Source organism: Emys orbicularis, chromosome 8 (genome assembly GCF_028017835.1).
Source record: "Emys orbicularis isolate rEmyOrb1 chromosome 8, rEmyOrb1.hap1, whole genome shotgun sequence".
NCBI classification, from domain to species: Eukaryota; Metazoa; Chordata; order Testudines; family Emydidae; genus Emys; species Emys orbicularis.
The window spans coordinates 63758374-64046731 of NC_088690.1; the positions used below are offsets into that span (position 1 = coordinate 63758374).

A 288358-nucleotide genomic window follows, 5' to 3' on the forward strand; every position below is an offset into this window, starting at 1 on the left:
TTGCAAAGACCCCCTTGCACCTTTAAGGACTGGAGACTTCGGATGGAAGCAGGGCACAGCCCACCTCTGAACCCGGTGATTGACAGGAAGCTGGGGGGGTGGGGTGGGGATGTGAGTGTATGTGTCTGAGGAAGGGGTGGGAGGAGCTCGGGCCCTTCCCAGATGGCCAATCAAGGCAGAGGGGTGGGCAGCTTGGCTCTCTTCTCCTGTGGCTTTTTTCTGTGTCAGTTTCAGGAGTCCTGAGCCTGAGCTAAACAAAAGCAGGAGGCAGAGGGGGCTGCTGGAGTTTGCAGAGACAGAGAGAAAAGGGAGGGTATTTTGCTTGCTTTGCTGCTGCTGGGGTGGGGGCAGAGCTCTGGCTTTTGCAAGAAGAAGGGGAGAGGAAAGAAGAAAGAAAGCAAACCAGCCCACCCCCTTTGAGATCGCTCTGGCAGTGGCTGGAGGGGGGTGGGGGAAAGTTTGCCTTGCAACCCTCCTTCGCCCCTGCCTTCCCCAGATCAATGCCTATTTGCAAAAGGATTAAGAGGCAGATTTAAAGGCTGATAGCTCATTTCTGCGATTGCAAAAGGAGCCCGGGACTAAGAAAGCAGCCAGAATCCAGCTCTGATTTCCCCCCCCCCTCCACCAAGTGGCAAGGAGGTTTATTTTTCTTGCTTTTTGGAGTCATCCTCTTCCCTCTCCCCACCCCACCCCCCGAGTCCCCTTCCCCCCTCCCTTCAAGAAGCAACGGGATCCCCCTCCCCCCTTTCTCGTTTTGCCTTTTTTTTAAATTTCCTCCTCCCGAGAAGAAGGATTTGGAGCCAGCGTGAAGGATAAAAAGCCTGGTTTCTCCCTAGGAGGCGCGCCGAAGGAGCCGGAGGGAGAAGGAAGGAGAAAAGGGACTGCTGCTGCTGCTAGCTTGGGCGATGGACGATCAACCCAGGTTGATGCATTCCCATGCTGGGGTGGGGATGGCAGGACATCCCGGCCTGTCCCAACACATGCAGGATGGAGCAGGAGGGACAGAGGGCGAGGGAGGCAGGAAACAAGACATTGGAGACATTTTACAGCAGATCATGACCATCACAGATCAGAGTTTGGATGAGGCACAAGCCAGGTGAGATGGGGAAGGCGGGGGGAGGCGAAATCTTCTCTTCCTTCTTTCATAGTGCTGGGTTTCTTCATTGTGCTTTCTCTGCTTTGAATATTAGCTAGGTCGGGGAAGGGAAGGAACCAGAGCTACAGTAGAAATGTTGATCACAAGTATGTGTGTGTGTGTGTGTGTATATATATATATTTGGTGATATGATATAGTTACATTATATCTGTCTGCCTGTATCTATCTATTTGAAACTGCTCTCTGATCTCAAGCCGGCCTTCCTCACTTCCATGGCGCCTGGAGTCGAACAGGACAGGAGGGCTAAGTTTTGAACATCATCTTGCTGGGTGGTATCCCAGGAGGAGAAAGTCCCAAGCTAGACTTTATTGCAAAATTATTTGATTTTCATTCCTTTCATCCCGCCTTTCTTGCCCGTGTCTTGGGACGGTTAGGATTTCTACAAAAATTGATTCCTTGCTCTTTTGTGGTTTTGTGTGTGTGTAAAAACAAATCACTTTCTTTGTCGCCAGTTATCAGCCCTTTTAGAAAAGCTTTTCTGTGGGATTTTAAAAAGCAGGCCCTTTTCATGAAGGGTGGGGGTGGATATTTGCTTTTATTCATTGAAAAAGTCATACTCAAATTCTTGTTTGGGGTGTTGGGATTTAAAAAACAAAAACAAAAAAAAACGTGGGCCAGTTTCCTGTGGGTTTACTGTCTAATCCAGATATATGTACAAAAACTACACTCTTTCTCTTCCCCCCCCCCCTTCATCCCCTGCATTAAGCACCTATGACACTACTATGTGTTATTGGAACCATGTGTGGATTATGTACATTTTTGGAATAGGATTTGGGGATGGCAGCTGATTCTTCTTCAGCATTTGCGTTGTAGTATTTCATTTTATAGCAGACAATTTTAAAAACATAGTAGCCTGCTTTGAATTCCATAGAAAATGCACCAAGTGGTGTATCATCTTTGGACACATTTTAAAATAATGCGCTTTTTGCTAAGGCTACATTTTATGGTTGGGGCAGATGTGCACAGATTTTTTTATGATGGGATATTAAAAAGAAAAAAAGCAGTAAAAATCTGCTAACTGGAACGTATTCGACTTCACCGCATACAAGCTCAATAGACAGCTTTGAGAAGCTCCAGCCAAACTTAAAAAAAATGAAGGCACAGTTATTTTTTTAATATAAAGTTGCCAAAAATTGTCTGGTATAAATTAGAATTTTATTATCTGAAGAAAAGCTTTTAGGTGTGGTATAGTTCTCACTGGCACATATGTTCCACAATGGAACAGATTGCTAGAGAACATTGTTCATGGAAAAACTACATCCCAATAAACTAGCTTGGATCTACTTCCAAAGGGGTGAGGCTATGCTATTATATTTGGTCTCTCTGTCTTCTTAGCCTTAAAACCCCAATATCGTAGGCTACTTTGTTATTGGGCTGATTGTTATAGAAGCAGAGCTTGGTAGCTTTTAGGATGAAGAAATGTCCCACTTCATGCCCAGACAGAGCTGTGGGAGGGGGGGAAATCTTTATCCTGAAAGTTACAGGAATTGTGTTTGTGTGTGTGTGTGTGTGTGTGTGTGTATGTATGTATTTTCCTGCATGTGTAATTTACATTCAGTCAAATTAAAAACTTGCCTTGCTGGGCTACCCACAGCTACTTCCTTACAGGACTTTCTCTTCGGCTGTGAAACCGACTGTATTTTTCAGTGCTGCGTGGTTTTCAGTCCTGCGTATGCATCCCATATTAGTTTTTATGAAGTTCCTTTAAAAATGTAAATTGCTAATAGTGTCTGTGTGTGTGAAGCACATACGCGTTGTTTATATACAAATGGCTGTGATCATTTGAGTTCTCTGCTAAGGTGACAGTGTGGCTTTTCTGGGCTATGCCTTTGAGAGACTTCGTATACCAATCTTTTACCATAAGGCGGGGTGGTGGTGAGGAAAATAATAGTGAATGTTTGCCAGATATTCCCACCACCTTTATATATCATTTCAGTTAGTAAACAACATTCCCATAATTGATGCCTGATCAGAACAGCCCTTTATACAACCAAGCCCTTTGCAAAGTGATTAGATGGCTAAAAAAATTACATTTGTTTCTTTGCTTAAGTGGGAACCTGATGGGTTTTAAAGGCAACCAGCCAATTAAACAAGCAACTCTCCTGCCTCCCTCAAAAACAATAACCAATCCCTGCCGCCCTAAAAGAAAAGAAAATTTTAAAAAAATCCACCAAGCAGAAGGTTGTGTGTGTGTGTGTGCGTGTTTTTTTTTTTTTTTTTAAATGAGTGTAGTGTCCTAATTGTCAATAATTGAATCTTAACATCAGCAAGCAGGCAGTGTGTACACAAGAAGCATAATGTAAACATGAAAAAATGCATTTCTGTGCCCAGATGTGTGTGTTTGCCCCTGGCAGTGCATTTCCATTCTCTTTAACTTGGGTCCTGAAATGCTATAAATTGACAGTTCCAATCGGTGCAACTTTCAAATATTGAGGGGCATCTGCAGGATGAATTGGAACACATGGGTGTATTAAATAGAAAGGAGGGTAGTGTGAGGACGGGGTGAGAGGGAGGGAGACAGATCTCAGTGCTGTGTATTTCATGTCTTCCACATGTTCCTGGCTTTGGCTGTTAATTGCCTGGCTAGGGCTGCTAGATTGCGAATGCCACTTAGTAGCAAATGCCATTTTCAAGTAATTCCTAAATTGGCCTAATTTATGTTATCTGTGTTAGTGGGTAGCCCCTCAAGAATGAAAGATCATCAGTTAAAGTCCTAAAAGTTATTGCATGGTGGCTTCCTGTGCAGTTTTGGCCAAAATGTATATTGTATTTATAGGTATTTAATTGTATTTCCCCTCCTTTTGCACATACTAGCCAATTTCAATTTTGAAAGTTGTCTTGAGCTGCCATGGCACCCTAACCTTGCTTCTTTCTTGCAGAAAACATGCTTTAAACTGCCACAGAATGAAGCCGGCCCTTTTTAACGTCTTGTGTGAAATCAAAGAAAAAACAGGTAGGAATGGGGATTCTGATGATCTTATGGGTTTTGTGCCAATTTTGTTTTTCCACTTTAAGGGTATTCCCCTCTCCTCAAAAGTTCTTATTTTTTAATATTATTCCAAAGGGAAAAATGGAATATTTTACACTTCTGGCATTAACATTGCATAGTAGGGTATCTATTGAAGAGGAGAAAATATTAATTAATCTTCACCCATGCAACCTTTGCTGCTTTTAATATGTCGTCTCTCTTGTTACATCTTTAAAATATTGCATTGCTATGAAAACTGTTCGGAAAATAGATTTAAAACAAAAAACAACAACAACCCCCTAAGAAGGTGTTTTCACTTTCTCTTAAATAAGGATAAAAAGAATAAAAATACACTTCTAAAGTTTTTTTTATTTTATTTTAAATAAAGTTAAAATCCCTGTGTATCTACCAGTCACTGATACCAGATAACACACAGAGAAAGTTGTCAAATACCTTTAGTGGAAGCCTATCTATTAGATTGTTGATTACTTTAGGGTACTGTTGTTTTATGGCAGGGGGTGTTCTCCTGTAAGGGCGGTAATGACATCACAACACTCATTCTGCTGGTTCCCACTTTTCCAGACCTCCTACCATGCACTAACACACTTATAACACATCCCAGGGGGGCATTTAAATTTTAAAAGCAACAATTAAAAAATAGCAGTCATCAATCAAGGGTGATCTTAAACAACAGTTGCTCAAGGAAGGACATTTAGCAACATCCGCCGCCATGTATTTATTTTATTTTTTGCAATTTTTAATTTTATTTTTCCTCCCTCCGAATGGGTAAAATCCTTGCTTACGCCTCCCAGAAAAATGAACTGCATATAGGCAGCCTGATCCAACAGCTTCTTTTTTAGCACGCTGCGAGCTACTTGACTTTTCCCCCCCCCCTCCCCTTTTACCAGCAGGACTGTAACAGTCAATAATTCATATCTAAACTATATAAGCAAGGGCATGACATGAATGGAAGTGACAATAAATATGATTGCACGCCCAGTTGATATACATTGATAGTTACACATGGTGGGGGAGAGCAGCTTTCGGAAACCTGAATCTGTGTCTGTTTAAAATTTTTATATATATATATATATATGCCTCATTGTGTTAGCAGCTGATTGAAAATGTGGTTACTTGACTCTTGTAATATATATAATATGACTAAGGAGACCCTTTGTTAAATGTTGTTTGAGCAGCTTGTAACCTAGACAAAGCACCTAGCAGTGGCATTCAACTCTCTGAAGTCCTTAGGGCTGCATTGCCAGTGCCTGACCTTCTTGAGAAGCCGTTCATTATATATTTCCTATAATTTAATGGAGCCTGTATATGGTTCTTATAATGTAATGGACCCCGTGTATATATAAATATCAGAGATGCCTTGGAAATTCTGCAAGTGCCTTTTCTTCCTCTCCTTTTATTTTCTGTTAGCCAAGAAAACGACCGGTCTCTCTCTTCCTCTTATTTCTTTTGTTGACAATGTTGTCTATAAAATGTTGGTGGTTGGCCCAGTCTCTAATCAATATCTGCCCTGGTTTGTAATCAAAGCAGTTGTGAAGTTGTAGGGGATGATTCTTTCTTTTTGAATTAGAGCAACTGGAAATACAGCGGGGGGAAAACAACAACCCACACCCCCATCCGCTCTAATATTTGGAGAAGCTGTTGGGCTATACGGAATTGGAGCGAGGTGGGAACATTTGAGTGTCCATAATGAGTGGGTGTGTTAATTCCGATCCCCTAATTAAAATCTAGAGAGACATTAGGTCAAAGTGTGACAGTGCAAACAAAGAGCAGGTGTGGATTGGTACCGTCTCCCTTTAATCATTCTGGCTGGATTGCTAGACGGGAGGCTGCTGTGTTAAACAGAATAACCCCCCAAATAGGTAAATTAGGATGGCATTTGAAATGAATTTTTATCAAGTCAGCTATATGTGTATGGAGAATAATTTGCTTTATAAATGAGTGGGGGGGGGGGGAAGAAAAGAAAAATCCATCACACTTGAAACTAAGAAAGGTGCAGGTGGTATCTTTATTATTATTTTCTTGGACCAAATTCTATAGCTGAGTAGCCGTGGTCCTCCGAAGATGAGTCTCATCCAAAAGGAACACGCAGGCCTAGTGCAATCCAAGGGGCAGGTGTGCAAAGGTGAAAGTTGGGCTAAGTTAGATTTCCTCCCCACATCTGAATTTCTGATGTGGAGTCAATGGGGAGGAATCCATTGTCGGATAAAATCCTGGCTACTCAAGTGGCTTGTGGTTCTGGTGGGGCGAGTGTGCGAGCGTGTGTGTGTTCCACTCGTCCCATCTCAAGCGTTACAATGTGCAGAAACGGGGATTCGCTTTCAAACAGCTTGATTTAAGTGACTCCAGAGCCTGATGGAGACTTTACCACCAACTCCCGCAACATTCCGGCTAATATTTCATAGCGTTAACGTAGTCTGAGCGAACCCAAAGTGTCCATGAAGTTGTTAGAAAAAGAGGTCGTCTTTACTGGCTGGAGTCCCCTTTTGCAAGATGACTCTTCAATTATTTTAAAGGATTTATAGACATGCTTTATTTTTTTTAAAGCTTGTTTGCTGGAATCCGTTAGTTTCTTTTGTCTATTTCAGGGTGATGTCTTTTAAAAAGTAGTAAGTGGAGAGATTTGATTTGAGGTTAATGCAGGAAAAATTGTTGCTTAAATGTACACATGATTAGTCTCTGCTAATTTGCAGTGTTTTCCCTTCTTTTTTGGTTGCTTCGTTGGGGGCTAATTGGTAGGACTAGCTTCAAATGGCTAATTGGCTTTTTGGAATAAAATAATAATAAAAATAGAAGCCATCATTGTCTCAAATGCAATTGATTTCCCAGTCAATAGAAATTTAAATTAAAAAAATGGCACTGGCAATTATGAAAAGTTTGCAAGGGTTGGGGGTTCCTGTTTGTGTTTTTAGATGATTCTCTGCCTGAGCAGAATTGCTAAGTAGAGGAATCAGGCAAGGCAAACGCAGACGTGCGGTCCTTGGATAGCAAACTGGAAAATATCTGCTGTCAAAATGCAGCAGCGTCTATTTCAGCTGTGAGCCTTTTCCAACTCCCATCTCGTTTGATGGGGAATGGAGAAGAGAGAGAAGGTGAACGCAGGATCTATGATCATTTAATCCGATCGCTCCTCCTTAAACATTAGAAGGGATATTCACTTTTTTGCTTCTTCCGTGGATGTGGGAATGTGAAACACATTCTGTTTAAAAAGACCCTGACTTTTTTTATTTTTTTTAAATTTCTCAATTATTTTTTTCCCTTCTGTGTGTCAAAGTAATTCAGGTATAAAAGGAAAATTAATACACCCCCAACAGATGAAATTTATTAAGTGGAATATTTATAGACCGCAATGATTAGCTGTGCAATTGTTGTTGATAGTGGCTTTGGTTTGTTTGGTTGGGGTTTTTTTTGTTTTTGTTTTTAAATTTTGAACATAGTAGCTACATAAGGCACTTCTTAGCCACCCTTCCCCTATGTATTATCTTCATGAAAGTTAACTCAAATCAGCTCTTTGGAGGAGGTAGAATATTTTATTTATTTTTTTTCCTTAGCACCCCTTTGTTCTCTCTAGCTCTCTGCCTTTCTCTGTGTTCAATTAACACCCCCATCACAGAACTGTAGGCTTTTTTTAATGTCTGCTACTGTATTTCACTTCTGACACCTCCCTTATTATTCTTGCCTGCCATTTCTTTTTAATATAGCAATTACGTTATGGGGTTTCTTTTCTTTTCTCCCCCTCCCCCCCTTTCATTTCTTTCTTTGAAGCTGGAGGAAAAAAGGAGGGCCAAGCATGTGTTGTATGTAAGTGAATGTTTCCTGGGGTGCATCTTATCTGTGAGAGAAGGGCCAAACCAAGGCCCTGTCTGCCCTTTATAGGGTAGCATGGGGCAGCTTTTTTTCGGCTCTGCTTTTTGACCTTTATGCATCACTTTAAAACTCTGCCTTCGGTTTCCTGTTCTTCCCTCAAGCTGGGAGTCAGCAGAGGAGCCCAAGGAGCATTAAACACCCACATTAGAATTTCAGTGGCAGTTGTGTACTTAGGGCCTGATCCTGCTTCCACTCCTGTTGACTTCCCCGCAGCGGAATCAGGGTCCTAACTCGTTCTGGCTCCTCTGCAAATCGTTGGTTCCAGCGCTCCGCGGCTCCCCTCCAAAGCAAAGCAGGGTTTTGAATTGTGCTGCCTTTTTTTTTTTTTTTAAAGCGGCTGCTGTTCAAATGCCTTTAGCTGCCCTTTTGAGCTGTACACTGTTCACCTTGCGTTGGATCCACGGTTGGCATGTGCCTCGAGATTGGTTTAAGAATATACAACCGGTGGCAGGAGGGGGGGAAGGGAAGACTGGGGGAGCTTTAGACTTTTCTACCCCAACAAACGCAGCTTGGTGTAGGCCCCTGAAGGTTGCCAGATGCTGGCCGCGAAAGCCTTTGCAGGACTCTTGATTCAATTAGTTCCAGAAACCTAGCATCTTTAGAGGGAAAGGAAGAAAAATAGGAATGAAGGAAATAACAACTGCACAGAAGGAAAGGGGTATTCGGAGGGGTGGGGTGGAGGGAGTGTTGACTTAATTGGAGACCACGTTCACCTTTGGAAGGGAAAAGTTGGGGGCGTGACAAGGTGTGGGGTGTGAATGAGGATGGGGTATAAACCAGCAGCCCAGACTGGGACTGAAGACAGACGTATGGTATCTATTGATGGGACCTGCCTAGTGGGGATGACAAATGCAGCTCTCCACTCAGGTGCGGGTCCCTCTCGTGCTGCTGAAATGTCTGAAAGCTTTAGTTTTAATTGTACTTTCTCTACCACCGAGAGGAGAGGAGGGGACGGGAGGGGAGGGTGGGGGTCTGTACAAAGGTTTAGCGGGGCAGCTAAAGCGGTTAGAACAGAGCAGATGCAATTAGTGTAATCAGAATTGCCGTGGCAGTGTGAAAGGAGGTGGGAGCTGAACGCCTGCGATTGACTCCAGCCCGGCAATGAGGGGGACATTTGGGGCGCTATGGGGTGACAGAGATTTTTGTGTGGCCATGATGCCAAATAAACTTGCCAGTAGCTACGGGGATGGAGGTGCTCCCCCCCTGCGTTATCCAGAGGGAGCTGAATCGATGCAATCTGATGGCCTTGTTTAACTAGTGTTTTTAGCTCAGTGTGAGGGGGCCCGATGTGAGGCGAGTCCCCTGGCCGGCTCTCTCTCGCTCGGGGATAGACTTTGATCAGTCTTAAATCTCTCCCGTGCCTGTCAGGTGGCATCGGGGTGCTTCGGATTGGGCGGCTGGATCGGAAGATGCGTTGGGATGAGGTGGGATTCCTGCCGGATTAGTCCGGTGCAGCTTCCCAAACTTGTGGAGTTGCCTCGGCAGCATTCATTCCAGAGATGGCCTGCCATCACCCGTGGACTAGATGCCTTGGAGACTGAGTGGTTCATTCTTAGTTAATTTATTCAGGCAAAATATCTCCAGGAACCAGGGGTTTGTGTGTGTGTGTAAATAACATTTGATCAGAGATCCCTCTCACCTGGATATATTCTGTTCCCCCTCAGGTGTGAGGTATTTTGTCAACTCCTTCTCCTGCTCCCTGAGCCCTGTTCATCCAAACCTCTCTTGATGTTTCTGAAATATTTTGGTGAAGACTTTCGTTAGAGGAATAGTTTTTGCATCTTGTGATCTGAACAAGGACTTGGTAGCTGGAAACTCCCATGCTTTAATCCCAGCTCCTGCCACTGACTCCCTCTGGGGCCATGAGGAAAATCTTGTAGGCCCAAATTTTCTAAAGTGACTAGTGATTTTTTTGGGGGGGTGCCCCACTTGAGACACTGAAAGGGTTTTCAAAAAGTGCTGAGCATTTGCCCACTGCAAATTGAGCCCCTTCCAGGTATCTCAGGATGGGCATCTAGAATCGCTAGTCACTTTAGATAATGTAGGTTGTAACCGCTTTCTGCCTCAGTTTCCCCACCGGTAAATTCGAGCTAATATTTAGCTGCCTCGTGGGGCATGTTTCTGCCTCATGGGGAGAATGTTTCTAAAGCATGTTGGAGAAGCTATATAAGTATTAGGACTGTAAATGGGCTTGTAGTCTGCAGATACAATATCTGTTTTTTGAGGGGAATAGTAACAAAAATAGAGCAATAGAGAAAATGTAAGCTATAAATATAGAGAGTCCTTGAGAGGCACCATCAATGCTGCCTTCGTAAGATTCTGAAGATCCAATGGGAAGACAGGCGCACCAATATTAGTGTTCTGGAAGAGGCAAAGACCACCAGTATTGAGGCAGTGATCATCTGTCAGCAATTCCGCTGGACTGATCACGTTGTCCGGATGCCAGACCATCACCTCCCAAAACAGGTCCTGTTCTCTCAGCTGAAAGAAGGGTACCGTAATGTGGGTGGACAATGGAAGTGTTATAAGGACTTGCTGAAGGACAACCTAAAAAATGTAATATTGACATTCATACCTGGGAGACACTTGCCCAGGATTGCTTAAAATGGAGTGAAGTCCTACATGATGGTCCCTTGCATTTTGAACTTGCTCGCCAACAAGCCGAAGAGGACAAGAGGCGCAGGAGGAAGGAGAGACTGGTCTCCAATCATGGTCAACAGCCTCCTGCTGAGCCTGAAAACATCTGCCCTCATTGTAATAGAACTTGTGGTTCAAGGATTGGCCTTATTAGCCACTTGAGGACCCATAACTCCCATGGAAGATGATCATACTTGGTAACGAGTGATCGCCCATCACATCAAATATAGAGAAAACTACATTTCACAACTAGGTTGTCCCCCCCCCCCGAGGTCATTATTTTACACAGCAATTCGTAGGGAAAACCGTGTGGTATTCCTTTATACCTTTGTAATTTTGCAGGTTTGGTTACATTGAAATGATGAGGGATGAGAGGAAAGATCTACCAGATCATATCGTCTGCTTCTCCTACCCGCTGATTCAGGGACTAGTGGCTAGAGCTGGGAGTTTGGAAATCTGGGTTCTTTCTTTGCCTCTGCCATGGGCTTCCAGCATGACCTTGGTCATGTTGCTTAACCTCTCCTGATCTGTAAAGTGGGAATATCACCTCCCTGCCTCCCAGAGCTGCTGGGAAGCTGCAGTCGTGAATGTTGTTCAGGGATTTAGAGCTCCTCTGCTAAGACATGTTTCTGAAGTTCACATCATTATTTTTTCTTCCCTTGGCGTTGTAGTGGCTGGAGGTGTTTGAAAGCCTGGTGCCATCTGCAGCATAGTCTATGCGCTGGAGAGGGTGCACCATGTCCACTGCGGGCAAGATTTACATTTCTCGCCTGCCCGCCTTTGCAGAGGAAGGGTGGTCCTGTGGTCAAAGCACTGCAGTGGGTTGAGTGCCCCACTCTGCCCATTGTGACCTCTGGGCCTTCATCTGTAAAATATTTCCTTGTCTCTTTAGGTTGTAAGCTTCCCAGGGCAGGGCCTGACTTATCATGTATACGTACAGTGCTTAGCACAATGGAGCTTTTAGGAGCTACAATAATATAGCAGTCTGTTCAATAAGCTACAGTAAAATATAATAATGTTATTTACAGCACTCTAGATTATTCATTAGAGTAGTTCCTAAAAGCCCCAGCCAAGAGCCAAGTGTGTTGAAGCTGTTGAAAATGCCACGGCCACAGCGCTATGCCTTCGGTCACTTCCCCTCCGCAATCAATAGAAGGGCTACTCGGCAGATCACTGGGTTTCTGTGTAAATTCCTTACTTTTGGCTCTGAGCAGAGGCTTTCCTGCCTGAAAATGAAAATAACGATTGGAAAAGCAGCCCGATCAGGCTGTGTTCTGCACAGCCTCTCTCGCAGGCGTTCCGGCCCCAACTGCTTCGCAAAGTTAAATAACACAAGACAGCGGGCAGCATAGGTATAAATGACAGAAAGCATCCGAAGAAGTGGGCTGTAGCCCACGAAAGCTTATGCTCTAATAAATTTGTTAGTCTCTAAGGTGCCACAAGTACTCCTGTTCTTTTTGCAGAAAGCAGTAGTGTGAAGATGCTGAATGCTGAATAAATTAAAGCGTTCAGTTTTCTGGCCGATAACAGAGTGGGAAGCGTACAGGCACAGGGAGATTGGAGACGTTATCTCCTGAGACGGAGAGTTGATGAGAGACTTAAGCAGCTATTTATTGAATAATAACTTTTTGTAAACGAAACCCAAAGAATTAGTCACTTGCCCTTGTGCTAATAAACCGCTCCCTTCTCCCTCCTTTTTAGCCAGAACAGTATTCTTGTGACCAGTGCACTGGAAGTGGGAAGCTAGTCCTTCAGCAATGCATTATGGGATACAGTTGTTCGGAGGGGATGGGTGGCAGAGGGGAGAGAAACCCCAATCTCCATTTTATGAATGAACGACTCCTGTGGCATATGCTGCTCGGCAGTGACGGGCTGAGAAAGTTTATTTTCAATTAAAGGATTTCTCCATAAACTAAGGCCATGTCTATGCCTTGCCGCTGTAGGGTTTTTCCAGGGCGTTAGCTTTTCGCAGGAAGGTGGATTAACACCACCAATGGAAGAACTCCTCCTGTTGCTGTAGCGAGTGTCTACACTGAAGTGCAACAGAAGGGCAACTGCAATGGAGCCGCTGTAGGGTTTCAAGTGTAGACAAGTCAGCACCCTGAGCAAAGGTAGCTAGGGACTCGTCTACACTTGAAACCCTACGGCGGCTCCGCTGCACTGCTGTAGCGCTTGGGTGTAGACCCTCGCTACAGCAACGGGAGGGGTTAATCCACTTCCCCACAAGGCGGTAGCTAGGTTGAAGGAAGAATTCTTCCGCTAACCTAGCACTGTCTATACTGGGGGCTAGGTCAGCTTAACTACGTTGTGCAGGGGTGTGGAGTTTTCACACCCCTGAGCAACGTAGCCGGGTCAACTTAACTTTTGAGTGTTGACCTGTCTAAGGCTGATGGAAGCGTTCTTCCGTTGACCTAGCTGCATCTACACCAGGGGTTAGATTGGCAGAGCTCTGCCACTGGGGGATGTGGGTTTTTCATGCTCCTGAGCTCCAGAGCTATGTCATCCTAAATTTTAAGTGTTGACTAGGCCTAAATCAGAGTGCAGAAGGGGGGAAAAGCCCACTGCTGGCCTTCGTTACAGAACCCAGCAAATGGGCTCCTCTGCTCTGTTCTTTGGTCAGAGTTGTCTGTCACAGGGATCTCTCGCAGGCAACATCCCAGCTGCATGTGTAACTCTTCAGATGCGTTTGCCAGAGAGACTGGCCATGTGCTCTGAGGCAGGGACTAACAGATCCTGGAGTTTAGTCTCTTCAGTGGGAGGTTCCCATATTCCTCCCCCTCTTTAATTTGGGTCATTTCTTCCCATCTTTCCCCATATTCATCTTTTCCGTGCCCTCCCATCTTTCCCATCTGCAGTCACTAACCTGTCTTGCCACCCCTTAATAGCTTTCTTCTGGTCTGGTGAATAGAGCTGGGGGGACAGGGGAAAACCACCGACAGTAATTTAATTGTTTAAAAACCTGACACAGATTTTCTTTCTTTTTTTTTACATTTTGGTTTTCCTGACAGCAAACATTAGACTAGAAAAGGATCAGGCAGCTTTATGGGGGAGCTGCACAGAGATCTCTGTCGCTGGACACTACTTTACCGAGCTGTGTATATCCATGTCTCCATCAGATGAAACCATCTACCTGTGCCTGCAACGTAGAAGTGCAGTACATTGTGCATTGCTCTTGTATATTTTGGGAAATGCCAAAGCAGTGTAGCTGGATATAATAGGCTTCAATGTATATTTTGAGGGGGTATCTAAAACATGCATGCAACTTTAATGATCTTTTATTTGTAGAAAAGAGTTTACCTAAAACAACCTTTTGCTCACTCTAAACAAAAGGGGCAATTTTTCCCCATTGTTTTAAGGTGAAAAATCAGCTAGGGATTTTTTTTTATTTATTTTTTTTACTATCTGTGTTACTAATAACTATGATAATTAAAATAATTACATTCAGCATTTCATGTCAACTACATTGGAAAAATTATTAAAAATGTAATTTGCATTTCCTCACTGCCGAGGATGCCTTGATTTTTATTTCTTTTTTCCACTCACCATGGGCAGTGAAACTAAGCAGGTCAGTTTCAGGTTCTGTTTTTAGTCAGTTTCACATCTAGGTTCTTCTACCAAAATATTTGCCCTAAACTACCTGACTGCATACCTTAGACACTAGAAGAAGAAAATCTAGTTTCTCTCCTGTTAGATAACATTTCTTATTCTGCAGTGATGCTGATTAGTAAAACGATCAATGAAAGGTGACCTTCAAAACTATGGTACCTGGTTCCTAAATCTCTTCACTGTTCTTTGCTGCCTGATTCCCAGTAGCCAGGCTGAGTCCTAGATCCTGCAAAGACATAGGATATGGATCATAAGATATCAGGGTTGGAAGGGACCTCAGGAGGTCATCTAGTCCAAGCCCCTGCTCAAAGCAGGACCAATCCCCAACTAAATCCCCAAATGGCCCCCTCAAGGATTGAACTCACAACCCTGGGTTTAGCAGGCCAATGCTCAAACCACTGAGCTATCCCTCCCCCCATAGACATGTGCTTAATTATATTTGCTGTGAGTAGTCCCCTTCTCATCAAATGTTTTGCAAGGTTGGAGCCTAGAGGGAGACTGTCTGCCTATAATAATCTGAAACATTTATTTTTGTTCTTTCAGAATGAACTTTGAAAAATGCAAGCTCTTTGTGTGTATGTATGCGCATGCAGATACACTCACACTCAGTTTGTGGGCTCCTGGTCTGATTCTGCAGTGATTTGACAGTACAGTGGAGTGTTAAACGTGATATAATAGTTGGAGCATGCCAATCATGGCATGGATAGACATCTACCAGTTTCACTGCAGTCAAGAACTATACAAGGGGCAGAGTTAAGGTTATGCATTAAAGTGTGAAGTTCCTGACTTGTGAAAACACTAAAATGGCAGAATTATAGATCTTTTAATGTGGCCTTTTTGCATTAAGTTGTACTTTGGGATATCATGATATGAATGTCTCTGGACAAAATTAGATTTTTCAGCTCAGAAGGGGGGTCCATTTTGATCATTGAATCTGATCTCCAGTATAAAACAGGGCATAGAATTTCACCCAGTAATTATTGCATCAGGACATAACTTCTGGTTGGGCTAGAGCATCTCCATAAGAGACGCATCGAGTCCTGGTAAAGACTTCAAAAGATGGAGAATCTACCACCTCCCTTGGTAAGTTGTCATAAATGTTTAATTACCCCCATTTAGAAATCGGGCCGTTTTCTAGTCTGAATTTGTCTGGCGTCATCTTCCAACCATGATATCCGTGTAATGCTCTTGTCTGCTAAATTAAAGAGCCCTCTACAGTCGAAAATCTTTTAAAATTCTAATCTTTGGAGCTAGGGGCCAAATTCCTGCTCAGTTCAGAGGGAATGGGAGCTGCAGTATACAGGGAAGTGAGTTTGTGGCGAATGCATGGGCTATCCCTGGCTGTTGAACCCAGTCAGGAGAGGTTGCCAAAGTGCTGAAGCTGATTGGGGAAATTAAAAATCTGAGGAGCAGTGACTTGATTTACACACTTGTTAACTGAAGTAATGCAGTTTCTTAAGCTTTATGTATGGAGGGCACCTTGTGGAGTATTTATTCCTTTGGATATGAGTCAGCCTCTTACCTGCTTCAGCCTCAAATTGCTGGTGATTTTGGGTGTGTAAGTTGCTTGGATGCCTACCTTGAAACCTTTTGAAGGGGGCCTGACTTGCAGAGGCTAGGTGGCCAGCCCCTTCTGAAAACTGGGGTGTCAAACTGGGCACCCAAAGTTGTAGGCGCTCTTGGAACACTTGGGCCATTTTAACATATCCAGAGTAAAGATTCAAAAGAGGCATAAAGATAAGTGCATCTCCCTAAGCCAGGATGTCTTGTATGTACAGTGCCCTGTATGGTGGGGCAGATACGGGGGCTGCTGTCTATTGCATGTGATGCTGCTAAGGTGGTGGGGGAATTCTGCACCTGCGGTTGGCCTGAAAGGTCTCTGAGCTTGGTAGCAAATATTTCATTTCCTCACTCTGCGAATACCTGAGCAAACATCCTTCCACTGGTGCAAGGGGCGGGAGCTCCCCTCTGCAACCCACCGGGAGGGTGAACTATTGGAGTGTCTGACAGAGCAGGGCCTCTTCTCTCCCCCCCCGTCCCCCAAGGTCTCCTATTGCTATTTGCAGAACCTGTGGCCTGAGTCAGCTTGGCATTTCCCCAGCTGGCTGGAATTTACTTTCTGCCTGGCAGGACCATTCTATAACATTTGCGCACCTGGGCAGCTTAAGCTTCAAAGCGGGGTGGAGCAGCTAATCCTGCCTCTCTGTGACCCTGATTCCTCCTCATTGGTGGGTGGGAGCCAAGCAACCAAGCAATGGCTCTGCCTTTCCCTGGGAATTAATAATAGGGGGGCGCTTATCTGCTGTTACTGCTCATTGAGATAGCACCTGGGAAAGATCAGGACACCATTGGGTTAGACGCTGTACGGACAAGTAACAAGATGGTCCCTGAGAGCTCGCAGTCCAATCTGCTTCCCTTTGCTAAGACTGTCTGGCTGTCCATCCCAGGCAATGTGGTCTAACTCATGGATACTCAGGCCTCTGTGGTTCAGGAGCCAAATTAGCGATCAGCATTACCCAAATGAGCCACATCAGTGTGAATTTCATTGGTTCATTTACTATAGTACTGTACAATCCTATTTAAACAGTATGGCAGGAAATATTTAGTGTGTGTATTTTGCTGTGAGAGTATTTTTATTTATATATATATATATATATATATATATAATATTCTCACAGCAAAATGACTGTCCATGTATTATTATTATTGTATTAACTACAGTTGGTTCAGAACATAGTAAAAGCATCCTGATTGGTTAGTAATTCAATCACACTGGTTTAATATCACGTACGGCAAAGAGCCGCAGGAGACGCATTGAAGAGCCATTCGCAGCTCGCGAGCCTCAGTCTGAGCATCATGGGGCTAGATCAATGCGCATGGGAGTGGAACTCAAGAACTCCTGCCTCTGCAGCGACGGGCCACTGAATGCTTAGGCCCAGATCCACAAAGGTATTTCTTTGAGGAGCTGGGCCTTAAGCACTGTATCTGTTTCCCCATCTGTAAAACGGGGCTCATAGTTATATACCTGCCTCCCAGCGGAGAGGTGTGAAGGTTAATTGGTTAATGAATTTTACAGTACTGTGTGTGTGCAAGAAGGCCCTGTAGAAATGCCCTTCTGCTCTCACTCTCCTGCCTGTCCTACCCCTGGCTGGAAGAAGTTGGGCTGCTTTCTGAGCCCGTCATTAGACTGCCTGACTGTGAGGCTCTGGGCAATGGGTCTTTGGCTGTAGGGCACCAGGGATCAGGAGGAGGATTGCTGGTTTCTAACCCTCCCAGACACTAGCTGTTTGTTCTGTCTGTCACACAGGGTAGCCATTCTGGATATAGAGGATTATAATGCCCGGTCTGTGAGGCCTGGCTCTGCTTTCCCTGGCTGATGTTTCTCTGCTTGCGCCGCCTCCCTTCAACCAGAGCAGATGCAGGAGACGGAAGCTCCAGCTCACTGCGAGCCAGCCTATGCGCACTGACCGTGGCCCGCCGGCAGGACATGCGTTGTGTGCTCCTGTGCAGCAGAATGGCCGGACCAGTGGCTACCTTCAGATCTGCAAAGCCAGTGCTTGCTGGGGGTGAGGCACAAGGAGGGGCCTGCCCCGGGAAGGATCCATGCTATAGACGGGGTGGGAAAAGGATTGCAACAGGGCAGGTCCTGCACCTGGCGATCCTAGCTCTGTAAGGCCTATGCTGGCTTGCTGCTCCCTCCTCCCAGGGACCCCTTCTCGTTCTCTCCAAAGAAAAAGCTGGAGTGGGGCCCCATGCCCTCTGCCACCAGCCTCTTCTGCTGCTCTAGAGACTTGTTTGGGTTCCCAAGGAAGGGGAAGGAGACAGATTCAGAGCTGCAGCAAGGGGAGACCTTTTCTGTCCCTGGAAAGGAGGTAAAAGTTGGTGGCACTCTAAAGAGATGTCCATCAGGAGCTACGTCTTCCTATGGAGGATCCCAGAGCTCTAGTCTCGCTGACCCCCTCAGCCCCTTCTCTCATTCTCCTGACCTTCTGGGGCGTGTCTGGAGACCTTCAGCCTCAAGCTGTCCTCTCTGACAGGGCCCAACTTCCTGGAAGGGGACCCCACTGCCACCGATCGCAGCCTTAGTAGGTGGGGTGTCCGCTCCTCTTCCAGGTCAGTCCAGGGGGCTTGTTCTGCATACTAGAACCCAGGGTGGTTGGGCTTGCGCTGTGTCTGTGACGCTCCATCTGGTGGGATGACAGGGCAGTGATGGGTCACCATGGGGGAACTGGGCCGTCATCCTTTATCACCGGCCCAGAGAAATTGGTCCTGCTGAAGCCCTACATGTCTGTAGCCATGTGGACTGGCTCAGACATGTCCAGATCCACCCTGTCAAAGGGAAGCACCACAAGCAAGTTTTTCGGTGAATAGAGACAGGGATTTAGGTCCAGAGACACTGGCCATCCACCCTCTTGCTGCATCACACCCTGCATTTGGAAGCTCTGTCCCGGAAGCGTTTGCGAAAACCTTATGTCTGCCCTCCCTCTCACCTGGAAGGCACAGGAAGGTTGAGGCATAGGATTGCTGAGGACCCTGGAGTGGCTCAGGTGGGCCTGGTTCTGCTTTTCAGTCCTTCCAAACAGATGCAACCCCCTGAGCTACAGTCCATTGCAGCCCCCCACTCTCCCGTGCTCAAGCCACGGCTTCAGCAGACAGTTCTGGAACTGCCTGAGGGGTTTCAGTGATGAGAACTCTCCTGTGCTTCCGTAGAATATCAGGGTTGGAAGGGACCTCAGGAGGTCATCTAGTCCAACCCCCTGCTCAAAGCAGGACCAGTCCCCAACTTAATCAAACATCATCCATGTACTCCTGGATTTTTGGTCTGTCTTCTCCACCTCGTGTACACTGGGGAATTCCAGGCCAGGGAACCTTACATCTGTACCTGGTCATTTGATTGCAATGATGATTTAAAAATAAATAACTAAATCACCCTGCAGACCTTGATGGGGTCTCACCAACACAGTTTCTGCCTAGGGAAGTGGTGTCTTGCTAATCTATTAGAATTCTTTGTGTGTGTCAATGAAGTCGGGGATAACGTAGAACCAGCTGGTTTAATGTATTTAGACTTTGAAAGGGCCTTTGATGACAAAGTCCCTCTATTAAAGGCTACTGAAAAAACAAAGCGGTCATGGGGTGGGAGGCCAAGTATTGTCCTGGATCAAAAAACTGCGTAAGAGATAGGAAACTGAGTGGGAATAAGTGGCTGATTTTCATTGTGGCAGAAGGTTAACAGTGGGTGTCGTAAAGTCCCATGTGTAATAGATTAATGATTTGGAATGGGGACGATGAGCAGTGAGGAAGCAAAATTTTGCAGATAACACAAAGTTATTTAGCGTAGTCAAATCTAGAGAGGACTGTTATTTCCAATGGCAGGTGATGAGACAGTAGATGGGGAGGGCTCTGAGTGACTACAGAGAATTCTTTTCCAGGTGTCTGGCTGGGGGTTCTTGCCCACATGCGCAAGGTCTAACTGATCGCCATATTTGGGGTCAGGAAGAAATTTTCCTCTGGGTCAGACTGGCGGAGACCCTGGGGTTTTTTCGCCTGCCTCTGCAGCAAGGGGCACGAGTCACTTGCTGGTTTGAACTAGAGTATATGGTGGATTCTCTGTAACTTGAAGTCTGTAAACATGGTTTGAGGACTTCAGTAACTCAGCCAGAGGTTAGGGGTCTGTACAGGAATGGGTGGGTGAGGTTCTATGGCCTGCGACATGTAGGAGGCCAGACTAGATGATCATGATGTTCCCTTTTGACCTTAAAGTTTGAGTCTGTGTTAGGAGCTTCACAGGGGCTTAAGTTAAGTGAATGGGTAACATGATGGCAGATGAAGTTCACTGTTGATCACTACAATGTGATGTAGGTTGGAGGGCAAAATTTGAACTACTCTTACCTCTTACAAGCTTCTAAATAAACTGCATTAGCTGGGCGTCCTTGTGGCCAGGTCAATGAAGACTTCTGCTCAGTGTGCAGCTGCAGTCAAAAAAGCCAGCAGGATATTAGGAAGCATTAGGAAAACAATACATATGTCCTTATATAAATTGGTAGTATGCCCTTATCTAGAACATTGTGTGCAGTAGTGATCACCACCTCTCAAAAAGGATATTGCAGAATTAGAGGGAAGTTCAGAGAAGGGTGACAAAAATGAAGCCAGACTGGGATTTTTTACATTAGAAAGGAGACGAATAAATCTCTAAAATGAGGAGTATAAAAAAGGTACACTTGGGAGAACAGAAGCTCTTGATCTCCTAACACAAGCAGCAGGGGGTGTTCAGTGAAATTGGAAGGTGGCGAATTTAAAACTGATGATGATGAGAGTTTTTTTTTTTCCCCAGACAATGCATAAGACGGTGGAACTCACTGCCAAATGATGTCATTAACACCAAGAACTTAGCAAGCTTCAAAAAGGATTGGACATTTTGTATTGATAGCAAGAATAGCTGGAGTTAGTGATAAAAATGAGAATCAGAGGGAATACAAAACCTCATGCTTCACGTTTTACACCAATGTATGACTAGTAGGGATTAGGATGAGACATTAATGAGGGAGCAGTTCACCCCACATCTGCCTATTGGGACGTTTCTGCACCTTCCTCTGGAGCATCTGGTGCTGGCCACTGCCCCAAACAGGATGCTGGGCTAGAGGGACCTCAGGTCTGGTCCAATCTGCCAGATCCTCTTAACCTATTGCCTTCTTATAGATGGGGAAATGGGCTAAGTGACTTGCTAAAGGTCTTTCTGGAGGTCTGTGGCAACCTGCATCTAGAACTCACATCTCTTGATTCCTAATGTAAGACCTTAGCACAGGGGTGGGCAAACTTTTTGGTCCGAAGGCCACATCTGGGTATGGAAATTGTATGGCACGCCATGAACGCTCACAAAATTAGGGATGGGGGTGCGGGCTCTGGGGTAGGGCCAGAAATGAGGAGTTCAGGGTGCGGGAGGGTGCTCTGGGCTGGGACTAAGAGGTTTGGAGGGCGGGAGGGGGATCAGGGCTGGGGCTGGGGTGTGGGAGGGGGTCGGGGTGCAGACTCCGGGTGGCGTTTATCTCAAGCAGCTCCCAGAAGCAGAAGCATGTCCCCCTTCCGGTTCCTGCATGGCCAGGCGGCTCTGCGTGCTGCCCTGTCTGCAGGTGCCGCCCCGGCGGCTCCCATTGGTCGTGGTTCCCAGCCAATGAGAGCTGCGAGGGCAGCGTGTGGAGCCCCCTGGCTGCCCCTATGTGTAGGAGCTGGATTGGGGACATGCTGCTGCTTCCGGGAGCCGCCTGGAGTGGGGCAAGCTCCTGACCCCGTTCTCCGGCTGGAGCACCGGAGCGGGACAAGCCCTGGACCCCGCTCCCCAGCTTGAGGGCCGGATTAAAACGTCTGGAGGACCGGGTGCGGCCCCCAGGCTGTAGTTTGCCCACCTCTGCCTTAGCACATGACTCTCAGCTCTCCAGGGGCAGTATTACTTGGATCTGGGGTTTTCGTTTAGGCGCTTCTTTCTCTTCAGAGGTTCTGGGACTGATTCTCATTTTACAAGATCTTTAACACTTGACCTAAGGCCCTGCTATACTGGCTGGCAGCATAAAGGGGCTTTAGCATCAATGCACATTGGTTCCCCTGTTGCTAATACGTTTTGATCTGCGAGTCCCCAAGTTTTCCCTAGCTGAATAGGGAACTGTGTGTGCATTCAAAAGAATTCCTATTTCACCTTTAAGGCAAAGCCCCTTCTTGGAGGGAGGAGTGTCCTGTTGATTCTTGACCGCAGCTTAGCCCTGATTTTGGGGAAGAGGGAACTTGAAGCCCCATCGGAATGCTCTCCCTTCATCGGCTCCTTAAATAAGTGCTTTTTGCAGCTATCTTAGATTTTGTGGGGAGAGGGGAGGGGAGCTGAAGGAAGAACAAATGAGAACCATATAAAGACAAATGGGAATCAGATTTAGGAAGCAGACTAGACAACCCCTTTGAAAGGAGGGCGGAGGGGAGTTATCGCTTTAATTGGTCTCCTTCTCGGGTTCCAGGCAATAATAAAAGCTGATTTTTTTTTATTTTATTTTTTTCCTTTTTCTTCCAGAATTTGGCCTGCTCCCCTCCCTTCACCCTTTTCCCTCTCTTGTCCTTTTATTTACTGTTTTCAAAACATCGCTGGATCCAATAGCAACAGCGTCTCCTACCCCTCTGCGAATCGGGTTACCATCCAATCCCAGCTGACCTCTTGCCCGCTTCCCTTCTCCTGCTGTCTGCTTACCCGTCTGCTGTCCGTGCTCTCTGACCAAAGCTATTTCTAGCTGGACTGTGTTGGCAGGGAAGCTTTTTGAAGTCCCCCATCCCCCCCACCCCACAGTCTTTTTGAGCAGGCCTGGGAGCAAACTCCTGTAGGTTTTTGTTTCTGTGTTCTTTGGCGGCGGATGAGTCTTTAATTCTTCTCCTGAGATGGTTTTTAGTCTGATCCTTTAGGTAACTCCAAAATTTTTGCACTCCCCATGTGATTTACAGATGTCCCTAGGGACGGAAGGCAGTGTATATGGTAGATCATTGTTTCTGTGACTCTTAAGATGTGGGTTGTCCCTCAAGCCTGCTCCTCGAGGGTCTTGTTTGTGACTGGTGCCGGATCCTTGGCGGAGAGGGGCTGTTGTTGCAATAGCCAGCTGCTGGGTCAGTTCTGCGCTTACCTTTGAGAGATCTGCCCCCTGGGTTCTCGTGTGTGCACCACAGCCAAATTCCTGAGTCATTTGGAGCTGTGGGGAACCTGCCTTTGGGATGGATGATCCCGTAGGAGATAAGGGGTTTTCTGTCTTCGGTGAAGGCTGTTGTTCTGTTTGGTTTTTTTGAGGCGGACGGGAAAGTGAGGCCTTTTTTTAACATGTATCAAGGACTCCCAGAATCCTCTTCTCCACCCAAGTTTGGCTGGGAATGGAGAGCAGTTCCTTTGGGAACCCGTCCACCTCTGCAAGTCCCCTGTCTGTCATAAAGGCCACTGAAGTCACTGCCCTGGCTGTGGAATTCAGCCTGTCCCATGCTTGCTGTGATGCACTTGGGGCCGAACCCATCGCCAGCGAGATCAATGGTGGTCTCGCCAGTGGAGTGGCCTCTGCATCAGGCGTGTGGGGCAGTACTTAGGTGTCATGTCAGTACCTGGCTTGTTTGTTGTGTTGTGACTGGGGGAAGAAGGAAGGCCACCAGCCCTGCTTCCAGTATGGCAAGGTGATGAGAGCACACGGCTGGGAACTGGGGCTCTGGGGTACTGGGCCAGACTCTGTGACTGACTCACAATGTGACCTTGGCTAAGTCACTTAACCTCTCTGTGCCTAGGCTGGTCCCCTCACCTGTAAAACACTGAGATCCTCTGGGGAACGGGGCTTTTGAATGGCTGATTTACATCGGTTCTGATTTTCAAATGGGTGTGCCCAGAAATGTGTGGGGATTGCCGACATCCATGTGTGCGCTCATAAGGTTGACCTCTGCTTGAACAGGAGGTGTGCAAAGGTGTGCGTGCGCCATTATATTTGAAGAGGCCGGGCTTATTAAACAGGCTAGATTTATATCTGGCACCGTCCCCCTTCCCCACCCACGGTAGTTTCATAATTGCACCACTTACGAAGATGAGACACAAGAGCATCCCCCCCATGCTGTGGTCCATTCGCTGCAGATAGTCATGCAGGTGACGTGTGCCGTTCAGAAAGTCCTGCCTGAGGGCCTTCCCTCTACGGCCCCGGAAGGAGTCTGGAGTAGAGCCAGGATTCGAATACTGGCCTCCTTCGCTCTCAGGCCTGCTCAGCATTGACGTGGCTAGCCTGCCTCTGGCTATGAAGTGAAAAGAGACACCCCCTTTGTGGCTAGAGGCCACGTAAGCTGCTGAGCTGGGAGGAAATTTGTGGTAGCCCTATTGCTGTCGTTGGCAGCCCAAGAGGGAATGATTGATTAATACCTGTAAGGCAGAATATAACCGCAGCGCTCTCCAGCTGCAAATGGGTTTGCCTTTGCCCTTAAAAATTGAGGGGGGAACCTTGTTGCTGAGGGCTCGCCAGATCCCAAAGGACAGGCCTGGGCAGGTGGGACGGGGGCAAGCAGTGTCAATTACACCCTTGATTTCACCACTGGAGGTAAAACCTCTTGGGCATAAACTCTCAACCCCCTTCCCCCCCCCCCCCCCCCAGCGCTGGGCTTATATTTTTGCTCCTTAGGCAAGGCTTAGGGCGGAAGGTGGGGAATCAAAAGCTTGGATTAGCTTTGACGTTGCTGTGACCCCTAACTAGGGGCTGCAGGCTCCCTCCCCCACCCCCCCGAAGGCTGGCTCAACCCATGAGGCCCATTTGGTTGCTTTAAAAATGCAAGCCCTTGCAGCTGGCCCCTGGCCCGCTGCTAGCAGATTTGTTTGAGAAAAGGCTGCCTTGGCATCCCGCTGTATTGACCGGGCCTCCTGGGAAGGGTGTCTCCTCGGAGCAGGGAGCTGGAGGCCAGTTGCTGCGGCGGGGATGGGGGCTGTGCCTCTCTTCTCCTCTTTCCTCCCCCCCCCCCCCCCCCGCTTTTCGTTGTTCCAGGCTTTTTTTGGAGGAGTGTGGCATGAGCTATGCCTGGTGCTTTCCACTCCACGCTACTTTGCTCTCTCTCTCCCAGCGGAGTTCATCCAAAGTTCGTATCCAGCCCATGAACAAAGTGGCTCAGACCTTTTCCTGACTCCTCACCCTTTGTCCTCATCACTCAGTGACAGACAGGAATCAAACGCCCGGGACGGCACAGGGGTGTGTGTGAAAATATTCCTGTTAGCCGGGGGACGGGAGAGGGAGGCTGGGGGGGGGGGGACTCTTGTTTAAACAGCTCCCCGAACGCCCGCCTGAGCTGAAAGCCGAGTTTGTTTTCCTTGGAAGGGAAGAGGATGTTCAGCATTTTTAATGGCACATGGGAGGGTTTGAACGACAATAAAGGAGAGGTGGAGACGTGAGGGATGCGGGACCGAACAGGGCCCAAAGGGCAGGATCCTCATGGGCGCGTTGGTTACTGATCACAGTGGCTCATGCTGTGCCGAGCTTGGGAGGGGGAGAATGCAGTTTGGTTCACTTCCAGAGCTCCGCCCCTGCCCCCCATGGGAGAAACGTATCCCCTTTCACAGAACTGCCAGGCGGTGCTGGGCAAATCTCTTTCGAGACCATGCAGAGGGGGAGGTGTTTGGTGTGTAGCAAACCGCTGCACTTCTGTAGCTGGTTTAGCTCAGGACTGTGTTTGGCCAGTATGGCTTATTCCACAGCTACATTCTGAGGGTATCCACCGTGGCCGCATTAGGAGCGCTTTGCTGGTATAACTATCCCGGCAAAGCGTTCCTAGTGTAGATGTGGCCTCTGTGATAGGCCCTTTCACACGGCAGCTGCCCACTAGAGGGGTTTTGTGCTCTAAATTTGGCTTGCTGCAAACTCTCGCCTTATGCTGGCTGGATCAGCCCAAGGTCTGCAGGTAGGAAAGAGCGCATACAAAACAGAAGGCTGCTGGTGCTGGCAGCTCTATGTTTGTCTTGAGTAGGGTTTGGTCCTGTCTTAACTCGAGTGAGCGATCACACTTGAGTGTGGACTGTCACCAGACGTTTTGCTCCAGGACATGCGTGTTTGTGATTTATCATAGGCTGAACTCAAACCATACTCTACCCTCCCCTGTAAATGTCTCCGTCTCTGCCGTCCCCAGGACCTGTGTGCTCTCCTATGTAAGTGCCACGCCCCGGTGGCCAGTGTAGTGACCCCTGGGTACAGAGGTTAGGCGCAAGGCAGCCATATTGCAGTGATGAGTTGAGCGCACCTCAGAGACCTTGTTGAAGTGCTTGAGGATGTGAGGTGCTGTAGAAATGTAAGACAACACCTATTTCTAGCTGCAAATAGTGGCTTTGCCTAGGAAGTGCAGAACGCTCTGTGCAAGGCAGGGGAAATAGATGAGGGAGGGAAGAATGTTATTACCAGAGTTTTGGTCTGCCAGGAATCTCTGGGTTAACACCCCACCTTCTGAAAGAGGCCACATAAGTTTTACTGACCTCAAAGTTGGTTTTACTGTTCGACTAAACGATGGCAGCCCCCTGTTCCATACCGGCTTGGAGAAAATCCTGCTTAGTGAATCTCCAGCACTACTTCCGTGGCTTTCCATCCAGGTACTGAGCAGGCACAATCCCGCTTAGCTGCAGAGTCAGTGAAATTGCACCCCATGGCCGCGTAGCTGCAAGCTGCTGCTGCTTTTTTACACTGCGGCTTTTAACATAAAGGCGCCAATGAGATGGTTTGAGGCTGGCACTTGGTTGCATGTGTTAAATAAATTTAGTTGCGGGGGGGGAAATGAGAGTGAAACCATTTGAGCAAATCTGTCAGTTGTACAAGTGCAAGCGAAGAGATGGTTTGCCTGTCGGATGCTTTGTACGCACCTAGAATCCAAACCAGTGTTTATCCCTCTTCCCTTGCCTCCACCTTCAAATGATCAGGTGACTGGTGCAGGAATTGATTAATTCACCTTTTTTTTTTTTTTTTTTTTTTTAAATCACAACTTCCCATCACTCCCCTGTGCAAATACAGGATGAGAAAGGGGCTTCTGCACTGCTCGGCGAGATGCCCTGTTCATGGGCCGCGTTGCCGTGGGTGAAGGACATGTCCGCGGTGCTGAGCTGATGGGTCTCTTTGAGTGCCTGAGCCCTGGTACCTGCTGAAAGGCAGGAATGAGCTGCCGCCTTGTGTGTCGAATCAGAGATGTAGTCACAAAAAGCTGTTTTCAACTGCTTGCACAGCCCTAAAATAACTCGTAGCCACCCCCCCTCTAGGGGGTGCTACGTGAACGGTATTAAAACCGATGAACCATTAAGGTTAAAGTAGCTGTCTGTGGGCTAGGGAGGAGCTGAGAGAGAGGAATGGGCTCTAGGTCTATTCCCCCATCTGCCATAGATGGGCTGTGGAGCCTTAGTCGAGTGGCATGACCCATTCTCTCTGCATCTATAAGGTGTGACCCTGCTCCTGTAACTGGATCCGCAAAAGCGGAAGGATGCCCAGAGCCTCTGTTTAAGGTTCTGCACAAGCACAGGGGTCTGCCCGCAGAGATGCAAGTGCAGGATCGGGGCCTGAGTTTTTAAGCCTTCCAGCGCTTTCAGAGCTAGATCCCAGTTGTTTGGAAAGAGCAAAGCACTGACTCTGTTTCCACGTGAGGGGCAGTTTCTAAAGATACTCTCCCTCCTCTGTTGCTGACACCACGGGTGGCTTTTAGTGACATTAGAATCCCTAGTATAGACAAGGTTCCTCTGTCCATAGCTCTTTTAACAGACTGTCTATTAGACGGGCAGTCTTGGCTGAGGATGTTTGATGTGGAGTTATAGATGGCTGCAGGGGCTTTGTCTGCGTTAGGGCTCCCCCTGGTGTTTAGCCAGGGTGAGCAGTTTTTAGAAAATATCCCTAGTGTAGACAAGGCACCGTGACTGGCACCAGTATCAACGAGGATGGATGGAGAGAGATCATAAAGAGAAATAAAAAGAAGGATTTTCATGCTCTTCCCCCCCCCCCACCCCTTAGGAGATGGGAAACTGAGGCACATAGCAGTGAGTTGGCCAGGAACAGAGCCCAGATCTCTGCAGTGCCAGTGCAGTCGCTTAACCATGGGCCACTCTTCCTCTCCGTGCGGTGGAGTGAAGCACAGATCTGCTGGGCCTGGGCTGAGAGTGAGTTCCATGCCTCCGTATTGCACAGTTCTGTGCTTCGGAAGTGCTTTATTTAAAAAACAAAATTAAAATCCACCAGCAGGGACTGGGTGTAATTTCCCCTCCTTGCATGTAAAAATCAAGCAGGGCCTAATGGTGATGAAGAGATGGGATGTTCTGGAGTGACTGTATCTGGGCCCTGTGTATTCCCTGGCCCTTAACACAACTCTCATTTAAATGTGGATAAAATATGGTGGTAATGTGTCATTTTCCACCCATAAATCTACCTCTGTAATATTCTTCTCCTTTTTTTCCCTTCTCCCCTTTCAACTGTGAAGCATGCCTCCTGCCAATGTGCACCTCTTGTGAACGACTCAGTGACCAGAATACTGAGTGTCTCTGGGCTAAGTGCTCCGCAGCTCTCTGCCAGCAAGGAAGAGGGGTGTGGTGTGTGGGGCTGATCGCTGAGCTGGTCGGAGGGGGAGACACCTGCTGACAGGACCTGGATCTTTCAGATCTGATCTGAAGAGTTGCATCGTGCCTGAGCCGGCTTTCCTTCCTCCACTCAGTGGGTACTTGCTTCTGTGCCCCCCCCGCCTCCGTCACTGGGGTGTCTGAGCACCTCATGATCTTTAATGCATTTATTCTCCTACACCCCTCTGAGACAGGACAGTGCTGCTATCCTTATTGTAATGATGGGGAATTGAGGTGTAGAGAAAACTAAGTGACAAGGCCAAGGTCACACAGTAAATGGTAACTGAACCTAGGCTAGGTCCTTAAACCTTGAGCCAGTCTGCCTGGCCCATGCGATGGTGGCAGCTTACATAGAGGTTTGAGATCCAGCTTGCTCTGCTTCCAAGTCAATGCAAGGATTCCCTGGCTGCCGGCATCGTGGCAGCCTCTGCCTGAGGAACAGAATGTGCAGCTTTGTTTCCTGTCTGATCTGTGCATCGTCACCAGGAGCAGCGGTGTAGGAATTGCCCTTCAGCTGGCAGTGTGGCAGATGGGGAGGAACCAGTGTAAAATCCAGCTTGCCCTGCTATAGATCTGCTGCTTTAGATCTGCCTTGTTGGCAGGAATTATTTGCTTTGTATCCATAAACAAAGCAGGGTGGGATCTGGAAGGCGGATCTGGGCAGTACCATAAGCAGGAGCCCAGCTGTGAAAAGCTGCAGCGGCGACACAATTACAAGTGAGCTGACTTGTGTCTCTCGTCAAAGACTGAGCACAGATACTGGGAGGCCAGGTCAGTTTTCTCCAATGCCAAACTTGAATGGCGACCTCAGCAATGTTAAGGCAGAATTATTTCGGAGCGTGTGCCAGTCAGAGAAACTGATCTGTTGATCCAAGAGAGTTTGAGGTACCCTACAGATTTGTCTGGGTCCCAAATGCTGGTCCCGTGTAGCTGTAAGGAGACCAAGAGTAACCCATGATCGTTAGGAAAAGTCACTGACTAGCACCTAGGTCCCTGAAATAGGGTGGGGGCACAAGGGGAGGAAAATGCCATGGGATTTGCAGGAAGAGATAATTTTAATATTTACTCAGAGAATCTATTTTAGCTGTTGCCTCTGCTCCCCCTGGCTGGCCGGTTTTGGCAGTGTCGCCTGCTCCTATTGAAGTCACCGGCAAAATTTCCAGTCACTTCCATGGCAGTGGGATTGTGGCCCAAGTGGAATTGCTGAAATAATTCAAAGGCACCCCCTTTTGATTGTGTTTCTGACCCAGCCAGACACTGGAAGTGCGAGTGATCTTGCCAGGGAGCCTGTTCGCGTCCGTTTCCTAATGCTCAAGAGGTTTGGGGGAGAATCTGAGTGGAGGCGGTAAACCCTGGAGTGTCGTCTTCAAGCTCATGCATCCCCTCTGTAATGTGGTTGCGTTGCCCCCTTGTGCGTTGGAGTGGCCTGCGCCAGATTACTATGGAGGCTGTGGCTATCTCTTGCCTGCCGATGAGAGCAAGGGCGGTGGCATGGGAAGGGGGGTGGGGGGGTGAACGGACAGTCCCTTACCAAACAAAAAGATTAAATTGACTGAGGGGGAGGGATGTCGAGAGAACGATGCATGTGTAGCCTGAAACGCCTCGATCAGTATTAATTGTTGTCATGACTCTCGCCTGTCCACAGCGACCAAGATGTGAGACGCTCCAGGTGTGACATTGTATGCAAATTATTTAGTGAGCTTATTTGCAAGTAACTCGCATTGTGGAGGTTTGATGGCAGTGAAAGGTGTGGGGTTTGTCTGCTGTCTAGCGACACGGCAAGCGAACGCTGCCTTGCTGCCATGGCGTAACTCTGTTATGGGATGGGGTAAGGGGGGGCATACTACATAACACGTAGTTCCGCCTCCATTGTCCTTGCAGTTCTTGGCTCCTTCTACTGAACTGGGGTGATGAGTTTGTGACATGAGCTGGCCTTGAGGCCCATGAAACTCATCACATGGAAGGGGCCACGTAACATCCATTAATCCCTGCTGAGCTGGGAATCTGCAGCTCATTAGCAGTCCCCTGAAGCATCTTGTCCCCTGAAGTGCTAATGTTCCATCTTGGAGAATGAGACTTGCATCCTGAAAAGATCCCGGAGACCAGGTCTTGATTGAATTACTGGAGCTTACAACAGCAGGGTCGTTCCCTCTCAGCACACACTGTCCCTTCCGTCTTCCTCGCACTAACGCTACAATAGATGCCCCACCTGCTTCTCAAAAGGACAGTGCCATGAACCAAAATACAACAGTACGAACAAATATCAATGCCGCCTCCTCCAAATCTGCTTCTCACTACAGTGCATTGCAATTCAAGCATCCCCAGGTCCTCGCACTGTTAGTATTTATTATTTATATTGACCTACTGCCTGTGAGCCTGACCCATGGCTCTGCTGTGCTAGGTGCTGTCCAAAGACACAACAAAAAACTAATATATATTCCCCCATAAGGGTCATCTGCAGAGCTTGGACCCACAGCAGGTCTCTTCCCCTGCAATGATAGATGTTTCTCCTGGGGATAGCCTGCCGTGTAGACTCACCTAGAGAAGGGGATGTGATACACATTTTGACAGTGCGGCTATTCCCTGTTCGGGACGCAGCTGTGGAACGTTGGAGATCTAGGAGCAGCGGAGCATCTGCCGATTGGAGAGAGCCAGATCTTTTGATGCCCCTGTTTGGGTCTTTTGCAGGGAATGAACCCAGGAGCTTTTGATCTTAAAAGCACAAGACTCTCCCACTTGAACTAAGTACCCCACTCTGTTAACAGGGAGGCAGTAGCAGACATATAAACCTATCTGTGATCTAACCCGGTGATACTCAGACTGAGGCTTGTGAGCCGCAAGTGGCTCTTTAATGTGTCTCCTTTGAAGCATGTAATATTAAATCAGTGTGTGATTGAATTATTTACCAATCAGGATGCTTTTACTATGTTATTAACCAATTGTAGTTGATAAAATAATAATACTTGGTCAGTCATTTTGCTGTGAGAATAATATATAAAAACTTAATATTTCCCCTGTCATATGATTTACATATGAATATATATTACTGTAGTAAACGAACTAATGAATTCACACTACTGTGGCTTTTTTGGGTAATGTTGATCGCTAATTTGGCCGCTGAACCACTGGGTTCTCAGGATCACTGATCTAACCAGTAGAGGGAGACAAAGATCTTCACTGTAATCAGGTATGCTACCTAAGTACATAATTTGATGCATTCCTTCTGAAAGGCAAGGTGACTGAGACATGTTGGCTGTAATAGAGACTGGCGGTTCTGTTTCTGGTCCTGTATACAGTGATCTTCTGCAACCTCAATTATCTTGGCTAAAACTTTTAAAAGCACCTAAGTTCCATTGACTTCTGATGGAACTTAAAATCCTAAATCACTTAGGCACTTGAGCATTTCACCCCTTATCTGTAAAATGGGTGAGTGATAGTTGTGAAGCGCACAGAAATATTAACAGCCATCAGTGAAAGCTCCTGGCCTATAGTCAGTGTGCAATTGCCTAGGATACAGAGTATTTTTTGGGGTGGGGGTGGGGTGTTCTCAGAGTGTGACATGCAATGCGTGAGACTTGGTGGGGGGCTGCTTTTTCCCCAGGAGAAATTGCCATGTAAGCCCCCGAGTCAAGATCCTTTCTTTCTCTTCCCACAACTTCTCGCCTCCTCCTGCCTCTGGCTTTTCAATCCAACTGTGTGTCAGGGCCAGAAACCCTCCGAGCCTCAGCAAACTTATCTGAAGTGTCAGCATGCAGCGTTTCGCTTCCCCCACCCCCTGCCTCTGCCTCCACATTTATCAACCATTTCTATTGCCTCCAAGTCTCTGAATTCTTGCTTTGTGGCGTCATCCCCCGACAGAAGCTGATCCATCCCCATTCTCCCTTCCTTCAAACGAGCCCTGAAGTGCTGGGCAAACATCTAGCCTGTTGTTATTACAGTATTCCCATCTGCATACTTGGTCATAAACCCTTTTAATTCCAGCCCTTTCTGGGGTGAGGTTAAGAGTTCAAACCCATCATTTTTCTTTTGGGGGTCGAGGCATACAAAAGCTGCCTGCAGCGAGATTGTTCTGGCGTCCAGGGCCGAGAACGGGTTTGTGGGGGAGGAGAGGGGGGCGGGGGAGCGGGGCTAGGTGGAAATTGAGATAATCCACTCAGGGAACATTTTTGGAAGCAGTTGGTACAGAGTCAGGCAGCCGAAACTTTGAGCCAGACTCGGAGCCGAAGAGGGTGCAGCATTGGCCAACTCAGTGGCATTCTGCACGCTCGCACAGGCTCTGCACGGACCCCGTAGCGCTGCTGTCTCATGTCTTCTGTTGTGTCACTGAGATTTTGCAGAACACTTTAGGGGAACTGGGTCACGATCTCCTTGAAGAGGGGACACGGAGGGTTCCTAAGGCCAGAATCTTTTTCCCCCCTCTCCTTGCTTTGCAAGATCCTGTGAGATTCCAATAAACCCCAAACGAGGAAGGAACCCAACTAAAATGCTCCAGTATTGAATTTTAAACATGGATACCCCCAGCCCTCGTGCGAGACCCTATAATAACAAGCTGGTATCGTAGAAATTAATGCGCAAGATGGGAGGAGCGTGAACTAAGCTTGCTTCTAGGGCAAGTAAAGATTTTTTCCACTCCCCCCAGGCTCTGTTACCACCTATATAATCCTTTTCAATATGTAAAATACATTGATGTGTTTCTTAAACACAAACCAAACCCTATTACTTTTTATTCTGGTCCCTTTATTACTCTTGGCCCAAAACGAGGATGGCTGGAGGAGGTAGGCTGGAAGAGCATTACCCGACTTTAGCACCATCTTCTGTACTAGTCCTGAACTCACATCTGCCCATGCCCCTTTCTCTTGCATGTGGGGCTCGTTAACCCACCTGTATATCGGGGGTTAGCTATCCAGTTGGTAGTGCCACATAGTTTTTACTATCCAGTATCCTGTAGGTAACTGTGTTGTGGAAGTGGTGAGCTGGCACGATGGAGGATTTGGTTGGGACAACTGAAGCTTTTGGCACCCAGGCAGGGGTGGGAGGCAATTTGGGTCTTGGGTCTTGGGATAAGCACGCCAGCTAGCTATTTCAGCAGTGAAATGGGTAACAAGTCACCATTTAAGCCTTCATTGCTAGGCTTCAGAGTTATCACCCCTTCTGAGCTGAATGGGGCAGCAGACACCTCTCTGGGCTGACTACCGGCTCAGGCAGACAGCACTGTATCGGGTATACTCATAGGTGTTTGAGAGGGTTTCTCAAACCCACAAAGCTAGAAATGTATTCTCCCTGCCCATTAATTATTAGTGTCTGTGGCCGGAGTGATTCTGTAGCCGCATAGTCCAGGGTCCCTGAGAGCTGCACTGGGAGCACTTGGAACGCTGCATATACAGTGGCGTAGCCAGGTCCTAAGTGCAGGGGGAGCAAACATAAAAAAGGCGCCACGCCCCCCCCCCTTGCTGGCTCCTCCGGCCGCTCCACGCCCCCCCCTTGCTGGCTCCTCCAGCCGCGCTGCGCCCCCCCCCTTGGCTCCTCCAGCCACGCTGCGGCCATGCTGCGCCCCCCCCTCGGAGGGGCTCGGTCTGGGGGGAGGGGGCCGGGTGCGGCCCAGCCCTGCTGGTTCCCACTGAGTCCGGCGCGACCTAGGAGCCGGCTCCCCACGGGGAACGGAGTCTGTCCCCGTGGCTCGGGCGGGGAGCTTCCTTCCAGCTCGTCTCCTCCTGGGCTGGGAGCAAGTGCCGGGCTCGCCGTCCCTCCTCCCTAGCAGGGGCTCAGGCAGAGCGGGCTGGCGGCGAGGGCTAGCTGGGGCTGGCGGATCCCCCCGGCGGAGCAACAGGCACAGCCTTCAGGGAGGCCGGAGGGCTCCTCATGGCAGAGGTGTGGGGAGAGCCGCACGGCTCTGGCCCCGTTCTGGGAACCGGGGCCGCCGCCCTGGGGCCCGAGCCGGGCTGGGGCTGGGGATGCTCGGCTGGCGCCACTCGGCCGGGGCCGGGCCAGGCCGGCGCCACTCGGCCGGGGCCGCAGGGAGCCGCTTGGCCAGGGCCGGGACTGGGCCGCGCCGCGCCTCCCCGGAGCCCCCCTCCTCGCGTCGCCCCCCCCCCCCAACTTACCTGCTGCTGCCGGCCTGCCCCTGCTTGTTTTCAGACTTCCCGCGAACATCTGATTTGCGGGAAGCAGGGGAGGGGGAGGAGCAGGGGGGCGGAGCGTTCAGGAGAGGGGAGGGATGGACAGCTGCGGGGCCCTTTTAGGTGCGGCCAGCCCTGCTCAGGCACCGCTTTTGAAAAATGTGATGAGGGGAAGCGGCTGCTTCCCCTGCACCCCACTAGCTACGCTACTATGCATATACGAGAAAACAAATGTGGGTGAGGGCCTATTGGACAGCAGCTTAGGAGCACCGTGCTTGCACGGTCCTTTGCACTGGCGCCTACGGCCATGTGGACTCACTGTCACCAGATAAAATGCATGCTCAAAAACGTATGCAGCACAATTGAGGATGTCTTTATATGCTCCTCCCCCTTTCCAACACATGCTGCTTAGCCATTGGCTCTTTTGCAGCTGTCTTGCTATTTATAATGGGAAAGGCAGCAATTGCTATAGTTCAGGTCGCATAATGGTTTCCATTCTAACTCTGTGTTCACAGGGGCTCATGGGTCACCTGTAGGCTCAAATATTCCAGGTGTGACCTGTGATTGATGGTGGGGTAGTTTGTCTTTTGTGGGGGGGGGGCATGGAGTACAGGAGGGGGTGTGCGGGGTGGGAGATCCCTCCCCCCTTTATATTAAAGGAATAAAAATCTTCCAGTCTTTGCAAGCTGCTGGCCTAAACGGGTACTCATCGATGAGCCTTGGAGTCTTCTGCTATACTACAGCTTTCATCGGAAAGTCATGCCCCTTTGCAAACCTGGGGCCATGCACCACGCTGATGTTCTGCATGAGGTTTCGTGCCACGCTCCTGAAGTGCCTGGAATGCCTCGCTGCGCACACGTGGCTGCCTAACTACCTCTCTTCCAACATGTGGCTTAGAGCGCCCTTTGCTTCATGGCGGGGCGTTCCTGCAGGATGCATTGCCTTGTTGGCGTAAAGAGATTCTGACAGGCAGCTGTGCGGTTTGTAAAGCTTTATCCCGATGCATCTTAAAAACTCCACTGCTGAGATGGGTGCGGAGGCCCAGCTCCTCAAAGGTGATTGGACACCCAACTCCCATTGATTTCCTTCCCCACATGCTGGCGTACAGGAGACGGGAGCTCTGAAAGAGGAAGCCCAGGGGCTGCGAGGCCTGGTGCTCAGATTGTGTAGTTCAACTTTTTTCCAGAATCGGGAATCTACAGGCACTGTTGCAAATATTTTGCAGCAAACAGCGCTTCCAAGCCCAGAAAAGTGAAGTTGCTTTTTCACTTCCCCCTGCCCCTTTTTCTTAAAGCAGTTGTGGGGGTGGAAGGCTCTCTACAAAAAAACTGTTCAGGGTTAATGTTGCAAAGGGAAGCACTCATAGACAGGAAATGCTAAAGTGAAGGTTGCATCAACACCCTTAACTCTTCCTACTTGGGCATATCATACCATTTGGTCTTCAGTTACATGGTTACGTTGCATTACCCAAAGAATACAGTACAATATGATAGAAAGTACAACTTTTCTCCTACCTTCTTAGATGCATGAGTTACAGAATCTCAGTGCACCCCGTGTACATCAGTTTCATGAAGGTCATTTGTAGGAAAATAAATTGCACCGCATGCTACATCTTGTAAGGTTACAGCATAGAGTAGTAGTGAAAGTTTGTAGATCATATAAGGTCCAACCCTGCAACTGTATCCATGAGGCTGGAGCTCTGGGGTCAGCCTGCGCAGGTGCAGCTGTGGGATTGGTTTCGTGGTATCTGTCTGATCTGACATACACCGAAAGAAGGCTGTGCCACTAGATGGAAAGATTATGTACCGGTACTTTACCTGGGTGCAGTTAAAATTATTAAAATACCTTGGAGAGAAGAGAACATACAAAGAAGTCTGTCAATAAAGATGTACTGAGAGTGAAATTAGCCTAAGCTTTTAAAAGAATGGAAAAAGCTATTACAAGATGTCATCTGTGTTTCTCAGCGTTGTACAAGGAATTGTACAATAAAGCAAGGCACTGGTAACAACCTGCTAGCTATAGCTAAGTTTGCATAACTGGTTCCATTCTAACTGCCTGTTTTCAGTTGCTTGTAAAAATTGGAAACTTCTTTGCTTTGGGCTGAATTGTTTTTCTTTGATCTCTACCCACGGATGTATTTTAGTTTTAGAATGGTAAGTTGGGGTGAAATACTCCATTAGTATGTATCTGGGAGATTTGGTTGGTGGTTTTTTTTAAACAAAAATCACTTGAGAGCCTTTAAAGCTATTACAGCAGAAATGGTTGGGAGCAGAAGATTGAAAATATCCCTTGCTGAAGTGCCATTGAATGCCCTGTGGAAAATGCTTTGGGCGTGACAGCATTGGAGCCTTTGGACAAACAGTCAGTGTGTGTAAAGTATGTTTTTGCACGGAATTTCTCTCTGCACTTAAAACGTGTGCTAAGGCTGGCAGTAGTGTGTATACATAACAAAGACCTTGTCTGGGATGGAGCTGGTGGTTGCAAATACCTGGTGTAGCTGTCCTCCTGCAGACCCCAAGTGTTAACTGGCTTCAGACAGGGGAAACTCAAATGGTGCAGATTACAGATTTCCTTGGCTGCAGCTGTTGGAAGTGGGAGCTGCTGGGAATGTTTGAAAATCCAGCCATTGCATTGTAAATGGGGAGCTGAGCAATTTTGAAAGTTGGACCCCAAATACGGATCTTGATTTGCTGGGCCAGACCACGGTGCCGCTTGGCACGGAGTTTTTTGAAATAGTTGTTCTGTCCCTAGAACAGAGGTGACATGCGCTTACTTGCCCATCTTTGCTGGAGGCTGTGAGGCCGACAGATGGAAGAAGTGCAGTGCAAGGGCAGAGTATTTTTATTAGTCCCATTTCACAGGAAACGTGAGTCTTAAAGGGTGTGTGCCTCACCAGGGCGGTGGGTACCAGTTTAGGCCTTAGCATGTGAGCCCAAAGACCTAGGTTTGACTCCTGGGTAGGACAGTTAATTGCTGAGTGACCCTGGTTGAGTCCTGTCACTTCCCTGTTCTCCCATCTGTAAAATGGAGATGTTAATATGCATCTACATCCCTCGCAGCTCTTTGACAAAGACAAGGAACTTGGAAGAGCAGAGAGCACTAAATATCGTATCCGGTTATGCAAGTTGAGAAGCACTGGAAGGGGTTGGGTGGGTACTGCCACAAACAGCTCTGGGGGAGGAGAGAGAGAGGCCAGCTTAAAAAGAAATGGAGAGAAGACACCTGCTCTGTTAGTACAGCATTGAGCCTCATCTAGGGGCTATGGCTCAGAGGTCTGACCGCAAAATGTTTGGTCTCCCTGGGTTCAGACCGCCATCCCCCGGGGGACCTCTGAAAAGCCAGCCTCTAATTTCAGTACCTAAATATGGATGTATGTGCCCAACTTTAGCATTTGCAAGGGTAGGCCTCTGTGACTTCGCCAGGGTCATGTGCTAAGTTAGCATCAGAGCTGAGGATAGAACCTGTCTTTCCCGACCCCTGCTTGGAGCTCTGTCCGTAATAACAAAAACCACCAAAGAGCCACCCCGTTCATGTGACCTGGCGAGCTGGTTGGAAGGTTTCCCTTGCTTGCAGTTAGTTTTGGGGGGTACAAGTGGCGTTCCCCCTCAATTTTCAGGAGTCAGGTTTCTGATTTACTAGCCAAGGAAGCGATCTGCACAATGGATTCCTTTCCCCCTACCGTCTCCTTTTTAACCAGAGGACTTGGTCCATGCAAGCTCTCCTCGTGCCTACCTGCGCCTCTCACCATTCTGGTGGCTGATGCGTTAATTATGGCTTGAAAAATTGTTTGCCAGTAAATCTTCCAAGAGCATGACCCCCTTCACACACCCCTCTCAAAAGCTCCACGCATCACATTCCAGCACCAGGAATGTTGTCCGTGTCTGGGTGAGCAGTAGCCCCTGCAGTCCCTTGATTTCAGGGCGTGCTGTCACCCCGGCTCCTTTACCACCCCCCTCTTTATGTGTTGCCGGTGTAATTGTTGGCTGTTTGTCTGCTAATGATTATAAATTAGAGGCTGAGTGTATTCAAAGTTAATGAAGTTCGGTTAGTAGAACCATTACGAGTTCCCCGGCTGGCACGTACAGGTCGACTGAGGCGGTAAGAAAAGCCAGACACCGAATCCAGCCTTTCAGGAGATCAGGTTTCAGCTTGCTGGCTCTCTTTCCCATGCGCTCTTTCTTGCTGGATTGCTGGAAGGAGCCAGAGCCGAGCGCTGAAAATGCCAAAGGTGGCAGGTGATCTCAACTCTGTTACTGAGTGAGACGCACCACCTTGCTCCCCTTGTATTTGTTCCCCTTAACTTTTTGTCACCCTCTTCAATCTAGTTTAAGGGAGGTATGTGCTGTGCTAGCTTCCCCCCATACCCAGCTGTTTCAATGTCCCTAAATACTCTCCTGCAGAAACCTCTGCTATTTCAGTCCTGGGCTCCAGCATAGCTGTCCTCGTGCACTTCAGTTCTGGCCTGCAATCACTGCTGTTAGCCCAGTCCTGACTATCCAAAACCCTCCACTGCTGAGCTCCTTCTGCTTCCTCTTCTTAAAGGGACAGGGCCTTGCAATGCTGGACTGTATCACTTTCTCCTGTCGATTTGGCACTTACAAGCTCTGGATCTGAAGGGGTATGAAAGTGGTGGAAAAAAATTATAGTGGGTGCAGGCAGGTCTATAGTTAAAGTTGCCCATTATACGATCTTGGTCAAAGTTATGAGCAACTAAAAACAACTCTAACTCTTTGGGCTGAAATTTCCTAGGCTGGGCGTCTGCGTCAGGCTTTTTTTGTAAACTGTCAGCTTAAATGATGCAGCTGTTTCCAAGAATGAGATTAGGGAAAATACACTTAAATTTATTTATTTATTTATTTATTTATTTTAGCTTTAGCTCTTCTGTGCTTTAAAGCAGGGACTTCAGATTCACGTTTGGGCCAAGGAGGAGCCTTTTGCCATCCTCATGAAAATTTGTCCAGGTTTGGACATATTATGAGCCTCTGAAAAACCTCCATTTGCACATGCTCAGTAGAGACTTGTTAGAGGCAGGCAGCTAAATTTTCCAAAGATTCTGTCTGCATGGAGCAGACTCTGCTCCAGTCCATGGCTGATGGGGCTGAGCAGAATCTTCTCTAAAATTGCTCCTCACTTCACCCATTGGCTGCTATGGTGCCAAGCAAAGAAATTTAGAGCAGGAAGACTGTGTCTGTCTCTCTCTCTCTCTCTCTCTCTCTCCTGTGCTCTGAGTGCTCCTGCTGCTTGTCTCGGGAACCCTGGGTGCTTGCCTGTTTTGAATGTGTCCACCTCCACTCCTGGTTACAACCCCATTGCATTGCCATCTCGCCTCCCGGTCACAGCTTTGTTACTTCCCTGCTGCAGTTAGAGCAACCTTTTTATATGGGAAACGGAGGTCAGGGAAATACTTAATATAGGTAGCTACTAGGAGGAGGTCCCACGCTGTGTGCCTCTTTGTGGCCCACCAGTGAGTGCGCTGTGGGGGCAGAGTTTGGGGAGCTCTGCAGTAGACAGTGCTCTTCCCTCTAAGTTGGCACTGACCCAGTGTCAAGGCGTGTTGCATGGGGATGCGCTGCTGCTGGAGCTTCCCGCTGGGATGTAAAACTCAGGTCTTCACCACCTGTGGTCGTCAGTGGTCTTGTGGCACTTTTCTCGAGTGTGAGACGTTAACTCTGGAGTCCTGGCCAAATTCCAGCCTGAATCATCACTTTCTGCCTTCCTAAAGTCCCTCTTCTGTTTTCCATTGGATACAGTGTTCTTCTCTTGTTCTAGCTTCTGACTGGTGTTCCGATGGGCTGCTAAACAGCTGCTGTGTTCCATCCTGGAGATGGCTGCATTTCAGTGGTGGGATCGGTTCTTGGCCTTCTATTTAACATTTTTATGAATGACCTGGAAGAAAACATAAAATCATTCCTGATAAAGTTTGCAGGTGATGCAAAACTTGGGGGAGGGGTAAACAGTAAAGACCCGTAACAGATACAGAGCAATCTGAATCGCTTGGTAAGCTGGGCGCAAGCAAAACAAGATGTGTTTTAATATGGCTAAATGTAAATGTAAACTTCTAGGAGCAAAGAATGCAGGCCATATTTACAGGGTGGGGAACTCTATCCTGGGAAGGAATGACTCTGAAAACCATTTGGGGATCATGGTGGATAGTCAGCTGAACATGAACGCCCAGTGTCACACTGTGGCCGAAAGGGCTAATACAATCCTGAAATGCATAAAAAAGGGAATCTTGAGTAGGAGTTGAGGTTATTTTACCCCTGTATTGGGCACTGGCTGGAATACTGTGACCAGTTCTGGTGTCAAGCATGGTGATAAATTGGAAGGGGTTCAGGAAAAAGCCATGAGAATGATTAAAGAATTAGAAAACCTACCTTCTAGTGATAGACTCAAGAAGCTAAATGCATTTAGCTTAACAAAGAGAAGGTTAAGGGTGATTTGATCACAATCTATTAGTACCTACATGGGGAACAAATATTTAATAATGGGCTCTTCAATCTGGCAGAGAAAGGTCTAACACGATCCAATGGCTGGAAGCTGAAGCGAGACAAATTCAAAGTGCAAATAAGGCATAAATTACCCATTGGAACAACGTACCAAGGGTCACGGTGGCTTCTTCATCACTGACAATTTGTAAATCAATATTGGGTGTTTATGTAAAAGCTCTGCTCTAGGAATTGTTTTGGGGACGTTCTCTGGCCCGTGTGTTAAAGGAGGTCAGACTGGATGATCACAATGCCTTGGAATCACTTGGATCACTTCTGGCCTTGGAATCTAGGAGTTCATGCAGCAGAGGGCCCCATATACTGCATACTGCTGTTATGTAGCTTCACAGACAATTGCATAATCCCTTTGAGCTGGAGAAATCCACAAGATGCTGCCTGCTTCTGTTCTTGAGCTTCTCCATATGCTGGTTTGCCATCCAGCTGTGCCTGCTCCCCCTTTGCTCCCCTCAAAGGACGAAGGGGAAGGCAGTGTGAGGGGGCCTCTCCCAGACTGAGGACCGCACCAAATATTTACCACTGCCAGCTCGCCCCAGACCTTGTCTCGGCAGTGGAATTCGGTCACCTGCCAAGTTTTGCTTCCTGGGCAGAGGGAGATGGGGAAAAACGAAGGACCTGAATCCAAAGCCCATTGGAGTCAGTGGGAGTCTTTCTGTTGATTCAGTGGGCTTTGGATCAGGCCCTAACTGCTCAGGAGGATGAAGAGAGACTCACTTATGGGGGAGGGGGAGAAGCTGACCAGAAGCGGGGGTGTTGCCTATAAAGTTCTTCTCTCTTCCTCCCTCCTTAAGGTCAACTGGTGCTAGTGGGCACCCTCCAATCAGCCCCAACGGTAGTAGAGTGTAATGTTGTTTGTCTTGTAGTGTCTCTGGGCCCCACTGAGTTCAGGACTGTATTGTGCTAGCCAAATACAAACCCCTGTCAGGGATGGTCTAGATACACTTGGTCCTGCCTCAGGGATAGATTATGACCTTGAAGAGTCCCTTTTAGCCCTACCTTTCTGTTATTCTGTGACAGAAGGTCACTGTCTGAAGAGCTTACAATTGGAGCATGTTGGAAAATGGATTTTTCCATCCTGCAAAAAATTCGAGAGTCCAAACAAATTTTTTTTTTTTTGGTCTCTATTCTGGACAGAGAGGTAAAATTTGAAATCTTTTTTGCAAAACAAACTTCAGAAAAAATTGTTTTGGGTCAATCAAAACATTTTATTTTGATTTCAGTTTTTAATTAAAAATATATAAAGTACATTTAGAAGCAAAATGTCATTTTGAAATGAAAAATCCAAATGGTTTGTTTGGAAAATGTTGACATGGGACATTGGGTTGTTTTCAAACCATTTTTTCCAATTTCTTTTAAAATGGAATGTTATAAGTCGATACGATTTTGCAAAACATTTCAGTTTCATCAAAACGGCATTTTCCAACAGAAAACTTCTGACAAATTCTGTCAGTTCTGCTCTCAGTCTCACTAGACAAGACTTCCCACTGCAGTTGTTTAACCACGAGATCTTCCTTCCCCTCTCTGTTTTTGCTAGAATTAATTTCTTTCTCTCTCTTTCTGGCATATTCACCAATCCCTCCTGTGGAGGACCCAGTAAGTGGAGTTAACTTTTGAATCTCATGAGGCTCAAGAGCGTTCAGAAGGATTTTGTCCTTCTCCTGGTAAAGAAGTCTGTAGACACTGTGGAAATCTAAACTTCCTGTAAACCTTGGATATAGATTGTTTCTTCTTGTGTAAGTAAATTAATTAAAGGGAGCTATGGGTTGCTGATGACCAAGGGATGGGGGGAAGGTGAACCTAGATTCTGAGGAGAGACAAACTGATGAGTGAGGTTTGGGAGCTAGTTTCTACAGCACTAGTCTGCATGCCTGTGATCTGGTGGGTCCGCTGAAGCAACCTGGCTTCTCCCTGTCTCTTCTAAACCCTGTTTAGCTTGAGTCAAGGGGCAATTGGTTTCAAAGGTGGCTTTACCCACACCAAACTGAATAGCCCATCTTGGTGGAAGTGCGTGTGTTTGTGTGTTTGTGTGTGCGCGTGAGCGAGAGAGCAAGCTCTCGTGCAACACAACAGCTTCAATCTTCGGGAACTGAATGGTGTGAAGACAACTCCATCCGGCCTTCTTCCCCTCCCCAGGGACCCAGCCCAGTTCTGTGGGAGGTCTGTAGGCAGAAAAGAGAAGAGATCTTAGGCAATGGGGCGGGGTGGGGACGCTGGGATTGCAGTTTCACGCACAATTCATCCATTGCAGACTCATTACTCTTTCCCTGTGGCTAATTTTCTGTTAAGTGTAGGCATTCCAGGAATTTGTAAGGAATTGTGGGGTGGGGGGCAGAGAGGGGAGGAGGGGGAGCGGGAAGACTCCTGGAATATAAACCATCTGGTTATGGTCTCTCAGCGCTGCAGCGCCTGGGATAAAGGAACTGATCTAAAACAGACATTGTTTTAGACAATAAAACCGTATTACACATTAATGAGCAAATACATTTTAGAACCAAAGGCGTCATGCAAGCTGGGTGTTCTCTTTTTCCCTCCTGACCCAGGAGCGGCCCAGTTTGCTGGCCAAGGGTCTAATGCGGTCGGTGGCTACCTCTCTCCATTATAACCGTGGGCTCCAGTTGCTGGGGGACTCAACTGACGATGAGCGCTTTCTGGTCTGCGCTCAGGAGGAATCTGAACGTGCGCAAGAGGTTCTGGCTTTTGGCTCTATTACATTTAAAATAGACACGTGCCCGTTGGCTATAGCTCTCTGGGCAGTGAGCTGGCGCTATGGCTGTTCTTCTGTCCTTACGTCCGGGACTCTTAATGCCTGCACGCTGAGCATGGATCAAACTGGGCCAAATTCACTTATCGGTTGGAAATTGTCTTCCACGTAAGATTTTTATTAGCAACCGCAGGGCGTTTATTACAGGGCAGCTGCCCCCTCCCTGCTGATGTCCCCGCCATGCTGTGAAAAAAGCAGCTTCAGACCCTGGAGTCTCGGTCCCTGGGCCCCCCCGCCATCCCCACCCTTTATTGCTGGCAGGTAGTTGCTGAGCTGGGGTTACCCAGCCCTGGTGTGCGCTCATCCCCTAGCCTGCCCCCTGCTGATTTCCCGGTGGCCAGTGCACTGCATCAGAGGAGCCATCACACGTAATGCAGCACTGAGGGGAGGCTGTGGAGGGCTGAGTTTGCATGCTAAATGGAGCGGCTCGGGACCAGTGTAGCAGAAGGCCTGGCTTTGGGGGTTGGTCAGTACACCTAGGGAAACGAGGGAGCTGGAAGCCTTGACCCACACGCCATTCTGCTTGAAAGACAACGTGGGGACTCTTAATTGGGGCATATTCGTTTGAAATAAGTGTGCAACAGTGAACCCAGAAGGCAGCGCCTGGGAGATGCATCCTGCTAGTTCCAGGAGAAATGCATCAGCCCTCCCACCCCATCTTATCAACCCCACCCTGCTCTGCGTGGTGATTCCCAACGGGCCCAGGACATTTCAGCACTAGCTCCCCTGCAGAAAGGGAAATCCATCGGACATCGCTCTCTTTGGCCTCTGTGGGGCTCACAGCAGCTTTCCTGGCCTCTCTTGCTGCTTGCCTGTAGGCTGCATGGAAATAAAGGCACACGGGCTCCCGGTGTGTGTTGTTCTGGTGGTGGCTGCTTGGCATGCGTCCGACTTGTCCTAGTGCCAGTTCTTGTTTGACTTTCATGTTCCAGCAGCCCCTCCCTCTTCTAAAAGGAGCGGGGAAGAGGGGAGACACAAAGTTAGCTTGGCCGGGTTGCCGTTCACTTGCCCTTTATTTTCCTAACTTGCTTGAGCAATAAATCCCAGTTCCCTTCCTCCGTTCTTTTCATGGCCTGCCAGTGCTCTCCGTTTCCTTGCTGGTTGGATGTGTGTTTATTTCTGGAGTGCTGCCTTCAAAGTGCCTTCACCTCGCTCTCCCTGCGTCTCCGGCCTCCTCTCAAATATCATTTTCATCTTTCCTTTGCTGGTCCTTTCCCCCTCTGTTGTGCTGCTTTAACTTTCTGCCTTTGTTTTCTTGTCATTTGAGCCACTTCAGCTCTTGTCTCCGTCGTGCACAGGGTTGACGTTTGTGTTCTGGCTCTGCTCTGAGTAGGCACCATCCTCCCGGCAGTTCTTTCTCTCCAGGGAAGATCAGATCTGATTTAGAAAGGTAGGGCAGCCGCGGGATCCCCAGCGGGTGTGAACCAGCCATAGCTCCATTGGAGTCAATGGCGCCGGATCCCCCAACGGGTATGAATTGGCCATAGATCCATTGACTTGAATGGCCCTATGCTGACTTACGCCAGCTGAGGATGTGACTCCTTAGAGGTGTGCCCTGCACCCCAGCACCCAGAGCTCTAAGAGCTTGCTCTGGATTTCAGTCTTGCTGCTCCAGGGGCTGCCCGACTCCATGCTAGCAAAGACTTTAGCTGAGTGTAAATTCCATCTGTGCTCTTAGGAGAGGCCCCCCAGATGGAGCGAGTGTGTTTTTAAGAAAGGGAGAGGAGCCAGTTTCTACTCTGGGGGCAGCATGTCAAAAGGGGGGAGGCGGAGTGGGCCCTGTACCCTGTGCCTCCCAGTCGAACATTTTCAGAGCTCTTTCTTCACCTAGAGCTGACAGCCCACAACAATGGCCCCTTTTCTTCTCCCTGGCTGGCTGCTGGCATTGGGATAGTGTTGGGTTACAGCCCCTTCTCTTGGGTGGGGGAGGGAGGGCGTTTGTAAAATCCCGCACGGGCGACATGATGTCATGTTATTGCAGCACTGAAATGAGGCAACATTTCACCCAAAGTCAGCACAAATTTACGGCGAGCCCAGAGTCCCGGCTGAGTCGGGTCTCTCTGGCCAGTCCCCCAGCACCCTGGCCAATCCTTCGATAAGTCAAAATCTCCATGTGGCGGTGGCACCTGCGGGCATCTCTGTAACCTCCCCTCTGGCCCTGTTTTGCCACTCTCCTTGGCCTCAACCTATAGATTTAATTAAATGTATTTTATTTGTGGTGCGCAATTGGGGAAACCCATTTTATACCCTGTGTTCAGTTAATCAGCCATCAACATCTGTTTCCTATTGAAAGGCTATTTGGAGAGAGCGATCCTTTTTATAGCTTAATCATTTCAGAGGCAAGCATGCAGCTCTGACTGTCTTTCCAGCATTCTTCCCCCCCCCCCCCCCGCCTCCCCCTCCAATCCCCAGCTTGGCTGAGCTTTCATTTAAATAAGTAATAATAATAATAATAAAACCCCCCACCTTTCTGAACCCCACCATTAGCGTTCCACCAAAAGCTTGGATTGAGCAGCTCCTCCCCCCCATCTCCCTGAGTTGCACCATCGCCTAGCCTCCATTTCTCCTTTCTCCCGAAGCGTGCCCTGCATACTGACGGCATTCTGAACTGGGTGCACGGGCCAAGCTAGAAATGGGCATTGGGGAAAATAGAGACCCTCGGTTGAAATCCACACGATTCGGAGCTATTGTTTTGAAAGGATTGGAGTGGAAAGATAGTCAGTGTTACTAATAAAAACTTTGGCTTTGTGTTGTTATTTCCATTCCTGTAGCTCCTAGGAGCCTTGGTTCTGGGCCAGAATTCCATTGTGCTAGGCGCTGTAAGGTACAGGCGGGTTAGGAATGGATGGGCTCTTTCCACGCGCAGGAAAAGGCATGAAGGTCCTTTTGGGGAAGGTGTAACAAATGGGTGCCACACTGTGCTATGGGACATATGGTTAACTGCCAGTCCTCAATGCACTAGTATCCCACAACGGCCTTTCAAATGAATTTGACGCTCCTTGAGCTGTTTGGACTCTGCAGGACTGGGACTATCTCTTACTTGACTCTACATGGGGTCATTCTGGAATAGCTATTGTACTTTAAAGCCACAACCTCCCTTAATCTGAATTAACGTTCAGATGTAGACAAGCCTGTACGTATATGTGCACTGGGGCTCAGATTTCACTTGGACCTATAGGCTCTGCTGTAATACAAATACTGATGGAATGTCTGCATGCCTTTTATTGGAGAGGGGCTGGGTAGCAAAGGGCATCTTTGTTTATGAACGTATAGAAGGATTGGAACGGCCTGGGATATGGGCCTTTTGAGATCTGCTACAGCTGCCAAAGTTTAAAGATGGTCAAGTCCTATTGGGTCTCTTCTGGTTGTGTGTAATGCCCCCCACAGCTGAGCAGAGGAGGCGACAATGAAAAGGTTAATGGCCCAGTGAGTTCTCAGGCACTTCAACCTAGCTGCTTCTCCACCAGACCTTCAGTAGTTGGATACAGCTGAGCTCAGTGGGCCGGGGTGAGGAGAGTGGGGATGGGTACAGTATGACTTCAGCTCTCAACCTCGCACACACTCAGGCTAGGAATGGGTAAAAATTAGTCTAAAAATAAAAATTTGTCATAGAAGAGGATGATTTTGGGGGAACATAAAATAGAAAATTCCCCCTTCCTTCTTTTGTCTGATACTGAGAGATCTCTGGAGCGTGGCCTCCTCTGATGTGCACCTAATGTGTCTAGTGCACTTTTGTTTGTATCCTTTTACTAAACAGTTGCGAGTTATTTCAGCGTTACAAACTGCGGCTCCAGAGCCAGTTAACCCTCAGCAGCTGAGGGAAAGCTTTCGATTCTCTCTCCTCTTCCCCCTTCGCGTGACCACTGGGAGAGACAAATGCCACACAAGAGGTTTTCACTATGTTTTTTTCCCCTTGCTAAGTGTAATAAACGCAGGGTTTTTAGTTTGGAATAATAGTGCTGTGGATCAGAAGGACTTTCCCTGGAGTAGGCCGAGCCCCCAACCCCCACCAACCGCAACGTGTGCACAGCAAACTCTGTGAGCTTGGCAAATGCAGGAGAGTGTAAGTGAAGGCTAATTGGAAGCAGCCCCAACATGCTCTCTGCTGGAGTTATTTACAATATCTTTCATGCAATGACTTATTGGGTTATTCAGTAGAAGAGAAAAACCCGGCTTTATTTATAGCAACAGTGGTAACCCCTGATACGCGAGCGGCTTTGGACGTGGAGGCATGTGTCCCCGTCAAACCCATGGCTATTCGTATTCCCGCTGCTATGCATTGAAATATGCAGATGTCTGCTGAAAGTGTGGGGTTGTCGTTGGCAGAGGATTTACCAGGCTGGGCACCATGGTTGGCCGATAGGGATTCTGTCCAGCTGCATAGGTCAAAAGACCAATATTCTGATGAAGGTCAGGTAGCAGATATTTGATCTGGTAGGATCCAATGGGGCAGAAGTCTTGTCTGCAAACACCCTTCAGCTTACTCTGTGTCATGCAAGGTCGGTTTGTAACAAAGCTGATTTTGTCCATGAGTTAATTGCGGGTGAGTGGCTCAATTTCACATTGTTGAGGCTCAGCTGGGTGAATCCTGTGGCTGTGTCTTGGTAGATGAATCTTGGGACTTTGTATTGGTGAGGTTTTTGTCTGGGGGAAGAGTAATTTGTTCTGAGGCTGTGGGGATGCAGGGAGGAGGAAGGTCTGCATTTGTTGCATCTGACTTTGGGTTTAGGACGTGTACCTAGGACTGAAGTGCATCTGAGTCCTAGAGGTTAAGGCCACACAGGACCACCAGATCTCTCTTGCTCGCACGCACGTGTGTGTCCTGGGATTTATGTAGGGATCCTGGTTGTGTACAGACTTCCCTGCCTATGAATTTCTGACTGGGCAAACTCAGTTATCTGTCCTGGAAGTGGAGTCACCAGGGCTTATTGCTTTGAGCACGTTCCATCTCTGGGCAGACAATGCTGCTTTTCTTTGCACCTGGTGTATGGTGCTCTCCATGACGACCATCGGATTATCCCAGGTGCTTTCTTAGTGAGCTTCTGTGGGTGAGCACGCTCTGGTCTAATCTTTTAGTGTTTTGGATTGGATTTAAGAGGTTAAGGGATCATGCTTTTGCTATGGTCGGGTCTTCCTCTTCTCTGGGTCGAGGTGAGGATCTCACCAAGCTCTGGAGAGCTGGGTTGACTTGTTTGGTTTGATGGTCAGTTCTTGGAGTCGAATGGCCCCTGCTGGATTCCCAGACTCCTCTGCAGGTACATACTGTCCAACCTTTGAACCTGGTGGGATATTCTCACCATCTCTTGGCCAGAACCATCGATGCACTTGTCCAGCATCGTACACTTCGGCTATTATCACTAAATTTAGGAGGAGCGCCAGGAGGGATTGATCAGGCTGCCTCCTCCTGGGGCGAGCAGGCACTAAGATTGATCCTGAGTTGTGTTTCCTCCTGCGTTGCAGTGCCAGTGACATCAGACTGCTGGGCAGGCCCCTGCATTGCATGGTCAGCGCCCTACACCCATGCCAACATTAGCTGTGTGCCTTGAGGCGTGACCATAGCCCTCTTACTGCAGTGGCCTATGTTAAGTAATGTGACTGGGGCCCTTTCTGCACTGAAATGGGGGTTCTTGGGGCCAGCTTAGATTTCAAGGGGAATTTGCCCCTATGCCTTGTGCGGGGCTTTCTTAAATGTGCTTTAAACTGCTTCAACTAGGGCAAAAACATCTCCCACTTTGCCTATGCTGGGAGGCACGACCGCCTCCTGCATGATCATTGGTGGCTTCTAATAACTGAAGGAGAGGGGGTGGAAATCTGGCATCCCCTGCAGTTGGTGGGATTCAGAGCTTTGGGGGAACTCCTCATTCTATTTCTGACTTCCCCAGGGATTAGACCAGACTCCGTTTCATCCCAACACCTACCAGCAGTGGTTCTGGGTATGTGGCGGTGGTATTGGTGCATCGCCAGCCTGTAGCTTATGTAGAACACACAAGTTTTGTGTCATGGTACAGGACACATACATAGTTTTCTGTCAAGTGGAGAGCACCATGTTTCATGGGACCATGTATTCCACCCTCCCATTCTTCCAAAGCTGTTTGATTCTGACCCTGCCTCTCTGATTTTTTCCCCCCCCTACAGCTTAGCATCAGTGCTTTTGATGTTCCCATCCTCCTATCTCTGCACAGCTCCGGCAGCACCAGCCCTCTGCCTTTCATTAGTGCATTAACAAACTCGAGTCGTGCCTAACGAGGACGCCTCATACGTTATGCTAATGATCAAGAGACATGTTAATGATATTTTAGAAGCCTAATTAGTGGAATATATAACTATATGCAATTTGGTAATGGACTGTGACAACAAGTTGTTAAAAGGGGGCTTGACAAATCCCGTTGTATGTGGCCTCAGACAAACAGTGGCTGAGAATGGATGAGCAGCGACCGTGTGGAGGTAGTGAGGGGAGACGTGTGAGTTCCTGTGTATCTGCTTTTCGGTTGTATGTTTCCTATGCTGCCACGTGAACTGATGTGACCAAAGCTTCAATTTCTGTGCAAAGTAATTTTTTCTCTTCAGCTGTCAATACCTTCCCCCATACCCATAAAACATTGTCTGTTTGTCTGCAGCATTGGCTGCCCCAGATCAGCTCATTGATCCATTGGGTATCTGATCTGAGCTCCCTGCTCCATTGTGTTGGAGGCTGGAGGACACTCCCTGAAACTGCCCCGGCCTACTGTATAGCACTCCACGTTGGGTGGGGGGTGGGTAGCGAGCATACAGGAGATGCCTGCGAGTAGATTACCCTTGTGAGGGTTGGAGATGTGGAATTGTCAAGCCCTCTCCAGTAGGCTAAGACAGAGTCACGTGATATAAGCCACCACTGTATAGAGCTGGAACATGGTCTCCGAGGTAAAGACCAGGCCTGAGTGCTCTGAGATCTGGCTTTCAGTCTTGGCTCTGCTGCCAGTGACTTGGCCTGGGGGAGCCACCTGGATGTACACTCTCAGACGTGTCAGCTGGAGGCGAATGTGGGTACTCCGAACCTCGGACAATCACACCCCAGGTGTTTCAGGTCCAGCCTCCAAAACAGCTGCCCTCTGTTTCTCCCTGCCTCTGTCCCTGTCTCTCAGAAGCAGAGACTGCATACCCGCTGCACACTGGCATTGTCCTCTCCATTTCCAAATGTCCCAAGTTCAGGCATCTACTTCTTCCCTACGGAGACTGTTCTGCTTCTTAAGGGGGAGAACTCCTGGGCCAGTGTTTTGGTTGGCTGGGAGCCTGGATTTTCTTCCGATCTCTGCCACTGATCTGCTGTGTGACCTGGGGAAAGTCTCTTTACCTCTGCATGGTCCAATTGGGAATAATTACATTCCTTCCCCTTGTACAGCACTTTGAGATCTGCTGATAACTATTGTTGTATAAGAGCTAAGGATAAGTAATAACGAATGATTATTGTTAAATATTAGTTATAAGGTAGTAGTAATTTATTAAATCTTATTGTCAGGAAGCCTGTCCTGATATTGAGCCTAATTTTTTCTCTTCCTTAATTACTTCCCCACATTCCTAGTTGTACTGTACGCCTGGGACCATCCTCTACTCCTCCAGATATTTGTTGGCCACTGTGCCCACCACTGAAGTCATTGTGCATCCAAGCTATATACATTTAAACTTTTGCTATTGTCATGCATTCTCTCCAATTTATCAGTATCTGTCTGGTAACAAGATGCTGAACTGAAACCAGAATTCCAGCCCGGAGACCTAGAAAGGTGGGCTGTGATCTTGTTCCATAACCCAATGCCTCTGAATATGCACCTCAGAAATGATAAAACTGATTGCATTTTTGTCCTGCAAATTCCTAATTTTAGCAACCACCGGTCATCTGTCTTTTTAAATGATTTGCTTCCCATATTCCTCCTTCCTCCTGAATATCTGTGATTTGGGTTCATTGCCCAAAGATGTACCGAGCTCCCATTTTTACCAGCTAGGAGAGCAGTAATGAAGAGCTGTTTCATAGGCCACATGACCTTGTGGCAGGCATTTTGCCTCTGCCTGGCAGCCCATACTGCAAACACTAATAATCCAGAAGGCACCACGAAGTCTGTTGTTATGTAGTTAGCACCTTTCTGCGGAATTATTTTGAGGCTGTAATTCAGCATGCTTCACTGTGGCTTAAAGTAGACTTTGGGGGAAAGCGTGAAGCAAATACACTCTGATGCTTGTATTACCTAAATTGGGGGGAAAATATGTCTGAGTTTGTCGCTTAGCATGGTGGGGGCCTGGTCTGTGACTCATAAGTGCTATGGTAAAGCAAATATGTATCCCAGGCATGGTTTGTGATATCCTTTCCTATTCGGCCTTCTCTCTGTCTATTGCACTTATCTGGCCCCCATTGCTGGAGAATCTGAGTGTCTGACAATCTTTATTGGATTTATCTTCACAACACCCTTGTGAGGCAGGGCGGTGCCATGAACCCCATTGTACATATGGGAAACTGAGGCACAGAGCAGCGAAGTGATTTGCCCAGGGAGTCTGTAGCAGATAGGAACTTGAACGCAGGTATCCTAGGTTAGCACCCAGACCACTAGGCCATCTCTGCTTTCGCCAGCTACCTTGATAGGGTTATTGACACCTGTTGTGTAGTATAAGTAGGAGTTTGTTTCACTTGCAGGGGAGACGAACACGAGACCTTGGTCGAGGCCGGTGGGGCTCCCTGAACTGTTTGAAGCTGGGGAAATTAGCAGCCGCTTTGAAGCTCAAAGAACTTTTCATCGTCTGGTTGGGTTTTTTTTCTTCCTTTAAATATTTTTTTTTAAAAGTTGAAATTCTTTTTCTCTCACCACTTATTTGGTTTTTTCTGCTAATAACTAAATTATAATGAGACTCCCGATGGGATTTAAAAAAAATAACTTCACATAAATTATATTCCTTTTTTCCCCCTTTTTCTTCTTTTCAGTAAAATCCTTTCTGCATAATAGCTCTTTGTCTCGCTTATAGATAGAACGGGGGAGGCCAGGCATTGGAAATGAAGCAGCCGTGTTCTCAGGAAGAAATCTGAAGTTCTGCAGCATTAATAGGGGGCTGTGGGAGGGGGTGGGGAAATGGGGTTTTAAAGTTCTGTGCGCTGCTGGCGGTGTAGAAACACGTTCCGTTACCTTCCGAAGACTGAGCCCTACCCATGAGCCTTGAGGACGTGGTCGGTGTCTGATTTATGGGGATTTGGTCTGGGGTTTTTTGCACAGTGACAGGTGTGCGATGGTCTTGTGGTTTAAGGCATAGGAGCGGGAGGCTGACCTCGGTTCTATTCCTGCATTCTTGTTCATTGTATTGGTCATGGACCCATTGTGCTAGGTGCTGTACCTCCCCAGTCTTCCTTTATGAACCAAAGTAGTCACGTAACCTTTCTTTGCTTCAGTTGCACGTCTGTCAAATGAGGATAGTTCCTGTCCATCTCACAAGCATTTGTGAGGATAAATTCACTGACTTCTGGAGGTCCTTAGACAGAATGGGCTATCCAAGGATAAAGCATTATTATTTATTAAACCATTGTCTTTTTTTATATATTGTAATATTTTTACACAACAACCACGTTCTCCAGGGGTTAAGCCATCAAATCTTTACTGAAAACTGCTGTTATGCAAAATGGCTGTGTCCCGTTATGTGGTGTACAACCCGCATGTCTTGCACACGCAACGTGGCGAAGGCATTTTAAATGTCTCCATTGTGTCCAAATGCCTCCACCCAATTTTTAGCAGCGGGGCTGGGGAGAACTCTGACCACCTGAACCTTAGCTTCTCCCTTTCCCCCTCCCTCCTGTTAAACAGGTATAATGAATCAGGAGAATCTTTACACTTGGTGATTTTATTCCACGGAACAAAGATCAAAGCAGAGGAATACACAGCGCCCATAAAATTAACTGCTTTTTCAATTTTACAATGCTTTCAGTGATAAAAAATCATATAAATTTAATATTAATTAAACACTTAGCTTTTAACCTCCTCCTGCATCTACTTTTGGCTGCTTGTTGGGGAAAAATTAATTGGGCGTCTTAAATCTTGTGTTACTAAACGGCTTGACAGGGGGTTTCAAAGGCACTTATAACTTCAGCAAAATGCACTTGGAGCCTCCCTCCTTCCACTCACCTAATTGAAAAGTCTGGGGGAAGGGAGGGGGTGAAAGGAAAAATGTTTCATTTTATGGTTTTGTTTCTTAAAAAAAAAAAAAAAAAAATTACTTATAGCCCCAGTATTGTAGTCTGTGCTTTAATTCGATCCCTGTCACACTTAACACTTCACAAAATGGAAGCGATTGATCGTCTGTTATACATGACCTATTGCTCCTGAGCCACGTTGGTAGAAATGCATTACTGGTGACGTATACTTAGTGTTATAATAGCTGGTATTTCTCCAATACGTCTCATCACTACGTGGTGTACAAATGCGGTGAGTGTAATGCATCTCTCTGTATAAAAGATATAAATGCTTGTTTGTATATTTGTATATAAAATTAATTATTAGCTCAACAGCCATTGAATGCAGCTGTCTCTGGGGTAGAACACAGCACCTCTTTAACAGCCCACAGCTTCACTGACAGCTTAGGATGGAAAGCGAGGAATTGTAAAATAACACCATGCATGTGGGCAAAGTAATAATCTGAAACGGAGCAATTCAGTGGAAAGAAGGCCTTGGAAATCAGTATTGCTGAAAAAGACCTGAGGAGTAACATGGACAGTAAATTAGACTTGTATTTGAACTGTGGTGTGGCAATCAAAGAAGGCCAATATGATTTTGGGTTATGTATGCAGCAGTATGGAGCAGAGAGATCATAGTCCCTCTCTCTAACTAGAATATTATGGTCTTTTCTGGAAGTCTTACTAATGGAAACCTATTGATAAATGAAATTCAAAGAAGACCCCTCCGCCCCCCCCCCAAAAAGGGGGTTATAGGGTTGCGTGCTTTACTGAGAGAAATTAAAATGTTTTCTGTAGCACCTCATTAATTCCCACTGTCGACTGGGAACCCCATTGACCGTGCTCAGATACTCTATGGTGATAGAACTTGGTATGGAATATCTAGACTGAGAATAACAGAAGCTTGTGATCTAGCAAATAAATGATCAAGCAAAGAATAGGTGCTGCCTCACAGGATGTACTTTTTGCTCCTTTGCTGAATGCGGTATAATTTATTGCAATGCTTCCTAGAATACTATTCCGAGTTTTTTGTAGTGTCTTTTGTAAACATAAAGGCGTCTTAGTAAGGTGAGATCTCACTACAATGTTTTCTGCTATAGACCCTTTAAACTGGGGCGAGATAGTCTCTGTGTGTGTGCGCGCTATTGAGTGAAGTGCAAAGTGTGTACTGTACAGCTTGACTGAGAGGCCAACAAACTGGGGTGGGAGGAACGGACCTGAGCTGAAATTTTGGATCTGGATTTAAAGCAACCCAAAGTTCTTCGTTGGTTGATTCTCTGTTTTATTTTGTTTGTTTTTCCATTAAGGATTGACTGTGAAATCTGGATCTGAGTTGGAATTCAAATGTCCCTGTTTGGGGATGCTCAGACCAGGATATTTAATGTGAATGCCTCTCTACTCCTAATCTAATGCTGAAGGCTCTGGCCCTACAAGGCCCTTTCTTTAATAACAAACACTTGTGCATCCCTGAACCAGATCATGATGTCACCCATTGGCCGAGCAGAGGAGCAAAGAATGGAGAAGAATTATTTAGTGTGTTATCCAGGGCTAGGCTGCAACTAAAAATCATGGGCTGGAATTAAGAAAGGGAACATTTAGATTTTCCTGCTATTCAGCCTTTTTGACAGAGATCTGGGTGAGGCTACAGAGAAGTCTCCCAGGGAAAGGGATGGAAACTCCATTGCTTGAGATAAAATGTACAGTCTGGCTTAATCTTTGGCATTTCCAAAATCTCCCTTCCACTTCTAACTACTGATTCTTTGCAGCATCCAACTCAAACTGCTGGGGAAATTAGAGGCAAAATGTCATTGCTGAAGTTGTCCTGGCCGGATTCCATGATGCACAACCCTCCCTTCTGCGAGGTCTCCTGGTTTCATTCCTCACTGGATTGAGCCCTTCTCCTGTATTTTACGAGAAGTCCTTTATATGTTGCTTAAATCCTGGGACCTATATCCCATAAGGTACTGAGAACTCATTAGATAACCAGTATATTTCCAAGCAGTCATCACTGTAGAAAATTATTACTAGTATTAATATAGAGCCTAAAGTATGCTAGGCAGAGCCTAGAAAGAGACCCAACCCCCACCTTGAACAACTTCTAATATAACATTTAGGTACAACAGATACGCTGTAAGTATTATATGATGAATAAAACTTCGTGGGGCAGCGTCCCTTTAAGAAGAAGCCCTACCCCATTTGTTTCATGCTGTTGCCCTTTATACACGTGAAATGTAGGTAGTTCCCCGTTCCTGGCACTGACGTGGAGTCTGACACCTTGGGAAAGTTCGCTGTGTGTGTAATGGGGACAGTGTGGGGGGTGGGGCAGACTGTGTTTGGGTAAGCTGGAAAGTGCTATAGAAGAGCCAAATGTTGGTGCTTTTTTCATGACCCCATAAAGAAGGGTGTCTGTGGGCAGGTCTCCCAACAAGCTGTCGGTTTGAGGGACTGTCCCATTTTGACCTGCAAACCTCCCTGCCCTGGTTGAGGGGCAGTGTGTCTTGGGACCCCATTTGAGACGGCCCCCAAATCAAGTGGCTTTGGCACCTGGTGCACAGGGTCGCCGTGCCCCTCAGTTTTGGCCTGGCCACCCCTTCGCGTGCATCTCCAGAGGGGCAGCCGGGCCAAACCTGACTGGTGCTGCGCCCTGAGTCACTGGATGGGAGAGATACTTTGTATCTGTGCATCCTGAAGCGTGGGGCTGATCCCTGCCCTAGCTAGCCCATTTGCAGGAAAAGAAGTGGCTCTGGCTGGTGCCTCTTGGAATGTGGGCAGGATTCCATGGAAGCCGGGAAAGGTTATTGGGATATGTTTTTGCTGCTCCTCTTTGGAGAAATGATGAGTGTCCGTTCACACCTCTCTGCTAGAGTGTGCTCCACGCATCAGCAGAGATGCTACCTAGCAAAGGAGGAGTTAGCCACACTACCTTGCTAGAGGAGCATGCTCCTGTGGGGCCCTGGTAGAAGTTCTTTGCTCCTAACAATTAGATCAGGATCTTGACCTGTTGCTTGCAAGTTAGGGGGGAGAGAGAGAGTGGAAGCTCCTAATGTTCTCTTCGTTCCCCACCCTCCCTTTTATACCTGCCTGCCGCATGGTATAGTGTGTGCCAATGTAAGGATATTTAGTAAGTACATCCTCAGATGGCCATCAAAAGAAAGGGCCCTAGGCAGACTATGTACAAATCCCCATACGGATTTTGGATTTTTTTTGTCAATCAGGTGTTGAATATCCCAGATAAGTAGAGCCTGCCCATTTCCATCTTCAGTCTCCGATCTGGAGACTGTTAGCTGCTCATAGGAGTTAGGCAAGCCTGGTTTTTCTATATGCAATATGGTTAATGGCTCTATATTGGTGTTTACCAGACAGAGTGTATCAGACAAAGTTATAAAGAAACAATATGACATGGATGGAAGTTTTTAAAGCACTGTGGCCCCAATTAGGGAGTAAGAGAACATTAATGCAGAACACTTCACAATGTTGTACGCTGCTGAGAGCGAAAAAAGGCTTGTTTCTCCAAGGCTGTGATGTAGGGTTCAGTGGTGTGCGATGTTAGTAGAGTCCATCTCGGGATTTGGCACAGATCACGATCCGGCCACCCTCTCAGTGGGCTGTGCATTAGGGGACTGGGAAAAGATGGTGGAGAGGATGGGAAGAAGCCCCAATTAAAGTTACGGGGCCAGATCTTGAGCTCATGTAAACTGATGTTGCTCTCCTGACTTGAAAATTGATTTACAGCAGATGAGGCAGTGTGGTCTAGTAGACCATTGGATAACCACTTTCAAGGGAATTGACTGAGCCCACTCAGTAACTTTCAATTCTTACAAGTTTTATTAAAAATAATTTATCTAGCACAAATGTCCCGTACTACGTTACAATGGTCCTTTGCAGACATAGATAATGCCCAACAAACATAAAGTAAGGAATCATAGAAGCACAGAAGATTAGGGTTGGAAGAGACCTCAGGAGGTCATCTAGTCCAACCCCCTTCCCCAAGCAGGACCAACTAAATTATCCTAGCCAGGGCCTGGTTAAGCCAGGCCTTCAAAACCTCTAAGGATGAAGATTCCACACACCCCCTAGGTAACCCATTCCAGTGCTTCACCACCCTCCTAGTGAAATAATTTTTCCTAATATCCAATCTAGACCTCCCCCACTGCAACTTGAGACCATTGCTTCTTGTTCTGTCATGTGCCACCACTGAGAACAGCCTAGCTCCATCCTCTTGGAAACCCCCGTTCAGGTAGTTGAAGGCTGCTATCAAATCCCCCTCCATTCTTCTCTACACTAAATAAGCGCAGTTCCCTCAGCCTCTCCTCATAAGTCATGTGCCCCAGCCCCCTAATCATTTTCGTTGCCCTCTGCTGGACTCTCTCCAATTTGTCCACATCCTTTCTGTAGTGGGAGGCCCAAAACTGGACACAGTATTCTAGATGTGGCCTGACCAGTACCAAATAGAGGGGAATAATCACTCCCCTCGATCTGCTGTCAACGCTCCTACTAATGCAGCCCAATATGCAGTTAGTCTTCTTGGCAACAAGAGCACACTGCTGACTCATATCCAGCTTCTCGTCCACTGTAATCCCCAGGTCCTTTTCTGCAGAACTGTCGCTTAGCCAGTCGGTCCCCAGCCTGTAGCGGTGCATGGGATTCTTCCGTCCTAAGTGCAGGACTCTGCACTTGTCCTTGTTGAACCTCATTAGATTTCTTTTGGCCCAATCCTCCAATTTGTCTAGGTAACTCTGGACCCTATCACTATCCCTATCCTCCAGCGTATCTACCTCTCCCCCCAGCTTAGTGTCATCCGTGAACTTGCTGAGGGTGCAATCCATCCCTCATCCAGATGTTCACTGCTACAAAGAGCTCACAAACCAAGGGCCTGTGTTGAAGGTGCCTAACACTTCGCAAGATCAGGCCCTAAGACAGATACGGCCAAGAGACATAGGACAAGACACAGACCAACAGTTCAGGTAAAGGAGGGTATGGGGTGATCGTTGGTGAGAACAAGGTAGGAAGGACTGGATGTGAAGTAGGGGCAGAAGTGGCACATGAAGGAGCACTGTAGATCCTGGACTTTCTCCTAAGGTGCTAAGCAGAATGAGGACAGAGGCCTGGCCTGGGACTTAGGAGAGCTAGGTTCTAATCCCAGCTCTGCCACTGGCCTGCTGGGTGACCTTGGGCAAGTCACTTCACCATTCAGTGCCTCAGTTTCCCCATCTGTAAAATAGGTATAATGATACTGATCTCTCTTTGTAAAGCACGTTGAGTTCTACTGAAGAAAAGCCCTGAGAGTTAATTATCATTCATCTCATTCATTTACTGAATGCCTTAGACTGTTCAGTCTGTCTCATTCAGCCCTTAACTGTAATGGTAGGGAGTGCTGGTTTGTTTTTCTTTTTAAAAAACACCTTGGGTAAAAAAAAATCAGAATTGCCTAAGTCCCATTTTCAAAAGTGACTTTTTGAAAATGGGACTTAGAATCCTAAGCCACTCAGGTGCTTTTGAAAATTGAGGTGTGTGTGTAATGTCTGCTAAAGATGCTTCGGAACTTTCATGTAGTTGATTTAAAAACTGACTTTTCAGTGAAAACTTTTAAAGTTTTAAAACTTTCCTCTGCAGTGTTGCGCTCCTAAATCCATCCACCCCCCTGAGAAACAAACAGTGGAACTGACTACAGATGGACAGTGGGACCCAGCATTGTGGTGAAGGGCACAACGGAAGCAAACAGCATCAAGAAGTACATTGAGGCTTGGATTTTCAGAAGCACTTGGCTAACTCTGCTCCCATTGAAGCTGACCCTTGTTTACTGTTGAATTCAGTGGGAGGAGAATTTAGGTTGGGTGCTCAGCTGAAAGTACCACCCCAATGTATAAGTGTGATCAGTGTAAACGCTTTAAAGCACAGCTGGGAAGGAACACAAGGCTGTGGGGAGGGTTGGAATTCTCTCTTTGAAAGTGGCTTATTATGGCAGTACCACTTGGACTCATGTGAAGAGTCCAGTCAGCAATAGCCTTTACACACTAGTGTGGCTGAAAGATACCAAGCCACAAAATGCCTGCAAACAGCTGGCTCCAGCGCACTCTCTTGGATCTGCACAGAGTTGTTCTCTTTGGCCTCAGCACTTGTATTATTTCCCCTGCTCTCTCCCTGAGGCCCATGTTCCTATGACAGGATCCTGAGCTGCACACAAGGCCCAGTCTGAATAGCTACTGATGATGATGATTTCATTATTGAACTTCTCCCCTCTTCTTTCACATAACGGGGTGACTGGCACATAGGAGTAAGACATGGGCCTTCTGTGTTGTAGTAATGGCCACTTCACTGGTTCCAGGCAGGGAGAGATAAATCAGTGGAAAGGAAAGTGCTTGAAATGTGGGTCAGTCACTCACTAGCAGCTCCTCGGGGAGGATTGGATTTCATGTTCCTAGGCGCTCCAGAGGAAGTTGATTGCCCAGTTACTTTCAAAACGTCTCCCTGGCCTCACAGATCCTGCCGAGTTCTTGTTACCTGCACTGGAAATGGAAAATTAACTCCTTGTCTTTAGTAGTGCTTGTTTGCTAGGACTCTCTAATCTCTTGCCCTGAACTTTCAATATATTTTTCCTCTTGTTCCCACGATCACTTAGTGCCTTTTCCTAAAAAATTGTCCTGACCGAAACTGCAGCAGAGTGAAAACTGAAATCACAGCCCTGGTGATTTGTTGGTGGGGAGGAGAGATCCATCAATCTAGGGGATCAATCTCTATTCAGCGGAGGCCAGGTATTGAATACGACTGAGTGCTGCAGGAGAAGCTGGGCAGAGCAGTGTGGGAGACCTGTACACAGTTCGGCCCATTTATTCAAAGGCAGTTATATGCTTAAATACCTTTTGAGGATCCCACTTTTTCTACCTATCCTGTTACCCCAGTGCTGTTGCTGACATGAGCTCATGCAAATTCTGGCAGAAGAATCATGGCTGCACTTGGGGCCTCTCCATTTAAAAAGCCCAAAGAGCTAAGTTCTCCACTCTGTCGTGCTATAACATCTTGGGCTAAAATCCTTTGGTTTTAATTTTGAAGAGGCACAAAAGGAGAATTAAAATGGACTCATAGTTTTGTTGCATAGTGAATTGTCACCTGAAATAGAACACTTCTGCCTGAAATGATTTTTTTAAAACCGTCTTTACACATGTAATACCTTAGTGTAGTGAGAACCCTTCCCTTGAGTGGGGCAGGGTTATGTCTCTGTTTTTGGGTCAGCACTTGATCTTGTAGGCGATTCAAACCTCAGCACCATCAGGAGTGCCGCCCTGTGCCAGTTACCCATCTCCGTCAAGCTGCCCGTGGCATCTCCAGAGGCTCCAGTCACAGCCTGGCTAGTGAGAAGTGACCGGCCCCTGAAATCCGGCCTCAGCAGCTGGAGAGAGCAGAGAGAACACCAATGCGTGCCTTCACCTCGCTCCCCCTGCGCGCTTTCTCCTTCCTGCGATGGGAGGGAGGGAGGGAGAGAAAAGGAGGAAGAACTGTATAAAAAAATGTTAATTTATTAATCACTGAATATATAGCAGTTCATCTGAAATGCTGTTGCCATGCCAACACCCTGGGAGTTTATTTTCTTAATCCAAGTGAGGAGCGCTCGGCCCCCTGGTCCCCTGCTGTGTCATTTGAATATGTTGCCTCCGCTGCAGTATCTATTTAAAAGGGGGAAGGCAAAAAAAAAAAAAAAAAGTATGCTAAACCACCAAAGCAGTCAGATGCAAAGCAGTAAGAGGCCTTTCTCAGTGCGACTTAGTAAAAATGACACAAATTAATATACTCTACTTAAACCAGACCAAGATTAATGGTTCTCTTTCAGAGCAGCTTAGCCCAACTGTCACTCGACAGGCGTTCGTCGGACAAAATCAACACTAATCAACATTTATTCCTCTCTTGCCCTTGGGTCTGAGGAGCGTAGAGCAGGCTCCGCCATTCTTCGGCTCGTCTCGCCACGCTTTTCACCCTCTATCCAGCTTCGCCATATATCACCCTTCCTCGATATGCCTCTCCTTGTGCGGATCCACACGCTCAGCTATCAGGCTACATTAGAGGCATGATAGATTTTCTGTTTTAATTTACATCTATTATATTACAACATAACGGATCTTGATTCAGTGGAGACCAGTGTCTCCTATAGCCAGACTCTTTGGGAGGATTTCTGCATTAACTTATTAGGGCCGGTTAGCATGTGGCTTTGAATAGACTCTCGCGCGGGCGCTCCCTCCCTCCCCTGCAGGCTGAGCGAAGGAGAGCACGCGGCAGCCTTTGCTTCCTGTAGAGGAGGAGGGGGGGGGGGGGGGCTTGGTCTCCTGGGAGAAAGGGCTCTTGAGTTCTGTTCCCAGCCCTGTGATAGTCTTGTTATATGATGCCGCCCGCTGCTGATGTTATTACTACTGGTCGTTTTTATTGCGTTGTATTCTGGCAGGCCTAGATCCGAGAACGGCGCACCAGGTCCCCTTGTGCCGGGCTCCGTACAAACACATAGGTAGAGGCCTGTACTGAAGAGCTGGCAATCTCTATAGACAAGACCAAGGAAGAAAGAAAGGCAGTGCTGTTCTCCCCATTTTACAGATGAGGAATTGAGTGACTGGTTCAAGGCGTTTTGTGGCACAGCTGGGAATTGAACCTACTTGTCTCAAGTCCTGGACCCAGGCCTTACCTACAAGACTATCTTTCCAAAGCGCTGTATCTCGGAGACGGAGTTCCCTATCTGTTAAATGGAGGTAATACTGCACCCTGACCTCCCCCTGGTGTGGGGAGGCTAAATTCACCAGTATCTGTAAAGTGTTTTGAGATCTGTGCATGGAAGGTGCCAGGGAAAGACCCTATTGTTTTCTTTGGAATAAGAGCAAAAGTTCCTGCTACATGCATGCTTCAGATAAAGAACACAGCCTGGTAGGCACCAATACATTGTGTCAGGCTTCTGCTCTCATTTGGCACAGCCCTGCCCTTGCCTTCCACGTGCACTTTACCTTTTGGCTTCTAGCTCTATGCTGTTTGGTTGGTTGCACAGGAAACCAGAGGCGTCTGGGCAAGAAAGGAGACCGGGAAGAAAAAGCAGTGGGAGAAACTGCAGCTTTTGTGTTAGTTTCCTCTCCAGCTCTTGGAAATGGAGCGTAGGTCGGGGTTCTGTCAAGCGGAGCCTGGTGTCATTTGAAAACCCCTGCCTGATCTTAGAACCTTGGATTGTTGAAATGAGAGAGGATTTTAAAAAACAATTATTTCCCCCATAGTGTGTGTGTAAACCACTTTTTCGATCTCCTTCCCCTAGTCTCCCTGTGCCTCACCGTCACCTCTGTATGGGGGTGATGGCACAGGATGCGGTGAGGATAAAAGCAGTAAAGATTAGGAGGTGCTCAGATACTGTGGTGATGGGGTGGGGGGGGTCATGCCAGTACTTGAGAGAGATCGGAGAGATGAGCTGGTGGCATTGTCTGGTTCTCCGGCACTAGCACAATGCTGTTGTCTTTAGGTTTCCAGATAAGATTTTGCAGATAACATTTATGGCCTTGGCCTGCCAGGGCTTATGCTGATTTCATCTGTAGGTGACGCAGGTAAATCCCTGGTGTAGACAGGCAAGGTTGGTATTTGCATCTTGTTCCTGCTTGCCAATGGTTGTAATTGGGGTAAATCCCTAGTCGGGACAAGACCTCATTTGTGCCCCGTCCCCAGGATGATCTAATCCAAAGATGCAACTTCTCGATCCTGGCTGTGGTGTTGGGTTGCTGTGGTTTCTGCCGCCCAGAAGGCAGTGGGGATAAATGGCAGCAGAACAAGGCCCAGTACCAGGATTCTGTTGAGGGAGTCAAGATTGCTCTTGCTGATTGGCAAAGGTGCATTGCCTGGTGTTGCACAAAGAGGCCTGTACTCCCATTTACTTTGCATCTTGCCTTTCAATATTTGCTTTGCAACAAGCATTGCTGAGGCTGGAGGGAGGTGGAACAGGACAGGAGGCATATCGTGCTGCTCCTTCCTTCCCGGCCTGTGCCCTCTGCCCAGTGGTGACTTAAAGCCAGGATCTGCAAAGGCCCAGGAGTTTGGGGGTACCTTTCTCTGGTTGAACTGAGCTTTGATTAATCTGGGCACTCCAGCACAAGTGCCGTTTTCCAGGCAGTAGTTCTTGGCACGTGGAATTCCTGCCTGACCAGAGCGTAAATGAAACTGCAGACAGTGTTTGTGCCTGTGCAGTTTATGATGTGTTTGGAGGAGAGCTTGGTGCTTCCGTTTAAGTTTCTTATTGCTCAGCAGTAAAATAAATGATGCTTAGTATAACTTTGCACTTATAAGACTGTAGCTCAATTTAAAAAACAAAACGCCAGTAGCAGGAGGGGCTCTGTAGCATGCTCGTCTCTGGAAACTGACCTCGTTAATTTTAATGGTGGGAGAAATTCTCCAACTAGGGAAGAGAGAGAGAGAAAAAAAAATTGACGTTTCAACTCCACACCCTTCAGAGGTGGTGTTTAACCCCTACCCAGGCATTGTTGTGAAGACTCTTAGGCCTGATCTACGCTGGGGGGGGGGGGAATCGACCTAAGATACGCAACTTCAGCTACGAGAATAGCTGAAGTCGACATATCTTAGGTTGACTTACCTCGCATCCTCACGGCGTGGGGTCGACTGCCGCCGCTCCCCCATTGACTCCACTTCCGCCTCTCGCCGCGGTAGAGTCGACGGCAGAGCGATAGGGGATCGATTTATCGCGCCTATACTAGATGCGATAGATCGATCACTACCCGCCGTCCGGCGGATAGTGTAGACGTACCCTTAAACTGGACTTGGAAGGGTTGGAGATCCCCCTCCCCCAAAAGACACAACCAAATTTAAAACAATTATAGTGAGCAAGTCCACAACCAACGAATGGTTAACTAGGAGTGAGATGGCAGCCCCTGTATCAAGCAGACTAGAAGGTGGGCTGTCTCAATGTGAAGTTTTCAGGACTATGCCAGTGCTTGATGGAGCACTGTAGAAGGGAGAAAGTTAGTGCATAGCAGCTCATTATATTCATAAAGCACTTTGAAGATGTGGAAAAACTGCTATAGAAATGCTGTTGTCAAAAAGTCTGGCTCATTGAATTCTGTCTGAAAAACTTCTGTTCTCATAAATTCATCTGTAATAGCAACTGGTCGACTATTGGGAAAATTAATTTCCTTCAACCCATGCCAAGATTAAAAATAACAAGTGAATTTTTCTAATTGTCCCATAGAACTCAAGTCGAGATGTGAGCGAATCTCAAATGGTGCAGTCTGACAGGATCTGAGTGATTTGTGCTCTAGTGAAACGAAAGATATTTGTATGTGTCCATACATGTTCTTTCATCTTAACAGATCACGGATCGCCATTCCATTGAAATGCAGCCACTTCTGGGGTGGAGGACAGCAGCTGGTTCAACAACCTAGGGAAGGGGAGGTGAGAGAAATTTGGGACCAGAGCAAACCCTTACTCTTATGAGAAGTGCCAGGGTATCTTGAATGGCAGATTGGTTTTTAAGGCCGTCTCCAACACACTAATATACAGCATGGAATTCGTCGACCTGCTGAAGGAATCTGGTCTGACTTGTCCCTGACTGGGTTTGAACCTGCTAGCCCCAGAGAGTCTAGATATGCCAAACCCAAGGCTTGGCCCACTTATCCCTCAGATCTGATTTAAACAGGAGCCGTTTGTTTGGAACCGAACTAAACTGCAGTCCTTGGTGGAAGGAGGTGGGGGGGAGTCTCTACAAACGGAGTTGGCTGTTGGGGACAGTTAAACTAGCTGAAGAGGCTCTGAATGAAAGCTTGGGAAAGGGCCTGCCAGGCAGGCCCCCGTGGGTGCCCCCTGTGCTGAGCAAGATGGCTCTTCCTGTGTGGTGCATGGAGATAAAGGAGCAGCTCACCGAGGAGTCTCTGGAGAAAGGAGCAAAGCGTGACTGGCGATTGTTTGCTGGGGCCCAGGGAACAAAGCAGTCAGGAGAGAGAAATGCAGCCCAGCCAGGCTGGCCTGCCCTTTCTCAGAGCTTTGGCAAATGACCGGCTCCTCTATGAGGTCACCTGCTGGAGGACATGTCATTGGGAGGGTGCCTGGATCAGATCGGGGCCGGAGCTTTGTTAGGCTGTTGGGGAAACACAAGAGGAGATGGGCATGCTGGTAGGTGGGTGCACTTGGCCAGGTATCCCCTCCCACCCCCCTCTAGTGGCTGCTGGCTTTGGCTTTTGGGAAGGGAAGATGCCGCCCTTGCTTTCTCTAGGAAGAGCCGGTCAGCCCTCGCAGCTGGAGTTGGATAACACTGTGCAGGGCATCTTTCTATGTAACCCACCGCCCCTGGAGTGAGGGGTGGATAGCTGCCTACAAATTGGGTGCAACACAGGCAGCGTTGCTACAGCCAGCTCTACCAATGCACCAAAATTTGGATTTACCACACGCTCTCCTGTGCGACTCCCAGGCCTTTCTGGAGGGAAAGCTCTGGGGAGAGAAGTGAAGATGTGAACCCAGGTCTCTTTTGGTGCAAGGCTGGATCAAATGTTATACCTGTCTTTTTGAGGAGGCGCTAGGGGTGCTCCTGAGAATCACAGACCACTAAACCTTACTGCAGTACCAAGAGAATCTGTTGAAATGATAATGTAAAAATAGAAGTATAGACCCCTTAATTAGGACTCTGGGATAAACCAGTGCTGCTTCTGTAAAGGGAAACTGCTTCTCCACCAGGTTAGAATTCATGGAGAGCACAACAAAGCAGTGCATAACGGAGAAGCAGTGAGAGTCACTAATGTGGATTTTCACTAATGCTTTGACAAAGTTTCTCACAAGAGACTATTAAGGAAATAGGTCATGGGGTGAGGGAGTTAAGCACTGACACAGATCGGAAACTGGCTAAGGACAGAAACCCAAGAGTGGTCTGTTTTCAGAACGTCTGGAGGTTAACGGCGGAGTACCCTACGGTTTCCCAGTAGGAGCAGTGTTAAATATGTTAATGGATGATCTGGGAAAGGGGATGGACAGTGAGGTGGCCAAATTTGCACAACGCCAAATTCCTTTGGTTCCCTCTGTTGTCCCTCGTGGTCTGCTAGTCAGAATGAGCGGCTGGGCGGCACGTGATGTTCACTGGTGACCAATGCACGGTAATGCACATTGGAATGAAGAAGGTGACTAGGCCGTCGGGTTGTAAATTAATGGTAACCACTCGGGGGGGGGTGGGGGGAAGAACTGGGAGTCATTGTGAGCAGCTCACTGAAAACTCGTATTGTGCAAAATTGGTCCCCTCCCTCCCCCCCCTCCCCCAAAAGGGCAGATAAATCTATAGGGAATATAACTAGTGGGATGGTAAATAATAGTAATGAGATGATGCCGTGACATAAATCCAGTGGGATTCCTGTACCTGGAACGCTGCGTTCTGTTTTGGTGATCCTGCCTCAGACAGATGCAGCTGAATTGGAGGGGCTTCCATCTGAAGGGACGGAAAACACTGAAACCGTTCAGTTTAGGGAGAAGATGACCAAGAGGGGAGGGCTGTGAAATACTGTCTTTGGTAGGATGCTCCTCCTTACCCAGTCAAAATACAAGAATAAGGAAAGAGACACAATGAAATCCCAAGGCAATCAATTTCAAATTGAGATAAGGAAATAGTTACAAAAGCACATCCAATACCATGTGGAATTTGCATCATCAAAACTAAAACTTGGTAGGATTCAAAGGTGAGACATTTAATGTTTTCGAACCTGGATGGCTAAAGTTAGGTCAGGCGTACTCTTTAAACTTTTGCTGATGTAGTAATGGCAATCCAGAGTGTGACTTTTTTTTTTTTTTTTTTTTTTTATGACATTTTTATGCCAGCAGAAGCCCCAGTGTAGATGCAGCTTATTCCAGCAAAAAGTGCTTTTTGCCAGGAGAGTTTATAAACTGGTATAAACTGTATCTGCAAAATCTTTTCTAGTCTAAACTAGGCCTGGGACTCCTTAATCCAGAGATAGTCACCTCATAAAAACGGCGTGCTTTGTGAAGGTGCTGATCGCTTGCAATTCTCATTTGACTCCTTTGGGATTTCGGCCTGCTTGGTGCCTTTTGAAAAGCAGCACTCCTCATGATGCCTGCATATGGATCGGGAAGCTGAGCTTTGAGCACACCCAGGTTCGAAAGTGTTGGCCTTATAAGACCATCCAGCTGCTATATAAATATATTTTATAAGGGCTGTAAACCCGTGTGCTTCAGACAACCCTTAACTACCAGGCTGAGGAGGAAGCTTCCTCTGGAGCGACTTATTCCAAAATTGCCCACTGCAGGGTTTCTTGTGCTTTCCTCTGAAAGATCTGGTCAGAGACGGTCTACTGGTGTGACCTGGTAGGGCAGGCCCTGTGTTCCCATTGGAAATTCAACCCTGAAACCATTAAACAGCTCTAAAGAAACAAGAGTGTAAAACTAACATATCCCTTTATATCTGCCTGTACCAGGGTAGCTGGGCCTGGAAAAAGTACCTCCTCTCTCTCTCTCTTCCCCCTCCCTTCCCACTCCATTTCACTTGGCTCCCCTCCCAGCTGAGGCCTGAGTGACATCAGAGGTAGCAGATATCGCAGCAGGATTCAATAAGCGACCTTCTCCCTGGGTCACTGGTTGCCAGGGTCAGTTGGCTGCTAAGCTGCATATCAGAGATGTTTTTCCCAGCTGGTGAAAAAAGCAAAGGAGAAAGACCGCAGGTGGGGGAGGGACTGCTCCAGCAATGGCTCGTTGGTCCCACCTTTGTGTGGCCCCGTAGCACGTTGCAGCCTATCCATAGCGTTCCAGAACTCAGTGGAGATTTTGTTAAATGTTGCTATAAAAGAAATAGAGGCCATGTCGGTGAGGAGGGGAGAGATGGTTAAAGTGTAGACCTGGGAGGCAGGAGATCTCACTTCTGTTTCTGCTTCTGGGGTGACCCCAGGCAAGTGCCTCAGTTTCCCTATTCTAAAATGAGACTCAGGGACTCATTTATACTATTTTTGTAATAAACCAGCCCGGGTGGGGGGAACTACTGGGGCAAGAGAGCCTGGCCTAGAGTCCTTGGGTTACCAGAAGGGGCAAACTGTGGTGGGTGCACCAGTCATGCCAGGGCCTGCCACAAGAGGGTGCTCCCGTCAGGGTCACCCCCAAGCCAAGGGCCTAAGGCCAGTTTTTCTCCCAGGTATCTGGGTACCTATCTTCATCTTCACTTAAAAACCTTTAAAATCTGACCCTGCATTTTCAAAAGTCACTAGAGCTAAAATTTTCAGAAGTGCCCCAGTGACTTGAGGGTTACTGGCTCTTGCTGAGCCCTGGGCTCCTTAAATCACTTGGAAAATTGTTACCTGAGGTGATTCGGGGGGGGTCCAATTTTCAACACCATAAGAGGCCTGATTTTCAGAAAGTGCTGAGCACCCGCTCTCTGAAAATCAGGCTTTTAAAGTGTTTAAGTTGGTCCCCCGGAACCACTAGATATTTATCTCTGCCTTGTGCCTCTGTCTTTCCCTTCTGTAAAATAGGGACGGTGGTACTTGCCATCCTTTATAAAGCGGTGTTGAGATTACTGATGGGAAGCGCTTGGCGGCAGTGGGAGCAGCTGATTCATTCTGTACGTAATAAGGAAAGAGCCTGGACATGTTTCACTTTGAAGGGAATTGAGTTGTTGTAAGTGCTGGATTCGCAGCCTGGGAGTGTGACATCCTTGACCCACAGAATAGGTAAAGTCCTAACAACTGGAGCGCAAATATCTGTGTGTCAGGCCTGATCCAAAGGGCTGACTGCTCCACTCGCTCCTAGAGAAAGTCTTGCTGGGTGCATGGCTGCTTTTTCAAGCTTGCCCACTGGGGATAAGGGCCAGCTGGGGAGGTGGTTCTTGTGATGGGGATGGGTGCTTGCTAGGAACAGCACTGAGATCAGACAAGAAGTTACTGGACAGCTGTCAGATAACACCTTGCACTCTCCTTTGGCTTGGGCTGGATTTGAACCGATGACCTAGAGATGAAAGGCCCCATGTCCCTTTCTTTGAATCACCCAATATTTCGTACTTACATCTTCTGTAATGCTCTGGCTCCATGTGGGCCATTTATCACTGTGGTCTCCCAACAAGTCACTGTCTTCACTGAGTAGTCTAATGCAGAGGCTCCAGCCCTGTCATAGCTGAGCACCTCCTATGCATTTATCTTTGCAACACCCTTGGGAGGGAGTGAAGGGCTCTTATCCCCATTTTATAGACAGGGAAACTAAGGCACAGAGAAATTCTGTCCGTGTAGAGCCAGGAATTGAACCTAGAACTTCTGAGTCCCAGTCTAACACTATAACCACAAGACCATCCGTCATTCCTGTTCCCAGTATATCTCAACATCCTGGATCCGCCCCCCCAATGCTCGATGGGGAACGGGGCCTTGATCCTGGCTCCTATCCTAGTGGCACATGAAGTAAGCCGGTGGCTTCCTTCAGATAATCTGAGACTGTTGGGCCAGGTGGCGGGCAGGTGTGGCCCCATAAAAGCGGAGATTCGATATAGAACAAGGGGTAGAAAAGAAATGTTTGCAACTGTTAGTGAGTGTTACTGTTGATGTACAGCAGCCCCTACTGGTGGTAGCCTCGTCCTTTCCCTGGGACCCAGGGGGAGCTGAGATCCAGGGGGAGGAGCTAGCAGCATTATATGACCCTCCAAGGCCCATGGTTTGGGAAAGGATCATTTAAAGACGTCAACGGTCATTTTTATTCTAAACATCTTGGGGAGTGGTGTGTGTGTGTGTGTGTGTGTGTGTGTGTCTCCACACATTTGGCTGTGATAGTACAATGCATTTAGGAAAACTGTTTGCCTTGTTCTAATTCCTACTGGACTACAGAAGCCACCTCACAATTAGCTGTCTTGGTGCAGGAGAAGCCCAGGACTTGAATAGCAAGTGGGGATAGGGGTGGGGGGAGGGAATGTGAAGGAAATGATTGAGGTGCATTGGCAAAGCTGGGTAGGGGTAGCTTTGGAATAGCAGGAGGGGGGCAGATCAGGGTGGGTTGGGGGAAGTGGGTGGGGTAGCTTTGGAATAGCAGGAGTGGGGCAGATCAGGGTGGGTTGGGGGAAGTGGGTGGGGTAGCTTTGGAATAGCAGGAGCGCGGCAGATCAGGGTAGATGGGGGGAGGTGCATGGGGTAGCTTTAGAATAGCAGGAGGGGGTAAATGGGGGAGGTGAGTGGATAACTTTGGAACAGCAGGAGGGGGCAGATCAGGGTAGGTTGGGGGAAGTGGGTGGGTAGCTTTGGAACAACAGGAGCGGGGCAGGAGCAGGGTGTGTTGGCAGAACCGAGCTGGGGGAAAGGTTGCAGGAATCCTGTTTGTGGCCCCTTGGTATTGACGTCAATTTCCTGAAATTCACCTAGATCCTCCCTCCCGCCCCCCCCCCCCTCCGGCCCCCAAAGTCTTTCATTCTTTCTCTCCAAGCTAGCAACGACCAGCTGCAGGATAACAGCAGAGTGGAAGCCATTCTCTGCCCCCATCAGGGGGAAGGGATACTAACCACTGGGGCAAATGTCTGTTAATTTCACCCTTAATTTTGTGATTGGAAAGGAAACACAACAAAGGGAAGTGGCACAGCATGGGGATGGTTTAACCTTGATAAAACAGTGATTTCACCAAGGCTGATGTTCTCCCATCTATCTTCATCCATCACAGCGCAGCTGAAATATGCTAATGAAGCCCATGGATAGGAGTATAGTGCAGTTAAATGGGGCGTTGCAAACGCTCTCTATACCCCCATGACAGGGTGATGCTACTTACTGTCCAAATTTACAGGAAGTAGTACAATTGCTGCCTCTTGGTTTTGGGAGCCAGGGCAGAATATAGATGGGCTCTGAAGCCAGGGGTAAGGAACGGGGGCCGGGAGTGTCTGTTAACCCTTCGTTCAGGGTTATTGTAAGTCCCAAGATCCTTACTTGTCATAACCCCATTGACTTCAGCACCAGCTGATGATCTGCCCTGTGCTGCAGACTTCTGAATAAGCAAACAAGCCATGATCAGAGCAGCCACTTCTCTAAATGCACTTGGTCAGTTTATTTTGATAAATGCATTTCTCTTTTTATCTGGGATAAAACATTAATGGCATTCGTCAACATGCTGCAGTATATTTGGTAAAAGTAACCCAGTCTTATTAATGTGGGACAGCATGGAGTGGGCAAATCAGTTTGTGTGTGTGTGTGTGTGCGCGCGCACATACTTATAGATTAGCAATGTGGGGATGATTGCTACTGTATTTTGGCTACATATCTAAAAACAACCTTACTGGCTTCATGCATATATAGGAATAAAAATTTAGAAAGACCAGTGGTAAACTGACCCCTGTAATCTAATTTCCTATTCTACTATTCCTGTGAGCTCAGACAGAGGTTCATGCGGGAGCTCCACAATTCTCTAGAACTTCCAAACATCCATGTATGTCCCTGAGTTCTATATTTTAATCATGTGTATTGTTAAGTCTCACAATTCCCCTCTGCAGTAGGCAAAGGATATGCATAGTTTGCTTTGTCCACTTCTGGGGTGGAACACAGCAGCGCAGAGAAATACTTCACAACAGTGAAGAACCCTATTCCAATATAAAACAGCCGGTGAGGTCTTAGAGGAGGTAGAATATAATTATCCTGGTTGGAATTTGGCCGGGGCACCAGGGTTAATATTCTTTTATCAAAAGCGCCATGGATAGGCAAGGCCTAGTTTTGATCTTTACTCTGGAAGACTGCTTCTCGAGCAGCATAATGCCCCCAACACCATCCTGGGGCATTTGGGTTCAGGGGTGTATCAGAGAGAAGAGTGACACTTACGGACGACCAGACATCACTTCCTGCAGCACCGTAGTGCTTTCCCAGCCAAATGACGGACGAGGCGTGACCTTGATTACCTGTGATCTTAGGTGACTGCACCACGGCACGTCTGCTGCTGGAATATATCATGGAAGTCTTTGATCCTCATTGAGCTCCTCCTTTAATACCTAATGGCTCCTTCCCTCACTGGTCACTCGGTGCTCAATGCAGGAACACTGGATGGAGTTGTCTGGCCTGTGCTATACAGGAGGTCAGACTAGATGGTCACAATCTGGCTTTAAGGCCTAAGAAACTCCAAGTCCAGAAACAGTGCAGTCCAACCTCCACTTCTAGTCTTGCCTGTGAGGTTATCTGTCTGTTCGGGGAGGTGGTTTACTTATTGAGGGAAACTTTGCACCAGTATGGGGGTCTGTTTGGTCATTGGATCATGTCAATTTCAGTGATACTTTGGCCATGCTGCTCCTAGGCCTTGGGCTAATGTCCATGGCTGCTCTGTGAGCTCCAGTTTGGAAGGAGGACGCAGAAGGAGGGTTTGTGGTGTCTCTCTGTTAGGAAAAGTTCACGCAGGCATGTCTCCGTAGTGTATCTCCCAGCACGCACATAATATTTGAGTCACAGGTGCTTTCTTTCAGGGAGAGCATTATTTCAGTCCTGGGGACCCCTGTAAAGTTGGACCGTGTCACCTCTCCTAGGGTTGCTAGTTTTAGTTGGACGTATTCCTGGAGGTTTCATCATACGACATAATCTTTAATTAAAAGATTCATCTTTAATTGCAGGATAATCCTGGAGGGTTGGCCACCCTAACCTCCACCTAGACTTCCAACACCTCCAACTATTCCAGCCGTGAGTCCTCGTGCTGCTCTCCCAAAGTACCTCAATCCTAGGCCTGAGAACCCCTTGCTTTCCTGCTCCCGGCCAGCAACTGCCAACCTCTCCTGATCACGTGCTGATTTTTGCGCTGGGGCACAGTTACAGCGACTAGGAAGAAATCCTCAAAGTGGGATTGGGAAGCGGGTTTCCGGAAGCTCCGGCTCAGCGGGCCACCCCCCACTGCAGAGCCTTTGGTGAATGACTGCTCCTAGCGTCATTAAACCGTCTTCATTGAAAACCTAGGGCAGGACCATGTGAGCCAGAGACCAGCCTGGCAGAGGCTTTCAGGGCCCGTGCTAGCTACAGGAGCAGCGCACAGAGTGCCGTTTCCCCCCCACCCCCCCGCCCCACATCTCTTGTTCCCGTTCTCCCATTGCTGCCTCCATTCCTAATGCACTTGGGAGCATTAGGAAAAAGTTCACAAAAGAAATGAATTATGCATAAGGAATTAATTTCCTTGATGAATAGGGACTTGCAAACTCGATTGCCGTTTGCGTTCAAGGGGCGATTGGGGGAGGCGGAGGAACACCAGCAAAAGATAAAATGATGGGAGGTGGATTTGATCTGCAGAGGTCCCTGGACATCCATTGGCCCTTTGGAAGTGGCACCAGCCCATTTAAAATCACACAGTGACATTTTCCTATCCAGGGGCCCGGTTCACAGAGCACGACATGGTAGCTGTAGTGGCTCAAAATTGGGTGAAGGACGGTTTGTGTGTGGGGTGCAGAGTCGCAGCGAGATGCATGGGAATTTGGCGGTGAGCATCTTCCTCTGATGTGAACATGAGAAGCACGGGGTGAGAGCCAGGATTTTCCAATAAGTAGCATCATTCCCATTTTACAGGTGGGGAAACTGAGGCACACAGCAGGGAAGTGACTTGTTTAAAGCTACACCAGTGGTCTGTGACAGAGCCAGAGCTAGCACCCGGGTCTCCTGAGTCCTAGAAATGTGCCTATCACCCTTGGAAGCTATACAGTGTTAAATGCCGAGAGCACAGGCGTTATAGGGCCTAACACAGCAACTGGTTGATAGCTCATGCTCAGTCTCTCACTATGGTTGAGAAAAGGGCTGTACATAGTGTCCGTTTCAGTTCCCAGCTGGCTTTGGGCTGGTCCTTCTCTGACCACACTGGGAGGATTGGTGGGCTGATGCTGGGGTGGGCGGTGAGATCCAGCGCGGCTCACTAATGTCTTTTGTGTGGTAAAAAACCGGGAGCATTTAAAGCATCTGTGTCAAGATACTGAAAAGTAACCCTCTGGAAATGGATCCCAGCAAAAAAAACCTTCCCCAGATGCATGAGCGGCCCGTGAACTACCCAGTGGGGGAGTCTAGCCCCCAGCCCCTCCCCTTCTGCCCCCACTGGCGCCCAGAGCCCCCCTCTACAGCCACTGGCCCCTCACCCTGGATTGCCCCAGAGCACCAGGTGGGCGGACAGTGTGGCCCCCAACCCCACAGCACTGGGTGGGCGGGTGGCGCGGCCTCCTCCCCTCCCCCTCCGAGCCCAGGCCATGGCATGGGGAAGACTAAGCTTCAGAGCGGGAAGCAGGAAGAGGCCTGGGGATGGAGCGTGGGTGGGGCTACACCTGGCTGTTTGGGGAGGCTCAGCCTCCCCCAGCCTATGATACCTGCCGCCCATGCCCAGATGGGGGATTCCTGGAGGGAAATGGTTGCATTTGTCAGTGTTCTGCTGTGGTGCTTTTGCTTAGCATGGCCACTTGTGTTGAGGGATTTGAGGCAGTTTGGGGATAGAATGAAGCTTCAGACAGGCCCCACCCCCCCAAAAAAAAGTTCTCCTGTCCCATTCCTCCCCTTGTGGGGGGAAGGTTTCAACTTACAGAGCCCTGAAAGGGTTAAGAGAGCCCCTTTTGTTGCAGAGGCAAGGGATTTTCTGCTAGTGAATTTGAAAAATATTGGGCTGGTGTGGTGGTGGCAGTGCGGGTGGGGGGCTGGAACAGTATTTTTGTCTTTACAAAGAAACAGGCAGACCTAGCAGCGGGAGGCCCAGCATTCCAGTGACCTTGGCTTCTCCTGAGCTCTCTGTGCAAAATCCATGTAATTCTTCTTTGTCGTTTTCCCCGCCCAATACACTGTACATGGTATTTTCCAAAAAAACACTTGCATCAGTCTGGTGCTTTTGAGCAACCCTCCAATAACTAGCCAGTGTATACAGCCTGCCCCTCCAATCACAAACTAGCATGTGAGGGGCATTCAGAGACGGCCCAAAAGACAAATCCTGTGAAGAAAGACTGAAAAGATGGGGATTGTTTTACCTTTGACAAGAAAGAAAGAAGAGGGGACATGATAAAAGTATATAAAGTTGGGACCTTCTGTTGTCCCCATCTCGTAGCCTAAGAACAAGGGGACATTCAATGTGATGAAAAGGTGGCACATTCAAAACTGATAAAAGGAAAGGTTGCATGAAAAAGCATATCATTAGACTGTGGAACTCACTGCCACAGGAAGTTGCAGATAGGCCAAGAATTTAGGAAGATTCAAAAAGGAATTGGACGTTTCTAGGGACGACAAGAATATTGTGAGTTTATCATAATGATTTTAGGGTTATGCCAATCTGTAAGTCTCACCCTGATCTCAAATAGTTAATGTGGGGAGCAGATTGGCCTACATTTGCTTACTGAGTGGTATTTACCCCTCCCTCTGAAGGTACTGGCCACTGTCAGAGATGGGATGCTGAACTAGATGGACCTCGGATTTGATCGAGTCTGGCAATTCCTCTGTTCAGTGGAGGGTAAGAAATGTTGGTAGGGAAATATTCAGGTCAGCGCATCACAGGGAGGGGGGGAAGATTGTAAATAGGAGTGGGTAAGATGCTAAGTACGTTGACGCTGTCCCCTTCCCCTAGCTTGTGCACTGCCTGTGGCGATTCTTTTTTATACGGCTCACTTTTGACATACTAGATGGGCACATAACTTCAACACAGCTTGTCTTCAGACACTGCCTCCTAGGAACAGCAGACCTCCTTTGTTGTGTGTGGGCACGTCTTTGTTTTTAAAGGTGGAAAAGGTAAAACAAAGAGAGCAACCTGTGAGGGCTTGCAATTGCGGCTCTGTGAGGGCCATCTGGGCAGAGCTGGCTTTAGTGGCCACCGGGCCCAGGAACATTGCTGTGTAGAGTCCATGGGACAGGGACATGTGGATGACTTCATCGGCCGTTCTTCCCCTTTAGGTGAGCGGGAGCTGCAGCCCTCCCTGACTTGGAATTCTCAGCCTGTTTTAGCCTTTAGCATGAGTCTTACCCTCCCATGCTGTGAAAAGACCTTGTAGTGAGAGTTTCACCCGGGGGGAGTGAGAGGCAATTTTCTGTTGTGGGTAGGGGCCAGCGTTCTACCCCCAAACCCACATATGCTCCATAATATGCAAGTGCTTAAGGTCCTCCCTGCTGGCTCTGGGACCTTTGCCTCTGTCATTGCAGCTCTGGGGATGGCTTCATCCAGGAGCAACCTATTACGGAGCAGTTAATGTTGCCTCTGACTGCATTATGTATCTGCTGGGAAGGTGCATGACACTGCCCAAAGCTCCTGGGGGCATAACCCCCAGCCTGACCCCTCCTCAGCCATAGATCCTTGACCCTTTAAAAGGCTCTCTCCTAGGGCTGGGGTGGTGGTGTCGCAGAGGTGGTTTACCCCATCGTTTCCCTTAGGGCTGGCGAGGTAGATACATGGGGCTGCCCCATGCAGGAAACTGGGGGTGGGGAGGAGCTCAGGGCCCCATACAAGGGTTGCAAGAGCACTTAATGAAGACTTAAGTTTCCCCACAGGTTAGTGTTACGCCCCCTCCCAGGCAGAGACACCAACATGCCTAGAGAAGCAGTAACTCACCCCAGGATGCACAGCGAGTCTGCCCTGTGCCGTGTTACCCGAGTATCTGGGCACCAGGAGTCATATGCCCAGGACCGAGGGAGACGCCTGCCCTCTCCCATGTCAGGGTTTCGTAAGAGACCCAGGACCCGCTGACAACTGCACAGTTGCCAGGGACAATGTAGGGACAGCAGACACCCCAACAGCCACTGGTTAAGGGGTCTCCCGGGCAGCTTAGTTGGCTTGGTGGCCTAGAGACTAGTGAAAACATGATGATCACATGCACCAGCCCAGCCTTTCCCAACCCCCTCCATGTGGACGCCAACCTCGCCTTCCCAACCATGTCGGCAAGGGCTGGCAGCATGCCCCTGCCTCCTTGGAGAAATGAGGGAAGGGTGGAGGCGAGACCTTTTGTGCTGCTAAACAGTAGGTCCTCCTCATTGTAGCACGGTGGGCACTCACCGCAGTCTCCTGCTGGTCGGCTGGGAATTAACTCAGTTCCAGCCTCAGAGTGCCTACAGCTGGCCGGTGTCTTCCTACCGGTGCCTGCTTCCTCCTGATCTCCATCACTTATAGCACTTCAGGCTCCGTGTCCCTCCCAGACCCTGGTGCCCCTTGCCTTGGGGTGCTGCTCCACAGCAGTGCCCCCACACTCTGGGTCCCCCCTCCCCAGGGAACCCCAATTCCCTAAGCCCACCTCACCTCAGTGACCTACTGCCAGTCCTCACCTAGCCCCTTCCCTCAGGGGCAAACTGCAGTCTGAAGTGGCCACTCATCATTGGCAGGGGGGTTTGGACCTGCTGCCTTTCCAGTCCCAGTTGCCTCCCTGCAGCCCTAGTACCTCCCCTGGCCTTTAGCAAGGCCTCAGCCTAGGGACTCACCAGGCCAGAGCTCCTCCCCTCTGCCTCAGGTACCCTGCTTGCTCTCCCAGGTAGCCTGGTCCTCTCTGCTCCTCAGCTGGAGCAAGAGTCTCCTCTCCCTCCCTCAGCCTGCCCTTTTATCAGGGTCAGCTGGACCCTAATTGAGTGTGGCCACACCTGTGGCTGTTTACCCAACCAGCCTCCCCTGGCTGCTTTTAACCCCTTCCTAATCAGAGCGGGGTGACCGCCTCGCTACACTCATCATGTGTGTTTAAAAATGTCAGGATTTTTTGGGTTGTGGTTTTGAATGCTAAGCCCCGTTGCTGTGCCAAGCTCCTAGCCTAGGAGTCCTAGGCACGCAGGAGCAGGGTCTTTAGGCTGAGCTTACGCTGTGTAGTGACATAGCTGCAGGGTTGCTTTGGCCTGTCTGGTGGGGACCTTCTCTGCACCTGGACTGAAGCCCTCCATGTTCGCTTTTACCAACAGCAAAGGGGGGTGCTCGTCACATGAGAGCCGTGTTGGTGTCCCAACTGTCTGTTTGTGGGCAGCAGTTACTCCTGTAAGGTACCCTCAAGCTTTTAAAATAGATTGCTTGTGCCATCTCCCCTTCCCACTCCATTGCTGCCTCGCCTGCCTGTTCCACCCAGCCAAACAATGTGAGGCCTGTGGCAGGTGAGAACGTAACCCCCAAAGTTGTCTGGTGATCTCACAGGCCCAGATCCTGCAAGTGGATGCGTGTGGGCGATTCCCTGTGGCCCACCGGTGTCCACCAGCACCGATTTCATTGTGGGATTGAGGTCGCTGGGAGATACCAGGCAAAATTCCGCTAAAGACGTCTCGCTGCTAATTAACTGTGTGCTCCAATTCCCATGAGGAAGTAGTGTGTGCTTGGCACCTCGCAGGATCCATTGGGATGGCACAGGTTGAACAGGGAGGATTAAAACAGACGCTGGATAAGTTGCCTGATTCACTGCACACTGTCCAACCTGCAGAAAAAATAGAATGTGATTATGTAATTAAAGACTGTTGTAATGAATCCGAACAAGGGGGCAGAGTTAAGGTGACCTGGTCGGTCTCCATTTCTGACTTTTGAGTGCTTCATTTTGCAACCTTGGTGTTCCCTCTAATGTAGCTTTTTGTATGTGCTAAAATAACAGTGTAGTACATTAAGACATGTCCTCTGACAATTGTATTGTGTATAATTGCACAACACACAGTTGTTACACACAGAGTATATGTTAATTATGCATGTTATATACTCAGAGTATATACTAGCTGTGTTTAAAAAAAAAAAAAAATCCACCTACCTGGGGCAAGTAATTTTTTTTTAAATGAGCAAATTAAAGTGTCGTTAGCTTATTCATTAGCATCTGGGTAAGATCAGATAAGTAGTTTTTGTCTCTGGGCTGGTGAATTTTCACAGCAGTTTTGCAAGGCAGATGTACATACATGTGTACATTCACCACAGCCCAGGGTATGATATGTGCACATGCATGTGAACACACACACAGCATGGTGTGCATGCACACCCCAGAGTCATCTGACACCCCCGTCCGCCTCAGAACGTGGTACATACGTACACACAAATGCAACTGCCACGGTATAGATTCTGCGTGACACTCCTTTCTCACTGACACACTCCTGTCCCCCAGCAGTGTGATGATGCTGACAATCCAGACTGTAAAAGGGTGAGGAAATGGGGCAGTGGGTATCTTCAAACTACACCTGTTTCCACATTCTACCATTTGCCCCCCACACACAGTTTGCTGATGCTGACACATGGGGGAGGAAGGGATGTTTCTCATAAGATGCATTGACATCATAGCTTTCAATCCTCCTTTGAACCCAACCCAGGCGGGTGCATCGGTGGCATTAGCCAAGTACATCCTGCTTTTGCACGCAGTGCCTGGAGAGAGGCGGCGTGGCTTTGGTTCCCATCACCTCTTAAACTGATCAATGGAATTTGGATGTTAAAATGATAAATTAATTGTATTTCCCCTCCACTCCCCGGTCAGTGCCAAGCGCAGGGCACCAGCGGAAAAGGGCTTTGCGAGCTGTCGCTTTGCATTGTGCGGATGGGGAAAGGTCTCTACCTGACTTACTTTGTCCCCTTTGCTTAGGCTGTCACTGCTGACAGTCCTCATGTTTATTTCATCTAGCGTGGTAGCTGTCTCGTTTCCCTACCCTCCGATGTCATTAACGCACAGAGAGCGGGCCCTGCAGTGCTGAGCCTAATGAATTCCACTGTGGCTGCTCCGCTCCCCACCTTGTTACCAAAGCTCAAGGTGTCAAATTAAACCCAGCCTGGAAAAGGGGAGAGAAAACAAAACAAAACAAAAAACGAAAAAGGGGGGAGGTTGCCATCAAACCATCTGGGAGAGGGGTCCCCACAAATGAGGGGCTTATTTGCCCAAACTACCCCCTTTAACTGTTCTCTCACTAATCCCGTGAGCAGAGTGTCTAGATCTGGTTTGGTGGCTTTTCAGTTTCCCCCTTTTCATTTCTTTATTTTAGCCGGTCATTTCTTGTTGTAACCCTGCAGATCGCAGGATATGGTACAGAAAGTGCTGGAACTGGATGCCTTGTTAAAGAGCGGTGAGTTCCGCACGTCTTTACGAAGCTGCAGAAGCACTGGGGGTGATGGTGAACGAAGAACTTCCGTGGTTCTTAAAAACTGGATTGACATGGCTAATCAAGCACCTGGATTGGGATTCCTCTCCGCCGCTCCCACGCTGTTTCAGTATTGACAACCCTGTGTTCAGAAAACAGGAGTCGGGGCTCCCCAAAATTGTGAGATTGACTTAAAAATGAGGTTTTTTTTTAAAAAATAGCAACTTTGGGGTTCTTTTAGTTTGCCTTCTGAGTCGTTAGGTTACACTGGGGTATGTTTTCAAGGTTTTTTTTACACCACCGACAAAGGATAGAAATGCATATTGTTTTGAAATGGAAGCTGCAATTGCCCCATATCCCATGACTCCAAGAGCCAAATATCCTGTGATGAAGTGTGAGAGCTGGCAACACTGTGTGTGTCTCTGTTCCACCATTAGGGGTTGGGGGCTGCACTGCAGGCAGGTTTAGCTTTGGTATTTACCCTTCATTTAAAAAAAGGTCACTCTTTTTTGTTGTGTGTTTGCAGGGCTGTTCCTAGCCATTTTGGTGCCCTATGCAGCTCCCCCACGGTGTGTGTGTGTGTGTGTGTGTGTGTGTGTGTGTGTGGCCCCAGGCCTCCGCGGGGGGGCAGGAGCAGGCTTGGAGGGGCAGGGGGAAAACCTCCCCCCAGCATGAGCTGGCAGAGCAGAGCAGGTTGGAGCCGGGTCGCTCCACTTCCTGCCGCCTGGTGAGTGCAGGGCAGGCCTGACCCTGGACTCATAGGGTGGCAGGAAGTGGAGCGACCCAGCCCCAGCCTGCTCCGCTCTGCTCCCCTGGCTCCCGGGCTTAGGGGGCAAGGGGGAACCGCAGCTGGGGCCGGGTCGCCACTTACCGCCGCCCGGTGAGTGCAGGGTGCCCAACCCCTGCTGCAGTCCTCAGGGGAAGGGGTGGAGTGGGGGCGGGGCTGGGGCGGAGCAGGGGTGGGAAGAGGCGGGGGCCATGCGGAAGAGACGGAGCAGGGGCTGGAGCAGCACACAGCTGCGTAGGGCACCAGTATAGGTAGGGATGACCCTGTGTGTTTGTAGGAGGCCTGACGCAGTGGGTCCTGCTCCAGCACCAGGTCTCCTAGGTGCTACTGTAATACACCTCATACATAATGCACAGCGCCTGGCACTGTAGGGTCCTGTTCCAGGACTGGGGTACCTAGGTGCTACCATAATATACCTAATACAATGCCTGGCACAGTGGGTCCTGTCCAGGACTGGGGCTCCTAGGCCCTACTGTAATACACCTAATACATAATGTACAGCACTTGGCATGGTGGATCCTGCTCCAGTACTGGGGTTCCTAGGCACTGCTGCAATACAGATAGATAGCACATGTCCCAAACACAACAGCCTGCAGGAGCCCAGCACAGTGGCGTGGGCAGTTGCTGTGAAACTGAATGCATCATTGAAGGGGGTTTAGTGGCTCTGTGGGGGGGACAGATGGGTGGAGGGATCGACTTGGGTATTTTTTGTGCCAAGCTGAGGGGAAGAGACTGAGCCTCCGCAGAGCATGGGGAGGCGCCTCTGTGCGTGGCTGTGGTGATGGCAGCCCCCTCCCCCCCGCCCCACTCCTTGGCTTTCATTGATTTAAAAGAGTTTTGTAATGTAATTATCTCCTCCTGGCTAGTCTTTGTCATTACGTTGGCCGCCTCAACGGTGGTGAGCACATTAATGTGGAATTAGTATCAAGATGAAGTGTGGTGGGGGTGGGACCAGGGAGGGGGAGCAGCAACCCCTCGGAAAAGGAGAGTGGGAAGTGCCCAGCCGCGGATGTTGCCTCCATCCCTGAAGCCAGGCCTCTTGGCAAGTCAAAGCAGGTGACTGTAGGAAATGGGAGACCCCGGATTGCTGCTTTGCAGCTGAATGACTTGGGAGGGGGATCAGGGGCTCCGTCGTGTCTCCCAGACGTAGCGTCGCGTTGGGGGCAGTGCAGAGGGCCCTCGTCCCAGGAGGAGCTGTGGGAGGGATTGTGCCTTAGGGAGATGCCAGACTTCTTGGCACTGCCCGGCATGCTGGGTAGGGTGACCACCTTTTCAAAATGCAGAAGCGGGACACATGCAGGAGCCTTGCCCCCTCCATGACGAGGGGGGGCTAAGGCCCACCTACCTGGAAGAGGCTGGCACCACCCTTGAGCCTCGGGTTGGAATGGAGCGGCCAAACACTGTCCTGGAGTCATTCGTACCGGGACTTGAACTCTGCATTTCGGGACTGTCCTGCCCAATTAGGGATGGGTGGTCACCCAACTGCTGGGGAGGCACTGCTGCAGCCCCAGAGGGGATGTAGCAGTCAGGCCCTTCCTTGGTAGCTCAAGGACTGCAGGGCTGGCCTGCTGCTCCATGGGGAGGCTGCAGGAAAACAAATCAAACCAGAAATAGAGGCAAAGGTTTTCCAAAGTGACTTGTATTTTTGTTTTTTGTTTAGGGGCCCAACTTGCCTTGCCCTGAAAGGGCCTGATTTTCAGAGAGTGCTGAGCACCCACCCTCCAAAAACCAGGGCCATCCAAGATGTCTCGAACTGGGCTCCTAAGGTCACTAGTCACTTTTGAAAATCTTGCCCCAAATCACACTTCTAGCCGTGATTTATGGTCAGGGCGGTCATTTCATTTTTGCCAGGCAAGTGCTAACCACGGTGCTGCTTGCTGTGTTCACAGACGGGAGTGGCGATTCCTAATTGCACATGGTGCTATTTGGATTTAATAGTTCAAGTGCCAAAGTCGCAAGGTTTTGCTCAGCGAAGCCACAATCAGATCACTAGGTAGGAGACCCATTAATATTAACCTCCTGGAGAAATCCTCTGAGAATCTCTCTCTTAATAAGAGCAAGAACCCAGAGTCTCTTTGGCAGGTGTCTGCTTTCCCCCCTCCCCCCCCACATCTCTCTTTCCTCCTCTCTGTCATCCAAAATGAGGCCAAGTTCGCTGCCTCCCCCTGCCAACTTGTGCGCTATGTGGATGGTTCTGCATTCCTGGTCCAGAGTGGGAGTATTTGGTTTGAATATCACCCGACGCTGGCGGCTTGACTCCATGATATCCAGAACTCCCCCTCATTTCGGGTGGCTCTTTGAGAACTGACCATGGATTTAGCACCTGGTTCTTTAGTGCGGGCGTTTCCTGCATGGCAGCGGTTTGGTTTTCCTCTCGGGTCATTTCTCCTCACTGGGTGTTTGAGCAGAGTCCTACCGGGCAGCCTTCTACGGGCAACTCTCGCCTTGTGGGAACTCCTCAAGGTAATGTTGCTGGCCTCCTGCCTCTTATAAACCACTCTGCTTTAATTGTGGATTTTAGAGAGAAACACTTACTCAAGGCTTTTGCTGTCTTAGCTCCATGTATGCTGCTGGTTCTGCAATTTATTGTAGGAGAAAACGGCCTCCTCTTTATTTGACACAGGTCCTCTCAGTCTCTAATTTCTGTCGAGTCCATCCCTCCACTTGCAGTTTGATTAGGCTTATTCCCTGGGTCTATTCTTCAGTGCCTTGCCCTGCTTGTCGAAAATAACTCAAGCGCCATGGCTCCTCAGCTATTCTTGGGCATCTTTTGGGAGCCAACAGCCTTCCTTGAAAGGGGCAGAGGTCAGAACGGTAGCAAAGGCTTGTCTGTTGCTTTTTCTTTTCCTTTTCTTTGCCACTGAGGCTTTGTTGGATGAACCAGCTCCCTTCCGGGGGAGGAGGGAATGAGGCGATGGATGGATGGTCCCAAGGTTAGCCGACTCCTGGAGCACCTGCCATTCCGTGGCACTTCTGCCCCACGACATGTCAGTGAGGTTCCATTCAAGATGCTCCCCATCGTGCTGGCTGCAACACCTGCGTCTCGGCTGCCAGCGTGCGACCTGTCAAGTGCCCTCCACGAGCAGAGGGAACAGAACAGGGGGGCCTTGCGTTAAAGTCAAACATGGAGCGGTTTGCTCGGCCGCGCGCAGGGCTGAATGCTGAATTCTGAGGTAAATAAAATGGGGAGGGGACAAATAACACAGCCCTCTCCGCACCCCCTAAATCCTCTGCCTGTTATTTATCTTACTAGGAGAAGTGAAGGTGGGGCCTGATGCCACTGAAAATGGGCACGTTAATATTTAAAGACTTCCACGTGTGTCAATATGCAGGAGTCAGGAGCTGCTTTTCAATTAGTTGCCTCGCTGGACGTGGTAGCATTTTTTCTTACCCCCTCCATCTTGACAGGATGGAAAGTGCTCTAAATTCCCCCCACACACTCCTTATCTGAGGGGTCTCATCAGCACTGCTCCTTTCTTAAAACAATAATAATACGGAAATGTACATTTCGGTTTAGTGCATTTCCTCCCCACTGAACCCCCATCCTAGTCGTCTGTGTTGTGAGCGAGACATAGGGGTCACTTAGCCTCCCACCGAAATGCAACCAGTGCCAGGGCAAGGCACGGAAGCAGTTTCACACCTCACAGCAACCTGGCACAACTGGGTAGAACAGGGAGGGAAAATTCCATGGTCAATTGACAATGCAAGGGAAATGGAGAGAGGCAGAATTTAATGACCTAAATTGGAATTTGGCCAGGACACCAAGGTTAAAACACCTCTATATTACAAAAAATGTTGTGGGAGTATTAGCTGTCATCATTCGTCTGCCGCCTGGCACCTCTCGCAGCATAGTGCTCCCTAGCATTCTTCTGCTGGGCTTGGGATCAACCCCTCCTGCGGCATAGAGACTGGGATTAAAAACATCCCTGATGCTTTTTCTAGAAAGAGGATTACGCCGGAGGGAATATCCATGTGTGATATGTATTCCTGTTTCCATGCCCCGGAAAGCCACAGCCTCTGGAATGGAAAAGTGTGTCTGAAAATCTGACGCCTCTCTCTCAATACGTCTTGTTATCCTCCATTAGCTGGATCCCGGATCCTGCTGCCCCTGGGGTCTTCTACACATGCCGGATGAACTTAGGCCCACGCTCTTATGAAAAGTCTGATTGCTCTCCCTTTCTCACGCCCCGAGGCTGGAGCTGGGCTCTGGCTATACCTGGTTCACATGCATCCGACGAAGTGGGCATTCACCCACGAAAGCTTATGCTCCAATACATCTGTTAGTCTTAAAGGTGCCACAGGACTCTGTTGCTTTTTACAGATCCAAACTAACATGGCTACCCCTCTGATACTGGTTCCCCCAGCGTCTTTACAGAGGGGCTTGTTCCAGGAACCAGTAGTCAGCAGCTCCTTCTCCTCACTGGTGGGTTCGGGGCATGTCTCTACTGATTGCAAGGCTCCAGTGGTCCCTTCCCCTGGGGGTTATGTTTGTGTGGGATGAGGGGCTGAACTTGGTGCTTCCCCAGCAGTGGTTTAGGGAGTAACATAGTCCAGGTCAAGGCTACCGTACACTCAGGTGGAAGTAGCTGTGGTGGGGGAGTGGCACAGGCCCTGCAGGGTGAATGGGGTTTTCTGATCTGTCCTGACCCTGCTTCGCTTGGGATCATAGCCAGGGGTGGTAAGGCTGCAGGATCAACAGCTTCTGGTGTGGGATGGGAAATGGAGGCCAGCCAGTGGCATACCATTGTGGGTAGATGACTGCGGCATCTAAGAACTAGAGGGAAACCATGTGAAAGGGACAGATGGCAGCCAGCAAATAGCATTTTTTCCCCTCACCACACTGAAAAAGCAATCCCTTTTTGATAGGAATCTTTGATAAAAGACTAACCCTGTCGAAAGAATGAACAACTCCCAGAGCAGCAAAAAGGGGTAAATGCAACATAAAATGGACTCAGCGAGAGAATCGATCTGTGATTTGAAGATATTTTCTCTGCTACCAACATAGGTTTCGAAATGCAGCCAAGTTGCCTTGATTTAATGGGTTCATACTGGGCGCTCTTACTTTACTGTAGACAGAACGACTGTCTTAAAACCTGCCCTGTCCTCTTCTTGAAAAGGACTGTAAAAATCCAGGGTTTTTATTGTCTCAGGAGGAGCATTTATTAGGAAGACACGATGTCATATGCATTTAAAGCTATCTCCCGATTATGGGTGTGGTGTAGGGGACTTGGGTTTGAGACAGCTCTGGGGAGCACAGTCAGAGCAGTGGGACAGTGCTGTGATATATCAGGAATACATTAGAAAGTTCCTGGATTTGAGTTCTTTTTGTTTTTAAACAGTGTCAAGTCACAAGACTAGAGATCTTATTGGACACCTGCCAGTAAGTCATTTGCCGTCTCTGTTATTTCCATTAATACAGGAGGACTGTGGTGAAAGTTGGCTCATAAACGATGAATGCAGCTGTGCTGATCTTACGAATGCTCTGTCAGAACTGACTTGACATTAGGAAGGATAGTCTTGTAGCTAGCGCACGGGGCTGGGAGTCATGGAAGGTGGGTTCCATAACCATCCTGGGTGCAGACTTCTTGCATAACCTGGGGTAGGTCCCTGCATAGTTTTCCCCTCCGTTCAATGAAGATGATGATACTTCCCAAGGGTATTGTGAAGCGAAGTTCATTAATGTCTGAAAACTGCTTTGGGATTCTCAGCCAGAAAGTGCTGTAGAAGGGCAAAGTATTAATAACTGTTGTTGAGGTAAATATTGTCCCCATATCCAGGAAGTGGGCATATCTGCCGTATGCTTCTGTCTAATAGTAGTAATTGGATAACTGCAAGATTAAAATGAGAAAGGGGGGGGGAAAATAGTATTTCCCATGGAAATCAGTTGTGCCGGCTTTTCCTTCTCCCATATTTTTCTTTGTAAAAACTGTGGATTGAAGTTGTGATGAGCAGTGAAATCTTTGCCCGGCCTTTTGCATGAAGGCATGACCATGCTGTATTTTCAAATGCCACCATAGTCAGTGCATAGCATTATTGCACGATCCCCTGGCAGATCGGACACTGTCCTCTTTGACGTTGACAATTTTTACTTTTTTTTGGGGGGGGGGGGGGGGAGAGTTCTGTAATATCTCACTGGTCCCAATCTTCTCGTGCCTCAGAGGAAGCGAAGAAATCCTTGCTGGCCTGATTCTAGGAGTTGCTGAACACCTACAGCTCCCACTGAACCCAGGCCATGATTACCCCATTGCTGCCTGATGTATGACGGTTGGAGACTGCATATGACTGCTATATCTCTAGACTCTTTGGAATTGTGTCTATGCCTGAGTTGGTGCTTGAAGGGTTAATCTGCACCCAGACTCACCCATCCCCCTGTAAACAGACATTCAGATAGGCAGAGGAGGGTTCTCTCTGTGTCTGAAGTTAGCATGTATAGTTATAAGGCCTGCGCTCACTTAGCTTCATGTGCGGCAAGAATGAGACTGTGCTGCCTCTTCCTGCCACCATCTCCAGATTCCCCATGGGACTTTCTTCTCTATGGTGTCCAGGGAGTCATTCTAGGTCTCCCCTGCTCCAGAAACCACCAGCCTGGTCTATAGGCCCAGGTCTTTCCTGTCGCCCGTCTCAGGATGCTCTGCAGATGTGCTTAGTTGGCAGGTCCAGGTTCTCCTCCCATGACTGTTGATGGGTCCAGTTTATCCCCTGCTACAATGGTCCTGGGCTGAGATTCTCCACTCCAAGGTGGTGTCCAGTTCCCCTGTGTTCCTCTGATGGTCTGTCTTCTCCCCAGCCCAGATGGTTGCAGCCCAGATGGCTGCATCCCAGATTTCCTTGGCTGATCAGCTATTGAGAAATCCAGATAGTAGCTTCTTGTGCCCTACCATAATTCCATCTAGCCATGGAGATGCAGCGTCACAGGCGGCCCAGGCTCGTTTCTCCAAGACTTTGTCAAAACGCTCAAGGAGCCCTGTCGTCACCTCTATTTTTTTTTTAAACCCTCGTCCTGGGCGCTCTTTGCTTCGTCAAAACATCTTCGGAATCTGGGCTGCTGGCCCCTCCACAACGCAGCCCAACCTGAGAATCACACCATTCGATTTTGGCGATGGGAGGCAGGCTGACCTTGAACGCCAGGCCCCCTTCCTAAGGCCCAGCCTTACCTGTTGGTGACGGCTACAGTCCATTTTGCCCACTGTCACTGGCTCAAGGCCTGGAGGTAGGCCTGATTGGCAGAGCCTTCCTATGTAACCCACCCAGGATGGAGCTCCTGGCATGCACCCCTGTCTGCGTGTCCCCAGAGCGCCCGTGCTGGGAAATGCTTCAGGTTGCCAAGCAGGAGTCAGGTCACAAACATGTGACTACAATTGGCTCCATCCTGCACCTATACGGCTGTTGTTGCCTTTGGCATCCGGCCTCTCACTCTGGCAATAGCTTACTATATCTGACGTTGCAGAGCAAGTGGAGTCTCATCCCCCATAATGCACTTGGCTGTTTGTGCAGTGCTGCATAGGGGCCGGGGAGGAACTCCGATTCGCTACTGACCCCCCGGTCGATCATCTGCTGCCCTGAAGCACGAGATCTGGTTCCCTTCCATTCCTCCGGTCCCCTTCAAGTGTAACCCCTGCTATTACAGAGCCCTCACCATCCTGTTAATTAGACATACGCTGGAGTGGTGATTAACCTTCAGCCTCAAAGCTGTATCGTGCCCTTGGCTGGCTTGAACACAGTCAGTCGTTGCGTGTACGGCTCGCTTTCAGGAGCGGCTGGGGCTGGAAGAGCAGGGACCCCCATGTCCAGCTCAGTGACCGAGGGTACGTCTACACTGCCAAAAAAAAACCTCACGGCAGCGAGTCTCAGAGCCCCCAGGTCAACTGACTCGGGCTGTGCTACAGGGCTAAATATAGCAGCGTAGACGAGCCTGAGTGGCACCGTTTTGGGAATGTCTACACTGCTGTTTTTTGTGCCGTAGCATGAGCACTGCAAACCCCAGTCAGTTGAACCGGGCTCTGAGACTCACTGCCGTATTTTTCGCAGCATTGTCGTGCCCAGAGCCTGTTGGGTCCTGCTGCTGGGATGCCGGACAGCAAGGGGACCTTCGCTGAGTGTTGAGCATTTAGCTGCTGACCAGATAATCTTGAGGACCCAAGGCTGGAGAGCCAGACGTGCAGTACTGATGGGAAGGGGGAGTCGCTGAGCAACATCAGCCACTTGTAATCTTATAATCTAAACTTGCAGCTAGTCTTCCCCTCCCCGGGAGTGGGCCAAGGGATGAGAAGAGCCGCAATGAATTGTATGTTCGTTCCCACCCCTTTCCTGGGTGGTTTGCCCTGCTGCATGAAGGGCTCCAGAGGGAATAGTGATGCTGGAGAGTGGATTTCCTGGCTACACCTGTTCGCTCAAGCAAGGTGATTGCCACTCGATGTAGGTGTTTTTGAAGTCGGGCCTGAAAGAGATGCTGAGTAGAAACCCTCCCATGAGAGCGGCCCTCTGGCTGGGGTAATTGAATTTGGTGCCTATGAAGATGAAGGCCTAAGATAGCCAGCTAAGCGAGGCATAGTGCAGGCAAGTGTTCTGGGGACTGTTGGACCTAGCTCCTGACCAGCCATACCCCCTGCTGGCCCAGCCCTGGGTCCACGCACAGTGCTGCTAACACACCTCACTCCTGATGTGCAGCGAGATCCACTCCTGCATCTTGCCTGAGCAGAAGCTGCCAGCTGAGCCACGTTTACACACGAGCCTGCTTAAGGGGAGTGGGACAAGCAAACTCGCTCTATGCCTTGTGATCTAGGCCGGATTTGAGCCCAGGGCCCCAGAGGTGAAAGAGTCAGCACACTACCTCCACCAGCGCCCACCCTCCCTCGCTCACGCTTCCCCTGGTGTTATCTGAGGGACATGGCAGTGCCAAGCCAGGCTCCTGCGCCAGCGTGGCAGCAGCCACAGCCCTCAGCTTGTTAGACTGAAAGAATGTGCCGTTTTAATTAATGATATGTAAATATCCTTGAATGGGCCACATTTGCATATTAAGAGAGATTTGCGGAATCTGCGGAGTAATATATTTTAATTAAGGATTAATTAAAAATAATGGGAATTTCATTTCGCCTGGCAGAATCCGTTTAGATCTTAGCACACGTCTGCTCGGGAGTCTGGTCTGATCGCTTAGCATCCCGCATCTCGCAGCTGAGACCGCTGCGCCTGTGTTTATCCTCTTCTAGACGCATCTCCAATAACAACCGCAAGAGCAAGGGGGCAGGCGGCTAGTCCCTTCCCGGCGCCTCCTCTCTGCCATTTTTCGGGCTGGTTTTTGGTATTCTTTATGGCAAAGTAAGTAAATGGCTCTGAGACACGGAACACTAGTTGTGTTGGCAATTATGTTAATGGGATGCTATTAGGCTATGATTCTATATGAGCAATTGGGGAGAAGAAATGCCTTACTGAGAGAGAACGATACAACAGACGTCTGTCTTATTGATATAGCTCCAGTGGTGCTTTCCGCATAATTGTTCTCGGCCACTTTCCATAGGTGGGGGAGAGGCCGCTGCTGTGGGATGGAGAATGGGAACTTGGGCAGTGGTGAAGGGGGAAAAGCTGGCTGCGTTGTGGACTCCATGCACGTTCGCCCCCCACAATTGCACACCCCTGAATCTCACCAAAATACTCATGCGGCCTTCCAAAGCCACGCGTGTCTTCCCCTCTGGATGCAAAGCCATGCATGCAACCGTGACGCTTAGTACATGTTTATGTGCGACCCAATCTGTGCACATCTATCTACTGCCCGTCCATATTCATACGCACCCCTATACAATTACCCAGAAGCACACACCTGGCTTCACACACACTTTTTCAAAAGATATGCATCCCCACTCAGTCTTTCAGCATGCACATGTCTGGCCCCGTTTCCATGTGGCACACATGTACTTACCATGCTTAGCTGGACCCCAATGTTAGGCAAGTGTGAAAAATTGGGACAGAGGATGGGGGGGTAATAGGCACCTACATCAGACTAAGCCCAAATATCAGGACTCATCCTACCCGATGTAGCCATGCAAACCCTCTTCTCTCAAGCACTAATGCACCCCTGTCATTCTCAATAGGCTGATGCAAAGCAACCCCAAAGCTATGTGGTAATAGGCTAGTGTTTTTAAGAGACCCCCTCGGGCCATGTGATGGCTTATGGCTTAGAAATATCTTGTGCAGAATGCAAGTGGTCAGTAAATAACACTTAGGTAATAGAGTCCGGTGATAGCCAAGCCCTCCAGCAGGTGGTGACATGCCCCCCCCCCCAGTGTTAAGTTCCACCCTCCCGTTTTGGGGTGGGGTTTGTGCTCCCCATCTCTGATCTAGAGGGGTCTCTTGCATGCCACCTGACATGGCCGCTGTGACTTAGGCTCCGCCAAGCCTCTTCACAATGTCGGGAGCTTAATCTGTGCCAAGAAAGTGAGTGTGAGCGTTTTTTTGGGGTGGGGAGAGAGGCGGGTACAGTGAGTAAAGGGGAAAGTTGGCAAGGGAAGGGGATGGGGTGCTCCAAGCAAGGAAATGGAGCAGGGAGCACGGGTTCAGGGGTGGGTGAAGCGGGTCAGATAGGTGTTGGGTGGGATGCTGAGCAGAGGAGAAGAGGGATTGGGGTGGTGTGAAGAGGGAGGGGGCGGATGGGGGCTTTGACTGGAAAGATGGGTGGAGAGTGAGATGGAAGGTTGGTGAGGGGGAAGGGGCACTAGATAAAGGAGGAGGGGGTGGGTGAGGAAGGAGATATAGGGGGAGATATTACCGCATCCCTACCCTCTGCATTTCCCTTGCACTCAGCCAGCAGCAGTGTATCTAATGCAAATGGAGGAAAATGCAGTTTGTGGTAAGTGTCCCCTAATAAATAACCCCGGTGCCTTCTCCCCTATCAGCCAGTGACATCCTGCATTTCTCTTCCTCGCTGCACCAGCCCAAGACATTTAATGATGTGGTGCTCCTTATGGGATGTGATGTCCATGCTAAATATCTCCAGCCTCACAAAATGGTGGGAGCGGAGCCCCTCGCCCCCCCTTCTTTAAAAGATGTTGTGTTGAGTGTAGTCGCCCCCCCCCCCCAAAAAAAAAGCTTTACATCCAAATCCGTCCACCCGCTAGTTCTCGGTCGCTGGAGGATTTCATTAACTGAATGAAGTAAAAAAAAAATAATCAATTTCAGATGTTCCCAGTGTTTGTAGTAATGGTCTCTCTAACCATTCTGATTAGCCGAGTGAGATAGAATTTTTCTTTTAAATTACAGTGCGTTGACATTAAATATAGGCAAACTTTGTGTGGGGGGAAGGGGATCAGCTTTACATTCATCCTTGTCCTTCCCTTTACCGTTCATCACTTGCTTCATCTTTCCATCCGCCCCCCACTTCCCAATCGTGCTGAAATCTCCAGCGAATTCTTTCGGCTCCCCAGCTGATTCTTTTTCTTTTTTTTTTAGTATTCTTTTTAATGTTCCATTCCACGTTGCTAACCCATCCTTAGATTGGTGGTTTTATTTTAGGGCCAGTCTATTTCTGGGAGTGGTTCGGTATCTCTTTTTTTGAAATCTGCATTCAGATCAATAGCGAGAGACTGTGCATTTGGAAACAGGTTTGGTTTATTTCATTTCATTTTTGCCCTGCCCTCCTTCGATGGATCAGTATTTGCACAATTTGAATTCCCAGCTCAGTAGGGATCTCGTCAAAATGACTTGCTTGCCCATATGCCTTTACCTTTCCTTTCTTCCCCAGACCCTCTTGTACTTCCAAAGAATGAATAAATTAAGGCTCAGAGAAGCCCACAGTGGATTTTCCATTATTAATTTTTCTTTTTATTTATTTTTCATGCATTTCCCCCTCCCACATCTCTCTCTCCTTTTTTTCCTTTGCTCTCATTCTATATGTGAACATCTACGTGTAGGTATAGCTCTTTCTCTCTCGATATCTGCGTGTGTATACGCAGTATAGGAGCTGTTTGTACTTCTCCTTTTGATAAGCTGTCATCCCCCTGGCCCTGTGCAGGGATTTGATCAGTGTGATCTCTCGACCCCGTGGAAGACATTAAACACCCTCCCAGACCCTTTGCTCTGTCTCCATCTCTGAACCTTTCACTCTCCTTTAATGAGAATTTCTCCTAATTATTTCAGTGGCTGCAGCACAGGGACCGCAGTGTACTTAGATCTCGATACTGGGACGTGACTGTTATGCTGATAAAGGCAAGAGATCAATAATTTAGGCCCCAGCTTTAATGGCAGCACTGAACGCTTAAGTGTCTGCATTCAGGTTTCGTCCTGGAGGTTCCTGGAGTATTAATGATTTCCAGAGGAATTTTCTCCCCTTTTTTCTTGGGCTGCCATTGCTTTTGTCATATGCCCCGCATCTTTGAAAATCTCATTTTTTTTTGTATTTCCTCCACACTTCTTTTTCCATCCATGTAGCTTTCAAGTTGCCCCTGAATTGCCCTTATAAGATTCATCTGGTTATGTTCTCGCACGTCTAAACGGGGGGGGGGGAGGAAATCTCTCACTTTCTGTCTCGCTTTGTAGACCAGACAGATCTGCCCTGCTTAGAAGCTGAACAGCAAAGCTAGGTATGGATCATATGTACATAGCATAGATTTATAACAATCCACTGATAGGGTATATTACATATATGTCATATAAATATAGATTATATTCATATAATCAGCGTTGCAATGCCTAACTGATTTAGGAGCCTAAATCTTATCTTAAAAAGGGATTTAGGCACATAAGCCTAAATACCTTAAAAATCTGGGCCCAAATCCTTACAGATGAAACATACCCTAATGCAGACAGCTGGGCCAAGGGTGTACGGCCTGTAGAGCTTCCACATTCCTTGCACACAGTGGAGGCAGGAACTGGGGTCAGGCCAGGCAATCAACTGTTTGATGCATAGCTACACATCCTCAGTCTCCCCAGTCAGGGACAGTAGCTGTAATTGCAGCCTGTAGGCTGGGGCAGCAGTAGTGGAAGGAGGAGTTGCATGCATTTCTTGCCCAAGTGCTGAGGTGAGAGGGGTAAATTCCCTCCCTTATTCGTGCAAATCCCCGCTTAGTCACAGTTTGCATTTGCAACAGGCAGGAAGCACGGCTGGGTGCAGCTGGGTTGTCTTGCATCCCACAATGTCCTGTTAGCATGCAAACCCTTGCCAATTGCAAACAAAGGGACTGGAAACAAGCACAGCTCTTCGAAATCTCCTCCCCTCCCGTGTATACCTGCCAAGACCCGAGGTCAGGCTCCGCCTTGCCTCTGCTCCAAGCCAGAATGGTTTAGAAACCAACAGCAGGCTGGGTTACTGTTTGCTAAGGTGCCTAGCTCCTGCACCAGTAGGCTGAGGAATATGGGCCCTGGCAGGTAGATAAGACGCCAAATTATTTTCAGATATTGTGTTTGTAAATGTCACTGTTATTTTTAAGTGCAGGCTTTTCAGTCCTGGGCAGGTGTGGACAGCGGGCATTGGGCAGATGTGCGAGTTTGGGGGGGAATCCACTTCCCCATCACCAACCACTGACCCCTGGAGGCTCTGAAGTGGCCTGTGTGGGGGAGAAAGGGGAGGATTTATGCAGCACTCAATCCTCTGCTCTCAGTCCATCAGGCCTCTTATATCCTGCCACAGAGCTGAGCCTCACAACATGCCGTAAGGTAGACAGCCCTTCTGCTGCTTTAGGCTCCCCACACCCGGGCAGGGGCATGGAGCTGTCCCTTATTGAGCTGGGATCACTTGCCTGTTTAAAAAAAAATTACTAGATAGATGATTTTGCTATCTCTGTCAATCTCCCTGCGCTGTGGCCTCACTGCTGCAGGAGACATATGCTGCTTTATAAGCCACCTGCCTCAGTTTACCCATCTGTAAAATGATGTCACGGGGTGGTGTGTGGCTGAGTGAATGGTTGTAATGTGCTCTGAAGTCCATGAGGTTTGTGGAGGAGGGTGAAGTAGTATTTTGGGGTAGGGAAGTGGAAGAGAATGGGAAATATTAGCCAGCTGCTTTTCAATTCAATCTGAGCCTTTTCTGCTTATTTCCAAGCAGTCTGCACTTGGGGATCAGGAAATATTTGATTGATTTGAAAGATGACAATTGATAAAGGACATGGGGGGATGAAGGCTCTCTGACCTGAGGACTTGGGGCATTTAGCCACTAGGAACCTGTGCTAGGAAATGCAGCTTCATGCACTGTCTGGTTAGCGGAGATTTTGCCAGGTTTATCCCCACCTTGATCGCGGGGAATGTACCTAGATTACTCTTCTCTAAATAGCTCTTCAGTGTCTTCTGTAGGTTTGCTGCAGGGCATCTCTCCACTGCACAGTTCACTTGAGTTATAACTTGCGTGTTGCCCCTTTTTGAGTCCCGTCCACGCATGCGTACCCTTAACTCGAGGGTGGTGGTGCTTTTATCTCGAGTAGGCCAGCCCACCAGGGGTATAGGCCGTAGCCTCAAGTTAGCACAACTCTTCACCACCGCTTTGTAATGTGGTCACAGGCTTGCGCTACTTGAGTGTGGCTAGTCCTCCGGTGCCTTCCCACAATTCCCCCACCCCTTGTACCCAGAAAGGACAGACAAGTTCTCCCAGAGTTCACTGGGGGAAAATGCACAGAGCAGCTCAGCTTACTGTAGTGCAAAGAACCATGGGATATGCCCCTAAGAATCTTAGCATCATGCACGAGTGCATGTGTAGCACCAGTGTGGACGAAGCAGCTCGCGGTTATTTCGTAGTGTGGCTGCTCTCATTTGAGCTAGGCTGATTCGAAAGGAGTTGCTTGAGTGTAGATAACAGGAGTTAACTGCGGTGAAGTCAGACCCATTGGGGCTCTCCACTCCTTCTCCCATCCCTGGCCAGCCCCTCAGAGATCTAGCAAAGGCTGGTTGAGACCCCCTGTATACCTGCCCTTTATAACCAAACTTCCCTTCCTTTTTTTCTTTTAAGTCAGATTTTAATCAAGTTTGTTATGGTGTGAAAAATCATGTGTCTACCCCCATTTGCCCTTCCCTGAATCCACTGAAAATCCGTTGGTCTCTGTTCCGATCACGTCAAAGTGATACACATGGTGCAGGTTTCATTGGACCCTGATTAACTTTTTTTTTTTTTTTTAAAGGAACATTCTATCTATCAAAATAATACGTTTCAAAAGCCTCTTCTGGTGTGGCTGGTAACATCTGAGACTGAAATACCTTTGACAACCGGAGTTTGTTTCTCACCATTGATAGTCTATGTCCTTTTCTCAGGGCTTTCTGCTTGGACGCTGAGGCCATCCCGGTCGGTTTCACTTCCTGGTTCTCCTGCAGTAGCCCAAGGCTGCTGCAAACCCAAATTCAAAGCGCAGGGTCCATGTTTCCTGTGTCTCTGTGCATCCCAGGTTCACTGTGCCCTGTTGGTGAACATTATTGCCAGTCTGAAAGTTTCCGGAAGCATGAGCTAGCCCCCTGAAATCATTAAAATGAACAAATGTAGCTTCTTCTTGGTTTTGAGCCTTTTGGGTTCAAGTTCTTCTCCATAGCCATGAGGGATAGAAATATACTTTTTAAAATAATGGTAGCTGAGATTCTCACACGCTCCCAGGACTCCGGCAGCTGAGGTTTTAAGAAAAACCCCAAATATCACAAGGCTCACACTAACATTTAGAGAGCTGGTAACACTGCATAACATTTTCCCCAGCTACCAGCTCTGCACTCACCCCCTGAAATCTGAGAGTCAAGCTGGGTTCTTTCCTTTTCATCGTTGCTAATTAAAGGTTTTGTTTCTTCAGCCTCCGATCTGCCCTCACGTACACCTGTGCAAACTTACAGCCTGCAGTACATTTGCACAGGTGTGATCGATTGGAGCTTAGTAAAGAGACCTGGTCGATGCAGAATCCAGCTGGCTTTCTTCCTTCTGTTGGCTCTGCAGGGCTAACTATAAATTATCAACTTACTGTAGTTGTTGAAGTCAACAGATACAACTGAGTACATGCACAAAGAACATCTGCCCAGTTAGATGGTGTCATTTTTACATAGACACTCTTTGGAGTTGCGCTTTAAACAGACGTGTTTAAATGTCATACAACTATTTCCGTGTTAAAAAAGAAATAGACTCACCTGTGGTCCCGTAACTAGCTGTAGCATTCAGGAAGCTGCCAGTCTGGTGGGAGGGAATGGGAAACGAATTCTTGCATGGTGATGGAGCTCTGTCATCCTGGGGCGTTGCGGAGCTGGCATTGTCGAGGAATATCCAGGGGTAAAGGGTTAAAGGTGCTTTCCCCCTTTATTCTTTTTTCCTGCACCAAGGAGCCATGCCATAGGATTGGTGATAATGGAGAAAGAGGAAGGCAGCCTTTAGTACTGCATGGCCAAAGTATGAGCGATGGTGAGAATATGACCTGCAGCCTCCATCCTCTGAAGTGTGGAGTTGTGGCACCTGGAGATGACCGTTTCATTGTGGAATCTGAGCAGTATGGACACATTGCAAGCTGGGACCTGCCCTCTCCAGAAGCTACCCCTCTATGTTTAACATGAGTCAGCTCTATGTGGGGAGGCTGTGTGGCCTAGTGGGTAGCACACTCAGCTGTGATTTGAGAGGACCTGGGTTCTATTCCCAGCTCTGCCACTGCTCTCCTGGAACACCTTGAACAAGTCTCTTCTCCTGTCTGTGCCTCAGTTTCTGCAGGATGATGGTACTGACCTCCTTTGTAAAGCTCTGGGAGATCAACTCATGACAGATAAGAGCTAAGCAGGCATATTTTTTATTGAACAGTTAGTTAGAGGCCTGCTTCTGCTCCTGTTGAATCAGTTCCAAAAATCTTGTTGACTTGACTGAAAGCAGGATCTACCCGAACTGTGGCCTTCTCTGGCTCTGGGAAATTACTAGTATGGTTATTGGGTAGGCCAAGTTTGGGCACAACGGTGCTTTCAGGAAATCCAGAGCTTGTCTTGGAGAATGGAGGCCTGTTCTGGCCAAGGGACGGATGGGGGTAGCTGCAGCTGTTATTGGTCACCACAGCCTTGCTAGTGAAGCACAGAACAACTCCGCCAAGTGCCATGTGCTGTCGATATTTGTTGGGCAGCCCAGAGGAGCAGGTAGTTGCTACTGAAATGTTAATAGAGACTGAACTGACTCTTGTGTGCTGGCGGGGGAGCCATGAAGCCCTTTATGGAAGGAGGCCAGAGAAGATCACTAGACACCCCCCCTTCCTCCCCAAACCCTAAAAATCCCAAAGTGCCGCCTGTCTGGGGAAGGAGATTAATCCAGCCCGGGTTCAGTTTACCAGGATTACTAGGGAGCAGGGAGTATGGGAAAGGAATGCTCTAGGATTTGCCATAATGGAGCTGACCATGGATCCTTGTACTCTGCTAGCCTGGCTTCAGAAGAAAGGAAACTTCCTGTCGCTGCCACATGTCAGCCGTCAAAGGGTTAGTTCTGCTGGGACATTTGGCCTTTGCTGAAGGGGGGATGTAGGCATGTGCGTATGAATGTGTGGGTTCTATGTATAAAGCGTGTTGTGTGTGGGTATCTGTATGAATACAATACGCTCTGGAGATGTGCTCCAGTGGTGAGCGGTTCCTTTCGCAGGTCGTTTCTTTGGAGTCAATGGGAGAGTGCTCCAGGGGGTAGGGCACTAGGCTGGGAGTCTGGAGACCCAGCTTCTATTCCTTGATCTGTCATTAGCCTGGCTGAGTGACATCTGGCAAGTCCCTTTCCACCCTCTCTGTGCCTCTGTCTCTCCTCCTACCCTTTGTCTTGTCTGTGTAGACTGGAGGAGGGGAATGGGCATATAAGGATGCAGCCAGTAGCACTATAAGTGTAAAGACAGAACTCCTGATGCATCTGAGGAAGAAGATTGTAGACCTCCTTCATGTATATGAATCCAGCATAGTTGTTGCTGAACCTTTTACTTCTGAGAGAGGCAGCGCCATCTGAAACTGGTAGCAGGCAATACTTTTTTGACCCAACAAACAGTTAGCCTGTGGAACTCATTGCCACAAGGTATGATTGAGGCCAAAGGCTGGAGCAGATTTAAAAAAAAAAAAAAAAAAGGACTGGACATTTATATGGCTAGCAAGAATATCCAGAATTGTTATAGGAAAGATTAAAAAAGGAAACCTACGAGTTGAAGGGATATAAACCCTCATGCTTCAGGGGTCAATCAGCCTCTAAATAATAAGGGTCAGGAATAAACTTGCCCTGGGGTGGGCTTCTCCCATAACTGCCACTGTGGGCTTCCTTGTACCTTCCTCTGAAGCAGTTGGTGCTGGTTGTTGTCAGAGACAGGACACTGGATTAGATAAACCTGTGGTCTGAACCGGGTAAAGTAAAATGTATCGACTTAAAAATTCCAGTCTCACGCTTTTCACACTTGGGTTTAAAAATATTACTGGCTTGCGGGCTGGAAGAGAGAACAGTGGGTTATCAGGCCCAAAGTCAGTAACTTCGCTTATGCTGATAGTCACTCGCTTTCAACCTGTGAGGCTGAGTTCTTGCTTCGTTCTCCAAATGGTGTAAACTCTTACAATGAAATCCTTGGGGTCTGTTGGGCACCCCTAGATGTGTCCTATACCATTTGAGGGCTTGTGATTTGTGGCTCTCACAGGTAACCTTCTGTTTCCAAACTGGCCAACAGATGACCAACTAGCGTGACCTCCATGCTGTGCGGACTGCTGCCTGGGAGAGCAGTTTGTTGCACAGCTTGCCAGAGGAATAATTTCCTTAACAGGCCATAGATGGGGAGCAAGGGGGAGATTTCAGCGGGTACTCTTGTTCCGTGCTTTCTACTGGTGGTGAAAGGAGACACCGTTGGTTTGTCGTGTAGTGAATATGAGGTGGAAGAACCCAGTATGGAGACGGCTCAGAGGCAGTGGACCAGCAACAGCTAGGCAAACACCGATGAACTGTTTGCATGGTGTGAAATGTCGAAATACGATTTGACACATAAAATAATCACAACCATCATGTGGTTGCTGACTTTCCAGCATAGGACAGCTAGTGTGTGTGTGTGTGTGTGTGTGTGTGTGTGTGTGTGTTCTGCACCTGTGTATTTTGATACCACTGTCCAAGAGAAATGTGCTCTATCTGGGGTTAGTGTGGTACATACAGGGGGTCCAGTCAGTGATCATTGTGCTAGGCACTGGACCTGTGCATAACAAAAAGGACTGTCTTTGCCCTGAAGAGCTTACAAATCCCCTGTGTTCTGGAGTCTAGTCTCTGGCCGAGTTGTGCATAACTCTTCACTGCAGAGTTAGCCAGGTGTTATCCCCTACCCCCGCCCCTGTCCACACACACAACCCTCTCACCCGGGCTGGGTGGTGCGCTCAAGCCAGGCTAGCTGGCCAGGCCAGGATATGGGTTAGAGCTCACTTGGGCTGGTAACCCACCCACTTTGCAGTGAGGATGCAGTGCCCCTAGTCTGCCAATGGCTTCCCCCAGTCCCCCCTGTGTGGCCAGAAGGACAGACCAGTTCTCCCACAGTTCACTGGGAATTCACTAGAGCTTACTGCAGCACAAAAAATCATCGGATTACTCCCCCCCCCCTTCCCCCCCCGGAGACCTAGCGACATACTTGGGGAAGGCAGCACCAATGAGGACACTGTAAATCGAATGTATCTTTGCAATGTGACTGCTTACACCAGGGCTGGCTAGCTTGGGTGCTGATTGTGCGAGTCGTGAAGATGTACTTTTGATGAGGGATGCTTGTGTTTCAGAGTGAATGATTGAGAGAGGGACACAAATACACAGACTATGGTTCCTGCTTTTGTTTTCCCCCTCTGCGGGGAGAAACAGGTTCTGTTCTACCCCAAAAACCAAATAGAGATGGATGGAAGGGCATATGGTTGGAAGTGCCACATCTGGTTCTGCATCTTCAGCATCTGGAGGCATCTCCTATCCAGCTCCTTCCATCCTGGAAAGTGCACAGCCCTTAATGAGTCCGAGGGTAATGGAGACCTTTAAACTGGAAGAGAGAACCCGTGCATTCTGTCGGGGCTAAGCAGGTGTGTGGCATGTGGGAATGCCTGCTCTTCTCTGCAGGAGGTACGGTAGGGACACTAGCATGGCCTAGTGGAAAGCGACTTCTGCACCAGGGTTGGGAGAGTCTGGAGGTCTGTGATCATGCACTAGGAAGTGTGTGAGGGAGAGAGAGAGGGCAGGGCTGAGTTTCTAAAGGGTGTTACCCAGTGAGTTGCTATCATCTTAGTATGTTTTTTTTTTTTTCCTGGGTCGCCAGCCTTTTAGAACTATGTTCTGCAGCATGAACTCATGATGAAAAATATGTTGCTGTGTCCTGGCGTCGTCCTTCTCTGCTGTTGTACCCTCCGACCCCAAAACATGGCCACTGTGGGAATACCTTCTACCAGTCTTGAAAGATTTGGGGGGCCCTGTGGCTTGCAGGACCTGGGATTGCTACAAAATTGAATGCCTCCAGAACAATCAAGCAAGGCTGAAATCCTGGAGGGTGTTAGCCCCTGCTTCAGCAAACCACTTAACCACATGCATGACTTTAAGCACATGAATACCCCCGTAGAAGTCAGTGGGACTATTCATGTCCTTAAGTGCTTTGTTGATTTGTAGTCCTGAGCTGTAGCATAAGTTCTATTTTAAACCTTTTTCTAGGCATTGATTATTTTTAAAACATCCTTTTTATTCTAAAACAAGCAAGTATCGAGATGAGAGAGATGAGATAGTTCTGCTGTGTCTACAGCATTCCCACAAACCACATTGCGCAAAGCACTTTCATCATATTACCTGCCTTTATATTTAAAAAAACCCAAATGCAGGCAGTAGGCTGAGAACTATAGAAGAGGCCTTCAGATCTCTCATTTTTTATGTTCAACACTGTTCCCTGTGAGCAGGGTATCACGAGTGTTTTGTTAAGAGCAAAACAATTCTAATGATACAAGTAAAAACTTTAGGGATGCTGTCAAGAGAACAATCACATACCAGGATGGTCTGGGTGAAATTTCATTGAACTAGCAGTGGGCTGCACCCATTTATTCCAGCACTCTGTTCTGTTGTCCTTTTTAAGTAGCTTTGTAAGTAAACCCCAGCACTATAGGTTGTTAAAATTGGAAGAATTTAACACTACAATATTTTTTATTCACCATTTATGCAGTTTGTTTACTCTTTGCACTTCCCTCAGTTTGGACAATGAAATTAGAGTGGTTAGTTTTACTTTGGTTATAGTCAATTTCAATTTCCATTTCTCATGGATTAGCATTAGGTTGTTGCTTTTGGGTTCTCAGCGCTGCAGTTTAAATCTGCCTTCTAACCCTCCCAGAAAACCTGTTTTGAGTGTTGCTACTATAAAAACATTTATAGCAGGAACTCCTATCCCATTTAACACAAAAATATAGATTTGGAACTTAAGATACAAAATGTATATATGCCACAAATTCATCTTATACTATGCCAGCAGAAAGAAGTGTCCTGCTCAAAGATCTTATCTAGGCCCTGATTCAGCACGCCACTCAGCACATGCTTAACTTTAAGCACATGAGTGTCCCCATTGAGTCAAAAATTGTGAAACCTATATATGCTTGCAAACCCTCACTCTGTTTGCTCTGATTGTGTGTTATATCCCTTTCCCCCAACTTGTACCTGTCTTGTCTATTTAGCTCTTTGGGGAAGGGCCGGTTTGTTATTTTGTTTGTAAAGTGAGCAGCACAAATGGGCTCTGAGGTTGGATCTCTAGATGCTACTGTAATACAAATAAAAATTTGTGCTCTCTAGGAAATCCGTCTCTCTGAGCAAGGAGACCAAACAGCCCTCTTCTTTTACATGTGCATACAGCCCTCGTTACTGCGATATCTGAGAATTTCACGAGCTTTAATGTATTTATTCTCCCAACACCTTTACAAAGAGGGAAGTGCTATTATCTCAGCGACAAAGAGCGACAAGTGACTTGTACAAAGTCACATCGGGACTTGAACAAAGGTCTCAGGAGTCCCAGGCTGGCAACCTAGCCGCTGGACCCATATTTCCATCCCATAGCCCTTCAGCTGGGTCTCTGTAGGGCAGGATTAAGGCACAGTAGGGGGAAGCCTGGTGGAAGTTGGTATTCTTGCTTCGCTTCTCCATGGGCAGCCATTCCAGCACATTTCACCAGCAAAAAGCGTGTGTATGCGTGTTCCATACCTGATGGGGATCTAGTATGGTCTGCCCCAGATCTTGTCTGCACGTAATCAGCTGGAATTTAGAGGAATTCAGGAATAAACTATCTGGACACTGGTGCCTAATGGGATTGATGCTGTCTAGCATGCTGTGGTAACCGTGTCGCCTGCTGCCTGTCCTGCTGGGAAACCAGCACTGACATGCTGGGTGTGCAGCTCAGAGGTGGTGGGAGTGGAGATCCCTCAAGCAAGAAGAACGTTGGTCACTCCTCTTTCTACGATGGTAGCGCCCAAAGGACTCCAATCTGGATCCAAGGCCCATTTACAGGCACCTGCGGAAACGTGGCCCTGTCACAAAGAACACACAGTCTGAACAGGGAGGGCAGCACAGAAGTAGGATCTCCGAAACACACGTCGTCTTAGTAACATGGGGTTTTAAATGTTGGTTGCCCTCAAATCCTCCACCGCCCTGCCCTTGTGTCCTTCCACCCCATCTACCCTACCCATCCCTGTTTGAAACAGAGATTGCAGCGTTCTGTTTTGTGTCTCTCCCTGCGGCTCCTCCCATGGTCACTGTAACCCCAATCTATGCCCCATTGACTGAGCATCGCGACAGTGAGGTTAGTTAGGGGTTCTGCTAATGCCATGGGAGGGAGGGGTTCTAGATGCATCTGGAGTTCTCTCTGACCTCTGTGGATCGGGTCAGGGTGGGGTCGCTCTGGGCCAGATCCTCAGCTGGGGTAAATGGGCAGAGCTCGACTGAAGTCAATGCTGACAGTTTTAGCCTTCTGTCTGTAATGGTGCTGCTGGTGGGTTTTTTTTAAGCACATCTTAATCAGTAACTCACAGACTTGCCTGGGCATCAGGGTTAGCCATGCCCAATAGTGCCAACCCTAAACATTAAAAACAATCCTGAAATCATAAGACTCTGCAAAACCCATTCTTTTCTTTCTCCCTGGTCTCTCAGGCTTTTAGGGAGCATGTGAGTCCCGTTTTTTTTATTTTTCTCTGCAACCATAAGGCCGATCAACTTCCTTTTCTTTTTAAAGAAGCTGAGATTTCCCCCATATTCACAGGACTCCAGGAGCTGGGGCTTTAGGAAAAATACTAACTATCACAAGATTCACAGTAAAATTGCAGAGGTTGGCAACATTGCATACCAGTGAGCGTATCTACATTATAAATGGATGAGGGCAGTAATTCATCAAACTCAGCTGCTGCTAAGGGGGTCTGTGAAGGGGGTAGGAACAAAACAGTGCGTGTCTGGACTTGACTGAACCCCCTCCCTCCCTCCCTCATCTCTCCTATCCACATGTGTTTCCTTATCAAATTCACCCTTCTAGACACAGGAAATTAAAAACAAACATGCACCTTGTTCCTGGTTTTAATCAGGGAAGGCTGAACCAGTCTCCTTTACAGTATATTTCTGACGAGGCCAGAGGCAAGATATTGGCTGAGCTTTTTGAGGTTTGCCTGAGTCTGATTTATTTATAGAACACCATAGATGCATGTAGCGCTGAGCAGATGAAAAGGACAGGGCCGTGTTCTGAGGACCTTGCACTTTAAATGAGACAAAAACCAGCAAGAGACGGGTTAAGGCCCTGGACTGAGACTCACAAGATCTAGGTTTAATTCCTGATTCTGCCACAGACTCTCCGTGTGACCATGGTCAAGTCATTTTGACCCAGGGGTCTTAGGTACCTAAATACCTCTGAGGATCTGGGCCTTTATCCTTCTTTTCCCTATCTTTAACATGGTAATAATGATCCTTCCTCTTTGCCACCTTTTGTCTGTTACAGATTATAAAATCTTCAGGGCAGAGACCTTTTCTTACTTAGTGCAGCACCTAGCACATCAGGACCTTGACCTTGATTAGAGCCTCTATACCATAAAAAATAACAAGCGAGGAATGGCAATGAACAAAGTGCTGGGGAGAGGACACGGGATCCATGAGGGTGACCCCAGTGTAAGATTCAGGATATGTTTGTTCCATGCACTTCTTGTACTTCTACCTTGTTCTCATTGTTTAATTGGGGGCAGCGTCCGGAATGAGGGGTGGTGTGGGGCTGGGAGTGGAAGGCTCGCTGAGAGACGGGAGGAGAGGGAGATTGCATGGCCCATAGGGTCAGTGAGGTGGACACGTTGGACATACATCTTGGAGTGAGAAAAGTTGCTTCTGGGAGAAGGAGTCCAAGGGACCAGCTAGGCCAGGAGTATGAAACATGGCCCACGCGTTGGGTGTGGCCCGCTTGATGTATTTATTTGGCTGTTTGTTTAGCTGCTGTTCTGAAGCTTTCCTGAGTCTGCAGGCAGCCTGACACAGCCTTGCAATACCTACGCAGGTATTGTCCTCATGGAAGGAAAACTAATCACAAGGTCCTCAGACTCTCTGAACCATGGGTTCAAGTCTGGTCAGAGGCAGCAGTTTAATTTCAGATGAGTCTTTGAAAACAAAGGCCATGCCTGCCCTGTGTAGAGAGTGGTACCCTGGCTCGCTGTGGGTCATTGGCCAAAACTTCACCACCCTTCCTCAGACAACTGTTGGGCTGCCACTCTTCATGCCTTAGAGCTGGCTGCATGTCCATGAAGTCTTCTGGGATCTTTCAGGGTGTGTAGTTGTTGTTTGTTTGTGTTGTACGGTGCCTCCCAGAGGCCCGTGGCGCTTGGTGCTGTACGGACACACTGAGAGACGGTCACTTACAATTGAAACAGAGAAAGCAGACAAGGGAGAGAGGATGGATTACCCCATTTGTACACATGGGAAATCGAGGCACGGAAGGATGAAGTGACTTGTCCAGGGGTCACGGAGGGCATTAGTGGCAGAGCTGGGAGTTGACTGCAAAACTCTGGAGACCCAGGCCAGTGCTTCCCCTGTATCAATGTAGAAATGGAAAGGATCGTTACTGTGAGCGTCAATAGTCTGTTTCAATTAGTACGTCCTGGAAGGAAATGAAACAGTTGGCCCTTCTGCCTATGCCTTCCTCCGTCTCCCTCCAGAGGTGGGTGGTGTCAGTCTCTCCTCGGCCGCTCACCTTGACTGGCAAGCCCCGCCTCCCCATGTCGGCACGGGCTGACGTGTTGTGTGGTGGGGTTGGGCCCCGGCCCCGGTTCCTCTACCGGCCTCAAATGTGCTGAGCCAGGAATGAATGATTGGGACTTTCCAAAGTGTTTAAACACCAGAATTGAAATTAATGTCCCCTCATTGCTGGCTAGGCTGACAATACATTACAGCGAACACCTTCCCAAAGTGAAATGAATGTTTGTTTATCCTCATGAAATATACATCAAAACATGTTGGTGGAAGAGGCCCTTAATGAGCGAATGGGCTGGGTTTCCATTAATTCCAGGCTGGGAGCGGGCACCGAGCGGTTTGCTTCCCTCGCTTATTTTGATGTTATTTTGAGGCTAACCTGTCCACAGCTGTGTATCTAGAGCATTAATATGGGTTTAATGAAAACGCCGGTTGATCTGTCCAAAGATATTGATGAGCGTTCCGCGGTCATATTAATCATCTCATCGGAGGAGGAAATGAAGGGGATAGCTGAGCTGGTCTGTGTCAGGTGCCACTCCAAATGGGAGAGCGTGGAGGGAGAAAGCTGAATTTTTTGTTTTGTTTTTGTGGTTTGGTTTTGTCGTTTTACCCTCCCCACCCCTCCCTGGGCTGGCTGGCACAGCCCAGTGTTTAACGTTAAAATCATTACAGTTCTGCCAATAAATCCATTACGGTTATGTATATTGAGAGGGCTAACGATCCGTCGACAATATTCTCCCATTGATTTTCATTCGTGTCGAATCAGTGCCCTGGTTTTAATCTGTTCCGGGGTGGGTTTTTTTTTTTTTTTTTTTTTGCGTTAGTAGTAATGCAGCATGCACTCTCTCTGGTGATACGGTTCTCCCTAAGTGCCGAATGTTTCTTGATAGGAACAAGCTACATTTCTTTATGGCTTATGGCAAACTGCCTTGATTACTTCTACTGTTGTACCCATTATGTGAATTAAATATGTATTCAGTTGCATGCTGCTTGCGATGTTATTGCAGGGTGACATATGGTACCGACTCAATTAGAATGGAAACTAGCATTAGATAACCCTTCTGATTACATGCATTCCGACCCATTCCTCAGTCTGGCTGCTGCCGCTGCGCCTGCTTTCCTGTTATCTGCAGGCCACGGGCTTCATTATCGGTTATCATCACTGCCACGCCAGAGGTGGGCTGTGGGTGGGAGTGTGACAGGAGGGGACTGCGTGAGAGAGAGCGAGAATGTGCGTTGTGCATCGTTTTTTGGTTCTGAATGAATGATGAGAAGCCGCCGCCTTTCCCATCCTCTTCCTTTCCAGCAGACCTAGCAAGATGGGAACAAAACCTCTGTACTTAACCTTTCCCCACCAGCAGTGCCTGGATTTGGAGACTGAGGCTGAAGGAGTGAGAGACTCCCATGTGGTACTGGAAAGTCCCCCACGCTGATGCTCCAAATAGTAACACTGCTGCCGTGGAACGTTTGCTGTACTTCTAGGCTCTTCTCTGGGTCATTTCCCCCCCCCCAGTGGTTTATTGTGGTGAGAGGAGGCTCTGTTAGGGCTCACTGTGCTTGGGCATGTTTTCAAAGCACCCCAGCCCGCGTTGGGGTGAGTGAGCTACCCCTAAGGTAGCGGCAGGACGTCCCGAGTTTAGTTTATGCCGTATTTGGCCTTTGATTTTGTGTGCAAAATTGTATGAAGCCTTTTGTGAGTTAAGGAAATGAAATGAACGGAGATTTTTAAGATGAAGCAAATGCTACGTGAGAAACATGTTACGTACGAACATAAGAACGGCCATAGTGGGTCAGACCAAAGGTCCACCTAGCCCAGTATCCTGTCTGCCAACAGTGGCCAATGCCAGCTGCCCCAGAGGGAATGAACAGAACAGGTAATCATCAAGCGATCCATCCCCTATTACCCATTCCCAGCTTCTGGCAAACACAGACTAGGGACGCCATCCCTGGCTAATAGCCATTGATGGACCTATCCTCCAGGAACTTTTCTAGTTCTTTTTTGAACCCTGTTATAATCTTGGCCTTCACAACATCCTCTGACAAGGAGTTCCACAGGTTGACTCTGTGTTGTGTGAAGAAATACTTCCTATTGTTTGTTTTAAATGTTGGAAGCTTCAGAGGGATTTTCAGTTCTTTTCGGTCATTACAGAGTGACACACACAGCTAATGATAGGGATGAAGGGCCGGAGAGCTGGACACAAGTTGGGGGGGGGGGGGGGGAGGAGGAGAGAGAGAGAGTGTGACTGACTGCGGCAGTTATGAGGTCTGGTCAAGTATATGTCCTGAGTCCTACAACTGCTGCAGCTAGGAATGATTCTCCTACATTTTATCTGCTAAAAGCCTTTGATTTTGGAGTTGAAGAACCCCACATATGGACACTTGAGTCCTAACTGGTCAATTACACCCAAGCTATTGGGCACACTGGCTTAGATAAAATAAGAACACTCCCTTCCCAATTTCCTCCACTCCCAAAGAACCTTTGCTCAAAACTCAGACCAAACCCAGAATCTGTTTGGAAGCTGGAAGAGGTTGGAGTTTTCCATTGGCTATAACAGGGGTTCTCAAACTGGGGGTCGGGACCCCTCAGGGGGTCATAAGGTTATTACATGCGGGGTCACGAGCTGTCAACCTCCACCCCAAACCCCGCTTTGCCTCCAGAATTTATAATGGTGTTAAATATATAAAAAGTGTTTTTAATTTATAAGGGGGGGTTGCACTCAGAGGCTAGCTATGTGAAAGGGGTCACCAGCAAAAAAGTTTGAGCCACTGGGCTATAATTTCTGTACATCCCTGGAGTCCATGTAGGCCCAGAGGCAGAAGTGCTGCTTGCTAATCTTGTGATAGAATTTGCCATATTGAATTCTCAAAGGAACAAATCCGAGAGCTGGCTATTTCCAAGAAGCACCCAAACTTTAGAGCCAGTTGAAAAATGGGTCCAAATTTTCATGAAAACGTTGACACAAATTTTGTCACTTGTTTTGGATCAAAATTTGACACCCACCTCATAGATGTTTGACCGTCACTAGATGCTAATAGCTGGTAGAGGCGAATGGAAAAGTTTGTTTACCATTAATAGTACTTGTGTGGGTTGAATTGATCACTGTGTAAATAACATTAATCATGGAATTAGCCCCTTTTTTGTCTGTGAATTATCAGCCAGCCAATCCTGATTTCAGCAAATGGATTCACTAGCAGTATTTGCCTAATCGTTTATACAAACAAGTTTCAGCATATGGGTTGTTTGCAAATTTTTCTCTTCAGCTGTTTGCTATTGATTTGTGTGTTGTCATTGCTGACCCAAGTCACACGGTCCTATATCTGCTCTCTGATTGGATGAAGGAAAAGGCTGAACAGGTGAATGATGAAGAACAAATAATGCCCTTCCCAGTGTGAATTTTTGGATGAATAATCGTTTTCTTAAGATTTGTGAAATTGCTGGGATCTATGTCATGACCTTTTTCATGTATACCCAATGAATGTGTGAATAACAAATATGACCCCAGAAGTAAGAGAGAACCAAGCTCTCTGGGGTTTTTTTGAGAAAATATTCAGAAATCACTTTGTCATTTACAGCCAGTTTAAGTTATTACTCTTCTCCCTTATTGTTATTTCACTTTTTGCACTTTCATAGCACATTTCTGCACCATGCTTTACGTGCATTAACTCTGGCCTCACACCCGAAGACTAGTAAGCATTATTCCTGCTTTTGTAGATAGGGAAGCTGCGTAGTAGAAAGAAATTAAGCTGCTTGCCAAAGGTAGCACAGCGATTCTGTGGCAAAGGGGGCCAGGATTTCACCCAAGGGAATCTTGACTCTTACTACTATTCTCTTCAGTGTGGCAACCTGCTTATAATGAAAATCACATCTGAGCAGGGACTGTCTCTTGGATATGCTCCCCACTCCCTTTTGTAGGTGTGCATACCCCTGCCATTCCATCCATGAGTGCGTAATATCCCTGTGGCAACTGATGAGGAGGTGGTACTCTGTGATCTGCCAGCTCTCTGTGGACCATGGGTAAGCGCTGCAATGCCATGGATGGTCCACAGGCCACAGTGTGAGGAAAGCTGCTTCCGTTAGTTGTAGCTCGTGGTAGCATTTAGGGGCTCGAGTCATGGACCAGGACCCCAGCGTGCCAGGTGCTGTACAAACAGAACAAAAAGGCTTTTCTCCGCAGAATGACTAACAGTGTAACTAGAAGACAAAAGACCGCAGGTGGCTACAACAAACAACCTCGTTCCCAGGCAAAGCTCTCAAAATACCTTACAAACCTGAATCAGGCCTGACCACGCCTCCAATAGAAGGGAAAACCTTAAACAACTATAGAATCCCACTCGAGTCAGACACCTTTTCTATAGACTGCCAATACAATTTATTTTCTAAGTGAAAACTTCTGTCGATTAGTTTTTTTCCCTTTACTTACCTGCCAAGACCAGAGTTCATGAGTTCAGCTTGAGGGAGTAGTATCATGTACTGCATGAACACGGCCCTTTCCTACATCTCTTGCATTGCTTTAGATGCTAGAATTGTCAACACTTGCAGGGGAAAGACAATTCCCAGGTCTTGGCAGGTAAGTAAACAAAGGAGAAACTGATTTTCAGATGTTATTTTAAAAGCATGTGCAGTATTTGTGATTTCCAGGTCGCCACGACTGTTCTGATACTGGGCTGGGAAAGGGCACCATTAATTTGTTTTTAATGCTGTTTAGTTTCTAGTAAATGCAGTGCTAGTGAGAGGACTTGGAGGAAGGCATTTGCTCTATCACAGATCCACAGCACCGGCTGCAGCGGGCCAAGCTTTTCCCTGGACTGTCCCCTGCTAATGTGTCTTCCCTCTGGCCTAGATGGACCACATCTAGGGGTGAGGGGAGTTCATTAATGACTGCTCATATTGCCTTCTTCAAAGGGGGGCAGTTAATGCCAATGGTGAATAGCGGGTTTTATGAGGTGGGTACCTGCCCAGGAGCGGCGCCAGGGTTTTTGCTGCCCTAGGCGGCAGCACTCCTCCTCTGAGCGCTTGGCGGCGGGGGTCCTTCCGCTCCGTGTCTTCTGGGCACTTCGTTGGTGGGTCCCAGACCGAGTGAGGGACCCGCCATTGAATTTCCGCCGAAGACCTGGAGCGGAAGGACCCCCTGCCGCCGAATTTCCGCTGAGGATGGCAAAATGCCACCCCCCACATCCTGCCGCCCTAGGCGACCGCCTAGGGTCACCTAGTGGAAGCACCAGCCCTGTACCTGCCCCACTCTTGAATGAGCTGAATTACCAACTGAGCAGACAACCTTCAACTGCTGCTAACCAAGGCTCAGTTGAATTAGTGCCCTAGAAAGTCCTCTAAGCCTGTGTTTGCTGGACCATTTTGAGCTCTGTTGCAAACTCTTGAGAAGTGGTCTCCCACCAGTATGTGGCAGCTGGAATGGTCTCCGGCTAGGGTGTTAAAACCATGTCACTTCTGCTGGGTTGGAAAGGGACCCGATTTTCTTGATTCAAGAATTTTTGCAGTTTGTTAATGTACACCAGAAAAGTTCCCATTATGAAAATGCTCCTCGAGGCTGTTCAGTGAATGCAAAACCGGTTTGCTAACCAATTCAGATTAAAAATATAAGTCACAAAAAAAGTTTGGAAAACAAATCGTGCCTAAAAATCTGACCGTTTTTCATACGATTTTTCATTTTAAAAGGCATGTAAAAATTCGGGTTTATTTTTTTTTCCAACCAGCTCTGTTTCTCCTATGCCCTAGTCACTGCAGCCTGTGTGTGTTTAACCCTTGTTAGCTTATCATGGGTATAAACCCTTTGGCTTAGGTGGTAAAGGCACTTATGCTTTTCGACGGAGTGGTCCATGTCCAGTCCCCGAGGGGTCACTGCCTTTCCTTACAGTGGCGATCTATTTTGCAGTTTGTGGCTGGGCTGTGATTGGATATTTATAGTCCTGTTTTAAATGGAAAAACCTCTTTCAATGAATTCAAAGAAGACTTGGCAGCAAGCGGGCTGTCACCCGGTCTCCTGGGCATTCCTCATTTGTGCCCTGACTTCTGATGATGACCGGCCATTTGACACGGGTCGTGAGCCCCGAAGACATTGTTGGGCTCGTTTGGTTGGGCCCAGTCCTCATCTAGTCCTGGTTGAATCCAGCCATAGCTCTGATTTGCTCCCTCAGGAAAGTCCAGATTTCAGCGTTGAGACTTTAAAAAGAGTGAAAGGAGGCAGAAGAGACCCAGGGGCTCCTAAGCTGCTAGGCAGAGTGGATTATGTAAGTGGATTAGTGATTTCTGATGAGGGGGCGTATAGAGAGCAGATCAGTTTTACCCTCGCTGGTTACTGCTCTAAGAATAGAGAGCTGTTGTGGGTCTCCCGGGGTTCCCCTGGGGTGGGGGCGATTTGAATCCAAGCCATTATTGACAAGTGCCGAGCCGACAAGGGCATACATGGAGGGAAGGTAACGGATGTTGTGCGTAAGCTCCCTGTCACACCGATTCTAATTTCACTGACGTGCTCAGGACTTGCCCATCTACATCTCCGCCGGAGGTCTGGCTCCCCACAAGGCCCTTCCTCCTGCCTGTGTCTCCCAGACATCCCATCCTGCATGTCTGGCTGCCAGCTCCTGCTCAGTATGACCACATCTCTTCTTCCCAAATGCATGCTGTGGCTGTGAATGTTATCCCCAGCCTCCCTGTCTCAGAGGCTCACACCCTTGGGGTCGCCTTTGACTCCTTCCCTCTGGCTCTCCCCAAGTATCTGGGGCCATCAGGCGACCCGCCATAACGTAGATCACAAATCGCAACCCTTCCTTGCTCTCCTGAGCTAACACGCTGGCCCTCTTGCAAAGCCGCCTTCCCTGACCTTCCTGATTCCCATCTTGCTATCACCAGTTTGCACCAAACGCAACTTCTTAGGGTGCATCTCTGCAGCAGCAAGCGGAGGGTGATTGCCAGAGGGGATAGACAGACACACGGTAGCTCTGCTTGAGCTAATGTGCTATAAATTGCTATAAATTGCAGTGTAGCCAGGGGTAGCAGCTCAGACTAGCCACCCAAGTATAAACCGATGCCCTGGTTACATCCTTGGGGACTAACGTGAGCTGCTACCCATGTGGCCACAGCCATGTGCAACACTGACAGACCCCGGTCATCGGTAGGCAGGATCAAACCTGGGACCTCTAGAGCTAAATGCATGCGCTTCTACTGCATGAGCTAAAAGCCACATCTCTCTCAGCTAAGGCTGTATCAGATTCATTAATCTCTAAGTGGTCTCAGTGCCACTAGAGGGGACAGAGCACCACACCCTGGAGGTGTGTGGGTTACAAATGCTGCAATTTTTAGTACACCAGGTTGAGCAGAGCTAGCACGTCTCTGTCTACCGGCTCTGGGAAGCGCGCTCCCAGCTGCTGTGTAGACCTACCCTGAAATGTTACGTTCTTCTCCCATTTTGCCGACCGTGTCCTTCCCTCTCCAAATCCCTCCACTGGCTCCTACGTGCCTGCAGTATCCAGTTTAAACCTCCCAGTCCTTGCTTTCAAGGGTCTGTATAATTCCACCCCATCTACACCTCGGTGTCTCCAGTCACCTGCTCTGCTACCCTGTCTCGTTACCGCCTTCTGACCCCGGGGCATGGAATGGCCTCCCAATCCCAGCATGCCTAGTGACTACCCTCCTCTTTATTCAGATCTCTCCTAAAGATTCAGGTCGGAGAAGAAATCAGTGTTGTCGGACAATATTTCGGATTCTCCCAGTGCATCTTGCATCTGTCTTGTAAATTTTAAGCTGCCTGGAGCAGGGACTGTCTTTATTGGGGTCCTGTACAAGGCTGAACCACACCCTCAACCAATTATAAATTAACTTTTAAAAATAAACGCTGTCTCCTTCTTTCCCACTGAGCAGATTTCAGATGGTAATGACTTTCAAGTGCTACCAGGCTGCAGGGGACCGGAACAAGCAATCTAACTGAGAAGTGAGAGGCTCTAAATTCCCGTTATCTAGTCCCTTCCATGAACAATTGGACCGGCCAAAGCCCTGGAGACGCGCTGTAGAGAACAAGCCTCCATTGCCCACGGTTTGGTTAAATAACGTAACAGGTCTCTTATGTCTCTCACTGCTCTGACCCTTTCCCTTATGGCCGTGCTGGTGGTGCTCCGTAGGTCAGGCTGGTTAATATGCTTTGCATTGTGAAGTGAGTTCTGCTTCTCTGTGCGCTGATGCTGGTCTGAAAGCCAGTCCAAGTTCAATCCCAAGTCTATCAGGGAGCCCCGTTTAATGTCTTGAAAGCATCTGCCCTAGCTTTCCAGCCAAAGTGAACAGCCAATGCTGCTGCTCTGTCACCTTGGATGGCTGCACCCCTTCTTCCAGAAAACCCCTCCTTGACTCACCTGAGCTCCTCTCACCTCCCCATGGAGAGAGGCACGACTTCAGAAACTGCTAGCAACAGTTTGTCACTGCAGCATGCTTAAAGCCCCAGCCTGCATCGCTGGCACCAGTCCCTGGCTTGACCAGGAAGAGACCGGAGTGGCTGCCTGAGGTAGGACTGACGCCCCCAGGGAAGCAGCGAGCCAGGAAGGTAGGCCTGCAGTAACTACTTGGCCTTCTTCTCTCGCTCTGGTTCCTGTCAGAACAATGGACTCTGCAAACAGCTAGGGGGCTGGTCCCTGCACCCGCCCCTGGCAGGAGGGGTGGTTGTATTTCTGGAATGACCCCGTAGCCCAAAGAGAAGCACTTTGGCCGCCTTTGCCAGCGCCGTGGCTCATCTGGCAGGCGAAAGGTCCAGCAAATTCCCTTCCCTCGCCTCCCGCCAGGCCGCTGGGTCAATGAAATAACAGAGCAGGGTCGGAGGGAAAAAGGAGGCCGCGGTGGAGGGGGACAGCAACTCTTTGTCTGAATCGGGAACACCACGCAGGTCACTCAATGTCTGGCTAGCGTTCGTTCTGCTGAGAGGGAAAACCCCTCTCCCTCCTCCATGCTCCTCCCCCCCCTTATAATAAAATAAAGCCCCCAGCAGAAAGGAAGCTGCGATGCTGTCGTCCCCGGCGTTGATGTTATTTATTTTCCTCAGTTGCTGCTCTGGAAGCACGGAGTTGACAGAGCGGTTTTGTAGAATAGAAACATTATAGACTGTTACTGTCAGAGTGTTAAATGTGATGGATAGAGAAATACAGGAGAGGGAGGGGACTTTATACTAGCCATGTCTGGGAGCCTGGGTGCTCATGGGAAAATAAACCAGCCGCATATAAGAAATGAATGAGGTAATGTGGCGGGAGGTAATGGGCTCTTGCTACACACTGGAACAGAGATGCTCATTACAGGGTGGACTTAACCCTCAGTGGTCTGGTTTCCTGCAGCACGTTGTGGGTGGGGAGGGTGTTTTTGTGATGGTTTTTTGTGGGGGGGGAGGGGGGAGAGTGCTAGTGAGCCACTGGGGAATGGATTTCTCTTGAATAACGCTATGCTAGCAGCCTGGAGACTTGTGAAAGCAGGCTCTCCTGGCACTAAGAGACAGGAGTGTACTGTGATTGCTGATTTAGTGACAAAAAGAGTTGAGCCATCATTGGTTATTGAACCGAGGGACTTGTTTGGAAGTCACAGTAGCAGCAGCATACATGTCTATAGCCTCTTTTAATGTCTTGTGCTCTGTCTGTGTGATGTATGTGTACATACAAATGCATGCATCTGGTAAATTAAACTTGTTTTATATACTGATACATTTTACACAGAGATGGGCCCAAACCAAAATCTAGGATCCAAATGCCCCCCATCTCTCTTTTATTTAATAAATCTGCATCTTTACCTGGCAGTGCACAGCTACCCTACACCCAACCCTTTCAGGCTGGAAGTGAAGAAGCAGTTGATATCCAAGGGAAACTTCAGGGGGTGTTTACGGAGCAGGATGTAATTAACAGAAGTGGAGTCAATATCCCAACCTATTGCCGATGGCACCGTTCATATAAAAAAATCCCACGAGAAGTGGCCAAGACTTGTGTATCCCATCCAAGTTGTGAACAAGTTTGGCTGTGACGATCTGACATCCTGAAGTGCTGGCAGCTCAAACTGGATGGCAGGTGACCGTATGGGGTGATTTCTTGTGTGCACGTTTCCTGACCTCCGAGATTGCTGAGGGGTGTGTACGTCTGTGGGGCGTGAGGGCATTTCAGTCACTCTCAATGTGTCAGAAGGATAAAACTCTGTGTTGGTATAACCTGAGACAAAGTCCCAGCTTCCCAGAAAACGAGAATAGAGGGGAGCAGATATAAAACTGGAGTTCCAGTACTGAGTCTAGATCTAGCAGCTTCCCAGGAACCTGAGTCATGCACTTCATCTGTGTGTATTTTTCCCATCAGAAAGTGAATGCATATTACAGTGTTGCTTGCACTCAATCTCCCTCTTTGACTGATGGATACACTTGCCAGTGCTCTGCGTTTTAGGTAGCCCAGTCTGGAGCAACCTTCTCCAGTTTAGTTAATATTAGCTCCAAGATGTTTTAGGTTTGCAGAGAAGGAGATTGGAAGCCAGGACTCCTGGGTTCTATTCCTGGGTCTGCCACCAGCTTTTTCCCCTCAATTTCCCTGTCTGTACAAGGGGAATAATAATGAAGACCTACTCGCCAAGGGTGTCAAGACTTAATTGAAAATTACTTTGGTAGCTCCTTTAATCTGAGTGTTTGTTTTATTTTAAAAAGATCAGGAGCCCTCCTTTGGAGCCCCCGGCATGCATGTTTCCCCGGCAGTCAAGCCCCTTGTGGAGTACAGCAGAAGGTGGGTGGGACGGGACATCCATTCCTATGGCACCAAAAACTTTATTCCGGGTCCATTAGTGATGCTACTTGCAACTGGTGATGAAGTGTAATCCTTCCTCGCAGCTGTACAAAGGCAACCCGGCCATGCTCTTTGGGATCTCCCAGCGGCCTTTGGCGTGGGGGGTTGGCTGTAAATCTGAATCTCTTGGCTATGCATGCAGTGAGAGGGAGGGATGGGATAACTGCAGTGGCATTAGCCGTTTCAAGTGTTGCCTGCCAGCTGTGGCCCGTGGGGTGATAGCTAGCTCCTGTGCGTCTGGGAGGTAGCTTTAATCCTTTGGAAATCCACTCATTCGTTAAGGGGCTGTGAAGTGGGAACTAATTGCTGTCAAGGTTTTGGAAGTGGCAGTAGAGGGTGCTGTGCAGGGAAAGAGAAGGAGTCTCCGGCTGCTGGGTGGTGAGGCTGAGACACGTGGGTGGGGCAAACCTGATACAAGCTACCTCCTCTTGGGCAGCTCCCTATCTCCTCCCCTGCCGTGACTTCCTTCCCCTTGCAGTCGGCTGCTGGCTGCTACTGTCGCTGGCCAGCGACTGAGAGGGAGTGGGGAAGAGCCAGGGTGGGGCGAACAAGGGAGGCCAGCCTGGCAGCTGGGTGATGCAGCAGTAGCATGGCATCGCCCTTCGTTTGAAGAGGTGGTGGTGGGAGGAGGGGACTTTCGTCTGGCCCTCGGCAGAAGAGGGTAGGCCAGGGAGATGAGAGGGGAGGCATGGGGCTCCTGCTGAGCTGGGATGGAGAGCTAGTTGGGTCAGAATCCCAAGGACGCCCAAGCTTCAGCGAGGGCCAGCAACTGAGTGCTTAAGCTACCCAGTGTGTCTGAAAGTTAATTTCTGTGGGAACGTGGGAATGGCCATTGTCTGGTCAGACCAGGGTCCATCTAGTTCAGTGTCTCCAAGAACAGCCAGTACCACCTGCTGCAAGCAGGGCCGGCTCTAGGTTTTTTGCTGCCCCAAGCAAAAAAAAAAAGGTGGCCAGAATGCCGCACCAAGCACGTGCTTGGTTTGCTAGTGCCTAGAGCTGGTCCTGGCTGCAAGAAACCCCATAGTGGACAATAACCTCCCCACAGGGGAAGTGGTCGCTTCCTGACCCTCCTGGTTTATGCCCTGAAGCATGAGTGTTTCCAGCTCTCTTAATTCTTTTATTCTGTTGAATGCAACTGTGGGCGTTCCCACCATCCGTATAAATATCTCATCCTCTTTTGAATCCTGCTAAAGGTTTGGTTGTCTCCTCAGCTTCTGCTTATGTGGAAGGCTTCCCATAGCTCCAATCGCTGTCATTGCCCTTCTCTGAACTGCCTCTCTTCTAGCTACATCCTCCTGGGTGTAGATTTTGTGTTCCATGTACAGGTGTCCTGTGGATTTCTGTAATGGTGTTATAATTATTTTTTGTCTTCTGGAAGAGATGCGTTAGTCAAACAAAAGTGATTGGGCGCAATACAGGGGTAACCAGGTAAAATTCGCTGGCCTGTGTAAGACAGGAAGTCAGATTAGGTGGTGCATTGGTCCCTCCTGGCTTTAAAATCTAGGACTCTTTCCTTCTCCTTATACTTCCTAGCATTTTGTTTGCTTTCTCTGACTGCCACTGTGTGTTAAGCAGAGGTTTCAGGTACAGGCAATATATATGGAGTAGTTAAAACTAGCCTTTCCAGCACATGCTACCTGGCCTTTATCAACACTAAATGTCATTTGCTATCATGCTGCCAATTCACTTTGTTTGGTCAGAAGGTCCTCTTGGCCTTTTCAGGTCTGGACTACCCTAAATAATTCTGTATTCTCTGCAAAATTTTGTCAGATTTTTATCACTGCTCATCCCCTTTTCCAGATCATGAATACATTTATTAAACACCGCTGGCCCTAGCATAGAACCTTGGGACACCCACTTCCCTGTTAACCTTTGCCATATTGAACATTGATCATTTATTCCCACTTCTCACTGTCTCTTAGCTGCTTTCTAATCCATGACAGCACTTAACTACTCACCCTCTGGCCACTTAAATTTCTTTAATAGCCTTTTGTGAGGGATCTTGTCAAAGGTTTTTTGAGAATCCAAATAAATGATGCCCCAGCTATTTTCCTTCGTCTACTGTGAGGCTGACACGTTCAGAGTTCTAATAGATTAGCGGGGTATGTTTTTCCTTTATGGTAGCTGTGCTGGTTAGTCTCTGTGATATCCCAGTCAGCTAGATGTTGCATTATTCTCTCTCATGATCATTTCAGCCAGTTTAGCTGGTACTGAAGTGAGGCCCAGTGGCCTGTGATTCTGTGGCTCTCCCCAGCCTTTTTTAAACATAGAGTATGACACTTGCTACTCTCCAGCTTTCCAATACAATAGTTGACAAGTGAGTGCGTTTTTTTGCTAGCAGCTCAGCCCCTTCATTCTTACGTTCCTTCAGAACTCTGGAACAGATCCCGTCTGCTCTGGATGCCTGGTTTTTCTTCAGTTTATCAATTTACTGCCCCACCACCTGTTTTAACATATCAGTCTCTGTCAGTGCCTCATCTTTGCTCCCTAAAAACCCCCACCTGGATGGATTATTAGCTTTAAATTTTTGTCTTCCACTGAGGGCTTGATTCCCTTTCTCTGCAACCTGCCTCCCCCTGCGCACCTCAGAACCTGGGCCAGCAGAGGGCGCCTGATGTAGCATCTGCCTTTAGAGACTAGGATGTCTATGAACACGGCATTCTGGTTTGTGTCTCTCTGTTTTTAAATCTCCGTGCTGAGAGCTTGGTCTCCTGTGATGGCTTGTGTCTGGCTTACTACTGCCTTTTCAGTTTGTAGCACTGCCAGCCCCAAGTGTTCAAAAAACATGAGCTGGGGCTTAAAAATCACGAGTGGTTTGAAAATGGTTCAATTAAAAAAAAAAAATTGTTCTTACGATGTGCCTTCTGGTTTGTGGAATTGCACTCAGATCATGTTTTAAAGCTTTTCTCCTCAATCCTGGAGGATAGAAACTTGTTTTTTTTTTTTTTAAAGACTCTATTGTAATCACATGACCCCAGAAGCTGGGGCTTAAAGAAAAAAAACAGCAAATGTTGCAAAACTTACAAAATTGCAAGAGTTGGCAACGATTTTATTCCATGAAAGTTAACACAGAAGCATAGTTGGCTGACTGTCCTCTGTATAGCAGGATATATGTGTGTGTGTGTGTGTGTGTGTGTGCGTGCGCGCACACCTCTAGTGCTGTTTTAGTTTGTCTCATTGTTTTTCTCATTTATGAAAAATTAATTCCTTGGAAGTTTCTGTTCATGGAAAGCCAGATCTACGGGCTGATCTGGCTCCATTAATTGAATCTCTGCACCCTGCTGCCGCTTCCCAGTGATCTCTGATCACATACACTAGTTCCTTAGGTCTCCCTGATTTTTTCGATTGTTTCATTAAAACAGAACCCGGGGGAAGCAGGTGGAAAGTAGTTTGCATGGCCGGCAGACGGACAGCAGGTCTCCAAGACCACAGCCTGCCAGAAGTCTGTTGACAGAGAGTCCCTTCTCATGAAAGAGCTTTGACAGCCTGCCAGGAGCCGGGACCCAGTTCAACTCTGCTGACCAGTTAGCCAAGAGCCCTCATTTGCCAGCTTGCTTGCCGGCCCTCCTGGTCGCAGTCCTGGTTTATCCTAGTCAGCACCCGGGCAGGAATGCTGACTTCTGTGGAGCTGAGCAGATGACAGCAATCCCTGTGTTAGCTGCCTGGGAGCATGGTTGCAGCTGCTCTCTCTAGTGAAGTCGGGGAGTCAATTAAGCATCCTTTCTCATCCCTGGTGCTCACCAGCGCAGCACCGTTGCATTACCGAATGCTGTGGCTCTCAGAAACATCCCCTTTTTCATTAGCATTTCCTTGTGTCTTCAACCTCCCTGCGTCAGTCAAGAGGAAAAAAACCTATAATCTTTTGCTGATCATTTTCTTTTTTTGCAAAGGCAGGGCAGCTCCAAACCAGCTTTATTTGGTAAAGTACTGCAATGGAGACATGTCACAAATAATTCATTCCTGTTTGCTGTAATCTGAAGGAAAACAGATACAAGACCTATAAGAAAAAAAATAAAGTAAAGTATTCTTGCTTTCGCTGACAGTACAAAGGTGTCAGATATGAGAAGGATTGACACAGACCAAGGGGTCTTGTGGGAAATATGATAATAACTATAAAGAAGACAGATTATTCCCCAGTTGCCAACATTCAAACCTTTTTACAGTCAGTTCAAACATATAAAACTTTATTGCTCTAGCAGAAAGGGGAACAATTTCTGGTTGCACAGCTTTCCCAGGGCTGGGTTTATACTGTCTGTGTTATTGCTCTATAGTGGCATTTTAAAGTTTATTGAACAAGACTTTTACAATTGAAGGAAGTATATAAAACTGTAAATTTATTAGATTTTTCAGGATAAGTGCCCTTTCTAGTTGTGCTCAAGAATTCAGAGCTACGAGAAACTGCTAGTTACAAGACTTATTAATATTAAAGACTGAGAGAGCGCACATTTTATACCTTAACTGATCTCAAAAATAATATTATTATATTACTGAAAGTCTGAGCTGTCATGGAACAAAAATGTGTGCAGTATGTTGTATAGGTTGGTGGATATAAATATACTATATACTTGTATGTTTTGTATATATAGTGAGCGTACATGCTATGCACTAATATTATTTTATATTGTGATTGTTATATTGTGTATATAAGTATACTATGTTTTATAAATGTATGGTATTGTGTGTGTATATAAATATACACTATGTGCACATATATAGCTGTGTATACAGTGTGTGGTTATACATGCAATATACTGTGTATCTATAATATTTATGTGTGTTCAACCTATATATACACTATATATAAATGTATATTACCAATGCACGTGAGAACATGCATTATTTTATTTGTATATGTCTGCATAATATAGTACAGCACCTAGCACAAAGGAGGTCCTGGTCCATAAGTAGGGGTTATAGGCATTACAATAGCACAAATAATTGTGTGTGTGTGTGTGTGTGTGTGTGTGTGTTTATACACATAATAGTTTTCTGTGTGTGTGTATGTGTACATGTGTGTGTGTGTGTATAGAGAGAAAGAGAGAGAGAGAGATACACACACATAAAATATAGTGTGTAAATGATACATGGTTTGCAAATCATATAATTTGCACTATATATAAATATATAATTTAGACACGCTCTTGTGGATGTATATATAAAGTACCATGTGACTAAATGATTATATAATTACACATTTCAGGGGAATGGATCTTTAGCTGATTTCAGTGACTCCTCTTTAAGGCTGTGGTTAAATAAAAATACATTGGGAGGGGCTTGATTCCTGAGCCTCCAAATTCACTCTATGCCATTTATGTGGCATAAAGTGACCTTAAAGCAGCTAGAGATTGCCCCTGGGGAATTCCCTCTGCAGCAAATCAGTGTGGGGAACCAAGTCCTAAGGTGTCTTAGCATTTGATGGTCCCAGCTTTGGGTTTTCCTCACTGGCCTTACAATTCTCATATTAAATATTTGTCTTGAACTAAAATACCCCATGAATCTGAACTCCTAACAGCCATACCACCACCTAACCCCCTTCAGTTTTAGGGCATGGGGAAGAGGTGTCACCATAACAAATGCTGGAGTCTCAGTATGTTAGTGTATGTCCATGTGTGCCTCTGTACGTGTGTGCCTGTCTGCTTGTCTCCTTTGTATTTGTGTGCCCGTGTACTGTGTGTGTATGTGTGTGCGTGTGCACACACATCTACAGGCAGCGTTGGAATGTAGCCATTCCAGCCCAGCTCCCCTACAGTGGGACATGTGGAATATACTTGACTCATGGAATTTGGTCTCCTCCCATTAGTTGTTTTACATCCTGTTACTGCGTTAGCCTTTTTAATTAGGATTTCTATTAGATTTGGTGAGGTTTTAGCTGGGGAGAAAATAATCTGCCTATAATTGCAGTATGTGCATGCACAGTTTGAAAAAGATGAAGACTGCATGAGATATGAGGACACCCGTCCACATTCACACGCGTACTGGCCATACGCGCGACCTCTTGTGTTCTCAAACACACCGTCACACGCCCGCTTACAGAAATACACAAGGACCCTAACACGCACACATCCACATCCATCTCTCTCGCTCTCTGTATAGAAAATATACCTTTGTTTAAAAATAGCCATGGAAAGGAAATCTTCATCAGGCCTAACTGTCCTTTGAAATGCCTTTCCTCTGAGTCCGAGCTGGGAAAGAGAGAGGATGGGAAAGAATCCCTGAATGAAACAGGAAAGGTTCTTCTCTGGCACTTTTGTGTGTCAGTCCAGTGGTCCAGAGCAACGAAATTCCTTCCACTTTGGTGTTTGTGATGACAACTTGAAAGGGCCGCGCGGCCTCTTTTGAGGCTGAAAGGAAGAAAGCAGGAGCAACATGAAACAGCAGCAAATGTAGGGAAGTCAATAAGCCCTGAATTTTTTATGAGACCTTGGATATTCTGATCACAGCTCTGCTGACACCGAGATTGGAATACAGATTATGTGCCAGAGCATCCGTGACTCGAAGCCCAGTCTTAAATCTTCCCAAGGTTTTAACATTCCTTCCTGTATTCATATTTTGTTGTTTGTTATCTGGCGCTACCCCTGCTGGGAGGTGAGGACAGGGCATTGTGTATGCTGGAGCTGGGACTGTCTGGAGATGGAAGTGGCAAGAACATTACGACAACTAATGGGGCTAAGAACATTATCTCCGTGTATTTTTAATAACAAAACAAGGCAGAGATGCCGTGCGCTGTGAGTGAAAGAAAAGGCAAGCCGCGAATCCCTTGTAATCCCTCATGGTGCAGAGCAACATCGCTGGAATCGCAAGGGCTCGCCGTGAATTCATTTTGGTTTCACAAAGAAAAGGAGAGAGGAGAAAATAGGAAAAGGAGAGACCCCTGCTCTATGATGAATTTATGCCTAAGCGCTTGTCTCGGGAATGCAAATGTGTTTAAGAATCTCTGAACTAAGCCACCCCTTTTGGGAACGGAGGGGGGAGGGGAAGACACAGAAAGGACACTTGGAGAATGTGAAATGAGGGGTTGCTGCTCCATGAGACATCCTGCATTGCTGCTGACCTGGACTCCAGCGGGCGCTGGCTGGGAGAGCTGGAGGGCATTGGGCTGGGGTGGGGCCTGTAGACCCCCCTGCTGCTGAGAAAGGGCAGCACCTCTAGGTCTCCATGTCTCCTAGATAGTCTGGAGGAAAGTTTCTGTGTGTGTGATATGTACAGTGAGGGCTCCACTGAAGTCAGTGAAGCTGTGTATGGAATCTGGCCTGTGGCGCTCACGCACCCCTCCCCGCCTCCCAGCTCTCCTTCGAGAAGTAGTCCTGGCATAAATCAAATCCTCTCCTTGCCTTGGAGGTCTGCACCCAGCGGGTGGCCAAGGATTGGAGGCGCATGACTTGTGCGTGGGGTGCAGAACCCCCAAGAGGCCATTTTCCTAGGGGTGCTGACACAGCACAGGGGAGGGTGGTGGTCCGGGCCCGTAATCCTCATGCCCACCAAGCTTTGGCTCTGCCCCCCCGTCATAACCCTGCTCTCCAAACTTCCATACTCCATGGTCACTCCCTACCCACCTCTCACACCACCCACTGGGATCTGTTGTGTTTCAGCTGCCTGATGTATGGTCAAGTCCTGCCCCCCTTTGCGTGGGCGTGCTAGAGGAGAAGAGAGGGAGCACACGCGGGAAACTTGCTCAGCAGGAGGGCAGGAGGCCTACCTACTTTTTTCCAGTGGTGCTTGGTCTGGGGAAGCTTATCCACCTCCCCAGCCTTCGTTGACTTCTGCAATGTGGCCACTGGGATTGAACCCAGGACTCTGCATCTAAAAGCATGAACCTTTTCCTGCCTGAACCAAAGAACCAACTTTCCGAGACTTTAGCGGACTCTCAAACTTCTGTATGTGGATTAGTCGCTAGAGAGGGACAGAGAGCCACAGGGGTTATGCACTGGGGCAAGTGAGAGCAGAATCAGGTTCTAAGCCTGCTCTAACCTCTGGTCCACACTAACCCCCCACTTCGGACTAAGGTACGCAAATTCAGCTACGTTAATAACGTAGCTGAATTCGAAGTACCTTAGTCCGAACTTACCGCGGGTCCAGACGTGGCAGGCAGGCTCCCCCGTCGATGCCGCGTACTCCTCTCGCCGAGCTGGAGTACCGGCGTCGACGGCGAGCACTTCCGGGATCAATCCAGGATCGATTTATCGCGTCTAGACAAGACGCGATAAATCGATCCCAGAAGATCGATTGCCTGCCACCGAACCAGGAAGTAAGTGTAGACGTACCCTAAGACACTGGTAGTAGCACAGGGATGGGATGTGTGTATGTGTCTGGGGCAGTGGGGAGAGGCGGCTTGCTCTTTTAAAATAGGACATTTTTTTATCATGGCACATCACCTTTCGTCGCAAGTGAAAAGTCCGGCTTTTGATGCTGCTGCGGCTGAAAGATACGTAGCAGCAAAATCCCTGCAATTAGCTGGTTCTTCCACAGTCTCTCGGGTCAGCGCTGAGGTGGTCTCTGCGACAGATACTGCAGCAGCTAGGCGCGGTTTAAATGCCCGCACGGACCTGGGCCAAATCACTTCCCGATAAAGTTCCAAAAGCAGCCACTGACTATGGATGCCTCTGGCCTGATGACCCAAAAGTGGTGAGCACTTGTGGGCGTTGTGAGAACTCAGTGCTCTTGTGAATCAAGCCCTAGGTGTCTCAGATTGGGCACCTGTAAATGAAAGCACCCCAAATCAACAGCCGCTTTTTGAAAACCATGACCGTCACCTCTATGTGCCTCTCTTTTCCACATCTGTAAAATCGGAGCAAGAAATCTTGTCTACATATGGAGGGGTATAGGCGGTTTAATTAATTAATGTCTATAAAACACTTTCAGATCCACATAATGTATGGGCTATAGAAAGGATCCTTTATTTTTATATGATCCATCAGTTTCCTAGCCTTTGAAAACCAGCGAGTCAAAATTAGGTGGTAAGCTTTCAACTTCTGCCTGGTTTTTATTTAGATTTTACGTATGAGGGAGGAGGGGTGTATGTGTATCCATCCATCAAATTAGCTGGTCTGTTTTTCTAATTGGGGATTGAGAGTGGGGGAAGGTGGAGTTTTGGGGGTGTCAAGTTTGGATCTGGGTTTGTAAATGATCGGGGTGGGGGAAGGAATGTGACATTTCCCCCCCCACCCCATCTTATAAATAAACTGAAAGGGCCACGGCTGATTCCCTTAGCAGACAGGTGAGCTCTGTGATCAGTAATGGATGGGCACAGCCCTGTTGGCAGGAGCATCCAGAGGAGAAAAGAAGGATGTGCTTTTGAAAACAGAGGAGAAAAATGAAGCAAAGGGAAAGGGGGGTTGGAGAGGACCCACTGCCAATCGGGCAATTGTGTCTGTTGTTTGCGGGCTGCTGCTACCCACTCGTTACAATTAAAATGAAGTGTCCGTCAGCGGCTATCTTCACTGTGTGGCCCATATGTTTCTGAACTGATACTGTCCGGATTATTCTGTTTGGGAAAACGATAACGGCTGTTTATAACCTTGGCAAAGACTGAGGCCTAATCAGGCTGGAGCACATTTTCACTGACTGCCTGATAACAGGCTGTTAGCTGCTTTATCGCTCGGGAGAGAGAGGCCAAAATAAGCAGATCTGTGAGCACAGGAGCCCAACCATGCTCTGGCCCGGTCTTTATTTTTAGATGCCTTTTTCCTGGTTGATTTCAGTGAGAACTGAAGGATTTGGCAGGTGGGGAGGGGGTAGAAAGAGGAGAGATTATTCAACACAGGGGTTGGGGGGCTGTTTCATTCACACATGGCATCGATAAATAAAGAAGAGGAATAAAAGGAGTGGAAATGACTTGGTTTCCTGGTCTTCCATTTTCCTCACTGGCCCTTGCTCAGTGAATTTCACCTCGTCCATCTCTGTGCCCCTGTGGGAACAATCCCAGTAGCAGGTCTGTGCATCACTGGGCCTCCGAGTAACATGGCAGCCAGAGTCTATCTGTCTTTTGCAGTGTTGCTTGTTCTCTGCCTTAGCCTTTCTCTGCTCTCCTCTTCTCTTTGTGTGTTTTTCCTCTTCCCACCACCCCGTTTCCCTTCTCCGGGTATCGTTCCAAGCAGATTGCTTTGCAGAGCATTGTGTCGCCCTGTATGACTGGGGGGCGGGGGAAGAAGTGGGTGTCTAGAGCTGCTGTTCTCCAGCGCCTTAGCTAAGAGCTTTCCAGAATGCTCCAGATGGGCGGGTTACAAAGATCCAGCGGCTGTTCTGCATGTTAGCTAGGAGAAGGTTTCCTGTGGAGCTGCTGTGTGCCGTCTGAACACTAACCCGCGCTGTTGAGCCGGAGCACTGGATGCTGAGTGTGAAGACACTAGCCCGATCCACACTGATGTAAACTCATGGCTCCATTGACTTGCTTCCCATGTGAGATTCCCAGTCCTTTGACGATACGGCACATAAGCCTTAAATCTCTTCTTTCACGTTAATGTTTAGAGCCAAGTACTGTAGTGCGCACTGTCTGCTTTATGCCACTCTGGAACTGCCCACACCTGCCCCGGTGCATTGGCCACTGAAGCTGGGTGTATAGTGGCTTTGCATTGCCAGAGCCCTCCAGAGCAGCCATTGCACCTCCCTCCTACTCTCCACGTTCGCCTGCACCCTCAGCTCTCAATGGGAGTGAGGCTGTTGGCTGTCATTATCAAAGATGGCCACTGCCTCCCATTCTTCCCGATGGGAAGGAAGCTAAGCTGCCCTCAGGGAAGATGGTGATGACCCCCCCCCCAAGCTGTGGGGAGTCAGAGAGAGAGGAATGCAGGTGAAGAAAAGGGATGGCTGCCTTTGCTGTGGCCTAGAGCTCTCTGAGGATGGTAGTGGCAGCCATTTTGAAAGAGGGCAATTCTTGCATAAGTTTCGCTGAAGAAGAACATTAGTCTTCAGTGCCTGCTGAAGGAGAAAGCTGGAGATTTGAGGAATGACAGGGAGAATGATCATTAGCCCTGACTGTTTCCTTGCAAAGACAACCCACTGCACCAGATCCACCCAGGATTCATCTGGCTGCCAGTTTTGGCGGCACTAGACATTACCAGAATCTGTATTGTTCAAGGGTGCTGACACAAGCAGCTAACTTTCGGACAGGACCCAATTTTAAAATGAATTTTTACTCCTAAACCAATGAACGGATTTACTTCTAAATTGCCTGAAAATTCATTCAGTGCCCAAGGAGCAAGTGCTGCCATTTTGGGGGAGCAAATGTGTAACACAATGGCTCAATCCCTGTTTTGAGTGGAAACTCAACTCACGGCTAACTACGGAGCTCCTGCCATGCGTTGGTGGTAGAGGGGAGCGTGAATTCCAAAGACGACTGGCCCTCCCTAAGAATTCGCTCCCAGCAACAGCCCATGGGACGAGCCTGAGCGTCTGGCTGATTGAATCTGCGGCAATATGGCATCAGAGTGGAAGTTCAATGGGGCTAGTTCACTGAGGAGGGCGAGCAGGATTCAGCTCTGTGCTGAGAGGGGAGTTCCTGGGTTTCCTTTGCTTTGTTGTGCTAGCAGCTTCAGTGAAAGGAAAGGATCCCTGTGGGTCATGCCTCTCCAATGTTCTGGTGGAAAATGTCCAGATTTCCCAGCGCAGCTCCTTCTGTGCCCAAGCTCTGCGCTGCCTCGGAGTCGCAGGCAGGTGTTCAAATAAATAATGCAGCTAAAAATACCTTTTGGCAGCAGCTGGGAGTTCTTCAGAGCAGGGCTGGAGTGGTGGGAATACAGCAGCGCAGCTCCGCGGGCAGGTGTGTGTGAGCACTCCAGAAAGTTAGAACAAATACACTCCAGGCACACAGTCTACATGCCTTGTGGGCCCGTCTCAGCCGAAGGAACAAACCGAGATGTTTATTCCATCCATCCCAGCTTTGAAACAGGCGTCGCTCCGCCGAATGTGTTTACAATCAGCTTTAGTTGAAAGGACAGCCTACTGCAGCCACAGGGACCCACCAGCTGTGTTTTAGCTTGTGCATGAACGTCATGCTGTCCCGGTGCTCTGGGCTCACCAGCAGGCATCAGAAAATAATCGTTTCACTTGCGTAGCATCTTGCAGCCCCAAAGCGCTTCACGCTGCATCACGTACCCGCTGCTGCAATGCAGCCACCTCTTGGGAGGAACGAAGTTGCTGTTTAACAGCACACAGGGTTTATAATAATGCTCATCCCTTTTTGTCTTGTAAAGTGCCATGAGAACAGTTTGGGAGGGAAGGTGGAGACTGGCTGGAGCTGCAGGGAGAACAAAGCAAGGCAGTTAATTACCCACGGTCAGTTGCAGCCACTTTATGCTGGCCACAAGTGGTCTCAGACTTGGCTTGCATCTCATCTGAGAGATAGCAGAACGCATGCCCCTAACACCATCCTGTGGTATTGGCTCAGTACTGATTTGGAGGAAAGAGTGTCCCATCCTGAGTCACCAACATCATTACTTTTCAGCCCCCTCCCGGCTTTCTTGGTGGCCTCTTGTTCAGCCAACGACAAGGGATGGCAGCCCCGTGTAGCGTGTGAGATCTCAGCCTGAAGTGGTATGGCTGCAGGCTTCCCTGGCTTCTGAGCCGCTCTTGCAGGTTTCAGTGGGCTACCTGCTTACAGAAAAGGGCACGAAGGCTTAGCCTTCTTTGAAAACCCTCGCCCTGGGGTTTTGCATCACCAGTGTTTATACCCCTCGCAGCCCTTCCTTTCGAGAGCCAAAAGATCAGCATCGGGAATGCGTCTTTAATGTTAAGCGAAAAAAAGGCCTTATGATGAGCTTAATTTTTGGTCCTGTCCCCCTGGGCAATGTCACTTTCAATTACGCTGGGCTTGCAATGACACTGGGGTGCGGTTTATGAAAGCAAACATCCAGGATGATTGCGCTTTTGTCCAGGGTTGAGGGTTTGGACTGGGTGCATGACAAGACAGAAGCATGCTCCAGGGGTGGCCGACCACCACAGCCATTCCACTTGAAGCGGAGATTTCACCAGCGCCCTCGCGCTATGCCAGTTCAGCCCCGCGTGGGACTTGAAAGGAAACTAAAGGTGCTGGGAAAAGCGAAGTTAGTGGCTCAATAGGTGGCGCTCTTGTCTCTGGGTCAGTGCTGAGCAATGCCCCAGCACAGTGTGAATGGGTGCTAACAGTGCCTATTGTGGCCTTTTAAGATCCAGGGGCACTTTTCTAACAGCAGGGATGTCTAGTGAAGTGATAATGTTCCTTTTTGGGAACGTCTAGGCTGAGATGATGATCACTATATGTTAGCACCCAGGACCTCGTTGTGCTACGTGCTGTGCAAACCCAGAGAGAGTCTGTGTCCCAAAGGGTTTACAATCGAAGTAGTAAGTAATCTAAGAGACTAACTCCTACCATGTGCGACATCCTTTCCAGACATAGAGGGGGATGCAGTCCCTGCTCTGTAGCACATGCAGACTAAGAAATGTCTGCTGTTTTTTCCACACCTGTGCGCTACCGTTTAGCTTCCCAGAGCCGTTTCTGATGCAGAAATGCAGCATCTAGCAGCTAAAAATAAGCAAATAAATAAAATGCCTGGGCTCCGTTTTGGCAAAAATGATGAATGCTAATGTTCTGGCTGCAGATGTACTGTCGGGCACAGATACATGTGGTGACATGTCTCGCTCCCATGTGTGTGTGCTTGTGTGTGAGCACGGGTGCATGCGTGTCCATGTTTTTCTGAAGCTCGCAGCCCGCTGCCGGCCCGTGAAATGCAATCAGAGTGATGCGGACACAGCACGCTGGGGCAAACTGACTCTTTCCATTTCGTCCTGAAAACAGAACTAACATCCTCAAGGTAAAGCTCTGAAATCTCACAATGACCTTTTCGTAAAGCATTATAATCAAGTTGAACATTTCCAGTTGTACCACTAATCCTTGCCCTATGGGAGAATGCTCCCTGGTTTTATTATTATTATTATTATTATTGCTACTGTATATTTCTGAGAAGTTAATCCCGCTGAATGCAGAATGGCCACCGTCGACTGGAAGACAGACGGTCCAAAGGTCCCGTGTCACTCTCCATTTGGTTCTGTGCTGCGGGAGGAGGAAGACGGGAGGGCACTGAAAGCTGTTGAGTGCCATGTGTTTGGTCTAGTCTTCTCTGAGGGCTTTTTTTATAGTTTGTATCATGAAACATACACAAGAATACGGGTCAGCGCACACCTGTGAGCTCCCCCAAGAGTGATGTCAAGGCAAGAGATGCTTAGCATGGTTTCTACTTGCTCAGGCCATGAGCTGGTTTGTCCGTGGCTCACTTCTACCCCTGGAGGATTTGACTTTTGGCTGTTGGTATTTAGCATGTTTAACAGCACTTTGTGTTCAAATCACTGCACGGCTGTTAACGCCCAATACTCATGGTAGGGTAGGTATCACTAATCCCATTTTACAGATGGGGAAGATTGGGACAGAAGGGCACAAAGGGACTTGCCCAAGGACACGCAGTGAGTCAGTGGCGGAGCGAGCGAGAATTAGCACTCAGGACTTCCTGACTCCCAGTCCTGTGCTCGCTCCACCAGACCATCCCCCCGCTCCAGTTGGTGAATTAGCAGCTGCTTGAAGAGTACGTAGAATTATAAGCACTTCAGACCCCACTGTCTGCTTGAATGGAGAAAGCCCCCTGAGCCCAGTTAAAACCAATGGCACACTGCTAAACCAGCAAGCGTTCTCAGTAGGGGCATGGCTAAGGCACAGATCCTCTGATTAACTTTGTGGATTTGGGTCTAAGGGTACGTCTACACTGCAAAAAAAACCACAGCAGCAAGTCTTCAGAGCCTGGGTCTACAGACTCAGGCTTGCACTACAATGCTAAAAAATTGCCATGTAGACGTTCCTGCTTAGGCTTTGAAACCCAGCGCGGGGGGTGGGTCTCAGAGACTGGGCTGGAGCCCAAGCGGGGATCTCTACAAGGCTATGTTGAGCACCGTAGTACGAGCCTCAGTCTGTAGCCCCGGGCTCTGAGACTCACCAGCGCGGGTTCTATTTTGTATTTTTGCCGCGTGGACGTACCCTGTTTAAGTGGCTTGTCATAGGTCTCCCAATGCGTCGGTAGCAGAGTTCTCAGCAGAACGCCTGAGAGCTGATTCTGTGTGTCCTACTCAAGATCACACTCCTTCTTGGCGGTTGGTGGCTTTCACAGGTTGTGACAAAATAAGAAACAGGGGTGGAGGAGTGGGGAGATTACAGCAACAAGGAGCCCAATCTCTGGAATTCTCCATCTGCTTGTTTTAATAAGGTGCACTGAAGAGCCTGCCTTTGTCACGTGAAGTGAGCGTCCAGTCAGAGCCGCGCCGAGGCATTATCGCAGGACTGTGCGCTGCCTTAAAAGCTCTTCTGGCACAGCTGACATTTAGCTTGCAATGACTTGGAACCATACATATTTATGGAGAGCGGGCAGCCTGGCGGTGAATCGCTGGACTTGGCCCTGTGACCTCCAGAGACACCGCGCCGTTACAGCTAGCAGCCAGCGCTGTGCTCAGCCGAGGGGGGGGTTGAGGTTTCTCATTGAAATGTTCCGGCGATTGCTATTCTTCTTCACACACCCCCGCCCCCACATCAGGGGAAGGCGAGGCAGAGTAGCCTCAGAGCTGGATGGTGCTGTCCATGGGGGTTTGTCTCGTTTGCACAATGTAGTGGCTACATCTGCAGTTTTCCCGGCACAAGTGCTTCACCAACCAGCTTCCCCTGGCTTTGGAGAAGGAGAGAGCGCTCACCACCCCTTCCCTTCTGGTGTCTACAGCCTCCGTTTCACCAGCCTACAGACGTACCCTATCTGAGCTCCCTGAGCCTGAGTTCATTCCTTGCAGCCGTCACAGAGCATGGCATGTGTTTTGCATGCTGCAGTTGTGACACCGGGTGCCTTTAGAATGCATCACAAATACTCCCAGGACCAGCTATTTATAATTACCCACAAAAACAGCTGTGTGAAAAGAATGCTATTAAGATTGCATAGGTCAAGCACTCAAAAGTTAGGAAATGCCAGAATGAAGGTTGGCTGTGCAACCTTAATTCACCCCCTTGTGCGTATGCATTTTGATGCAGACTTTAATTACCTGATTGTAGACTGTTTTTTCCACAGGACCCCTGCCTCACTCAGTGCACAGGAAGGACCGGTTCTGGGGATGAATCAGGACTGTGTAGCAAAGGAGGCTGTTGTCTGAGGGACCCATGCCTCATTTGTTGCAGAAGATGAAAAGTGTGCAGTGAATGAGGCAGGGCTCTGCAGGAAGAGAAAGGATGCTCTCGTAGTTAAGGCAGTCAAATGCTGCCCTGGAGAATTGGATTCTAGCCCTGCCTCTGCCACAGAGTTCCTGTGTGGTGCTGGGCAAGTCAGTTAACTGACACTTTTCACAGGTTTGCCTCTCATTGTATGTTACTCATTCTCTGCAAGCCTGACTTGAGACCCTTAGTGTGACTGACAGAAGTGCTGAGTGTTCACAGCTGAAGTCACTGGGAGCTGGGCTTTGAACATGTGAAGTGCTTATAATTCTACGTACTCTGAAACATCGGGTCCTAGGTGCCTCAAACGGGGCACCCAAAACTAGTGGCTACTTTTGACCTTCTTTTCTCTGTGCCTCATCTCCCCATCTGTAAAATGGGGGTGATAATACCCCAGATCTCACAGGGGTGTTGTGAAGGTAAATGAATGTTTTAGAAGCATATGCATTACAGTGACCAACACCATTAAAAAGCCCAGGAGGTGATTAATAATTCGATCTTCAGAGCAGGGTTGGAATAGTGAGCAGTGAACAAGGTGTGGGACCACCCATTGAACAATGAGGAGAAAAGAAAATGTTGAATAGCTGCTCCTTAAGTGAGCACTGTCCATCCTGTGCGTTGCATGAGGCGTGGTCCGGTGGAGAAAATAGCATGTGATCGCCTAATTAAGGACTGTATCATAATATGCACAAGGGGTTTGAATTAAGGTGGCACAAGTATTTCTCTTCCCCCCCAGTCTCCTTGCTCAGCCAGTACCATCACCCCCACACCAACTCCCAGTCCCAGTTTCCTTCTCCATCTCCTTGCGAGCTTCCAGCCCCAGTTTCTACACACACACACACACACACACACACACACACACACACACACACACACACACACACACACACACACACACACACACACACACACTCTCTCTCTCTCTCTCTCTCTCTCTCTCTCTCTCTCTCTCTCTCTCTGTCTGTCCCAGTCCACTCCCAGTCATTGACAGCACAATACAGACAGGCTTGCTGCTCTCAGTTCAGGTGCCTGGCCCTGGACCCAGCACAGCCGGCAGCAGCCCAGAGCTGCAGTTGCAGGGAAAGTCCAGATCAGACCTGGGCTGGAGGAGCATACGTAGTGTAGATGGGGAATTTAGCTGCTAGAATCCAAGGAGTCTTGAGTGTGTGTGTGTGTGAACTATGATTTTTTTCAGTGGTGTATAAGTTGGCCAAATGAGAGTGGATTTTCACAGGGACAACAAAAGGCACATCCCTGGTCACCCTCTCCTGGAAAATTTCAAAACCCAGCATGCTATAACTTTTCCAAGGAAAATATGGACAAACCAATGTCTTTTTGCATAGCCTCGTTCTCTGAAATGATGGAACCATTTTGGCTGAAACTCTCCCTAAAAAAATCTCCCTAAAAAAGTCTGAGGCAGGTGCCCACTATGGAAAATTCCCACCTGTGTGGTTTAAGTTTGGCAAAGTTATGAGCAACTGCAAAAGGAGTGTTTAATGGGAAATGTCGGACAGTCTTAATATGGGCCAGGCTGGTAGCACCACCTAGAAATAACATTCCACATGCAGCCAGACAAACTGGAATGATCATTGAGGAATAGAGCAGCTCTCGTAGGTGTGGAGGGCAGCAGTCAGGTGGCCACAATGCCGTATAACATTTGGGCCGTTGGGCGACCCCGTACGCTAATAAAAAATTACCGGGGGTGATGGGGGGTTGGGGGAAGGTTGGACATGTATATGTTCCAGACTCGGCCTATTAAGGTCTTTATCCAAAAGGTTCTTGTACAGTAAGCTGCATTTATTTAACCTGGCAAGATAAATTAACCTACTTGGATTTGAACCGGCGGTAGCAGCATTCTGTCTGTCTAAGGCACTTAGAGCCGCCATTACCAGAGTATTTGAACACCTCACAATTCTTTAGGTATTTACCCCAATGCCACCCTGAGAGGTCAGGCAAGCACAGAGAGACTTACCAAGGTCATACAGGGACTGTGACAGAGAAGGGACGCGAACCTAGGTCTCCAGCTAGTGCTCTAATCATTGGACCATCCTGCAGCTTAGTTGCCTAAGACCTTGCTCACCCCTCTAGTTCTACTCAGTCAGCAATGGGAAAGTGGCGCTCAGTGTGGTTCTGTCCCAGAGCTGTTCTCTGAATACTCTATCCCAGGTGGGCACCATGAGCGTAACGCACCCCTGCAGGGTCTGTCCCCAGAGTTCTCTCTTTCAGTTGTTCCTTCCCTGAACCCAGGTCCTCTCCTCGCTGCCCGTCTCCTGTGTATGTTCAGACCTCCTTCCCTGCCGCGAGGATTTGATGCGCTGCATCGCGTTCCCAGTCCAGGACTTGGGGACCTTCCCGGTTTGGCACCGGCATTCCCCACTGACATCCACATTGCACTGAGCTGTGCACTAGGTACCCACTATCGATCCTGCAAGAGCCCATGCTCCAGAACATATATTGGGGTGGGGGATGGGCTACAGAGGGGGAGGACAAAGACTTGAGAGTTTTATGGGTGATGGGACGGGGGGGAGATTCCAGATTGAGTAAAATGGCTTCCCCACTCCCCCCCAAAAAACAAACCTTCCAGCACTAAGGCTCACTGGAGAGGTGTCCTCTGTCTCGGTCGTGCTTGCCTGTCAGAGGTTATATATATATCTGCTGTGCTCATGCTCATCCTCTGTAACCATTTTCTGCTACAGAATCTTCTGGCTGCTCATTGAAGCCTTAATCCCTAATGCAGCGATCAATGGGTGTGCGCCTGGGACGCTCGGATGCTCATTTTTTAATCCCCGCTGCCTCCCTCAATGTCATCCCTTTCCATTTTTCTTTATAGAATTTCAGGTCTACTGTACCTGCTGATTACTTAGTGGAGAGCCCTGGACATCTCCCTTAATTAATTCCATCGATTTTTTTTCAAATCCCACAAGGTTTGGGGTCCTTAGATTTCTGAAGCAGCTAAATGGAATGTCTAAATTCCGACATTTTCCTTCTATAAATTGTTTTGCCAGGGAGTCGCTGGGAGGCAGAGCTGTGGTTTTATTTATTTGGAGAGGACTTTAACCTGATCTTGCCTGCCGGAGGCTGGGGTGATGGGGGAAGGGAGTCACCTGGAGTGACAGACGGAACTAGCCTTTCGGGGATCCTAAGTTGGCGTTGGGGAGGAACTGAGTACAGGGTTGTGGAAGGACGAGATGTGAAGGATTCCTTTCCTGGCCGGATTTTGGCAATGCAGTGTTGAGCCAAGGAACAAATTGACCCCCGTGCAAGGGAATCCAGTCGAGTTTGAACCACCTGCTTTAAAACGATGACTGGGAAGAAATATGCAGAGGGGAGGAATGGAACGGGTCTACCTCACCATCCCCTTCTCTGTATGGCTCACCGGTGAGCAGGTAGCTCTACTCTGTTCCTTCCCTCCCCACCCCGCCCCTGCCACTCATGGACGTGGGTGGAATCTGTGAAATAAAGAGCCGCCTTCTCTTTAACCCCTTAACGGCTGGTCCTTGGCTGCCCTTGAGGTGCTGGCTGGCTCCCTTAGTGTTCGATAGTGCCAGTGGGGTGTTGGGATGGATGAATCCGGAGCACGTGTGATGGTAGTGTGGCAGCGGTCGTGTTACCCCGGTAGACCCATAGCACTGAGCAATTGCGGCAGGGGTGCTGTGTCTGAACAAACATACTGCAGCTGGGACTGGCCAGCGAGCAGTTAAAAACTGGGTGGCAATAGCGGATGGTGAGGAGAGCCTGTTAAATCAGCCTGTATCAACTGAGGCTCTTGTGCACCGAGCCAAGGTCTCCAAAATGGAATAAGCCTCCTCCAAAGGATCTATTTACCATTCTGGCCCAGCGAGCGGCAGACCCTCGGCAGCAGGAGGCTGTGGAGGACTCTGTTGCTATGCACAGAGAGCTTAATTTTATTATTACTCTCCCCTATTTAATGTCTGTCTCTCAGGCAGCTGGTGATGTTTTAATGAAGCTGGAATTGTATAGTCTGTAGCGCTGGGTAATCATAAGCTGCCGAGTCAGAATCAAATTAATAATTCATGAAATTAAAGTGTATAATTAATTCGAACGGTGCAGATGAGGAGAAGGACCCGAGCCTTCAGCCTGAAAGGAGCTTTTACATATATATATATATATTGAGAGAGAGAGAGAATGAATATCAGAAATAACTGTACTTAAGCTTCCATAACATTTCCATTCTAACCCCTTGTTTTCAGCCTCTTGCAAGTTTCTGAACCCTGAGATTTCTCCTTTTGGGTGAAATTTCCAGGCATAGTTTCCTGATAACTATTTAAAGGTTGAGCAAAAACAATTTTGCATTAGCAGAGTTGGAAAACAATATGCTGTCCACACGTGACTCAACTTTCTACCCCTAGACTTGGTTTTAAAAAAAAATCATTGGCCACAGCAGTCATTAATTCCCCAAAAGTTTTGTCTTCTGCATATTCTGGGGAAAATTGCTTTGCTTTGATGGAGTTATGATACCTAGAAGATCATACAGGGTGCATGCAGTACATTTTACACAGAGGTTTATCACTAAGCTGACAAAGCTGCAGACACCTGGAAAATGTAAATTAACATAGTTGCACAGTGAGGAATGTTCTGATGGTGCATGTATGAGGCAGGGCTCTGCAGGAGCCCTGGATTCATTTGCTGTGCGTTGTGTAAGCTAGAGAGGCATAGATTCTGAGATTCCCAGGAGAGGAATGCACTCCTGCAAACTTCATGAGGGATGTGGGGGATAGTGTTCTGATGCCGCCTAGCCAAATAGTTCCATGTTGTTGAAGCACAGGTGCACCTAGGAAATTCCATCCAAAACCAACATTAAAAGAACTTGATGTGCCAGTCATCAGAGAAGAATGGTTCTGAAGTGGGTAGCAGCCTGGCTATGGATCAGACTGTGTCCAGGAGGAGAATGTATTGATGAATGACCCAAGGTACAGCCCCACATGGAATTTAATTACTCTTATGTCATTGTAGGTCAAGGCTCTCTGGCCTGGAACCTTCAAACTGTTTGGTCCATGTGCATGGTATTGGGGACCCAGACCCTCATACGTTCCATGTGTAGTCAGGCCTTGCTATAAGAACTGTTGGGGCACCAGTTGGCCATATTCAATGCATCCTGGCACCTAGTGCAACTGACCGTATACAACTTGGAACCCCCTGATGGTGGGATTGGTGAAAACCAACACGCCACTAATATTAGGATGGGACTGCATATGTTTTCCAGGAATTATTGGGACAGGACTTGTGTCCTGTCCAAAAGGTACTGAGCCCCAGAAAAGTCCCCCTGTGTGTGTGTGTGTCTTTTAATTCCAATGCTAATTTTGAGAAATGAAGAGAGACAGCTGGATGGAAAAGAATCGAGTAGAGTTGGTTTTGTGTAACCAAAGCCTTGGATTGGGTAGCAGGTAATTCAGACTCCCAGACTGGCACCCCTGCTTAGCAGGCAGAGTCCAACCATTGGGAACGCTCAGTGCTCGACCCTGAAAAGATAATGCCATTTTCAAATATCAGGGTTGAGTAATGGGGAAATATCCACTGGGCTAGGCTTACAACCAGACAGCTGAGGTCCTTAGCCTCCAATTTGTCCTCTTGTGCCACGTAGACAGGAATAACTGAGAGGAGAAGTCTCCACCTTGTGACTGGTGGAACCCTACTGGGGCTAGGTCTACACTACCCGCCTGAATCGGCGGGTAGAAATCGACCTCTTGGGGATCGAATTATCGCGTCTCGTTGGGACGCGACAATCGATCCCCTAATCGACGCTCTTACTCCACCAGCGGAGGTGGGAGTAAGCGCCGTCGACGGGAAGCCGCGGAGGTCGATTTTGCCACCGTCCTTACGGCGGGGTAAGTCGGCTGCGATACGCAAATTCAGCTACGCGAATAGCGTAGCTGAATTCGACGTATCTTAAATCGACCCCCCCCGTAGTGAAGACGTAGCCTGGGTCTGTAAGAAAGTCAGATGGATCTTTGTGACATTGTCTGATACTTCTGAAATGTAATGTTGTATCATAATGTGATTCATATTCAATGCTGCAGCTCTATAGGCTGCCTGACAAGTTAGGGAAAGCACAATATGTCACTACCCTTGACCTGACAGAGATAAGGACAAATTGCCCTTGATGCTGAGCCTTGAGAGCAATGGTGTAGTGGTTTTAAAAAAAAAAAAAGAAAGAAAGAATTGGGTAAACTAACCTTTTTGGTGTTCCAGGCTGTGCTTTGCCGTGGTAGGTGCTAATGGTGCTCAGAGATGCCCTTATTTTGAATTGGGTTTAGGCTAGTAACTTATGTTAAGATGTACAAAATAAATGTTGTATGCTTTTAATGGTCAGGAAATGTACTCACGCAGTCCTCGCATGCAGTAGCACTGGATGGCTTGGTGCTGATTTTGACAGGCCAAGATTTCTGCTACTGATCTATGGCGGAGCATGAGCAGCCGGTAAATAACATGCACCTCAGCTGTGGTGGTCGTGCAGCTGGGATTTGCTCATCACAGAAGAATAGGAGTGGGTGAACTCCATATTCCTCCAATGGGAAGTGGATAATCTCCGTTTACCCTTGACTACATTACTGGTTGGGAGAGAACTGCCATCTCTGCCTTCTACATTCCGCACCAGGGCCTTCCACTTGCATGGGCCGCCAGCCACTTCCCGTTAGAAAATAATGGATCATGTTCTCCAATCCAGCGGTGACTCTGCAGCAGCTCCCCTGGACCCTGATGTTAGAGCATTGACTGAGAACTGCTCTTATGGAAGTGCACAGCAATTCTAAAATCTCCGCAAGAGTTTTTAGTGCCAGCAACCCATTGAAATATGGCATTGAGAAGGAGAGGTGCTACCTCAGTGCAATAAAACTAACAGTGGGTTAGGGTACAGATTAGGAAGAATCAAAGAAGATTAGGGTGGGAAGAGACCTCAGGAGGTCATCTAGTCCAACCCCCTGCTCAAAACAGGACCAACCCCAACTAAATCATCCCAGCCAGGGCTTTGTCAAGCCTGGCCTTAAAAACCTCTAAGGATGGAAATTCCACCACCTCCCGAGGTAACTCATTCCAGTGCTTCACCACCCTTCTAGTGAAGTAGTTTTTCCTAATATCCAACCTGGACCTCCCCCACTGCAACTTGAGACCATTGCTCATTGTTCTGTCTTCTGGTACCATTGAGAACAGTCTAGATCCATCCTCTTTGGAACCCCCCTTTAGGTAGTTGAAAGCCGCTATCAAATCCCCCCTCACTCTTCTCTTCTGCAGACTAAACAAGCCCAGTTCCCTCAGCCTCTCCTCATAAGTCATGTGAAGAAGAGGAAGAGGAGCAGGCTGACCCTTGACTGATGATCAGAGGATGGCCTTGTGGTTAAGGCACTGCTCTAGGATGGGGGAAGATCAGAGTTCATCATGTCATAGCCACAAGGGACATCTGTGCTCATCTAGTTTGACCTCCTGCAGAACTCAGGCTACAGAACGAGTTCGATTCCAACTCTGCCACCGTGTGACCTTACTCAAATTATTCTGGGCCTCGGTTCTCCAGCTGTAAAACGGGGCTACTAACACTTCCCAGCCTCACAGGGTTGTCGTCTTTTGAAAGTGTTGTGCGGGTTTCCTTTGCGGATGAGGACTGATAGGTCAGATGTGGAGTGATCTCCTAAACGTGTCTCTCACAACATGTGGTGTACCTCATCCAGTGCACTAAATGCTCCAATAACAACTAGGTGGGTGAAACCAGACAATCACTGTGTTCTCAAATGAACTCGCACAGAAAAATGATAAAAGAAAAAAACCCACTATACCATGTATGAGCAAACACTTTTCACAAAGTGATCACTCTATATCTGACCTCTCAGTCCTTGTCATCAAAGGAAACCTGCACAACACTTTCAAAAGATGAGCCTGGGAGCTTAAGTTCATAATTTTGCTAGACACTAAAAATCATGGTCTCAATAAAGACACTGGATTTATGACTTGTTACAACAACCTGTAACCCACTAACCCCCCTTTTGTGCTGTGACTACAGGGGTATGAACGGGCCACTTCACCTTGAATGGTCCCTCAGAATATCTGCTAACTACTTATGTGAAACTATCGGTTTGACCTTGTATGGAGCTGTGACACTGAGTACCTTTCCCAGACCTGAAGAGCTCTGTAGCTCGAAAGCTTGTCTGTCTCACCAACAGAAGTTGGTCCAATGAAATATATTACCTCCCCCACCTTGTCTCTCTAATATCCTGGGACCGACATGGCTACTACACTGCATACAATAATTTTGAGACATTTTTAATCATCTTTTTTAAAATTTATATTGAAATTGGTTATAACCACACATCCGGTTTTAGTAAGAAAATGCGGTTTGCGATCCATGAACATTTTGATGATTTTGCTAAAAAAATGTCGATAAACCAATTAAAAATATAAATAAAAATTCCACAATAGACAGTGAAAGCATTATCCTAGCATGATATCATCCCATAATATAGATCCACAAGAATAACTATAGTGATGGGGAAGTCCTTTTGTCTTTTTGTTGCTCAATATACCATCCATGGTTCCCCAGCTAAATTCATGTTGCATTCACTCAGCAGAGTTTAGTGTTTCCATTGGGTGTAGGGTTTTCCTTTCCTTCCTCTTGAAAGTCCTTTTCCTTATGCGACTGTAGTACTGATTTACCATCTAGGATAAACTGTGCCACTTAGCTATGCTGCCGTACTAGCTCTTCCCCTCCCAGAAAATGGAAACTTCAGTTGCTCTTGCCCTTTGAAACTAGCAGAGAACATCTTTCTAAGTGCTCGCTGGTTACGGTGTGAGCAAGAACCCAATAGAGAAACCTAGCTCACTGTAATCTCAGTTTGCCATTTTTAGATGTATACGGTAGTGTTATACAGGTAAATAACCTGTATTGTAGTTTGCCTGTTTGGATTTGTGACTTGAGTCTTCTTAATTATTCTTTGTCCATTTAATTTTTCTAGTATCAGGGGGTAGCTGTGTTAGTCTATATCCACAAAAACAACAAGGAGTCTGGTGGCGCCTTATTCCTTGTTGTTTTAATTTTTCTATTCAGCTTCAGTGCAGTGGAGCAGAACTTCTTATTTTTGTGAGAAAATAAAATTGTAAACCTCCCTCCCCACCTAAGTTATGAGAAATGAAGTGTGTGGTTTTTGTTTGTTTGTTTGTTTTTATGTCCTTGGTAGCCCAGTATTGTATTAGACTCTCCCGAGAGTACATTGATATGGAAATAGGAAAAGCAACACACTTCAGCTCTTGTATCCCTACGCACAGGCCATCCAAAAGGCTTTATTTGAGATTTCTTCTGGAATAGGGACAAATGTGCTTCATTTAATGTTTCATTACATTCTTTTTTTTTGTTAGTTTCAAAAGGTCTGTCACATCCATTGATTTGAGCAATTTCATACCATTTTTATTGCAATGAATACAAAGTATTTAAGTGAAGAAAAGGTTTTCTCTTCACTGTCTGAGCAACACCTTGATATGATTAGGGAGGTTCAATTTAGAGGGAGATGGTCCTTTTGTTTATTGAACTATGTTGCGCAGTTTAAACATGCACAGTAGACTCTGAAAGCTAAAAGCTCTGTTATGGCTTCTAAGCCACTGCCCCATAAAGGGGTCAGTACAGACCTGCATCTCCCAATGAAGAGCTCCAAGATTGCACCTCTGGGGGGCACAGCCTCTCTGGGGCTGCTCCTTGCACACAGGAGTGTGTGTGTGCCGGGGAGTGAATAATCTGCTCCATCCGTCATGCCTGGCCAACGCCCAGTCCTGTTCTTGGAGTTCTGCTCTCCACTGAGTGGTGCTGGCACTCCACACAGATATCCTTGTGTCCCTGCCCAAGGTGGGAAGTGTGGGAACTGGTTACTTGTTGGTTGCCCTCAGTTTGACCCTGAGTTTTCTACAAAACCTGATAAACCCAGAATTCTGGTTCTCAATGTGTTTAATGTTTTTTATTATTTGTTCCAATAGCACCTAGAGACCTTGACTGATATAGAATCATAGAAATATAGGGAAAGGACCTCAAGAAGTCATCTAATCTAGCCCCTTGTGGTGTGGCAGGACCCAAGTCTACCTAGACCATCCCTGACAGGTGTTTGTCCAACCTGTGCTTAGAAACCTCCAATGATGGGGATCCCACAACCTCCCTCAGTAACCAGTTCCAGGACTTAAGTGCCCTTCTGGTTAGAAAGTTTTTCCTCGGATCCAACCTAAATCTCCACTGCTGCAGATTAAGCCCATTACTTCTTGTCCTTTAGTGGACATGAAGAACAGTTGATCACCATCCTCTTTATAACAGCCCTTGACATATTGGAAGGCTGTTATCAGGTCCCCACATCAGTCTTCTTTTCCCAAGATTAAACATGCCCAGTTCTTTTTAATCTTTCCTCACAGGTCAGGTTTTCTAAACCTTTTATCACTTTTGTTGCTCTCCTCTGGACTCTCTCCAGTTTGTTTGCATCTTTCCTAAAGTTTGTCACCCAGAACAAGACACAGTACTCCAGCTGAGGCCTTATCAGTACCAAGTGGGATAATTACCTCCCATGTCTTACATATGACACTCCTGTTAATACACCCCGGAATGATATTGGCCTTTTTTGTAGCTGCATCCCATTGTTGACTCTTATTCAATTTGTGCTGCATTATAACCTGGAGCTCCTTTACAGCAGTACTACCACCTAGCCAGTTAGTCTGTGCACTTGATTTTTTCCTTCCTGAGTGAAGTACTTCGCACTTGTCTTTGTTGAATTTCATCTTGTTGAATTCAGACCAATTCTCCAGTTTGTCAAGGTCATTTTGAATTCTAATCCTGGCCTCCATCGTGCCCCATTGTGCTAGACACAGTGTAGACACACAGCACGACAGGCTCTGCCCTGAAGACCTTAGTCATTCTTTTTTTGAACCTTTGCCAGCAGTGCTAGTAGCCAAAATCCATCTGCCTTGCAGCAGTGTGGAAGAACCAGGAAGTGAAACTGACTAAAACCAGACCGATCCTTGAACACTCTTATGGCCAAGCTCAGCGTCGTGTGAAAAACATCATCGAGGCTAATCCCAAATGGATGTAGTCTCCTTGCAGATTGAGCGCCACGCGGCTCGATCCCAAGCGAGGTCCTGAAGACGGTCTGGTTGGATAGTCAGTCTGTGTCTACCCATGGCAATCTTATCGCGCTACCGAAGCTTTTGGTGACCACATGAGCACGGGCTGTATAGCAGCTGTCCTTGGTACATGTGCTTTGGAATTCATTGGTCTGCCATCCTAATGATATGTCCATACCAAGAAAGCCACTGAATCTGAACCATTGCTGAGAGAGAGGTGGTTGGGGGTTCGGCTGCATGGAAGTTCATAAAATAATCTGGTTATGTGGAACTTAAAAAAAATAATATTTCCATTCAGTTTTTAAACATGAGACCTAAACTGGCCTTGAGCTACTACTCTTGCCCCTCTGTGACTCAGTTTTCCCATCTATTTAAAAAGGGATAAGGATGCCTACCTTGCCGGGGAAGCTGTGAGGCTGAATTAATGCCTGTAAAGCTCTCAGAGGTTTCAAAGTGCTATGTAAATGCTAAATTTTACTAATAACCACCTGCTTGAGTGCCTCTTTAGAAGTGTTCTCATTCAGAGTTGTTTTTTATTTGTCATTATAAAGCTGAATGTAGAGAAGATAAGGAACAAGCCCAGCTGGTTGTGTTGTTTTGCTGCTCTGTTTGCTTCACCTCTGGCCTTAGCTGGAAGATAGGAGTTGTTGGTTCATCCTCTAATGTAGCCTCAGACTTCCCTGTGATCTCTTCGGGGTGGGCTTTGTTTGGTTCAGAGGAATTTAAAAAAAACAATCTGCTCTGCAGAAGGGACTGGAGATAGCAATAGAGACCAGGACAACTCTGCATGCACACACCACACTGGCATCTCTAGGTGCACAAGACCAGATCCTCAGCTGGTGTAAATGGGTGCAGCTCCATTGACTTCAATGGACATAAACCGATTCACACCAACTGCGGATTTGGCCTGTAATATCTCTACTGCCGTTCTCTGCTTCCCTCTCTCAGCAGCTCAGGTCTCTGATCTTCCTATTCTTGCTTGTCAGAGGGAAAATGAGGATTCGTGGGGCCATTTTCTCTTCTTTTGGCTGCCTGACTGGTGTTTAAGGGGGGGCAGGGTGGAGGGGAACCTAGGTCCTTGGTGTGAATGCAGTTGAAAGGGTTACAGGGAAATGCAAACAAAAACAATATGCAAATGAGGCTGCCAGCAACAGGTAGACTTAATCAGATGCTGTCAGATGAATTCAGCATCTCCCCGATTGTCGCCTGTGTTAGCCTCCCATTCGGAAGCCCTCATCTGCTCCAGATGTGGTTTAATTTACTGCGACTTGGCTAATTACTGTAATTAAGGATTAATTACTGTTAATTACTTTCACATAAACTCAATGCCAGTCAAAGAGCGGAGCCTTATGAAGCCTGCCACATAAGTGAACACAAGCACAGCAGCCTGGGTGGGCATGGCAGGTCTCTTTATTCGCCTGGACGGCTGTGCTATGCCCTGGCCTCATGTTGGCAGGGCTGGGGGGGCAATGCCTCACCCCTCGTAGAGCGTCACCTATCCACAGTCCCCTGTGTGCAGTGGGGCGGCAGAAGGGTGGCCATGGCAGGAGTCCAGATGGCAGGCAACGAGGCAGCCGTTTGTATTTTAATCTTTTAATATTTTTTTTCTGTATGGCAAACCCCAGTTTTGGGGGAAGAAAAAAAGAAAACCTCCCTGATTGGGACTGTCAGGCAGATGAGCTGTTAAAAGCAAAGCCCCAGTGTTGAGGAACTGCAGCCTTCCACCCCCAGGTTAGGAAAGCAAATGTATTTGGAGGTAGCAGGCGTCTCTAATCAAGCAGATGCTTGAAAAGTAACCTTTGGTTCTGGCATCTTTGGTGTGTGTGTATGTGTTTCTCTCTCTGCCCACCCTGCTGCAACCTCTCTCTTCCTCTCATGGCTCCCAGTCACACCCTCCTCTCCACTGCTTTCTGATCTCTTCTTGTTTTTGACCTGCGTATCTTGACTTCAGACAGCAAACTGCAAAAGAACCACTGGCTATTACCTCTCCAAACTGTCTCTCGCACACAACCCTTACATGCATGCAGAAGGCACTTCAGCATTATAGCCAGACCAAAATATGGCAGTGTAGCTAAGGGGCAGGCTCTCCAGGAAAGCAAGTGACGTGTGCCTACAATTAATATATGGAGTAGCAATATTCATATATCTCCTCTTGTGTAGGCCTAGCTAGAGAATGTGAGATGTGTGTATCTCTATTGGGGGATGATAGGTGCCTGCCCTTGCATAGGGATAGACTGGATGGTCTGTTAGTCTTATTAGATTATTAATATATATTGTCTGAGTTGAATAGTCTTGAGGGCTTTTTCTGTGTTTGTCTTCCTTGATTGTGTATGTATTATATGTACTGTGTGTGTGTATTGTATTATATTTACTTTGTATGTGTATTGTGTGTGTGTGTGTGTGTATAGTAACCATGCATGGTAACATAAGATCTCAGTATGAAATACATAAAAGATGTAACCCTGGCGGAGTATGTAAGGGGCACTGAGAAATCCAGTTGTTTCTCTGTATGAAAGTGAGATGGTACATGTGGAGTGATCATCCTCTGTTTCCTCTCCTGCCATGGGGGGAGGGAGGGGGAAAGAGTGCAGAGCTAAGCAGCAAAATTCCTTTTAATAATTCAAGGGAGAGAGAGAAGAAACTGTAGTTTCTGATGAGGATTTCACTCTTGGCAGCTTGGAGCGATTGCTCTCTGTTTCAGTGACACGTGATCAGTGGTAGGTCTGGATGGAGTATGTATGTATGTATGTATGTGTGTATGATATGTGCATTTATAGAATGTCCTGCAAGTGCACATGCACACACGGACACGTGGTGTATGTACACAAAACATGCGTGTGTACGTAGAAAGCACAAATTATGGGCACTGGATATTACTATATAAACACTACATGCTGTTAGGAAATGGTGTGGGTGTGTGTATGTATAATATAATTAGAAAGCAGGGTGCAGAGAGAGAAATAGGAATGATTAGGTTGGTATTGTTCTACCAAATCTCTGCCTGCTCGCTATTGTTTCCTGGCATTTGAAGATGAGCCATATTCATTTAGCTCTCAGAATGAATGGCTTTAATAAGGGCAGCAAGATGAGGTGGGGTAGCACTGAGGACTTGAGAGACCCATCAAGTCATCCCCTAAGGCCATTTCAGTGATGACATGGACCACACGACCATTAACGCTGCAATCAGGACAAGTTTGCTGTGTCCCTCTGTATCCTTCCCCAGGAACAGGATGGTTTGGCGCTGAAGAGGAGATGTATATCAGCAGTAATTAGATTCTGCCTGGGGCCCCAGTGTAAGCATTCCACTCTTAGGACTATAGTCCTTGGGGGAAGGCTGGGGAGGGGGGCGGGGAGGGAGAAAGGGTTGCTCATGCTAGCAATGGCCAAATGCACAGCAGCAACAGGCATTGCTGCTTTGTAAAGACACTGTTTCACATATAGGTTGCCGGTTTGCCCGTCAGCCTTACTGTAGATCTGCGAATGAGACACTTCACTCACAATCTGATTGATCTTCCCAGCGTCCCACCTACCTAACTTCCTTCATGCAGATCAGGCGATCCCCCCTTGGGACAGGCAAAGCTTGCTCTCTCTCTCTCTCTCTTTTTTAAAAGGAGTCTGGCTGTCCTCTTACCTCCCACCTCCCTCCGAGCCCGGACTGCTTCATTACAATCTGCCTTCAGGCTCGCTTTGGCCTGCTTAAGCCTCAAATCATTATAATTACCATTATTAGAAATAGCTGCGGGGGTGGCGAAGGAACACGAAGCCAAATGTGTGAGTGTCCCTTCGCCTGGCGGTCGCTGGTTCCGAGCGCAGGGGACCACGAAAGAAGAGAGAGCCACCAAAGCCGGCTAATGCGCCGGCTGTCATCTCCACTCACCCCAACTGTCAGGCGCGGGATGCGGCGGGGTTCATTTTTTTAATTGACACCTTCCTCTCTCGTTCCATGCTCTCCCATCTCAACCTCATTCTTTCTTTCATCTCCCTTCTCTTCGCGGATAGGAAAGCCGCTCTCCACTGCCCCCGAAGAAAAGGAAAGGGAGGGGTGGGGTGGGGAGGACAGAAAATCCCTGTGCTGGGAGCAAGGCCATATGCATTATTCTCCAGGAAATACGCACCCGCTAACAAAGGCAAGACCCGCCAGGGAATGCTCCTGCAGTCAGAATAGCAGGGCAGGGTGGAGCACAAAAAAGAGGGACCGGCTGGAATCTTGGGGAGGGAGAGCATGCACGTGTGTGGATGTGACTCCCGAGAACCGGATCAGTCCCAATGATTGTAGGAATTTTTATTTTCAAAAGATGCCAACACTTAGCAAAAGCGTCCCAGCGCTCCGCACCGTGGCTCATCTCCGTTTGGTGAGGCCCAGGGCACCTTTGTGCTCACCCCTGCAGGTCTGGATGGGCGCATGTGGGCAAAGCTGTGTAACTGACCAAATCGATTCCTAAAAAAATCGATTCTTATTATTTATTTGTATGATTGTAGCACCTAAAGGTCTCGAGCAGGGTACCAACATGCTAGGTGCTGTACAGACATATAACAACAGGGACAGTTCCTGCCCCAAAGAGCTAAAAAAGCACAATCTGGGCTATGCTTGCTTGAAGCAGCCAGGAAGGGTCTCATCAAGCTTCACTGTAGTAGTAATCCAAAGAGTTGCATAATCTAACCTGGGTCTATGCACGAGGTGCGATTTTCGTAAGTGCTCTGTTCTGGCCGAACGCTGGAGTCAGGGCTAAAACTCCCATGGACTTTGATCAGAGCGGGGCTAGGCCAACACTATGTGCTATTGAAAAATCCCACTTGTGTCACCCCATCTCCTGTGCCCATTTATTTCTTCCCGCTCGCTGCAGTGAAAGGTGCGACCTCAAGCCCGTGCGTTCTCCCTCCCCAAGGCTGCCATGGACAGTGATCCTTCAGTTGAGGGTGCACGTGGGACAGTATCAATGTTAGTTTTACTGTCCAGGGGTCTTGCATGCCAGCAGCCCGGTGGAAAGAGCGCTTTTATTTCTGCCTCGCTGTCAGCACATGGGTGCACGTCAGCCTCTCCCGGCCTAAAAGCAAACCAGCAAATTGCTTCACTTGCCATCATGAAATGTTTAGACGATCAGTACTTTCCCCCCCGCCTGTACTGTTGTAAATAAGAGTGATTGTGATGGGCATTCTCCTGGCAGCCCCCAAGGTGTGGGGCTTGCTCTACGTATAAGATTAGGACTCAGCATCTCTTACCCTGCAGAGCTGCCGTTTTTGAGGTTCATTCATTGGGTAGCTCCCCTGATTCCAACCAGCAATGGCCAGTCCTCGCCAGCACAAACCCCTAGTGTAGATGGACTAAACTGCTGTTACTGGCATTTGCAACCTGTGCTTACCCTGGTTCAAACGGGTTAGCTCCACCAACTAGTGGCAGAGCTTATCTATACTAAGGGGTCATGCTGATCCCGCTTCAGCAGGAGCTGGACCCACTGGTGGCTAGAGATAGGGCACATCCCCAGTGTAGACAGACCTCTGTCCGGCTATACAGCAAAAAGCTCCTGTCAAGGGTTTCTTGGGACAATGTGAGCACTTCATGCAAAGCTCAATTTGTCAGAAGCGCCCCCTCGCCCCAAATAAAAATTCCAAAGCTAGGGCATTTCCTACACCGCTGATTATCTACGTGGGTCTCAGCACTGAAGGAGAAATTACAGGGGAGCGAAAGAGACAGTAAGTGAAGGGGGCATGGTGAGCAAAGGGGAACCCTCTGTGCTCAAAGCGTGCCAGAGGTCAGTCGATCTCTCCTCTCCTCATCTTTGTGCTCTTCGGCGAGCGGGACAAATCTGGGTGCTTTGGTGAATGTCCACTTGAGGCATTTAAAAGCAGGTGGCGTCTCTTTTGAAACAAATGAAAAGGGGGTGGAGAGAGAACTCGCCCGCAACATCTCCTTTCTCTGTTTATGGTACAGTGCAGAATGTGGTACTAAAAATGCCGACTGTGTTAATTACTGAGAGAGTCCCAGGGCTCCCCGGGGTAGAATGAAGGGAGAGAGGAAGGGGATGGTTGTGGGATAGAGGTGGGGAGAGCAGCATGCTTGGTAGGGTGAATGAGGTCAGCCCAGGGGATGTGCTGGTAGCAGGAGCGGCAGAAGCTCCCCAAAAGTGGGGGGGCCACCAGTGCCTGAACCGTGGCCCCGTCCCACCCCTTCTCACCAAGCCCCCATCCATGCACCGCCCCTTCCCCTGAGGCTCTGCCCCTGCGCCTCCCCTTCTCAAGCCCCCATCTGTGCATCGCTCCTGCCCTCGTGCAGCCCCTTCTCACCAAGCCCCCATCCATGCACCACCCCTTCCCCTGAGGCCCCACCCCCGTGCAGCCCCTTCTCACCAAGCCCCCATCCGTGCACCGCCCCTTCCCCTGAGGCTCTGCACCTGCACCTCCCCTTCTCAAGCCCCCATCTGTGCATCGCTCCTGCCCTCGTGCAGCCCCTTCTCACCAAGCCCCCATCCATGCACCATCCCTTCCCCTGAGGCCCCACCCCAGCGCCGCCCCTTCTCACCAAGCCCCCATCCATGCACCGCCCCTTCCCCTGAGGCTCTGCCCCTGCGCCTCCCCTTCTCAAGCCCCCATCTGTGCATCGCTCCTGCCCTCGTGCAGCCCCTTCTCACCAAGCCCCATCCATGCACCACCCCTTCCCCTGAGGCCCCACCCCCGCGCAGCCCCTTCTCACCAAGCCCCCATCCGTGCACCGCCCCTTCCCCTGAGGCCCTCCCCTGCGCCGCCCCTTCTCACCAAGCCCCCATCCATGCACCGCCCCTTCCCCTGAGGCCCCACACCCGCGCAGCCCCTTCTCACCAAGCCCCCATCAGTGCACCGCCCCTTCCCCTGAGGCTCCGCCCCCACGCCACCTCCCCTGTTCCTGCACCCCGGGGTAGGAGGGGGAGTGGGGTGATAGGTTGCCTGACAATCAGTGGCGATAGGGGAAATGAAGGTTTGGTTTCCTAACAAACGGCTCGTGGGTGGAATGGAAAGGGCCCTGGAGATTTTGGGTTCATCCCGGGCATTTCACTTTTCTTTCAAATGAAAGACAAAAAATAACCCGAAGTGAAATTGGTTTCTAGCTCATCTAGGCCCCCACTACTTAGAGGAGCCACAACAGAGTTCCTGCCAGTGGGGTTTGAAGGGCTATCCCATCTCTGTTCTTCACTGTCGAACGGGGAAGGTGTTCATTAGACCACTGGCTTTCGCCTGGGCTGATTCTGGCTGGAAATGCCTGGTGCTCTGGGAGGGAGGCATAAGATTTATTAACCACTAGAGGAATAGGGGAGAATCTCCCATATGCACCGTGTGGCCATGTAACCTGTAGTTAATGGGGTGCAGGTTGTAAGACCTACTCTAACAGAGGCCAGTTGTAGACTGTTTTTAAAGCAGAAGGAAATTTAAAAAAAGAGTGTTTTGGAGAATCAGGCTGAGACATAAAACTTCCGCAAGCAAACCCTGCAAGATACCCCAGCCATGGTGGCTCTCCGGCAGCAAGTGTGTGGGGCTGGGTCTCGTGTGGTTGTCCATGAACTCCCTTCATTGTAAGACTCAATCCGCCCACCCATGAGGGTGACCAGCAGCATGAAACAGAGAAGCGTGCGGTAGAGGTAAGTGAATTGCTGCAGCCGGTGATCCCTTGACAGTGCGGGGTCTGCCTGAATCTCCAATGCTTCTCCCCACCACGCCCCGTCCCTGGGTTGGGGAGTTCTGAGTCCTGCAGATAGCTGTTGCGCCACGCTTTTCCTCAGCAGCTCTCAAAGCACTTTACAGAGAGGGCAATATCCCCATTTTACAGGTGGGGAAACTGAGGCATGGAGCAGGGCCATGCCTTGCCACGGTCACCCAGCAGGCCTGATTGCTCCTGACATGGCTCCCCATCCTGTCATTTATTCCATTCCCTTCTAAAAGCCCCACATCATGGGAAAGGAAATATGGCCCAGTGGTTAGGACACTGGGTCTTGGGAGACCTTAGTTTAGTTCCCTGCTCTGACACAGACTTCCTGGGTGACCTTGGACAAATCACATAGCCTCTCTGCTCCTTGGTCCCCTAGCTGTACAATGGGAACATTAGCCCTGCCCTGTCTCACAGGGGGGTTGCTATGGTGTTGGAGGCAAAGAGACATCTAAATCATGGTAGACCTGAGCCTGGATTCCCCTGGCCTGACTCACTTCACATCCATCTACTTCTCCAGCCCCCATCGGTCTAGGATCTGAGCATCCATGACACGAGTGTGTTTACCTGCGTAACAGGCCTGGGAGGAAGGGAAGTGACATTATTCCCACTTGACAGAGGGAGCCCAGGGGAAGTACGCGACTTGCCCGGGTATCTCTGCTAGAGGAAGGATTTGAACCCAGATCACCTGAGTTGAAATGCCTTGATGACAGAACAAACCTTCCTGAGCTGGCTGTCACGTGGGACCCCACTGCACCTTCCCCACTTGCTGAGCCCACGCTCTGCACAACTGCCAGACAAGGAACAGGAGCCCGGAGGCTGCGTGACCAACTCTTGTGCTCAGCTTTGTAGGAGAAGCTGCCTTTCCGAGGGCGGGGGTATTTGATTCCTCTAACACCTTTCATCCCACAGTATGGTGAGGTTTTGTCTGTTGCTCCCCCACCTCTGCCAGCAGCTGGTTGGAGTGCACCTAGAGCACGGCACCGGAGCTTAGGACAGCAAGCCGGGACAAGTCCCCAAATCCCCTTGGGTTTTGGCCGTGTTCACATGAGGCGCTTTCCCTACCTTTAGTGCTGAAGGGACTACAATTGCACCCCACCACTTCAAGGGACTGATGCGGCCCCATCGCTGTAGTACCAGAACACCTCCCAATCTTCAGCATGTTTATCCTCACTGTGACGGGTTCGGTCACAGAGAGACTCCTTTGGGACTGTCATCTGATGTGCTGAGACTACCTCTGAGCCCATTTTCTCTGCCAGTTTGGGCCTTCAGAACCCTGCCTTGTTGAGCCAGACATGCAAGCCTGCTGCAACACAGACCCAGGGTTTGAACCACGCCCCCAAAGCTGCAGACTTAACTGAAAACAGCTTAAGAAGTGCTACTGTCTCCAGCACCCAGACACCCAGGTCCCAATGGCATCCAAACTCCAAATAAATCTGTTTTACATTGTATAAAGCTTATACAGGGTTGTGGTGGGGTGACGACTCACCAGCGCGTCCCCTCCTGCTGGTCGTCCAGGGAATTAGCTCTTTCCAGCCCGGAGTGCCCTCTACAGGCCAGTGTCTCGCCTGCTGCTGGCCCCGTGTCCCTCCCGGACCCCGGTGCCCTTCTACCCTCAGGGTTCTGCTCCCTCCCCTCTCCCCCCCGCAGCAACCCACAAGCTGGGTCTCCTCACCCAGGGGAACCCCCAAACCTCTATCCCCACCTTGTCTCAGTGGCTACTGCCAGTCTCCATTTAGCCCCTGCTCACTGGGGCAGACGGCAGTCTGTAAACAGGGGCGGCTCCAGGCACCAGCGCAGCAAGCGCGTGCCTGGGGCGGCAAGCCACGGGGGGCGGCCTGCCGGTAGCTGTGAGGGCGGCAGTCAGGCGCCCTTCAGCGGCATGCCTGCGGGAGGTCCGCCGGTCCCACGGTTTCGGTGGCAATTCGGCGGCGGGTATGCCGAAGCCGCGGGACCGACAGATCACCCACAGAAACGCTGCCGAATCCGCGTGACTGCCCGCAGGCATGCTGCCGAAGGCCACCGTGCTTGGGGCGGCGAAAAACATAGAGCAGCCCCTGTCTGTAAACCACTCATCATCGGTAAGGGGGGTTGGACCAGCTGCCTCTGACTATTCCTGGGCTGCCCCTCTGCAGCCCTAGTACCCTTTTGTGGGCCCTCAACTCGGCCTGCAGCCTGGGGTTTGCTAGGCTGGAGCTCCCCAGCTCCCTCTGTCCTTCCCCAGCACTGCTCCACCCTAGGTACCCTCCTCAGCTTCCCAGGCAGCCAGGTCCTTCTCTCTCAAGAGGCTAGAGAGAGAGTCTGTGTGTCCTTGTCCTTCTGGCCCACCACCCTCTTATAAGGGCCAGGTGGGCCCTGATTGCACTGGCTACAGCTGTGGCTGCTTTCCCAATCAGCCCAGCTTTTCCCCTGCCACAGCCCTCTCCCAGGGCTGTTTTAAGCCCTTCAAGGCCGGAGCAGGGTAACCAACCTGCTACAAGGGTAAATTCATAAATTGTCCACCCTCTGTAACACTGATAGAGAGATATGCACAGATGTTTGCTCCCCCAGGTATTAATTACTTACTCTGGGTTAATTAATAAGCAAAAGTGATTTTATTAAGTATAAAAAGTAGGATTTAAGTGATGCCAAGTAATAACAGACAGAACAAAGTAAGTTACCAAGGAAAATAAAACAAAACACACAAGTCTAAGCCTAATACAGTAGGAAACTGAATACAGGTAAATCTCACCCTGAAAGATGTCCCAATAAGCTTCTTTCACAGACTAGACTCCTTCCTAGTCTGGGCCCAATCCTTTTCAGACCAACATTGTGGCTTATGGCCTGGGTCCAGCAATCACTCACACCCCCATAGTTACAGACCTTTGTTCCAGTTTCTTTCAGGCATCTCTTCGGGGTGGAGAAGCCATCTCTTGAGCCAGCTGAAGACAAAATGGAGAGGCTTCCAGGGCCTTTTATATTCTCTCTCTTGTGGGCGGAAACCCTTTGTTCTTCTGTGCAAAATCACAGCAACAAGATGGAGTTTCTAGCCACCTGGGCAAGTCACATGTCCATGAATGATTCAGCTTTTTGCAGGGCGACACCATGATTTACATGTTAGTTTGAACATTCCCAGGAAAGCTCAGATGTGGATTGGCGTCTCCCAAAGTCCATTGTCAGTTAAGTGTTTCTTGACTGGGAACTTACTCAGAATAGTCCTTTCTCAAGAAGCTGACCAAATGCTTCACTGATGCTATTTAGAATCAAACACATTGAGGTACAAGTACATAGCCAATATTCATAACTTTTAAATGCAAAAAATGATACACACATACAGACAGCATAATCATAACTAGCAAATTACAACCTTTTCATAGACACCTTATTTGACCTCCCTTGTACAAGATTTGGTGCAACTGTAGGACCTTCATTGCAACAATGATCTATACGGTCACAATTCATGTCATAACATCACACTCACAACCCCCCGTGAGGTAGGTCAGGGCTCTTGTACAGATGGGGAACTGGGGCATAGCTCCTTAAATCTCATTAGGTCCCTAATTCCCATTGGGAGTTAGGCACCTAAATACCTTTTGAGCATCTGGGCCAGAGAGACTAAGTGATTTTTCCCAAGATCACAGGATGCCTGTGGTTGACTAGGGGATTGAACCCATGCCTCCCACAACCCAGGCTAACACGCCAGCCAGCAGCTCATCCTTCCTCATCTGGTCCAAGTGGGCTCAGTCACACACCAGTAGGGGATTCTCTGCCAGGTGTGTCTTTTTGGACAGTAGTTCCCTCTCTTGCTGGTTAAACTGTTCCAAGGACCTCTCCCCTGCTACTCCTAGTGAGCTTGGTTACCTCTTAGTCAGCCCACCCAGGTTCCCAGAAGACCCCTTTCCAGTCCCAGAAAGAGAAAGGCAAGGGGGAATCTTTAATAATCCACACGGCCAAAAATGCAAAGTTTTTTTTTTCTCAGGGTCAGGCTGGCAGAATTTAGTTCCTGCACCAAATCATTCCCAATTGGGGGGTGGCGGGGGGGGGGGGGGAGCAGAGGAGAAAAGAAAAGAGATGAGAAATTGTTTTTCACTGTTGATGACTTACAAAGAACATCTTTAAGTTCGGCCCCTTGGTGTCTAACTTTATAGCTTGTATTTATGCCTAGAGGCACCAAGCAACCTGTATAATTAGCACGGTGAACGCGGCTGTCTCTGCATGGGATGACTGGGCCAAAGCAGATAATAGATTTCAAAAGCTCTGTGTTATTGCAGAGAAATGTTGTGTGGGGTTTGGTAGGTTTTTACAAAGCTCCTTTCGCCTTTTTTTGGTGGCTCTGCATTTCCACAGTCAAGACACACATGGGTTTTGCTAGCTATTGTTTCACAAGTTGATTAGCCGTTTGTTTCCATTATATATGTATCTAACAGGCATTAGACAGAGCACAATGACATAGGAATAACCAGGCTGCATCAGACCTGTGGTCCAGTTAGTCTAATATCCTGTCTCTGGCAGTGGCCAGTAGATGGTGCTGCAGAGGAAGGTGCTAGAAACCCTGTGGAGGGTGGTTCTGGAATAACTTGTCCTCTTGAAAAGCTTTTCCTAACCTCCTTCCCCCCTTAGTAAGTGATTGGCTTATGCCCTGAAGCATAAGGATTTATATCCCTTCCTCAGCCCTTCCTATTCTGGTTCTGGATGTTCTTGTTATCCATATAAATAACAAGATCTTGGTCTTGATTGTGTATAGTGGCAAAGAGTTCCACAGGCTAAATGTGTGTGGGGTTTTTTCTTCAATTTTTGAATTTGCATGTTGTAAAAACCAAGCTGTGGAGCCATCAGAGCATTGTGTGACCTGATGTTTCGTTGTGATACCAAGACTCAAATGTTGTGCTATAGCAGGGGTAGGCAACCTTTCAGAAGTGGTGTGCCGAGTCTTCATTTATTCACTTTAATTTAAGGTTTCGCATGCCGGTAATACATTTTAACGTTTTTTTAGAAGAGGTCTCTCTCTAAGTGTATATTATATAACTAAACTATTGTATGTAAAGTAAACAATGTTTTCAAAATGTTTAAGAAGCTTCATTTAAAATTAAATTAAAATGCTGATCTTACGCCGCCAGCCTGCTGGGTGGGGGGTGGGGGGTTCAGGGCAGAGGGCTGGGTGTTGGGGGGAGGACTCGAGGTCAGGGCAGAAGGTTGGGTGGGGGGTGGGGGGTTCAGGGCAGAGGGCTGGGTGTTGGGGGGGGGACTCGAGGTCAGGGCAGAGGGCTGGGGTGTGTGGAGGTGCAGGGCAGAAGGCTGGGTGTGTGGGGGGGGGTTCAGGGCAGAGGGCTGGGGTGTGTGTGGAGGTGCAGGGCAGAAGGCTGGGTGTTGGGGGCAACTCGAGGTCAGGGCAGAGGGCTGGGGGGGGTGTGGGGGGTGCAGGGCAGGGCAGAGGGATGGGTGTGTGTTGGGGTGGGGAGGTGCAGGGCAGAAGGCTGGGGTGCTCGGCTCATGGGGGTGCTCCCAGCCCCCTGTCCTGAGCGGCTCAAGGCAGGGGGCTGGAAGGGATATGACCTGTTCCACCCCCTTCCCCCAGGCCCGTCCCCACCTCTCTCTGCCTGCTCTACGGAGCAGTGAGCACGCTGCCGCTCGGCTCTGCGCCTCTGGGGGGAGGAGGAGGAGGGGCCGGAATGCACCACGTTGTGCGAAGAAGCGGGGGAGGGGGAAGCTTGGCTGCCGCAGGATCAAGCTTCTGCCTCCTGCTCCCGCAGGGGAGAGTGGTGGGGAGGGGGTCCCGGCCCCCCGCCCCACTCAGCCCCCCTGCCCACCGCTCTCCCCTGTGGGGGCAGGAGGCAGAAGCTTGATCCTGCGGCAGCCAAGCTTCCCCCCTCCCCCGCTTCTTCGCACAACGTGGTGCATTCCGGCCCCTCCGCCCCTCCTCCTCCCCCTCCTCTCAGTGGGCAGCAGCGTGCCACTCAGAATCGGCTCGCGTGCCATGTTTGGCACGCGTGCCGTAGGTTGCCGACCCCTGTGCTATAGTGATAGTTTTTTTTTTCCCTGGAGGAGGAACGCAGAAAGGCATTGACCCATTTCAGGCATCCTGGCTTGACGGCCTGGAGCTCCAGACTTGTCTTTAACCTAGTTTTACTCTGCTTCTCTCACACCTGCCCTGCGAGGGTCATGGCAAGAGGCAGCAGTGTTAATTGATCAGCACAGCCCATTAGGAGATCAGGATCCTTGCCCTCATTTTACAGAGGGGGAAGGCGCAATACAAAGCAGTCTTGTGTGCGTCTTGTTTTAGGGGCAGAGGGTGAGATTGGGTGTTTAAAGGGGCCTGAGAGAGTTAGGCACCCAACTCCCATTGAAAGTCAATAGAAATTGGGCACCTGACTGCCTTTAAGCCCCTTTAAAAGTCCCAGCTGGAGTGACTTGCCCCTAGGAAGAATGTGACAGGGCTGGACTGAGGATCCAGTTTGTCTTTGTCTTTCCAGTCTCCTGCTCTACCCTGCAGTCTGTGCTTCCTCTGAGTAAAGAATACGGGAATCTGTATGATTTGGAGTTGCTCCTTCCTGCCTGTGACTCTGATTTGTGATTGAAATAATGTTGTCCCTTCTCTGGACCCCCAGTGTCCCATTTCTAAAAGCAGTGTCGTCCCTTTGGCAATAGCACATGGTCAGGGCCTTGTAGATCAATTTCCCAGTTGTGGAGAAGTTAGTAATGTAGAGTGTAGATATATTCTAAGTGTCATTTGCCACACACACACACACACACACACACACACACACACACACACACACACACACACACACACACACACACACACACACACACACACACACACACACACACACACACACAGAGTTTCCAGGGAGCACATCTGCCTCAAGAATAGACTCCAGCAAGACAGACCGAGGCAGAAAGTAAACTCTCCAGCTGCTCAGACAACTCTCTCTACCCACAACCTTTCATAATAAAACTAACCACAAGGCAGCATTTTGTCAAAGGCTAAAAACTTGTTCACACACTAAGGAAAAGAACAGAGAAGGTTATGTATGACGCCTGCCATAAAAACACCAGTATCTGCATTTGTGTGCGCCGTGGGGCAGTCCTGGTCCCACAAGGAGGAACGGTATGAGGAGGAGGATGCCAAAGGAGAAATCTCACCAGATACTGCCAATAAAATGGCAGCATCAGGCCAGTGGGCTCCGCGGTTTGTGTCGCACAGGACCGAGTGAAGAAGTTTTCCTATTGCTGCAGAGGTGACTGTAGTTTGTCTTGCACTGCAGTTCGTTTGCCACTAAGCTGCTGCTTGATTTGGTTACTGGCCCGGCAGTTCCTCTGTCACGGCAGAGCAGCCCTGGACTCCTTTTCAAAGGGCACAGTTTGCGATGACTTTTCAGCTCCATTGGGTGCAAGGCTCTGTCTCTGGGCCAGCTTGGCCACCGCAGAATTTTGTCTATAGTTGCAGGACAACGGGCAAACAAGCAGGGTCATGAGGGAATACCTCCTGGCCGACCCCTCAGTGCGTGCAGTGGAAAGAGAGCCATAGATCTCGCATTAGTTTTCTAAAACAAGCCTGACTTTTCCACACCATTGCTCCAGAACCAGAGTGCAGTGGGGAATGCAGCGTGTTCCTCCGCTTGGGGCATTGCCCAGGAAAAACAAGACTTTCCAGTTAAGTACGTTCTTCTCACACTTGTTTTTAGGCATCTGCTGACCCCCCCCCCTTTTCTTTTCAAATGTGAGTTTCCTGTATGCGTGTAATAATACTGTACTCAGAATTTGTACAGGATATTTGCAAGCAATAAGCAGTGAGCCCCCTACACAGCAATCCTCTGGGATCTAGACACCAGTGGGGGAAACCGAGGCACAGAGCAGTTATGTGAATTGTGAAGCCCGCACAGTGAGTCAATGGCAGAGGTGGGAACTGAACTAGAGATGAGGCGGTGGCACCCACCATGTTCAGTGACTTAGACCAGCACAAAGAGGGTGCAAAACTATTCAGCATGGTAGCACTTTATACTCACTTTTGCTGGGTGCAGATGACTACACAGGGTATAGCACAATGGAGGACCACGCTCCTGATCTGTTGTCCTTTGCTGTTACCACTAGACACACTGCTCCCTCTGTGTTTGTGCCTGTGATATTAAAAATAGGCCCAATCAAAGCCTGGAAACCAAGGTCCAGTACCATTGTATCAGAACCACAGCTCCAGCCCACTGACCTCTAATTAAGCTCCATATCCAAGCACCACCTCCTTAGCCCATCTCTCACTTTCCTCTATAACAGTTTTCTCAGGAGCACTGCACCTGACCCAATCTGATGCCAGTCTGTCCTTTCTGTCACACCACTATGTGTCCTGTGTATGCTGTGTAATACACAGAATCATTACTTTAGTGCAGGCCTGAGACGTGTGAGCCCAAAAGGATCCTTCTGACAATGGAAAGGTTGAAGGAGGCTGTTCCTCTGCTGCTCAGCTTTGGTGTTGCTGCCAGCCGCTTCCCAACTCACCATCCAACTTCAATATAGATTGCGCAGAAGCAGCAAAGCTGCAAGGTGGCCTGTTTCGTACCTATGATGCCAGCAGAGGCTCCGTCTCATGGCTGCGACTTGGCGTCATGAAATGCAACTTTTCAGGAGTGGGGCAGGGTGGGAAAGAAGCAAGATGGCTTTGAAGAGTTTGAACCAGAGAAGTGGAAGTGGGTTCAGACTTCCTCAAGGGGAGGGAAATTTGGGATGCAGGGGGCTTGATTGGTGGTCATCGCTACACTGAAAGCAAACATTGGCTGAGCTTCCTCGAATGATGTCCTTTCCCCCCTAAATGTAGTAAGATGGTCAGCGCTCTCTTGGAATCTACCTTTTAAAAGTTAAATGTGTGTGTGTTTCTCTCTCTTTGATTGAATGTGGAAGAATTAAAAGGGCAATTTAGAGCCAGAGGAGACTCCATCTTACTACATTTAGGGGGGAAAGAACATCATTCGAGAAAGCTCAGCCAATGTTTGCTTTCAGTGTAGCGATGACCACCAATCAAGCCCCCTGCATCCCAAACTTCCCTCCCCTTGAGGAAGTCTGAACCCACTTCCACTTCTCTGGTTCAAACTCCAGAGGGCAGATGTGTATTTTGTATGTGATTTTATCACGGACAGTAACTCCTCGCTTAACGTTGTAGTTATGTTCCTGAAAAATGTGACTTTAAGCAAAACGATGTTAAGCGAATCCAATTTCCCCATAAGAATTAATGTAAATAGGGGGGGTTAGGTTCCAGGGAAATTTTTTTCACCAGACAAAAAACTATATTATATATATACACACACACAGAGTATACATTTCAAACAAACAATTTAATACTGTACACAGCAATGATGATTGTGAAGTTTGGTTGAGGTGGTGAAGTAAGAGGGTGGGATATTTCCCAGGGAATGCCTTACTGCTAAATGATGAACTAGCATTCGGCTGAACCCTTAAGGGTTAACATGTTGTTAATGTAGCCTCACACTCTACAAGGCAGCATGAATGGAGGGAGGGGAGACAGCATGGCAGTCAGAGCCATGTGTGTGAGAGAGAGGTGTGCATTGCCCCTTTAAGTACACCTATACCACTCTAAGTACACTGCCTTTTTAAGTAGATCAGGAAGTTGAGACAGCAGCTGCGGCCAGCAACTCTTTCCATCCTGAGCCCTGTTGTGTCCCCACCCTGCTCTATATGGAGGAGGGGCAAGTGGGGGGCAGGAACAGGGGGGAGGGGGACACCCTGACATTAGCCCTCCTCTTCCCTCCCCCCCGCACAGCAAGCAGGAGGCTCGGGGAGCAGCTCCAAGGCAGAGGGCAGGAGCAGCACATGGCAGTTGGGGGAGGGACAGCTGAACTGCTGGCAATTTTTAGCCTGCTGGGCCACACAGGGAACTTAGGGGCGCGGGGAGCTGATGGGGGGCTGCCAGTCCACCCTGGTTCCAAGCCCCCACCAGCTAGCTGCAATGGGCTGCTCTTCCTGCAAGCAGTGGACAAAGCAGGCAGCTGCCAAACAACGTTATAAGGGAGCATTGCATGACGTTAAACGAGCATGTTCCCTAATTGATCAGCAACGTAACAATGAAACAACATTAACCGGGACGACTACTTATGTGGGAACTGATGTGTTTTCTGATTTAAAAGTCTTGTACTATCCCCCAATATAAAAGGTAATTGAGGGACACAGTCCAAGAGGATTCTCATCCTCTCCAGGTTCTGATGTCTTTTGGCTTTGTTCTCAGTGTTAATACAATGTGATCAGAGCCCTGTCCGGTGTGGGGGCAGTGTAGATCCATAGCTCCGTTAGCCCCTGTTGTGTGCATATGTGTGTATTTAGTGAGTATAGATCTACTCTGTGTGTGTGTGTGTGTGTGTATGTATATATTATATATGAGACTATGGTGTTTAGACCACTTTAGTGAATATAAAAAGTGTACAGAGAAATGGTAGCATTTATGGTTATGATATGGCTACTGTCAAAATAACATGTTATTTTGACAGTTCCTTTGTCTTCTCTCTCCAAGTCTACATTGAGAAACTAGTTCCTTAGCAACTAAAATGTATCCTCAAACAAGAACATAGAAAAACAACCTCCCAAAAGGATAACATCAACATCATGAAACTAGTTAATGGTAACTCTCTGGCGTATCCTCATGGGAATGTTGCATTAACAAACTAGATATTGGTTGTCCTACTTGGCAATATAATACCTAGCCTTTGTGTTGCACTTATCTAAGCATTGTACAGACATTAACCTTCAAAAGAAACACATCTATGTGATGTGGGTCAGTTTTATAGTCTTGTTTTACACTTGGGTAAACTGAGGCACTTGGCAGTTGAGTGGCCTCTAATTTTTTGGATGCCTCAGGTTGGGTACCCAACTTTAGACACATGGGTCTCAATTTTTGGCAGCGCTGAGCAGCGTCAACGCCAATCAAAATCAATGAGAACGAAAGTTGGGAACGTAGATTCAAAAAGAGGCATCCTTTTTTTACCCTAAGGGCCTTGCTTGAGGATATATAGAAATTCAGGGGCAAAGCCAGGCTTAAAACCGAGGCGCTCTGGAGTCTTAGTCTGGTGCTAAACCCACTAGTCCAAACTCTGGAGCATGCTGTATTACTAAGGTATTGCCTGTGAGAGATGATATTTGTGCTTGGACTCCTAATGCCAAGTCAGGTGTTCAAGGTGGCCATCACGGAGAGGTTTTCCGAATGGAGTACATTTGGCATTTTGTTCAGTTGTGGTATTTGGGGACAACACCCTCATCAGGACATACAGTGTGATGGGTCAAGCAGGCCAGGCATGGAAGGGGCTTTGGAAGGATGAATGCAGGATGATGCTGAAGTTCCCAAAACTTTATTTGGAGGCTACAACTGAAGTATGCATGGGAACATCCCATTTGGATCCAACGGTGTGATAGCGTATCAGCTAATAAAATAGATGAGGAAAGTCTGCTACTGTTTTTGATTGAATGTGGAAGAATTAAAAGGGCAATTTAGAGCCAGAGGAGACTCCAGCTGATAGGTTTAGCCTGTCAGGATTCATCTAGTATGGTATGAATGAGGAAGCACATCCATAGAACAGCTCTGTCCACCCAGGACTTCAGTACTTACCTGCTTTTAAAGGGACGAGCAAATGCAGTGATTACACACTAATCTGGCCTGATGTGGAAAATAAATGAAACTATTCATATCTGTTAATTGGTTGCATGGCCACTCAGTGTGAAAATGAGAGTGAATCGAGTTTAAATGAGAAAAGAGTGACGCATACTTTGGTTTTCAGTGCATTGTCCGCTTTTACCATTAGCTAGGCCTCAAATTATGTATAAGATCTCCTTCCTTGATTAGTGTTACTTTGGATGTCTGTTCTGCGTTTACACTAAGGCCCTTTACACCTCTTTTTGTATCATCACCTGCTCTGAGACTTCTTTACCCTCCCACAGCAGAGTTCTGCCAGAGCAGTGTAAAGGGGTCTAAGGGCACGTCTATATAGCAGCTGGAGGTGTAATCCCAGCTCACGTGCATGAGCTAACTTTGGTTGAGGTCAGGCTCTAAAAATAGCAGGATAGCCATAGCTGTGGAGGTGGTGGCCAGGGCTAGCTGTCCGAGTACGTGCCTAGGGTCTTGGACACAGTTGTGCTCGGAGCGGCTAGCCCATCCCACTGCCTGCACCACAGTGGCTACACACTGCTAGTTTTAGTGTGCTACTTCGATCAAAGGCATCGACTTGAGTTGGAAATTACACCTGTACCTGCAGTGTAAACATATCCGATGTGTAAATGAGAACCAGGCCCTGGATTATGAAAAGGGAAAGCACTTTAAACATCTAGGGTAAAATTTTCAAACATGCTGGAGTGATTTAGGAGCCTAGGTTCTACTGGGCCATGGGCTTCTAAGTGATGTGGGTGCATCTGGAAAAATTATACCCCTGCAGCTTGACTGTGCACTCTGACAGGTGTAAACCAAGAGCACTCCTCTGGAGTGAAGTCACACTGTTGTGAAACCTGAATCCAGTCCCCAATCTACTTGTCACCTCCTGCCCTGGCTAGTAACTCTTTTGCCCTTTTATTTCAACTTGGCCAGTGGAACTAGGCTGGTCAGTTTCTGATTCTCCTGCAGTGGGCCTCAACTCTGCCACTGTGTGCTCTAGGGTTTTGTGGAGGAGGGGATGGGGACTTTGGCACTGTGGATTGAGGGAGTGGGGAGCGCAGGTGATGGTGTTGCTTGGGGTGGCTGGATGTGGAGTGTTGTAAGAGCAACACCCTGTGATTCAGTGTCACCCACATTTGGAGAGTAAACAGAATCCAGGCTCTAAATACCCAGAGGCCAGATGATCCCTTTCTGCAAGTATACCCCTTGGTGGAGAGGGGAACCTCTGAACAGATCCCCTCATAGCTCTTCTGGCTCACTCCACACACTGCTCCAAGAAAAGCTCTATCATGCTTTTTACGCCAATCTCATTATTTTATGGGGCCCGACGCATGAGGTTGGCAGAGCTGTGGACTCTGAAAAGATGCAGCAGGAAAGAACCGGGGAATGGAAGATGGGCAAGGGAAGAAAGTGAGGGAAAGGGAGATGTGTTAAGGTTTATTATTTTATTTGATAAAACATTTGCTTTATGCAAACATTTTGAATCTCTGATTTAATGGGGATTTGGTTGATTCTGGCATACTCACATGCACAACACACACGTGTAGATTCTCACACTCACACTCGTTAGCGCTCTCTTACTGTCAAGGTGCTAGAGCTCCCCAGGACATTCTGTGTTATGGGGTTTGTGTGGGTGGGTGGGTGTTGACTGAGATGTGAGATTGTGGGGGAGCTGCTTTCAAATCATTTGGCAAAGGTTTTCCTATTCACTTTGGAGTATTTCTTCTTTGAAGCCAGCACTGGATCTTGTGTCTGTGCTGACGTTTTAGAATATGAGAGCAAGCCGTGGCAGGAGCCAAGTATCTGCCAGACTGTGTCGGGAGAACTTTTATCATTTCTGTCAGAGACATCACAACTTGCTTGTCTTACCATACATCTTCCTAAATGTGACAGAATATTCAGCTGTTATTAATTGAATACTCTCTAATTTAACTGCTTAGCAGGAGAAAGAGCGACTGGTTTGTTTCAACACGGAGAGCTGGCATCATCCTATACGTAGGTTTCAACTCAGCTGAAGGTTCTAATGGATTGGCTGTAGTAAAGGGGGTGACCTGTTTTAAAACAAAGTAACTCAATTAGGGTTGGGCTCTAATGGAAAACACATGCGTAGCGCAGTCCCCCAATCCTGCATTGAAAATCCAGCTATGTGGAGCTCAGTGCAGGATCCGGGCCACGATAAGACATGGGATCTTGCAGGGGCAGCCTGTGTGATCTGTGGTGATCAGATGATTAGCACAAGACCCTGAGAGTTCAAGACTCCTGGGTTCTATTCCTGGCACGCTGTGTTGGGAGAGGGGCTGGGCAGGCCCTGGGATGGGAATAGGGGAATGTAAATTATCCCCCACTCTGGCTGCACAGAAACTGCTGACAAAGATAATAGGTCCCAGGGCTGATATCCCCCTGGGGTGCTCTGACAGCCGGGGCCAGGAGGTGGCCCCGTGCTGCTATGGAGATGAGGAGGGGAGAGCAGAGCCGGGGCAGAGGACCAGGCCTTCCAAGGATCAGCCAGGTTTGGGGACAGTCCCGATGGTCTTTTCTAGGGCTGGTGGAGAATTTGTCCTTCCCGCTTGATGGAGCAATGTGGAGGTGTCTCTGGGAGGGAATTTCAGCACCCGAATCAGTGACTGCTTTTGAAATGGCTGACCTGAACCCCCCCCCCCGTGCCTCAGTTTCCCCATTTGTGACATGCGCGTGATGCCTACCTCACAGGGGACTTGCGAGATTTAATCTAATAACACCACTTTGAGATCATTGGACGGCAGTTGCGATAGCAGGGGCTCCCGAAGTTGGTCCAGGTGTGAATCAAATCTTAGAGTGATTGTCTTCTCATCTTCCCTCCCATTCCCGATTGACTGTCCACGTCCCCTCGCACTGGCCATTGCAACGGGAGCAGTTGCTCACATAGGAAAAAGTTGAACGTACTCTTTGCATCCTTAATGGGATGTAGCAGCTGAAAATAGGAAGGAGGAGCCAGTGCCATGTGACCAACCAGCTCTCCCCAGCTCCTGTGTCCACAGATCTCTGTTTGGGAGCTGCTGGGCCGTAGGTTGTTTATGAAGCCCCCGGGTTCTGCAGTGCAGCCAATGGGCAGTTTGGCCCAGATTCACAAAGAGACTTAGGTGCCCAAATCCAGTATTTAGGCTCTCGGAGACTAAATTTTTGCTGTAGAAGTCCATGAGGCACCTAAGTTTCTGCCTCTGGGCATGTGCATCCTGAAGCACCTACCTCCCACCAATGCCCCAGTGTGATCCTCAAACCAGGGGAAGATAAGCTCTCACCTGTTCAGATCCCTTCTTCTCATCAAGCAGGGGGAGGGGGGACTTGAACCTGGGCCTCTCATGTCCTCAGTGAGTTCCCTAATCACAGGGCTAAAGGGTATGAGAGAGGCTGCTGTCTCCTCCTGAGCTATTGCATTAATCTCTTTGTGGATCTGGGCTTTTGGACTCAGTTTCCAAGCCCGTGCTTGAGCAGCCACACTGGGTTTACAGTTGCTGGACCTGGGTCTCACAGCCGTGCTAACACATCCACACTGCACGACGCAGACCTTCTGACTCGGGTTTGCGGCTTGAGCTGCATCCGCACTGCAGAATGGCAGGGCTTGGACCTGAGTCACCGCAGGACCTGGGCCTTGACCCACCCCTCTAGGAGGGTCCTAGGACCTGGGTCCTGAGTGCTTGCTGCCCCAAGTCAGACTGATTTGGATGTGGATGAAAATAGGGCTTGGGCTCAAACCTGAGTCAGAGCCTGGCCTTAGGCTAGGTCTACACTACAGCGGGGGGGTCGACCTAAGATACACAACTTCAGCTACGTGAATAGCGTAGCTGAAGTTGCGTATTTTAGGTCGACTTACCTGGCTGTGAGGACGGTGGCAAGTCGACCGCTGCCGCGTCGCCGTCGACTCCGCTGCCGCCTCTTGCCGCGGAGGATTTCCGGAGTCGACGGCAGAGCGATCAGGGATCGATTTTATCGCGTCTTCACTAGACGCGATAAGTCGATTCCCAATAGATCGATTGCTACCCACCGATCCGGCGGGTAGTGAAGACGTGCCCTTAGTTGTCTGTTGCTCATGAGCCACCCCTTGTTTTTGGTGGTGTTGCTGTCAGGTTGGTCCTGAGCAGGGGCAGCCCCTGGGTTTGCAGCCCGTAGCCAGGAAATGGTGGACAGAGCGGTGAATTTGAAAGCAGTGCTTTGAGTTTCTAGAAGACCCCCTCCGTTATGGTTATTCCTTTAAAACGTTACTGCAAACGTGGTCGCTGCTGCTTGCGGTTCATTATTGCTTAAATAGATCATTGCACAGTGTCATGGCTTCCGGCTAATGAAACTCCCGCACTGAGTGACTGCAGCCTGCCTTTGTGAGAAGTGACATCGGAAGCTGTGGGCAGTCCCTGAAGAGTCAGGGTTTTGCTCTGCCCTGATGCTGTGGACCGATCTGCACTTCGAGTGTAGGACATTAGAGAGCATATGAAGTAAGGGTCATCGCCTAATGATGTCTGCCGGAGAACAGGGGAAGGTGACTCCAGCTTTTAGATGGAAACTTGCATCTCTCGGCTGCCTTCTCCCTCCATAACGGTCACAATCCATGCAGCATCCAAACTCCACAACGAGGCAGCGAGCCATACCAAGTACGATTTAAGATAACACCAGCAGCTCAAAGTATTTCTCCCCCTTTCCCAACATATTTCCTGTGCAATAGTTCCCAGGTTCATTCTGCAATCGGTTACCTTGCTGGTTTTTTCCCTTCTCCCTCAGTTCCCACGCACACATGGGGTTGTTATTGTAGGGTTGCTCAGAACCACTGGTTCTTTGTTGCTCCTGTTGCTGGTTGCATGAAAGATTCACCTGCGTGGTGAGGTTTTCGTTGTCGAGTGGCTCTGGAGCTCAGCTGGCCTGGGGGCTGAGGTGCCGCCTCTGAAAGGCTAGGGAAAAATACTAGGCTCAAAAGGCTTGGCAATATGATCTTAAAGTCATAGAATGTCAGGGTTGGAAGGGACCTCAGGAGGACCAATCCCCAGACAGACTTTTGCCCCAGATCCCTAAATGGCCCCCTCAAGGATTGAACTCACAACCCTGGGTTTAGTAGGTCAATGCTCAAACCACTGAGCTATCCCTCCCCCCAGTGGTCCTAAGCTGGTGTGAGTCCCAAGAGCTCTCTAGAAGTCAGTTGAGCTGTGCTGGTTTACACCAGCTGAAGGTCTGCCACGTATTAGAAAACCACAGTGCGGCATCCCCTGGCTGGTCCCATTCAAGGCATGCCTTTGGCTGGCATACAGGGTCTCTGTAGCAAGACGCTTTACCTGAGCAGAGGATGGGAGATGGCAGAAGGCGCCAGCCTTGATACCATTCTGCCGTTGGAGCGCGCCGGTGCCCAGTAAAAAGAGGTCTGTTTCCATGATTGTGTAAGGCCAGATTGCAATACCCTACTTGTGTGGCATAGTACCTGAAATCAGGGAGGTATGGGTGGATAAGAGTGTCCCGGTCTAGTCTGTACTGCTCATCTCTGCTCTGCCACCCAGCTGAAGGTGCTCCATATCCAACCTGTCATCCAGACAAGGAAGAGGGGCTGGCTTAACCACAGGGAATGAGCAGCTCAAGAGACCTGCCACGGTGCAGAAGAACAGGGACAAAGAGGCCTGCCGCTGTTCCAGATATGCCGTTGGTGACAGTCAGTTACACGCATACACCCAGCGTCTCTGTCTCTCTCTCGAAAAGTTCAAACACTGAGTTAAGTTTATTGTTTCTATCTCGTTTATTTTAAGTATGGTTTTACACTTTATTATATGCTGTGACATCTTAAATGGAGCCTGTCACTCCATCTTGACTACTGCTAGGGGCTAGAGCCACTTACTGTGTCAGGCGTTTCGGCAGCCCTGATTAACAATACCAAAACGAATGGATTCAACGCAGGCGCACGCACAAAATCCAATGCTGATTTGCATATTCAAATAGAGCGCGGCATGAAAATGATGTAGCTGGTACATGTATACGATCTATATTCAGCACACGTCTGTGTGTGTGTTTAGACACCCATGTGCACGTGTAGAATATATGTATGTATGGTATACAAACACATATGTATATTTATTTATAATATTCTGCAGGAGACAAATTGCACTCATCTCTTCTTCTTAGACTTTTCCTCCAAGGATGGGAGATCAGTTAGGATGACTAAATGGAGTAATTCTTTTTCCTTGTAAGCTAGCGTGGGTCTGGTGTAAAATTACACATGCAGACATTTTTTTTCCCTGAAAGTAACATTTTGTTAGGTTAATTCATGCACTGGAAAAACAAACTTTCTTTTCTTCCAGTCCAATCCACGCTTACAAGTCAGTTTTTTGTAACCCTGTCATTAAAATGCGAGGTAGCCTACAGTAATTTGAATATTTCATTCTGCCGGCTGCTAATGCACTCTGTGTTACAGATGGTACTTGCTCCATCCTTCTGGACTGGGTTCAATTATAAATGAAAGTAGGGAGCTGAGATTTGTCTTTTTGTCTCTGCTTAGTTGGAATAACACAATAAAGCTTGATGGGTAGGAATTCCTCAGGCTGCCTTGTGCGTTTCCCATGCAGCTGTCTCCTTGCCACGGCGGAGTTCACTTACCTTTCAAAGCAGACGTGTCATATTTTTGCTTGTGGTTTATTATTTTTTTTAGATCCTCATTTTCAACTTGCACAGTTCGGTTCCTTTCTATTTTTTTCCCATTAGCCTTTTGCCAGACAATAACAGAAAAAGCTGTTTTGAAAAACAGCATGGATGGGGAGGCAGCCTGGATTAGCACTAATGACAGGAGACTCCAGACTTCACAGCTCTGGAGCTAACTCGCTGTGTCACCTCAGGCACATCACTTCACCTGTCCGTGCCTCAGTTTCCAAACCTGTACATGGAGGAGGATAATACTGACCGACCTTCGTAAAGAACTTTGAGGTCCTCAGCTACAGAGGTGTACTGTAGCCCTGTTCCCGGCATACTATTGCTGCTGTGGAATGTTAGGAGTTGTTTATAATTGTACAATCATCATATCCTCAAGAATGAACAAAAACATTTTTTTCTGCTTTGGGGGGGTTAGAAAATATGTAATAAAAGAGACCTTAGCTACGAGATCTCACCACTATAGGAGTTATAGGCTATGTCTACACTACCGCAGTAATTTGACCTACACTACGCAACTCCAGCTACGTTATTCACGTAGCTGAAGTCGACGTACCTTAGGTTCTACACCGCGGGGGGTTGATGGGAGAAACTCTCCCATCGACTTACCTTACTCTTCTCGTTGGGGGTAGAGTACGGGGTCGACTGGAGAGTGATCTGCTGTCGATTTGGTGGGTCTTCACTAGACCCACTAAATCAACCGCCCGTGGATCGATCTCAGAGCGTGGATCCTGGCTGTAGTGTAGATGTAGCCATATTCCACACAGATTCACCTTGTGACTTTCCTCTCCTCTCCACTCTGAGGAGTAAGAGCAGTATTACCAAGAGAAAGCCATAGGCTCTGGTATACTTTTCATTGTGGATTTACATTAGCAATGACCAGATGGTCTGTTGGGGATGATCTTTGATCTAGGATGCAGCAGGAATTTGTCAAAGATTTGGCTTCCTTTTAGTCTCCTGGCTGGGCCTCGCTAGCATAAGGTTAAAAAAGAAATTGGTTTAGCACCCCAGGTTTCGTGGTAATGCAGCGATCTCTTCCCTTAATGGTATCGGCCTGGGCATGGCTCAATCAAGAGCAGTTAAAAAAGACCCAAGAGGGAAGATGGTTTGTGGTTAAGGCCCTGAACCTAGAACTGGGGAAAACTTTTTGTCCACAACTTTTTTTTTTCCAGTGAAAAATGCAGATTTCATGCCACCAAAATGTTTTCACAAGTTCATGTTGGTTTTGCTGAATTGTTCTTGTAGGTGGACGGCATGGTGGGGAAAAATGTTTGTTTGGTTTTGACATTTTTCTAAACAAAACCTTTTGATTTTTCAGCCCAACATGAGTTTCATCTTGAAATTTCTTTCAATTTTATTTAAAAACATTAAACAACTGCAAAAAATCTGGATGGAACATTTCATTTTGGGTCAATCGATATGTTGCATTTTGATCCAAAACAAATTGTTCCCAATTTTTTGATTTCCTGAAAAATTCAATTTTTTTTTTACTTTTGGTCAATTTTATTGACCCCCAACAAATTTTTTTGCTTTTTGTGTTTGTTTGTTTTTTGGGGGGGAATTGCCAGTAAACTGAAAAATTGGTTATTCACACAGCTCTGCCTAGGAGATCTCAGATCATATCCTGACTGTATGTGTGACTCTGGACTTCAGTTCCTTCATCTGTTAAATTAGGATAATGACACTTCTTTTCCTCCACCCTTTGTCTGACTTCTCTATTTAGACTGTAAGCTCTCCAGGGCAGGATCTGTCTCTCACAATGTGTGTGTACAGTGTCTGCACAATGGGGCCCCCATCTCAGCTCTGGCCTCTAGCCACTTCTGTAATAGAAAAAATAATATACAAAACCTTATCCCATTACAACACAGCATTGCAGCCTAAAAATTTGTGTCAGCATGATGGTGTTGTATCAAATATAATTAAACACACACGGACACTTAAAAATGTAATTAATTTATCCTTTCTAATTATTTTTCCCAACCTCCCTGGTGTCTTAACACCCTTTCGAAAGTGTGAAGAGGTACGTTTTTTTCTCCCAAGCAATTCTGTCCTTTTCCACTTGGCACAGTCCAATTTGGGGTTTGTTTTTCTTCCCCTTCCCCCTCCCCCCCCATACTGAAATGAACGCAGCTGATCCTGTTTCACAACCGCTTGGACTTGATGCTGCCCAAACAGATCGTTTATAGAATTGTGCGTGAAGGAACAGAACGTTCAGACCAGTTTTCAAGCTGGGATTTAACACAAAATGCTGCCAGTTTGGAAAAGTTTGTTCATGTCCTACTCTTACCTCAACCACATCATGATGCTCATGCAAAGCTGTATTGCATTCAAGGCAGCAGCAGCACAATGCAAAGGGGTGCTGTATGCCACTAATTTATTTGAAAGCCCACGTGCAGCCCCCACGTAGTCAGTATGGGCCTGGAAATTTCAGGGTAGATGCCGATCTTGGACTCTGGGCTTGGCCACAGACCAGAAAGTTGAACAGGTGAAAGCTGTGTGGTGTATTAAACTCTTTCTTGCCCACACCTCCTCCCACCTGCCTAGCTGAAACTAGGTGTAGTTGCTCTATTCTGAGCTAGGTTGAGTTATATCCAGGCAGTATGTAGTCATGGGGGAACTGTGAGAAAAGGCAGCTAGCAAAGGACCTGGGAGGCCCATCTGTGTTTCTGAATCTCTAGGACATTTGGAGGGAAGGAGTTAGACTGTCATAGCTAAGATCTATGATCAGAGAGAGGGAGTTCTTGACAGTCAGGGCTGATTGGAAATGTGGCTGGGTGAGCACTTATGTATGTATGTGTATGGGGGGGAAGGGGGATGACTGTGCATGTATGACTGCGTGCGTGAAACCCGTCCACACTGCTCTCACTATTAAACCTCCCCATTAGACAGGCACTTGGTGGGTTGACTTTGGCAATGCTGGCAGAGTTTGTCATGCAAATAGAAGTCGCTGACATTTAACTATGTGGCTCTGGGTATATGCAATGTGTGTGTGACTGTGTCTGGGGCTACAACTGTATGGGGCTGAAAGCTGTATATGCCCTGCCCTTCCTCCACCCTGACCAATCACATTTTGCCTTACCCGGGAGGGACTTACTTTTGCAGACAGATCTCCATGAGCCAAGTAGCTCTTTGAATTTTAAATTTCAAGCCTACAAAAGCTGTAGGTCGCAAATGATCCCTGCTGGAGGCCTGGGGTTGCTGTTTAGAAGCAGCTTCTCTTCTAGTATCAGAGGGGTAGCCGTGTTAGTCTGGATCTGTAAAAAGCAACAGAGTCTTGTGGCACCTTTAAGACTAACAGATGTATTGGAGCATAAGCTTTCGTGGGTGAATACCCACTTCATCGGATGCATGTAATGGAAATATCCAGGGGCAGGTATAAATATGCATATTTATTTTTGGATATTTCCATTACATGCATCCGATGAAGTGGGCATTCACCCACGAAAGCTTATGCTCCAATACATCTGTTAGTCTTAAAGGTGCCACAAGACTCTCTGTAGCTTCTCTTCTAAATCCCTTTGCCTTGCTCTGCATGTGGTGAGATGCTGAAGCCCAGCCCCTGGCATGGATGTGCTGTGTGCATGCATATTATGAAGGCAGGTGTTAAGTCCTGCCCAGGTACGTCCCAGGGATTGTTGAAGCAAGCGTGATGCCCATTGACAGCCAATCAGTAAACACTATTTCTTAGCAGGAGATGAGGATGGGACCCAAGGTCTGGCGCATTCAACAATGCGCTTAGACGGGGAAGGTCCGTAGTGCCGAGTGTACATGGACACATGGTATGGCTTGATTCCAGGCATTGCAGAGCTCCCCTGGGTTACTACTGATCTGATGCAGCAGGTTATGACTGCATAGCCGCTGCCAGGCCGTGGGCTGGGCAATGTCCCCGCCTGACCTAAAGTCCAATCTCCAGGGCTCAATGTGTGGGGACTGTATCTCGGAGGCAGGGTGCGTGGCCAAAAAGTGCCAGCCGGTGGTGACCGAAGGTGACTCTGGTCCTCATGAGGTCAGTTGTCCATAATACATCTCTGTTACTGATCAAATCAAGCTGTGTTATGCCCAGTGGTCCCCGCTGCCAATGCATGTGAAATGCCTCCAGCCTCCTGATGTCTTGTGCAAGCAATGTCCATGTTCCAGATCCGTAGAAGAGGATCAGGAGTGCACAGGTTGGATAGATCCATGCTGTTGTATATAATTTCACCTTCTTTTGGCTCCAGATCCGGTGCAGGTCCTTTGTGACTGCTAAACCAGTTCTCCTTATGATGTCTGGCTGCCTGTGCCCATTAGATGACAATTTATGGCCTAGATAAATGAAATCAGCCACTACTTCCATGGTGTGTCTGGCAGCACAGATGTCTTGTATCACAACTTTTGTGCTGACACTCTGGATTTTTGTTTTTGCCCAAGAAATCTTTAGCCCCAGGGCAGCTGCCACATGCTGGAAACTCTCTACTGCATCTTCAAGATCATTTGAAGATGGGGCCGGTTTTGTTCAATACCTTCATTAATGATCCGGAGGATGGCGTGCACTGCATTCTCAGCAAGTTAGCAGATGACACTAAACTGGGAGGAGTTGTAGATACACTGGAGGGTAGGGATAGGATACAGAGGGACCTAGACAAATTAGAGGATTGGGCCAAAAGAAACCTGATGAGGTTCAACAAGGACAAGTGCAGAGTCCTGCACTTAGGACAGAAGAATCCCATGCACTGCTACAGACTAGGGACTGAATGGCTAGGAAGCAGTTCTGCAGAAAAGGACCTAGGGGTTACAGTGGATGAGAAGCTGAATATGAGTCGACAGTGTGCCCTTGTTTCCAAGAAGGCTAACAGTATTTTGGGCTGTATAAGTAGGGGCATTGCCAGCAGATCGAGGGACTTGATCCTTCCCCTCTATTCGACATTGGTGAGGCCTCATCTGGAGTACTGTGTCCAGTTTTGGGCCCCACACTACAAGAAGGATGTGGAAAAATTGGAAAGAGTCCAGCGAAGGGCAACAAAAATGATTAGAGGGCTGGAACACATGACTTATGAGGAGAGGCTGAGGGAACTGGGATTGTTTAGTCTACAGAAGAGAAGAATGAGGGGGGATTTGATAGCTGCTTTCAACTACCTGAAAGGGGGTTCCAAAGAGGATGGATCTAGACTGTTCTCAGTGGTACCTGATGACAGAACAAGGAGTAATGGTCTCAAGTTGCAGTTGGGGAGGTTTAGGTTGGATATTAGGAAAAACTTTTTCACTAGGAAGATGGTGAAGCACTGGAATGGGTTACCTAGGGAGGTGGTGGAATCTCCTTCCTTAGAGGTTTTTAAGGTCAGGCTTGACAAAGCCCTGGCTGGTATGATTTAGTTGGGAATTGGTCCTGCTTTGAGCAGGGGGTTGGACTAGATGACCTCCTGAGGTCCCTTCCAACCCTGATATTCTATGATTTGTGTCCTGGCCAAAGAGGACGACATCATCCAGATCAGTAAAAGAAGCTGAGCCGACAGCTCTACCGGTATTTGTCAAGACCTGTTCAAGGAGTCAATCCACTGAACAGCCGAACAGGGCTCAGGGTCAGGACGCATCCCTGCTTCACCCCAGATCTAGTGTAAAACCTGTCAGACTTATGGGTCCACCATCACACCTGTGCCCCGAGTCATCATTTAGATCTTGATTTAAACTCTGGAGGATGTTGGGAATGCCGGTGCCTTGTGGGGCCTTCTGCAGGGCAGAATCGAAGGCTGCCTTACAGACCACTCCATCATTATTAAAGATCTCAAGAACTTTCATGTAAGGAAGGGTGTTAGCTGTGATGTTTTGGTCAAGTTCCATAAGAACATTGGATCAATGGTCCATCTAGCCCAGTATCCTGTCTTCTGGCAGTGCCCAATGCCAGATGCTTCAGAGGGAATGAATAGAACAGAGAAATCAATCATCGGTGATCCATCCCTTGTCGTTCAGTCCCAGCATCTGATAGTCAGAGGATAGGGGCACCCAGAACATGAGGTTGCATCCCTGACCATCTTGGCTAATAGCCGTCCCCTGGCAATGAGTTCCACAAGTTGACTATGTGTTGTGTGAAGAAGTACTTCCTTTTATTTGTTTTAAACCTGCTGCCTATTAATTTCATTAGGAGACCCCTGATTCTTGTGTTATGTGAAGGGGTAAATAACACTTACTTTCTCCACATCATTCAAGATTTCATAGACCTCTCTCATATCCCCCCTCAGTCATCTCTTTTCCAAGCTGAAAAGTCCCACTCTTTTAAATATCTCCTCAAACGGAAGCTGTTCCATACCCCTAATCATTTTTCTGCCCTTCTCTGTACCTTTTCCAATTCTAATATATCTTTTGGGGGATGGGGCGACCAGAACTGCACACAATATTCAAGGTGTGGGCGTACCATGGATTAATATAGTGGCATTACAATATTTACTGTAAAATTTACTGTAAAATGGGATGGGCATGCTCAGGCTCCAGGTCCTGGGATCCTATGAGCTCCCTGACAAATGGAGCCAGATCCCAGCTAGTGTGAATGAGTGTACTTCCTTTGGAGTTGATGCTGATTGGCACTAGCTGAGAATCTAGCTCATAAAATCCACCAGTAATACTAAATATGCTGTCCCCAGGGGTGCAGCGTACACACCAGCTTGAAAGATTCAACTCAGGATCAACTCCTGGTACAATACCACAGCACTGAGATATATTTATAGTGAGAACACCCATAAGTTTATTATCCAAGATCAAGATTCAAGAGAGAGTGCATAAGGACGATGGAAACAGAAGGGTACATGTGAAACAAAATCAGTATACACTTTCTAGAGATTAAATTTAACAGGCTGACCTCCTGGCTACAGCAGTCTTGTCTCACCCAAAGCCTTTTGCAGCGTTTCCAGCCAGCACTGGTTGTGATCCTCTTTCCATGATTAAACACGCTGTCAGTTTACTTCCTAGGGCCAGGATAAGAGGGTGCTTTCCTTGTCCCGCAGATACAATGCAGTACAATTTTGCAGTGCACCCCCCCCCCAAATGAGGCTCTTCCCCGGCTGTTCCTCCTTTTCTCCTCCTGTTCAATCTCACAATTCTTCATCTGCCTTTAGCTCAGACCAGTGATTGTGAACAAGACAACACACAATTTACATTGCAGCAGATAGATGGGTAAACATCTTTAGTCTGGCAGGAAACCAGTTTTTCACCTCTGATGGGGATTAGCAACTTGATATAAAATACACACACACACCTCCTTACATGATAGCAGTACATACGTTGTATAATAATATTCATCCCAACTGTGACATCAGCTTTCCTTTGATACCTTAGCTGACATTCTTTGGTGAACCAGAATGTCCATACTAGTAACCCCCTTGCCAATTGGTATTTAGGGGTTTTGGGGTCCCACCTTCATTTTACAGTAATTATCCAGTCCCCTACAATGTCTGATAGTGTGGCTACAATTTTTTGGAACTTTTATTACAATAAAGAAGCATTAGTGCCAACCTCGGGCATTCAATAATCATGAGTCCAACCCCCAAAATCATGAGATTAGCTTAAAAATCATGAGATTTAAAAATAATAATAAATGCTGAGTTCTTTTAATTGTCTTCTGGGGTTTTTTTGAGCCTTTAGGATGTGGCTGAATCACATTTTCTTTGCAACTGATAGGGCTAGAAACTTACTTTTTTCTAAATAAAAGCTGAGATTCTCACACAATCACGTGACTCCAGGAGCTGAAGTTTTAAGGAAAACCCCAAATATCACTGAGCCAGAAAGCTAGTATCTGAGTCAAGGGTGGTGGACTTCCCTGCTTTTTTGAGTATTTGTGGGTCACTTTTGATTTGTTTAGCAAACTCAGGACACGTGTGGACTATCACTGCCTGACAAGCATCAGTATTTTTGCTGTTCATGGCGACACCATGCTGCCTGCCTACCTGAGTTTATTATTTAAAGTCTCAAATTAACGCAGGAAGGGAATCTGAAATGCGGTGGGTTTGAAGCCGCTTTTAAACTTGGTCTCCTGTCAGTCTCGTCACCTACATATTTCCCATCCTAGATGCTTTGTGCATAGAACAGCAGCCCCGAGGCCATCCGTGTCCATGGGGGATGACCTCTAAACAGGCTAAGAAAGAGGCAGTTCCTTTTGGGGGAGCCTTTCTTTGTTTGTTTATAATTTCATGGCTTGGCCTGGAGAGGTTGAAATGGGACCCTGGCCCTCTGAGGGGCTCCAGAGGCCACAGATTCTCATCAACAGATGCAGTTGGTTCAAAAGCCGGTTTCTTTTCAATGGAGAGGATTCATATGCAAAGCACTGAAGAGGAGAGAGGGAGTGGGAAGCATGGATCCCAGCCGGGCAGGGCACTCTTAATCTCAGAGGTTCTTTTATGGTTGGCCTCACGAGCGAGACAAAGCTCAGACTCTTCATCATTTCCTCTCTTGGTTTTTTGTTTGTTGCTACTTAAGAATTAGGGCGCAAAGCTTTAATTTAGGGCTCTGATCCTGCAAATGCTTAATGTTAAGTGGTTGCATTGAAGAGTGTGTGCAAGTATAATAACAACACCTAGCTGTTATCTGGCGCTTTTCATCAGCACATCTCAAAGTGTTTTTAGAAAGGAGGTTTCATTAGCCCCATTTTATAGAGGGGGAAACTGAGGCAGAGAGGGGCAATGACTTGCCCAAGGTCACTCAGTCAGTGGCAGAGCTAGGAGTAAAAGCCAGGTCTCCTGTCTGTCTGTGTGGTGGAAGGGAGTAGTTGCCAAATTCTTACCCTATCTCTGTGACTCCAGCTGTATCTTTGGGTAAAGCACATCCCCCATTTTGCCTCAGTTTCCCGCTGGCAAGATGAGGCTCGTAATGTCTGTCTCACCAAGGGTGTGTGGAGGGTTGGTTTGTTCTTGTTTGTGAAGAGGTGTCAGGATGGAGTGCAGTGGAAGTGCTGGATTTTATGTATTGGCTGGTGGTTTCTTTGCACTACAGTAAAGATTTGATTTCTCCTCTTCTGGAGAGGAAACGGGGGAGAAATCCCTTTACCCCAAATCCAGCAGTCCAAGGTGCCATTCAGAACTGAGGCCTCGGGACCTTTCACCATGAGGCAGGATTTTGCCAGCATTTTACCAGCAACCCTGTCAGTCTGGGATCATAACAATAATGCTAGGTTTCAGAGTAGCAGCCGTGTTAGTCTGTATCCGCAAAAAGAACAGGATGCATCCGAAGAAGTGGGTTGTAGCCCACGAAAGCTTATGCTCTAATAAATTTGTTAGTCTCTAAGGTGCCACAAGTACTCCTGTTCTTTTAACAATAATGCTGGCATTGATCTAGCACCTTTGAGCCAATGAGCGCTAAGAACTCTACGAAGGCAAATGTAACAAGTGGGGAAACTGAGGCATGGAGTGGTGCCATGACATGCTTGGGGTCACAGAGGCAGAACAACATATCGAACCCAGGAGTGCTGACTGCTGTCCCCACTGTCTGAGAACTAGAATGTGTTGCCTCACCATTCTGGCTTCTTTTTAAAATCAGATTCTCCCTCCCCAGGTGGGATGTCACAGACTAGGGGGAAGAAATCTGGTCTAGATTTATTAAAAAAAAAATGCAGATTTTTTGTGTGCAAATAGATTTTTTAATGGAAAATATTTGCCATTCGTCATCCAGCTCTAGCGTTTCATTGATATTATTTATATTTATGATGCTATTTATTTTATGTGGTAAGGTGGCCACTGAGGGAAACGACTGAATATCCAGCCAGGCTGTCCTAAAGACCTAGCTAGAGATCGATCCGCGTGCTGCTCACTCTGCAAGAGGCTTAGGTCTCGTTGGGATTTGCCATGCCGAGGATGATCTAGTTCTATCGTTGGGTGGGCGGGGCTGGGGGAAATTGTGGATTTCTCTCCCCTCCCAGCTTTAACGTGGAGGTGTGGTTACAGTCACAAGCATTTCCCGCATGGCTTAGTCATGTGCCGTGAACCAAGCCGACTAATAACAGCTCGGCTGTAATATAGCCTGTGGTCCAACGCTGGTCCACTGGTGCTCTGCAGAGCACGTGTGGGGGGTGAGCAGAGTCTAGAGCTGGGTAGGCAGAGGATGCAGCCTTGCCCTCCCCCAGCTGTTAAATTGCATTAATAGGAGCTGGAAATCCATTGCCTTCCTAACTTCTTTGAATTTCTATAGCTCCCAGCAAACACAATCATGAACCGGGACCCCATCATGCTAGGCGCTGTACAAACACTGAACAAAAAGGCCAGGAGCTGGCAGTCGAAGTGTAAGACAGGAGAACGGCTGAATACAGACCAACAGAAGAGTCCAAGTAAACAACGAGACAGTGCCGGTCGGCATGCTGGGCAGTTGTCTTTGCACACCAACGGCATACCCTCTGCTTTTCCATATAAGCAACTGATGGCGCTGCCAGAGGGATGTTACCTTCTCCCGGATAGGCTGGTGACTGGGAATGGGAAAAGAGATGGGTTTGCAAGACAATCTCCGTAGTGTGGGGTGGTCCAGGCTCTGACAGATTTTGAGAAGCCCTGGGGTAGTTTATGTAGATAAGGGATTGATTACACTTCACTCCAGCCCGCTAATCTCCTGGTCAAGGCAGGAGAACTGCTTCATTAGATAAGCTGATTACTTCAGGCCCAGTAAGAGTTGTTTGTATGTGGAATTGCTCTGGTCGGATTCAACCCTTGGCTACATTAGGTAAACTTGCCTTGAGGTCAGCGGTTTCAAGCAGTCCTGGAGGGTTAGGCGGGATGTCTGACCTGGCATGGGGAGGGTGGGAGACAGAAAGGGAAGGGATGAGGGAACCTTAATTACAAGTCTTTCTCTCCCCATAAGAATGTGGTTAAATATTTGTTTTAGTTCTTCCAAGGAAGGAACTTGATAAGATAATACGATCCTGACAGTTTTGACCTCCTGATCCCCAGGAGTTTTGCCAAGGGGTCAAAGGTCAGTGGCAAAGTAATATCGTGGTATAATTAAGTTGCCAGGGTTTTGTTATTTGTTTGATTACACTGAGTGGTGAGCAGGCCTGGGCTGCAGGTACTTTGTGGAGCACAGAGACCAGTAGCCTGGTGAAGCTGAAGCAGCTCCTGTCAGGCAAGGAAGAGAGCCAAAAATCTGTGTGATTGTTTGGGGGGGATGGTGGGGAAGAGGGAAGGTTGGGGAATAGGTCACCTGATTAATTCTCATTTTTGAAGACACAAATGGCTGTAAACTGTGATTCCCTCTCCTGCCGGCTGATCTGCAGTTCCATTTGTACTGTGGGTTTTCTTCGGCCTGCCAAGTTTAGTTCACCATTTAACAAGGAAGCTAGTGCATAGCACATGTAGAGGCAATCGCTGAGTGATACCTTGCACCTAACGTGCACCTTTGAGCCCCTGACCTGTGCTCTGCCATGAATCCATCTCTCTTTGGAGTTTTGGACTATGGCTAGCATTCCAGCCCCAGGCGTCGCTTCAGACAGCTGCCGTATTGTTAAAATGACTTGCCAGAGAAATATTTCTGAATGTCCCCCGTAATTAAGCCCTGATACAGCAGAGCTCTGAAGCACACGTTTGTTTAAATTTGACAGTTGACCCCCTGAAGTCAATGGGATTTTAAGCACAGACCTAAAGGTAAGCACATGCTTAAGTGCTTTGATGAGCAGAGAAGGCGTGATGAATCAGGGCCAGGGGGTAAAACTTTAAAACCGCTTAAGCCCCTTTTTCCAAGTGACTTTGGCCCAGATCAATGTCAGTAGGAGTCAGGTGCCTCAGGTACTTTAAAGAATCTTGACTTTAGGAGCTTACCTTCTATTGACTTTTTTAAATATGAAAAATTTTACCCATAGTGCTTTGCTAGATTGCAGCCTTATACTGTTCCGTGAAGTGCAGGATAGGCCTCAGATGCCAGTACCTTGCAAACCTACAGAGCTAGAAATCTGGAAGGCTTATACTATCAGAAAGGGGAGATCCCCAGCGCTTGTTCTATTCCCGGTTGATTCAGGTTCCTGCAGAATCGGTTTTTATTCAGACCTTCATATCCCCACATTATTACAATTGCTACATTATTATGGAAACAGTTATTTTCGGTCACTTTCCGAGTTTTTTCTCAAATGTGTTACAGTTTTTCTCACCTCCTGAGCCTTGTGCTGTCAGACTCTTGTCACTAAGGCAACTGGCTTTGCAGTTGAGAGGGATACAAACAAAAAATAGCACAAATAAAGTATTTTAAAACTCTCTAAAACATTCCTGTTTTCTGTAACTTACATGACACCTACAACATCCATCAGAGGGTGGTGCAGGAAAAAGGGGGTCTATTGGGATGGCCTGGGTAACATGCTAGTGGATACGCAATAGGAGAGTTACAGTTTGTACCCGTCCCAAACTCTTGATGATGACACACCTCTGCCTTATTTGATGCTATTAGGTTCTTCCATGGTCTGATTGAAAGCCCTGTGAAGTCAATGGAATGACTCTGGTTGACTTCAGTGCAGCTCAGTGTAGGTCCTACATCCACCACCATCTATGGGTAGGTACGTCCAGGCAGACATAAAATCAGGGTATACGTGTGCAGGTGCTGTGTACATACATTGTATGGCCTAGCTCAACAGTTTTCAAACTTTAGCAACCCGAGGAGACCCCCATTTTGATTTTAAAATGTTCATGGACCCCCAAATCCCCCACTCAGCCCCAGGCCCCACCTCCCATTCCACCCCTTCCCCCAAGGCCCCACCCCTCCTCTTCCCTGCCTCTTTCCATCCCCTCCCCCAAGCGCACCCCATCCCCACTCCTCTCCCTCCCTCCCAGGCCCTCCTGCGTGCCTGTGAACAGCTGTTCCCGGAGTGCAGGAGGTGCTGGGAGGGAAAAGGAGGAGTTGAGGGAGGGAGGGGGAAGAGTTGATCAGCGGGGCCCACAGACCCCCCTGGAGTACCTTCATAGACACCCCCCCCCCAGAGGTCCACGGACCCCTGTTTGAGAAATACTGGGCTAGACTCTCAACTGACGACACTCTGGTTTCAATGGAGCTATGCCACTTTGCACCAGCTGACAATCTGGCCCTGTCGCTTTAACAAAAGTGAAAGCAAAGGCTAGAGTAGTTCCGTCCTGAAAAGCCGCTCTCAAATTGGCACTCAGAGTCGCTTTGCTTCTGTGGCTCACTGACAATCAAATGTGACTAGTTTGGGGTCAGACTTGTAACTTGCTGAGCTCTCTTAGCTCTCATTGAGGTGAGCAGCTCACAGGATCTGAACCTGTACAAATAAAAAGCTGGGTCTCCCCCAGTAACCCTGCGGAGTGACCCTGGGGTGTGAAAGCTAAGTGATGTTTCCTTCTCCGAGTGCATCAGCAGCAGACAACCTGTCCCGGCTGTGATGTATAGGGCAAGTCAAACACACCTTATCTTCACCTGTAATAGATCTCGTTTGGGTCATGGTTACAGATGACAATGCACTAGCGAGAATGAACAGGGCTGAACTCTGAGTCCAGGCAGAGTTGGCAGCACTGATAGTTAGAAAATACTTCTTTTTACTTAGGTCTGTGGAAATGTGTGGTGGAAACTGGCCCTTAGTTTCACAATGGTCCTCCCTTTCTGAAAAAAAGTTCCCTTTTTGCAGGCTGGAATTTTCCGCCCTTCATCTCAGCACAGAGATGGCTCCTTCTGGAAAGTTTGAGCAAAATCTGTTTATCCATTTTTAAGTTTTGGAAAGGAGGTGGGGGAAATATACATTTCCTGTTTGAAGTAGATTTTAAAAAGAAGCATTTTGCTCATGTATGACACTCTCTGGAATGTATTGTGTGTGTCTGTAGAAAAAAATAGATTTTCAAAGGAGTGTGAGAGTTAGTCACCCAAATCCCTTTGACTTTCAACTTCTTTAGACTTTTCCTGAAAACCCCAGCCTAAGATTAGGAGTGTAAACTGATTAGGCTAGTAAAATACTGTAAATGCGAATAGACCCAGGTTTAAAAAGATTTGAGTGGATCAACAGTGTGCAAACGGTTTCACCTCTGTTGTTCTGACCGTTAATGTCAATTGGACGTCTATGCACACTTGCCAAGAAAGCTGAGGTTACCTTGCTGTGTCTGTCTTGTGGGCCCTTGAACTGGTGGCGGGGAAGCATTTCACCTAGCTGGGAAATGAGTGTCTATCAGATGGTCATTCTCCAGTTTACACAAAGCTCCTGTCAGGGGGCTGATATTTTTGTTGTCACTGAATGTGGGTCACTGAGGTGACCTGAGATTTAAAGTGAAAAGCCAGGACACCTGTGGTAGCAGTGAGGGTCACTGCGGGGTGAGTCGGAGGATATTGGTAGCTGAGGCCGATGCTCACCCCCCTTCTCCTGCCCCACTCTCTGTGGGTCTAACTGTGTGGGAGTGCTGGCGTGAGGCTTCATGCAGGGGTGGGTCACTGGTCACAGGTCTGCTCTGCACCGAGGGGCGTTATCCCCCAGCCCGGGTAGACAGACACATGCCGCTAGCTGGCCTTGAGCTAGCGTGCTGAAAATAGCCATGTGGCTGTTAGAGCGTGGGCAGTGCCTTGCGCTAGCTACCTGAGTACAGACCCTGGGGCAGGGGTGGGCTTCTCCTCAGGCAGCCAGCCCATGCCGCCAGCCCTGCTGCAACGTCCACGGTGCACTTTTTGGTGCGCTCGCTCAAGCAGATCTAGCGTGCGTCTGTGTACCCGGGCTCAGAGGCAAAATCCAGCCGCAGCGTCGACTCCCTGGGAGCGTTCATGGGTTCAGCACGTGGGATTTCATAAAATGGATGGGACACTGGGACTTGATCCATCAAACAAGGACATGGCTAGTTTTCAGGGACACATGTTCACTCTGCCGGTCTCTCTTGCGCCATGCTCTGCAAGTGCTCAGTATGGGCACTAGGTGTCAGTTTGGTCTCCTATAGCAGGTCATTCATTCCACGTGCAGGGACTTTCAAGGGGGTGCCTTAATTTCATCCTGTGCGCTCTCCTCTGCCTTTGCCTCTCCATCGAGGAACTGCTGAGGGGCGTCTTCCGGACCCAATGTCTTGAGGGCCTTAAAGTTGAAGCTGGGGCACTGGCCGGGCACTGGCCTGGCACTGGAGCAAAGCGGAGTGGTGTGGTGTTTTCTTGGTGGCTTTTCTTCCCCAGGAGATGCTGCATTCTGGGAAAGCCAGAGCGCCTGGGTTACAGCATTTCCACCTGCCCCAGATACTGTCGGCTTCACTAGCCCTGCATGGAGATATTGAATTTTGCTGAGAGGAGTGTGGTAGCTTCCTAGTGTGCTGGAGGAGGGAGAATGCAAATTACGTCACTGCTGCTGCCGGCGTATCCTGAGATTTCAAGGCATTGTAGCACCTTGGCCTAGGGAGGGCAGATGCCTTTGGTGGAGGCAAGAGTGCCGGGTCTTGGCTAGCTGCTCAGATGGTTTCCCCCTCCCTATCATCACTTCTGTCTGCTTGGGATCAGCTGGTGACAGCTGCTCTTCATCCAGGGGCTGATCTCTGTCAAGTGCTGGGGTGTCTGGGTGACGACATTGGTCCCATCTGCTGAGCGGAGCATCTATCCTCTCTTTCACCACCTAAATTGGGACACAGATCCAGACCCTGTGTTGCCCCATGCCCTCCTTCCCTTCCCCCAAATCCCAGTCCATTATTGCCAGCCTCAGCCTTCACATACGTTGCTCTCCTGGCAAATGGCACACACACTGTCCTGGGTTTGATAAGCAATGGCCCTTGGGGAGCCTGGAGGGTGGGGTTTCTAACTGACCTGCCCAAGGAAAGGCAAAGAGATCCGCCCTGGGACAGGAAATCCCTCTCCCAAATCCAAGGTGGGCCTGAGAGTTTTCAGCTCTGCTCTTCCACAGTGGGAGGGGAGGCAAGGAAACCATAGCACGTTGTTTAAGCACTGAACTTGTTACCGTGCGCAACCCAGCTCCATTGTCTTCCACGCAGCTGAGCCCACTCAGAGCAGGACTGAATCTGGCCCCGTGGCCTTCCCCATAAATCATTCCCTAGAATAAATCTAGGGAAACTGCCCCCATCTTTTCTTATGCAGAAGCCGCTGACTTTTGCTGAGTTTCTGTCTCCTAGGGCCCATAAACAAGAAAGCCCAAGAGTTCCCTTTAATTTCCCAGCTCACCTTTACATTGGGCCACTGGTGAGTAACTTAGGCTTTGTTTGAAAAAAGAGGAGCTTAAATAACCTTTGTAACTGGAAATGTGTTTGGGGCTGGGGTGGGGCAGGACGGGAGTCTTGGTTATTTTAATTCAATGAAGCCAGGTTGTGACATAGGACAAACCCAAAGCCATCGTCCTAATTGCTTTGGCCAAGCTGAAGGGTAATAAACAAAAAGCAGTCAGTCATGAAGTGTTTCAAACCCTCCCATTTTCAATGGTATAAAGTGTTACAATTAACGCAAGGCAGGAGGGAATCTAGCTGTTTAAGATTCAGTATGGCCAACCCCAGCCACATGATTCAGGCTGTAGGAAATCATGAGACTGGCTTAAAAATAATGTGATTTAAAAAAAAAATTAAAAATCTGGGGTTCTTTTTCTTGGCCTCCTGGTTTCTGGGTCATGTTTGCAAGTTTTCACTGCAACCATGAGGGCTGAAAACTTGCATTCTTTTAAAGTGAAATGAGCGATTCTCCCACGATCATGGGACTCCAGCAGCTGGGGCTCTAAGAACGCTACCAAATATTGCAAGGGCCGTGATAAAATCATGCGAGGGATTATTTTTAGCCTGACAGTGACCTTTTAACGTCTGGCTGCGTAACACTTCCAGGGGAGTTTCTGCGTTGGCATTCATGCAGAGGTGCAATGCTGCCTCACTGTGCATGGGTGAGCATATATGTGAGGAAGGGTGGCTGGTGAATGATAATAGCCAGCATCATGGGTCTCCCTAGAGATACTCTTCCACTCCTGGACTCTTGGCTCTCCACTGGAGACATCCCCAATTCCATGGGGAAAGCCATTCTAGAGGGTAGACCATGACCCCATGGCTGCAGCAGAAGAACCCTCAGCTTCTCTCAAGCCCCTGGGTTTTTCCAGCATATCTTAAGCACAGTGGAGGCAGGGAAGAAAGCCCTTTTGAAAATCACAGCCTAATCACTCCCATCTGCTCAGTGCTGCTTCCCATCGCCGCCTGCCAGGATGCTCGCCTCCGACGCTAAGTGGCACATTATTTTCGATAACTTGCAATCATTTGCTGGAAATCTCCTCCTCCTTTAAAAGGTCCCCCTGGAAAGACGATTCGACAAAACATAGGGCAGCCCACCCAGCTCAGGCTGACGTTTGAATTCTTCATCCGTGTTACCGGAAGTACGACCTCGCTGTATTTCATGGTGGGTTTGGTCAAGATTCCAACCACTGGGACTCATTTTTACCCAAATGCACTTCAAAATTAGAGCCAAAAAGGAGCTACTAGGTCTTTCTAGTTCAGGGGTAGGCAACCTATGGCACGGGTGCCGAAGGCGGCACGCGAGCTGATTTTCAGTGGCACTCACACTGCCCAGGTCCTGGCCACCGGTCCGGGGGGTTCTGCATTTTAATTTAATTTTAAATGAACCTTCTTAAACATTTTAAAAACCTTATTTACTTTACATACAACAATAGTTTAGTTATATATTATAGACTTATAGAAAGAGACCTTCTAAAAAGGTTAAAATGTATTACTGGCACGCGAAACCTTAAATTAGAGTGAATAAACGAAGACTCGGCACATCACTTCTGAAAGGTTGCTGACCCCTGTTCTAGTTCATCTTCCCACCCTGCCAACCCACAATGGTTCCCTACAGTCTCTTCTCCAATGGTTCCATCACATCCCTTTAGAGACTATTACACAGGCTAATAAACAACATTCTTCCTGATGTGCAACTTTACTTTTCCCTTAGCCCAATTTCAAGCTCTTCATCCTATCAATTTACATCCAAAGACTCTTTGCCAACTACATATAGGAATTACTTCACTGAAATGCAGCTGCCTCTGGGGTGCAATGTGGGAGCTCTTTTACCAACACTGTGCAACAGCTGAGGATAGGAAGCAAAGAAGAGTATTTTATCGAAACTACAAGGTTAATTATTCTACTGTGATTGGAATCTGACCAGGACATGTGAGCAAACAACACCCCTTCTCTTTCAAACAGCACCCTGCTGCCTTTAGGCATTCAGGGAAATTGGCGTTCTGTCCCCGTCGGAAAGATGGCAAGAACTTGGCAACTTGATCCTTTTTTCTGCATAATGGACCATGTCTCCCATCATTCTGCATCCCTTCTCTGCAGAGCATGCTCCTGAATGCAAGGTCTTCAGCATGTCAACCACCACCCTGGCTCGCTGCCTAGCTTTAACTGGATCCATTATGCTATCTCCCCCCCCCCCCCCCCCCCCGCACACCTATGACTTTAAGGACTGAAAAGCAACATCTGAGGAGGAAAGAGATGTAAATGTGGGAGGTGGAGGGGGCTCCCTAGGAGTGTTTAAGAGCCAGCACTCAACAGCTGGATGGGATCACTCCACAACTCCCTTCCTGATGAGGCTCCCAAAGGAATTCAGCGCTCAGCCAAGGGTTGTACTGCTGTGATCGGGGGATTGTGAGGATGGTAGGGAGTAAATGAGGGGATGAGAAGCAGCCCAAAGACCCTCTTGTAAGTTTCATCAGTGCTCCAATTTGTGCTCCTAAGAAGCAGACTTCTCCTCTTCTGTTTGATCAGTGCCCTTGCTGGTGTTTTGTCCATTGCTCTCAAAATGGGGGAGGCAGAGAGTCATGCAGCCTCCAGGTTGGAAAGAACTTGCTCATGATGCATCTTAGAGCATCTGGAATCCTAACACTTCCAGGACCGCCTGCCTGTTCAGGAACTCCTTGCAATTTTCACGCCTCTGTCCCAGGTCCCCACAGAGCAGGGCAGTTAAAGAACCTAGGGCTGAGGTCAGGCTTTGCCATGGAGCATTGCTCCATGGGGATCTGGCATCATGTCTGTGTTGTGCGAGTCCATGTGTCCTCTCGCAGATGATGATGATAACCCCTTGCTCTGAATAGAGCAGGGAGCCATTTCCTGAGTCGCATGCGTGTGCAATGCCGAAGCAGAAAATCCAAGCCTGAACCGCTGAACTAGACTTTCTCAGTGCAGCACGCACAGGCAAATCTCCAGAGTGGAAGGAGGTACCTGCTGAACTCATGAGTGTCCTGCCTGCCAGCAGGCCTGGGGAGCTGCTGTGTGACCAAGTGGGAAATGAGCAGAGGATATGATGCCCAGTGGGCCCAAGGCAGGAAGAAAGGAGAAGGGATGTGGGAGGATGCTGCTGTGATTGGATCGTGCCGCGGTCCCTGTAGAGCTCCGGCTGTGGATACATTACTAATAGTGCTGTCTGCATCCCTAGCACCTCCATTAGTGACCCTCGGGCTCCGTTACGAGCAGCAGGCAGTGATCATTTATCCCCATTTTAGAGCTGGGGAAACAGAGGCAGAGGTGAAGGGACTTTCCCACAGTGAGTCAGCGGTAGGGGCACTACTGTTGAGCTTTCAGCTCCCTGCTCTAGCCGTTAAACCACACTGCCTTCCCGAGCCATAGGTGCCTTATCAGCACTTGCCAAGGGGGCAGGGAGATGCCCATACTGCATCCTTGCATCTGTGGAGCAGGAGGCTCAGAACTGGGGCTGGGACAGACCTTCAGGGTCCGAGGAAAACTTCTGAAATACCAGGCCAGGAGAGAGGGGGAAGGTGGGAAATGAAGGGCGGAGGGAATGGGCCGAGGCTGCGGCCTGCGCAAAGGTGCGTAGCCCTGGAGAGAGACCCTCCGGCTCCATGCCCCAGGAAAGCGGCTAGAAGGCTCAGTGTGATGGGAATGGGAGAGTCATCTTGCTTCCCACGAGTGGTTCTGGCATGGCGCAAGCAAGCCTTGTGGGCGCTTTCTGAGCCTCACCGATTGATTTCGGGACTGCTAACTGCAACGGCGGCTGACTTGCAGGTGGATTGTTGCATGCTGGGACCTGTCGTCTCTGGAGCTGGGACCTGCGTATTAACGATGCAGATGGTCATGGGGCGAGCTTTGCCCCTGGGTTGCATGTTGGTCACCCCCGTGACCTGACAAAACCCTGGCTTTGTTACTTGAACACCATCTAGGGAGGAGTGTGCCGGTGGATGGAGAGCTGGTCCTGATCTCGTTGTCCCACCCGATAACCTGACCCCGATAACGCTGAGGAATGTCCCCTCCATGATTGCATCCAGCCTGGGAGGTCAGAAATTAGCGGCAAAGGCATTTTGCAGCAGCCCAAATTGGGAGGAGGCGTGTGGTTTTTGTTTTGTTTGTTTATTTATTTGGGCAAAAGCCGGTTCTTTGTGAAGGAAGAGCATCCTCTAGCGGCAGTCAGCGGAGCCGGCAGGTTTGTCAGGCTGTCAGTGGAGCAGCCAAGGACAAAATATTCTTTTTTCCCCCTAGTTCTTAGCCTGTATTTCTTTTCTATCACGAAGAGCAGCAAATTGAGTGTGCTGGGCTATTGGGTCTCCACCTTGGGCCGTGGGAAGGGTGCCTCTGAGGACAGAGGAGAAATTAGGGAATGTCTGGTTTCTCTTCTAAGAAACTGAGGGGTGGGGGGGAGAGCGGAAGAAAATACCGTTCTGCCAAATTGGTTTTATTTTCACTTTGTTTTCCCCTTTCTCCCGGGACAACTGACAGCCTGGGAGAACGAAGGCCTTCTTTGACCATTCATAGGCGGCGTCCCCACACACTGACCCCCTTGGCCCCATTCTTGGTTTCTGCATCGCCCCCAACGAGGCAGCCAAAGAGGGGGTGTGGTCGGTACCAGCTGCGAGGTGGTGGTGTCTGATGTGCTCCTACCTCCACCAAAATCAGTGGTGTTAAGGGCACTGGGGCTGATAACCCCTTGGTTCAAATGAATTCGTAACTGTCCAAATGTTCATTAAAGAGTCTGTCACCGACACAGATGCCCTGGGCCAAATCCTCAGCTGATGTAAATTGACATAACTGTTATCTGCACTGATTTGCACCACCTGGGGGAGCTGATCCCAGAGAAACCCTATAAAGGGATTTGCACAGAATGCTGTTAAATTCCCTCACCGATTTCCAAATTCTCTTTCCCACCTCCCGGGTATGGAAATCCACAGACTCCAATGCCCCAGCTTGGAGTGTGTCTGACTGTCAGGAATGGGTCCCTTGTCCCTTTAAACCCATTTCCAGCTGAGCAGGGGATGAACAGGAGAGAGGTAAAGGGCCAATCCGCTCAGCAGAGCCTTGATCATATGTGATAGTTGCTGGATTAGGTAACAGCTCTGCTGCTTGAAATTGGATCGTGGTGGATGAGTGTTAACATCTCGGGTGTCCTGGCAGAAGGTTCATTTGAGTCTTATACGGTGCTGGGAAGATAAAGGAGCTTTTAAATAATCATTTTGTCTCCTACTCACCAGAGCACAGACTTCAAGCAATAACTAGGTGGCATCAGGTCTGCTTAGACACATTGGCCTTTTCATTTATTTATTTAATAGTGTTATTCTACCTGGCTAGCCAAACAGGCACAATTGCTGCAAATCCCAGCACCTTCTCACCCAGCTGATTTTTGGATTCCACTCATTAAACATATATAATTATAATGTAATAGTAATATAATGTGTACTCACACAAATATGCAGATGTAGATATAATAGAACACAATGTGTGTGTGTTTCACATTATACAGTAATATTACTAAGCACCTATATAGCGCTTTTTAAAAAAAAAAACTCTACACACACACACACACACAGACTAATTAATCACACATGCACTCCTGACTAGGCAGTGAGTTTTTATTATTAATATGAAAAATCTCTCTTTTGAAATCCTAATCACAAGTGTGTCTGGCTTGAAATCCTATTTTGTATTTGTTTTCACCTTTTATTTTTGTTTCAATTTGTCTTTTGAGTTTTGTTGGGAAGAACAGGAGATTATTCTCTGCCATTCATGTCATCTTCGTCTCCGTCCCATCTCCTGCCTCCTTTTCCTCCTTTTAAGTTCTGCCGTTTGCCTTTTCTCTTGTTTAGGATTAAGGATCACCAACCCCAAATCAACACACGTTTCATTGACGGTGCTCCACATCTTCTGCTGTGATTTCCTTCCCCACCGTCTCTCCATCTCAAGAGATGTTTTGTTTTCTTTTTGTCCTGTCTGTCAGTTGGCTTGCTTTGTGCGTGTTAGTTATAGAATCTTTCTGTTGATTTTAGCAAAGCATCATATACCTTTACAGTAATACCTATGTAAGAGAGGTGGGGCCTGGGCCAAAATTCTGGATCTCAACTCTTTTGAATTCTTGTCTCTTTGAAACTGGGATCCAGATGTACATTTGGTATCTTCAACCCATCTCTAGTATGTAAATTATAATTGTTAATTAGCAATTGTTTGTAATTTATTATTTTATTTTACTAACAAATTTACTTGCACATTTCAACCCTTTTCACTGACAAAATTTCAAACACAAAAGGGACGAAAAATACTAAAAAGGATTTGTGTCCAGAAAATTACGATTTCAAAGCCATTTGGGGGGTTTTAAGTCTCCTATTATTCATGTTCATTCTCAGCTGAGCCTTTTACTTAAAATTGGTTTCTATTAATAGTAATTGTATCATTCAGAAACTTATTCTAGATTAAGGAAAAATATGTTTCTTGTTATTTTCACTGGCTTGTTACGACTTTTTATTGGCAGCCAATTTTAGATTATTTTTTTAAACTGACAGTAAAACCATTTGCTGATGGTTGGCAGTGCAGATTACAGGGCTAGGAATAATGGGTCAGATTTATTTTAGACATAAGCAAGCATAGCTCCATTAAAATCAATGGATCATCACACAGCTATGCCATATAATATGTATATATTGCCCCACAGAATCTCTATGGAAATTCAGTGCACTGGTTCTTCCTATCTGTTATTAGCATCCCTGACTGTGTCCAGATTCTGTCTAAATGCAGCCGTTTCTTACCCTTCCCAGCAAGGCTTACAAAATTAAAATACAGTCGGTTTAAAAAAAAAAAAAAGGTGATTCAGCATCTTAAATTGCCAGTTTGCCCATTCCCTCCTGCCCCATTTCTTCCCTCCACTTCGGCTGGAGTTTTCAGGCAGGCTGCTTGGTACATATTTACCATTTTGCTACCCAGCTGCCCATTGGCAGAGTGCATACGCACACAAGGGTTTTGCAAACTCAGGCTGGGCCTCCACTTTTGCAAAGTGAGCCCGGAGCAGTGGAGTGCTGCTTTTTTGTTTTTTGTTTTTTGCTGTAATTTTTATTTTTAATTTCAAAAAGCGAGAGAGTGATTTTAGGAAAACACTCAAAGAAAGAGAGTGATTTTATATGTGTTTAAAGCATGAATTGAAGCTGTGAGAATACTAAAAAATTCTCTCTTTGGCAAGTAATTTGTGAGAATATGGTTATTGCTGCTCTCTTGGCTTAGTACAGTTCAAGTAAGTCCCAAGAATGACAAAAATCCGTTTCCAAATAATAAAACTATTATTATTATTATTATTATTTATTTTCCTTTTGTCTTCCACCAGAGGAGCTCCAAGCACATGTCAGTTAAGCCTTGTAAAACCCTTTTTTTTAAAGGCAGGGAAACTGAGGCACAAGTAGTTTAAGGTCCTGATCCTGCAATGAGCTCTGCACAGGGGTCCTGCTTGTTGCAGGATCAAGGCTGAGGGCTTCGTCCAGCTCCCACTGAAGTCGACATGGGTTTTATTGTAGACTTCGACGGGAGTAGGATGAGGCCAGAAATGACTCATGCAAGATCACATGGGGAATGTGTGCAAGAGCTAAGAGCAGAAGCCAGGTTTCCAGACTTGCAGCCGTCTGCCTTATTCTCAGATTTGCCTTCTGTTTGTGATGCATTTCAGCACATTTTGGGGAAATCAAATCCTTGTGTCCTTTGTTTCAGTCATAAAAAATGAGAGAATTGGGAATCCTGCTCTGATTCTGTCTCCTGTTGTATTCTCTGTGTGTGCAACAGCCAGTGCATCAGGTAAAGCAGGCTTGTATTTATTTGGGTTTGCACAGTTGCTGTTAGTGCCTCTAGTTTATCCGCTGTGCAGATCTGAGAACAAGATTTTGGTTCTTGTTAATTTTTCTTCTTGCGAGAACAAAGAGCAGAGCAATCATTTGGTCAGATTCTGGAGTCAGATGTGATCGCAGAACAACAATATGTAGAAATCAACCCCGGGGAAAAGCCCTATGGATTGGAATATAATAGAGTGATTGCATTTCTGGAGAGCACCGTGAACCCACCTATAGAATTCTAGGTTTTTATAGCTCACTATTAAATTTCTGTTGGTTTTAGCCCTCTGGGATTTTCCCCTAAGGGAAGAAAAAGAAACCAATGTAACCAAGAGTTAATATTCGTTGAATGATTATTTCCACCATGAATGAGCTAATATTTGTGCAGCTGTTTGGAAATACAAAGCCATGTTATTAATTAGTCTCGTGATTTCTAGTTTTTTATTTGCCTTTAAAAATATAATGCCCTTTAAAAGACAAAAACAAAACCTCTTCTTCTTCCCATTGTAATTGAGGAGCATGTGTAAACAGTCTGCAGCCCAGGCTGGTCATGTGGAGAACACGATGCCCCGAATAACTAAATGTCCCCTTGCATTGGCCTCACATCTACCTTCCCTGTCACAACCTCATGGGGGTGACCTGCAAAGGCTGCGGAAACAACCAGAACTGGCAAGAGCCCACGGGGCCAGCCAGACGCACATAGGACTCACGATCTATTTATTAAAGCGTCGTGTCTGCAGTGTTAACTCTCAGTGCACCGATGGGTTTCCCCTCCCCTGAAATGGGGGCTGCAGGTGCTGGCAAAGAACCGTCGGCGGGAAATGTCTGCAGCCCCTTGCCCCTTAGCCACCACGCTCTAAGCTCCAGCAGCGGCTCACCAGTGGAGATCTCTCTGCTGACCACAGCCATGGGGCACGGTGGGGACTGCTCTCTCCCCATTCTGTCTCCAGCTGGTGGCAGCTCTTGAGCCTTGGAAAGGATGGGCTCAGTCGGGGCATTCGCCCTGGCACTTCTGCCACCAGTGGGGCCTGTCTGCAGGGTTCCTGTCCCACAAAACTTGGTTCAATCCTTAGTGCTGAGGTCTCTTTGCCATGCCCACTCTAAGGAGGGCTGGTGAAAGGAGTCTGGTTGACAGCCCTGGGGACAGGAGCCCTCTATTTACCCCCAGAGGAAGGGACAGCATGGGAAGTAGCAGTGCGAGCTGGGGCTGCCACCCATCCAGGTTTTTACCCGGACAGTCCGTTTTTTGGCTTCTGTGTCCGGGTGCCATTTAAGGTTGCCAGGTGCCTGGTTTTTGGAGACCTGGCAACCCTTAATCGCACCCAAACCAAAAGCCTGGTTACCGTGGGGTGGAGGGAGGCACCAGCTCGTTAACCCGCGCCAGCTCCTGCTCAGCTGAGGCTGCCTACTACCTGCAGGCAGGCTCCTTGAGATGATCCAGCGAGCAACGGGGGAAGGGGGCAGAGGAGCAACAGGGACGGGGCTTGGGGGGGGGAAGAAGTGAAGTGGGGGCAGGGCTTGGGGGGGAAGAGGCGAAGAAGGGAGCAGGGCCTCTTGGGAAGAGGCAGGCTGGGGCCAGAGCCTCGATGGAAGAGGTGGAGAGGAGGTGGGGCCTTGGGAGAAGAGGCAAGGCAGGGGCCTGGGCCTCAGGGGTCCAGTTACCAGCCATTAGAAAGGTGGCAACCTAGTGCCAGCGTCTCCCAACATGCCCCACCCTACTCCAGAGGGAGCGCCACGGAGGTGAGAGCAGAGTCCGCGGCCCATCCAGGCTGAGACTCTCCCAGTGAGACTGTCACTAGGGGGCCGACCAGCGACAGTTGTGCTGTGGGCTCTGGCCGCTGGGAACTGCTCCAGGCCCCAGCTCACTTCAGGCCAGGGCCAGTATAGAGTCATGAGCTGGTGATTGCGTTGAGTCACTGCCAGCGGGCTGGGTTTGAACGGGTGAGCTAGAGGCGCACTAAGGATTTGCAAGCAAGGGCCAGGTCAGCATAAATAGGGCATAGCTCCATTGAAGTCGGGGGCCAGATCCCCAGCTAGTGTCAATCGGCACGGCTCCACCGACGTGGCTAGAGCTATGCCGAGTTACCTCAGTGGAGAATCTGGCCTTCACTGCCTGCTGAGCTGTTGCTATTGTTTGTGTTCATCCTCAGGGCATTGCTAATCGTTCCTTCCCTCCTCTGTCTCTTCTCACAGTTCTGAGTATCCGGGGAGCCCAGGAAGAGGAGCCCACAGACCCCCAGCTGATGCGACTGGACAACATGCTGTTGGCAGAGGGCGTGGCAGGGCCTGAGAAAGGAGGAGGATCAGCGGCGGCTGCGGCCGCAGCAGCAGCATCCGGAGGGGCTGGCTCAGACAATTCCGTGGAGCATTCTGACTACAGAGCTAAACTCTCGCAGATCCGACAGATCTACCACACGGAGCTGGAGAAATATGAACAGGTAACAGGCTCATTCGCGGAGGCTAAGCAGAGGCTTCCCCCTCTCCCGGCCAAAGCAAAGGCAGGGTTTAAATGAAGCTCTGATCAAGGAAATAAACCCATTCAAGGGATAATCTGCCCATACAGCAGAGGGAAGATAATGCAACAGAAAATGGAGCAGATAAGAGAATCGGTATGTTACCTACACACAATTCTATACGCCAAGCCAGCATGGCTGTGTGTATATGGGCTGGAGCGCTAGTGACATCTATTGTCAAGGTGGCATAAGCGTAGCTGTTACACACCCCTGTAGCTCAGAACTTCCTGAGACATCCACTGTTCAGGCTGAAATCCGACATGGGGAGCTGGTCAACATTTTTGCACAGTTTTTTTTTTTCATTAGAAGAAAAAACTAATTATTATTATTATTATTATTATTATTATTATTTTATTATTAATTTGTTATTATTTATTTATTCATTTGCAAAAAATTGTTGGTGTCAAAAACAATCTGGGGTTTGGTTTGGTTTTTTGCAAAATTTTCTATGATGCATTGTTTTAATCCATGTTTTGTTATCAAAATAGTGTCAGCATTTGAATCAGAATCATTTGAGAAATGCTTCGTTTACTGAAAAGCCCATTTTCAGTAAGAAAACCTGGCTTTTTACCTAAGGATTTTGATCAAAATTTTGATAAATTCATTGAAAGCAACCCTGGAAAACTTTGCGACGAAGGCAAAACTGGGCCATTTCAAACTCTGAGATTTTTTTTTGCAAACCCATTCTGCCACTTTTCAACCAGCTCCTATGACAGGCTTTCTAGTTATGGAGATATACCTATCTCATAGAACTGGAAGGGACCCTGAACGGTCATTAAGTCCAGCCCCCTGCCTTCACTAGCAGGACCAAATACTGATTTTGCCCCAGATCCCTAAGTGGCCCCCTCAAGGATTGAACTCACAACCCCGGGTTTAGCAGGCCAATGCTCAAACCACTGAGCTATCCCTCCCCCAGGCTTGGGTAAAGGGGATTGTTTGGTTTTTAAGCTTGACCAAAAAATATTCACCCCCTCTTAGGAGTAAAAGGAAAGAAGAAGGCTGGTCCAGTGGTTAGGGCCTTAGCTTGGGCCTCAGAAGACCCAGGTTCAATTATCTGTTCTGCTAATGACTCACAGCACCCCTGCGCAGGGCTTGCCTGATTAACCCCCTCCGCCGGCCATGCAGGGCTTGCCTGATCCACCTGGCGTTGTGCCAGAGTCTGATTAGTGGATAAAGACTTGGGCAGTGAATCCCTGCCATACAACTTCCTGTCCTTCTGCTGCGGTGGCTGTGGGGAGCCCAGGCAGCTGTTGATAGGGGAGCCATGAGTCCGAGTTGGGGCAGAGGACCTGAAGCTCAGACATCAAAGCCTGCTGGCCAGGTCCCCTGGCTGTCTGGCCTTTTCAGAATGTCTCCCAAGACCTCTGGATACTGGGTTCTGCCGTAATGTCACTATCATGACTTTCCATCTGCAGAGAGCCCTGACATTGTTCCACCTTTGCTCTCGAAATGGCATGGAAAGGGATAGTGAGAAGGGCACCTTGGCCAGGACTGTCTTGATCTTCCCTGCTGCGTCCTGGGTCCCACCAAGCTGCCATCTCTCTGGGCCAGAGAATCAGAACAGCTTTCCCTCTCCAGTTCCCCCCTCGGGATCAGGGGCAGGGCTCAGGCAGCCCTTTCCAGAGATCCTCAGGCTGCCGGCACTGGTGGCCGTAGAGAATTCAGCCCAGTTCAAGATGGTGCAGCAGGTGATTGGATCCATCTGCAGCCTGTCAATTTCAGTGCCCTACACACCCTGTGGGAGTGCGGAGAGAGGTGACAAGCCCCAAGGGGATGCTGGAAGGGCCGTCAGAGGACCTACTGAGTGTCCCCCCAAGGAGACCGTAAGTTGAGAGGATCCAGGGCTTTTGTGGGGGAGAATTGTGAGGCCTGCTGAGAGGTTTCCACGTTCAGACAGGGCTTGGAGAAGCAGCTGCGCTTTAGGCAGGCTAGTGCGGCTGCTCAGCTCCAAATGCTTTGATTTCTTCTCTTGACGGCTGAATGTGGTTTGTGACCATTGCATCCCAACCACATCAGTTTGCGCTAACCTGAAATCACGCATGTGGGTGGTTGCGTGAGCCTAAGGTGTGGGGTAGATGTCCCTTCCAGGTCACTGCTGTCCTGCTGGCAGGGAAGCTGGCCCCAGGACACAGGAACTAGCTGGGACAGGTCCAGTGTCTGGCTTCACCTCAGGGACCTGATGTTGCTGTGACTCGACACAGCTTTTCCCTGCAGTTTTGTCTATAACAGGGGTAGGCAACCTATGGCACACGTGCCGAAGGCGGCACACGAACTGATCTTTAGTGGCACTCACACTGCCCGGGTCCTGGCCACCGGTCCAGGGGGCTCTGCATTTTAATTTAATTTTAAATGAAGCTTCTTAAACATTTTGAAACCTTATTTACTTTACATACAACAATAGTTTAGTTATATATTATAGACTTATAGAAAGAGACCTTCTAAAAAGGTTAAAATGTATTACTGGCACGCGAAACCTTAAATTAGAGTGAATAAATGAAGACTCGGCACACCACTTCTGAATGGTTGCCGACCCCTGGTCTATAACGTTCTTTTGCATGTGAAGATGAGGCAGGCTGAAATTACTTGGAGTCTGTAAGCACGGGGCTGGCTCTTTCAGCACCTAGGTAAACAGCCAGGAGGGGGTATAGCAGACCTCTCAGACGAGAGAGGTTTCCTCATGACTTACGTGGATTGTATAGGGGCCAGTGGTTCTGCTGTACAGTCACCTTCACAAGGGCTCTGACCAACTAGCTGTATCTACTGTGTAGTTAGCTACAGTTGATGTCTTTAGAGCATCATGGGATGATGGGACAGCAAGGGGAGTGGAGGATCCACACTCCATTAAGAACAGAAGGGGAGAAGCAATTGAAATGATGTCTTCAACTCAGGGGATTGAACCCAAACCCTTGGGTTCTCCCGTATAAATGTCAGTCTGTGAAAGGGTGAGGGGCTGTTTTACACCATATATAGGCTGTGCCCCAGGTTACCTTCTACCCTCCTAAGGAAGACACAGTCCGAGCGTACACAAGCTCAGAAAGAAGGGCACTGCAGAGTTCTCCTCTGAGAACACCTTCCCCATCCTGGTGAGGCCTCAGCTGGAGTAGTGTGTCCAGCTCTGGGCGCCACACTTGAGGAAAGATGTGGACACGGTGTAGGGAGTCCAGAGGAGAGCAACAAAAATTATCAAAGGGTTCGAAACCCTGACCCGTGAGGAAGGTTAAAAAGACTGGCCCTGTTTAGTCTTGGGAAAAGAAGACTATGGGGGGACCCTAGAACAGTCTTCAAATGTGTTAAGGGCTGTTATAGAGAGAATGGGGATCAATTGTTCTCCATATCCACTGCAGGTAGGATAAGAAGGAATGGGCTTCATCTGCGGCAAGGGAGATTCAGGTTAGATAGTAGGTGCCAGGTTTCTGTCTCTAAGGGGAGTTAAGCTCCGGAACAGGCTTGCAAGGTAGGCTGTGAAATCCTCGTCAGTGGAGGTTTTTAAGAGCAGGCTGGACATACACCTGTCAGGGATGGTCTAGGTAGACTTGGTCCTGCCTCAGTGCTGAAGGCTGGACCTGATGACCTCTCGAGGTCCCTTCCAGCCTGACATTTCTACAGTTCTGTGAATCAGGTGATTGTCACAGTAGCAGCCTCCCCTTCACAGCATCTCCCAAGTGCCGGAGAGTTCTGGCTTTTGGGGCAGTTGCTCCAAGACTACCCTTATGATTTACAAGGCCCAGCAAGAGCAGGGCCCCGGGTGCCACAAGGGCAGTGAGCTACCCCGTTCGGATGGGTCTGGGGAGAGAGAGCAGCAACTTGCCCCGTGTGAAGCGGGGGCACTGCTCTGGGTGCGTTGCGTGGCTGTCCGGGGGCCCCAAGGTGTGAGGCCCAGCCCAGCCAGCCCTGCTTTCAGCACAGAGCAGTGAAGTTCTTGAGCAACTCGTTGCTTTTCCTCTTCATCTTTCAGCCTCCCTTTCAGAGCCGGGCTGTCATCTGTGTTGCTAAGTGGTTTGCTTTCCCTCTGGCCCAGCAGCCCCTGGCTGCACGGACCTGCCAGCATCCAGCATCTGATGCAGCAGACTGAGAAAATGTATTAAAAACAAACATCCCCCGTGGGCATGAGAGGAGCGGGGGACCACGGGTGGTGGGAGCACGCACAGCAGGGCGGTGCTGTGCCGTCAGCACACTAATTCCAGTGATTACCTGCTTGCCCTTTCATGTCAGGGCGCCTGTCTCGCGCTGCCTGCGCTGCTTTAATTATTATCATTATTGACTTGTTATCGGATGTGCTGGAAACCTGCAGCACTGTGTCACCTCAGTGCTCGCAGCCACTTGATGTGGGTCGTTTGGGGGGCTCTGACTCCGCCCCCTCTCTTTGGGACCTGCATGCCTGCAGAATTAACCGTTCCCCGTGTCGGCAGCCCAAGGTGCATTTGAGCCACCAGCAGCCGCTGCTTCCCACACTTGCTTCTGGCCCACTCCCACCATCCTGTCCTTTGGCACCTCTCTCCCCCCGCCTGAGGGGCAAGCACTCCGAGACCTGGGACCATCCATAAGTAACATCTGTAGCACACCCAGAGTTAGGACAGGCCACCTCACGTGCATCATAACAGCAGCTGATCCTGGGTGGGCTTAAATCAAGAAGGAGTTGGCAGCTCCCAGGCACCCCATTGCACAGCAGACCACGTGCATTATGGGAGAGCTGGTCTCATAAGGCACTGGGTACTTCAGCAGGATCGCAGGCCAGTATACTCAGACTGTTGGCCTCCCTGCGAATGGAAGGAGGAGGGATACCAGACTGGTCGAGATGTTGGTCTGATCCAGTATGTCAGGGATGAAGGGACCAGTACGGCTACCAGATTGAAAGGACCGTGGTTCTGATCTGATGTGACAAATCCTATATTTTTCTGGCTCCTCCAGCCAACCCCAAAGCAAAAGTAATAGGGGGTAGGGGTGGGGTTCAGCCTTTGTCCCAAACAAAAGGCTTTATGCAGCCCAGCTCTTCCCATTCCCCCAGCACCAAGGAAACAGCATCAACTCCTCCTCGCCTGCTCAGTTTGGGTTCGGCAGCCTACCCCCAAAAGCCCATTCTCTGCAAGGCAGGAGAGAGAACTTTTTCCTCTCCCTATGGAGAGCCAGCCTAGCCTGGCCTCCTCGTTCCCTATATCTCTGTCCTAATGACCCCCAATGGAAGACTCTTCCTTTCCCTTCCTTAGGCATTCAGAGTGGGACAGTTCTTCTCCCTTTCCCCCGCTGCAGTTTTGAACCCCTTCCCCCCTACGTGTGCACAGTCCTACACCCATTCCCAGGCCTGGTGTGAGGATCAGCAGTAATAGTAATTAACATTTACAGAACTCTTGCATCTTCAAAGTGAAGTACCAATATGTGTTAATCGGGGCCTGTTCTAAAGATTAGAGAGAAGGGTTTGGGCCAGATATGGATTATATGGCTTCCCACCTTCATAGTGTCTGAGCACCTACTGTATTTATCCTCACAACACCGCTGCGAGGTAGGGAAGTGCTATTAACGCTGTTACAGATGGGGAAACTGAGGCACAGAGCAACTAACTGATTTGCCTGAGGCCACACAGGGAGCCTGTGGCAGAAGAGATACTTGAACCCAGGTCTCCAGAGTCCCAGACTAACACCCAACCCACTGGACCATCCTTCCTTTCTGATCCCTCTTAAAGCTCCTAAGGCCTCTGCCCAGCCATCCGTTCTGTTCTGGATTCTGTGCAGTGACTCCCCATCACTGTCTCAGATACTGGCTGCGCAGTTTATTGCTGGATGTTTTTCTCCTGTTTCTCACTTAATCTGTTTCCCTGGCGGGCAGCCCATCACCAGACAGATACAGAGGAATGGGAGGGAGCTGAGGAAAGGGCAGCCACATAGATCCAGGGGCAGGAGGGCTCCTAAACTGAAGAAGGGTTAAAAGCTGACCGTGTGCAGCCATGATGAAGGGAAGGCCCTACTGTGACTGTCTGCCACTGGTAGAAGGATGGGAGCACTCAGGAAGGAGAGGGCTTGGTTAGAGTGATCCAAGGAGGACCCAGGGTTCCGGGATGGAAGCGAGCAGAGGACAATGGCGGTTAAGCAGCAGGGAGATGGTGTAGAGGTGAGAGACTGTTATAGTCCTCTTAAGGTGGAAGCTCCACTACTTGGGTCATTTTTAAATCCTAGACTGGACAAAACACACACACAAAAATAAGGGAATAATCCCGCACAAGCTGGCGAGTGGACGAGGGGCCTGATCCAAAGCCCATTGAAATCAGTGAGAATCTTTCCCTCAAGTTCTCAATGGGCTGTGAATCAAACTCTAAATGACCCAACAGGTCCTCTCCGTCTGGCCGCTAGGGATACTCTGAAGGGTTGGGCCCAGTTTCGTCTCCTCCCTGGCCCATTTTAAGGCTCTTTCCTTTAGAAACCCTCACCACCGCCTCAGGGCTGAAGTTGCAGGCAGCTTGATCCCCACCGTGGAAAGGGGAAGTGGTCCGACACTATGGAAACGGGTGCGGTGTCAGGTTGCGGCTGGGTGGTTAGATCTCGTTAGCTGGTTGCTGTGCTGCTCCGTGGGGGTGCTGGGCTGGTGTCCTTATCTGGCTGTGCTGGCACCATATAGTCTTGAACACGGCCGAATGACCCTCCGATCCCGGGGTTTCTTTTGTTTTTCTTGCCGTCCCAGGCGTGCAACGAATTCACCACCCACGTGATGAACCTCCTGCGTGAGCAGAGCCGGACCCGGCCCATCTCACCAAAGGAGATCGAGCGGATGGTCAGCATCATCCACCGCAAATTCAGCTCCATCCAGATGCAGCTCAAGCAGAGCACGTGCGAAGCCGTCATGATCCTGCGCTCCCGATTTCTAGATGCGCGGTTAGTTCTCCCATCTCCCGCCTGAGAGAAAATGCTTTGGCAGGGGTGGGAAGGGGGGGGTGTCTCATCTCTCATGTTGGCCTTTAGACAGAGCAGACACTGCAAAGATCTGCTCTGGTCTGGCAGAGGTGGGACAACCAATGGATCTGATCCAGTATGAAGGCAAGGGACCAGAACAGACGGGCTAATGTGGTTTGAGACGCAAGTGGATCAAATCCCCAGCCCACCCTGACTACCCTGTCATGCAGTCTCCTTCACCAGCCCGCCTGGGGACCAACCTTCTAATCAGGGCACTGGCCGGGGGGAGGCAGGTCAGAGGCCAGGTGGGTCCAGAGCTTCCCTCGCAAGGTGTTGCAAAGTTTGAGTAGAGGAGGTTTGCAAAGTACTTTGCAATGGAGAGGCAAGAGGCACCATGGAACTGCAAAATATGATTCCCACCCCCAGAGCGCTTTCCCTCTTTCTGGAGCCTTGGCCCTGATTCTGTTCCATTTTCTCCTTGCCAAGGCGGAAGAGACGAAACTTCAACAAGCAGGCTACGGAAATCCTGAATGAGTATTTCTATTCCCATCTCAGCAACCCTTACCCTAGTGAGGAAGCCAAAGAAGAGCTAGCCAAGAAGTGCGGCATCACAGTCTCACAGGTAAGGGGACGGGCAAAGGGAGTGGCACCAAAATAACGGCCTCGCGTTTTTTCATCAGGGCACAAATAACCACGCAAGCGTCTCTTTACTGATCTCCACAGCGGTGGTGGGTGAATTGCGGGGTGAGTGCTAGATTGGTAGCAAGAGAATAATTGGAGGCTGCATGGAACAATGGGGAACAAGGCCCATTGAGGAAGAAGGGTGGATTGGGAGGGTAAGTATTAGGGCAATCACCTGGAAGGGATGGAGATGGACATGGCAGGGGCTGGCTGGGACATTGCAGAGTAGAGCCAATGTGGAATTTAAGCAGTAGAGGTTGAGGGGTGCATGCTGGGGGGGCAAAGTGAGAGTTGAGCAAGGCGACCAAGAGATTTCTGGGGCAAGTGCTATGTTTGGCCAGTGCCTGGCCTCACAAGCTACTGAACAACCAACAAACACACGTGGGGCTTGGCAGGGGTTTACTTGCTGGAGCTGTGTGAGCAAGGACCAGGAAGGAGGCCGTGGCTAGAGTGGGGTTTCTGGTGTGAGGGTCTCATGGCTGCGGATGGGGGGGTGGATTTGCAGGGTTGTTTCTTTCTGTCTAAAGGCATAGAGGGTAATTACTCTTGTATTTGCTGAATGCAATGCCTCTCTCATCTGCTGGCACATGCAATTTTTGTATGGAAACAGGATATTCACTAGCTACACCACAAGGTGTGCCTATGTAATTAAAGGGGCAGGTGAATAGCCTCTGTGCCCCTGGAACGTATAGCATTGACCGGCATGCTGATGCAAGGCTTGAGCAGAGCAGTTGAGCGTCTAATTTGCAACCGCCACATTCTTGGTTGTCAATTATTCTCAGCCCCTTCCTTCCCTCCATCCCCCCCCCTGTTCCTCCTACTGCATTTGGCTGCCAGAGGCTGAAAAGTCTGGAACCAATCAGCATGCCCTCTTGTATTCTTGCCCACAGCCAATCCACATGCTTTCCGGGAGTCAGCCATCTTGTGCTCCCTCATGTTCACAGACCCAGGTTTGTGGTGTCATTTGGGTCACACGTTCACATGAAGATGACAACAGTAACTGGGGCCAGATCCCCACCCAGAGTGGCTGTTCAGTTTCTCTGGAAGGAACAACATCAAACTGGAGACTGTAGTCATCTGTAATCCTGAGGGAATCTTGCTAATTGCTCCTTAAATGCTCATGTAGTGACCTCCAATCAACAACCATATCATCTACATTAGAAGACCCAAATGACCATCAGTCCATCCCAAGGTTACACATGGGAAATGGGGCATGCTGGTTCTAATAAACCAAGCACTGTCCTGGTGTTTCATCCTGAACTTTGAATTGACCCTGGATGTTTTTATGGGATCCAACAAAGTTCCATTAACTTCTTTGTAATTCGCATGCCATCTCTGCACTCCCTAGTGCCTGGAGCAGAAAGAGCCAATTTCCAGGAGAAAAACTGTTCTTGTGATCTTTCTGAGCAAACTGAAATAAGGAAACATTGCTGCTCTCCTAAGGATTTCCATCCCCGCATGGTTTTTCAGGCCAAAGCGGTACAGATAAGTTGAGTGCTTATCCGCACCAGGTCAATGGAATACCCCTTTGGAAACTATGTGAAGACACATAATCTCCCTGCACTGTAACTGCCTCAGTTCATGCTGCCTTGGACTGTGCTCCTCTCAGCTCTGGCAAAGCAAACACAATTACCTTAGCTCCTAGGTTCATAGATTGTAAAACCAGAAAGGACCATTGTGATCATCTAGTCTGACCTCCTGCGTGACACGGGCTGAACCTCACCCAGTGATTTCTGCATCAAGCCCTTATCTTCTGAGTGAGCTTTTTTAGCAAGACATCCCATTTCCGTAACTTCAATGTCAGGCCTCAAAAGAAAGCCTGGATCTTGCTGAAAGGGGTGTCAATGAACCAATCATTGGCTCTCTTCCCTCTGACTCAGAAGGGGAAGCGTTCCTGACAGCTGGAGGTTATTAAAGGTGCGGTGCAGTGACCCTTTTTGCAAGAGTTGGGCTGTTAACTCCCATCTCATGACCAATTTATAATCTCAGTTAAATTCTGCCTCCTGAAATTCACCCTTCAGTCTCAGCTGGATACGTTTTTCCCTTCCAGTGCAGTGTTACTGTGCATTGTTAAATAGCTGCTGCCGTCCCCTCCGGAGGTAGCCTCATTGCAATGGTGTGCCAGGGGATTTCTGTGCAAAGTTTATCAAGCACTGGGATCCCTGCAGATGGAAGGCATCGTAGAAAACAGGAGGGATTATTTTTCTGTTTTCCATGCAGTGAAACAAGCAGCAGTTTTTCAGTGAGTGCAAAACACTAGCTGGATACCAGTGACCAATATCCAGCATTTAGAACGGGACAAAAGTCTCAGCTGTATCTCCGTAATTCTAATTCAGGGTAGCAACCTAAAGGACAGGACTAGCCTACAGAAGACTGGCTAACTGGTCTAGGAGGTGACATACCAAAGTAGATGGAATATTGGACTTTTCCAGTAATGGGTTTATGCATAGAGGCAGGATACCAGATTAGATGGGCCACAGATCTGATCTGGTTAACATAAAATAGGATTCCTGGCTAGATGGATCAATAGCTTGAACTGATGTACTCAGAAGGCAGGGTGCCAACGCAGATGGACTTGTCTGGGGAAATCCTGTACAAGATGGCCATGGTTTCGAAAAGTGAGGCCAAGATGTTCAATAGTGATGAGTGATTTTGGGTTTCCAACTAGAAGGTTCACTAGAAGGACCTTTCTCTAGGGCACTTGATTTTCAGAGGGTGGTGCTTATCACCTTCTGAACAGTGGCCTATCCCCACTCCCGTTCACCCCATAGTTAAACATAACTATGCCTGATTCATGAGGGCAGGTAGGTCCCAAGAAATTGCTGAGAGCAAGTACAGGACAAGGCACTTGGGGGCCTGTCTGTGTCTGTCTAGTCCGGCATATTGAAGCACTTCTGTTTCCGGGAAGCCGAGGGGCGCTCCACCAACGCCAACAAATATGGCATGGCAGGGAGAGTGCTCCAGGCCAGAGAGAGAGGGATTATTTTGGGGGCATACTGAGAGGACGGTCTGGCCATGCTCACTGAGCTTCCAGAAACAAGCTCCCATAAAAGGGGAGCTTACAGCTGACCCTAGCAGCTCTGTGTCTGTTGACCCTGCTGTTGGGACTTGATACGGATGAGCCACCCCGCGTCAATTAAATCAGAAGCCTCCTATCACCATCCTCAGACCTTCAACCCCAAACCAGGAACCTCTCCTGAGATGAGAACAAATTCAGCCAACTTTCCCTCCGTCCCAAGCTCCCATTATTCCTGCCATGGCCTCCGCACTCTTGGGCTCCATCTGGAAGTGGAAGCACCAAAATGCCAAGAGTCCCAGCTCCATGGCACGCAATTGGAAGGAAAAGGAAGTCCAGAACTCTAGAAGAGAGCCTGCTCTCCAGAGAGTTCAGGCTCAAGATTGTAGACCCAAGTTGCTCAGACCTTTCCTGAATCTTTTAACTATGCAGATAAGTTTCAATATACACATCTATGAGGATTGCACCCTGCAACCTTCATAGTGATCCATTAAAGCTCTGGAAATAGGGAATGTCATTGATATAATAAGGGGACGGGGACATGTCTGATTAGGTCCCCATCCTCTTTTGGTAGCACAACTGGTGGTAAATCCAGTGACAAAGACACCATGTCAATGGACTTTCAGCCTTCAAAAAACACAGTCTGGTTTCATTCCAGCCCTGTTTTGAACAGTCCTTTGGGAACCTATTGATTTTTGCCACGACTGACCTTTCTCTAAAAACAGAGGGAGAACTCCAGATAAAACCAGAAGACACCCAAAACCTACTTCCAAAACTCAAGCCCAAATCTTTCCAATATTTTAAAAAGTTCTGTGCCGGTTTCAGTTCCATATCTGTGGTTACCCTTAGTGCTGGTTTCACAGATGGCACCAGAAGGGAAGTCGAGAGATCTGGGTATTGTTCCCAGCATTACCACTGACTTGTGGTATGACACCTTTCTCCGCTGCAGTTTCCCCGTTTGTCCAATGAGAATGATACTTGCCTGCTTTTATAAAGTGCTTTGAGGTTGATGAGTGCAACACACAGTGTAAGTGAGGAGAGAGACTATTGTTAATAATGCTGCCTGGTTCCAAATGGGACTGCATGTGCCAGCTTTGAGACACACCAGAAAGTATCAAAAACTTTCAGAGAGCTTGTTTTAGTGAGAAATGCAGCCCGATTTTGCCAACTCAAGAATTTCGTTTATTTCAGATGAACATCCAGACTCTAAACTTTCAGGTGCTTATCCAGACCTTTTGGGGGTTGCCCACCACAAATCTTTATGCAATTGACTCAAAGCTACGTTCTTTAAAATCCTCAATGGAGACTAATTGCAATTAATCAATTAGAGCCTAGCTGTTAATATCTCTCCATGGTGCTCTCTGAGACTGATTCATTGCATAGGGCCAGATCCTCAACTGATGTCGACATCAATGGAGCTCCACCAATTTACGCCAGCCACTGATCTGGCCCATAGTTTTCCATTTCCTTAATTACTTCTGAAGAAGTTCAGTCTGTATTTATAAATCATAGTTCAACCTGTCTCATTCTGAAAATCTGTAGACAGTCGAGGCGCCATGCATGCAGCAGACTCTGCAAAGTTCTGTTGAAACACCTCCATTGATGGCTGCCCTTGCAAACTTTCCCACCTCTGCATCTGGGTTGGGGATGCATGATCTGAGCTGACAGCTTGGGATTGCGACCACCTGGCAGTGTCATGAAATGGGGCACCGATTGAAATCCGAACCAAAAGAAGCGGACAGCAAAGCCCCTAACAATCCCATTTTCTGTCACCTTCCATTGGAAGCCTGGTCTACACACAGAAGTTGCACCAGTTTATTAACTTATGCAAGCTCAATTGGTATAAACCAGGTTTAAACTGGACTAAGAGTGTCCATACAGGTTTTGCCCTGATTTAGCTAAACCTTGAGTTATATTGGTAAAACTGTGTGTGTGGACCAGACCAGAGTAACCAATGCAGCAGCTGTACCTGTAAATTCTTCTGGAACGTGCTCCAAAAAGCAGCACATGCTACTGTGATGGAGAGAGCATTAAACCAGGGCGTGTTTGAGTGTGTGTCTGGGGGGGAATCATAGCTTCCTAGTGCATGGGACTGGCATTCTCATGAAAGGGACACCGACAGCTTAGTTTTAGGCACAAGGTTTCATTTTGTTTAGAGGAGCCAGGCACTGGAGTTTACACAGTTACATCAGAACAAAAGAGTTTCCTGGGTACCTAGATCATTCAGCTGAAACGGTTTATTTAAAAAATGAAAATATTTCTCTTCAGTGCAGGGACCCTGAACCCAGCAGCCTTGAGAACCAGGAAGTGAAACTGACCAGGCTAGTTTGGCTGACCCAAGCTTGAGTGGAAATCAAATTAGATTTTTAAAATCCTAACACATTTAATAATGGTCTCGGGGGAGTATTCAAAGGCACAAGTGGGAGCTAGGCTCCCATTAAAAGACAGCTCCTGGAGTCCTGTAATTACGGGAGAATCTCAGCTTTTGTAAGTAAGCTTACAGCCCTCATAGTGGCAGAGAAAAGCTTTAAAACATGACCTGCGTGCACCCTAGAGGCTCAAATCCCAGAAGGGAAATTAAGGCCCCCACCCCGATTTATTTTAAATCTCATGATTTTTAAACCAGTCTCTTGATTTTTGGAAACTGTCTCGTGATTGTGGAATGCTAGGGGTTGGCAATATTGTTATCTTGACAATGTGCCCTTAATGGAAGTTGAAAGAACAGGCATCTGCTCGCCTCTGCGTTGATTTTATTGACTTTATACTGCTCTGGGGGTCACCGGGGTTGGGATGGAGTCAGCAGGTGGAATCTTTTCCTTGCAAAGCTTTTAGAAAAAACTGCAATGCTTTAACTTGCTTTATTCCCCATTCCTAATCCTCCCCCGTGTCCCCACCAAAATGTGTTAAAGGTGAAACGTTAACTTTTTTGTCTTTTCTTGAACTCGCTCTAGGTATCAAACTGGTTTGGAAATAAGCGAATCCGGTACAAGAAGAACATAGGTAAATTTCAAGAGGAAGCCAATATTTATGCTGCCAAAACGGCTGTCACTGCTACAAATGTGTCAGCCCATGGAAGCCAAGCTAACTCACCCTCAACTCCCAATTCAGCTGGTTAGTTTTTTTTTTTTTGGGTTGTTATTGTTCGTTTTTTTTTTTTGTTTGTTTTTTCCTTTAATATCTGTGTTTTCTTTTCTTTTCTTTTTTCCGTTTTCTTTTTTCGGTTGGTTGGTTTTTATGTAATTTTTACAACAACAACAACAACAAAGAAAAAATATGGATTTAATTTTTTTCATTTTTTTTCCGTTCTGTTTTTTCGTTTGTAAAAGCAATGTGATCATGCTGTGTAACCGACGGTAACGTGTTGGGGGTTTTGCATGGATTAAAAATTCGCTTGAGTTGCTTGCTCCTCAGGAGAAAAAAATGTCCGTGCACAATTGATTTACTTCACCAGGGGCTGAAAGCATGAGTGACCCTGATTTTAAAAAAAAAAAAAAAAGACCCAACACTTACAGGATGTTCCAGATCATGCTATTTTCAGTCTGTTTTGTGTGGACTTTTATACTTCAATTTTTTGGCTGCTCACACCATAATGTCTGGATCACCTGCAAGTATGTGTTCTGTGTGAATTTTATTTTCCTTTAGTATCAGTATTGGGTGAGATCTATCTTCAAGGAAATCCTTGAAATGGGTTGGTTTGTCTGTCCCCCACCTCTCCCCTTCCTTAGCTGTTTATTGTGGTTTTCATTTCATTTGCTTTAAGGGACAAATGTATGTTAGATCAGTTCCTCTTACCCAGATTTCAACTCTTCTGCTAAGGAACTATGACGTGCCCGCTGTTTAATTCTAGCAGCGATGGGTGCACAGTGCCACCAGATAGAATCACCATTACTCCAAACGGGACATTTTTAGGTGCTTTGCACCGATTGTTCAAAGCGATGGGAGATTTGAGACCTAATTAAAAGAAACAGAGGTTAACTTGATGGCTGCCATGTGATTTAAATTCTCTTTATATATAAATTATATATCTATATATGCTTATTTTGCTTAAAGGAGGGAAATGTGAATACATTTGGTTCTGTATCATTCAGCTTGGTCTGTGATTATGGTACCCCTTTCTCCAGTGCATGAAGTGGGTTGATCTCAGGTATGCTTCTGAATGCAGGGCCAGCAGAGATGTTAAACAGGCAATGGGTATTTTGGTATCAGTGAAACTATTTCTTCTTCTTAGGAAACCTGACATCATGCCAGTACTTGGTACGGCATTTTCAGGCGACCTAAAGAAACGTGGTCTTGACCCTGAGAATGCCCAGTCTGAATTAGACTTCAAACATGAAGGTAGAAATGGGAGGAGGATAGGGAAAACAGGACAAGGGTTCAATCAAATAAAGTAACTATTACGTTGGATAGTGAGGGAACCATGATTCCAAAAAAAAAAAAAAAGAACAAACTACTCACTGTTTCTCCAAACAATCCCTCTGGGGCTTGAAACGCCAATCTAGGTCCTTGATGGATTTTTATCAGTTACTCCTTTAACTCACTTCCCATGCTGTGGCTCTAAAGATCTGCACCCAAGCCCTACTGCTGACCCATGTGGAGGGTTCTAAATGGTTCCATGTGAGCTACGGTTTTGTTTAGGATATAAACTATTTATGGTTCAGAGCACAAAACAGCCTCTAACTATTAGGGGTTAGGTTTCCCTGGAGATCAGGTTATCCCATAACTGCCCCACTGCATTGTTTCTCACCCCTTCCTCTATAGCCTCCAGTACTAGCCACTGTCAGAGGCAGGGCACTGGACTAGGTGGACCACAAATCTGACCAGCAATTCCTGTGCTTCTGTGCTCTCTCCCCATCATGAATGCAGGTTTGTGTAGAGTTGTTCAAAAGGGTCAGGCTGCACTCACTGGTTTGTTATTGTAGGGTTGCTCAAGAGGATCAGGGTGCACTCACTGGTTTGTTATTGTAGGGAAGTACTAGATGGCTTCCACACCTTTTTTTCTTTCAAATAACTTCTAAAAATTTGTAAACTTCTACATTCTTTTAATCACTTTGCTGTTTTTACTTGAGATCCATTTGCAGAACAGACTGGGGCTCCTGGTAGTGGCAACTCCCCTCTTTAAAGGCATGGAGTAAATTCAGCTGTGTGTGTGTAGGTGTGTATTATATTTAATAATCTTTTTCAAATTGGAGGTTGTGAGTATCAGAGTCCAGAATCCACACAAACTTGTAGCCAGGGTGTGCGATTTTCACTCTTCTCCTATTTGCTCAATTTGAGCCTGATCCGAAGCCAAGGAAAAGTCTTCAATCTACTTCAATGGGCTTTAGATCTGGCCCATATCCGGCATAACAGCCACACCTCCAGTGGCTGCCACAATTGAATAATGGTGCAATGCGGCTCTCTTCCTGTGACATTCCCCACAGGCAGGAGCATGGCTGTGTAATGGGTGTAAATTGTCCGGACCCTGCAGTAAACCATCAAGATCCTGCACTTTCAAGTCCTGTGGTTAAAGCATAGGACTTGGACTCCTTGGTCTTGTTTCTGACTCTCACAAGATGTGTGTCTACATCCCAAAATCATGTATCCTTCTTCTACTAACATTGCTGCACGCTGGTGCTAGCGCCGGAGGAAGTGCTAACGTAGGAGGGACAATAACCGCCATGCCACAAAAATCTTCCGTGTGATTTTAGCAAGGTCTCCGTCACCTGGGAAAAGTCCCCTCCTCTCCACGAGCCTCAGTTTCCCCATCTGCAAACTGGGATTAATGATGCTTCCTATGGGGATTGCGAGGCTTGGTTAATTAGCATCTATAAAGTGCTGCGAGCTCCACAGATGGATGAAAGTAATGTTGGTTTTCTACCTGCACCTATTGTATGCACCCAGGCCTGCCGTAATGCACCTATCTGTTCACCTATCTGTTGAGGGGAGGGTGCCCTCACAGATAAAAATACATCACTGTCTTCCAGTGCCTTTTCACAGCAGCTTAAGAGGAGTGATGGGGGTTTAGCAATACACTGATTGTTGGATTTACTTTGTGCTGTGGCCAAAGACCTTAGCTGCTTCTTCCCTTTTCAATGGGGGGGGAAAAAGCCCCAATCCTGACCCCTTTCTCAAACATGACCCAGGTTTGTCAGTGTGCTCTGGTCTCTCTCGTATTAGCTTCTCCTGAGAAGACTGTTGCTAATGGTCTCAGAAGTTACCCCCAACCCCTCTGGGACAGGATCCACAGGTACTGGCAGGGCAGCAAGAGGCAGCACTATGCCTGGCTATGATTCCTGGGCCCCAGTGATTGCCCTATTGCCAGCAGAGGCCCTTGTGAGTCAGACACTGTGGGCCTTGGATTGCTCAGCAGCGTCTCTGGAGTGTAACTGGAGAGCAGAACCCAGGTGATTTGACAGTGTGAGTCGCTGCTGAGATAAATACCATCCGCTCATCTCTCTAGGCCCCATGTTTCAGAGCCTCCCCCTCCCCCAAGCATCGCCCTGTCTCTTCAGCTAAGAGCGTCCTCCTGCCATGCCAGATCCTCTCTCTCTCCCCAGGAGGCCTCTATCATCTCTTCCCCGGGACTGACAGCTTTGTCAGTTTCACCACGGTAGCACTCTTAGGGTCTGGCTTCCCCTTTCCCTTCTGGAACGTCCGAGCTTTCTTTCCATCAGCGTGTGATGTTTGGATGGGGAGCATGTGCTGGGGGGAGATGCCAGTCTAGCTGCTCTGTGCACTGCCGTCCTCTGTGAGTGCAGAACAGCTACAGCAGCGCAAACTTCCCCCAGATGCCATCCCAGGAAATCGTCTCTGCCCTGAGCTGCAGAAATCTGCATTCAGAGGTGGGAAGTGAATTCAGTCCCATGGCTAATTAGGACCAAACGCGAGGGTGGTTTTCCTGATGGGGGACGCCTGCCTGCGAGGAACTGCAGCAGGACCCTCCCAATTCATTTCACACCGAAGAGCTGCTATCAATCTGGGTTGGCTCCAGACTGGTGGCTAGATGTCAAAGGCTGTGTCATGCGCTCCATGAGCCCGCCAGTCCCCCCTGTTTAGTTTCTGGCAGGGCAGCCCTGCTTTACTGTATTTGCAGCTCATCCCCCAGTTAGCACATACGTTTTAACATGACGGGCTTCTTGCACACCCACCTCTGCCTCTAAGAAATCAGCCAGGTAACGGAGGCTAGGCTAAGAGGTCGCTGGGCATCGCTGGCCCTTGATCAGTCTAATAACAAAAACAAAATGGCAAATGTCTATCCACATTGTATCCCCCCTCCCCACCACCCTTCACATGTCACTGTCTTCTCAGTTCTGTCAGCGAGCAGAGCAGGGAGCACGATTATACAGTGCCTAGCACAATGAGGCCGGGATGCCGAGTCGGGCAGCCAAATGCTATAGCAGCGTTAGTGTTAGATGATTAATTACAGTGCTGAGCAGAACTGGGAGTGGCCGACGGGATGGCATAGCAACCAACTGCATTGTGTATATGCAACAGCCCCGCCCTGCATTGTGTAGCTGCACAAGCAAGCATGGACACAAGAGGCTACCAATATGTCACCCGTGGTCTCCAGTTTTGGGAAGAGATCAGCATAGAAATGCCATCTCTGCAGGGCTCCTCTGTACCCCACTTTCCCCTACCACCACCACCCATACCCCTCGCTGAACTGGCTCCCCGTTCCACCATATCAGGAGACAGGGTAAGTTGCAAGGAGAGGTTGCCCCGCAGAGGAACTGACGAGGTGTCAAAGAGAACACCTCCGGAGCTGAGACACGGTTGGTAAGCAGATCCTTGCAGGGGAGCTGCGGGCAAGGAGAGGTAGAATTAGTGCTGGTATTCCCTGGCCTGGGAGCATCACAGACTAGGGAGTGGTGCCTTTGGCTGATTAAGAGGCATATAGAGTCCTGCCCAGTCCTTAGAGCAGGCCTGCACAACTCGTAAAGCGGCGAGGACCACATTACTCCAAAGAAAACAGGTGAGGGCCGAAACCCCCCGAGCGCCGCCAACCCCCTCCCCCAGCGCCACCCAGCCCCCCCCAAAACACCCCCCACAGCGCCGCCCGCCCCACGGAAACAACCCCCCCAGCGCCGCCGAAACACCCCTCCCCCCCGCGCCACCTGCCCCGTGGAAACAAACCCTCCTTCCCCAGCGTCGCCCCACCGAAACCGCAGTATTGAACCTCGGTAATATGTTATAGTGGGCCCCTAAGGTAGTATAATTAAGGTAAAAGAAAAATGTCTTTTTGCTAGAAGTAGAATAAGATCTTCCCCCCACTTTGTAATCAATTGCCCTGTTAAATGAATGAGGTGTGAATGAGGAAGGCGTGGAAGGCAGGCACCTCCAGACAGCTGCAACCCTTGGAGAGGGCAGGGCTGGCTCTAGGATTTTTGCCGCCCCAAGCAAAAAAAATTTTGGCCGCCTCCCCTTTCTTTTTCGTGCTCCTCTGCCCCCGGCCCCACCCCAACTCCACCCCTTCCGAACCCCTTCCCCAAATCCCCAGCACCGCATCCTCCCCCGGCGTGCCATATTTCTCCCCCGCCCCATTGCTTCCTGCGGGCTCCCCGTGACCTCCTGCCCTAGCTCACCTCCACTCCGCCTGCTCCCCAGGGCGTGCCGCCGCTCTGCTTCTCCCCCCTCCCTCTCAGGCGAGGGAGGGCAGAGAAGCGGCGCTGCGGCGCGTTCAGGGGAGCAGGCGGAGCAGAGGTGAGCTAGGGTGGGGGGGCACAGGAAGTAACGGGGGGTAGAGGAACTGCTCCCCGTTCCAGCTCACCTCCGTTCCACCACCACCGCCTCCCCTGAGTGCCCGCCGCTCGGCTTCTCCTCCCTCCCAGCCTTGCTGCACGAAATAGCGGTTTCGCACTTGGCAAGCCTGGGAGGGAGGGGGGAGAAGCGGAGCAGTGGCATAGGAGTAGGCGGAGGCGAGCTGGGGTGGCGAGGGCACTTTTTCCCCATGCCCCGGAGTCGGCACCTATGATGGCCAGCGCCAGAATGCCGCCCCTAGAAATGTGCCGCCCCAAGCACCTGCTTGTTTTGCTGGTGCCTGGAGCCGGCCCTGGGAGAGGGGATGGGAGCCAGACCAGATCAGTAGAACAGGTCAGCCACCGACTCACCACTCGCCTCCTCACCCCCCTCCCACGGCTCGCCTACTCATCCCCCGCCACTGCCTGCTCACTCGCCTCCTCAGCCCCCCACCCCTCCGGCTCGCCGGCTCACCTGCCCCCCCGCCACTGCCCGCCCGCTCGCCTCCTCAGCCCCCCACCCCTCCGGCTCGCCGGCTCACCTGCCCCCCCGCCACTGCCCGCCCGCTCGCCTCCTCAGCCCTCCACCCGCCCGGCTCGCCTACTCATTCCCCGCCACTGCCCGCCCGCTCACCTACTCAGGCCCCCTCCCTCACCCGCTGCTTGCCTACTCACCCCCCGCGGGCCGCACAGTGAGCCCACACGGGCCGCATGTTGTGCAGGCCTGCCTTAGAGGGTTGGTGTTTGGTGCCAAGAACCATAAAAAGTGCAACAGACCCCGATGACCCCTTTTGGATGCTCCAAATGGGCTAGTGTACCTGCACCCTGTCTACCCGTCTGATCCAGGCAGCTTGCAACGTGAGCTGCAGCCAGCATGGTTAGGGTCTGGGGGGCGGCCATGCTGGGTGAGGAAGAGGCAATGTTTATCTACCTGCTGCAAAAGCACCTTCCTTTATGGCTCCTGGACACCCAGCCCTGTGCCTGCAAGCACAGCAGCCAGTTCGGCTGTGACAGGTCTGTACTGTGCAGAGCCCCGAGGCAGCAGCAGCTGATGGTGATCGTTGTAGCAGGTAGACAGACGGTACAAGAGTGAGCGATGAGTGGGTATCGGTCTGGAGTGCGACAGACTGAAGGTGCAAGGGGAGAAATGACTGGGAGACAAATGTGGGCAGAGCTCAGTATGTTGCCTGTCTAATGGTGTAATTTATTGAACAGTAGCATGGGGTGTGCATGGTGCTGTACGTGGAGATCCTGCAGGGTCCCTGCCCCAATTTAAATGGCCAATGACAAAGAGGGAGGGGGTGCTGGGAGGAGGGGTGCACACTGAATCGAAGGGGCTCAGTTTGGGTTTTGGTACATTTTCAGTTCACAGGGCAGGTTTCAGGGATTACGGGAAATGGGGGTGCTGAGGAGGGATTTGATGAAGAGGGTGGCTGTGTGCTGGCTGGATATTCCAGGCCTAGGGCCCTTTGAGTGAACTAAGGCATGGAGGCATTGGAATTGTCAGGGCCCAAGCAGGGGAGAAACGAGCCGCTAGAGATGGGCTGAAGGCACGGAGCTTTGCAGAGCCCTGAGCACAAGAACCAGACGTTGGAACTGGAAGGGAATGCGGAGCAAAGACGGGCGTCGTAGAGCGGTGGGCATGGGAAGCGATTTAATGTTACTCATGCTGCTTTCCTTGGGGGTGCCCACACTGCTGGAGCTTGGTGCTTCTGTTGAGTCGAAGAACTCAGCAACACGTGGACAAGGGTAGGGATCACATCTATCCAGCCCCCATCCTGAGATCCGCTTATGCCCCACCCTCAGCCATCTGGCCCCCTCCCAGGGCATGCAGGCTGTGCTCTCTGGGCTCAGAAGCGCTGAGCAGCGCAGCTCAAGTGGAGCTGACGAACTTCTGACAAACAACACCCTGCACCCACCTTGTCAGTGCGGTGTCCAGATGAAAACCAGCTGCAGAGCCCCTGATCCCTTTTTATGTTGCTCTTTGAGGGGACTGCACCATTGGGAAACAAACACCCGCTTTGTCTGTAACAAGCCTGAAAAGCCAACAAGCCTTCTGCCTTATCTGATTGCTGCTGAGCCTCTTGTCTTCTGTTACCTCTGCCTTCCTCTGTCCTTTGTGATAGCTTTTGGTCACATTAGGTGGAAATCCAGGGTAAGCTCTTCAGCATGGGAGCTGTATCATCGGACGTTCAGGTGCCTTTTGCACTTGCAGCACTGGGTAAATAATTGCAAGTTTCACTGTCCATGTGAAGTGCAAAAAGGAAGCCAAAAAACAATGAGGCCAAATAAGTGAGATGTCAATTGTCAGACTTCCACTGAAGTCACCAGCCTAGGACGGGTTCTTCCATCATTTTAGATGGTGGTAGAAATGCTGAGAAAAGTATTTTCCATGTCTGGTGCCAAATTCCGCTCGTCAACAGAGACAGGCAGCTCCCGTTAACTTTAAACGGCAGTCACACGTGTGGCTGCAGGCAGAATTACTGGCCCCAGGTTTCATCTGGGCAGTGATGACTTAGATGGGCTCAGTGTGATAAAAGCCCATCACGTTATTGGTGTCCGGAGTGTTTCATGGTATATATCAGGAGTGCCGCTGGTGGAGCAAAAAAAAAAAAGGTGGTCGGGATGTGAGACTAACGTCTAAATATCGGGACAGTCCCGATTTTATCAGGACGTCTGGTCACCCTAATTTGTACAACATACCCTTGTTTGTAATGCCCTTTGAACGCAGCATCACCAGGCACTTCACTGAGAGAGACTAGTAAGAGGAAAGGAAGTATTTCTTCACACAACACACAGTCAACCTGTGGAACTCTTTGCCAGTGGATGTTGTGAAGGCCAAGATTATAATATGGTTAAAAAAAGAGTCAGATAAGTTCATGGAGGATAGGTCCATCAATGGCTATTAGACAGGATGGGCAGAGATGGTGTTCCCTAGCCTCTGTTTGCCAGAACCTGGGAATGAGCAACACTTGATGATTACCTGTTCTGTTGATTCCCTCTGAAGCACCTGGCATTGGCCACTGTTGGAAGACAGGATATTGGGCTAGATGGACCTTTGGTCGGACCCAGTATGACCGTTCTTATGTTCCTATGAAATGCAGGATTCAAGGTGGGATTGAGGCGTGTTGAGGGGCAGTTGAGAATAGAGAGGTGGGACAGCAAGGAAGTTGAAGCAAGTGGAAATGAGGGAAAAGGATTGGCAATGAGCAAGTCATGAAGACGTTTGAATATTAGGGAGCAATTGGGAATTGGATGTGGAGATCACCGGAATTAGAGGTGGAAAAGACCTGTTAAGACATATCTAGTTAATCTCCCCTCTGGGGTCGGTGCATTCAAGTTGATGCTGAAACCTACCACCGACAACAACCTTGTCAGTTGTCCTTGTACCTGAAATGGGCAACAGTTTCTCTGCCACAAAGGCAAAAATGACTAAATGAAACCTTGCAAAAGGGCTATTCCGGTATCCTGCACGATTGATCCAGGTGGCATGCGATCTACAAGGAGGCTATGTCCCTTTGGGATTTGCCACGATGACGAAGTTACTCTCACCTTGGCCCATACAGACTTTCCTCTACAGCATGTTCCCCAGTGCCTTGAACCGACTGGTTTTAAATGGACCAAGTGTCTAAGCTTCCGTCACTTTCTATGGGACACTGAAGCCCTGTCACGGTCCAACCTTCACCCCAAATTTAATATTTATTTTCCTCCCATTGCAACTAGTGGTACCTCCTCAGATCACAGTTCGTCCACCTCCTTGGAGGTGGTACTCTTCAAGGATGTGTGAACGGTGACCATAACCCCCACCACACACTTCAGTCATTGTGGGAAGAAGAGAGGATGGATGGGAAGCCAATGAAGAGAATGGAACTGGGAAGTTACTGATGGGAAGCCAGCTAAGGGACGAGTGGTGCAAAGGTCTTGGGTTATCATCTGATAAAGCACAGATGCTAAACAGCAGCAGCTGCTACAGGTGCTTTTCCTGTTAATTATTGTTATGGTTTGTATTATGATAGCACCCAAGAATCCCATGCAGGGCTCAGGGACTCTTTGTGCTAGGCTCTGTATGAACATGTATCAAAGCAAAGAACCCTGCCCCAAAGAACTTACAAGCTAAATGTCCGTTGTTACATATCAGCTCTTGTGGGGTCCCAGATCAGGCTGCAGTGACCCTTCAAAAGCTTGACACCCATAACATGGGACCTTTAGAGTGACAGATTAGATCTGTGATGGAGCCTCTTCTGATTGGTGCATTTAGAGAGTACCTCCTAACCTCATGGATGCCACTGGAGTCTTCATTCTGATGGCACCTCTTTCCCCCTCTCCCACACCAGTGTATTAGCCTCTCTCAGCTGCTTCTCCGAGACTCTAGGCCCTCATCATTTTCACACATGGCTTGTACATAGACAGCAGAATGCTGAAACAGCACTACCGACAGCGGAAAGGGCTATCTCGGCAATTACTGCTCTGATGCAAATGCATCCGTACATGCAGCACATTTGGTATGCGCATATTTATGGTTGCATCTCCATCAGGAGCAAGACATATTTAACATTTATGTAGGCACATCTATTGTAAGACTGTGCCAGTAGCAGTGTATATCTTCCAAATGGCCTCTTGCGCGCCCTCATGATTGCCAAGACACTGCCGCTATTCAGAATTAGAGTTTGTGGCTGTTTATTTTATTTTTCTCCATTCTACTGTCTGGTTTGTTAACTTTCACTCAAATATCAGTGAGGTGTATGTTGTATTTATTGATTGATTTATTTTAAACCTGCGGTGGGGGTGGGGGGGTGGAATAAAATAGTTGCCCTGGTGGAGATAGAATAATCCCTTGCCACTTGGGGAGGGAGTGTTGTGTAGTGGTTAGCGCAGGGAGCAGCGGCGGAATCTTGGGTTCTGCTCCCGTCTCTGCCACTTACTTGCTGAGTGCCCTTGAGAACATCATTTCACCTCTCTGTGCCAGCTGTTAAAGGGGAAATAACAATTCTCTCCTACCACGTGTGGGGCTAAATTCATTGACGTTGGCAAAGTGCTTGGCGATTCTCAGAGGAAAGATATGATATGAATGCGAAGTAATACTGTTATCATATACTTTTACCTTTCAAATAATAACCCTGGGTGCAGAAAGGAAATGGAAGTTCTTTGCCTGCTAAGCAAGAGATGTGGAGGTTTCAGTATTGCTATCTGCTGAGTTGTTCCTATTGTTTCTTATTCTTGGATTATTCTCTGCAACATACTGGGCAGTGTTTCGCAGCAATACGGCCACTGTAGCCTTTACTGGTTGTGTTCTTTCCAAGCACATTTAGGGTCTGATCCACTGATGTCAAGGAGAGTCTTTCTGTTGGCTACGGTGGGCTTTAGGTCAGGCTTTTATAGCTGAGTGATCTTCCCGGCTCCCCTTAATTTTGAGACCTTCTACAGTCACATATGGGAGGCCCTTGTGAAGAGACACTCCAAGAGCTAACACCTGCATAGGCCAAATTCTCACCAATTGACTTCCTGTCCCCTTCTCAGAAGCAGGCTCCGTCAGAAGAGCCTCCCTGGGCGAGATTATTCACTCCCTCTCCATGACAGGAGGAGGGACCTGCGCTGTCGATTTGTTTCAGAGCTTACGCATGACTCATTGCTGGGCAATTCCGCCAAGACGATGGTTGCCGATCTGGGTTTGCAGGGGGTGGAGATTGAAATTTGAGCAGCTTGGGGTTGGATCAGTGCAGTGGAGCTGACCTGGGCCCCTGAAGTCTCCCCCTTGCCAGCGAACGTCATGTTTATAACCCAACCTTGCACGTTGAGCTTTCTCACACTTAATGCGCTGAGCTGCACGAGAGTTTCGAAATAATCCCAGGAAACCATTTTTTTCCATGCGTTCCGGTTGTGCAATGGTTTTGTTTCCTCTGGTCAGTGGGCAGGGGAGGTGGTCAGGTGCCTCAGAGCTGGAAGCAGAAAACCTTGTTTCTGCAAAGACATTTTTCTGGCCCACCCAGTTGTCTCTATTATTAGCAGTGGCGACTAGTGCATGCGGAGGGATCCCTGGTCTGTAATTTGCTTGAGGAGTTCACTGTTGCTAGGCAGCTGGCATGGAAAGGGGTAGGAGATCCTCTGATGGTCCATCGTGGGTGCTTGTGTTGCCTAACCAATTACTATAATCTGCCAGAATGGAAGTGTGGGATGCCAAAGGATATTAAGAGAAGGCTATGCGATGCCTTCCTGTCCTTGTGAACCTTAGCTCATAGATGGCTGCTAGCCCCACCTGATGAAGTTGTCCAGTAATGGATTTATCGTGGAGGGAGCAGCACACCTTCTTTTATAACCTAACCTCCTCGAAAGCACATTCCACACTCGGCTCATCAGCAGATCTTCTATGAACATCTGTGGGAGTTCTGTCCCAGAGGCCCGTAAAGAATCTGCCCTTTATGCGCTAAGCTGCACAAAACTGCCTAAAGGATTTGGATGTGCTCAGATGAATGGGAATTGGGCATCCCAGTCCCCTAGGCTGGGTTTTGAAAATATCCACCTCCTGCCCCCCCAGTTGGGAAGCTGTTAAAGGACAAGCCTTATGTTGAGATGTAATAATATGTGGCTTTGTATAACCTCAAGTTTGCACCCTTTTTTTTTTGCTTGCTCTGTTCTTCATACTACTAACCTACTGTGTGTTTTGTTTTCGTTTTGGGGTTGCTTTGCATGTCGTTCCTTCCTCTTGGCTGAGAGTTGCGGGGTGGATCCTTTTCCTTTCTATGATTCAGGTGCCTCACTCTTTCCTTTCCAGGTTCTTCCAGTTCTTTTAACATGTCAAACTCTGGAGATTTGTTCATGAGCGTGCAGTCACTCAATGGGGATTCTTACCAAGGGGCCCAGGTTGGAGCCAACGTGCAGTCACAGGTAGGGACCCATCCGATGTGCTGCCAGTGAATGCGTTAGTGTTGGAAGAGCCCTTGATTGTATTGGCATTTCCCACTCCGGTCCCAAAAGAGAAATCTTAAATGGTGCAAACAAACCAATCAGACAAACCAACAGGAAAAACCTCCCGACCCCCACCAAACCAAAAAAAACCATTGTCTTGGGGAATCTTGCCCACACTTTGTGAATGCATTTGGCTCTGGCTTGTTAGTTTGCGTTAGGAGAGGTTTAAAAGAACAGGCGTGTGCTCAAATGAAATTAGCCAAGGTCTAGCTCGCTTGCTTTATTTTTCAAGGGACGGGACCAGATGTTCGTACTGGCGTCTCATTTGCAAGGCTTCCACTCGTTCGTTTGATGCTGAAGCTCGGTGTCTGCTGAAAGGAGAGCAATGCTGAAATGTACAAATACACCCTGTTTTAATTAACAACCAACAGCGCAGGCTTAGGCAGCCATGCAGCCCCTCTCGAGTCCGATGAGACAGGGAAGGGCTTTGGGCATCATTTCAGGAGCGTCAACAGCTTTGGACAACAGAGGGTCATGCCCGCTAATTATCTTAGATGCACATAACGTTTTCTATAGACTTCTCGCTTCCCATCCACCCCCAACAACTCCATGGGTCCAGTAGGCAGTCAGGGCTTTGCAGCTGGCGGGAGGTGACACCCACTCAAACATTTCCATGTTGGCAAAGAGAGTTTCTAAATCATCCCTGTTGTCACCCTGGATGCAGAGCAAGATGTCATTGACGGGCATCAGCCAGCTTGTGGCTTGGGATGGTAATTGGGGGAGGGGAGCAGCAAGGCAAGGTGGGGGAGGGATGGTGATCTGTTGCCATGGTAAGTTTACACACATTCCGTGCCCTCCGGAAACAAGCAAAGGAGTCACATGAACGACGCTCACCTAGACTTTGCGTCTCTTCGGTTGACATGGGCATCCCAGTGGGTTGCAGCATGGAGGGGCAGAAAGAGGGCAGGGCAGCTAGAGTTTCCTTCCTGTGCATAATCACTGAGTTAGCTGCAGCAAGGAACTGACCGCCCCCCTTGAGTTTTCTTTCCTCCCCACGGTCTTTGTTGCGATGCTCAGAACTGACAACCGAGAGTGACAATGCCGGGGGCGGGGGGGGGGGGCGGGAGGAGGACGTCCTCCATCTTCCGTCCCAAAAGCCGCCCTGCAAATGATCGCGATGTTTGTTTTTTTGATAACATGCCGAAATACAAACCAGAGTGGCTTTGCCTAATAATCTCTCTCTGTCTCTAATTTTCTCTTTTTTGTTGTTGTTGGTCTGTTTAGGTGGATACCCTTCGCCATGTTATCAGCCAGACAGGAGGATACAATGACGGGCTCGCAGCAAGTCAGATGTATAGTCCGCAGGGCATCAGTGTAAGAAAAATAGGCTTGTTTTTCTTTTTCTTTTTTTTGTGTGTTTCATTTTTGTTCTCTCACTCCCAATTATTTCAAAGCCATAGGGCTCAGAATGCCACTTAGTAGCACTTGTCTTAGCTTTACGGTCACCTAGTTTATTGCTTCTGTATCGGTCACGCCAACGGCAGAGTTCTGCCCACAAAAAGTGGCGATTGGGCAGGCTTCATGCAGGCAGCTGGCGTCTAGGCCTGTCAGACACGATCAGCGTTTGCAAGGCACCTGCGGCCACATGCGTTCAGCTGAGAGGAGCTGCTAAACAGGTGACACCTAGTAGAACAGTGGTAGGGAATGTCACCACGAGCCAGCCCTTGAAATCTCCACAAGGAGGCCAATGGACAGAGCCCATCATGGACAGAGCCATGGTCTAAAAATAACCCTTCCCCTAGTTGGTGTCTAAAGCCAAAAAACAACGATGATGATGATGATAAAAAAGGGGGGGAGGGTAAAAAACATCTTCTACTTGTTCTTGGGTGCGCTGGCGGCTCCCGAGTAGCATGAAAATTCATAGCGACAAGCTGTGTCGTACAGAGTGAAATCGATCAGACAGACACAAGGAGAACCGAGTGTAGATTCGGGACAGCAATCCAACTTCATTTCTCAGATCAATCGTCCGCCATCTCAGCGGCAGTGACAGCAAGCGGGGACAAGAGGGCAGCCTGGAAAAGGAGGCTGTTCTCGAGGAGTGGTTGTTTTGTTTTTCTCTGGCCCTTTTAGAGGTCACGAAATCAGGCTGGGGACGCTCGGAAAAGGGAAACATGTTTGCAATGTAGTTTTGTTTTTGGTGTATCTGACTTGGGAAAAGAGGGAGGGAGAGCAAAGGAATCCATTGGTGGTGGGGGCAGAGGAGAGGTGAAGGGTTTAGACCCCTTCCTGTCTCTCCAGATAGCCTTCCGGATCCATACACAGCCCACCCAAGGGGATCTGTTCCAAACTAGCCACCTTCATTGGGGGAATGGGCAGGACACCCTTGGCCCCGCCAGGCATTCACCATGAGTTCATGTCATTTTGAAACAGAGGTGCCGGGAACAAGATATGATATGAGTGGAAGCAATAAAACAGCCTCCTTGGGCTCGCTCGCTTTCTCTCCATTTTGTGAAGCTGCACACAGAAGGGCTTTCAAACCCAAACGTTGGGGTGCTCAAGTGGGACGTGGCATCCAGCCGTCTCTGTTCTCTCAGTCTGCAACCAGCTCGCGCGAAGGAAAGCCCCTTGCTTTGATCCCCCTTGTGTTTCCTTTATGGAGCCAAACACCGGCTGAAATTAGAGATTTCCTAGCGTTAGGCAGCAAATCAAGACCTGCGTGTCATTGGGATGGCCAAAATAAATAAATAAAATCCACCAAAGCAGGGGTGTAGAGAGAGAGCGCCACCACGCATGGAGAGAGATGTGGCGGAAGGCTTGGCTCATTGCTTTTACCTTCCTTTTAATTCAGCTGTGCTGAGAAAAAGGGACATTAAGGCTTAGCACAGAGACCTGACGTCACGAGGCAGAGCCAGGCGGCTTTGTGAAGTAATGCAACTGAACATGTGCAGATAATTATGTCTGATTACATAAGCCCATTGCAAAAACTGTGCTTGGAAATGCCAGATGAAAGATCCCATCGTTCCACATTAATTTTTACGTTCGCTGAATGTATTCCCTTTCTGGCTTTTTAATACTGAAGAGCAACTGAATCAGAGGCTGATCGTGATAAGATATGATACTTTTGTATAAATTAAAATACCCCCGAGGAGAGGCTGAGCTTGTTACAGCCGGGGAAGTATTTGAAAATAGCAGCATTCTGGGTTAAGTCAAAATATTGGGGGAGTTGCTACTAAGGGGGGGTGGAGGGTGACAAAGGAGGGAGAGCAGTCTCGAGTCAAATACAAGCCCCAGGGCCTGGTAGAGCACCCCTACTCTGTTCAGCCAGGTACTACAGGCCAGCAGCAGAACTGGGGGGGGGGGGACGACCCAAATGACCCTTGACAGAGCATTAGAAAGTCAGAATCTGTGGTGACACAGATGGGGGCTGTGCGATATGTCTCCACTTTCAGTTCAGGGGCGTAGGGGATTTGATGGCTGGTTTTGGGGGGAAGGGAGGAGGATTCGGCCCAAAGGGGTTGGGGAAGGGAGGGGTGTTATGTGGGGATGGCAAGTTGGCTAATGGTTAAAAAAATGCATAAAAGGTGGCTTTTCCTGGCGGTGTTTCTCGGGTCTGAACAGCACTAAGCATTGTTCCTTGCTCATCAGTTGGATGCACTGAGACATTGCTCAGATAGGCGGTGGGGGAATAGATTATTTGCAAACAAGCAGCAGGTTGAGAAAGCGTCTTTCTGTTTGTGTCTCTGTCTGAGGCTCCCCCCCACCTGAATACTTTGTGTCTCTTCCATCCCTGATAGTACACTGCTATACGTACCATTCATTATCACATAATTTCTATACCTCCTTTCATCCCAGAGGATCCCAAAGTGCTCGACAAACTGTCTCTGCAGGAAGCCCTTTCCCCCACCACTGAAACACAGCCACCTCTGACGGGTGTTTACCACTCCGCAGCAATTTTAAGAGAGGAAGTGGAGAAGAACACCGTGTCCAGCTCAGACTACAGGGAGAGCGAGCCACCAGACTGGGGCTTGTAGCCACACTCCAGCAGAGCTCGACTGGACCCTGTTACATTTCACATCAGCGCAGAATTCCCAGCTGCCAGAGTAACGATACTGCCCACAACAGTGAGAACAGCTGAGTGAATAGGCCACACAGTCCGCCACTCTGCAGGTAGGAGTGTCTAGGGGAAAGTTACCAGCAACACAGGAGACCATTCATTGCCGGTGACAGCTTAAACCATCACTGGAAGCGCTCCGAGATGGATGTGTTAAAACCCAGGTGGGATTCATGCCACTGAAGATCCCATTTGCGGCAGGGGGTCAAGACTACGTTGATCTTGCAGAGATCTTGGGTGCTGGGGCTGAATAATCTCAAGAGTGTTGCCCAGCTCTGTCACTGCATAGTTTGATGACAAATGCAACTAAGGAAGTTTCCCACCGTGGTCTTTCAACCTCTGCCGTCACTGCCTTGGCATCATGTCTCCTGGTGGATGCTCAGTCTTAAAATGTGGTTGTAGGCAAGACAGAGCCAAAAGGGCCTCTGTGTATGCCATAGATCGGCGCCCAGTGTGTCTTGTAGTCAGAGTTGCTGCGTTACTGACAAATCCCAAATGGTTGCTTCTTTTAGCTCTGCAGAGCTAAAATAGCTGGATTCCCTTCTGCCCGGTGCATTGTGAACAGCCTTATCAGCTCCAACCCAACCGAAAGATCTTTATTGCCTGTGTTTGCTGTCTGAGGCAGAGAGCAATCAGCTGGATTTGTGTATCCCAGGTGGAGTTAGCATCCCCAGCTGTTGGAATCAAGAGTCACCTTTTGACTCGTAAAGTGAACGGGATTGATCAGGAAGTGGTGCAAGGTCTGAACCCTGGTAAGACACAGCCTAGAAGGGGCGAGGACAAAAATGTAAATATTAGGGTAATGTAGAGATAGGCCTGAGTCGCAGGGTTGGGACCCAGAAGTGCACAGGATTCTAGGGTGCTAGGAGCTGGACTTCTAGAGTTGTTCACGGAGATGGGGGACTATGAGTGCTGGAGCTCCTCTGTTCTGGGACTAATTTGGGTCAAAAAGCAGGTAGATAAGAAAACCATGCAGCCAGGCAGCCTTCCTCCCCAGTCCCCCCTCGCCTCCCCTGAGCTGGGGGCCATGTCTAGGGCTGAGAGGGAGGGGTGTTTACATGCCAGCAAGAGGGTTAACTAGTGCCAGCGGTGAGTTGTTTGTCAGGCTGTGGCCACATGTCCATGACACACACACAAATCGCACGGACTGGCCCCCTGGTTGGCAGTTGCAGCAGAGGGGCCAGCGACTGAATGGCCCATGAAGCGTGAATGGCCCTCTCGCACCTAGAGCTGGGACCCAGCGTGTCAGGGTGGAGCTGCTGGGTTTGTGACAAGGACTCCGGGCTGGGGATCCAAACTCTTGGGTTCTGTTCTTGGCTTTGCCACTGGAGTGGCAAGGTGGCTATGGCCAACATTTCACAGGGTGCTGAGCAGCCACTTCTCCCGCTGACGAACGCGAAAGCCAGGCTTTGCGGGTCTGACACGGGGACGCTGATCAAAAAATGCGCCACAAAACTTTTTTCCATCGGAAAATGCCCTTTTGTCGGAACCAAAACGTTGCGCAGGAACGTATCGGGTTCGACGGACACGCCCTTGAGAAGGTTTCACAGGTGGCGCGAGTGCGACCCCAGCCTAGCCACCAGGTTCAGTCCCTCCCCCTGGGATGTGCGAGACCCAGGCTCAAATCTCTGTACTGAATCACTTGAACTTGGGTCTCCCACGTCCCAGTTGAGGGCCCTACCTGCCAACTAGGCACCCACAGAGCGAGGCCCTCAGCCATTTGAGGCCACTTCTGGCCACACTTCCCACGGCTCATTTGTCAGAGGAGGGGACTGCCTCGGGTGAGTTCATCACTTTGCGGAGATCTCGGCGTGGCAAGTGCAGAGTGTTAGAGGGCTTTCCCTTCACCTTCTCCCCTGGTTCTTGTTATGCAGACAGAAAGCAGAAGTGCGAAGTGCAGGCAATGCAATGTTTATTGGGGTTTGTTTCCAGCAAGCATGTATACCATAACTCTGATGCTGCAGAGCCTGGTTTCCCAGTGTCCCATCCCCCCTTCCTGAGCAGGGATAATTATATCTGAAATGCATGCCCACAATCCCACCCCTTATGGTCATGTTCCGTTTTTGGGGGTTGTGGGTCTGGGGTCTTTGTCCCACCCCTTTTGTACCCCATGGGAGGGGTAAGGAGTGAGGTTGTGCTATCATCAGGCGCAGGCATTTCTTTGGCCTTTTAGTATTTTATACCTTCCCCCCAATCTGCCTTTGCCCCTCCGGACTGGTTGCTTGACCTTGCCTTGAGATAGGAGTTGAGGCAGTCTTAAAGTGTGCTCATATATTATACGCCCACCATGACCAGTAACACTTTAACTTCTCTTATCTGTTCCCATTATACTGACAAACCCATCTGGTTAGGCAGAAGCAACATACACAGTGTCTTTATCCTTTGTTTACACATATTACTAAGAATATAAGTGTGTCAAAAAATCCAACAGGCAAGCAAAACGCAAAATACTATCTCAGGCAAAAATACAGGCCTGGATCCTACGTTGTCACTGGCACTCCTAACCCAGAGCATTCTTGGGTTGGTGCCATGGCATTCCCAAGGAGCCGTCGGGGGGAGAGAGACCAACACTCCAGTCCATAAAGCCCCGGCATAGCTTTTCTCCATTAAACCATTCCAGTGAGCGACTCGCTGGCTGTGAGCAATGGCAGTGCACAGTGCCCTCTTCATGGGGAGCCAGGAATCCTGGTCATTCAGTAGATGGCACGCTCCCCTTTTAGTACTGAGCCAGGGGGTGCTGTGACGCTCGTGAGATGTTCACAATTTCACTGCTGGTGGCCACGAAGGGGTGGGTTGTCTTTGTCCTCAGCCTGTGAGTGCAGGAGGGTGGGTGCGACAAGCCCTTCCCACACCTTGCAAAGGCACCAGTCCCTGCACTCACAAATGTAGGGGCCACTTCTTCCACGTGCCCCGAGGGTGCCAGTCACCCTGTGGAGCTGGCCTGCTGGGCCACATGGAGCAGACTGCAGCAGCCACAGGGAGGGTGCAGTGTGGGCACTCCCCCTCCCACACACACACACACTGGGGAGCTGGGTAGATTTCTGACCTGCTTCCTGGAGCGCTCTCCCCATGTAGGCTAGCGACTACAAAACTCTGGCCTGGGAGATCCTGAGTATAGGTCAGTTAAATGTTGTGTTATGGCCAAACGCCGGCTTGCATACCTATACTCCGTCTCCCCAAGCTCCCAGGTACAAGTTCAGTTTGAGACACTATTCTTCCCTGCCCTTTCATAACAACTGCTGCATAGTATTTCTGTGCTGCCTTGAACAGCTGTCACCCTCCACCCCAGAGAGAGATGCATTTCAATGGCGGGTATCTGTCTGTCGCTATAACCTGTGTGTGCATGGATACAAACATCCAGACATGCACTCTTGGGGCCTCAAGGCTGGGATTTTCAAAGGAACATGAAGGATTTCGGAGCCCAGATGGCAGTGAATTCCAGTGAGAGTTGGTTGCGTAACTCCCACGGCCTCCTATGAAAATCCCATCCTGCAAGAAAGGAGCTTCTTTTTGGCAGAACTAAATGTTCTGCAGTGGAATTCACTGTGCATGATAGGAAATTTCATGCAGGACAGAACTGGATGTGTGTGGTTTTATGAAGGTTCTATAGCAGATTCATAGTTAACACAATGTTGACTTTTTTGCATTTAAAGCCAGGATTGGCTGTGTTTTATTAACACCATGTTCCCCAACTCTGTCAGTTCAGAATGAGTTCCCTGCAAGGATACAAATCAGTCGGTTAATTAGCCAACGAGTTTTAAGCCACCCCTTTTGAAATTTCATTTGCGAGCCTACACTTTTTTTCGGCTCCCTCTAGCAAATCAAATTGGACAGACTTACTGATAGATGATTCCAAAACCGAATATGCATTTTATTTGGAAAGTACCTTCATGTGCAAATTTTTGTCTTATAACCACTCTTGCTCACAGCCATGTCTGTTTACTCTGCAATGTTTGTCCTGTGGTTGTTTTGGTCAATGTCGTGGTGTATTTTTGCATAAACTGCTTTCAGCACTCCACAGGTTGTGTGACGCTTTTTGGCAGGAGGAGGCAGTTCTGGGAAGCTGACAAAGACAGCAGCCTTCGTCAAAGGATGCATCCATTGTGAGGAAAGCATCCTTCACTGTATGGCTCGGCTAGTTCCACAAATAAGTGCTTTGGTAGCTGAGCTGTGGGCAAAGACTCATTCCCTGAGCTGCAGTCCTTGACATCAGGAAGTTGGCGGGAGAAGAGCTGCTCTTCTGTGGTCTCTCTGGGAATGTCTATACTGCAAAAAATAAAAGTAAAACTCGGCAGCAACGAGTCTCAGATCCCAGGTCAACTGACTCGGGCTTGTGCTACAGGGCTAAAAAGAGCAGTGTAGACACTCTGGCTCGGGCTCTGAATCCTGGTGAGTGGGTGGGTCTCGGAGCCCAGCCCGAGCAAGAATGTCTACACTGCTATTTTTAGCCCCATAGCATAAGGCCAAGTCAGCTGACCTGGGCTTTGAGACTCACAGTCACAAGCTGGTTTTTTGCAGCATAGATGCCTCCTTTGTGCATCCTAAACTGTGCTGGAAGGGAGCTGCTATTGCAGCCCCTTTGATGACCTCCGAAAGCCCCTTTGCACATGCCGCTCTGTCACCAGGCCTTCCCAGTCCAGTGCTCACTGACCACTGCTGTCCCCTGGCACTCCCGTTTTCTACTGGTAAACTATGAACCCAGCACTTTTCAGGTGGGATTTTCAAAGGTGTTCGGGCTTGGCGTGATTTTGCTCCTCACAAAATCAAGGGACGTTTCACTACTGTCTTCAATGGAGGCAGAATTAGGCCAACGCTGAGCACGTTGGAAAACCCCACCCTTATGTCTTTAGCACGCAAAATCTTCATGAAGAAAACCATGTGGGGCAGCGGACTAGAAACAGTTGATGTGGGGGAACAAGGTGCCTCCTAGGATTTAGAGCAGGGGATGCGTCAGGAGTGGAGCTGGCTAAGGAGTGGAGCTTAAGGCAACTGCACGGCCAGGGAAACAATCATATCTACTCTTAAAAATCTGTATGCTTCCCATAGCAACATCTTCGGCTGATGCTAAAGTTTCTCCAGCTAGATGTCTAAAGATTATAGGCCAGGTTCCTCCTGTTTCCCATGAAAAGCTTTGCATGGCAGATGGATGAAGTAGCCACACTGGTTAAAACTCTCATTGCTGGCTGTGCAAAGTTTTAAGAAGAGGAGATATGATTATTTGAGATGTACTTCACCACTCTACCTCTCCAGCTCCTCAGCTAGTCTCTGGCCCTGGGTTTGGCCCCTCATGCTTAAATAGATTAATTGTTTAAAAAACAAACACAAAACTAGGAAATTCCCCCACAAAAAACTTAGTGTTAAGGTTGCCCAAGTGTATTTCACCACAGCACCACAAACACTAAAAAACAGAGGAATCCTAAGTTAGGGCAATATGCCCACTCTATACAATACCCAGTCTCCAAGCATTAGCCCAAGCCCATCACAGTACTCAATCGGAGCAACACACTAAAGACCCTGTCTAAATGCAACGTTGGTACACAAGTCAAAGAACTGAAAATCACACCGCAATGCACAACCTGACCCATGACCTGTTAGCTTATTTCCTTATATAATGTTATGAATATATATAAAGACACTGTGTGTGTGTGTGTGTGTGTGTGTGTGCACATTTAAATAATATTTGTGTATGGCTTTATTTAGCAGCATGCATTTGATTGGTTTTTAAGGCTGTGAGGAAGATATTGATTAGAAATTTGTAGTTTTGATAAGGTAGGAAACGTTGATTCACTTGTAATCAACTTTGGATTCTTTCTCTGTCTGGTGGCTGGTATATGGGGATGCTGAGATTGTAATTTGATTATGGTAATAGAGAGTAAATGTGGCGTTGGAAGGTTAAAAGTTAAGGCTGGCGGGATAGGGTGAGGTTCAGCTCTCCAGGGGACAGACTTGCTGAATGGAGTGTGACTGTGACGGGGAGGGTGGCAGTGCGCTGGAGTGGCTGGACGCTGGGTGGTTCTGAGAGATGCTTGGCCATGTCTGTGAACCCACCCTGTTATCAGGGTTTAGACCCTCTGTAAGGCTGTTCGTTGAGTCCATGTGCTCATTAACTCCACTCTGTGCGGGGAGGAGCTAGGAAGCCAGGATAGAGGCAGTGCTGGAGAAAAGCCTTAAAGAGACAACCAGACCAGTTGAGAAAGCTTCAGCTGAGGGCTCAGTTGTGGTAGTGGGTTTTTTTTTTCTTTTGAGCCTTCAAGTCAAGCTCAGCCCCAGGCAGGCAGTGAGTTTGGAAGCTTACTCCAGGTCTGTCAGCCTTGTCGAGGTCAGGGTAGGGACTCAGCCCCATCCCATTTGATCCCAGAAGTGGGGAGCCTGGACACCCTCTGCACAAGGCAAGAAAGAAGACAATGACGTACTGAAATGGCAGAGGAATAAGAGTGAGCTCCGATTGCAGCCTTGCAGTGACAAGCCCAGCAGGATGCCCAGGCTGAGAACAACCGTTCTTGTTGTGGTTCATGAAGGTGCAGCAGCAGCTCCAGAAACAGCCACTTCAGAGACTTATTAACCCATGTGTACTGCCAGGGGACCAGCCAAACTCAGCCCCTCTGGGCACAAGCACTAGGACCAGAAGATGGCTGCTATCCCCATTGGGAGAGGAGTCTTTGGCTCTGATGGCAGAGGCACATGTGCTGTGTACTGAGCTCTGCACAAGATGCTTCTGCCAGGGGCAGGTAGCTACTATCTTGGCCCAATTGGAAGAGAATAATCATCAGCAACTCTGAGATTGTGCCCGGAGGGCAGCCGAGTGTATGGAGTGGGCAGATCATTGGCCCGAACCCAAGGTCCAAATAATAGGGCTTGATAGCGTGCCTGTGAGGACGTAGACATGGGAACGCCAGGCCCAGCCCTCCAGACTGGTGAAGATGGCGCAGCAGCCAGGAGAATATCTGGAGGTGATTCCGTTGCTGAGATCATCACCGCCACAGCTGCATCCTGAAGTGGAGGGGCAGTCAGGCTGACAGAGGGCCTTGGGCACTGCAAGGGGAGAGCCATAAAAAGGCATTCGCCAAAAATACAAGGGGAACCACTTGTCTCTCCCACAGTGTGTGTGTCATGTAGGAGGCTAGAGTTGTGGGGGAGATATGAGCTATCTGAGGCCATGAGGTCTGGGGTAATCAGGGCTTTAGAGGGCTCATGCAGATAGAAGGCCATGTTGGGACAGCACTTTGCCTAGTGCCTGTGAGGTACGCCCACATGCTAGTACAGGGAGCTTCCTCACAGCTGAGCCATTGCAGATAGCAGGAGCCATTCGGGTCACCTGCTCCCATGGCAACTCCCAGATGTACCGGGTGCTGCAACCCCCTATAGACAAGGGGGCAAGAGGGCCCACTCGGGGTGCACACTGCTCTTATCAGTTGTACTGGGGAGAGATGGGGGTATATTCATGCCCCCTGAGGCCCCAAGGGGTGATCATGGACCTCAGTCAGGACACAGAAACTCAGCAGCTAACAAAGGGTCCAGGTCTCCTGGCAGCAGCGTGAGACTTCAGGAGATGGATCTTGAATGGTGAAAACAAGGGTGTAGCATTGCTGTGGTCCCTGGTGTAAGGCTGCTGAATGGCTGGCTGGCTGGCTCATCAAGGCGAGTGTGGCTTGTCAACTCCATCAGGAATATAAGGGGAAACCAGCAAAGAGTGAGTGTGAGTGTGTGTGTGTGTTGCATTCTCTTTATACACGTTGTATGCCTTCTGTCTCCTTAGGCTAGGGGTGGCTAACCTTTGGCTCCGGAGCTGCATGTGGCTCTTCAGAAATTAATATGCAGCTCCTTGCATAGGTGCTGACTCCGGGGTTGGAGCTACAGGTGCCAACTTTCCACTGCTCAACCCCAGGCCCTGCCCCCACTCCACCCCTTACCCCAAGGCTCCCGCCCCTTCCCCTGAGCCTGCTACACCCTTGCTCCTCCCCACTCCATCCCAGAGCCTCCTGTACACTGCGAAACAGCTGATCGCGGCGGGCAGGAGGGAGGGGGAGGTGCTGATCAGCGGGGCTGCCGGCGAGCAGGAGGTGGCGGGCGGGGGGGCTGCTGACGTATTACTGTGGCTCTTTGGCAATGTACATTGGTAAATTCTGGCTCTTTCTCAAGCTCAGGTTGGCCACCCCTGCCTTAGACTGTAAGCTCGCCAGGGAGGGGATTGTGTCTTTGCATGTGAGCAGTAAATAATAATAAAGGAGGCAAGAGCAAGGATAGATAAGGTCCGGAGGGAAACACTCAGGGAGGAAGCTTAGGCTGAGATTGATGCCACTGTAGCCAACCCCCAGGAAGGGGGTGAGTCTAGACACAGATTATGGGGCTGTGCGCGCTTTAGAGGATGGGGTAGGGACGTGGCCTGGTCACCTAGACTAATGCTTGGAGACTGATATTCCTTTGGCTGTAACTGTTGTCTGAACTTGTGATTTCCTCGCTTTTTAGAGTTTGCGTTGTTGGGAGAAAACCCAATGAGCAACCTTAAGTCCATGATATCTCTGTGTGTGTGTGTGTGTGTGTGTGTGTGTGTGTGTGTGTGTGTGCGTGCGCACTATGGGATTCCCAGAAGCAGTCAGCGATAGCCTAACTCTGCTCCTGGGGAAGCCAGTGAGGCTTTTACTGCAGCTGTCAATGAGAGCAGAGTATGGCCATTGTGGGGCCCTTTGGAGAACCCCGTCCATCTAGTCTAAGGCATTTTGAGATCCTTTCAAATGCAAGGTGAGACTGAAATGGGCACTGTTTTAATGGGCTTCCTTGGAGCCAAACTTGCCAGTGCTAGTGGCTCAGAGTTCTGGAGAAACATCACCTGTAGCACACTGGATCCCATGTGCCTTGATCCGGTTTCCATGGAAGTCAATGGGCATCTTTCCATTGATGTCGCTGGGCACCAGCCGCATCATGGTGCAGCATTTCCCAATCAGGGTGGGGGGCACAGCTAGCCAACTGGGTGATAACTCACCAAACGGGCTATAGCCAAAGGCCACAGCACCTAAAATGAATCAACATTTTCTTGGGCTTCTCTATGAAGCTGCCCGGGGGCAAGAGCTCTTTCTTCTCCTAAGAAATAAAGGCCATTACCGGTCATGAGTAAAATGGGGGCTTCCCAACCAGCCAAATAGCCAAGCACCGCATTCGTTGTCTGAACGATTTTCTCTTGTTTCATCAGTGGATGGAATAAAAAAAACCCTTTAAAATAGTTAGGCACAATAGGAACGGCAGGTCTGTTCTGAACACACACACACCCCCGCTCCCCCTTTCTGATAGCCGTAATGACCCTGCAAACACTAAATGGCATTTGAGTGCATTAAACAGCAAACTCTCTGGTGACATAGCAATTACGGCTCTGAAATAGATTTGGTGCGTCACGGAAGATAAGGGTTTTGAAAGTTGCTGTTGTGATTATAGCTTGTAACGCCAACAAATAACAGGCTTCAAAATAAGAGGCTGCCAAAAGAGCCATTGTGGTTTTGCCTCAGTGATGGCACGTAAATTGCTATTCATGTCCTAAGTGTACTTGAGTATGCCAGTCTCCGGGCAGCAGAGTTGGCTCAGTGTCTCTCTTTACACAGCCTGTCATTGTCGGGCTGATAATCTGTGGTAATTGCTGCCTCTTGCAATGGTCAGAGATGTGTAAGGGCGTATGCTGTGTCTTCCATGAAGCCATCAGCAATGTGTGTCTGTCCCTGTGTGTGGTGTATGGACAAAAGTGACTGCAGGTGCCTGCTTACTGTCTGACCTTGGGCATTTGTGTCGATAGGTGTACGTGTTGTGTGTGCACAGTGTGAGGATGGGTGTCCGCAGGCAGAGGAGGCGTGTGTGTGTGTGGTATATGTATACAATGTGACCGCAGGTGAGTCTATATATGAATGTGTACGTACACAGGGTGAATATAAGCAGCTGTCTTAAGCTGAGTGTGTGTGTCAATGTATGTATGAGTGTAGTGTGACTGCAAGTGTTTGTATACAAGGCCTCTACATTGTGCGTGTGTGCATATGTGTACACAAAGTGAATGTCTGCCATAGGCTGTATATGCATGTGGAAGTATCTATTAGAGCTGTGTGAATAGGGATATTTTTTTTGTTTGAACTGAAAAATAAAATTAAAACAATTCATTTTGGGTTGACCCGAAATGAAAATTTTTCAGTGAACCAAAAAACTTGGAAAAGTTTTGTTTGGAGTGGCATGTAAATATTTTGTTTCTTTCCTGAGTTTAACCTTTTTTAAAATAAAACTGAAGTAAAATTTGAAACAAAAAAGTTGTTTCAAGTCCAAAAATCAAGCTGTTTCATTTAGAAAACACTAAAATCAAAATTTTGTTTTTGTTGAGAATTTTGGTGTAACTGAAACAATTCAGCAAATTCAACACAAATCCACAAAATGTTTCCATCGACCCGAATCTGCATATTTGGGGCAGGGGAGTTTTGGCTGATAATTTTCATCTGGCTCTAGTATAGGTACGCACATGTATGCCATCTGAGTGTGTCTGAGCGCACAGGCTTTGTATTCAGAGTGTGTGTGTGTGTGTGTGTGTGTGTGTGTATTCTGCTTCTGCACAAAACTGTTCTTTCATGGACAGCCTGTTGTAGCAATTGATACAGAGTAGCTTGGCTGCTGCTGTTTGTCTGGCTGGGTTTGTCCCTCCTTTCTGTAGCCTACACTGATGATGCATCCCCCGTGTTTGGTGGCTGCGGGGCATTTCCTCCTGTTAGGATCATTTCTCCCCAGCCGTGCCATTGCTGGAGGGATTTAGGCAGGGAATCAGGCACACCCCACCCACCTCTGCCCACGGTAGCTGTGGTAACGGCATATGGCCAGTTTGCAGACACACACGCTTGGTGCTGACATCAGCCGCTTTGGGGCACCCCATCGTATTTCTGGGCTGCAAATGAGACTTTCATACAGGACCAGGCTAGCTCGGGCTGTCACAGGCAGTGATGGATTCTCTGCGTCAGCGGAGAAGTACGGAGGTAGGTGCAGAGGAGGAGAGGCAAGAGAGAGATGGCTCAGGCATATCGTAAACAGGACAGCGGCTGCCACCGACTTGGGTGCTGGCAGGAATTTGGAAGGATTAATTAAAGTAGCATCGAATCAATGTCAGAGTGAGGTAAGGAGGCTGTGTGCACATCTGCTTCTCTCCAAAGGGGCCAGGCAGCTAGGGGAGAGAGGCAGCAGCCAAGGAATGGCTAGTAACGTTCTGTTCCCCTTCTCCTCCTACCATAGTCTCCTGTAGTGTAGCAGGTCCCTCTTCCCCACTCTAATGATGTGGCAGTGGCTAGAAAAGCACCATGTCTTTATCCATCATCTCCCTAAGAGAGAGACACTCCACAGCCTGGGATACAGTTGGGAGAGCCCCACTCTGCTTTGCAAACAGCCAGCAGGATCGTGGGCCAACCTGTGACTGTGGCATCCCTGGGGCTGCTGATGGAAGGAACAGAGAGACCGTGGCGTTTGTGGTGCCAGCCCACAGAACAATGGGGTTTTCCTGCTCGCCAACAGGGTGAATTTGTTGTGGAGTCACTGAGAGAGAATAAATCCAGAAACCCAGGAGGTCATTGCACAAAGTCCTTTCCCAGATGGTAATTGCACTTTAAGACAAACGAGCACTCAGAGGTGGCTTGTTAGTGGTTTTTATTCTACTTAATAACCCGCAGGAAAGCCAGGCGGGGGATTACCCTGGGTGTTGACGTGGCAATAAGGAAGGTCAGCCAGCATACCAAATTCCGCAGCATCAGACACAGCTCACGTCCTGCGGGCCAGCCAGAGTTTCGCTGGGATCCTGGGGCCAGTTCAGCCATGAGGGCCCCTTTTCTGGGGTTGGTTCCTGCATAGAAAGGGATTTCCTGAGGCCCCGTAGGCCAGCCTGGATTGGGGGCGCTCACTCCTGAGAGTGTGCTCACCATAGAGATCACAACCCCATTGGCCTTTGAACGGCACGAGAGACCTGAGCAATTTCATGTCTAGAATACTCTTCCTCCCCAAGGGGTTCTCAGCCCCTTTGTCAGGGCCCTGTCTCCTCCCAGCTTTCCCTGCTTTCGTACTGCTGCCCATTAGCAAGACCCAGCCTCACATCCTTCCATCGTTACCCCCACAGGGGGCGTGGTAGTTACCGTACACGATGTGCACCCAGCTCCTCTGGTCACGCTACTTCCCCCTTCTGCCATCCTAGCTCTCTCTGTCTCTTTTTCCTGGCATGGTGGAGCATCAGCCCAGGAGCAGGTCTCCATTATAGCACCTTAGGCTATTCGGTGCTGGTAATAGGGGCCAGGCAGGCCGAGTCCTCTGGTTAACCCCAGAAGAGGACAAGCGCGGGCAGGTTCTCTCCACGTGGCCATGCCAACATGCCTCAACTGGAAGGGCCAGTCTGGTGGGCGAGAGGGGAACCCTGTTTCCATGGCCTTTCTTGAGTCTCTGGTTTCTCAGCCGAAGCTGTTAGCCGGGGGCTGGTCAGTGCTAGTCCGTAACTCTTAGCAGTATGGTGCTTTTCATCTTTCGAAGCATTAGCTGATCCCCACCCCCAACATCCCTGCGAGGCAGGCAGGCTTTGTTATCCCCCTTTCAAAGCTGGCCAGGTGAGCCCAAGGCTGCCCAGGGAGAGGTGGTGTGAGAGCTGGGGTTGTGACTCCCTGACGCAGCACAAGGAGAGTTTCTGTGGGGGCCCATGAGACCCTCGCCTTGGGAAGCATGACATGTTTTCTGTTGTCCCTGTGTATGGGGATACCTGGTTCTGTGAGGTGTTGGGGAGAAGCACTTTAGACCCTCGATGGTGGTGCTGGGTTTTCTGACATGGACACTTGACCATTAGAAACTGGATGGTGGGCGTCCAAACCTCAAAGATGTCAAAGATCCATCAGAGAGTGACAGCTTTTAGTCACTGCCACCTCAGTGGTATTTAACTGGTGATCAAGGCGGTACCACTGAAGGGATCCATTTTTCATTCCTGACCCCCTACGCCATGCAGCCCCTCCATGCGGAACAGTCTTTCAGTATGACTGGAAAGCCAGCATAGAATCATAAGGCCTGGAACAGATCCAAAAAGGTCTTCTAGTCCAGTCCCCTGCACTGAGGCAGGACTAAGTATTATCTAGACCATCCCTGACAGGTGTTTGTCTAACCCGATTTTAAAATGTAATTTGCATGTAATTTCAAGATTATACTGATCCTGCTTGGTGGTGCCCGGCAGCTCCCCTCACTCCCCAATGGAAAGCGCATGTCTGTGCAGCCGTGCCTGCCCCAAAATGACCTCGGAATGCTTGGGATTTTTTCTTTACATGTTCAGAGGGTGCCTCTGTCTATTCCAGGTATCACCTTGCACGTGTATCCCATGGAGTCAGCAGGCTATTAGCAGAACCAGGAATTTAATCTGGCCTCTTACCCCTGTATCCTAAGATGGCATCTAGATGATGATGCAACCATGATAAAAACTTGAAAGCAAATTTCACGCAGGTGAAAAGGGCCAGCTCAACAGTCCCTAGAGAGAGCTGCTGCCACCATGCTGCCTCCCCAGACTTGCAAGCATCTCTTGCTTCCCTGAAACATGCTGCTCTTCGACTCCCAGCTTTCTGGAGCCCTCCTTAGAGTTCAGCTTGAATCTGCCAGCTCCATGAGTCACTCCAAGCCACATCAGCTTAAACTCAGTGTATGGCTTCGTTTCACACCCAGGGACGCATGCATGAAGGGACAGTTTTACTGTGGCACTTGATGGCTGAAAAATGTCTCCTACATAGGAAAAATCACGCAGTATGTGGCAACTTTGCAACCCACACAAAAGAAAGTACAATCCGTTGGGCGGGTAGTGATGAAACGGTTCGAGCCAGATAAGGGGGAGGTGGAGCAATGGCTCAGGGCACTCCACCTCTGCCAAACCCCATCCCATCAGATTCTGCATCCAATGGGATGTGCTGGTGTATTTCAGGTACAGAGGAGAGACAAATCCCGCCTCCTAGTCGAAGGCAATTTGCTTGGATGGCCAGCCAGTCACAAAAAGTGTGTCTATACCTGCAGGCGTCCGACCCACATCAGCACTGGGCGCTGCTCCTGTGTTTGTGTTGTGTGTGTGTGTACGTACAACGCCTAGCACAAAGGGCTCCAGGACTGGAGTTTCTAGACACTAGACTAATACAAATAATCATAATAGTATAAACAGGGGAGAGATACAGCGTCTCGCTCTGCTTTGAGCTGCACCGGGCCAGATGTCCAAGTTTTGCCAGCATAGACACGCCCAAAATGTGTGGGTTGGAAAGTTTCAACTTTTCACCCAAAATTTGACAATGTTTGGGTTTGGACTGAACGTTTTCTGGGTTTTGACCAAAAAATGTTGAGAGAAGTGCTTTCCGTGAAAATGGTGGTTTAGTCGAAACCCCAGTTTTCTGGTTTTGACAGACAAATGTTGACCAGCCCTAATTTGGGGGTATCACCATCCCCCGGCCCCGTGCAGCACGAGGTTGTGGCACGCAGTCATTCAAAGTCTGCTCTCACCTCAGGTGCTGCACAGGGTGGGGAGTCAAGTCTGTGGCTGTGCTTGGAGGGGCTGTACTGAGCAAATACGGGCAAGTGGAAGCAGCCTCCGGTCAGAAAAGCCAATGGTGGGGATGGAGTCTGCCTGTGAGGTGGTGTTCAGGGCAGGTTGCCCCCTGGGGCAGGACTGAGGTACCAAGGGGCTGAGAGACAGATTTTTAAAGGTACTGAGGTGCCTGAAGATGAGCCGGGCCCTCTGTCTCCAGTAATATGGAGCTGCTTGGCAACAACAGCATGTGCAAAGTGGCTAGAGCATGGTAGGAGACAGCCGGGGGTAGGGGAGAAGGGAACATTGGGTTTGGCCGTCCTGTTGATATAAAGCGACTGACTGAGCTCTTTGTTTCCCTCAGGCTAATGGAGGTTGGCAAGATGCTACTACCCCCTCATCAGTGACTTCCCCCACAGAAGGCCCTGGCAGCGTCCACTCTGATACCTCCAACTGATCTCCCAGCAAATCGCATCCCTGGCTGACCCCAGCCCCACTCAGGGCCGGGGGTGGGAGGGGAGGGTGCTCTCCTGACACTGAAGCAGTCAGACTGGAGGTGGAACCAATCGGCTAAACACAACAAGAGTCGCCTTCTCTTCTCTTTGTCGGGATGCTTTTTTCAGCCAATCTGGACACTTCTTTATACTCTTTTCCCTTTCTTTTCTGGGCAGAAGGCACCTCTCCCCTCGCCACCACTCCCGCCCCAACCTTCTCCCTGAAGGATATTTTCAACAGTTAGAAGAATTTAAAGAGGGGGGGGAAAAAAAACCAACAACAACAACAAAAGCATCTGTCCATTTCCATGCTGGTGTTTTGAGGAGCCAAAATTTACCTCACTCCTTTGCTAACAGGCAACCCACCTCCTTCAGCTTCTCTTGCGCTCACACTACCTCTTAGCAGGAATACTTCACATCCGCTCTCTCTTCTGCTGCTGCTTCACCACTCTTCTGATTCTGGGGACAGAGCTAACAGGACGCTTTCCTGTTCCGAAGCGATCCCAAAACCTCAGTGAGTCACCCCCGGGGCATTTCCAGTGACAGGGCGGATAAATGCATTCCCAGTGCTGCCAGGCGTGTAGGAAAAGGGAGCAAAACCCCTCTGCTGGGGCTCTCCTCGCTTTCAAAAGGTACCAGGACATTGTGCTTGCAAACAGGTGTAAACAGCAAACGCTAACCCTTCCCTCTGCCACTGTACTTTGCCTCAGACCCCAAACACCAGCCGTTCAGCTCTGCAGAAAACACACATGGCATTTGCCAGTGTGCGAAGGAACCCAAAAATAGCCAATATTCTTTGCATCATGGTACTTCTAGGAAGGAAACAGCAGAGAGCAGTGAGTGAGAAACTGTGGGCATCTGTAATGCTAACACTTAGCACTCATAGTTTTACCCAATCAAAGCACTGCAGAAACACCGATGAGTGATTGATGGGGCCGATTTGCATGACACTTATGTTGTTAGCACTGAGAGCGTTGCACTGGGTTTGAAAAGCAAGCCAGGCCTGGCCCGTGTTGTGTTCTGAGGGGGTGTGCATGCCTACCTGCTGGGGGGCTGGATGGGCTCTGGGGTGCCCCTTCTGCAGTTACAGTGAGAAACAGGCTCATGTACCCATTGGTACAATTTAGCCCTTAAAAGGTGTTCAGATAGCATCCTGTGAATTAGCAGGCATGAATGTTCCTTATAGCCAAGCAGATGAGCAGTGAAGACTGAAGGGTGAGGGGAGAGATGGATGCACACAGTCAATACATAAGTTGAATGGACTGAATACTTTCAGTAGCTATTAATAAACCAGGTCTGTTTTTGTCAGGGGGGAAAATGCCCCATAAACTAAATAATTTTCTAGTTTGGGGATTTCTTTCAAATTAAGGGGCTAGTTTCAGTCCCGCACCTTTTTGTGAAGCTAAGATGTGACATAAGTACTAAAATAAATCATATAACATTCCACCCAGCCAATTGGCACCCAGGATCTTTCAGCATTTTGTAGCAGGAGGGTTTGCTCCCAGGGTTGGTTCTCCTGCAGCGCTTGGTCAGCTGTAGGGAGGAGGGGCTCCTGATTGGCCAAGAAGGAGTCGGGGTTTATTCCTGGTGGAACGTTCCATTGCACACTAACAAAACAAAATGAGATAAGGAGGGAAGAATGCAGCCAACAGTAACTTTTGCAAGAGAGTTAAAATAGATTGATCTTTGTCTTCAGCTGGAGGCCTCTCTGGTGTGAGGGTGGCATTTCAAATGGGTGAACATAACGCAGGGCAGCTCTGGCGGCAAGCCCTCCTGGGCAGGAGGGCAGCCTGCATTTAAAGTGCTGCTTGTGCAATGGGAGGGAATTGTTGCCTTTAATGGGCGGGATGTTATGAAAATATGCCCCATCTTCTCTTTTACGAACTACAGCCCTGAGCCTGAAAACACATACGTGCAGTGGTCCCATTGATCTCAGAAGCATCAAGCTAGGCATGTGTGAGAGTGTCTCTAAGTCTTAAGAGGATCTCTGTGTGGGGGTTAATTATGCATAAATTGCTAAATGTGCTAAATTGCAGAGCCATGTGATCATCAGTATCTATCCATGCACCTTTGAGCATATCACCTGCACTCTGGCCACTGACCTCCACTGGCTTTTTTTCTACCAATTCCAGTATTAGGGCAGGTCCACACTGGGGCGGGGGATCGATCTAGGAAACGCAACTTCAGCTATGAGAATAGCGTAGCTGAAGTCGACGTTTCCTAGATCGAACTAAATTTACTTACTGCGGGTCCATGCGGCGCAGGCAGGCTCCCCCGTCGACAGCGCTTCCTCCTCTCGGCAAGCAGGAGTTCCGCAGTCGATGGGGGAGCGCTTCTGGGATCGATCTATCGCGTCCAGATGAGACGCGATAAATCGATCCCAGAAGATCGATCTCTACCCGCCGAATTGGGCGGGTAGTGTGGACCTACCCTAAGTGTAGTGCAATTATTGAGCTGCTTCAAGTAGCCACCATTTGAAATCAAAGCTCTGCCAGAAAAATAGCCATCCCTCCACTGACAAAAATGTAGATTGGTTTGAGGCCAGACATGGGCAATAAACAGTCCCACAAGAGTTTATGGCCTTGAGATACTGAGCCCCTGCAAAAGCTAGAATTGGGAGCATGATTCTGTTGAAATGGGAAGGTCCCAACTTACCAACAGGATGTACAACACTTGCTAATAACCCTGGGAGGCTCCAACGTATTGGCTTTGAAATTTGTGCCTATTTTTTAAATAGATGAGCTAATTTGGCTGGATTGTGTAGGTTTCTAAAATGTAGATACTTAGATCTCCCTCCCGCCCCCGAGTCTTGTACAGTTGGATTCAAAGCTTTTTAGAAACTTGGACAAAAAACGACCAACAAATTCTCTCGCTTTCTTCCTACAATTTTCCAGTCAGCTGTGGTGCTGAGACACCCATGTTTAGAGGTGGAGGGATACAAAAAATAGTCCCAATTAAGGTCCAACATGTGAGGGCCCCTCCCCCCCCCACTTTACCCACAATGGTAAGCAGTTACTCCCACAAGTAGTCCCTGCATTCTAGTTCATTGTTATTCATGGTTGTAACTACTCACCAGTGGGAGTAAATTGCCCCATTTGGTCCTAAGCGTTTAAAAATTGTCTAGACCATCCCTACCCAGCATGTATAGGACACATGATGGGGCAGCGTGCTATCCTTGGACTGACTGGGATAGCGCATGACACCTGTGTCTATAAAGCTTTTATACCGCATCCCGCCATCACGTATTCTCTCTCACCTCGTAGCTAGGTGATACACAAACACCAAATCACCCCCCAGATGTTCTCCCAATATGGTGTCTTGGCTACATCACAGCCTAGGGCCTTGTTCTATCCAAGAACTTAAGCACATGCTTAACTTGAAGCATGTGACCAGTCCTGTTGAAGTCAGTGATTTCAGTTGACAAATGGGAGTGCTTATGGGCTTACAGTTCAGCATGTGCTTAAGTGCTTTGCTGGAGTGGGATCTGTGGTCCAGATCCTGTGACTGGCTCTAGACAGGTGGACCCCCCCCACACACACCCCACTGCCTGCATGGGGCCTCAGTGAAATGAAGAGGCCTCCATGTAGGTGCAAGGGCCGTCTGCAGAGCCAACTGTGATGGTACCTCTTGAAAATGAATCATTTGATAAACAGATTTAAAGCCATGCCAACATAAAGCAGCCTTCCCCTGGCGATCCCTGGTCTGCTTGAGAATCGAATTGCGTGCCATCCACCTCCAGTGTAGCAGGGACCAGTCCTCGGAAGCAGTTAGCTGGAGCTGCATTTATCCTCCCTACAGTTATCTCCCTCTCATTCTCCCATTCCCCACGGCATGACATTGACTCCTTTATGGTATTTAATGCGTTACGTTTTTCGGTTTCCTTTTTCATTCCTTTTACATTTGTTGTTGTTGTTGCTGACTGGTCGGTTGCCTTTTTCTCACAAACTTTGAATTTTTTTTCTTTTTTCTGCCCAGAAAATCCTAACTTCGATACCAAAAAACAAAAAAAAACAAAATGAAACAAAAATAAAAAAACAAAAACAAAAAAACCTGCAGAAAATTTTAAAAAAATTAAAAAAAAATAAAAAAAAAAAAAAAACCTTGATGATTCTTTCAGCTTTATTAACATTTTCCATTGTTTCTTGCGATTTGTGTCTTGTTCTTTGTAGCATTGATGATAATGAACATTTGATAATGAATGTTCTTGTATATTCAGATAAAGGAAAAAAACCAAAAAGCAGTCTGAATTTAATAGTGTTTATAATAAAAAAAATTTAAAAATGACCCTCATAGCACGCAAAAGTGAACGGGGAAGAATTTCCACTCCAGTTCTTTCTGTGGCAAAAAGCGCTTCATTCCTGTATAGTTTATAACACCAAACTACCTACATTCATCTTCTCTTTTGGTTTGGTTTTTTTCCATGTTTTTTTAATTTTATTTTGTTTTTAATTTTCTCGCATTTGTGAATTAGTTCAAGAATGCTAGAAAACTGTAGAGTTGTGCACACTCATTTCCTCTTACACAATGTTTAAAAAGTGACAGTAATTCATTTTGTAAAACTTAAAAAAAAATGGTTGGAATAGTGAGCATAATAGGTACATTCTAACACTTTATGTTTATTAACGTTGAGACCCAGTTAATTACGTTTTCTTTTTGTTTTGCGTTCCTGTTTTTTTCCTTTCAGGGGCAATTATGATGATGATGATTATGATTATTATTTTTAAATTGTCCAGGACTATGGCCTTGTAAACTTCCCTTCCTCCACTTTTGATGTATATTCAAGGTGATGTGAAAAGCTTAATTGGCAAAAATCCATTTTTTGGTTTGATTTTTCTCATGGAATCAGATCTGCTCTGAAAGGACTTCACCCTGTTCCCCCTCCCTGAAAATTCAAACATTGCTGATCTTGGGCTCGCTTGCTCAGGTTAAGTGGAAGTTATGAGCCTAAATACCCTTGTAGAGCTGGGCCTAAGTGCCATGGTGTGGGCCAAGACACTCATCCTGCTAGGTGCTGAGTGCTTCGGCAAAGGTATGAGCACTTGCAGGGGCAAGATTTAGCTATGGACCCCAAACCACACCTACTTAGCAAAGCTTTTCAGCATGTGCTTAAGTGCAGTTACGGTCAACTGAGCACATGGTGAAAGTTAAGCACTTGCTAAACGTTAGGATGTTTCAAAGGAATTTAAGGTTGTTCAGCACCCAGATCCTGTTGCATCTCTGTCTTAGGTGCTGTTGAAAATCCCAGGCTGAACTGCTTTGCTGAATAGGGATGGACTTCATACTTAAATGCTTTCCTGAATCAGGGCCCCTGTGAAATGCAAGACTTAGTCTCTGAGCTCAACCCTTTCAAATTGTAGCAGGCCCAGCCTTTCACAGCGCAGCTGGCAGTTTCTTTCTGTCTATAATTCTGAGCACTATCAAATGACAGGGGTTTGCTTTCCTTTTCATGATTGATCCCAGCAAAAACTTGCTGCTTCTCTTAGGGCTTGATCCAAACCTCATTAAAGCCAATGAAAGGCTCCAGTGAACTTCAGATCAGGTCTAAAAGCACTGGCCCAAAACACTGAAGTTTACAAAAATATCACTCCAGAACTTTGGCCGTTACCATAGACTACATCAATATTTTGAATAAATGGATCCTCCTCTTCTGATCACCTTGTTAGAATTGGTGTGGAGTTTTTTTCCTCTCTATTGTGTATTGAGAAGCTTCCCCATTTCCTCATCGCCTGATCTAAACTCAGGACCTCATCCAAAGCCTACTGACGTCAATGGAAATACTTTTTCACACAGCGTGCAATTAGATTGGAACTCATTGCCACACGATGTCACCGAGGCCAAGAATATAGCAAGATTCAAAAAGGAGTTGAAGATTTATATGGATAACAAGGATATCTAGAGTTACAATGCTAATAAAGAGTATTGGAAGGGAGAGAAAAAACTCCTGTTTCAGGGATTAAACCAATCTCTATTAGGCTCAGGATGAGCCCTTCATAGGCCGGGGGGAGGGAGGGAGGTCGCCCCACATCTGCCTATTGTGGAGTTTCTTGCACCTTCCTCTGAAGCATCCCTTGCTTGCCACTGTTGGAGACAGGATACTGGATTATACAGATCGTGGGTCTGGACCAGTATGACTGTCCTAGGAAAAGAATTCCACGTACCTCCAGTGGGCTTTGGATCAGACACTAAGGTAGAACACACTTTCATCAGTGCGTGAACTGGACAGGAAGTTTGGAGATGAGTAAGAGCTGGGCCTGTGGCCTCCGATCCTGTGACTACTTACACATATGCTTAAATTTACACACATCAGGAGTAGGCGACTGATTTTACTGGGCCACCTCCCATGCAGAAAGTTAAGCACGTGTATAACTGTTTGTAGAACAAGAGGGCTGTATTTGGAAGGCAGACGTAGTTAGCATGATAAAGGAAAATAAAACTCCAGTTACCTCCTGAAAATGATACAGTTAAAGGTCACACTTCAAGGAGAGAGGTTTATAAAACCATTAAACCTTTTTTTCTTTTAAAGAGGTCCAAAAAAACCCTCAACTTTTCACATCACTGGTTGTTTTTGCTTTTTATCTTGAAGCTTCCTAGAATACTTTTGCTTTCACACTCATGTTAGTGTTATAATTATTAAAATATAAATCAGACATTGCAGGGTTTTTTTAAAAAAAATTCTCATTGCAAACCCTTTTCTTCTTGTAAAGATGTTCCAGTTGTTCTGAATTGTTTTTTCTTTGCTTTTTTTTTTTTTTTTTCCTACCTAATGGATTCCAATTATAAAACCTAAAAAGACTCTGCTGTGACTTGGTTTTGAAACTTTAAGCTTTTCTGCTTCTGTAAAGACAAAGGCCTATGTCTTTTTGACCCCAACTGAAACTTTTATGTTCTATAATGTTACTAACAAGGTGTAGGTTTTACAGTCTCCTGATTTGTACTGGTAATGCATATTCCAAATAAATAGTTTCTTTTGTTGCAAACACTGGTGTATTTCTTGCAAGCAAAACCAACCTGCTGAACATGTATGGTATTTTATATTCAAAGGCAAAACGTAAGTGTGACACAAAGCGGAAGCTAGTTGGAAAGTCAATTTGAAGGGCTGTGTATTAATCAACTCACATTCACCCCAAACCCAGTTCTGCCAATGCACCTCAATCCTGACCTGCAACACTGTCATATCACAGAGCTGGGGCATCCATAGATCTCGGAATGCTTCACAAAAGAGGTCAGTATCATTAGGCCTATATTACAGATGGGGAAACTGAGGCACAGGGCAGTATCATGACTTACCCAAGGTCACCCAGCAGTTCAGTGGCAGAGCTGGGAATACAACCCAGGTTGCCTAAGGGTACGTCTACACTACCCGCCGGGTCGGCAGGTAGTGATCAATCTATCGGGGATCGATGTATCAGATCTCGTCTAGATGCGATACATCGATCCCCGAACGAGCTCCCCATCGACTCCGGAGCTCCACCAGGGTGAGAGGCGGAAGCGGAGTCGACGGTGGAGCGGCAGCCGTCAATCCCGCGCCGCAAGGACGCAAAGTAAGTCAATCTAAGTGGATCTAAGATACGTCGACTTCAGCTATGCTATTCTTGTAGCTGAAGTTGCGTATCTTAGATCGATTTCCCCCCCTCCCCCAGTGTAGACCAGGCCACAGTCTCAACCCAATGCTCTGTCCACTAGGCAACACTGCCTCCCCTTCAGCTTCCTTATTTGTTAACACAGCTTTCTGACAAAACAGCGCTGAAAGAAGCCATCTCCGCTGAATCCACCTGCTGGTGTCTCTTTGTTCAGGCCTCTAGTGGCTCCATCTAGTGATTGCATGTCAGTCCTTTGCGTCACAGTCTGTATTTTGCATGCTAACCCAGTCCTAGGCCTCCACGCAGCTCTGTCAGTGCACATTGTAACTGACCTACTTGCTGCACCGCCTGCTAGTCCAGCCCTGAGCAAAGATGTCAGATTCTGCTGAATTGCCTTCCAACAGTCGTTCTTCCTCAGCATCACAGCGCTGTAAAAGACACGGCTCCTGACTTGGTCTGCTGTAGCTACAGGTAGTACTGGGTGGCTAGGATCATGAACGTAAAAGGAGGACAGGTACGAAGACGAGATTTTTCCAAGAGCAATTAATTGCTGCTCTCACTCTTTGCCATGACATGTCACCCTGTCCCCACAGAACGTCGGCCGGTTGCAAAGAGATGCTGTTACAGAAGCTAGTGCATCTACTTCATCTTCCCCACCCCGACCACTGCTGGAGACTTCCCTCCCATGTAGTCTCCCCGGTTTTTGCAGCCTGGTTTCACATGACCCCAGAGATGGAGCTTTCACCATGTCTCTTGGGAAACTAATGGGGCTCTGCCACCATTAGGAAACACTGCCTGGTGTTCAGCCTACGTGTGCTTTAGCTCAATGGCATCCCCTTACTGATGCACGGCAGAGGGTAATGGTGAATCACACTTTAGGAGCTTGGTGTGGAGTGCTTCCTGACAAACCTTAGCCATGATGTTCCCCACATGGAATTCTGGCCTCAGTATTTCTCCACAAGTGGCACTCCCTTTCCAAGGAAAGCGTGTCTCATATTTTGGAAACAACTGACTCTGAGTTCCACTTTGGGCATTAACAACAGTCCAGGCAACGTACAAAAACATCATGGGCTAAAACATGGCAGAGCCCTGAATAGGGAAGTGAGCCATTCAACCCCGGAGGGAGCTCCTGGAGTATGTCTACACTGCACCTGAAGGAGTGATTGCAGCACATGTAGACATACCCAAGCTAGCTTTGATCTGGCTACCTCACGTACCAGTAGCAGTGAAGCCGCAGCAGCACAGGCTAGCCACCTGCGTGTATGGGTGCAGGGGGGAGGGATAGCTCAGTGGTTTGAGCATTGGCCTGCTAAACTCAGGGTTGTGAGTTCAATCCTTGAGGGGACCATTTAGGGATCTGGGGCAAAAATCTGCCTGGGGATTGGTCCTGCTTTGAGCAGGGGGTTGGACTAGATGACCTTCTGAGGTCCCTTCCAACCCTGGTATTCTATGATCTATGAGGGGAGCCTGGGGATGTATCCTACAGCTTCACTGCTATTGGTGACCAAGCTAGCTGAGGCATGGCTACCTGAGCTGCAATCACACCTCCACTTGCAGTGTGGACATGCCCATGTAGACACAGTCCCTCCTGGGAGACAGCCTCGGTGTTAAGCCTTAAAGAGTGGGCCATGGTTGGTCCGCTTAGCCTTACTCATTCTTGGTTGCGGAAGGAGACAAGCGGGGCACCGCTGCTCTGCCTTTGCACAGAGGCCCCTGCGGCGCCTGAGTGCAAGGACCTCACGGGAGACATAGTCCTTGTGCACTAGCCAATGTGCCAGACTCACTTTGACCCCATCAGCTTAATACCATGTGACAATGGAGCAAGACGGCAAAGCTGACACCATATTGCATGTCTGAACTAAAGTCCTTTCCACCTGAGCTTGTCAAAAGGTGTATTTTTTTGTATTATTTGTGTTAAAAAAAAAAATGGCCTTTTGACAAAATTTGTTTTTCAATGAAAAGTCATCAACTTTAGCAATATGTTTCTGTGACATTTTTGTAGTCGCTTTTTTATTATAAACATTTTTCAGAATCGCTAGAAATTGTTTGCTCCCCAATCTCATGTTTGGGTGCGTGAGTGGGGCTGCTTTTTGCAAGTCAAAATGCTGCAACAAACTCTTTCAAGAACATTTTTGATTAAAATAAAGTGGCTTGCTTCCATTGTTGTTTGCGGAGTCGTTGGAGCCCTGCTGATCCCAGGATATGAGAGAGAGACTCACAAGGTGAGTGAGGTAATACTGTTTAGTGGACCGACATCTGCTGGTGAATGAGACAAGTTTTTGCGCTCTACCGAGTTCTTCTTCAGGTCTGGGCCAGAAGACGAGCTCTGAGGAGCTTGAAGGCTTGTCTCTCTCCCCAGCAGACGTTGGTCCAATGAAAGATATTACTTCACCCACCTTGTGTCTTTTAATTAAAAAAAAAATCAGATAAAAAAAAATTAGCATCAGTTTCGACCCCTGCAAGATGAAATTTTTCAGGGATTTAATTTTTCAGCTGGCTTGACTTTCCATTGCTTTATGCTGCAAACTTTGTTCACCTAAGGGTATGTCTACACTGGAGCTGAAGGAGCCATTTCCAAAAAGCCATGTAGACGGGATGGTGTGAGCAGCCAGAGGGGCCAGACGCCCCATGTACAAGCCTGGCTGAAACCTTAGGGACGTACTCAGAGTGGCTAGCCCCTCCCAGCGCCACGCAGCCATGGCAATGCTGCTGTTTTTAGTGCTAGCTCAGTCAGCACTACAGCGGGGATGGTGACCTGTGGTGGAAAGTACCCCTCCAGATCCAGTGTAGACATGACGTCTGAGTCTAGGCAGCATTTGCACCCGACTTTGACTATTCAGGCTGAGCTGTTCAACAACGCCAAAGGGAACTGGTGTCTAGATGCCTTCAGCAGCTTTGAAAACCACATTCTCCAACCCCCTTCCCCCCCCCCCCCCCCCCCGCCGCCCAGCATACTAGGTGGCACAAATGGCCGTGCTACCGTAGATGTAACAAGCTTAAAGAAAGGTTGAGCTAGATTTGCTCTCTGGAAAACCCCTGCAGGCTCCAAGAAGCAGCCAGCCCAGTGCAGGCCGTAGGGCTTTGTGATTCCGTTGCTATGTGTGAACATGGTTCTCCCAGAGGCCGGGCCCTTCTCCCCCTAGCTGAGTGCTGACATTTGCTATGAGCCAGCTTAGCCTTTAAATGGAGCTCCTGCCCTTTCCGCTGACTCGTTCAAAGTGCTCACCACTCCCTGGCCCACGATAAGCGTTTGACATTTGCTACTGGTGCAAGAACATTATTTGCCGAGTAAAAAAATCCCGTCCTCTAATGGGAAAGGAATGAATGAATACCTCTGAGCTTTCAACCCTTCTATTCTCCAATGCCATTATCCACCGGAAAAACCCCAGCTCAGGGTGTCAAAGTCCTCCGAACCTGTTCTTCTTCGAGTGCCTGCAGGGCCCTTTATACTGACTCTATGAGAGCACAACTCCAGGGCACACCAGAGCCAACGCAACGGATACCACTGAGGGGAAAAAACTTTCCAGTGGCAGTACTCGGGGCGAGCACACACCTTCATTGGAATGGACGTGAACACACATCTCGAAGCACAACAGTTATGAAAGGTTAATAACCATTTTTTCAGTTTCACAGCAAGGGACACAAGGGAGTGGGCAGCATCACAGCCAAGTGCTTTTGACAGCCGTAATCCAAGGGAATGGGCACCCATTTTGCACCTTGGTCACCTTTTCAGTGGCAGATCAAGCAGGACATGAACACCTGCCCTTCAGGATGTAGTCAAGGGGCTTCATCACACAGTCAAGGTACAACGCTGTATTTATCCCCTTAGAATTCAGATGTGACTCTAGAGTTTCTCAAAAGTATCTGGAGGATTGGGTGGGGATGGGGCTGTTGTAGGGAAGAGGCGGGGTCTGGCTTCAGGCCTGACTCACAACCCAAGATAAAAATAACAAGCAACCAGCAGGAATAATATGTTGCAATTGCATCTAAGGGGCCCTGTCCATAAGAGGTTAGGAAGCATTCATGATCTTGCATCAATAGATGGGGAAACTGAGGCCCTCAGAAAGCCCTCCCCACCATGGGGTGTGATCACTGCTCATTATGTCCAATTGCAGTCGTCTCACTGTTACCTTGTGGCCACCTCCAGCAGTTGTTTCTACCTGACACCTCTCACCTCTTATTTAGATAGGGTCAGAGGCTGTCTTTTCATTATAGGGATGTATAGTATAGGGCTGAACCCAGAGTGCAGCCTCTAGGCACTACAGCACCAAAACAAATGAGTGACTTGTCCAAAACCTCATAGCGAATTTCTGCGACAGCTGGAATTCGAATGCTTATTCCCTGACTCTGCTCTCAGGGCTGCCAGATTCCCGGGTGGCCACAAGGGGTCTGTTATGCAGGTGAATTGGCTGAAACCACCCTTTTGGGAAGGTTCCCTTGTGGGGGTTTTTTGCTCCTTACACAAGCCTGCTCAGGCTAATGCTGCCTTGAAGGCCTGCCACATTGGCAGCCACTAACAAGCCTCTGCAGCAAGAGTTACGAGGCATAGGCCCCTGGCACCAGCACCTCCGGTGGCCATGGGATGAATTGTAGGGCTGGAAGCTGAGGGTGGGTTTTTGTTAGTGTATCTTTAAACATATTTTAATCAGCTCATTAAACTGCAATCTGCTGCACATTCCCAGCAGCGCCACTCGGCCCTGGAACAGATTTTTCACATGTAATGATACCTATAAACATCAGTTCTGTCGTGCCGCTGAAAAACGACATGGTGGTGGGGGGGGGAACAAATGAGTAAACAAACCCCCCAGATGGCCTTCCCTCCTGCCGTTTGGGGCCTGATTTGCCACAGATTAACAGAATCATAGAATATCAGGGTTGGAAGAGACCTCAGGAGGTCATCTAGTCCAACCCCCTGGTCAAAGCAGGACCAACACCAACTAAATCATCCCAGCCAGGGCTTTGTCAAGCTGGGCCTTAAAAACCTCTAAGGATGGAGATTCCACCACCTCCCTAGGTAACCCAGATTAGCACCGTGTGCAGCCAGTGATTCCTGGACAAAGTGGGCGTGAAACCTCAGGCATTCTGATCTGTAGCATTGTATAGGCACTTTACCGTTGTTTATGTATAGAAGAAAAACTGTTCCGATTACTGGCACCCATCAGATTGTGCCCATGTTTAATCTACTTAACGCTCTGGTATTCTTGCTATTCTCCTTCTCCACAACATGCTCTGATTGCAGTTCTCTTCCTGCCCTTCCTGCTTTCCTATCTATTTTTTGTTACCCTTGTATTAAGCTCTTCACAGCAGGGATCTGGGACAGGGGAGGAAGCCTGAAAACCTTTGGAGCGCTGTAGGGAGAGGACACAGGGATGCTTCCAAATGTTTGGGTGGATTTAAAAAAAAAAAGGAATTTCTCAGGCAAAAACCTTCATTAGAAGTTCAAAAGAATCGCTCACTTCAGCCCCAAACCGTCTTTCCAGAGTCCTCAGAAAGGCGCAAATGTTAAGACGATCTGGAAGTTCAAAAGTAAGGCTCCACTTCACAAAATAAAATAATAAAATATACTCCAAAGATGCCCACAAATACTCAAAAGTATGTAAATGTATACTGAAGGCCACTCAAACAACCTTAACTCTGCCCCTGCTGCACCACCATAAGACCAACCAGAAATTCTGAAACAAATTTACCTGTCCTTATCACAGGCTGCTCTCCTCAGTGACCACAAAAAGTAGAATACCTCGGGCCAGCCATGGGCTGCTGTAAATCAGTGTAGCTCTGTTGATTTGCCCCTTTAATTGTACAGTGCTTGTACAGATTCTTGCCTTCTTTGTAGACATACCTGGTCATAGACATACTTTAAACAGCAGACAGGGAAACCATCTCTCACTGCTCACAGAAGTTCTGTGTGGTGTCAAGTAAAAGAACTTCATTAGACAATGAGGTAAAGTAGTCACCTATAGAACTGTCACGATTGACATCGTGGTTAATAGATTCCAAGGCCAGAAGGGACCACAGTGATCATCTAGTCTGACCTCCTGCAGAACCCGGGCAATACAATTTCACCCAGTGGTTCCAGCATCAAGCTCATAAAGTCTGTTTGGGCTTCTGTGCCTCTTTTATAAAAATATCGAATCTAGCTTTAAAGACTCAAAGTGATGAAGAGTTTATCACACCCTTCAATCATTTGTTCCAATGGTTAATTACCCTCACTGCTAAAAATGGGCACCAGTTTGAATGTTGCTGCCTTTCTGAAGCTGCAGCACTTACAATGAAAAGAGGAACACTTAATGAGGGGACAAAATATCAGCTTGACATCAGAAACAAATATGTCTGAAACCTTTTGTGAAAACCAGTGCTGGGTGGTTCACGTGATCAATGCGCTTTTCTCAAGGGAAGTGCTGAGGGCAGAGTTAAGGTTATTTGGGTGACTTTACTGTGCTTTTGTAAAGAAATTTGAAACTCTAGATTTGAATTTGTAGGCTTCCTAAAACTTCTGTCTTGGGAAAAAGCTCCAAGGTTCTCTAAAGGTTGAAGTGACAGATACTTTCAATCTTAACAAGAGGGTAACAAAGATTTTTTTTGCCTGGGACAATCCCCTCTTAGAAGCTTGTACTAATGCTGCAAAGTAAGGAAGCTGAGAAATCCCGTTAAGTATATGTATCATTAAGGACAAATCCCCAGAGTTTCAAAACTGCAGATTTTCCAGTCAAAGGCAGAGAAGTTTTGGCTCTATGTTTGGAGACCACTGTCACCTCATAATATGGAAGAAATTAAGAAACTAAAATTGTTTGTGCTTCAAGGACCACTGGTTCCATTCCCTTGACTTCCCTAACATAGATTTATTTTCAGGAATGTAGCAAACCCACTGCCTAAAGCTTGAAATCGCATTACTTTAATGGTTACTTAAAATTGATTCTCTGCTCATTAATACAAAATTTACTTTGCAAGTAGATTTGAATGTCTGAATGCTAGTTCAAGGGAAGGCAAGAGGCTTTTAGACCACGACACTAAAAAATATCAAAAAATGAGCCTCATTTGGAATTAAACTCCCCTTAATTCGCCTTGCCTAGTTAGGACTTCCTATCTTTCAGAAGTGCCAGAAACCAGATTACAGAAGGGCAGTAATTCATCTACTAATGATTTTAGAGTTATTCCAAACACAAAAAGCTACATTGCAGACCAGACACAGAGTCCAGCATCCTATCTCCAACAGTGGCCAACACCAGTTGTTCCAGAGAAAGAAACCCTGTTAAGGGACAACCTGGACCCAGGTAAAGTCTTCTAATAACTCCAATAGTTAGAGGTTGGCCCTAAAATTGTGGACTTATATCCCTTCTGAAACTCTTGTTTATTTTTTTAGTATTTGCTGTTCTAACTCCAGATGTTCTTTTTAATCCATATAAATTGACCAGTCCTTTTTGGAATCCTGTTAAATTCTTGGCCTCAGTGATATCTTGTGGTAATGAGTTCCACAGGCTACATAAAATAATCGTGTCTTCCTTCCCTTTCCCATTAACTGCTCAGGCACATCCACCCTCCACAAACCTACCCATTCTGTCCCACTTGTAAGCAAACACAATACTGCAAATGCAGTCTGCAGGGAGGGTGTGGAGGGAGCAGGTTTGTGGGTGGGGACATGGGATTAATGTAAGGGGGATGTGAGGAGCACAGTGGGATAAGTAACCTGTGGGATTATGGAGGGAGCAGCCATCAGGAGAATTGGGTACTGAGCTGGGAGGGGAAGATGAATTAGCGCTTCTCAAATGCGGCCACAGCCTCCTGGGTGGTGATGGGTGGGGCACAAAGAAGCTGCCCCTCCCCCAGGGTCACCAGCAGGGGCGGGTGCCTGCCCCCTTCTGGAGCCACAAACACTGTAGGAGCAGGCAACCGGTGTGAGTTCCCCCCCCCCCTTCCTGGCAGGGCCGGCTCCAGGGTTTTGGCCGCCCCAAGCAGCCAAAAAATAAATAAATAAAAGCCGCGATCGCGATCTGCAGCGGCAATTCGGCGGAAGGTCCTTCGCTCCGAGCGGGAGTGAGGGACCGTCCGCCGAATTGCCACCGAATAGCTGGACCTGCCGCCCATCTCCAGAGTGGCCGCCCCAAGCACCTACTTGCCAAGCTGGTGCTTGGAGCCGGCCCTGCTTCCTGGGTGTGGTGGGTCTTGGGCTTTGGGCTACAGCTCTGGGGTGGAGAGTGGCAGGCTCTGGCTGTGTGGCCCCGGGCTCACCCGCCCATCGCCGCTGGCCCTCTCTGCCTCCCTCCCCACTTCCCCATCTAGGGCTTAATTTGTCCCCCAGCTTGCTGGTGATGAGTAAATTGGTGGAAACTGATATTAACAAATATACAAATATCACTTTTCACACTAGCGGATTTGCTAACTAGCAAGTCTTTACAAAAATAAACCAAAAAAAGCAAAACATGTAAAGCACCTTGTTTTTCTGTTTAGGTCCAGTAAAGAATAAAGACAACTGCACATTATTTTTATTATTGAGTTTGCAAAAAAAAAAAAAAAAAAAACCTACTTAAATAAATGACAATGATTTGGACATGGATATGTGCATATTTATTTGTTTTTCCTAAATTTAATTAAGTATTTTAGGAAAAATTGTCAGAGTGCCCACCAGCAAGAGTTGGTGGCCGCATTCTGAGGCCACCAAAAAATTTGTTGAGAACCCCTGAACTAGAAGCATCTCCACTCCTGCAGTGCAAGCAGCAGATCTGAGCATGCAAATTAACTGCAGAGGAAGATGGCTGATTGGTTGAGTTATCTCTGATGTCACAATGACACTATTTAAGAATGACCTGAGCTAGTGCCCTGTCCCTTACTGTAATCACACAGAGTTTTCTACTGACACCATCTTGTAGAGATGGAATGCACAAGAATGTTGCTGAGTAGGGTGACCAGCCAGCAAGTGTGAAAAATGGGGATGGGGGTGGGGGGGTAATAGGAGCCTATATAAGAAAAAGCCCCAAATATCGGAACAGTCCCTATAAAATCGGGACATCTGGTCACCCTACTGCTGAGAGACTGCTTGATTTCCTGGCTCCTGTACTCCTGTAGTATGTTATGGATCAAGGTTACCAAGTGTTACACCCTTGTCACATGGCACGGTCAGCATCCAGACTATCCAATGGGTGTTGTTATATCCATTCAAATATTATAACATCTCTGCCTTTCTCTCCAACACAGCTAAGCAGACAACAGCATTTTTCCTCCTCATCTTTGGATTTCTGGGCACCCTTGAAAACGAGCATCACAAGCTGCTTTCACTTCTTCCACTCCTCAAGAAGGTCCTAGTTTCTCTGTCCTTTGGACTCATGCAAATGCCATAATCCTGATCAGTTTGTCCTTTGCTCCGTTGGCTTCCAGCACCGGGGCATTGGCACCATGTAATGGTTTGTTTGCTTGTGTATAACATTTAGGCAGCAGCAACACCTAAGAGTTATTCTTAGAGAGATTCAGGCAGAGAAAATGTTCCTGATGGTAAGCTCAGTGGGTGGGATTTTCACACATGGCAAAGTGATTAGGAGCACATGTCCCGTCACCTATATCACTTTGACATCCAGCATCTATAAAGAAATGTACCACAGCTCACAATAAGTATTTACTTCAAGTGCTTATGCCTGAATATTCAGACAAACAGAATTTATTACACTACCTCTAGTGAGCTCGGGTGACTCCCACTAGTATTACACTTTTCCCCTCTATTTTGGCTCCCTCTGTTTAAATCAAGGAGGGTTTTAAGGTGATGGAGTGACAGCTGTGGAGCGCCCATGTAATAATTTATTACTACTGCCCAGTGACCAGGTTGTAGGGATGTTTTCTGTATGACTATACTGGGGCTAACTCAAGAGGGCTGTGAGGAAACAAATAGCAGGCAAAACAATGACCCTAAGTAAGTCACCCACTAGCACAGATGCAGAGGTTGTTACAGGACAAATGGGAGAGCCCTTGGTCCTGAGGAGGCTGGCTTGCCCACCCATGGAGCTCACCAAACTGGTTTTGGAATAGCAGGGCCAAAAAGCCCAGGAACTGAGCGAATCCTGACTAGATAAAAAGTGACTCTCTCCCTTGGGGGGAGGCGGTAGCTGTTGGAGGCAACTGTTGCTGAGATGCTGTTCAGTCTGACACACCGAGACACCTGCTGGGATATCTGAAGAAGTTGTTAGACCTACCTACGCGTCCATCAGGGGAATCCTCTAGGTAAGATAGCATTGCATCTAGACTGTTTGTTGTTTTAAAATCCTTTTTAGTCCTTTAATCCTTAACAGATTAAACAATACTTTGGTTTAAGCACTGCTGTCTGGTCACCTTTTTCCCACTGGTCACAGACTCCCAGGAGAGGTAAAGGCACGTGACGTGGCCTGACACCGGAGGGGGTGCACTCAGAGAGACCAGAAAGGGGGCTGATTGTATTTGGATCTGGAATTGATTTGGGATGAGGTTTTGGGTTTGCTTGCCTAGTCAAATCAGGGCCATGGTTGAGCATTGAGTTGGATGCGATTGTACCAGGTTTGGCTGAAATATTGCAAGCACGGTAGAAACCTCATGAGAATGGCTGCACTTGTAAGTTTTGGGTTTGAAATGCAGTAAAATCAGCACACAGGCCCCTTCCTGGTTTGACTCTCAGGCCCAAACCAAAACTGCTGAAGTTTGTTTGGAACTGGAGATTTGGAACCTTAAATTCAAAGAGATTTTTGGTAGGCCTTGTCTCTGGTTTTAAAAGTCCAGTGCTTTAACATATTCTTATGTTAAGGAACAGAGTCAATTCACAAAAGAGAGATGCAGGGTTTTCACTGAGCCTTCATGCTCTAACTGAAATTTAACATTGTGAGATAAATAGGCTGAAAACTTGCACAACTGCTGAGAAACATCAAACATTTTCAATTACAAGGGCCTGATCCAACTACTACAGAAGTCGATGGGAATTGTAGCTGAAGAATTGTAGGACTTCATTGGGAACTGTAGTTGAAGTCCAGAATGTCCCTGGACCAACACAGACACAGTACCGCAGACACAACCAAATGCGCCGTGCAGAATCCTAAAATCCAGCTGTCACCCCGCTGCTGAAGGCTGGCATGTTGGGGCCCTATAAGTCAGCTTGATGTTGGAGAAAATTATGGTGCCAAGTGCATATTCTCAGTGCAACTCATTTTATTTCAACTATATATACCAGACCCAGAACAGAGATGTTCAAAAAGCACATCGACTCTTCCAGGATTATTATAGCTTCTTCCAGGAATCTCAGCCCACACCCCAATGCCCAGTTCCCAGAGAGCAACTCCACCCTCAGAATTGCCTCTAGTTGGGGAGACTGAGGCAGAGAGTGACCTCTCTTGCTGTTTGCAACAGCTCCCCACCCAAAAATTAAACTGCTTCCAAACTAACAACAATCCAGCATTAAGAGACTGAACATTGCTTGTACACTAAGCACTCATAAGACTATGCAACACTGCCATCTAGTGACACTGTTATAACACAGCCTATTGCAACTGCAGGGTGAGAACAAAGGTTTCTTATGGCTAATGAACAAAAACCCCAAGCCTTTACTGTTCCTCTCTCCAGACAGAAAGAAAGCCGAGCAAAATATCATGGTGATGCATGCTTAGTTGGTATTAAAAACATGACAAAGTGGTGCCCGCGGGTGTTTGGTGAGTTGGTAATGTAGCCTTTGGATCCTCTTCAAAATCCCCTATGGTGCTTCTGGGTGGTGGGAGAGCTGCGTGCAGGGCCTGAGATTCATACTTATGCTTTGTTTTCTTCATGTCCAAGGGAGCCATTTATGGGGTAGACATAACCTGGAAGACTGAACCTGATTCCCCATTGGCCTGTACTGTCATTGGAACTAGTGCCAAGTGGGTGTGACATTGCCATCCTGAACTGGTAGCACTTTCTACTCAGAGATTAAAGTGATTTCAGTGTGTGGTAGGGGAGAATCAGGGTCTGTATCCCTAGTCATAGTGTAGCCATAGCAAGGCGCTATGCTGTGCAAATGCACAAATACAGAATGGGCGATAACTGGCTTGGCAGCAGCACTGCTGAGAGTTGTGGTGTATCACAACCTCAATATGAGTCAGCAATACGATGCTGTTGCAAAAAAAGCAAATGCAATTTTGGGTTGCATTAACAGAGGCATAGCATGCAAGTCACGGGAGGTGATAGTACTGGTCTACTCAGCGCTGATTAGGCCTCAGCTGGAGTACTGTGTCCAATTTTGGTCACTGCTGTATAGAAAGGATGTAGAGAAACCGTGACAAAAATGATCAAAGGGATGAAACGCAAGCCAGATGAGCAAAGGCTGAAGGAACCGGGTATGTTTAGTTTGCAAAAGAGGAGACTTAGTGGGGGACATGACAACGGTCTTCAAATACTTGAAAGGCTGCCATAAAAAAGATGGAGAAAAATTGTTCTCTCTTGCCACGGAGGGCAGGACAAGAGGCAGCAGGTTCAAATTACAGCATAGCAGATTTAGATTAAATCTCAGGAAAAACTTACTAACTACAGTAGGACAATGGAACAGACTGCCTAGGGAGGTTGTGGACGTGCCTTCGCTGGAGGTTTTCAAGAAGAGGCTGGATAGTCATCTGTCTTGGATGGTTTAGACACAAGTCCTGCATCATGGACCATTCTGGCCTTAGAATCTATCAATTGATAAATGATCCTGATTCTAAGCTGGAATTCTGGGATAAACCGATGATCCTGTTCACAAGAGGGAGACTGAGGTTGCCCTGGATTGCCTCCTGACTACCCCACCCTAGAGACAAGCAGTTTGTGGTTTTTTAAGTCCCATTCCCTCTGTAGAGAAGGGAAAATAAATAACCAAATAAACAACCACAACAACCCAGATCCAGGTGCCCAGGATAAAAACACCGGCCTTGCTTTGAGTCACTGCCTGGAACTCATCCCCTATGGATTTCTTGTCAATGATTATTCAATCTCCGGCCTGACCTTTCTATTCTAAATAACACTGCAATATCAGCGTGGCACAGCCTGCAGCACCGGCAGGAAATTAACTGTATCAGCCTCTCACAGGAGACTTGAGAAATCCCCTCAGTAACTGAGCTCTGCCTGGTTTTCTAAAACACCCCAGGAATTATCTCCCTCCCATCCACTCCTCCTAATACCAGTCTAAATATCATCTAGCTCCCAGCTGTTTAATTCTAATAAATACTCATCTATTCTCCAAACAGACAAATGTTAGGTCTCAGGTGGGCCTTGTGCATCGTGTGAGGGAGAGGTGGGGGGAGGAAAGAAAAGCTGCCGGCAGCTAGCTCTGGCTTTCTGTTCCTGTAAAGAGGGCAGCTTGTAAAAGCAGCCGGCAGTTCCCTGTCAGCTGGGGAAGGCAAACACTGTGGCTGGCTATTTATTTGTGTCATTTTCAAACCTCCTTGGAGCGCAGTGGCCAGACACGGCAGAGGCGGCAGTAGCAATGCCATCCTGCGCTGAGCTTCCCTCTTGGAGCAGGAGTAAGATCCCTGTGATTCACCCTTTACCAATGCCATTGAGTGTCCAGGTCGATCCCAAGTGCTAGTCAAAGGAGAAATGAATTTTCGAGGTGTTCTTTGGCTCCCCTGCTTGCTGACTTTTCTTGGGGGAAACCATTATTTTAGGCCTGACCTAAAATCAATCCAGCTCCACAACCACAATCCTGGCATTCTCCAAACATCATGTGTTTTTGCACCAACGCCACACCTCGGGTGCAGGCTGCTTGCAGAAGCTAAATCGAGCCGAACAAAAGTGGGTGGTTGCGTCATGCTTGGTGTCCACCAAGAGACGCTACCAGGTCTGATCAAATCTGGTGCACACATCCGATGTCCAGTGCTGTTCCTCTGGCCCCTCTGTCCAGCCACTCTGTGACCCCAGGGCCTCCCATGCCTGATCCCTGTACCCGCTCCCCATTGCAGGATCTGCCGTAAAGCAGCTCTGTAGTTGTTAGGCTGGCTGGGCAGTCGATCTGTGGGCATCTCATAGAGACCTCCAGTCTGCCCCTTCCTCTCACTGGTCTTTAGTCACCTCCCTGCCCCTGGCAGACCCAATCAAGGGCACCAGCGGCCGACTCAGTCTGACACGGGTCTGCCGCAGGAGGTTTGCCGGAGGGGGAAGCTGCCTCCAGAGTGCAGCTGGGAGCTCCTACTCTCAGCCCTCCATGAAACTCTATCCCTTCTTGCTATTTTGGGCTGGGATGTGTGTTGGGGGGGGGGGAAGAGGGAGGAGGTTGTGCAGTGGTTTCCTCCGTATTTACTGATGGCATTGAAAGGAAATGCTCCTGCAACCTTAGCTCTTTGTTAACCCTGGGCCAGCTCTCCAGTTGCTGTAACTCAGTGTGGCAGCGCCAAGATATTCAATGGAGCTCTGTGAATGTTTCAGCTACTGAAGACCTGGCCCAATTTTTTGCGTATGGTTTATGTATGTGTACGTTTATTGATACACACACACCCAAAACCCTCCCCACACACGTACAGAGAGAGAGATTTAAAACAGATCGGAGGATTTACTTAGCTATAAACATAGAAGCCCAAATTGTCCAACAAGCTGTGTCCAACCCAGGTATCTAACAGGCCGTGTGGATATGCACCATGCTACAAACTGGAGCCAGGAACGGAAAGGCTAGGATGCCTGTCCTGTGAAATGATACTAACTTAGAATTCTCCAGGGTCATTCAGCCCCCAAAGCTCGGAAGCACTTCACCCAAGCAGAGAGATCTTTGCATCCTTCACTGACACGCAGCCACCTGTGGGGCATAGGGTGGCAGCTAACAGGGCAGAGTGCCGTTGCATAGCCGTTTAGGCCAGGAAGTGAGCAAACTGCAGGGGATTTTCAGGAGGCAAAAATCTGAGTTGCAGTTAAGCCAGTACGTCAGAGCTGACTGCATGATTCTTGCAAAAAGTCCCATGGCCCTGAGTTTAATGCTTCATCCATAAGGTGACATCCAACCGTGGCATAGCCCCAGAGCGCAAGGTCCCCAAACTTTCTTCACCTGACCTAGCATAGGATCCTCTATGTCAGGGCTGCGGTGCATGGGCTGAGTTATGCAAGGGACCCTGAGCAGGAAGAGCTGATCAGGAGTTAGGTGCATTGGCAGAGCTGTGCATGGGAACCTTGCAAAGTTTCTTCCTGCCCTATGTTTGGCCAGGGTGGCTGTACTCCCACTCTACCCCTTCACTGGTGCCCTTTTAGCATATGTGAGACACCTGGTTACACGTTACTCTTAACAAACACCAAACAGAAGCAGGACAACAAATACCTGACACATCTGCATAGCACAGGCTGGCTGGTCCAATACCAAATCCTACTCGGATTCTGGATGTACAATATTTGCTCCCAATTAGACACCTCGTCCCAGAGGTGGAGGATGCTCTGAAAAGCTACCATTTGCTCTTCCCCCCCTCCCACACACACTAATTGCCTTCAGATAAGTATGATTATCAATTTTGCAACATACCAGCAAGCAGCCAGTGGAACCAAATTAGATCAAACTGGCTGCTGTTCAGATCAGCTAATTGAATTAGTTATTGTTGCATTACAGATAAGGACAATTCAGGGAGAGAGAAAAAACCAAAAGGGCCAGTCTAGACACAGTTATATCCAACGAAACATGGCCAAAGGAGCACATAAAGAGCAAATTTGGCTTTGTGATTAAAGGACTTGGACTTGGGAGATGGGGTTAAATTTTTGGCTTTGCCACAGACCTCCCTGCATGACCCTGGACAAATCACTTAATCTCTCTGTGCTGCCATTCCCCAGCTGAATGGGGCCCAATTCATTTGTGTATGTCAGAGGCTGTGCTTTGGTAAGGGAGAGCATATAAGACCCTAGATAAACAGCAGGACTGCTCAAACATTTTCCATCAACACTTTTTTTTTCCCAACAGAAATTGGATGTTTGACAAAACATTTTTTATTTAAAATGGATGCTTTCCTTGAAAATACTCATTTTCCATTAGAAAAACCTGAGAACCAATTTTTTTTGGATGAAAATCTGCCAAAAATATTTCAGGGTTGGTGTTTTAGATTTAAAAGGTCAAAAATTTCTCCTGAAAACATTGATGAAAATGATTTCCCCCCATTTTCATTGAAATCTTCCAGCACTGGGGGTGGAGGAAATATTGTCTGGCCGGCTCTAATAAACACATAAGTATACACCCCATTAGACAGCGGCATTTTCTCCAGTTTAATGAGTGCTTTGACAGTGAAACCAATCCCTAGATTTTTGGGTTGCTTTAAACTTTTAATTAATGTGACTTTTATCCCATTTCACTCATCTCTGGTTTCAGGTCCTTTTCATCTGTTTTTTCTTCCCTTTTTGGTTCCCCTTTGTCCCATGTTCTTTCTTTGGCTTCCTTTCACACAGTTGCTATTTGCTTTGCAAACTTTGTCCCAATCCTGTGAGCTGATCCAAATAGACTAGAATCCAATTTATGGAGTTTGCTTTATCTCCCACTAGTTAGGAGTAAGCACCAAGAGATTGGGAAGGGCACTAGTACCTAGAAGCTGATACATTTGTTGGAGTAGTAGGGTGGCTGTGGTTTGCCCTATTTGCTGGTTATGGGTTACTGAGTTATACACCACATAATACACATGCCGTAACCAGTAGCTACATCTAAGAACTGCTCCTAATCAGAGAAAGAACAGATTTTACTGGTGCTATGACCAGCGTCTAAAAAGAATTGCACCTCAACTAACAATAAGCATTTTCCTAAGATCTTGCTGCTTACATAGTTAAACAGAACTTGCAAGACCATTTGCAACAGCACCATCTAGTGCCTCCTAATAACATAACAAATCCAAGTCAGAATTCGAACTCTTGTCTCCAAATGGGAAAATAAAGTTGAAGCAGGATTTGAAGTCTGGTCTCCTGATCTGAAAATTGCTCTTTTTGTTGAGCTCAAGCATTGCAGAGCGTTCAGGGTAGCCTGGACTCTTTATTTTAGATCTGTTGAATGTCCTTGTTTTTAATAACTGTATGTCTCTGTGTTTAACGCCAACTCTGTATATACACACGGCATATTTGGCCCAGCATTAGGGTTGTTAGGAAGTTTGCTGGAGTCTGCTGGCATCTTTCCTCGCCTGTCATGTAGATGGCTGGGTGATTTTATGTAGCACACACCGATTCCTTCACGCATTTTGACCTTTCAAACCTGCTACATTTTACAAGCGCTGACTGGCTATTTGCATCCCAATTACCAAAGTACAGATTGTGACATCTTCCTTTCCCGTCCGTCAGCAGGGTGCCACAGAGGTTGTCAAAGAAGGGGGGTGCCTTGTCAGAAATCCCAGCCCCCCTGCTCTCCCTGCTCGCTAGAACAGCTCTGAGGACCCTGGCTCTTTCAGAGCCAGGTATATGTCAAGCAAAATCCCATGTCATGATTTGGTGTCAAAGTTGGACCTGGAGCTGATCCCTATCAAAGCAGCATGGCTGAAATCAAATGACACTGTTTGTCTGGCTAGGAATGAGCTGACAGGACTTGCTTTCCACTGTCTCACACAGCCGGCTGGGGAGACAGCGTTGACTGCAGAGCTGTGTATGTGGTTTCCAGACATGAGAGTGTTTGCTGCTAATGCAAATGTGTTGTTTTTCTTGACTGTTATCCTTGTGCGACACAGCACTGACCAGAAACCAGGCTTGTATTGCTGGGCAAGCGAGCTAGGGAAGGGTTGAAGCAGCAGTGTGAGTGCCTGTTCTCTCTTCCTCTACCTCAGCAGTGCTCTTATATAGCTGTCATTGCGGTGTAATCTCTTTGGGACAAGCATTGCCTTCCATTCAGCTCTGGGGTGGGAGACGGGTTCCCTGGGCGCTCCTTGTATAGCTTCATAGGTTCTAAGGTCTAATGGACTGTTATGATCATCTAGTCTGACCTGCTGTATAACACAGGCCAAAGAATTTCATCCACTCACTCCTGTACTGAGCTGCGTAACTTTGGGCCAAGGTTTTCCAAAGTGACCAGTAATTTGGCGTACCTCTGGTTTTGTTCCCCCAACCCAAGACAGCTTAATGGACTCTGAATTTCCCAGCACACACAATCACCAGTTGACTTTGAAGCTCTTGACCATGAATACACATTATTGGCCCTGGCTTGGATTGCCCATCTTCGCCTTCCATGACTTCAAACAGGCACTGAGGAGGCTTGGGGTAGGGGTGGGAGGGGATGTTAGCAGTTAACACTGTGAAAGTTCATGGGATCTAACCACTTCTAGTTTCCAGGATGGAACCCAGCCTAGCTCAGTAGTGACCACAATTTTGTATCTCAAAGCTGTTTGGTCGCCTATGTACAAAAAGCTGAGTACAAAGGTCTCCACTGCCCACAAGCCATCACTATAATAGCTACTTGTCAGCCTTCAGAGCAGACGTGCAAAGGGTTGGGGAAGCTACTGAATTTCAAAGGAGCTGGGGGACGAGCACCCTTATTCCTTTGAGAATCACAGCCTTTGTAGCGGTGGCCCAAAGCTGTACTATCTATCTACCCTCCTCCCCTGTCCAAACTGGGAGTTCAGCTCAGGTGGGCCCTGAATGTAAATCATACCTTAGCAAGACAAAAGCCAGTCAATGGGATTTCATAGCATCAACCCCCCCCCCCCCCCCTAGCCAGCTCTCTTGGCTCATTGCTAATTACTAGCACCTCCAGTCCAGCTACTAGTAGTCAGTGCGATATTGCTCCTTATGGGCTTGCTGCTGATGCTTTGTCCCCTCCGTTTTGAAATGCTTCAAGCAACAAGTTGTCCACCCCTTCCCTTGGGAGACTATTCCACAGCCGAATTGCTCGCTCACCACCAGGAAACATCTCGATTGCGTTCTTTGGGATTGGCTGGGAGAACAGGCACGGTAGACTGGGAAAGGGGGGAAGGGAGAGCCCTGAGACGCACATTTCTCTTAGCTCCTTTGTTTCTCTCAGGGATGCGTCTGTGGATTGTGCTGCCCCCAGCACTGGCCTCTCCTAGCGTGTGGGTGATTGTGTGGCAGGCTCACATCACACGTTCAGTACTAGTCCACCTGCGTTTTTCCATGCACTCTTTGTTTTAGAATGAAGGCCAGATTTTGTGCTGTGTCCAGAGTCCCCTGGGCAGAGCAGAGTTGGGTGCTGGCTGTCAGGGAGCTGGTTTGGCTCTCTGATTCTCTGCCCGGACTCAGCCCCAGAGACGGGGCAGGTGAGAGCAGCCAGTAATATGCCTGCTGGTAACAGCCTCCAAGGACCCTCTGCCAACTGGGGATTGCTGGAGCGCATCACTTAGTGGCCACTCCTCCTACACCTCACCTCCAAACGGCCCCCATGTCAGGTGGTGTTGGAGCAGCTCTATGACCAAAAATCCTGAGCAAGGGACTTCCGCCCAGGCTCTGCTCCCTTTGCCACGCAGGGGCTGCAGAGCGGAGCCGAGAACTTGTGACCTTGCTAGCTGAGTGCTGTCTGAGCTCTACTTCTTGCATTGTCCAAAGGACACCAGTCCCTCCCCACTTCCTGCTTGGAACTGACTCCGCTGTTTGGGGGAGCCCTGAGTTTAATACCTTCACTTCATGCAAGTGCCTGTTTGAACTCATTTCACTTGCTGCAGTACACAGGTCTGGCTAGGCAGCGACTGAGGCTGCCCTACCCCCGGAGGCAGCTCCATGGGCACCTCTCCCCTAGTTCTCTGTGTCATGGTGTCCGTTACCATCACAGATAGGAATGGACTTACGACTGACCCTTGATGGAGACCTGTCCTCTCACTGAGTGGCTGGCTGTAGCCGCAGCTGCTTCTCGCTACTGTTGGGCTACTCCCCGTACATGTGCATTAGTCTGACAATATGTCTAGGGCCGATTCTATGACTGTGGGCACCAGCGTATCAGTCCTGTAGGAGCTCTAAACCCTCTGGCTCAGTGCTATTCTAAGTCTCATCAGCCAGTCACTCTCCTTTGGATGGCCACTGCCTTATCTTGTAATGATTCTCACCATTCCTTTTTGTCATGATATGTCGCATCCCTCCCTGATGCTCATGGCTTTCAACCCTTTCCATTTTGTCTCTTGGACACAGGCAATGTGCACTCTCCTTCTCTTCAGTGTCTTAGCCACTTCTCTTCATTTCCCATTCATTCTTCATGGAAGGCAGATGTAGTTCTTAGACTCTCTGCTTTCACTGCATGCACCCTCAGTGCGGTACCCTTTGCCTGTTTTCCACAGTTGTCAGGCGACCTGGTTTACATTGCCTCCGGGGGATGCCCTAAGACTGTGCTCCCTGAATAGGGAGGCTGGTAGAGCTTGTGTGATTGGCCCAACCTTTACAAACCACCTGGCCAGGCCTGATGCTCTTGGCTTGGAATTGGAGGTCCTTTTTGTAGCAGGACTGCCTGCCATGGCCGACGAGCCCCGCTGCCCAGTTCTCACAACAAATATTGAACAGAAGCGAGGCCCAGAGAGACTAAGTGACTTTCCCAGCACCACACAGGAAGCCTGTAGTGAAGCAAGGAGTTGAACCTGAGTCTCTCAAGTCCTAGACAAACATCCTAACCACTCGGCCATTGTTCTTCTTGCTCATTCCATGGGGATCTTCACATTTACTGGGAGCTGGAACTGGCCCGCCAGGAGAAGGCTGCCAGGAACAGAAGGAATTCTAGAGACAAAAAGATCCTGCTTTCATGGACATGCCCTTAACTAATGGAGACCAAGGAAAAGAGACATGCCTGAAACATCTGACATGGGAACAGATGGCTGACCCAGTGGTAAGACCTGGATTTGATTCCCTGTTTTGCCACAGACTTCCTGTGTAACCTTGGATGTATCATCTGTCTCCCTACCCCAGCTGTAAAATCCCTCCCTCCTAGGAATGCTGTGAGGTGCTCAGGTACTACAGTAATTTAACTGGACCTAAATTCTGCAGCAGGGCTCAGGGTTCTGTGGAGAGCAGCTGGCTGGAAATCGTGCGGAAGCAACCAGGAGAGTTAGATCAAGGAGGTGTTTAGAGAATTAAGCATGAAAATGAACAGTACAATCAATACAATATGCTTGCTGTCATTTTTTATATTAAACTCAATTTACTATCTTCTTTACTGACATGTTCAGTTTTCAGTGTGCTGCAGATTTGTGTATTGACAATGTATAATTACATCACAGAAATCAGCCAGGGTGAAGCTGGAGGGTTTGACAGCTTGGACAAGGCCTGTTGGGATTTTTGGCACCCAGGCTATTGTGGGATGTGGTTTGGGATTGCAGGATAAACATACTGCCTACTAAACTTCCTAGTTGTGAAATAGCTGACATCTTTTATCATCATTAAGTTCAAGAGTTAACAATTCACTGTGGGGTGAAAGCAGCTTGTCAACACTTCTCTTACAACAGTTGTTTCAGGCTGTCTGCTGACTGCTGACTCAGGGGAGTGCTCTGTATCAGTTTACATTTGGTTCATGTTAACACCTTTCTTCACAACTACAAGGGTTAGAAATATAATGAAAAGAAACAAGAGCTGAGATTCTGGAGCAGAATTCAACAGCGATAGGTGGGTTCTGCCCCAGATCTCGTGGGCTGAGAATCACAAAACACATGGGACCACGATTATAGTGCAAATATATCTCTACATCTGACATGCCCAGACTGGAAGGAACAGGAAGCAGCACAGTTATGCAGATTTGTTGATAAAGCAGCAAAGCTTTACCTGACAGGCTGCCTCACCAAATGAAACAATGGGTAGCCTTCAGGGCAGGCAGGCAAGAGTATCTGCCCTCTGTGGGGTGCGATACTGTATGATCTCTCTACCTGCTGCTCTAAAATGGTTCTGGGAGACATCTGCATTTGTCAGTTTCACCTACCTACTTTCAGGTGTCATCAGCTTCCAGGGCATTGGGGTACAACAGCTGTGACATAATTTTTCACAAGATACCAGTGTGGTGCTGCACCACCTGCTGCAGGTCTCCTACTGATTGGAGTCAAGCGGTTCTGATGGAATAAGAACAACCCAGAAGCTCATCCAAAGCTCAGGGTTTTTTTTTTTTTTGAAGTTGGAAAAGTTTGGATAATTTTCTGGTTGCAGTCAAGAAAGCAAGTGGAATACCAACCTATGGAGACAGGGAGATTATGCTCATGGGCATCCAGGCAGATTTCCTAACCAAAGGGGTTTCAAATACACTGAGTCAAAAACTTGATGTATTTTCAGTGACAATTTTGAACAAAATAAATGTCTTTGGACATTGCTTTTCAGGATTTTTCAGTTCTTTGATTTAATGAAAAGTGATTTTTTCCCCACTTTTTTTCATCTTTTCTCTACCATTTTTCCTTTCTCATCTATTTTTCTGAGGGGGGGGGAAAGGGTGCAAAAGGAAAAAAGGGAAAGGAGTGGGCCTGCAGAAGGGCTCGGCCGAGGCTCGTCCCACTGCCTCGCAATAGTTCGCTATGGGCCCAGGCCCTGGGTCAGGGCGGGGCAGCAAACAAACAATCAGGAGCTCCTGGTTCTGAGCGTCTGGTGCGAGGGGGAGACTGCCACCCGTCTGCAGGCCCACCCACTCCACTGCATCCCAGCCCGGGGCCCTAGCAGCGGCAGAAGACCCGCTGCTGTGTCAGTGGGGATCCTGACCGCAACACACTGACGTTGGTTCTGGCAGTGCTGCGGCCAGACCAGGATCGGCTGACCCCGGGCTACTTCTGGACTCCCCCTCGTAAGGTACCTGGGTTAGGGCGGTGTCTTCAGAGGTTTCCAGCACCATCGGTTCCTCCGGGTAACTGGCGAGGGGTAGGCTCGGCTGCTCCTCAGGGTAGCTGGCAAGGGGTAGGCTTGGCTGCTCCTCGGGGTAGCTGGCGAGGGGTAGGCTTGGCTGCTCCTCTGGGTAGCTGGCCAGGGGTAGGCTTGGCTGGCCGGGCCAGTCCTCGGGTCGGCCACAGCCTGCCGGCGTTTCCCAACCCGGAGCTAGGCCACAGGCATCTGGCCTCTCCGGCGGCTGGCTTTCAAGTGAGCTCTGCAGTTGGGCTTTTCTACTTCCTGTCCTGCGCCGTGACCTCTGGGGGGGCGGGCGCAGGATCCACTGGCTCCACCTACGTTGGTGCTAGGGGAGGCTCGTCCCTCAGCGGGGCTGTGGGGTATCCCACCGCCTCACTACAGAGCCCTAAACACTGAAACCCCACCCCCAATGTTTAATGATTTTTTTTTTAATTTAAAAATGGAAAATTTTGGCCAGAATGAAAAGTTTCTGTGAAAAAGTTCATTTTGCTTGCAGTTATTTTCCATTGAAAAAAATGTTTGATGAAGAAAATTCCAAACAACTCTAGATTTAGACAGATACCCATGGCTGACCTGACAGATTGTGGAAACTCAAGAAGAAACTGGCCCTACAGCTTCCAGAAGGGGAAAGTTTATTAACTGAGATTTGAAAACAGAACCTTTCCTACCATGAAGTGCACTTAGAAATCATTTGAAACACACCACTTCCAGTCGGCTCAATGACTAAACAAAGTTCATGAGTTACATCCCACAAAGCAGATGGATATAGCTGGCTTGCAAGACCCTCAAGCGGAGGAAAGGATCTAGAGGTCACTAGATTCTGCTGTATGCTTATCAACAGCTCTGAAAACTCTTAGGTGCTTCTGAACCGAAAGAACCTTCCAGAATGTTTGCCATTGCCCATCACTATTTTCTTCCTCTTCATCAGAAATAAGTAAGCCCACAATGAAATATACCCATGTGGGGCAGGCAGACATGTGCCAGGAAAATAAAATCGGACTCCAAACATTCTCCATCTCTCTAACCAAAACCTGGCTCTTTCTAGGGTTTAGGCAAGTCTGATTAACATTATAACTAGAAGCAAAAGAGCCACAATGGCACAGGAAAGGATGTTCCAGGGGTAGTTATCTTTTCCAGACTGAGGAACCACTGGAGATTTTTCAAGAGAACCTGCTCTGGTGCACTCTTAAACTCAATTTTGCAGACAGAGGCTTGGATAGCATGAAGACCTGCCCAGCCAAGAGGCCATCTTGCAACAACTTTATTGAACTTCTGAACAGTACCACAGACCCTATTCTTATATGCCAGTAGCTGGCCCGCTTTATCAGTATTAACTACACACATGCACACCTATCTATCTACAGACACTGCTTTTCTTTAACATACAATTCTTGTAACAAGTAGTTCAGTCGAGTATCCAAAATTCTGGACCTTTATCAGAACTGCACAGACCCTTTTGAGGTTTGCCAGGGAAGGTGCTAATAACACTTCTTGGCTTAGTGTAGAGGTGGTGGAATGGAGGAGTGCGTTGATATGCATAGAACAGGGGTAGGCAACCTATGGCACGTGTGCCAAAGGCAGCATGCGAGCTGATTTTCAGTTGCACTCACACTGCCCGGATGCTGGGCACTGGTCAGGGGGGCTCTGCATTTTAATTTAATTTTAAATGAAGCTTCTTAAACATTTTAAAAACCTTATTTACTTTACATACAACAATAGTTTAGTTATATATTATAGACTTATAGAAAGAGACCTTCTAAAAACGTTACAATGTATTACTGGCACACGAAACCTTAAATTAGAGTGAATAAATTAAAACTCGGCACACCACTTCTGAAAGGTTGCCGAACCCTGGCATAGAACAACCTTTGCAGGAAACACTGGTTACTTTTCAGCATAGAATGAGACAATATATGGGATCTAATATTTTCTTCTTTGACCTTTTCATATCAAGAGTCTATTGTCTCTAAAGAATAAAAGCCACAAGTTAAGGCCCCGCAAGAACTCATGGCCTAGCTTGACACCTGGTGTAGTGTCTTGCCTTTTGTTACTCATGCCCAGATTACCGGCCGGAAGTAACCTTCCCTGCAGTAAAATGGAGAGTCTGCATTAGCCGTTACTGATGGTACTGCTCCATTCCCAGCCCAGCCCACGGAGATGGGAAAGTTGCTGCTCTCGCTGCATAAAGTTCTTGTATGGCTACAATTCTATGGGCCAGATTACCAAGTCAGCTTCAAATTGAAGTTAATGAAGCTGTGACAGTTTACATAAAGGGCCAAAGCTTCAGTGGGTGTATCCCTCCCTCTGAGTGCAAAGAAGAAAACTGGCTTCACCCAGTCCATGCAGTGCAGCTGGGAAGTTAAGTTGTACAAAGAGCAGACCTGCATGTAGCACAAATCAGCTGGCCAACTGATTCATACTTCCAGCCCATCCTGTCTCTTTGCTTGTCATTTGTCTGAGGCATGTTTCTTTCTTATTTTTATTTTGAGTATGTTTAATATTAGTGAATGGTGTGAGATGACATCCCGGGTGCCCCCTGCTAATCCTAAACAAAGGTAAAGCAGCAGGGTGGCCTTGCCCCCACCAGTGTTCTTGACCTTTGACCTCAACCTCAACAGGCGTGGAAGGGAATGCCCTTTCCATGGTGCATTGAATCTTTCTGCTGAGACTGCCAACGCGGGGGACAACGGCGGAGGCGGCTCTTTCATGACGTGGGCACCTGCACTCTAACCTGCTGCTGACAGGCCACTGGATGGCCCTCAGAGAGTAACAGGTGATGCCCACATAGACCTGGGCTGGAATCAAATGAGCGACCTAACTGTCAAAGGCTCACTGCTCCTCAGCATCAGCCATCCCTCTAGCCTAGGTAGAGTTCTGACCAAATTCTCTGTCCCAGCGTCATCAGCTACGGAATCTAACTAGACCAAGCTGCACTTATGGCAACGACATAGACAGCAGCAGTTTGCTCCTGCTTCTCTTTTCCTCAGCCTCTTGGTTTGTGAAGTTCTGAGGACCTTTGATGGTGACTGTCATACTTGGCGAGCGAATGCTTCTTGGCAGGATTTCTGCATGAAGAGACAGCACGTTCCTTTCCACTGTGCTAGGAGCTATCACTTCGATTTCTGTAGCTCACGCAGAGCTGTAGGAACATTCAAAAAGGGGCACTGTCTGCCTTACAATAATGAGCCAGATTCAGCCCTTTGGCAATTCTATTGGCATCCATTGATGGCAGGAATGAATTTGGTCCAATATGTTTACATGGCTTCATACTAAGTTGGGAAGGGCCAAATTTGACCTTAGCAATAACTCCAGTTCCCTCCCTTGCAGTAGGGATGGATTAGCTTGGAGCTGTTGAGGGCAGTGAAGTAACAACAAGGGCACATAGGGAGCTGTGAACTAGGAGTAGAGAATTAAAAGTGGACAGGTGTAATGTAATCCATAGGTATAAGTTGGAGATAGAATTTAGCTCTCAGGCATGGCTGAGACAATGCCCTCAGTCATTTTACTATAAATAGGCTGCTTTGTAGACAACTATAGCACATGTTCTACACATCTATGACATGTATTATGGTAACACCTAGAGGCCCCATTGTGTTAGGTGCTGGACAGACACAGTGGGAGACAGTTCATGCCCTGAAGTTCTATATCTAATCTATCTATCTATCTAATCAGTAGCCCTGCTGCTGCTCAGTGCTCTACCTTCTACCCTTTGTTTGCGTCCTCCTTGGATAGCGCCCTAAAGCCCCTGACCATACTGCTCTTGGGATACAAAATACAGTTCCAGGCTTTTTTAAAAGCCTTTGAAAACATTTTTTTAAATCCCTTTTCTGAATCTCCTGGCTCCCAGTCCAGTGCCTTAACCACAAGTTCTGAATAGTGACCTTTCCGGGTCACTGTGATGTTTACCTTTGGGGCTGACACTTTGAGGGAAATCTCACCATTGGGGGGAAAGAAGGAAATAGTTCTCTGCCAGGTTGATTTTTAAAACACACAGAAGCTGGTTGAAGTTGCTCAGTCATTTGAAGTCCTGGATTTAATCCCAGGAGAGAGGAGTTGGCAGGCGGAGCCCTGGGAAGGAAGTGAAAGGAAGATAGTTGGGTGTGTGAGAAAGGTCATTCCCTTGATGCCACACTGCAACACATGGGTATTGTAACCCATTGGAGAATGTGTTTTACAGCCACCCTCTTGGCCAACACAGGTATTAACACCACATATGTGGGGGGTGGCATTTTCCAAGGGGCATAGGTGATCTAGGTGCCCAGAACCCATTGAAAGGCAATGGGAGTTGGGCACCTAACTGTGTTAGGCCTCTTTGAAAACCCCCCAGTCCAGTTTTTCAGGACTGTTTTTACGTTAATATCTAAGCACAGCATCAGGCTCTCCTGACTGCAGTTGGGTAAGTGAATGGCTCATGTGATCTTATGGATCACGCCCGACCTATTCACTGCAGCTTTTGCTTTGACTATTCTCTGTTCGTAGCACGTGTGCTCTGTGCTTAGTCACATGATAATGTCTCTATTCCCAACTGGAAAACTCTGATGCCACACAGGCGTTTCAAGGATGGAGGTGGACACTTCAAATGAGATTGCTTGTGTACACTTGCACTAGACTTATACATGTTCTACGCACAGTCTTGGAGGAAAAAAATCACTTGTACTCATAGAAACAGATTAAAAGGGGGTAACAAAGCACATTTTGCTTGAATGAATGTTTTTAGAGTTGTTGTTTTTTTGCTGTACTTGCCCCTTTACTCATAAGCTTTCATCCAATAGTGCAATATTGTGCATGAGCAACCCTACAATAACGAACCAGTACATGCAGCCCCATCCTCTGTAGCAACAAACCAGACAGGTTTTATAATTAAAACAGATTTCAGTTTAAAGAGGGTTATAATAATTGCAATTAACTAATAATTACATTTAGCTGAAGCGAGCAAATACATTACCCACCTCTTCCTATATCCACTTTGTGGAGAGATAAACTAAGGTGTAGAAAGGTTAAGGGACTTGCTCAAGTCACCAAGCCTGCAGTGGAACCCAGGAGTACTGGTGCATTTTTTCCCCATTCCGATCAGTAGCCAACAAATCTCATTATGAACAATGAGGAAAACATTACTTTGAAATAGCAAAACAGCTTGACTGTGTCCTTCCTCCGAGTATGAGCTTTGATTGTTAAATGCATTTCAAACAAAAGGAAGAAGCTACAAAGAAGGGCACATTCCTTGTAGCAATTTCTAGTGTGTAACAGATGCCTCTGCCTCTCCCATATTCCCTTCACTCTTTGTGAGACTTCGATTGTGGCAGCCTAAAGATTCACACAGTGTGAGCTATCGTCTCTTAATTACATGTCACCTAATGCAGAAAGCTTTTCCCCAGACATATTCCTCCAGTCCCCTGGATTGTCCTCCAGCCAAGCTTGGGGTAATACCTGGGCCAACAAAGTGAAAATTTCATGCATACAGGAAGCATCGTGAATCGTACCCCAGTTCCTAATAATCCCTCCAAAATAACCGAATGGTTTGAAGGCATTAAAGTTATCGTTTGCAGTAAACCCCACGTCTGTTTCCTGGCGAGTTTAATATATCACAGGAAGTTTCACCCATAAAAGGTGATTGTTATGTTTCCTCCAGTTCACCAGGAGTGTATAACTTACGACCTCTATAAATGCGAGTGGGTCTCATGAGTGAATCCATCAGTCTTCAGAGTAATTCTGCTTTGTAGTCTAATATTTTACTGTGTTCGCCTCGTGCCTCGCATTGTTTTGCCTCAGCTGCATGCAGATACCCCTTAGATCTTAGCTGCCACCTGGCTGGGCTCTGAAATGAGGTGGGAAATAACCTACTCCTTTTACACAGCTGTTCCTTACAGCCAGGCCAGCAGGCCATGCACAGGCACTGCTGTTTTCAGAAGGACTCTCAGTTGGGATTAAGGCGACCAGACAGCAAGTGTGAAAAATCGGGATGGGGTAAAGGGTAATAGGCACCTATATAAGACAAAGCCCCGGATATTGGGACTGTCCCTATAAAATTGGGACATCTGGTCACCCTAGCTGGGATAGGCAACAGGGTTGATCTCTCCTGGCTGGGGGCTTCCGTTGTTAATGCCTCAGGTAGCAGTGCGCACCACACACGACTGCCTCACTACAGCGTGAATCTGTACAGCCTCACACATGACGCGCTGCACCTGCTCCCCGCATACTGCTGCTTCCCATGCACACCACAGCCTCTCCACAACACACGCAGGCCCGTCACACACCCATACATCACCGCCTTGCCACTGCCTTGTTCTGATGGGGCACCACCCGCTCTTGGAACATGCTGCACACCTCACAAGGCAGCCTCCCCATGAAGCAACACAAGTCTTAATGTGGTAGCGCTGACTGTACTGGAGCCTCCTCTTGATGGCAATACAGGATCTCCTCTGTGCCCAACCTACAAGAGGCGATCAGTCTCAGCTAGCCAGCTTTAGCTCATGCTTTGGCTCTGGAGGTCCCCCATTCAGTCCCCGGAGTGTTGGCCGTGAGGGCAGCCATCATACCTGGACTCCAGCATGAGCTAGCTTTCAGGGTATGGCTCTGATGCGATAAAACACTCATGGCTGGCCTATGTCAGCTGACCCAGGCTTGCAGAGCTTGGGCTGTGGGGCTTTTTAATTGTGGTGTAGACGTTTGGGCTTGGGTTGGAGCCTGGGGGCTCTGGGTCCTTTCCCCCCCCCCCAGGGGGTTTCAGCTGAGCCCAAATGTCTACCCTGCAGTTTTTGGTCCCGTGAGCCTGAGTCAGCTGACCCAGGCCAGCCGTGGGTGCTTGATTGCAGTGTAGATATACCCTAAGCTTGTGAAAGGCTTCACATTCTCACAAGGGCAGGTCAAAGGACCTTTATGAGTCTTAGACTGGGCCTTTGGGTTCCAGCGCAACCTAGTTCTCACCATAGGTCTCAACAGCGAGTCCAACTGAGCTCAGACCCCTGAGAGAGACTTTACCTTCGTAGGGAGCAGTGCAACCAGCAGCGTATTTGCAGCGATGCAGGGCTGGCAGCCTTTTCAAAACAAAGTTGCATTTATTAGTCAATTGCAATACAAGGCCATAGATTAGCATGGAAAAGTCAAGCTTAAGCCAAAGTCCATATTGGTTCCAATCCTTCAACCCATGGTTTTTGCTCTGCCATGAGGTTCATCTTTGCTCTCTCTGGCCTTGTCTGTGTGAGCATGTGTCTGCCTCACCCCATTCCCCCACGTCACTGACAGTTTTAATGACATTTTGCTCACGGGCTAATAGGCCAGAGCCTCAGCTAGTGGCAAGGGGCAAAGCACTTTGGGCTGCCATGGAGCCACATCACTTGGCCCCAGCTGAGAATCTGGCCCAATACTTTTACCTCTTAGTCATGGGGATTGTACTGGTCATGCTGTGCCCATGGCTTGTGTGTGTGTGTGTGGGGGGGGGGGCAATATAACTAAAATGAGCAGATGATGGGCTTTGACACTGACATTTTACTCTAGCTCACAAGCTGTGGTGCAAGGATAAAAGCCTTTGGCTTGGACTGAAGATGAGGGGAGGCACCAATCAGCACAATTTTATTTCAGTCAATTGGAGAGCAGCACAAGTACAATTGCTAAGGCCCCAGCGCATTGTTCTGCTGTTGTCAGTTCCCCTGGAAACATGGTGGAGTCAGGGGTCATGGCTGTGGCTTCTAGGCATTATTGCAATAATCATAATTAATAATAACTTACACTTTCAAATGACAGTGTATCCCAAATTAGCAAATTCACCTGCCACCTTCAAACATGCCCCTCCTCACAAAGGGAATAAAATAAAACTGAAAAAAAAAGGAAAGAGGGCAACGATGCATTGATTTGAGTCCTTTGGGGGTGGGGGTGGGGGTAGTACTGACTATTAGAGTTGGTCAGAAAAGTAAAAAAAAATCTAAAAATATTTTTAAAAAAAATCAAAGTTGTTTCTCTTGGGTGGGGTCCAAAATGGATCCTTTTGGGGGGCTTTTTCAAATTTTCCCCAGAAGTGTTTTAAAATTGAATTTTGAGTCAGAAGTACCCTAGAAATCTTTATAGAAATATTTCTGTACTGACCATGTTTTCAATACTAACGTCAATAAAATGGGTCATGCAAAATTTCACAACATTTTGATAACAGTGAGTTTAAAAAATAAATCATATTCTAAGAAAGGGACCGTTTTTTGACAAACCAAACCTTTTTAGTGCCAAAAATTTCAATCAGCACTCTGGAGTGTGTGATAGGTTCTTTCCAGGCACACAAGCAGGGACCCTCCTTGCCTAGAGGAACTCATAGTCTAAGGTTGGACAGACAGTCACAGGGCGGCAAAGGTCAGGGAAAGGCAACAACCAAAGGGCAGATCAACAAGAGTAAAAGAAAGAGACCAAAAAGTCAAGGCTCATCATTGTTACTTCAGATCTTTTTTGAGAGTCCTTGGACCTGTAGACTCCATTGCAATAGTTCAGATTCTTTTTAAGTCCTACTGTCCCTTCCAAAAACAATTTCAGAGTTCTTCTGGCAGCTACTCATTGAAAGGATTGCAGGCTTCTGCCTTGCTTTCTGAAGGTACATAATGTCCACTGCGATGTGATGGGCAGCAGTTGATGTTCATAAGGCTATGGCTGGGAAATCTTGAAGAGTTCCTCTCCACAGAACAGAGACAAGGTGGGGGAGGGAATATCTTTTATTGGACCAACTTCTGTTGGTGAGAGAGACAAGCTTCCGAGCTACACAGAGCTCTTCTTTGGGTCTGGGAAAGGTCTTTCCCTAGACTGCATTTCTGGGCTCCTTAGACTAGGGATGTGATAGCCCAGCAAAATTCACCTATTGTTTCACCAAGGCTTGTCTGTGCACTCCAGGTGCAGCCATGGATGGGGAATTGAACCTCAGGCTGATTCCACTCTCTAGCCGTGTGTTAGGGACAATCTGGCCCAGAATTTGGACATCCTTTTAAATAAACATTTTCCCTTCTTTTCGGCCAACAAAAGTTAGAAGTGTGGGTGAAATGAGAGGAAACCTAGGGCCTGACCCTCAGCTGGTGTAAATCAGCATAGCTCCACTGCCATCAGATTAGACTGGGCATAAAAGGTTGGCTGTGTGGGACTGGTCAGGGGCAATATTCTGAGCTCAGTCACACTAGTGTAAAGTGGAGTAGCAACACTGAAATAATGCTGTTGGTTCAGATTTTCACTGGTGTAGAAAAAAGCAAAGCATGGCCCTGGCACTTCCCTGGGTACATCAACACGGCCATAAAAGACCTGCAGCATGGCTATGGCTGGGCCTCGGTCAGCTGACTCGGGCTGGCAGGGCTTGGGTGGTGAGGCTAAAAATCACAGCGTAGATGTTCAGCCTCAGGTTGGAGGCTGGGCTCTGAGACCCCACGAGCGGGGAAAGCCAATGGCCGCATGCTCTGAGACTCAGTACCGTGGGTTTTTTTTTTATTGCAGTTTAGACGTACCCTTTGATGCCAGATTGATTCTGACTCAGGCTATTAGTGACAAAAGATGGACTCAAACTGCAAATGTCAAGATTTGGTCCAAAGTTCAGAGGCGCTGGGATTCCAAGGTTTGGGGTAGGCCCTGTCTCTGCCAGTGACTGGTGCTGTTTAGTGACATGAGTGAAATGGTCTCCACCCAGTTGCTAATGGACAGGGGTTTACATTGCAAAAGCCACTGTCATAGCACTGCTGGCCAAGCTGTGCAAGGTGACGCCTTCAGCAGCAAGGATAAGGATTGAATGGACCATGGAGCCTGGATCCCCCATTGAGCCAAGACCCTCCTGGTTAGAACTGAGGCTTAATGGCTGCATATCAGGTAAGTTTGTATGGCTTGTGACCTTATGCTACTTGTTTGGTGGACACAGAAGATAAAGCCTGCTACAGGTCTATCAAACCACCACTGGGGCTTTTCATTGGGCCCCCGTAATTTATCAGCTGCTGTTTCTTTGTGTCTCCTCCCCGCTCGCGAGATGGAGCCCTCAACTGTTTCTGGGAGAAGGTCCCTTACAGAGCTCCATCCCCCATGCAGGAGCCAGCCAGCATTCATTTAGGGGCACCTCATTTCTCCAGTTCGAGATGAGAAAGGTGAGTGAGATTTCAGAGAAAAACACAGCCCCTCTGATGAGCCTGTCTGTCTCTAGTACCACCACCGTGTATCTGAGCGCCTCACAGCGACCCTGTGAGGGAGGGCAGTGCTATGATCCACTAAGCCTGGGCTCTGACTCAGGTTTGAGCCCAACCCTCCCCTCCCAGCCCCCAACATTCTGTCCCCACCTAATCAGTCTGACTTCGGCCAGCAAACGCTCAGAACTTGGGTATTAGGACCTGCTGGGGGGTGGATCAGAGCCCATGTCAACTGACTTGGCACATGTTACAGGGCTAAAAATGGCAGTGCAGACCAGGGGCGGCTCTATGTTTTTTGCTGCCCCAAGCACGGCAGTCAGGCGGCCTTTGGTGGCATGCCTGCTGGCAGTCCGCTGGTCACGCGGATTCGGCAGCGTTTCTGCAGGTGATCTGCCAGTCCCACACCTTCGGCGTACCCGCCTCTGGGACTGGCAGACCTCCTGCAGGCATGCCGCCGAAGGCTGCCTGACTGACGGCGACTGGCACGCCACCCCCCGCGGCTTGCCGCCCCAGGCACACGCTTGCTGGGCTGGTGCCTGGAGTCGCCCCGGTGCAGACATTCCCACTGCGGCAGGAGCCTGGCTCTGAAACCCAGAGTGGGGAAAGGGTCTCAGAACTCCACCCAAGTGGGAAAAGTTACACTGCTCTATTAGCCAGGAGCATGAGCCCAGGTCAGCTGGCCCAGGCTCTGAAAGGCACTGCCGTGAGTCTCTCTTTGCCATGTAGATGGACCCTAAGTGACTTGCCCATAGTCACACAGGCTGTCTGTGGCAGAGTGGGGAACTGAATGCAAATCTCCTAAATCCCAGGTTAGCACTGTAACAACCGAACCATCTTTCTGCTCCTGGACCAGTGGGACATTTTCCATTGACTGAAATAGGATCAGGAACAAGCTCATTATCCTACTCTTTATATCATTTAAAATGTCTTGTTTTTCTCGTTCTGCAAATGTTAAATTCCAAGGACAAACCTTTCATCGCCCTGTCAGGCCCCTCTCTGTCTTTTCCATCTCACTGCCTGATTGCTTACGGCATTTGAGGTGTGTAGGATTAGTTGGGGTTTTGTTTAAAAAAAACAAATGACCCTGATTTGAAGTGTGATCTACTGGGAGTGCAAGCTGCACCTTTTAATTATTGCAAACGAGGTAGAATTTAAATAGCTTTATATGGAAATTGATGAGCCCTTCTACACGTTTGCTTCTTGATTCAGAGACGGTACGAGCGCTTATTAAAAATAATCAGCATAATAAAGCAGCAGATTTGCTGGTTTCCAACACGGAGTGGAACAAATAAAAGAGTTGGAAATGTGTTCCTGGAAAGAGCATAATAAAGAGACTCTACGAGATAGGGGAGCCTCATGCTGCTGTGATAGAACAGCTGGAATGGTGCTGGCAGAGCTGTGGAATTTTAGGATCTGCTATTAGAACCTGCTCTGAAGACCAGGGAGGTCACTGGAAAAGCTCCCAGTGATGGCCCTAAGCTTTGGATAGGCCCTTGGGGAGAAAAAAAAATTGGGAAATGGAGACTGATCCGCCTCCCTTGAGGAATAAACTAGCTAGGGAGACTAAATTGTCTGTTAATAGGGTAATGAACTGGGAGCCTGAAAGGGACCAGATCCTGCTCATTAGAAGACCTAATAGTAGTGAGGAGAAAGAGTTGAACAAGCTCAGGGTAACAATTACATCCCCTTTAGGTGGGGTTCATAGCAAAATGAAGGCGATCTTGTTAAGGCCCAGGTATGCATGTCAAATCTGGGCTCAAGTCCCTGTGTGACCTTGCCACATAGTCTGTCTGTGCATCCCTCTAGACGTCTTATCTTTGTAGATTGGGAACTCTCTGGGGCAGGTTTCTCACAATATATGTGTGGAGTGAATATCATAGCTGGGCCCTGATCTCAGCTGTGACATCTAGGAGCTAGAGTAATACCACTACTACTACTAAGAAGAAGAAGATACATTAGAAATCGTCAATACACAAAGGTATCTACAGGTTTAACCTGACACAGGGTTAGGGCAGGAACAATAGCAGGTGGAAAATTGGACTGTCCACCCTGTGAAAAATTCTGAAGTGTAGAAATTTGGTTTTGGACCTGAATTGGGACAAAAAATATCTTTTTTTTTCATGGAATAGAAAATTCAGAAAAAAATTGCTTTGAAGCATTGTGACATTCCTGACATTGATGCCAGGCAGGTGCCTAAAATATGCTTTGATTTCACTTTGAAAGGTCTGCTGGCCACCAGTAAAACATGGAGTTGTCCAGTTTAGGAGTCTTGAGGCTTGTCTACAGGGTGACTTAGTGCACAACTAGGACCTTGCTACTGCACACTAAAAGTTCCCTGCTAAGTGTGCAGCAAACTGGTGCGCTCTAGATTCACACCCCGGCTTGCTGCACACTAAATCACAGTGTAGACAAACTCTTGGAAAATCCCAAGCAGACTGTAACCCAAGGACTCTCCCCAGGTGTTCAGAGCCTTCCATGGCATTGACTCTACCTGCCTCACCCTCCACGACCATTAAAAGCTGATGTAAAGAGCTGCATGTTCAGTTATTCTCCATGTCCACTGAAGGTAGGACAAGAAGTCATGGGCTTAATCTGCAGCAGGCAGATTTAGATTAGATATTAGGAAAAACTTTAACATTAAGGGAAGTTAAATTCTGCAATGGGGGTTCCACAACCTCCCTTGGAATCCTATCATTGGAGGGTTTTCGGAACAGGCTGGACAAACACTTGTCAGGGGTGGTCTAGGTTTACTTGGTCCTGCCACAGCACAGCGGGCTGGACTTGCTGGCCTCTCAAGATCCCTTCGAGCCCTACATTTCTGTGATTCTATACTGGAAGCCATTGGCAGTGCACAACAATGTCTACTGGGCCTACAAAACCTACGAACAAGATTGAGCATCATCTACGGGTAAAGTCTACTATATATATGGACATCCCTTTTATAGAGAACCCTAGTAACTAACCATGGCCTCTTATGACAGCTATTACATTCCACTGGAACTATGAAACTACGGACCAACAGAGAGAGCCTCAAGAGACAGAATTTTCACAGAAACTGGGCCTAGACTATAGAACTACTCCAGTGAGATAGAACAAAGACTACAGAACTAGTCAATTCCAGAACCAAATGCAAGACATTTCTTTAGCTTAGCTTCTGCACACGAGCACAAACTTATTAAATAAAGTGAAATCCTACTAGTCAACCACTCAAGCCATTTACTTCTTAGGGCTGGGAAGAGGGGCAGAGATAGCGATTTAGCATTATAGAAGAGTCAGATTCTACAATGCAGAAAATCATGTAAGAAGCCAGCTAGACGGAAAGGTATTGACCAATGAAAACTTCCGAACAGCTCTGCTGTGACTGGGTGAACAAGATTAGTTTTGAAGGGCACTCACTGTGAATTTTAGGATTTACTCAAACCAAACTTGGGAGCTCAGGGACTCTATGAACCACAAATCAGAAGAGAAGTTTTGCATGAGCTCTTCAGTCCACTAATGGAAGAACTGAATATAGGTACAGTGATAATCCCAAAATTTTATTCAATCCCTCAGTAGCCTCTTCATGCCTGAAAATGGCTGCTAGTACAGTACCCTTTAAATCAAAAAGGAGTTTCTTATTCCTTGGAACTGTCTTTTTTTCTGTGTGAAACTAATATCCTCTTTTCTCAGAGCTGCAGCCAAGACAATAATTTTTACCCAAAAGTTGACGTTTTAATGCAAACTGCCCTTCCCCCTCATCAATTACAAGAAAAGGTAGAGGAGGAAAGGCTCAGAGACTTACTGAGATCCCTGCTAATTAAAGATGCAAATTAAGGATCAAAGCTCAAGTCATAAGTCCTGTGAAATCTTTCCAAAGGTGCAAATTACAGGAGTGACTCATTGGCAAAGTGGCTGCTTTTAATTTCAAGAAGAATTTCCAGTCTCCCAGAAGCAGGGGAATAACACAGCTACCAGCTTTACATGAGTGGTAGCCCCATTAACCCTCAGCATCCAAACTAGTTCTATATTCCAAACCCACCGATTCCCACAGAAGTCTTTCCACTGATATCAATGCGCATTGGATCAAGTTCTAAACCTGCTTAAAGTTAAGCAGTGGAGTTGGGTAGAAAATGGTGGGGGGAAATCGTGGAAAAAAACCATCATCATTTTTTATTTTTAGTTTTCAGAAGAGTCTTTTTGGTTTTTGGAAATGTTCATTGAACTTTTTCATCAAAATGTTTTACTTTTGCTAAAGGAGTTTTTTAAAAAGTAATTTTGCAATTTTAAAAAAAAATGTATCACGCGATTTAGTTGACCAATCAAGGTGACATAGTAGCAAGACAAAACCAACAAACAAAGTGGTACAGAGCAAGGGATGAGGAAGATTTTTCATTATTTTCCCACCCACCCACTCTCCCCCCCCCTTTTTTTTTGGCTTGGTTGCTTTATAACTTTTGATTAGCTGTCTGAGTCAAATGATGGGATTTTTAAAAAATTATATCAAAATTTTCACACAAAAAACCCAATTTCAACCATGAAAAAAGCCCAACCAAAAAACCAGAGAAGGTTCATGAAAAATGTAGCTGCTGAAAAAAGGTCATTTTTATTCACAAAATTGCCACCAGTTCTAGGGAGCACGTTAAGTGTTTTGCTGAAGAGGGATGAGATTACTCAAATGCCTAAAATTAAGCACGTACTTACGTCCATTTTCATAAGCAGCAAAATGCCTTAGGCGCCTAAGGGTATGTCTACACTGCAACTAAACACCCGTCCATAGCTGGACTTGCGGGGCTCAGACTGTGGGGCTATGAAATTGCAGTGTAGACGTTCAGGCTCCACCTGAGCCTGAGCTTTGGGACCTTCACCCCCCGCTCCCCCAGGGTCTCAGAGTCCAGGCTCCAGCCCAAGCCAGACATGTGCTGTGCAATTTTATAGCCCTGCAGCTCCAGCCCCGCACGCCTGAGTCATCAGACACAGACCAGTCACGGGTGTTTAATGGCAGTGTAGACATCCCCTAAGTCCAGTTTTCAAAAGTGACTTTGGAGCCTGAGTCTCATTGACAGTCCCTGGGAACGGGACACCTAGGGGCCAGATTTTGAAAGGAACTGAGGCGTTGCTCAGCTGAGTGGAGCAATGCTGAACTGCTCTGTGGCCCACTAGGTTAGGTGGGTCCATGCCACCTAGATTCTCTGTAGAGGGCCTGGGGATAGCTCAGCACCTATGAAAGGGATTTGCCGCTGAGTGGGGAGTCCCCTAAGCTAGCCAGCACTGAAATGCCCTTGTGGGGAATGGGAAAAGGAGAGAGGCTTAGATGGCTGACCTGGTGCACCTGACTGACAAGCCAGAGATTGCTTCATCCTTCTGCTCAGGATCCTCAGCCACAAATCTCCTCCTGGAGTTAGGCACCTCAGTCAGATCAGCCGCTTCAGTAGCCCATGCCCTAGTAATTACATAAGAACATACGAACGGCCATACTGTGTCAG

General features: G+C 48.2%; 1 protein-coding gene across 2 annotated transcripts; it reads left to right on the top strand.

The window, feature by feature from the left end:
• Positions 1-905: 905 nt before the first annotated feature.
• PBX1 (PBX homeobox 1) lies at positions 906-242481 on the top strand. 2 transcript variants are annotated; one of them, XM_065409285.1, is made up of 9 exons: positions 906-1096; positions 4036-4109; positions 196881-197125; positions 203870-204060; positions 204565-204700; positions 210727-210886; positions 223259-223371; positions 224677-224766; positions 242389-242481. In XM_065409285.1, exons 1-9 carry the CDS (start codon positions 906-908, stop codon positions 242479-242481), a joined length of 1293 nt encoding a protein of 430 aa, XP_065265357.1. The 2 variants fall into 2 exon arrangements, with proteins under 2 accessions (XP_065265357.1, XP_065265358.1); XM_065409286.1 differs by having other exon boundaries at positions 210727-210775.
• Positions 242482-288358: the final 45877 nt, after the last annotated feature.

Excerpts from the sequence above, each read along its gene's own strand:
- PBX1 (XM_065409285.1), top strand. The coding sequence starts at position 906 with ATGGACGATCAACCCAGGTTGATGCATTCCCATGCTGGGGTGGGGATG. Across the intron at positions 197,126-203,869 it reads AGCTGGAGAAATATGAACAG|GCGTGCAACGAATTCACCAC; the intron begins GTAACAGGCTCA and ends TTGCCGTCCCAG. Across the intron at positions 210,887-223,258 it reads CTCAACTCCCAATTCAGCTG|GTTCTTCCAGTTCTTTTAAC; the intron begins GTTAGTTTTTTT and ends TTTCCTTTCCAG.